The 242,963-nt window shown below is 36.2% G+C and overlaps 3 protein-coding genes across 8 annotated transcripts; all 3 read right to left on the bottom strand.

Moving 5' to 3' along the window:
• Positions 1–28,180: 28,180 nt before the first annotated feature.
• Positions 28,181–52,885, bottom strand: LOC136042664 (zinc finger protein 676-like). Of its 6 annotated transcripts, none has more exons than XM_065727640.1 (5): positions 52,777–52,822; positions 40,698–40,846; positions 38,274–38,499; positions 34,442–34,570; positions 28,181–30,167 (listed from the first exon to the last, which is right to left on the bottom strand). In XM_065727640.1, exons 3-5 carry the CDS (start codon positions 38,314–38,316, stop codon positions 29,143–29,145), a joined length of 1,197 nt encoding a protein of 398 aa, XP_065583712.1. In that variant the 5' UTR covers positions 38,317–38,499; positions 40,698–40,846; positions 52,777–52,822; the 3' UTR covers positions 28,181–29,142. The 6 variants fall into 6 exon arrangements, with proteins under 6 accessions (XP_065583712.1, XP_065583723.1, XP_065583702.1 ...); XM_065727651.1 differs by having other exon boundaries at positions 38,274–38,384; XM_065727630.1 differs by lacking the exon at positions 40,698–40,846 and having other exon boundaries at positions 38,274–38,384; positions 52,777–52,885.
• A 5,521-nt stretch (positions 52,886–58,406) lies between these two features.
• Positions 58,407–235,978, bottom strand: LOC136042720 (zinc finger C4H2 domain-containing protein-like). The gene is made up of 5 exons (XM_065727683.1): positions 235,839–235,978; positions 178,357–178,528; positions 156,125–156,306; positions 83,154–83,354; positions 58,407–58,668 (listed from the first exon to the last, which is right to left on the bottom strand). Exons 1-5 carry the CDS (start codon positions 235,898–235,900, stop codon positions 58,539–58,541), a joined length of 747 nt encoding a protein of 248 aa, XP_065583755.1. The 5' UTR covers positions 235,901–235,978; the 3' UTR covers positions 58,407–58,538.
• LOC136042710 (transcription factor 12-like) lies at positions 217,428–220,026 on the bottom strand. The gene has a single exon (XM_065727675.1). The coding sequence runs from the start codon at positions 219,621–219,623 to the stop codon at positions 218,112–218,114; it is 1,512 nt and encodes a 503-aa protein (XP_065583747.1). The 5' UTR covers positions 219,624–220,026; the 3' UTR covers positions 217,428–218,111.
• Positions 235,979–242,963: the final 6,985 nt, after the last annotated feature.

The following is a 242,963-nucleotide window of genomic DNA, read 5'->3' as shown; positions in this document are numbered from 1 at the left end:
ATATTTTTATTATGTATATGAGGGGGTTTGTCTTCTCGTTAATACCTCACTCTTTACACTAAAGCTTAAGTTTTGTCCCAACTCTTTAAGAATGACCCCTGAATCAGAAAGGCCGTAAAACAAATAGTTGAAATTATTAAAAATACTTTAGCATAAGGAGCGAGGTATTTAGGAGGAGATAAACCCCTCATATGCGTAATAATCTCTGTTCGTTTTAAGTTTTAATGCCGCTCCTTACTTTCAGTTGAAAAAAAACTTTTTCATATTTATTTTTTCATTGTTTTTTTATAATAATGCTAGAAAATCATGTACCCCCTTCACTGAATTTCTCTTCCCCCATGACATATTCCTCCAAGGAAATATCCTACCACATATCCCCCTGCCCTCAAGCCCCCCCCCCCCGAAAAAAAAACAAAATAATCCTCTTGAAAAACGTCTGTATACTTCCCAATAACCATTACTGTATGTAAACACTGGTCAAAGTTTGTAATTTGCAGCCCTTCCCCCGGGGACTTTGGGGGAGTAAGTCATCCCAAAGACATAGTTAGTATGGTTTTCGACTACGTTGAACAAAGTGGCTATCTCAAAATTTTGATCCGTTGACTTTGGGAAAACATGAGCATGGGAGGGGGCCTAGGTGCCATCCAGTTTTTTGTCACTTAAAAAGGGCATTAGAACTTTTCATTTCTGTTAGAATGAGCCCTCTTGCGTCATTCTAGGACCAATTGGTCGATACGATGACCCCTGGGGAAAAAAATATAACAAAAAATAAATAAATAAACGCGCACCCGTGATCTGTCTTCTGGCAAAAAATACGAAATTCTACATTTTTGTAGATATGAGCTTGAAATTTTTGCTATGAGGTTCTCTGATACGCTGAATGCGATGGTGTGGTTTTCGTTAAGATTCTATGACTTTTAGGGGGTGTTTTGCCTATTTTCCAAAATAAGGCAAATTTTCTCAGGCTTGTAACTTTTGATGAAAAAGACTAAACTTGATTAAACTTATTTATTTAATATCAGCATAAAAATCCAATTCTTTTGATGTATCTTTTAGCATCAAAGTTCCGTTTTTTAGAATTTCGTTTACTATTTTCAATTGACTTGGGATAATCAGCTCCAACTTCACCCCCTCGCCCTCCCAGAATTTTTATGAAATTACGCCTCTGTGTACAAGTAATTTGCACGATCAGTGTGCGTGTTTTGTTTTGTCTTTTGTGTCTTTGTCTTTTCATGTTGCATTTTAGTAAACCTTTCATGAAAAATTAGAAAAAAATATCCAAGGTAGGGACTCCTACAAAATGCCGAAAAGTTAAAGTTTTAGGCCATATTTTCCCCTTCTTTAGTGAGATTTAGTACCAATTCGAGAGGGATAACAAATTCCACAGTGATCCCCCTTTGTGTTTGTCTGTATAATTATTATCTTCCGTAATAAGCGTGTCCAAATAAGAGCTCAAATAACGTCATAATATGCGTGCCCAAACAGTCAATTCATAACACTTAGTGTAAAGAATTTCTAAATATTTTCTAATTAAATCTTATTTTCATTATTTGGAACTCACTGTGGATTATTGAGGCTGTTCTTTGGTGTGTAATAGACCAGGGAGAAACATGTGAGAATGAATAAGGGCAGAGATTGCAGGGTTTAAACTTTCGGTAGGTTTCTTTTCTGGAAGGGAATTTACTGGCAAATTATATCGGTACTGTTTCGTTACGATACCGATATATCGGTATTAGTATTGGACCCCGAAAATCCATATCGGTTGGCCCCTAGTAAAGATGCCTCTTCAGAACATTGGGGTTAAGGGGCAAATTCTAACTAAAATTGATCAAAATGATCTCCCAAGAAATGGATACTTTTTGGCCTACAAATCTACTCTTCAAGATCAGAGAAATAAGCCTGTTGAAATCCCTAACCTCCTTGTTAAGGTCCATGAACATAAATACATTGTATAAATAAAGTCACTGAAATGGAACCATAGAGCTGATATCCGTCTATGCGATTTTACGTGGTCAGCAATAAGAGTAGGTTATGGAGTATATGATGTCATCTGCAAAAAATTAAGACTCTTAATGAATTTTCTCAGAATTCTGACCTATCTAGATCGTTTTTTTATGCGAGAATATCTCAAGATACGAATTTCCCGAAAAAAATATGGAGCCGTTTTTGAGAAGAAATGGATAAATACAATTATTTTCTTGTTTATAAAGATAGTATGCATAACACACACATATATATATATATATATATATATAATATATATATATATATATATATATATATATATATGTATATATATATATATATATATATATATATATATATATATATATATATATATATATATATATATATATATATATGTATATATATATATATATATATATATATATATATATATATATATATATATATATATATATATATATATATATATATATATATATATATAAAGTTACTACCGCCGGGTCCCGGCACTCGGTACGCGCCATGCTTCTATATATGGATTCTCATCGTCACTTATCTTCTAACCACAGACGTGAGCCTCTTCTTTATGCCAGAACGGCACCAAAGGTCCGTTACAACCACCCTGGGAAAAATATGAATTCTTCCTTAAAGTCCTGACCTAATTAGATCGTTCTTGTGACCTGAAATGTCAATTATGTAATATGTGTTATAATTATTAATCCTTTAATTAATTTAAAAAAAGAAATATCACTCTAGCAATGAGACATTTTGTTGGTAGGTGTCAGGGCTTCCTTCCACACTTCTTTATATGTTCTTCCTTCATTTTCAGTTGTGGTAGCAGAACTTTTAAGCAATGTTGTCTTATCACACGAGAAAATACCACGCATAACACTCCATAATTAAAACTGGAGCAGTAAGGTCGACACCAACAAATTCAAAAATTTGCCCTTGAGACATTTGTATAGTCATGGCAAATGCGGATCGAAGAGGAAGTTGATTTCGTTGAAGAAGTAGATCCAAGTTGACCGTTACTAGTTAATAGAGTCCATTGTAAGTCGCGAAATGTGAACTTCTTTTCCTGTTTTTCCTCGGTAATGATATTCGTCTTTATTGGGTTGTTTCATAATTCAGTAACAATAAAGTGGGTCCCATACACATCCCATCTGAAAAATCTAAGTTACGCAAAAGCACGACTATCGTATTTTTCTTAATTTTCAAGCCATGTGGTAGTAATTGTGCTGTTTCAATTGAATTGGAGAATTCTGGAGTAAATTCAATTCCTTCTTTTTCTTTATCTTTTACAAAAACATAACTTTTATACAATTTTTATCCTCCTGGGACGCGATCGAAAATTTTCAGATTTATTTTACTAGCTTCTTTATTAATTATATCTAAAATAACTCGATCCTTCATCAAATTGAAGCTTTGTTTAGACAAAAAGTTCCAAAAACTTCCTCGTTTAAATTATCTCTGGAAATTATGTCTTCCGGTTATTCAATTTCATTAAGAAGATTTTAAGAAAGATTTCCATTTCCCAGTATGTACTTTGCAAATGCTTCCCGTTCAAGATCAACCCGCATATTTTTCTCAAAGGAAATATGTTTGAAATATTTCCATAGATGACTTTCCTTATTGAAAAATCGAGTGTTTCACTGTGGTTACTTCAAGGTTGAAGTAGTAAACACTGACGGAAATCACCTCTTGCCACTAAAATTTTCCCACCAAATGGCAAGATTGGATTTGCAATGGACCGCAACAACTGATCCATGTTTTTTAAGCCATATTATTTAATTTCTGACCTGTCTCCCTCTCCATGCTCACCCTCCATAGATGTGCTGTAATAAAAATTGTTTCCTGTAAATCAAAACACGCGGAAAATAGCCCCTGGACTATTCCCCGGAACACCTCAACATGTAAAATTTGGCGGAGAGGATATAAGATAATTAAAAAGAATTTCATACAGGAATTCTGCTAATCGTCCTAGTGTAAAATCTCCCCTGGAAACTCCACCCCCCCCCGAAATTTCCTTCTCAAATGAAGATTCTTCCTTATACAAATCCACCCCAAGCACAGCTCCCTCTCCCTTGGAAATGTCTGTATACTTCCCAATAACAAATACTATACGTAACCAACGGGCAAATTTCCTAACTTACAGGCCTTTCCCCACAGACTCTGGGGGTCATTTTACACCTAAAGTCATAATTGAACAAAGTGGCTATCTCAAGATTTTGATCAGAAAACTTTGGGGGGAAAATTGGTGTGGGAGGGAGCCAGTTGCCCTCCAATCTTTTTGGTTACTTAAAACGGACACAAGAACTTTAAATTTTTGTTCGAATGCAACTTCTCCCAGTCTTGTAGGACCATTGTTTCAATACGATACACACTGGGAAAAAATAATAAACATGCGTCGGTGATCTGTCTTCCAGAAAAAAATCCCAAAATTCCACATTTCTACATATAGGAGCTTGAAACTTTTCCAGTAGGGTTTTCTGTCATGCTGAATATGATGATGTGATTTTCAATAAGATTCCTTGATATTTAGGTGTGCTTGCTCCCTATTCCTAAAATCACTCATATTTTCTTAGCCTCGTAACTTCTGATGGGGAGCACTAAACTTGTTTTTGTATCTACTGACATTAAAATTCCGTTTTTAGAGTTTCTGTTACTATTAAGCCGAATTGTTCCTTACTTACAATTCGTTACTGCTAACTGTTTGAAAAGTGTATAAAAAGATTGTTTGCACGATAAGAATGGTATATTATGTTACAGTGGAATGGTTAAATTCGTGATTTGATCAAATCATTAGACATTATTTTATCGAGTCATTAACAAAACTCTAAGAATTTGATTAAATCACTAATATTATCATACCCCTACGACATACCTACTACTACCAATAACTCACTGCAGCACCAAGCCGCCCGAGGCCAACACAGCTACGCACGCTCCTCCTCCAACCTAATCTATTTAAAGCCTCCCTCTTTACACCCTCCCAGGAAGTTCCCATTTCCTTTAAATCCTTATTTATGACATCCTCCCAACCCAGACAAGGACGACCTGCTTTCCGTGTAGCCCCAGACGGTTGGCCAAAAAGGACAATCTTCGGTAATCTGTCATCCTTCATCCGTAGAACGTGGCCTAGCCATCTCAACCTTTCTTTCATTATAGCCCTAGAAAGCGGGATTGAACCACACTTTTCGTACAACCTACTGTTTGAAATACGGTCAGTCAGCCGGGTACCCAGAACAATCCGTAGGCAATTTCTCTGGAAAACATCTAGTAAATTTTCATCTGCTTTTCGGAGTGTCCATGCTTCAGAGCCATATTTGACCACTGTCATCACTGTAGCTTCCAATATTCTAATCTTGGTTTGTAGGCTTATCTTTCTATTCTTCCAAACTTTTTTTAACTGTGAAAAAACACCCTGAGCTTTAGCTATTCTACTTTTAACATCTTCACTGCTCCCACCATCTTTACTAATAATACTACCAAGGTAACTGAAGCTCCCAACCTGATCAATCTTTTCGTTACCTAAGGTCACCTGTTCATCTTCACTTATTCCTAACCTTAGTAACTTAGTCTTCTTAACATTAATTTTCAAGCCTATTTTAGCACCCTGAACTCGTAAAACCTCTAAAAATTCATTCATTTTGCTCACACTTTCATCTAATATGCTTAAATCATCAGCATAATCTAAGTCCAGGAGCGTTCTTCCTCCCCATTTGATTCCATGGTCTCCAATTGCCTTTCCTGTGCTCCTTAAGACGAAGTCCATCAAAATGATCCATATAAAGGGGGATAGAACACAACCCTGCTTAACTCCTGATTTAATACAAAACCAGTTGCTAACCTCATTTCCTACCTTAACCGCAGCAGTATTATTCTCGTACATAGCGCAAATCACTTTAATGTATTTTTCTGGTATACCATATAACGATAAGACCTTTGTTAACGCTGTTCTATCAACAGAATCGAAAGCTTGCTCATAATCGATAAAACTAAGGACCAAAGGTGTTTGACAACGAAGGGACTTCTCAATTATTAACCTAAGAGTGAAAACATGGTCGACACATCCTCTACCTTTTCTAAAACCGCATTGTTCTTCCCTTAAAACTTTGTCTACAGCATGTCTCAGTCTAAAAAGTATCATATTACTCAGTAATTTGCTACCTACAGAGACCAGACTAATGCCTCGATAATTCCGACATTCACTCTTGTCACCTTTCTTATACAGTGGTTTAATTAAGGTTTTCCTAAAATCATTGGGTACTTCCCCTTTTTCAAAAATCATGTTCATAATCTTCAGTAGCTTATTCCTAACCTCAGAGCCACCATATTTAAGGAACTCATTAATCATACTATCAGCACCTGGGGCCTTATTATTTTTTAATCCTTCTAGTACTGTCGCTAATTCTTCCTCACTAAACAAATCTTCCTTCACATCCAAGGTATCACAAACTTTTTCATTTTCATCTATATCTTTTCCTGCAACTGTATCTCGGTTTAGCACATTCTCAAAATGTTCCACCCATCTTTCTTTAACTTTTTCCTTATCACTAATTGTGACCCCATTTCTATCTTTAACTGGGACTAGTCCGGATCGGCTACTCCCTTTCAATTTATTAACATGCCAGTATAATATTTTACTATTATGCCGTCTAGCCGCATCTTCCAGATCCTCAGCAATTTTATCCATCGCCTCCATTTCACATCTCCTTAGTTCATATTTTAATGCTTTCTCCACTTTCTTTACATTCCTTTTGTTTTCATACGACCTATCGCTCAGATAATTCTTATACAAACCCCTTCTACTCTCTATTAAACCTAAAGCTTTTTCACTAATATTCCTAGTTGCTGTCTTAGCACTCTTCCCTAGGACACCATCAGCAACTTCACAAATTGTTTTTCTGAAATTATTCCATCCATCTTCCACATTGTCAAATTTTAAACCCTCAAGTTTAGTACTCAACTGTTCCTGGAATTTTTTTCTCAAATTTTCATCCTGAAGTCTACCAACATCATAACTTTCCGGGAGGGAGTTACTCTTCCGAAATTTCAGCTTTAAATTAACCTTAGACACTACTAGATGGTGATCTTTACTTTTAACATCAATAACGGCACTCCTATACACCCTAGTATCTTGTATTGATCCTGCTAGTCTTCTGTTTACAATAACATAATCAATAAGGTTTGCTGTCTTACCATCACGTGAATACCATGTCAACTTATGGGCCATTTTGTGACCAAACACCGTATTGGTTATAACTAGGTTGTTATACCTACAAAATTGCAAAAGCCTATAGCCATTACTGTTTTCTTTTCCTACACCAAAATTACCTAGGCTAGGATACCATCTATCCCTATTTCTACCAACCTGGGCATTAAAATCTCCTAGCAAAAACACCATATTTCTACCTGGTACCCTGTCTATTTGCTCCTGTAACTGTAAGTAAAATTCATCTGAGTCACTAGTATCTCCATCAGTTGGTTCAATGGGGGCATATACTACTATAACTGATACCCTAAACTTTTTAGTCATAAAATGAGCAATTAGTATTCTATTATTAATACCTTCCCAGCCTAAACAAGACTTAGTAGCTTCCTTATTCATCATGAGCCCTACTCCCTGTCTATGTACCCCATCCTTCCTTCCTGAGTAAACAAATTCTATGTCACCTAATTTCATGCTTCCTACCCCTGGGATATGAGTTTCTGAAACTCCTAATAAATCCAGTTCAAACCGTCTGAATTCGTCAGTCAAAATGTCGATGCGATAGTCATTTTTTAACGTCGTAACATTCCAAGTTCCAATTTTCATGTTCTTTAAATCTTTGAAATTATTTTGGCCTCAAGAAAAGCAGTGATCCCGGATACCAGTGCAGGATGGGGACCAACATATCTTCTCAAGTCTACACCGAAGCGCTTAAGCCGGCTTAGAACCGGACAGCAAGAAGTCCCTGGGACCTCCAGTAAGTTGGAGGCTTTGTGCAATCCTGGGCCCATCTTGGTCACAACATGGTTTTCAGCACTTGGCGATGCTCTTCTATCAACAAGAGTCGAAATCCTGCACAGACAGTCCCAAGCCTATTACCTCCGACTCATTATATATTCATGCCTACAAATATTATGCTACTACGGGGAGGCAGCCCATAGTAGATAAATTAGCTAGGAAGAGGTTTTTCAGCCCGAAAACGCCCATCAAAACAAACCAAGCCCAGAAAATTATCCAATAATCAGAATCCCGTACGAGTGCTGTGTTGTTTACTAGGCTATAATTTCCTCGAGGGGCGCCACTCCTCAAGTGGGAAAAATTGACCGCAAGTTTCCCAGTCTTGCAGGTACCCCGAAAGGGTCGAGGCAGCCCTTTACAGAGGCCGTTGTCCATAAATCTGGATCTTGCGCCCTGCCGCAGTTGTCCTCCTATAGAGGATCCTCCCACGATGGTGTTCTGCTTCACCATGCAATTTAACCCATTACTGGGAGAAGGTTTGTAACTCATCTGACGCGTGAACACGGCAGTTGGCCCTGCTGAGTGTACATTTGAGGGGCCTTCTTCCTCCTCCACCTGAAATTATGACCCCCAGGGGAGGGTTTCCCAGTTTCTATTATGGGCCCCACTGGGACAAGGTCCTACTTGGCCTAAGCCTCCTATGGAGCTACTCTACCTATCTATAGGGCTTACATATATACACATATATATATATATATATATACATACATACACATACATATACATACACACATACATACACATATACATACACATACACATACATACACATATACTCACTAACGTGCAAATATATACCCTGAATTGGTATAGGCTAGGTCTGTATATGGTGAATATTAATTTCCATTCTGATGCAAATGCACAATAACTTTGGATTCAGGATGCAATTCTGACTATAGAGATAAGTATTTTTCTTACTTGAAATGTATGTGCAGAAATTAGAAATTCTGCTGGTACTACAAAAGTAGACCTAAGTAGCCAATTTAGCCTGTCTGAAACATCTCACAAGCCAACACCTTATAAAAAAAAAAAAAAAAAAAAAAAAAAAAAAAAAAAAAAAAAAAAAAAAAAAACACCTTTGATAATTTAAATGAATAAGAAAACTTATTAGAAATTCTGCTGATACTGCAAAAGTAGACCTAAGTAGCCAATTTAGCCTGTTTGAAACATCTCACAAGCCAACACCCTATAGAAAACACCTTTGAGAATTTAAATGAAGAAGAAAACTTATTAGAGACTCTGCTAATACTGCAAAAGTAGACCTAAGTATCCAATTTAGCCTGTTTGAAACATCTCACAAGCCAACACCCTATAGAAAACACCTTTGACAATTTAAATGAATAAGAAAACTAGTTAAAAACTCTGCTAATACTGCAAAAGTAGACCTAAGTAGCCAATTTAGCCTGTTTGAAGCATCTCACAAGCCGACACCCTATAGAAAAACACCTTTGACAATTTAAATGAATAAGAAAACTAGTTAAAAACTCTGCTAATACTGCAAAAGTAGACCTAAGTATCCAATTTAGCCTGTTTGAAACATCTCACAAGCCAACACCCTATAGAAAACACCTTTGACAATTTAAATGAATAAGAAAACTAGTTAAAAACTCAGCTAATACTGCAAAAGTAGACCTAAGTAGCCAATTTGGCCTGTTTGAAGCATCTCACGAGCCGACACCCTATAGAAAACACCTTTGACAATTTAAATGAATAAGAAAACTAGTTAAAAACTCTGCTAATACTGCAAAAGTAGACCTAAGTAGCCAATTTAGCCTGTTTGAAACATCTCACAAGCCAACACCCTATAGAAAAACACCTTTGACAATTTAAATGAATAAGAAAACTAGTTAAAAACTCTGCTAATACTGCAAAAGTAGACCTAAGTAGCCAATTTAGCCTGTTTGAAACATCTCACAAGCCAACACCCTATAGAAAACACCTTTGACAATTTAAATGAATAAGAAAACTAGATAAAAACTCTGCTAATACTGCAAAAGTAGACCTAAGTATCCAATTTAGCCTGTTTGAAACATCTCACAAGCCAAGACCCTATAGAAAACACCTTTGACAATTTAAATGAATAAGAAAACTAGTTAAAAACTCTGCTAATACTGCAAAAGTAGACCTAAGTAGCCAATTTAGCCTGTTTGAAACATCTCACAAGCCAACACCCTATAGAAAACACCTTTGACAATTTAAATGAATAAGAAAACTAGTTAAAAACTCTGCTAATACTGCAAAAGTAGACCTAAGTATCCAATTTAGCCTGTTTGAAACATCTCACAAGCCAACACCCTATAGAAAACACCTTTGACAATTTAAATGAATAAGAAAACTAGTTAAAAACTCTGCTAATACTGCAAAAGTAGACCTAAGTAGCCAATTTAGCCTGTTTGAAACATCTCACAAGCCAACACCCTATAGAAAACACCTTTGACAATTTAAATGAATAAGAAAACTAGTTAAAAACTCTGCTAATACTGCAAAAGTAGACCTAAGTATCCAATTTAGCCTGTTTGAAACATCTCACAAGCCAACACCCTATAGAAAACACCTTTGACAATTTAAATGAATAAGAAAACTAGTTAAAAACTCTGCTAATACTGCAAAAGTAGACCTAAGTATCCAATTTAGCCTGTTTGAAACATCTCACAAGCCAACACCCTATAGAAAACACCTTTGACAATTTAAATGAATAAGAAAACTAGTTAAAAACTCTGCTAATACTGCAAAAGTAGACCTAAGTATCCAATTTAGCCTGTTTGAAACATCTCACAAGCCAACACCCTATAGAAAACACCTTTGACAATTTAAATGAATAAGAAAACTAGTTAAAAACTCTGCTAATACTGCAAAAGTAGACCTAAGTATCCAATTTAGCCTGTTTGAAACATCTCACAAGCCAACACCCTATAGAAAACACCATTGACAATTTAAATGAATAAGAAAACTAGTTAAAAACTCTGCTAATACTGCAAAAGTAGACCTAAGTATCCAATTTAGCCTGTTTGAAACATCTCACAAGCCAACACCCTATAGAAAACACCATTGACAATTTAAATGAATAAGAAAACTAGTTAAAAACTCTGCTAATACTGCAAAAGTAGACCTAAGTAGCCAATTTAGCCTGTTTGAAACATCTCACAAGCCAACACCCTATAGAAAACACCTTTGACAATTTAAATGAATAAGAAAACTATTTAAAAACTCTGCTAATACTGCAAAAGTAGACCTAAGTATCCAATTTAGCCTGTTTGAAACATCTCACAAGCCAACACCCTATAGAAAATACCTTTGACAATTTAAATGAATAAGAAAACTAGTTAAAAACTCTGCTAATACTGCAAAAGTAGCAATACCTCAGGAAAAGCTTAGGGCAATAGGTTGAAACCTTCAGGGCATGTTGAGAAGGCTGTTAAAATAACCAAAAGACGAAATTTGAATACTACGATTACTACAACTCCTACTACTACAACTACTGCTGCTACTGCTACTACTGCAACAACTACGACCGCAACTAACCTTGACTGCACCTACTTGTGACTGCGACTGCGAACACTTACGATTGCGCCTAAGACTACTTGCAATTGCGACAACTTGCGATTGTGATAACCTGCAATTGCAACTACTTGCGACTGAAACTAGTTGAGACTGCGACTACTTACGACCAAGACAGTGACTAATTATGACTGGGATTTTTTTTTTCTAAAACTTACAACTACGACTGTGATTGCGAATACTGGCGACTGCTACTCATTGTTGCTGTGACAACATGCAACTGCGAGCACTTGCGACGGTGACTACTGGTGATTTTGACTACTAGTGACTGCCACTGCAACTACTTCTGCATGTTACTGCAATTAGTTGCGAGTGTGAAACCAAATACTTGTTGCAACTGCAACTGCAACCACTTCCGATTGCGACTGCGACCACTTCCGACTGCAATATATAGGACGCTGTTTACTTGTGAATGCGATTGCAACACATATGAATGCGATTTGTCAAACATATGTTTGACAAAACTACAAATTTTTAAATCATCCTCAGTCTAAAGTCTCATCCTGAGTCTTTTTGGTTTTATTGGGCTCCATAAGATCATATTGCGTGACGAATGACGTAATATTGAATATATATTTATGACTTGAATATCTTCATCGTGTTGTCCTTTTTGGCATGTTCTTTTGGATAATGTACGTCTTTATGGACAGATTGTCTGAGTTCCAGCTAGTACTTTAAATCCTAGTAGGGGAAACTTTTTTTTCCAAACTGCTTTTGTGTTTTGACAATATTGACAAATTAGTAGATGAATCTTCAAAATTCAAAGCCTTTTTATTATCAAAGTTTTGATACTAAAATACTATTGAGATAAAATAATACTTTCATTCGCAAAGAAAACGCAACTAAAAGGCCATTTTTTGGAAGCCTCGTCACTTTTATAGCGCTGTCTTTGTATTAATTGCATTATTAATTGAAGAATCAAAGTAGCCACGAAAAGCTGCTCAGACCGGAACCCATAATGTCAATATTTGTTAATATCTCCCAATATTTTCAAAAATTTGTCGTAAAATACATCAGTCATTGGTTATTGACTAAAAGCGGTGGGGGGAGTATGGGGTTTACCCCCCCCCCTACCCTCTTACGAAATGTTTATCTGATTCGTAAAAATCTAACAAAAATGCATGTAAATTATTTTTTTTATTTTTTTAGTTTTTGTGTACCCCCCCCCACCCAAATTTTTTTTTAGTAGAACATCGCCCGAAAAAAAAATCCTGGATACGGCCCTGGTATCTTAACTAAACTATGCATTAATAATACGTAAAATGGAATTCCTGAATCATTTCAAAGTAGTAACTAAGAACGTTTGATTTGTATCTGTACCCTATTAAAATAAAGGAACTTCACAATGTCTTTTATATTTTTCACACCGCTTTTGACATCTATCCTTGTTTGCTATGCATTCCACCCTGCTTTTCTTTCCTCTGTTATTGAATTCATTTTTGCGTCTGCGCCTCAAATCCTGCCCTTGTATTTTGGATAGATATACACAAAGGGATCTAGTCAGTAGTCTTTAATTCTTTAAGTTTAGAAGGGAACATTTGTTTTATATCTCTGAAACTTGGATTCCCTCTAGGCCCAAATTGATGTTTTCTTTTCTTTAATACCTGTCGTTTTTTACAAGACAAGAAAGCCTTTTACAGAGACCAGTATATGTTTATTTTCAGTTACCGCGCTTATATGTGCTGAAATCTCCTTTTTGTGACTTTTCCCATTTCTGCTATACTTTTTATTCTGAACTTTCTATTATATCATTATATTTTAATAATTATTCTTTTTCAATTATTGTTAAGTCTTATTATATTACAGCTAATTTTTTACTATTTTTTGACAAGCCAATTTTGTTAATTAAAAGTAATATTTTGTATTAAAATAATGAATTCATTATGTATAATTAATAGCTAAGAAAAATGTATTGCCTTTTAAAAAATGTGAAGCTCTACTATCAAGGCAGCTGTCGCTTATCACCTTAGTATATGTTTGTTTTCAGTCTAAATGCTATTATCTGTTGCTGTCGGTTCTTTGTAACTTTTCACCTGCTGCTTTTATTTTTCCTCTGAAACTTTAGATATTTCCAATTTTTAAAATAATGAATTATACGCGTTACAAAGTAAATCTAGCGCACAATTAGTGCTAGCGACCCAAAGCGCGAAAACAAATTCGGTATCTCATGGAGTATACTCTAAATAATACTTTTCGACTATTTATTTGCTAGTTATTATTGCTTTTTTATATTGTTAAATAATTTTCTATTTACTCTTATATTTTTGTTATTATATTTATACTGTTATTATTGCTTTTTTATATACCTTGACAAGTAAATACTGAACAGGCTAATCCTGCCAGTTGGAAACACTTGCTTCAAGCAACATTTCCAAGGCACTGGTCTGATATAAATGTTCCCTCATTTTAGAAGTTATTTTTCCATACTGATCCAAATATTATTTCTTCAATGCGCACAGACTACAAGTAAGTCTAGGCTGAAACAAAATAGTTTTGGTGGTAATTTTTTTGTCGCAGATATATCAGGAACGATATGAAGCAGGCTATAAGGAGATGTGAAGTGGAGACCATGGATTAAATTGCTGAGAATTTGGAAGATGCAGCTAGACGCCATAACAGTAAAATATTATACTGGCATGTTAATAAATTGATAGGGAGTAGTCGATCCGAAAAGTCCCAGTTAAAGATAGGAATGGAGCCACAATTAATGATAAGTTAAAGAAAGATGAGTGGAACATTTTGAGAATGTGCTGAACCGAGATGCGGTTGCAGGAAAAGATATAGATGAAAATGAAAAAGTTTGTGATACCTTGGATGTGGAGGAAAATTTGTTTTATGAGGAACAATTAGCGACAGTACAAAAAGGATTAAAACATAATAAGGCTCCAGGTGCTGATAGTGGGATAAATGAGTTTCTTAAGTATGGTGGCTCTGAGGTTACAATAAGCTACTGAAGATTATAAATAAAATTTTTGAAAAAAGGGGAAGTACCTAATGATTTTAGGTAAACCTTGATTAAACCACTGCATAAGAAAGGTGACAAGAGTGAGTGTCGTAATTATCGAGGCATTAGTCTGGTCTCTTTAGGTAGCAAATTACATAGTAATATGATACTTTTTAGACTGAGAGACGCTGTAGACAAGGTTTTAAGATAAGAATAGTGCAGTTTAAAAAAAGGTAGAGGATGTGTTGACCAAGTTTTCACTCTTAGGTTAATAATTAAGAAGTGCCCTCGTTGTCACACACCTTTGGTCAACAGTTTTATAGATTATGAGCAAGCGTTCGATTCTGTTGGTAGAAAAGCTTTAGCAAAAGTCTTATCCTTATATGGTATACCAGACAAATACATTAAAGTGATTTGTGCTATGTACGAGAATAATACTGCTTGCGGATAAGGTAGGAAATGAGGTTAGCAGCTGGTTTTGTGTTAAATCAGGAGTTAAGCAGGGGTGAGTTCTGTCCCCCTTTATATGGATCATTTTGATGGACTTTACCTTAAGGAGCTCAGGAAAGGCAATTTGAGACCACGGAATTAAATGGGGTGGAAAAACTCTCCTGGACTTAGATTATGCTGATGATTTAAGCATATTAGATGAAAGTATGAGCAAAATGAATGAATTTTTAGAGGTTTTGCGAGTTCAGGGTGCTAGACTAGGTTTGAAAATTAATATTAAGAAGACTAAGTCACTAAGGCTAGGAATAAGTGAAGATGAGGTGTCGTTGGGTAACGAAAAGATTGATCAGGTGGCCAGCTTCACTTACATTGGTAGTATTATTAGCAAAGACGGTGGGAGCAGTGAAGATTTTAAAAGTAGAATAGCCAAGACTCAGAGTGTTTTTTCACAGTTAAAAAAAAGTTTGGAATAATAGGAAGATAAGTCTTCAAACCAAGATTAGAATATTGGGAACTACACTGATGACAGTGGCTCAAATATGGCTCTGAAGCATGGGCGCTCCGAAAAGCGGATGAACTAGATGTTTTCCAGAGAAATTGCCTATGGATTGTTCTGGGTACCCGGCTGACTGACCGTATTTCAAACAGTGGGTTGTACGAAAGATGTGGTTCAATCCCACTTTTTAGGGCTATAATGAAAGAAAGGTTGAGATGACTAGGCCACATTCTGCGGATGAAGGATGACAGGTGGCCAAAGATTGTCCTTTTTGGTCAATCGTCTGGGGCTAAATGGAAAGGTCGTCCCCGTCTGGGGTGGGAGGTTGTGATAAATAAAATTTAAAGGAAATAGGAATTTCTGGGAGGGTGCAAAGAGGGAGGCCTTGAATAGATTGGGTTGAAGGAGGACTGTGCGTAGCTGTGTTGGCCTCGGGCGGCTTAGTGGTGCAGTGAGTTAGTAGTAGTAGTAGTAGTTAGTAGCTATGGAAGATGCACTTTTTCTTACTATTCTATCAAAATTCGTCAGTCACACCAGTAATATAAATTGGAATTTCAGTTCCTTCCTTCCATGCTGCATACAATTTTGTCCAGTTCAATTACCTAGCCCCATATTTGGGTTAAATTACAATAGGAAGGAAAAAACAAGTAAAACGAAAATATTGAGTTTATTTCTCGTAGGAGGATTGTAATCCATGACATAGGAAGATCCACTTTCCCAAGGCCACTCAGCGTGTCCCCAAGTGGTGAACAGAGAAACGCTCATACCTCCACTGAATTGGAGGCCCGGACAAAGGGGATACCTAGCCCCTAGGGATCCATAAATGTAAACTTGGGTACTCTCGCCGGGGGCCATAGCTACAGGTGGAGGAAGAGGAAAACCTCTCTGATGCAGACTAAACTGTGCCCACCAGAGTGTGGTAGCATCCCGTCAGCTACAAAACCTCTCTCAGCAATGGGTTAAATTGCATGCTACTACAGGACACTATCGTAGGGGAATCCTCTTCAGGAAGAAAACTGCAAAAGGGCAGGCGACACATAAGGGTGTCAACGGTCCCTACTAGAAGCTGAGAGGGTTGGCTTGTCGTTGCTTCATAGTTCAGGCAAGAAACTTTTCCTCCTTATAAATCATAATTGGGAAATTAATAAGATCCTGAACTAGGACCACCGCATCCGAGAAAACCTGCGATCAAGTTCTCGCGTTCAGGGAAACTAACGGACAAATTACCGCATTCGGGCTAACGGATCTCTTGACAGCCAACATCGTTGGAAAACCATTTAGATAACATTCGACCAGCATATCTCAAACGGACGCTAGACCGGTTTTGTGTACAAGACTTACAACCAAAATCGGAACATAAACCTTCAGAAACTTCCAAAACCAGGAAAGAGAGACATTCTCCTCCAGGAAACAAACCGATGCAAGCGGGCTATTATTCGTCTCTCAGAGACGCATCTACCAGGCGACAGCAAAGAACAGATAGGAGAACATCTTGTCTGGCAGAATAGATGGAAAACACGGCCAAGAAGTCGGCTTTTTGCTGTTGGAAATGGCAAAAAATCTCCAGTGTCAGTGGTGTCCGTCTCGAAAAGACAGAAGAAGATCCGACTCAAAAGCAAGTTCAGCAACCTATATCTAGTCCAGGTTCACACTCTTGAGTCATCAAGGTTAGAAGAAGAGTCTGAAGGTCTTTACTCTCAGCCTCAGAGCCTTGTTGACATCATTCCAAAGAAAAACTTCGTTATAGTCCTTGGAGACTTCAATGCCATCTTGGGAAATGACAAAAGCGGGAACGAATGTATCATGGGAAAAATTAAAATCGGACAGATCAACTGCAGAGGAGAGCAGATCATTGAATTCTGCCGGAGACAACGACCTCTTTGTAACAAACACAAATTCAAGCATCGGTAAAAGAAGAAAGTCAATGGATAATTTCTTGATGGAGAGAATGCTGACATGCTAGATTGGATAGTGGTATCTAACCATCGAAAATCTTCGCTCATAGACACAGTGAGTCTCTCCAATTGAGATTTTGAGAATTGAGATTTCAATCGTGCTAAAGATCTGGAAAATCAAAAAGATACGAAGTGCCTGGATCCTTTGGATAAAAATGGGCACAAAATTACCACTCACGTAGACCTCGCAGTAAATCCAGATCTTGAAGTCTTATTTCAGAAGTTTAAAGAACAAATAAATGAGCAGCCACCCTTAAGGTCAGTAGGTAGAACCTACTCTGAAATCCCTTAAATCCAATAAAGCACCCAGGATTGGCAGCATACACTTAGAAATGCTTAAAGTAGAATCTGACATGGTCATTGATCTTTACCATTGAATAGTTACAGCTGCATGGGAAACAAAATACTACCCCAAGTTCTGGCCAACATTTGCCATATTTCCCTTGCACAAAAAAAATCAAAAGCAATTGCGAAAACTAATCCATGTCGCTTACTTGCCAACCCGCTAAAATATTCACAAAAATACTCCTAGACCACATAAAAAATATGACGAGACCTTTGATACCTCCGTATCAAGCTAGATCCCATCAGAATAGATCCTATATAGACCAAATACTTAACATCAAACAAATAATGGAACTACTGCTACTAACAACTCACCGCAGCACCAAGCCACCTGAGGCCAACACAGTTACGTACGCTCCTCCTCCATTCCAATCTATTCAAAGCTCCCCTCTTTACACCCTCCCAGGAAGTTCCCTTTTCCTTTAAATCTTTCTTAATGACATCTTCCCACCCCAGAAGAGTACAACCTGTTTCCCGTTTACCCTTAGACGGTTTGCCGAACAGGACAATTTTCGGCAATCTGTCATGCTTCCTTCGCTGAACATATCCTAGCCATCTCAACGTTTCAATCGTTATAGCCCTAGAAAGCGGAGTTGAACCACATTTTTCGTATAGCCTGCTGTTTGAAATACGGTCAGTCAGCCAGGTAACAACAACAATCCGTAGGTAATTTCTCTAAAAAACATCTAGCAAATCTTCATCCGCTCTTTACAGCTCCCATGCTTCAGAGCCGTATTTCACCACTGTCATTACTGTAGCTTCCAATATTCTAATCTTGGTTTGCAGAATTGTCTTCCTATTATTCCAATTTTTTTTTAACTTTCAAAAAACGATTTAAGCCTTGGTTATTCTACTTTTAACATCTTCACTGCTCCCATCGTCTTTACTAATAATACTACCAAGCTAAATGAAGCTGCCCACCGAATCAATCTTTTCGCTACCCAGCGTCATCATTTCATCTTTATTCGTAGCCTTAGTGACTTAGTCCTCTTAACATTAATTTTCAAACCTATTCTAGCACCCTGAACTCATAAAACCTCTAAAAATTCATTCATTTTGCTCAAACTTTCATCTAGGATACTTAAATTATCATCATAATCTAAGTCCAGGAGAGTTTTTCCTCTCTATTTGATTCCGTGGTCTCCCGATTGCTGCTCCTGTTCTCCTTAAGACAAGTTCCATAAAAATGATTCATATAAACACAACCGAGGGGGTAGAACACAACCGAGCTTAACTCCTGATTTAATACGAAACCAGCTGCTAACCTCATTTTCTACCTAATCACAGCAGTGTTATTCTCGGATATATCACTAATCATTTTTTTTTGTATTTGTCTGGTATACCATAGAAGCATAAGATCTTTGCTAAGGCTCTTCTTTCAACTGAATCAAACGCTTGCTCATAATCTATTAAATTGAGGACCAAATGTGTTTGACAACTCAAGCACTTCTCAATTATTAACCTAAGAATGAAAATTTGGTCGACACATCCTCTACCTTTTTTAAAACCACACTGTTCTTCTGTTAAAACTTTGTCTACAGCATCTCTCAGTCTAAAAATTATCATATTACTAAGTAATTTGCTACCTACAGAGACCAGACTAATGCCTTCGATACTATCGGTATTATGAGAGGTATTTACGAGAAGGTGAGAAGCATGGTTCAGAATAGTGAACGACCTACTGAAGAGTTTTTACCTCAAATGTGTTCTCTAAGGATATCTCCCCTTAATCACTTTTTTCTGCTTATTCCTTAATAGTGTGCTGGCACTTGTTCCTAAAAACACGGGAACAGTCTTGGGACGATAGCTTTTGTACCTACTTGCATATGCTTATGGCATTAATCTTTTGATTGGAAAAATAGAGGAGCTTAGCCAGTGCAAACACGCAGCTAGTTCCTTTGGAATAAAAATAAACGCCAGCAAAACCAAGGTGATGAGGCTATTACGGCACAAAGAGACTGGTCTCGCCTTCAACAAAGTCAATATTAAGGGCGAGGAAATCGAATGAACCGACCAGTTTGTGTGCTGACATCCACAAATAACTCCTTAAAAGACATCAAACTACAAATATCTCTTACCTCCGTATGCTTCAAGTAGTATTGGACGATATTCAATATCGATATTGATATATCGATATATCGGAGCAAATATCGATATCGATTATCGAAACGTAAATGTCGATACTGAAAACGATATTTGAAAATTTTTGACTATTTTCGCCTTTTCCTGGTAATTACCGGTGAACGTTCTGCAGAAAAGATCCAACATAGAATTCTTTTTGGAAATGGCCGAGAAGAAGAACAATGATGATTTTAATCCATTGACTCATATATGCGGATACACAGCATACATGCCTGTGCCCTTAAGTTAGCATAGCCTGTTCTCAAACTCAAAATACGTCAGTAAGGGTTGCCTTTCAAATGCTGCTGAGGACCTCCGAAGGACTTGGCTGTATAAAATGCCTTCTTGGCTTATAGGTCTTGCTCAGATCACATCCATCACGACTTTGACCTGTCTTGATCCGAAAATGTATATTTCCCTTGACGATCTTCTCCAAGTTGATAATAAATAGAAGACATGGATTTGGCCTTTTTGGTGGCTGAATTTTCTGAAGTCTCTGGCTTTCTGACAGTCCCTCTGACTCTGCCACGGCAAGATCAAGCTAGTTCGTGGGGAGTCCATGTCGAAGTTTCAGGTATCGAATCCAATGCATTCTTCGTAAGCAGTCGAATCTATAAAGGCTCTGCAGATTTTCAATAGGGAGTCTTTAGTTAAAAAAATTGATCGATTCAAGTCTTGGAAGTCCCATAATACGGGTCTCAGAAATGCGCATACAAGGTGATCTTTAAATTAATGTCCATGCCTGCCACCAGTGTCCCCTCTGAGACTGTTTTTCAAGGCCGGTCAGTTAATCAAGCAATTCGTGGTTAGGTTACAAGACCTGTAAGTAAGGAGCAACTTTACCAATAGTAACTGAAACTCTAAAAAATGGGATTTCGATAACAATGCACACATGAAAATAATTGGCTTTTTATGCTAATTTCAAATATTTAAAATTCATTAAGCTTAATGTACCTGACAAAAGCCACAAGCCAGAAAAACTTTGCGTAATTTTCGAGAAAAGGGAGAAACACCTCACAAAATTCAAGGAATCTTAATGAAAAGAGCCCCATCAGATTCAGCATATCATCGAACCCTACTGTAAAGGTTTCAACCTCTCAACTGCAAAAATGTGGAATCTTGTTTTCTTGTCAGAAGAAAGATCACAGAAGCTTCTTTATTTGTTTTTATTCGTCAGGGTGATTGCATCAAACCAATTGTCCAAGAATATAGGAAGAGGGCTCGTTCGAACTAATCAAAAGTTCTATTGCCCTTTTAAAGTGACGAAAAAAATACTGGAGGGCAACTAGCACCATTCCCACGCTTTTACCCCCGAAATCGTTTGATCAAGATTTTTATATATCCATTTTGTTCACCGTAGCTGAAAGATCAACTATGCCTCTGGAGATGGCGTGACCCATACAACCTGGAAGTAGGGCTAAAAGTTATGAATTGTGCCTATTGTTTACGTATTGTATTTGTTATTTGTAAGTAAACATACATTTTTTAGGGAGAGGGAATTATCTTTGGGGGTATTTTTCACAGGGAGAATTTTTCATGGGAAGAGAAGTTTCCGGGGATGAATTTACAAAGGGGAATTTTACGCGGGAGAATTTGTCAGAACTCCTATACAAAATTTGTCCTACTTTCTCTTTGACGATTCAATTTTACGCATAGAGATGATCCAGGGGAGTTGTCATAACCCCCCACAGTACCTATTGGAAGACCTGTAAGTTATGGATTTTGCCTGTTGTTTACATATAGTATTTGTTATTTAGAAGTTATCAGATATTTTTGGGGGGAGAGAAAATTTTCCACGGGGAGAATTTTGCATGGGCAGAGAAGTTTCCTGAGATGAACTTACAAGAAGAAATTTGAAATTGGAGAATTTAGGAGAACGCCTATACGTAATTGCTGATTTAGTTTAACCTGTTAGAGGTGTTGCGAAAAAATTTTCCAGGGAAAATTTTCAGAGAGGTTGAAACTGTCCAGGGGATTTTTTTGTTGGAGGAGGGACTTCCCTCGGAAGGAATTTTCCATGTGAGAAACTTTTCATTGGGAGGATGAAATTTCGAGGAAAAATTTCCCACTTAAGGATTTTTCTGGCATGATTTGAAAAATCTTACAAATTAAATGAAAAACAGTTTTTTTTCAAATAAAATTAGACTAATGAGAATTTCGTAGGTTAGATTGTCCACAAGAAAATTTCTGGGTGGAATGTTCAGCAGAGATGGATTTGTCGTGGCGAAGGGAGATTTTACGGAGGTGGAAATTTCCATAGAAAAATTGTTGTGATTGGTATTTTCCACAGAGGAAAAAAGCAGGTTCCCAGCATTATTTGAAAACGATCAGAAGTTAAATTAATAAAAAGCTTTTTTCAACTGAAAGTAGGGGGCAATACTAAAACTTAAAGCGAGAAGAAATCATACCGCATATGAGGGAAGATACGACATCTACAAAAACACATACTTTACACTACATTCTGACTTTTTGTCCCAATTCCTAAGGAACAACTCCTGAAACGCAAGAGCCATTTAATTAGAACAATAAGCTTTTTTTAAATACTAAACAAACGTATATGGGGGGTATCCCTCTCATATAGTTTCCCTTATATAGTTCCTCATATAGTCGCTAGTTTCCCTTTACTCAGAAGAAACTCAACTTTGCAATAAATTCTACTTCGCCTTTCCTTGCAAACCTTTTTCAAACTGGCAAATTGACTGACAAAAATACAGTTTAAAATTGTTTTCAAATTGTCGCTTTCAAATTGTTTTAAACTAAATCCAAAAGTGCTCAATTTGACAAGTTGTTTGTCAGTCGAGTGAAAAATCATCGGTACTTTTCTGTTAAACCGAACTCACCGAGTTACTGAAGTTAAGGTTAATGAAATGTATTTAAACATGATAATAACAGAATAATTTAGAAACAAAATTGTGAAAACTACAACAAAGAACTATGGAAAGTAAGCTGCGCTGAACACATTATGTTTAATACCTAGACCCTAACCACCTTTATATATTAAATATTTCATAAAAATATACATACATTGTAGTTTTTCTCACTAAAAATTAGTAAATCATAACCGATCCCATAGAGGCGAACCGGTTTCTGTCAGACCTTACACAGCCTAATTCTTCAATATACTCCATTTAACAGGAAAGTACCAAATCATCTTTCGAATTTCTGGAAAAAGCTTATACTTCCCTCCTAAGTTAACAGAGAATTTTTAGCAGAAAGCTCAAAATATCTGGTTATGCATGTTTGGAAAAAAAAATGATTCTAAGAAATGAGTCCTTTTGGCTAGATTGTTCAATGTTCAATATGATTGAATTATTTGTTTCTTCTTAAAAACATGGAGGAAAATAGAAATCATTTAAAGGTATTTTGTTCCATAGTCTAATGACTTTAATGAAAAATCAATTACATAATTGGTTAAAGTTCTTACTGAATTTACAATTAATGCAATAGAACTACCAAATCCATTGAAATCGGGAACGAATAGAACATGTAAACATGTCAAACTACCAAATTTGCAAATGAGTGGAACTACTACGATACAACTTACGAATTTACTGAATTCGGCAACGAATGAGAACAATCACTGAATTTTCAGTTAGGCGGAACTAGTATGACAAAACTACGAAATCCACACAAATTGGATAGTGAATGGGAATCAAACACATGCGTTAAATCGTGGTATATGCAAGTAGACGGAAAGTTAATATTAAAATGGGCATTGTGGCTTCGCCACGATGCTCGTTTCGGCCAAAATTTTCGCATTCGGCAGAAATTTTACCGAATGCCAAAAACGTCAGTGGGTAGGCGGTGTGCCCCCCTCGGGACGCCTCCGTTTTTAGCTTTTTTTTAATACGAAACTTTTAACTAATTCTGAAGAGGGAGATTAAGATTGAACTTAGCAGTGTTCTGGAGAAGAGCTTAACTTTAACACCGAAATTGAGGTGCTAGTAACTAAACTAAATTGAGAAAACTAAGCTGATATAGGCTCTTATCAAAAATTCGATAAGTCCTGATTTACCCAACTTTTCCAAAGCTCTGGTGAGCTTTTATTGGGATCTTTGACTGTTGCTATCGTATACAACTGGAATAGTGTTTATGTGAAACTTTGTCTCTTGAAAATACTTCCTCATTTTAAGAGCAATCAAAAAATAATGACAATAAAAATAAATATGTTTATAACCAAGCATACTTTTAAGTGAGGCTATCTGTATCTGAATCTTAAAATAAACATTTAGTAATCCCTAATTTAAAGATGTAGGAAAATTTTCATTTTTGTTTACATTTTTTGTATACATTGTATAAATGTATACAAACATGAAAATTGTTAATAGTAACAGTTAGGGAGATGCATGCCTAAGACTGAAAGAGGGCCCAAACTACCAATTAGTAATTTTGGTTATAATTCTTTCGGCCAACCCAGGAAGAATTTAATGGTCTTGAACAGATTTTTTCATTTCAGACATTTTTATTTCTACTTTTAATTTTATTTAATTTAAATCTGGCGGACGAAAAATGTAGCGTATGACGGGAGTTCAATTGAAGTTTTGAAGTATTTATCTATATTCTGATGAAATTTTCAGATTTTTTTTAAGCTAAAAATAGATTGGGGCCGATTGTTTCCTTTTGATACATGTTCGCAAGTGGAGTAATCACAATTATTGATAATGGTTTCGCCTAATTGAGTTGAAGCTGAGAAAACAAAACCCATTTGCCTCCAGGAATGTGTAAAGCGGAGCCAGGAAGGTGACAGGCTTGACTTTCTTTCGGGTTTGTAACTTTGATTCTGGGTTTCGCTACTGGGATTTAGTAGACTATTTGAGTGATCTGCGAGATAGGACATTGAGTTGAAAAAAAATAATCGGGGAAATTTCCACGAATGTAGCTTCGCTCCGCTGGGCCACAAGCGTTGGTGTGACATCAAGTGCCCTTTTTAGGGCCTATTGCCAGTGCACGCTTGTCATTTCCTTACTAACATTATTATCTTATATTTTCACAAACTTTTGGTTTGGGTCATTTTTTTCATCTATATTCCCTTGGAAGGCTCGACAGATCTTTCAATTATTTGAATCGTTGCTAAAATATTAAGAGGGATTTTTTATTTTTACCCTTAACCCAGAAGGACATTAAAGCTTCCGCAGTTTTTCTGTACGATAACAAAAGCTTTTGGTTGGAATATAGAATTGGATATGGTCCAAAAACATAGCCAATCGCCCATAGCCATTGACACAGCCGTAAGGAGCAAATCTTTATAATTAAAGTATGGTACACCACTTCAAGAAGTTGCCAAGAAAAACCTTTTTTCTAAATTGAATAAAATATACCCAGCTCATGACGTTCCACAACTGTGACAGAGCTGCAGCAGTCAATTATTATACTTTTCGGATATTCATCCCGACATCAATTGCTTTGGTAAAAGCTACTGATAAGTTGATTGTCAGTTTGTCAAAATGAGGCCTGTAGAGCACAATGATTTCTGGCTTCTGAATTGGCAGCGAAAGCCTAGTAGCAGTGATGAATCACTTTCAAATCCTGGTCCAACGAAAGCCATCAGCCAGAAAATTCTGCTGAAACTACTGTGTCATATATAAAAGCTTGCATCATCCTCACTAAGCTTGTAATGAAGCTTGGCATAAAGGAAATAAAACTCGATCTGTAGAAATTTTAAACAAAATAGGTGAGGTTTCAAGGAAATATCCCAGGGGTTTGTGTAAAAATCATTTTCTAGTTACTGTAAGACCTCATGGTCGATTACATTTAGAGATGTTATATATAGAGAGGTATACTCAAAAGCCTGTTCTAGACCAACCTGCAGACCAACGGCCAATAACGATTAATTTACCATGGTGGAACCTTTCTTAACTGCAACCCCCTAGAGTGGCCTCACCCACTAACGGCAGACATTATTCTCTTTCACCTCCCCCCTCCAATCTTTACTCAAACCTCTCACTCTTTCTTCAGCAAAAAAAAAAAACATCTCGACACAAATCAACTCAAAATAACTTAACAATATAATTGTTTCATTTTTTCAATTGATTATTTTAATATCAAATTTTAACAAAAAAAAAACTTAACATAAACACATCCTCTCCAAATGCCACATCATGATATAGAGGAGGGATAACCAAACAAATCCACAAAAAAATTAACATTAACCCCAGAAGGGTTAAAAAAACAAAACACAACATCAACGTATAGTACCCTGCTACCACTAACTCAACACTCAACTCCATCCTCAATACACCTCAATCAAAATGAAATACTAAATTTAATGGTTTAATACCAATTTAATCTATCAACTATGCATTCTATTAAATTAATCATTAAAATCATATTTAGGAAACACTTCATTCTTCAATAACCTTTTAAACTTAAATCACTACTTTTAACATTGTCACTTAACAAATTCCATAACTTAGCCCCTCTAAAAACAAAAGAGAACTCAAACCTCGGCGTAACCAAATTATTAACACAAATTTTATTCACTGACCTAGTGCCATGGGGATGAACCTCATTTACTTGCGCGAATACACAAGAAAGAAGCGGACTTACCTCTGATGCAATTAAATATGAAAACACCAGTATAAACATCCCGGAGAAGAGCCGCTGGAAGTATTCGCAACCTAACACAAGCCTCACGACACGATTCAGAAGGGCTTAAATTAGCCAGCATTCTAACAACAATATTTTGCAAAACTCAAATTGGGCAAAGGATTGAGGAGAAAGTCCCGGCCATATTGAAATACAATGCAAAATATAGGGGTAAACTAAACTAAAATATAATATACGGATAATTTTCTTCGGAAAACAGTGTTTAAGTTAAGGAATTATAAGAATATTTTTAGGCAATGCATTTGAAACTTTCTCAATTTGACCTTTAAATGAGAGCAGTTGATTGATAATAATACCGAGGCATCGAACACTTTAAGTCGTCCTTATTGCAAGGCTCCCGGCTTCAACTGAAGATATCCATTGATAACAATTACCATACTGCCCAAAAACTGCAAAACTGGACTTATTATAAATGCATAACATAAGTATTGTTGTAAATAATTTAATTGTTGGTTTAAATTTTGACTCGCGTGACATTTCATTCTTTCATTACTTAATCTTGTGCGATTTTTTCTTATTTTATGTAAAAATAAGGGCTTTGGCATACAACTTTCAAACTGATCAGGCGTGAATTCTGGTCCTTGATAAAATATGTCCCCTCGACAAACAAATTTTAGACGGTTATCAAATGTAAGTGACTTACATGGATTTTCTAAGTGTTCTCTTAATATAAAAATATAAGAGCTTTCAGAGACTGTACATGCATAAAGAAGAGAAAAATTAACTTTCATACAACAGAAGAATTTTCTTAATTCACATTCCCACCAATCCTGTAAAATAACTTAATAGAGATTAGCTATGTATGCACATAGTGGGAAAAGGGTTTTCTTCTCATTTATTAATAAACGCAGTCACTGCTTGATTTTCACGGAGTTGAGTTGAATGAGGTTCAGTTGCATGGGATCAAGTCAAATGAGGGTCGAGTTACACAGGTTGAGTTGAATATTTGACTAGCATAGTTGCCTTCTTACATAAAACCTATAACAGTGTAAGTTAATTGTCTACCATTCTGAACTCTAAGTCATGCCTGTCGAAGAGCAATCTCTTCTCGTTTAGAGCTATTTACATTACTGAAAGATCAGAACTACTAGAAACCAATCTTCAAGACCCTTCGTGCCATCCCACACAATAAGGCGCAATATTAATGGATCTCAAGTATGGCAAGTTGTATGAAGATAGGAAATAAAGACTGAAAACAAGGGCTAGGAAGAAATGCATTTCAATTTTTTTTTTTGCGTTTTCTTCTTTCCAGACAGAGAGTGAGTTTAGAATAGGCGTTATGGAATCATCCCTATTTGTTCTCCAGTGATTTTTGGCCAGTTGTCAACAATATTGTGAATATTTGTTCTGGTTTCCTTGGTTAACGTGTTGCTGAGGTACATTTTACGTTTCATTGAGACTGTTACATAGTAGACTTAACCACTATTTTAGACTATTATAGCAACAAAAAGTCATGTAGCATTATAGTTTTTTTTTAGAGCTTGATAGGGAGTCCATTGAAGGTACTCAGAATGGGAATAAGGAATCTTTGCCTATATTTTGCCTAGGTTCTTTTTAGGTCAAAGAAGAGTACAAGAGGACCAAGCTCTGTCTGGTGCAAATTTTAGCCATGAAAAGGGTGTCTAGCATACCCCCCCCCCCCACAAAAATTCATAGTTTTCTAGATTTAATGATGCTGGCATTCATTTTATTTTTTGCCTTGTCAAATCGTCAATTGGTGCTCTCGAGATATAAAAAGGAAAAACAGCTTACTTCACAAAAAATACTTCACAAGTCCAAATAACACTTACAACTTACTTCACAAGTCCAAAATAACAATATTTTTAGTGAATCTCTTGCAACGTTCACTTCCAAAATTCCTTTGAACTGTTATGTCAACCTACAAATTTCAGCGGTTCTGTATGGCGACTAATTAATTAATCGATAGCTGCATACAAATTTGATAAAAAAATAGCAGATCAAATTCAATGCAAACTTAACCAAAGTCAGAGTGTTTAAGAATTGTAACAACATGATTGATATTCACTTACCCTTGTCCAACTGTCAAACCTTATTTGACAGTTTTTTTTGTTTTTTTTTGTCTCTAATTTCAGTTAGATAAAAATTTAATAATAACATATTTAGGGCTCTGGGAAGGGAAAACAAATTTTTCCCTAAATCGTGACCTATCTAGATCGTTTTTTCACAAAAAATGTTAGTATGCCAATTTTCAAAAAAAAATATCGAGCCAATTTCAAGGAATATATTTATATATACATACATATATACAATTGTTACTCGTTTTAATAGGTAAGATATGCACTTTTTGGGTTTGCAGGCAACTTGGGACTATATTTCTTTTATGTTTAATCTCTGCATAAATTACACCAGACTGTTGCCCACATTCAAACAGATAGGGAAAAGGCATATTTGAAATTGACAAAAGTAGCTACATTAGTCCCAAATTTTGTTCAGAGGAAGGACCTGCAAGGCTATTTCAAATGATTTTTCACAGGAGGATTTAACTAAATCGATGTTACTAATACAAAGAAAATACTATCTACAGAGCAGCCTAGCGGAAAAACAACTACAAAAAAGGAAAAATGCCTTCTCCAATCAACTCCCAATTGTTCTTAACTTTGAAACCAAATTTAATTCAAATATCCACAAATTAGACTTAATTTAAAAAAAAAAAACAACGGAGAAAGAACTACATGGACGAAGGCCTGGGCAGTTTATCTGTCTCTTCTTGCTTAGGGCTAGCAACAGATGCAGTTTCTTGTTTGTGAGCGACCATATGCTTATACAAAGAACCTTTTTGACAAAACACTTTGTTACATATTGTACATTTATATGGTTTTTCGCCCGTGTGAATTTTTTTATGCTCTGACAAGCTAGTTCTTAACTTTTTTAGACATATATCACACTCAAGGAGTTTCTCACCATCATGCTTTTTCATGTGGTTCGACAAAACATACTTTTGCGAAAAAGCCATATTACATATTGTACACTTGAAAGGTTTTTCACCGGTATGTACTACTTTATGCCTAGATAAGCCTGAACTAACAGGGAATGACTTTTTACATATTTCACATTGATACGGTTTTTCTCCGGAATGAATTCTCATGTGGTAAGATAAATTGCACTTTACATTAAATCCTCTGTTACATATTTTGCAATGATATTCTTTTTCTCCAATATGGATTCGTGTATGCTGCCCTAAGTTATAAAGGTTAGAAAAAGCTTTCTGGCATACTTTACAACTATAGGGTCTCTCACCGCTGTGAATTTTCATATGATTCTTATAAATAGACTGATAGGTAAACTCTCTCTTGCAAACTTCACATTTATAAGGTTTTTCACCCGTCCCAGGTGATTTATTTTGAGTCTGGTCAGGTGTACATGCCCCTCCGTCGTCTGACCAGCTGATGAATCCATGGTTCTGTTCGGAAAATGATGGTTCCACATTGAATAACAGATTTCCGTCGACTGATGCGTTGGGTAATAAGTGATCCAATAAGGGAAAGTTCTCTTCCTCTTGAGGAATAAATGGTTTTTCATCCAAACAATTTTCTTGTTGGTTTTCGACAGATGAATAACTGTTTCTTGGCCACACAGATAAACAGTCCGAGTCTATTTCTTGTTTTATGTATACAGAGGCAAAATCAGCTGTCGAAGATGTTTCTTCTTGCTCGGAAGACAAATTTTTCCCCAGTTGTGATACGGTTGTCTCAACTAAAATAATATAAATATATTTGAATCTACCTTTCTATAGATATTATATAAGAAAAATTTTAAGACGTGCGCACAAGGTCAGAGAAAAATTGCAGGCGCATAACTATGCAATATCCTATAAAATTGGTTTTACTATGAATATGGCCTGAATAATATTGGTGAATTTTATGGACTTTATAATTTTTGGGAACAAATGATAAATATATAATTATACAAAACCCAATAAGATAATCATATAAAATCCCACCTTTCTATAAACCAGGCTTAATGGGCCAAAAGTACTATTTTAAAAAACGAATTGCAAGAAAGCAGTATTTTATCATGACATACTCAATTTAGCTACTAAAAAGGCACTAGCAACATAAATATCTGTTCAAATTAGTCCTATTCTGAAAGTTTACGGGCATCTCTGGGAATAAAAAAGAACAATAAACAGGCATTCGTGATTATTCTCCTTAGAAAAAATTTCATATTTTTAAACACTAGCTTATAACCTATATTTGAGGGTTCTCAGACACGCTGAATTTTAACGTACAATTGTCATCAGAGTCTTTACAATTGTCAAACAGATAATTTTAATCTAAAATAATGAAAAAATTTCAAGTGCAGATGTGTAAATTCAAAATTAAAGAAGTTTGCAAAATTGAATCTGCATAGAAATCAGATTCTACTATTGAATACAATGCAATAAAAACACAGTTCTTTTACAGTTTTGATTTTCTTGACAAAAGTTGATGCCTAATTACAGTTGTTTACAACAAATTGTCTGATTCGGATCTCTCTTAATTGTAGGGAAGGGTCTATCGCCCCTTCACGCCTGCTCATTGCATTCAAGTTTAATTTTTATATGACAATCCTTGTTTTTTACAACAGACCAGGGCTCTCTTAAATGTGAAGAAGGATCTGTTGCCCCATCATCCCTGCCTCTTACATTCAAGTTTGGTTTTTGTATGGCAATCTTGGTTTTTTTACAACAGACCAGGGTCTCTTAAATGTGGAGAAGGGTCTGTCGCTCCTTAACGCTTGCTCTTTGCATTCAAGCTTGATTTTTGTATAACAATTATTCAAGTAATAATCATCTTCAAAAAGGCTTTAGAAAGTATCGCTTAATTTTCAGCCTTTAGTTTCTTTTCCTTTTTAAGCAGGAGAAGGGATCTGGACAATCAAAAAGTGAGTTTTAGTGCCATACTTTTTACGTTTCTAAAGACGATTCTTGGGGGGGCATCTTGTTTTTAGGCAAAATTCTTGCAAAGGCTTCAGTATCTCTCCCCCACAAAGAGATCAACTGATCTCCTTCATAAGAGTTGCTGTGCAACTACATGCTGCTGTCAGGAATGGACTAAGACCTGGGCAACCTAGGCACTTGTCCAAAAATTAGATTTTTGATTTTTATAACTCATGTTAGTTTAACAGAAAAACGTGACATTCATAATTATTTTGCATTTGAAGGGCTAAGATAGTCACGTATTCTATGACTATCTTAGCTCTTTGACTATCTCCCTAAGTTCTTCTGCCCTAGGAATGACACATGGACGGATAATAGATAAACTTATCTATTAACTAATGAACTAACATTATTTTTACATAATCCAAACAAGGGGTGTTAATGCCAGATTTGTCTCTCACTCAATCGGACTATCTGTCTTGGCTTTTCCTACAATTAGCCATGGGATTCCATTTTAATTCGAATAGCCACTTACCCCAACAGCTTTATGGCCACAATCCTAAACAGACACCATGCGAGTGTATGATATAAGAAATCTGCCAAAATCAATAAATGGATCTTCGCAACCATCTTCTATTCAATACAAGGAAGGGTCAAAACAAATCACAAAAAAATTGACTATTACCTTCTTCTTCAGAACAATTAATAGCGGGGGAAGAGTTAAAAGAGATTGGCTGTTTTACACTGAAACCAACAACTTATTGTCCTTTTACGCCTGTAAATTGTTTTCCAAGCAAACGACCCTAATAACAAAAGGGAAGAAGGACTGGATGAATTTACATAAACAATTGTCAGACCATAAAAATTCCAGTGATCAAACTAACTCCATTTTTATTTTTATACCAAAATCATAGATTACCGGACGCATTGACACTAAACTGGAAAAAAATATTAATGAAAACAAATACTGAAGGGAAGTACTTAAACGTCCGGTAGCAACAATCAAATTTATTTCTTCATAGGCCAGCGTTTCATGGTAATAATGATGTGTTTTTTTTTAGTGAAAATAATGACCATTATAGCCTATACGTACTTTGGAATATTTATCCAAGTTCGATCCATTTTTGCGGCAACTCAAGAAGAAATATGCAAACTGCAGCATTGGTACTATAGTCAGTTTTTTATAAATTCTTACATTTAAACAAAATCACACACTACGGCTCAGCATTGAAAATCTATGAGAAGAAAGGCACAAAAGAGTTGGCGTAAGGATTAGTTCGTACTTTAGGGGTAGAATCTTATTTTTTTAGCCGAGTTCAACTATTGGGAGGGGCTAGTTCATGTAGTAGTGATCGGTTGCTCGTATTGGCTAGGATGGATTCACGGTGTCCTTCCTAGCGGAAAAACTTCTAAAAGGTTGTGAAAAAGATTTAACCCTAGCAGAACCGTAAAATAAAGTATTACAATTTAAAACAAGTCAAGAAAATATTATATTGCATGTATCCATGTGGTCAATTCTTTAGGAAAATCATATTATTGCAACATTCCCTAACTTAAAAATAATTCCAAGGATCTATTTAACCCTTTTAATAAGCAATACGAGCGGTTGAAGATCATTCTCAGTAATGGCAAGAAAATAAAACAATTAATATCCACAATAGGCCAACAAAATTTTGTGATTTCAGGGTGCTAGAATAGGTTGGAAAAATTAGTGTTCAGAAAACTAAGTCGATGAGGCTAGGAGTAATTGAAGACGAAGAAGTAAAGTTGGGTAACAGAAAGATCGATCAAGTGAACAACTTCACTTACCTTGAAATTAGCAAGATTAGGAAGATAACTCTGCGAACCAAGAAAAGAATATTGGAAGCAGTATGGTTATGCAGCATGGGCGCTCCGACAAATGGAGGAATATTTTCTAGACGTTTTCCAAAGAAATCGCCTATGGATTGTTTTGGGTACCCAACTGACTGACCCGCTTTCTAGCGGGTGGTTGAAACCCGCTTTCTAGGGCTATAACGAGAAAAAGGCTGAGATGGTTAGCGGACGTTCTGGGAATGAAAGAAGACAGATTGGAAAAGATTTTCCTTGTCGGTCAACCATTTATGGCCAAAACGGAACGCAGGTCGTCCACAGTTCGATTGGGAAAATATTAGAAGAAAAGATTTAAGTGAAATGGGAACTTCCTGGGAGGGTGTAAACAGGAATGCTTTGACAGATTGTGGTGTAAGAGAAGCGTACGTAGCTGTGTTAGCGTCAGGCGGCTTGATGTTGCGGTGGTAAGTTGTTATTAGTAGCTGTAGTTATAAGAATTAAAGAATTAAGTTATTGCAGAATTAAAAGAGAAAAAGTCAATATAACTAATCAATATGGGGCATTTGTTTTGGTATTATTGTTTGTTTCAATAAACTATGTTTATTTTGGCGTGTTTTAATAAATTATGTTTGTTTGATTTTGCACATGCATATTATCTGATTTCTAATTTTTTCCTGGAATCCGATAATTCAATAGAACTACACATTGTATGCTTTAAAACGAAACTACCAAACGCAAAGTACGAGCCATGACTGAAAAATAGACCCGGAATTATAATGTTGCCGAGGGTCCGTTTAAGCCTTAACCCGCCATTGGCTACTGTACACAAATAAGGAAGCACAAATGAGCCGACTACGCTGAATACCCATCAAGCAGATCAAGAATCGCCTGTCCCTCTTTTTTGAGGGAGCATACCGCCAATTTTTCGAAAATTATGCTAATTTCCTTAAGCTAGTAGCTTCTGATAGACAATCCCAGTTTAAAACAATATAAATAGGTAGAATAACCATGAAAGTAGAATCTCTTGATGTTGATATCAAAGTTCTATTCTTTTAGAATTCTGATTAATATTGCAAGGGTTGCTCTTTACTAACTGTGTTTATTTTTTACCACGAACTGTTCATTGTGTGCAATAAGGGGAAAACATGGACGTAATATATGTCTATTAAGAAAAGTACAGCAGCATATGTGTATGAGATCTGATGTTGGTACACAGTTACATTGTGTGTACAAATACAAATTCAAGCTCCCCCATAATAAATTATACAAACCATAAGAAAAACCTATTTATAAGTACCTTCTTTGTTCAAATTTGACAATCCTTCGTTACAAGCAGATAAGTCACACCGAACAAGATTGGCATCAAATTCTGGACTAGAAGCTCCAAAGACAAGATTAGAACCACTTGGCAATGTGTCTTCGACTTCTGAAATAGTTGAAATATGAAAGAATCTGAAAGAGTATTCTTCATCCTTCCTTAAACCAATAGAAAAATATTATCAGCCAAAAAAGGAAGTACAGCTACACACAGAGTGGGGGTGGGGCTTAAAATGTTTCAGTGAAAAACTCTGTAAAGAGAAATTACAGAATAAAACATAACAATTCCTAGCATCTAAAAATTAGGCCCAAATGGTGCTCTTTAAGCAATGCCTCAACTGCAGGTTCCTTAAGTCCACGCAGAGGTGACCTACCCTCTCGGAAAATAATTTAGATAGTGAACTAAAATGCTTTTTTCCATATATTTCATCCCTCCCACCTTCATATACACACTTAATAAAAAATATTTTAAACGTATACAAAAGAGTCAACAAATTAAAAGACTAAATATTGGTAACTAGATTAAAACGGTTCCACAAGTGACAATTCCATTTTAATTTTATAGTGACAATAAAATTAGCGAATCTTGCATCGTAGTCCTGAAAATGGGTTTTTCCTAAAAGCCATGGTTGAATATCGTTCAAATACCATTAGCCAAATTATGGTGCAAAAGATACGTATTAGATCATCTTACATAGGAATATGCACATTTTTGTCAAAAACTGTATTTTATTGCAATATTATCATTTTTTTAATCACAAAAAGCGGACTAAGTTTTGTAAATGAATGTAATACTTCATGTTACGTCCTTTAATTCAAATGGTTTGTTATGGAAATTACCTGTACTTCATAGTTTTTTGAATGAAAAATCATTGTTATTATGTCTTCATGAACACCACCTCCTTGGTCATTCGTTGAATCTGCTTTCTAGTTTGTCTACTCAGCATGATATTTTTGCTGTTCCCGCTACACCGACTGGTGGGCGTCCCTCCGGTGGTTTAGCTACTATTTTACCCAAGTCTCTTAATGCAACTATTCTAGCAATTGATACAAATTTTTTAGCTTGTAGTTTTTCAAACGTAGTTTTAATTAATTGTTATTTTCCGACTGATTACCATGATGATATTTCTTTTGATGCGTTTGCTCAATGCTGTTTTAATCTTAGTCGTTTTGTCTCTAGTTTACAGTCAAATTTGCGTACTTATATTTTAGGTGATTTTAACTGTGATCCAAACATAGCAAATGAAAGGGGTACAATTTTATCACCTTGTCTTCCTAATTTTTCTGTTTTACCGAAGACCCAGGATTTTGCTTATATTCATTGGAGTGGTAGTACAACAAATATTGATCATGTTTTCTCTTCTAACCCAAGTGATCCTTTGCCTGTGGTTATTGTAATCGAAGATTTCCCCGTTAGTGACCACATGCCGCTTCAGTTCCTTTTACCCCCTTTGGCTTCTCGTCCTTCCCCAGCTCGTTTATCTGGTAATAAGCTTCCTAAATTTTTTGATCGGGTTGATTGGAATCCAAACTTTAAACCGCTTTACCAAGAAAAAGTTGGGACTTTAATTGATAAAGTTTTTATTCCTGATAGTTTGGATTCAATGGACAGTAATCCCTCTTTGATTATTAATTGTCTTTATTTTGAATTAATCCATTGCTTAAAGTATGGTGCTGCAGCAGTTTTACCTACTAATAGGATAAGATTGGGCGCGCAGAAGCCTTTTTGGAGCCTCAATCCTTCTTTGGTAAATTCTAATAAGGCGGCAAAACATGCGTATTGGGAATGGCGGGCGCTTGGTAAGCCTAGAGACTCGCATCCAGCTTTTTTGCTAATGAAAAAGAGAAAGGCCGAATTCCAAGCGGAGCTCCGTCGTCATAATAACCTGGTCATAGAAGAAGCTTCTTCAAACATTGATAACGACATGGACAAGAATCTCCTTTGGAATGTTCTCCGAGGCAATAGGCGGACTAACATGCCTAATACTAATTCCACACCATCGCTAAAAGAGTGGGAAAATTATTTTTCTGTTGTCGACTTCGCACGATTTTAACAGTGTTGTGATGCAATTAGATGAAAGGTTGAAGAATTTTTAACTGATTACAGAATTTCTGAGGATATGTTACGTAGAGCAATCAAAACGTTAAAGGCGCAGTCGGCTAAGGATCATGATGGCGTATTTGCTAATCACCTTAAACTTGTTCCTTCTTCTTTTCTTATTACTCTACTGGCATTTTCCAACCTTTTACTTATTACTGGTTTAGTACCATCGCCATTCTATATTGGCATAGTTACGCCTATTCCTAAGAGCGGGAAAAAAGACTTGTCATCTTGTAGTTCCTGGAGGCCAATTACCGGGGGTTCTATGATTGGGAAAGTGTTTGAGTTGTGTTTGAAGGATCTTCTTGAAATTCTTGACGCTGGTTCTAATCAAGTTGGTTTCAAGAGAGGTTTGGGATGTGACCACGCCCATGCATCTTTCAGCAAAGTTATTGAAGAAGTGAGAATATCTGGTCAACCCCTATACGCCCTCTTGATTGATATCAAAGGGGCCTTTGATAACATTTCTCATGCATCTGCACTGCTCGCTTTAATCCATGCTGGATTGCCCCTAGCTGTCATTCGAGTCCTTCGCTCTTGGTATTCTGGATTACAGATCCGTATTTGTCCGAGTTCGTCTTCATCTCAGTCCAAATTAATTCAAGTGGGTAGAGGAATAAGACAAGGAGGTATTATTTCTCCTTAGATATTCAATTCATGTTTAGCTACTGCCCTTAATTCTCTTTCCTGCTCTTTTGTTTCATTATCTCGAAATCTGTCTTACATTGCATATGCTGATGACATTATCCTTCCAAGCCGGTCCAAGTCTAGTCTTGTTTCTAATTTTAATACTTTAATTAATTGTTTAAAAGGTTTGGGCCTTTCTATCAGTTTTGAAAAATGTCAATTTTTGTTGTAAATTGTTTAGAGGATAATGTCAGGGCGACTCTCGATTGCGGCAATGATGTTATTTTTCAGTCGACGCCAATAGTCACTTGTTTGGGATTACCTTATACTGCTTCGAAAAGAGATTTTAAACCAGTTCTGGTTCAGCATGTTCAGATGAAACTACACAAGGCATTTGGTCTTTTAATTCGTTTTCGGGGTCTTTACCGTCGGGACGTCCTTGGTCGTATGTATAGCGCTGTTGCTTTGCCTCACGTATTGTTCCCGTCCCTCCTCTTCCGTAATTTCAGACCTTCTGATCTTTCGCCCAATAAAGTTTCTTATTCTAATTTTGTAAATTTTTACTTGGTTTCCCCCATTCTTTTAGTAACACTGAGATTGTTTTAAAGCTTAAAGTGAAGGATCCTGTAGTCTGTATAAAGAAAAAATATAAAACATTTGAAAATAAGGGGAAAATTAACCTTTTAGGCCACAATTTATTTCCGTTTTTTAGTAACAGTTCTGGCTCTTGATGATTTATAGGCTAAACTATTTAGCAAGTGTTTTTGTATCTTTTTTTTCTTCTCTTTTCAAGTGTTTGATTGTTTGATTGTAAGTGTTATCATTTGTCTTTTCTTTATATTATATTGTAGCGTACTCCTCATTTTTTGAGGGAAATAAAGAAAATAAATAAATAAATAAATTGTATCTAACCACTCTGCACAAAACTGGGTTTATTATGAATTGAATTTCAAAAAAAAATTATAATTTAATTATTATAACAATGCATTGATAAATTGCAACGAATAAGAGTTAGCACCAATATCTAAAGAAAAAAAGAAAACACACTGAAAATATCAAAGATTATATAGCCAGCTGAACTTACCCTTCTTGACCACAATAGCCATGAAATCAGGTGGAGTTGCCATCAGTTCTGATGTTTTAAAAACAAGTTGGATAGATTGTTTCCCCAAGAACGGACAGCAACAACAGCTAACTGTAAAATTGCCTATTCAATGAATCTGCTCTGCTATAACATTGACACACCTTAACACAAAATTCTTCTAGTGCTCTAATCCTAAAATTCAACATGTCCTACACACCGGGTAAACCTAAAATAAAATGTACAATCATTTTTTTTTTTAGTTAAACTCAATAAAATAGCCTCTAGTAAAGGACAAAAGAAAAGGGACACACCACTGCTTCCCAAGGGAAAAAAGTGATTTCTCTTGTTCCTCAAGGCATGGGACTTTAATTCACCTGTATGCAGTTTTGAGCTGTGGTGATTTCAAAAGTGCAATTTTTATTTCTATTCGATACAATTTTTGGAGGGTTTAGAGTATTTATACAAAATTCTCACAAGTTTTTTTCCAAACAAGCTTTTGTTATTAAGATTAGTGGAAACAATAGTTACTATTCCTGAATGATCAAAAACCTTTAGTCCTCAGTTTTATAGATTATGAGCATGCACTTGATTCAGCTGATTGAAGATCTTCAGAGAAGGCCTTATCCTTGTATGGTATACTAGACAAATACATTAAAGTGATTAGTGCTATGTATGAGAATAGCACTGCTGCCGTTAAGTTAGGAAGTGAGGTTGGTAGCTGGTTTTGTACTAAATCAGGAGTTAATCGGGATTGTTTTCTATCCCCATTTACACAAGGAGCACCTGAAAGGCAGTGGGAGAACACTGAATCAAATGGGGAATGATTTGAGCACCCTATATATATAATATATATATATATATATATATATATATATATATATATATATATATATATATATATATATATATATATATATACATGTAATAATTGAAATACAGTTTATTATAAAAAAAAAGTCAATTATAATATAATAATAAAATAAAACAATTATATTATACAAAAAAACATATGAAATATACAATATACAAATATACAAACAATATACAATAAAATAAAACAATATAATAATAAAAGTCAAAACAATTATAGTACTAAATATTATCTTCTCATTTGTATGTTAATTTCTGACTGATAGAAGGCTATTGCACGTACAAGAATCTACTGTTATACAGCCAAGCCAGTCTTAGTACTTTTTTGATCCGTCACCATTAACATATTGAACACTCATGTGCTGGAATGTCTCTTCTGTTAAGTTTCAGTGTCCGTTTGGATTGCTTTTCTTTTTAACTCGCCTGTTTGTAACATTTAAGACTATTTTTGGACATAAAAATTTCGATTTGCTAAAAAAAAAAATCTTATCATCTCGAAAAAGACTTGCTACTTTGGATTTTTGAAGTTGATTTTGCAGCTTCTTATTGTAAATTAACATGGCAGCTTCAGACCAGGTTTGCTATTTAAGAGTTTTTAGTGGTTAACCTTGTGCTCTTTGTCATTATATAAATTTGTGCTGTTAATCATCAGCTCATCTAAAATGTTAAGGTTCAAGAAGCAAAAATCAGGAAGAATTTTAATAAGATACCGTACTCAAAATCTATTGTAGCATTGCAGCAGAAAAATAAGTATAATAATAACAATAATAATCTCTTTATATTAAATTTATTACAAATAGAATATTCCTTTGATGTCTTTCAATTTGCTAAATGCTCACAAAAAATTCATAACATAATAAATAGTCCCTCGACCTAAAAAAAAGCACTGAAAATCCTCTATACTTGCAAAAATTCAGACACCATAATGAATACAGTAAGTGATTAATTTTTAAAATGTAACACATACAGAAGATTTTCTAATTTGCATAGCAACCGACTGCTTATTCTATCATTCTGTATTTGGAAGAAGTTTGGTCTAGCAGAGGGGATAGTAAACAAAGGATTGGTTATGAAGAAATGATTTGGGATTATTATTAGCAGACACAGCCAATCATTCTGAGCTTTTACAAGTGCAAATTACAGTGAGTAAAGAAGAACAAAGGAATAAAAGGGCAAGCAAGAATATTATCTTTTTTCGTACAGCACATCTTTTGTAAAGTACAGCTTTTTTGGACAGCACATCTAGCATCAAGCTGAATTGACATAAAATTAGATTCTGATACTACATGTATCAGACAGAAAACAGCTAGGGTTTATAATTGCTTCAAAGACATTTTTTTATATACATTTAACCAACCATATGCAACAAGCCACAAAAAGGAAAGAAGAAAAGCAGTACATACTCCTTAGTAGCCTCCTATACCCTCTTTATGTCTACTGACCTGGCCCAATTTTAACATCTATTACTTTTGAAAACATGAAACACTGTCTAATCCAACAATACTTGACAAAATATATAGCACCCATTTCAAACTAAATTACTATAAAGCATACCATTGTCCAAAATATGGTTGCATCAGCATACCATTACCAATGCAGCAGTAAAACCAATTTTACCAGCAGTCCTAAGTAGTTGCATTCATGTTTAGAATGCAGTAACATCAAACGGAATTATTTGTCCTGTTTGAGGACTTGCAGATGGGCTAGAATAATATAACTTGAATGTGTATGCAAATCTGGGTCAAATGAACGAACATATGTCAAGTTCCCGGCTTTTAGAGAGCTCCACCCGCACTGATATAAAGGTAATTTAGCATTATTTTACCACTTAAGGCTTCTGCGCCAGTAAAATGGTGGTTTCGAGGTAGGCTGAAATGATTGGGCTAGAGCTGAGGCTATAGGTCCAACAATAAGCCCTTTTATTGGCTCGTCAAACTGGACTAGTCTCAATTCTACAATAATTACATAACTACTAATAATACTACTAACAGCTTACTGCAGTACAAAGGCACCTGAGGCCAACACAGATACGCACGCACCTCCTCCATCGCAATGTATTCAAAATCCCCCTAGTTAAAACCTCCCAAGAAGTTCCCATTTTCCTTACGACATCCTCCCACCCCAAGCGAGGACGACCTACTTCCCGTTTAGTCATGGAAGGTTGGCTGAATAGGACAATCTTTGGCAATATCATTCTTCATCTGCGGGGCGTACTCTAGCCATCTCTCATTATAGTTTCAGAGAGCGAGATTGAGCCACATTTTTCGTACAGCCTACTGTTTGAAAAAGGGTCAGTCAGTTGGGTACCCAAAAGGCAATTTCTCATAAAAACATCTAGCAAATCTTCCTCCGTTTTTTTTTTTGGAGCGCTGATGCTTACATAAGATATGGTAAAATTTTAGATGGTGCGCTTTTTGCTGTCTTGGGAAATAATACCTAAGACGAAAGAAATTTTCAGGATCATAGCTAGAGTCTGTATTATGCCCATCAACCTTACTCCTATATTTGCAGCTTCACAGCCCCCTCCCTGATACCTGAATACAACCTTAGGCTACAGACAAAAGTTCACTGAGTTTGGTCTTGTAGTCTTTTTTTTTTTTTTTTTTTTTTTTTTTTAATTGAAAGTTTGAACTAACTGTAGATAAGAAATAAGTACAAAAAAATAATGCCAACAAACAAAACAAGGAAACTTTTGTGTGCAGCCTAAAGCTATATGCTGCCTCGTATCAACGCATTAAGGGGGTGAGATGTAGTTAAAATAGAAACCACTCATAAAATCGAATAAACAGAAGTTACATTAATGAAATGAAGTAATAATTTATTGTAATGAATGATGGAATGATGAATCAGAATAAAGGATTGTGACAATCCTGATTTTCCAAAGGACCAGAACGGATTAAGAAACTGAGCAAATTTTCCCAATTCTTAAAACAATTCCATATTATAATTTTCAGCTTTTTGAAGAAAAGTATTTTTTTTAAGAAAACCTATCAATCATACTCTCTAAGACTGGATAGCCAAACCAAATTCGTATGCAGCAGTACTGATTAATTAGCCACTTCATTACGGGGCAATTAAAATGAACAATAAGATGGTTGCTATTGCTTGAACACTTACTTTTTGACGTGTTTTTTATTACTATTACTCCATATTACTTCTTTTGTTGCAATTTTGGCATTGAATGATCTGTATATATTGTTTATTTGAACTGAATGGACATCCACAATAATTAGAATATGAAGCCGACAAGGAAATGCATCCCTAATAGATTATTTCTGAAGCAAAATTTTATCATAGGCCTATTCTAGACACAACTCGATAAACTATCCTAGAAACTCTTCATTTTGAGGGGAGGGGGGAATCTGGTATTTTAACTTATACCTAGACTCAATTAAAGTTATTAAATACAAAATAGAAACAGAATTTAAAGACAGCCAAATACAATTTCACCAGACAATAAACTTACTGAAAAAATTAACACCAAAAGTAAAGGCCTTTTATTTGGGGTCACCTTTATTGGTCAGTATATTTTTTTTTTGCAATTAGTTTAATGCCTGAAATGTGGGCCATATACGCACGTGAGAGTTGCCTTGCTCTCCTTCTCCTAAAATCCTGAATTTTCTTGAATTCATGGGCACTTATTATTTTAATTAGCAAATAAGATTAGTTTTTTCTATCCCCTCCACACCCCCCCCCCCCCCCAAAAAAAAAACAAATATGAAACCGTTGGGTCACCTTTGAATTTCTTCATATATGCCTGGGAGTAGAGGCTAAAATTTTGGAAAATGTAAGGGGGTGAAGGTTTTTATCTATCTTTTTAACGGAACTGCAAAGATATTTTCTAAAATACCTTTTTGAAGAAGCAAACGACTGACAATCAACTGTTGTATTAGAATCTCGTAATTGTTACCAATACTATAAAGAAACATAAGTATTTCTGTAATCAGATTTGGGAATCAAGACATTCAGGTTGAAGCAAACTTAGAATCAGAATCAAGAAAAAATTTTCATACTCTCCCATGCCTAGTTATTATAGCAGACTATTCGGTTCAGAAGAAAACATACTCCACTGTAACCAAAAACAAACACTTATTTTATTTTTATTTTGTCTTAAGTCTAACATGCTTTCTTCTGATCTTTGGTTTGAAAAATAAAAGTCTAATGATTTAAGCAGGACTTTCAACCATGGTAGTACCTTTGCAAATATAAAGCACAGTAGGTGTTTTCAATCAAAAATAGATTTCTTCCATTCTGAAGGCAGAGATGAGTTGGAAACAAATTAGTGTGCTCTGAAACACTCGATAACTAGAGGCCTAGGCATTAGAACCAAATTAGTGCTCCTTTAAAAAGGATTTTCAAGCCTAAAATGATTAACCTTGTCATTGTCACACTTTTGTGTGACATTGTCAAAACTTTTTTTAGGTGGCATTGCAATACCACTACCTAGATTTTTATTAGTTACGCGCCATTGTAGTTGTGTCCCTGTGTCCCACCTGTGAATATAGATAGATTTATATATGTGTTTCAAACTACGTAAAAATTGCGAATATACAACATTTTTGGCTTTCCCATTACTGGGAGCTTTCCGTTTCCAATTGCCAGCAATTGATCTGAAAATGTTTGACCAGAGTCATCGTTTTGCAATCGGACACGCATATTTGTAGTTAATTTTAACATTTTTACGTGTGCCCATAAATTAGAATTTTTCAGGGAAGCATTCATTTCGTCTGCAGGAGTTAAACTACGTAAAAATTGCGAATATACAACATTCTTGGCTTTCCCATTGTCTGTGCATATACAAAGCCTTATGCACTAATAATGACGTCATATGCAAACGCTCTTTTTACAAACAAACATGCATACACACAACTCGTTTTTATATAGATAGATAGATAGATAGATACAATACAAATTAACTGCGTAAAACTTGCGAATATACAACATTCTTCGCTGTCCAATTGTCGCTGCATATAAATAGATTGTCAGGTTTACCGACCCTCGAACATGCAACGTACAATTGTCCATGGGAAAAACAATCAGTATTAAGATCTATACCACATTTTTCTAATGACTGACCTTGAGCTTTGTTAATGGTGATTGCAAATGCTAATCGAATTGGGAATTGCAATCTTTTAAATTGAAAAGGCAGATCCGTTGGAATCATGGGAATGCGAGGAATAAGAACAGCCTCACCCTCAAAAGGCCCTGTCAAGATTGTGGCCACTATTAGGTTTTCCATTGTTTTTTTTACAGCAAGTCGCATGCCATTGCAAAGCTTTGGTGGGTTGATATTTCTTAAAAGTATTATTGGTACGCCTATTTTTAGTTGTAGCACGTGTGGTGGAAACCCTGAAAGATCTATGGAATTTAAAAATTCAGATGGATAATTAACCGCTTCATTTTGTTCCAAAACTGTGTCGACTGACTTGCAAAGGACTGCCTGGTCTCGAATCTTGGTCAAAACAATATTGTTGATTTCGTGGACGTCTATATTTTTGGGTGCGAGAATCGCACTTTCACTTAGCCATTTATTATTTTTATAATTTTTTAGAATATTCGGAAATACTTTTTCAATCAATTCATTTTTGGACGTCACTAAATTACAGAAATCAGCAGGTAGTTGTATACGTCCTGAAATTGAGTCTATCGTATCATAAATGTCTTTTTGTTCCGACGTTAACTTGGAAATGTTATTTTGTACATACGACAATAGATCACTCGTACTGTAACTTTGTTCACGATCCAATTCTACACATGTCGTTTCGCACGCGTCATTGATGCAGTTATCCCAGTGTTGGTCATTCTCCAATAAATTCAGAGCTTGGCATGCACTACGGTAAGTGTCATGTATAGTACCGTTTACAGTTCTCAAATACTCAAAGGATGTCGGACCAGGTACATTCACCAAAAGCAGGCGTAGAAAGAAGCATTCATGTTGATTGGGGTGAACGGTGTAGAATCTTCCTATCGTGGTATCTTTGAAGATGGTAGGTTGGCCGTAAACCCACTGGCTATCTACTTCGATGGTGGTACCGTTGCCATTGTAGGTTCTTCAGTCATTTTACAATTAGAAATTTCTCTTTCAACGGTCTTCTTACAATTAAAAATTTGTCTTTGAACGATATTCTTAAATACCTATGTCCTGGTCGTCATTTATATTCCCTGTGTCCCGGTTGTCATTTGTGTCCCGGTATCCCAGTCTGTAATTTCTCTTTGAGTGTCCCGGTCGTTATTTATATTCCCTCTGTCCCGGTCGTCATTTGTGTCCCGGTCTGTAATTTCTCTTTGAGTGTTTTTTCTTTTTAGTATTTTTTAGTTTTTTACATTTTTTTCTTTTTTCAGTTTTCTTTTTCTTCTTTATTTTTCAGCTTCACTATGAAATACATATCGCCGAACCTTTGTTTTTTTAACTAAAATCTGGTAGGCATTGATGACCTTATCCAAGTCAAAATCCCAAACCCAATCATCATCGCTATCATTTTCAGTTTTGATATGTTTTGACTCTCGCTGTCCAGGTGGATCTTCATCTAACTGCGCGGTTTTGCGTTCTTTAGCCTCGAGCCTATTTCCTTGCTGTTCTTTTGATTCCTCAGCATGCTTTCTTTTCTGACTTTCTCTATCAGCAGCAAGTTTTTTGGCATAGACTCTTTGAGCATCTTCATCGGCTTTTGCCATTGTAAGTTCATCAGTCATTTTAAACTTAAACATTAATAGATTTCTACGTGAACATATATGTCTTAAATATCTTTAATGACGTCACCGTCATAGCAAAAATGACGACAACTAACTTCATGACGTCAGTCGACACAGAAACATGACGTCACCTGATCCACAGACAGACAACTTATTTTTATATATATAGATATATACAGAGAAGAGAGTGGGTCCAAGGATGTTTCCCTGGAATGCCCTGCTTATAACTGGTACAGGCTCTGAAAATACGGTGTCTCCATCATCAGAGTAGACCACGGCTTTCTGTCATGGTCTGAAAGTCAGCTTTTGCCTTCTGCATCACAAAACAAAAATTAAAACAATTATCAAAGATTCAAAGAAAATTATCAAAAAGATGTGTTATAATAAAAATATAACACAAATCAAATCATCTTCTCTTCTCACTGCCCTCTATAACTGGTAAAAATCAACCAACCAAATAATACCAATAAAACTACAGCCAGTTGAAAATATTTGTTGAAGACACAAAGACTCCCTCTTTATCTTTACTAACATGAGTAAAACCTAAAACAAGAGGGGTGGATGTCTTCAGGCCAAATGACTCATTTTTTTCTGATTAGAATACTTCTCTCAATTGTGAAATAAGGGTATTCTGAGAGGATGTGATCAATTGTCTCATCAATATTTACGCACCTATAAAAAGGGCATGACTTGCTATCTGTAAGATGATATAATGCTTGATGTGATATTGTCATTGCATGCCAAAGTTCTCAGACGGGAAATGGAGTTTGCAATTTTCCTATTTGGATGGATAAGGTCATATGGGATACAATGCCTGGCAAAAGACAAAACATATTTATTAGTAGCTGCAATACAGGTTTTATTAGATCAAAGAAAATTTGCAGCAGAGGTTATTAACTTCGAGGATTCATTTACAGTGAGAGCAACCTTCCAAGTAATTGGGTGGTGAATAGCCTGTTTTGCAATACTATCAGCAATTTTGTTTCCCTTAATCATTATATGAGAAGGAACCCAGATCATTTTCAGTTGGAGAGCAAGAGAAGACATTATTTTCTGAATCTTTTCCTGTAGATGAACAATGATAGTAATAATTTTTCCTTGGCTCTTTTTCAGATCAGAAAGAACACTTTTAGAATAAGAGAAGATAACAAAAGCACCTGATCCAGCTTCTAGCACAGTACCAAGATCTTTTTGGCGAGCAAGGCATTCCGCATGGAAAATAGAAGTTTCATTTGAAACTCTAATCCCAACTGGTCAACCATTCTATTCAGAAAAAATGCCAATGGATGCCTTTCCATCTTTTGAGACTGATCCATCAGCAAATATCTTTTTCCAATTACAAAATTCAGCCATTTTAACTGATGTTAGTTGACAAAGGATTTAGGAGTTCATCTTATTCTCAGGGCAATCCACACCAGGGATATTTATATCTATGGCATTATCTATGTCAAACAGTTTATGGTAATCAAACAGTTCGTGGTAATAAACAGTAGTAAGGAGCAACCCAGCTCAATAGTAACCAAAACTCTAAAAAACGGAATATTTATAACAATAGTTACACCAAAAGAATTGCATTTTAATTTTGATCTTAAATATGCAACTTTCATCAAGTTTAGATTTACCCATCAAAAGTTACGAGGCTGAGAAAATTTGCCTTATTTTAGAAAATAGGGGGAGACACCCCTTAAAAGTCATAAAATCATAACGAAAAATCACACCATCAGATTCAGCATATCAGAGAACCTTATAGTAGAAGTTTCAAGCTCGTATCTACAAAAATGTGGAATTTTATGTTTTTTGCCACAAGACAGATCACAGATGTGTGTATTTGTTTGTTGTTGTTTTTCCAGGGGTGATTGTATTGACCCAGTAGTCCTAGAATGTCGCAAGAGGGCTCATTCTGACTGAAATTAAGAGTTTTAGTGCCCTTTTTGAGTGACCAAAAAATTGAAGGGCACCTAGGCCCCCTCCCATGCTTATTTTTTCCCAACGTCACTGGAACAAAATTCCGAGATAGCCATTTTATTCAGCCTAGTCAAAAAACCTAATAACTATGTCTTTGGGGATGACTTACTCCCCCACAGTCCCCATGGGAGGGGCTGCAAGTTACAAACTTTGACCAGTGTTTACACATAGTAATGGTTATTGGGAAGTGTACAGAAGCTTTCAGGTTTTTTGTTGGGGGGGGGGTTGAGGGGAGGAAGTTATGTGGGGGGAACTTTCCATGGAGGAAGAAAATTTCCATGAAGGGAGCACAGGAATTTTTTCCATTTTTTGAAAAAACAATGAAAAAATAAATAAGAAAAGTTTTTTCAACTGAAAGTAATGAGCATCATTAAAAATTAAAATGAAAAGAAATTATTACAAATACAAGGGGTTCACCTCCTCCTAATGCCTAACTCTTTACACTAAAGTAATTTTATTAATTTCAGCTATTTATTCTATGTCCTTTGTGAAACAGGGGTCATTCTTAAAGAATTGGGACCAAATTTAAGCTTTAGTGTAAATAGTGAGGTATTGATGAGGGGGTGAACCCCCTCATATAAGTAATAAAAACATATGAATACAGAAGTTTGTTATGTAAGTTACGTATATTTTTACTAATAAAAACGTTTATAAAAAATTAACAGTTCTAGTTGCCTTTTTAAATAACCAAAAAATTGGGGGGTAACTACGCCTACTCCCATGCTCCTTTTTTTCTCAAAATTATCTGATCAAAACCATGAGAAAGCCATTTAGCCAAAAAATACATTAATATGTAAATTTTGTTCTAATTATACATGTGTGAAGAGCCAAAATCAAAACCCGCTCTTTACACGAAAGTTTTTTACCATTTTAAAAAGTAGGTTTGAGAGAAAGAGTCAAACTTTAGCATAAAGAAAGGGGCGTTGAGGAACAAACAGCCCCTTTCATATACAGGGTAATTTCTGTTCGTTTTAAGTTTTAATGTTGCTCCTTTCTTTCAGTTCAAGAAACTTGTTTTTTTATTTAATTTCTTATTAGAAGTATTGGAGGAAATATGATTCTGACAAAAAAAAAGATTACGTTTCCAGGAACACCAATACCATCCAGCAAGGAAGTCAACTTGACAATGGCTGGACTACTATATGGCTTCCAATTTTCACATGAAAATGTGCGATTTGTGAGACACTCCTTGAAAATGGTGCTTTTGGTTGACATTAACTATCATAAAGTAATTGGAGGAAGGTTTCAAAAACCTTTCTTTTAAAGAACAGATTGAACAGTGCTGCAAACACCAAATTGAACATTAACCTCATTGAACAGTGCTGCAATGGGTCTACTTTTTAGTGGGTCTGTGATTAGTCTTAGGCCATGGTGTGCTATTGATTCTAATTCAGAAATAATTTTTTTGAAGTTGACTAATACAAAGGAAGAGAATATTCAATCGTTCCATATATTATGGACATAAATAGTTTTTGAAGTCCATCTTGGCAAGCACCCCATTTTTGCCAAGCAACAGCACATATATAATTAAGCCATTTTCAAGTGCATCTATCAGATAAGAAATATGAACATCACAATATAACTTATTATCAAGCCAAACACCATGAAACTTCACATTCCTATCAAAATGAATGTACTGGTTATACAGTCAGGTGATTGAGGGATAATCTTGCCTATGATCACTTTTCCTAGAAAAAAACCATGCCAGTAGTTTTTGGGATAGAAAAAAACAATGTTTTTTATTGACCCATATTGATAGTTTGTCAATTGCTCCCTGGAGCTTGGGTTGACAAGTTTTAGGAGAAGGGCCTTTGGTAAAAGGAATAAGTCATCTGCATATAAGGCAAATTTCATTGAGGGCATATCAGCCAAAATAATATCATTAATCACTATTTTGAAAAGAAGAGGACTCAAAATTCCTCTGTGAGGAACACTAATGAAACCAATTTAGCAGAGGAACTTTCTGATCCAACTCTAGTTTTGAATGAATCTATCAAAGAGCACTGCTCCACATTAACTCATCCATATCCAAATCTTTATCAAGATTTGGGAAAGACCCTGGGTGAAACCGAGCTTCCATAAACAGGAAGTTATTATATGTACAATTATTTGAAGATTGACCTGCAAAATGACTATTCAATGTCTCTGCCACCTCATATGGCTTGAACTTAAGTGAACAATCACTAGATTTAATCCCTTGAATAGACTGCTCTTTGTGCTGATATCCTACAAATATTTTGAAATTTTTCCTAAGGGTTTCAGTAGGAGCTGACTGACTAAATTGGTTTTCACAAGTATCTTCTCAAGCTGCTTTTTTCAGCTAGGATATGTTCCCAAAACTGGCTTCAGCCTTTCTCATTTCAATTTGTTTACATAGGTTCCTTTTATCTGAAAGCCATATCTTTCTGGTATTACACTTATTTTGTTTTAGTGATTTGAATTTATTATTCCAAAAATGTATATTTTTTTTCTATTTTTTACTAATTTTGCTTTTAGTTCAAAAAAATATATATTGAGCATCAATCATGCTTTTAGTGATATTGTCATTTAAATCATCAATACCATTATTGATGTCACGGACCATGCTTCCCACTTTAACTGCCCATGGCTTCCAATTATCCTCATTGAAAATCCATCTAGATGCAATATTGAATTTAAAGAGAACTAGTCTTTTAGACAGTGCTATAATAATTGGATAGTGCTGACTGCCAAGATTATCAGGGAACCTGGACACCTTTCTATAAAAAGATAGTCTGCTACCAGCAAACAAAGGTCAATGGTTGAATATTTACCATTGAAGGAATGCACAAAAGTTCCTAAATTCTTAGATGTAATTAGCATGTGGGAATTATGAATGATGGAAATTGAATCCAATAGCAACAATGATTGAGGGTCTCTAGGTTGGGTTAAATCTCTCAGAGGATGGTGAAGATTAAATTGCTCAATATTAATGACATCATATGTTAACAACAGAGCTAATCAAATCATTTCTTGCAAGTGTTAAAAGGCCTCCGCCTTCTTGAAAAGACAGATTTAGGACAGTACCTTTTCTATGAATGAATGAATGAACTTTATTACCTGTAATAGTATAACAAACACAAAGTACAGAGTATTATAAATAAACAAAAACCATAAACAGCAAAGAATAAAAAATTCAAACTAACAAAAGACAACATGGACTAATTAACCATGTATGTATGTATTGTGTATTTTTTTAAATTAAATTTTCAACAGGGGAAAAATGAGATTCTTGGATATAAACAATTTCTGGAGATTTAACATCCAAAAATATTTCATTTCAACCAAACAATCAATGGGTAAACTTGTTGTGCTAAACTGAACTATTTTCATTTTAAACAGATAACTTTCTTTGATACTATGGGTTGTTTCCATGTGTTTTCAGCTGCTCTTTGTTTCACAATAGTTGAAAGTGCACTTGCATATCTTTTGAGAAATTAATTTTTGTTGAGGAGGCCTTTTTTGTGATTTCTAATATTGATTTTGAAGTTGAGTTTGAGATTGGGACAGGATCAATAGATTCCAAGTCATCCTCAGTAATAGAATGATTTGGGGTTGAATCTATAAATGTTTTATTAGATGATGCATGTGAGGTGCTAAGATCCTGAAACATCTTTTCTTAACAACCTGAGACCAAATCTTCACTTTGTTTAAATTTTGAGAATGAAAATGAACAGATCATTTCAGGAATTATAACTGTTAAGATTTCATCAATTACTTTCTTAATTAGGGGGTTCTAAGACTCTCGGTTGTGTTGACAAGATTGGGGTTAGAGTAGGGTTTTCAGGGGGTTGCAAGGGGATGAAATTCTTCATAAGAACTAGAGCCAAGTCTTTCAGTTGTATGCTTGATTTATGGATATCTGAATAGGGCCAATTTTCTGCAGCACCAAAGGTGAATCTTTCTTGTACTGCCTTAACAATAACCTTTTTAATAATTCTTTGTTACAGGACATTCTCTGTCTTTAGCATGATGGTTGGCAAGACAATCAGTGCACTTGAATGAAAAGTGCATGATTTTCTCTATTAATAGGACAAGATAATGTTAGATGGCTGGTGGCACATCTAGGTTTACTGTAACATGCTTTAGCAGTGTTGCCATGGTTGGCAGTGGTTGCAAATCATGACATGGGGCATATAGGTATGTCTTGACCTTTTTTTCTATTCCCAAAACAGAAATAAATTTAGGGAGGTCAAGTGACAGAGTAATGATAAAATCATCAATATTCATCTTGTTAGATGTCTGTTGACCAAAGAGTAGATGTACTCTTGTAAATAAAAGTCTCTATTGTGAAAATACCCTTATCAAAGAAGACTAGCCTCTCAGGCATGTAACCCTTGGAGGGGTTTATCTGCAACCCCTATGAACTTTGGACAGAGAAATCTTTTTCACAGGGAAAAGTTAACATTGTAGGCTATCATCTACCAAATCTAGCATCCCTATCTCTAGAACCTTGTTCAGCACTGCTTGATTTTTTATCTTAAAGCAGTTTGCACCATTAAATTATCCTACCAATATTGAGTCCTTTTGGTAGCCTATAATTTAATTTCTTAACAGCACAATTCCTTTCATAATTACACTCAGTAGAGGACAGAGCCAACCAGGCTGCCCAGTTTTTGTCAATCAGACTCTTATAACATTGTCTTTCACCATTAAAAACAGCAGATGAAACTCTTTCTCCTGAATCAGGGGGGTCAGATAGTTTTGACAGCTTCCTAAGCACTACAGAAAAATCTGGAAAAAGAAATTCCACACTAGAAGTCACAAGAGAAAAGGAAAATGGCTAAATATACCTACCTATTAACCTTTAAATCAATAAACAAAAGAAAAGGCAAAATTCTAGTTTAGTGACTTCTAAATTAGAATAAAGTATTTAGCAAAATATTTTATTAATTTATGATTAATTTTATATCTTTAAGCACTTTGATGTTGATATTCAATGATAAAAGCCTGATACCTATATTTCTTTTTTTCTTTTTTTTTTGTTGTTGTTTAATTATGAGTACAGTCAGTGTTGCCAGAAATTCTGTCAATGTTTTTGAAAACACCATTTTTTAGACTAGGGCACTTCGTAGAGTTGTCGCCAAAACTTCAAAAGGGGCTCGTTCGATTAGAACTTGACAGAGCTAGTGCCCTATTTAGTAGTCAAAAGTGATTGAAGTACAACCAGTTCCCCCTCACTTCCATCATTCCCCTTAACACATCCAATCAAGATTTTTAAATAGCCAATTTTCAACGTAGTTGAAAGCTCCGGAAATTATGTCTTTGGTGATGAGCTAGCCCCCCCCACAACCATCAGGGTAAGGGTTGTAAGCAATGAACCGAGGGCATAAAAGTTCATTTTAGGAAGGGACGTCGTATAAACTTCGAAGGGGGCTCATTAGATTGATAATGAGACGCTCCAATGCCCTTTTTAAGAGTTAAAGTAATCGGAGGGCAGCTACCAAACCCTCTCCCCCTCCAGAAATTTTGAGGTAGCCATTTGTTCCAAAAACAGTCCAACAATCACAAAACAATGCCTTTATGGTTGAAACAACCCCCCAGAGTCTGGAGGCAAAGGTTTTAAGTAATGTCCCAGTGGCATATAAAGTTTTTATGGAAGGATTGGCCGTGTGGTCTTTATAGGAGGATCATTTGATTGCAAATGTATAGTTCAAGTTCATTTTTAACATACAGAAGTGACTTTCCCCCAAACACATCTGATCGAAATTGTGAGATAGACATTTTTCTCACAATAGTCCAAAGAACCTACAACAAAATTCTCAGGGTGGACAAAACCCCTCACAGCCCAGTGGCAAGAGTTATAAGTTATGCCCCGGGCCATATAAGGTTTAATTGAACGCTTGGTCGTATAAAGTTCGGATCGGAGGGGGCTTATTTGATTGGAAGTCAGAGGTTCTAGTGCCCTTTTTAAGAGTTAGAGTGAATGAAGAGCAACCCTTCACCCTCCCCCCTTCAAACTAATTATTCCCCAAAACACATCCGATCAAAATTTTAAGAGAGCTATTTTGTTCAGCATTGTTAAAAAATCCAGTATATATGTCTTTGGGGGTGAAGCTTTTAGGGATTTTTTTTTAACAGATGTTGAACTAAATCAAACAAACTATAAGCATGTGGATTTTCAAAAGATGGATAAGGAATATCACAAGAGTAACTTACATTATTAAGTTAGACCTTAAAGGGTAAGTTGAGCTTGATTTTGAACGAACCAAAAGGCATTATGTGTATGCTATAAATACTACCACTACAGTTACTGCAACTCATGACGCTAAGGGTGTTAAGGGGAAAGTTGGAGGGGAGTTTCAATTAAACAAAAAAATTATATGAAAGCAGGTTTTCAAAAGGACAAAAGGACAAATAGGATAATGCCAAGGCGACTCTCGATTGCGGCAATGGTGTTATTTTTCAGTCGTCGCCAAGAGTCACCTATTTGGGATTACCTTATGCTGCTTCGAAAAGAGATTTCAAACCAGTCCTGGTTCAGCATGTTCAGATGAAACTACGCAAGGCATTTGGTCTTTTAATTCGTTTTCGGGGTCTTTACCGTCGGGACGTCCTTGGTCGTATGTATAGCGCTGTTGCTCTGCCTCACGTATTGTTCCCGTCCCTCCTCTTCCGAAATTTCAGACCTTCTGATCTTTCGCCCATTAAAGTTGCTTATTTTAAATTTTGTAAATTTTTACTTGGTTTCCCCCTTTCTTTTAGTAACACTGAGATTGTTTTAAAGCTTAATGTGAAGGATCCTGTAGTCTGTATAAAGAAAAAATATAAAACATTTGAAGATAGGGCGAAAATTAGCCTTTTAGGCCACAATTTATTTCCGTTTTTTAATAACAGTTTTGGCTCTTCATGATTTATAGGCTAATCTATTTAGAAAGTTTTTTTTTTTTTTTTTTTTTTTTAAGTGTTGGATCAATATTTGATAGGTTTTGATTGTAAGTGTTATCAGTTGCTTTTTTCTTTTTATTATATTGTAGCGTACTCCTCATTTTTTTGAGGGAAATAAAGAAAATAAATAAAAAAATAAATAATATAAGCAACATCATAGGCAGTGCTGCACTATAATAGTTAGAAATACGAAGAGCTAATTCGATTCAAAATTAAAACTTCTAGTTGTCCTTTTAAGAGTAACAAGAGATTGGAGGGCAAGCAGTCCTTTCAAACACGTCTAGTCGAAATTAGGCAGTGCTGCACTATAATAGTTAGAAATACAAAGTGCTAATTCGATTCAAAATTAAAACGAAAGCAGTCCTTTCAAACACGTCTAGTCGAAATTTTGAGGCAGCCATTTCTTTCAGCATAGTAGAACGGTCCAGCAACTTTGTCTTTAGGGATATTGGGTATCTCAATCCCCCACAACTATATAATTGATCCATTATGTTTTAAAACTAAAACAACAGGCACTGTGTGTATGGTTACCAATAAGACACCTTAGTAATTTCGCCAGAACGCCTAGGGGTTATTAAGCTGAAACTTTGGGGGCTACTACTATTACTACTTCTGTTCTTATAATTGAAATAAATCAGAGCATTGTAAGTGCATTCAGGTTTTCCAAGAGCATAGATGGAATGTTCTGGGAATGATATTAAGTTTTATTTTTCAGGTCAACTCGAGGAGGTATAAAATCAAATTGAACAATATTATTTGTGTCCGGATTAAAGAAATTTGTAAAAGTTTCTCCAACATTCAAATAGCAAGCCAAACTATGGGTTCTTGCAGAAAAAAACCGAAAAGATATAAATTTTTTTTTCCAATAAAAAGATGTCAATGAAAAACGAATGTAAATTAATTAAAAAAAACTTTTTCACAAAAGAAGTTTTTCAAAGAAAAGTAAAGAGCTCCATTAACCCAAAAATGAGCAGAAATAAATTCAAATAATCTTCCAAGCGTAAAACTACCACAATCACCATCAATAAATAAATGAAACCCAAAACGAACGCAAATTACAATAAATAACCAAGTCAAACTCAAAACGAGCAAAAATAAATATGATTAAGGCTGACAACTCCCATGCCTTCTCAAGTTCAGAACATAATTTGCACTTTACTGAAAACAAAATAGATTTTAAACATTTTCACTTTTTTACTTTAATAAATAAAATATTGTCAATACTTTAAGGAATAGATAGAAGTATATGTATACATTAAACTGGCAATCCACGGTCATTGCTTCGCTCAGTAAAATTTTTTATAATCAGTATCAATTATTAAATCACTTGTTGGTTGGTCAATTCAAGAGATTGCTTCGGCATTCTCAATAAATTGGTTTAAAAATCTTAAACATTCATTTAAAGATTTTGCTTAGGCAATAATTCCTATTTATTTGTATGAAATAGAACCAAAAGGAAAATTTTTGACTGATACGTCCTTTAAAATACGAATTAGAAGTCATAAATGTAATTGTTCTAAGAAATATTTTTTTCTTTCCTGCAGTCTCGATTACAATCTTGATTTTTTTTTTTCTGTTGATGTTTTGACAAATGAATAAATCACTGTTCCAAGAATAGATAGTTTTCAGTAAAGTGCAAATGACATGAAAGCCTTTTAGAATGTTTAAAGGGGGGTAGCCCTGCTCTTCTTTCTTTAGGTTCTTGCGTTGAAAAATGTTTATTTTTCTTAATTAGTAGCATCAACACGATCTTGGCAGTTTAACTTATAGTAAGAAACCACCCCTTTAGCTTTAGCAGAATTTTATAATTCTGCGTCCAAACAAGAATGTCAATAATCTGAGAAATTGAAGACTTTTCAATAGGTAAAGAGTTTAAGAACTTTATGATTCAAATTAGAATAAATAACGTTTTGACTTCTTGGACTATAGCGTTTTATATCGTGTCATCTCATCAGGCTAGACTTGAAATTCTTTATCCATGAGGCCAGGGGTTCAAGTCCATGAGTCTCTCGTTATTTGGTCTGGAATGAGAATCATAGGGGTGACTCTGTAAGCTGGGCGAGAAGTAACCCAGCTCTTAACGGGTACCTGGAAGGATCCGGGGAAGGTAAACAGGAAGGGTGTGCGAAAGCACAAGATGGCTGGCCCTTATCCCTCCATGGGACTTCCTGGTTGAACGGCCATGAAACAGAAATCAGCACCACCGGTACAAACTATAAATTCCATTATCAGATCCTTTACATTTACCTTTACCATCAGGAAAATTACTTTTTTTTTTCTAAAAGAAGCGACTAATGGATCTTATCGCTATACCCCCTCCACCATAAATTTAACCTTTTCCCTTGTTTCACCTTTTTTCGGGATTCTTTTTCTTCACCAAGAGTTGTACCAGGATTTTCAGTAGACTGTTCCCCATCTATTCGGAATTCACTCAACGTGTATGTGACTGGAAGCTCAAGTCACATGTGTGCGAAAGAAAATGCTTTCTCAGCACTAAGCAAAAACATCTGCATTTACTTAAAGAAGGGAATCCTTGGCTTCTTCTGCCTTGACTTTGCTCCCTTGAAATTTAATACAAATTTACTGCTTGACTATTGAATTTAAATTCGAGCATCAAAGTTAAATTGTTAAATTTAAACTGAACATTTGAACTAAAATCAACTTCGTGGAATTGATAAAAAAAAAACTTTAGAGCAATGGCTAATTGGAGTAGAGATATAGTCTCAGTGAGAGGCTAAGCTGGCATAACACTTTTCAGAGTTGCGTAAAAATGATTATTTTCACTTGTTGATAGATAGTATATCATCCATCCTAGGGCAGAAATAAGGTAGGTAGACATGGGGGAAGGAGCATAGGCAGTGCATAATTAAAGCATTAAATCATTTTCTGATCTTCCTGTTAAGATCTAATCGACAGGAGTTTGTTTAGTTTCTGGGAAATCTTTTGCTGTCTGTCACTCCTGATTAATTACTTTGGGCAATGCTAACCAGAGAAAAAATGTTAGCTTGCAAAAAATAAGATGGACTTAGCACCTTAGCACCTAACATAAATTATTCCATAGACTGAACTCCTTTGAAATTTACATTAACCGTTAAGAAGAAGCATAGCTTGCTTTGATCTAATGTTTAAAAATAATACGAAGTTGCCTGCAATTCAATAATTTGACCGCTGTTCTTAAAAAAACACTATTTTTTTCAATAACATTCAATTTGTTAAAATCTAATATCAGCTGGAATTCCCAAGCATCTCCCAGCTCAATTAAAAAATCACAGGGATTCAGGCTTCTTTTTGATGAATAAATCGAGAATTTTGTCTATGTCTGAATTTTTCATTTGGATTTGAATTTAAAGAAAGTAGATGGCGTATAAATGCATTTAATAATCTTAAACACTTAGAAATCCTCCCATACTCAGGTCTGATCCATATAATAGTTTAATGTCAAATACGTAAAACTATAGAGCATATATGAAAACCAGCCATATGTGCAGGAATTCGTTTCATGTGGAGGGATGAAATTAAACTTAGGGGGGGGGGGGATTTCGAAAAAAAAAACCATGGACTACCCAATTTTTCGAAAACAGAAAGACATCAGGAGAATCATAGATCCCGAGACTTGGATGAAAGGACTCAGGTCAAAAATACCCATACCCCCTCCTGCACATATGCCTCATCGCAACTTATTTAAATCAATAAAAAAACTTAATGGCTGACATTTATGCAGACAGAATATAAAAATGAAGCATCTATGGACATTTCAGGAACACTAAAAATAAAACATGAAGAAGTAAATTGTAAGATGGATAATGTCAAAATTGTGGATGTAAAAGGTCCTTATTCCTTTTTTCTTGGCTTTTTTGGGTTCCTGGATCTTGATTTAGCCTTGCATAGTGGACAAATCGGAGCATTTCTGTGAATTTGCTGATGACAAGACAAGCATGATTTCATTGGAGGAGGTTGTTGCCTGAAAAAATAGTAAGATACAAATCATCAAATAGCTTTAAAAGATGAAAAAACAAGATAATTAAACTACACCAGGGACTTACGAAGGCAGATCGAGGATCAGGGAATGCTCTCCCATAAGGCTCTACTGTTAAAAACAAAATTTTAATTCTCTTAGACGTTTTGTGATTAATTATTGTATGCTAGACTCAAAAATATTATTGGGTATTTTTTTAAATCCGATGGATTTAATAAATATCAAAATCGACGGATTTCTTATCTTTTTTCTTATGTTTTTGTACTCTTTTAAAGTAATAAAACTAGTTGTCAAATTGAGTATCCGTAACTACAATATGGAGAAGATATAGAAAATTAAACCATTTTAAGAGTTTTTCAATGGGGGTTGTGTGGAATACTATGAACAATAAGAGTAACAATAGGTATAGGTGGGACAATATTAAAAAGCCCAATGCAGTTACTTGATTATCCAACTTGATCGGAGTCAGTAAGCATACTTTAAAATCATTCCGATAATAATTTCATAATTTTCTTTTTCATAAATGTGTAAGCGTCACAAATTCACCCATGAATACATCAATCATGTTCTGGTTCAGTAGCTAAAGTAGCTTTGAACCTGAATCAACAAAAGGTTATTCAAAATATTTCTAACGCCCATTTTTTGCAAATTTTTTAAATTATCATATTTCGCTAATCTGTGTTATATTCAAAGAACAGTTGCTACAAACTATAGGAGCTAAAAACAACTCATTACATTTTTACTTTGCCGTAAAAAAATGCATGAGAAAACTCACTTAAGCCCTTGAAGTCCGAAATACCAGAGCTTCGTTAAAAAAAATTTATAAGCAAAAATAATGGCAGTTTTCGAATAGAAACCTAAAAAATAAAGCAGCAAAGTTTTGATTTTATTTCTCAATGTTATCATCAATGAATACATGATAAAGAACAATTGTATTTAAACAAGTTTTACAAGCCAATCGATCTTACGAAGGGATTAACTTATATCTTCTTATCAAATACAAATTCATCAAATCATTGAAACACATGTCCTTAAGCAAACATTCAAATATCACATAGACATTAGCATCACCTACTCCATCAATAACAAAAACACTTTTTTGACGTTTGCCCGTAAAATCGTAATTATTTTGTCTTGTACTTATCTAAGTAAACTAATTAAGGACAATTTGATTTAATGGCACGCGCCAGCTGTATGGTGAACTTTGGTAATAACTTTTGCCATTTATTAATTATGACGTTTATGTAATAAATCCATTAGAGTTAGATGAAAGCGTTTCGGCATAGAATTTAGCTGATTTCGTTTACTCGTTTGTGCAACAGTTTTGATAATTATCAGAAGCTGAATGAAGCCGACGAATATCAAAATGAAATAAAGTATAATAAAATGAAGTAGTAGTCATTAAAAAATAATTTTATTCAATTACTGTTTAGAAATTCTTAAGAAACAGATGAATAAAAGTAATGTAAACTAGATAAGTTTTTTTTTTTTTTTTTTTTTTTTTTTTTTTTTTTTTTTTTTTTTTTTTTTTTTTTTTTTTAATTGAACTCCAATACTTGAGCGGAAATTGATAAATAATCGAGAAAACTTTGACACGGTAGGCTGGGGGCTTATATGGAATCCGGACGTATTTATATTTCTTTACAGGCATTAAAACGTAACGAAAACACATATAAACTATTTTTGATGCGCTTTTTAAGTTTTTAAAGTATCCTCCCAAATAAATTCCTGGATGCATCCTTGGTTTTAACACACAGACAAGTAGGCAAAGAAAAAAAAGGAACAATGCTATTGGACGTTACAAACATGACAGGCAGCTCGGATTTTCCAAAACATCCCAACATAATTAATTAATTCCATGAAATACCTCTTTATATGAGAAAACAATCCACGTTTTATGCCAAGTTTTTTTTTGATATTTCGAAACAAGCGTATTCAAACAACTAAAATATCATGGGTTTACGCTTGACCCCCCACCCCTCAAACACACACACACAAACGAACAAAACCACTTTGACCTTTAGACAAATTTGAGAAAATTTCATTCTGAAGTTCTCATATGCACAATAAAAGTCAGATAAATATATTTGAATATCTATCAAAACCGTACTTAGGCCAGAGGCGCCATTTGGGGGGGGGGTCAGGGGCCCACCCCATATTTTCCAGGGGGCCCAAGCCTCCACCACAAAGGGCCCTTTTCCGGCCATAATTATCCATTATGTCCAACATAATCCATTCTGTTCAAATGATTTGAGCTAACTGCACGCCTATTAGCCAAAGAGCGTAATTACCTGACGACCCTTGGGGTAATTACGCTATTTGCTATTAATCATTGTAAACTTTGAAAGTAGGTTAGATTCATAATAAAAGTCTCAAGTTCCGTCAAATGCCCCATGCCCACCCCAAGATTTGGCCCAAATCGCGCCTCTGACTGAGGCCCAAAGGACAGGCATAGAAAACAAGAGCTAAGCTCATATGGCACTTGTGACGGTCGGAAGAGTCAAGAGTCAAGAGCTCATATGGTATGAGCTCTAGCAAAATTCTAAGAATCAATAGATTGCTTTAAAAGGAAAATCAGAGGCTTAATGCCGATCTGGATTTAAAATATGATCTCTGAGTCACGAGGTCCTTCAAAATATCAAAATTCATTAAGATCCGATCACCCACTCGCAAGTTAAAAATACCTCAATTTTTCTAATTTTTCCTCTCCCTTCAGCCCCCCAGATGTCCGAATCGGGGAAAAACGACCTTATCAAGTCAATTTGTACAGCTCCCTGACACACCTAACAATTTTCATCGTCCTAGCACGTTCAGAAGCACCAAACTTGCCAAAGCACTGAACCCCACCACCTAACTCCCCCAAAAAAAGCGGATCCAATCCGGCTACGTCAGTCATGTGTCTACGACATTTATAAGCAGTTTCCAAGATTTCTGGTTTCCCCCTCCAGCTCCCCCTAATGTCAACAGATCTGGTCGGGATTTGAAATAAGAGCTCTGAGACATGAGTTCCTTCTAAATACCAAATTTCATTAAGATCCAGTCACCCGTTCTTAAGTTAAAAATACCTCAATTTTTCTAACTTTTCCAAATTAACAACCCCCAACTCCCCCAAAGAGAAGGGATCCGTACTAATTATGTCAACCTCGTATCTATAACTTGTGCTTATTCTTCCCGTCAAGTTTCATCCCTATATATCCACTCTAAGCGTTTTCCAAGATTTCTGTTTCCCCCCTCTTTCTCCCCGGATCCAATTCGAATTGAAAATGGAGCATCTAAGACATAAGATTCTTCTATATATCAAGTTTCATTGAGATCCGATCACCCATTCGTAAGAAACTTTCACGTTTTCCAAGAATTTCGGCTTCCCCCTCCAACTCCCTTCAATGTCACCGGATCTGGTCGCGATTTAAAATGAGAGTTTTAAAGCACAAGATCCGTCTAGATATCAAATTTCAGTAAGATCTGATAACCCGTTCGTAAGTTACAAATACCTCGTTTTTTCTAATTTTTCCGAATTACTCCCCCCCCCAATCCACCAAAAAGAGTAGATCCGGTCCGGTTATGTCAGTCACCTATCTTGGACCTGTGCTTATTTTTTCCACCAAGTTTCATCCTGATCTCTCCGCTTTAAGCGTTTGCCAAGATTTTCGCCCCCCCCCCTAATGACACTGGACCTGGTCGGGATGAAAAATAAGGGATCTAAGTTTCGAAGTTCTTTTAAATATGAAATTTCATTAAGATACGGTCACTCTTTCGCAAGTTAAAAATACCTCATTTTTTCTAATTTTTAGAATTAGCCCCCACCCCCAACTCCCCCAAAGAGAGCAGATCCGTTCCGGTTGTGCCAATCCCGTATCTAGGACTTGTGCTTATTTTTCCCACCAAGTTTCATCCCGATCCCTCCACTCTAAGCAGTTTCCAAGAGTTTAGGTTCCGCCCCCCCAACATCCCCTTCACCGGATAAGGTTGACATTTAACATAAAAGCTCTTAGACATGGTATCTTTCCAAACATCAAATTTCATGAAGATCCGATCACTCCTTCGTAAGTTAAAAATACCTCATTTTCCTAATTTTCAGAATTACCCCCCCACTCCCCCAAAAAGAGAGCAGATCCGTCCCGGTTACGTCAATCACGTATCTAGGACTTGTGCTTATTTTCCCCACCAAGTTTCATACCGATCCCTCCACTCTCAGCGTTTTCCAAGGTTTTAAGTTCCTCCCCCTCAATTCCCTCCAATGTCACCGGATTCAGTAAGAATTTAAAATAAGAGTTCTGAGACACGATATCCTTCCAAACTTCAAATTTCATTAAGATCCGATCACTCCTTCGTAAGTTAAAAATACCTCATTTTTCTAATTTGTCAGAATTAACCCTCCCCCCCCCTCCGCCGAAGAGAGCGGATCCGTCCCGGTTATGTCAATCACGTATCTAGGACTTGTGCTTATTTTTCCCACCAAGTTTCATCCCGATCCCTCCACTCTAAGCGTTTTCCAGGATTTTAGGTTCCCCCCTTAATTCTCCCCAATGTCAACGGATCCAGCTGGAATTTAAAATAAGAGCTCTGAGACACGATATCCTTCCAAACTTCAAGTTTCATTAAGATCCGATCACTCCTTCGTAAGTTAAAAAAAATACCCCATTTTTCTGAATTAACCGGCCCCCAACTCCCTCCCAGATGGTCAAATCGAGAAAACGACTATTTCGAATTTAATCTGGTCCGGTCCCTGACGCGCCTGCCAAGTTGCATCGTCCTAGCTTGCCTGGAAGTGCCTGAAGTAGCAAAACCGGGACAGACAGACAGACCGACAGAATTTGCGATCGCTATATGTCACTTGGTTCATACCAAGTGCCATAAAAAGAGAACAATTGATACTCTTAGTCATAACTGAGATAATGTGGTTCAAACACACATTAAGCCCAAAACTCCTTGCAGGTAATTCCGCTGCAGTAACTCAGACGCCGCTCTATTTACGCTGCATAAATTGTCTATGACTGCACAAAAAATTAAAAAAGCCTTGCCCACACCTATATTTTCTGTACCAATCCTTTTTTATTACTTATAGACGACTGAAATGGTGAACTAGTAAATAAGTCCCCCTTTACCTGACAATACAAGGTCAAATCAAAATTCAGAAAAAAAGATCATGTAATGTATATGTAGCGTAAAATAGTATAAAATATTGATGCACATTGATTTAGAGCTGCTAAGATTTTAAAGCATATTAATTTTAACACAAAACGACAAAAGAACTCCTTATAACCAGAGAAAGGCAAATGATGGATAACCAACGTTTCAAAAGTGTACCCATCGTTGGTGCTGTAATATTACATCTTCTTGGGTTGTATTTTTTTTTTTTTTTTTTGATCTGTCTTTGTCAAACCTTCTAGAATAATCTGAAATCATTTTTTTAAGAGGGTGTAATTATGCATTGGGCTTTGTCCAGATAGATCAATTCCACCATGGCATACCTCTTGCATCACGCCCGGAATTGAGTATTCGTATCCTCATTTTGATGAGACACCAAAAACGTAGTTTCGCTCCAACATGTAAAAAGTTGAACCAAAAGGCAAGAGGACCAAAAGAAAATTTTCCCAGGAGGAGGGTAAGTACAAGCAAGACTTCAGTTTTTACCCTAACTTGAAAGAGATTATTAGTCATTTTGTTCTTTAGATGCATTTTTTTTTTAATGTCCACTCGCTTCCCAAAGGGGATTGCCATTTAGCCTCTCCGTGACGGTGTCCATCGTCACACGGGGATTAATTTCAAGCGATCTTCCTGCTAGACCACTTAAATCACTTCGGAAGCGTCTTCACGTGGCAGCCATTCTACAAGTGCATATTTTACCCTCCTTACGAGGAGAATTCTATTAAAATCCCTGCTAGGTGACGAGACTAATTCGTCGTAATCCGACTTGCACAGATGTTCACCAAGAAAATTGTAGCCAGGAATATCTATCAGACAGCTTCATTCAGAGTTGAGCTGTTTAGAGGAACAAGGTCTCAGCAGAAGTAACCTCTGTAAAGCAATCCGTTTATACCAACTCATTTATGAAGGATTTAATGTCTTTGATATGGTAGATCGAATTCAATAATTTTGTGACAAGAAGAAGCTTCATTTTCCAACTAGTTATATCAGTGAGAAAAGAGTATATAACCCACTCGGGAAAAACATAAACTTTTAAACATATTGAGAAATTGAACTCTAAGTCAAATACAATAACAAAACAATCCTAGTGGCACCAATTCTAAAAAAAATTCTTAGGTGGAGGGGGGGGGGCGAATTTGTCATTTTTAAAATAGAAATACCAAACAAAGTATTCTTCAATGAAAATGCCTTTCTCCTCACAAAAAAGGAATTTTTAATATTTAAGGGGGTAAAAAATAGGGACAAGGACAGGAGCGCCCTACCTCCCCAATCTATGCAACTAAGATCCACCGAAAACTAGGATTTACCGAGAACTAAGAAATTACTACGCGATTAGAAATCAAAACTAAGACAAGCACACTTTTTAACACGGGAACATACGACAAATTGACACACTAGGCAAATAGCTACTAGCAGTTCATCTCACTTAAAACCACTAATTAAGTCATGTGTTTTGACTGAGGGTAGCCAATTTACAACGAAATTCAGCAATCTTTTGGGGGGGATTTATTTGAATTATTGAGTGAGTTGAACAAGCGGCTTTCTTAGGTAAAACTTTATTTAATCCACATTCTTTCACAACACTCTTTACTTTTCTATGAATTTTTTTTCGACAATTTTCATTAAATTAAAAAAGCCACTCAACTCTCATATAATTAGAACATGAAAAGCTTCTTTTAAGATTTTCTGATATATTAATCTCTAAAATCACAGCTAATCTTTTCCAACCCAAAGCACTGCCAAGTTAAACATCGTATACTAATCAATGGTCTCTTGAATTATTAATGAAACAAGTCATTCTTGGAATAAACACTGAAAAATTCAACTTTGCCAATCGACCATAAATTTTGATGGTGAATTATAAGCAGCTAGAATCAATAAAACAAAAATAATTTAGTCATCCTAATTATAATTTCAAATGAAGTACCTCAAAACATGGACATGACAAACTTCAGCTAACGTTCCACCAAAAGCAGAGTTTGGTTCAACCTTTCAGCCAAAAATGACTTATAATATCAGCCACTTTCACTAAACAAACTTTTAAGGTCGGCATATACGAAATAGCTAAATTTCAAGTGTGTTTCGTGTTATTTCAACACTTTTGCAGAGTACTTTTCAGGAGTTGAAAGTCTGTAAGTTAGAAAAACCTTGTAACTTCTCTTGTTCTGTGCTGGAGAGGGATATATTTAGCTTTAGAGAAACTTATACCATCAGAGTGTAATTTTTTTTTTTATCAAAAGGAGCAGAATTTTCTTTTTGAAATTATGAAAAGGATCGTCCTTAAAAACATTCTAGTATACCTGCTAGGAAAACGCTCAAAGTCACCTCAAAAGAGACTTCAATTGATCAATCATTTGATCAATTTGACAGCTCTTCAAATTTTCAGCAGTGCAACTCAATGGAATTCTGCCGACAAAATTCCATAGTCTTTTCAATCAAATTTCGTAATCAAATCACAAATTCTTAATAGGTTTCAATGATGAGTAGTCCGATGGAAAAATTTGCTAATAGATTCTTTGTCTTTGAGACAGTCAGCCGACATTGAGGCTCAAAAAATGATGTTTAAGGTATCAAAGCCTCTTAATCAGCCGTCTAAAATCAAAGCATAAAACGTTACGACATTAATGTTTGAAACACTGATATTTGAAGTTGCTGAACTATAAATGAAATTTTGGTATGAGGAGGGTTTTCTATTCAACAAGGATTAGCAGGGACGGTATGATAGAGAGCCTCTTTACGCATTGGTCTCATCCTTATACATACTCGTGAAACTTGGCTGGCTTTCAGTAATTTAAGCGATTTATTTTTGGACTGAAACTATAATATTCTGTCTTTTTCACTAAATAAACAGCTCCAGAGGGATTTTTTTTAGAATAAATATTGTCAATAGGCTTCTTGTGTAAAAAAAAGTGTTGTTTTATCTTCTGAACCAACAAATATATGGTTAAATAATTTCTTAGGCTTCAGAAGGCCAAAATAAGATCTATGAAGTAGTCTTTCTTATTCTTAACAATACCTTTTTTTTCAAAATGTAATTTGTCTCGAAGTTTCAATGAAATGCCTTCTAAGCATTACTACAATGATGGGTCGTCACTACCTACACACTTTGTACTTAATTACGAAAAAGTTAAATTTTTAGTTACGGAAGCACATTATAGAAATTTCGGTGCTTATATCTTATAGCGCCCTTAGTAAGCTCTTTATCTAAATAGAACCTGTTTCTCAGACTAATCCTAATAAAATAAGAAATATTTGTACATTGGGGGGTGTGGGGGCAAAGTATAGCGGGTCTGCATGCCTAATATGTAAAGTGCGATTATTCTACATATTATGTAATAAGAATTGTTTTCTAACTTCACACCGTCAAAATGCTTTACCCCACCACCTTATTGTGCAAACATATAGCACAAATTACACATTTTTTATCTATTCTGTCACTTGTCCTTGTCTTGTCTCACGCTACGCCGAAAGAGACTAACGAAAAAACTCGGTCAAACAGTTCGTGGTAACGAACTGTAAGGAGCGACCCGGCTCAATAGTAACCGAAACTCTAAAAAATGGAATTTTGATACCAAAAGTTACATCAAAAGAATCGCATTTTAAAGCTGATTTTAAATATACAAGTTTCATCAAGATCAGTTATACCCATCAAAAGTTACGAGCCTGAGAAAATTTGCCTCATTTTAGAAAATAAGGGAAAACACCCCCTAAAAGTCAAACAGTCTTAACGAAAATCACACTATCAGATTCAGCGTATCAGAGAACCTTGTTGTAGAAGTTTCAAGTTCCTATCTACAAAAATGTGGAATTTCGCATTTTTTGCCATAAGACAGATCACGGATGCGTTTTTATTTGTTTTCTTGTTTTTTTTTTTTTGTTTTTTTTTTCCAGGGGTGATCGTATCGACTGAGTGGTCCTAGAATCTTGCAAGAAGGCTCATTCTAACGGAAATTAAAAGTTCTAGTGCCCTTTTTAAGTGACCAAAAACTGGAGGGCACCTAGGCCCCCTCCCACGCTAATTTTTCCCCCAAAGTCACCAGATCAAAATTCTGAGATAGCCATTTTATTCACCATAGTCGAAAAACCTAATAACTATGTCTTTAGGGACGACTTACTCCCCCGCAGTCCCCATGAGAGGGGCTGCGAGTTGAAAACTTTGACCTGTGTTTATATATAGTAATGGTTACTGGGAAGTGTACAGACGACGTTTTCAGGGGGATTTTTTTGGTTTAGGGGAGAGAGTTGAGGGGGGGGGGGGGTTACGTGGGAGGATATTTTCATGGAGAGACCTCTCATGGTAAAAGAAAATTTCAATGAAGGGGGCTAAGGATTTTCTAGCTTTATTTGAAAAAACAATGAAAAAAATAAATATGAAAAGTTTTTTCTACTGAAAGTAAGGAGCAGCATTAAAACTTAAAACGAACAAAAATTATTACGCATATGAGGGGTTTACCTCCTCGTTATACCTCACTCTTTCCGCTAAAGTATTTTTAGTAATTTCAACTATTTATTCTACGGCCTTTGTGATTCAGAGGTCATTCTTAAGGAATTGGGACACAATCTAAGCTTTAGTGTAAAGAGCGAGGTATCGACGAGGGTTGAACCCCCTCATATACGCAATAAAAACATACGAATATAGAAGTTCGTTACGTAAGTTAATTCGTAAGTTACGTATATTTTTTACCAATGAAAACGTTTGTAAAAAAATTAGAAGTTCTAGTTGCTTTTTTAAGTAATCAAAAACTTGGAGGGCAACTAGGCCTCCTCCTTCGCTTCTTTTTTCTCAAAATCTTCCGATTAATTGCAATTAATTAATATACAAATTTCTTTTAATTATTTATGTGCGGAGAGCCAAGATCAAAACATGCATTAATTCAAAAACATCCAGAAATTAAATAAAAAAAAACAAGTTTTTGTAAAGGTAAGTAAGGAGCGACATTAAAACTTAAAACGAACAGAAATTACTCCGTATATGAAAGGGACTTTTCCTCCTCAACGCCCCGCTCTTTACGCTAAGGTTTCTTACTGTTTAAAAAAATAGAGTTAAGAGAAAGGGTCAAACTTTAGCGTAAGGAGCGAGGCATTGAGGACGAAAAGTCCCTTTCATATACGGAGTAATTTCTGTTCGTTTTAAGTTTTAATGTCGCTCCTTACTTACCGTTACAAAAACTTGTTTTTGTTATTTAATTTCTATAATAAGTCAATGAATGAACAACCTGAGCCGTAGGGCATTTATCATATAAGTACCCATTTTTGTCACGTTCTTAAGAGTCAGACAAAATTAAGAGGAGGGGGTCAAACCTCCCCCCCCTTGGATACGGCCATGGCCAGAGTTCAAATTTCCCCAGAAAAATGTTATGAAACAACTTAAGTTTACTAATCAAAACAAACAGAATATAAACTAAAAAAAAGCAAACAGAAATTGCTCCGCATATGAAGGGGGCAGTCCCATCCAGAATACTCCACTCTTTCCGCTAAAGTTCGACTTTTGTCCCAATTCTTTCAGAGCGATCTCTGACACACAAAGGCCGTATAATTAGAATCACAATCTTTTTTAAAAGTGCTAAAATACTTCAGTGTGAAGACAGGGGGATTGAAGAAAGGGTATCCCCCTCATATAATCAATAATTTGCGTTCGCTTTAAGTTTTAGTGTTGCTCCTTACTTTCAGTAAAAGAAACTTGTTTTTATTTAAGTAAAATTATGATCAAACTGAGTGATTGGGTGGAATAAAGTGAGCAACCATTATCTTAGTTCCTTAGATAAGCCTGTTTCACCAGAGGCATCATGGAAAAGCCAGTCATCCTCCACATTTTCGGCAGCAAAGATGTCCTCGCACTCTGCTTGGATGTAGGCATTAATGCTGCACAGGTTTACATGATAGTTTTGCCATAGTGTATTCCAGGGCCTTCCCCTTCAACAGGTACACCGTGAATTCCAGAAAAAGACACCATTCTGAAGTCTCTGGTCATTCATTCGTAGAACATGTCCTAAATATTTCTATCTTTGCATTGTGATGACACTGGTCATAAGTGGCCATCTCGTTGCGTTTCGTAATGATTGATCAGTTTTTATCTGAGTCCAATAAATACATTCAGTAATCTCCGGAGCAGGTCTTTTCGAGCACTTGGATTCGTTTTTCTTGTTGTTGGTTCAAGTACCACGTTTCTGAAGCGTATAGCAGCATAGGCAAGACGTTGCTATTGAAAAGCCGTACTTTCAAGCAAATGTGAAACTTATGGGACATTTTTAGGAGCCTATTGAAGGTGTCATTTACCGCTCTTATTTTAGCCACTACTTCTTGTAACGTTGGACCAGAAATTCGATAATACTTCATATGTATTGAACTGAATGCTCGATGTCCTGGCTCCCACAATTAATTTTCAAAACAGAGTCATTTGTTGATACGTATTTTTTTTTTCTGGGGTTCCTTTTCAACCCACATGAATAGCTCTTCCTCTCAGCCCATCCAATATTTCTTAGAGTCACTTCTTGCAGGACTCTAGCATTAACCCAGCATAAATATTAAACAGTAGGGAAATTCCTATACTCTCTATTAAAACTTTTTGGGACACATCAGTTGCACACCTTTCTTCATGACCCCACCTTCTTTAATCTTTATAGTGTGGTAGCAACTGAAGCTACTGCTGCAATGCAAAGGAAAACTTCTCTTTCCGGACGCTGTGATGCGTCCCATTTCTGAATCAAGTTTTCGCTACTGTTAAATATTTATGCTATGAACACAATCTAGTCTGGCTGTCAGTGGTCTTGCCGCAGTATTCGCAATTTTCATACATGATAATCATGAGAGCGAATAGTTTATCTGGGACACGGTAGCATAGAATGATCTTCCACAAACTTTGATTGTCTACAAAGTGGAAGGCTTTCTCAAAATCGACAAAAATCATACAAGTCTTTGTCATCCATTCTCGACTTACTTCGGTTAGAATCCAAAGTGCAAAAAATCTACCCAGGAATGATTTGAACGCGATCCATGTTGCTCGTCTAGAAACATAAATTCTAGACACTAACCATTATTCAAAACAAGGTCAGCACAAATTTCGCACAAGATACTTAATTTTTACCGAAGTTGGTTAGTAAGAAATTGTGAATTTGCTGATTACAAATCAGAGGTCACTGCTGTTATTTAGAGATGAAAATCGAAGCATATTATGTACTTGTTTCAAAAGTAGTGTTTAACGTCCATAAATATTAAAGTCTTTATGAGCTTATTGACTGTAAATTTGAAGTACCTTTTTCACAAATGGCGTTTTGTTTCCACTTAAGTTGGTATTTAAGGAAGAGCTTGCTGAATATAAATCAGAAGTTAAACCTGGCATTACTACATTAGCCACATACTTGCATTCAGCCATCTGATCAAGGGCCCATAGTTATACCGATGATTGTCCGAAATTAAACATGGGAAGTAAATATTTCAAATACGATTTTTTATTTCCGTCAAAACTGGTAAAGTACGAGTAATTATCCCGTGGAATATCCTTCCCCTGACGGAAAAATCCCCCAGAGAATTCCAGCCCCACTCTCCACACATAAAACGGAGTCACCAAAGAGAAATTAAGACAATTAAAACCAATTTTGTATAGGAATTCTTGGAAATTTCCCCCTCCCCCCCCGTGTAATCTGGAATAACTTAAATTTTTAGTTACAGAAACATGCATTATAGAAAATTGACGGAGTAAATAATTCTTTTTCAAACAGAAATTATAAGTAAGGAGTAAAACACCTTCAGGCGAAGGATACACCAGGGGCAAAACACCTTCAAAAACACGAATGATCTTGCTGAAAATTTCCCATCAAAGTTAGCATATCCGAATACCCTCTTGCAGAGGTTTTAATCTACTATCAACGAAAATGCAAAAATCTAAGTATTTTTGCGTGTATTTTTTCCTAGATGGATGATCACATATACGTTTTTATTTATTTGTTTTTTCCCATGGGTGATCGTATCGAATTAATACTCGTAAAATGTCGGGAGAAGGCTCATTCAAACGAAAATAAAAGGTCAAGTGCTCTTATAAATAGCACAAAAGATTGTTTCGCAGTAAAGTGGGTTTTACGGCGTACAACAACAATTTTGATCCGAAGAGGGCCAAAAAGCTAGATGGAAAATTCGGACATAACAATGGATTTAAAATAATGAAGAAAAAAAAACATTCTTTCAAACGATTATTTAAATATCTGGTGCCCTTTTTAAGTGTTTATTAAGAAAACAAGGATTTTCATTCATGGTTGACCCTGTAGGGCAGCCCAGTAAAGAGCGTGATAGTAAAGAGTAAAATTAAAATTAAAACTAACTATATATACTGCTTCAAAGTTTATGCAACATGAAGTATATGAAAAAGTGTTTGAAACAAACTGGCTCATGATATTTCCGTGTATTTGTAGAATTCTGAAAGACAAGTGATTGATTGAAAACGAAGCTTGCTTGAGTTTTCTAGAGAATTGAAATTGTATTATAAAATTTATTGGTCGATAAAAGACTATTGAGAACTTCATAAATTAGTATTTTATTTTCTGCAGGCTACTTATGGAATTGTCTGTTCCTAATCCTGTTTACTTGCTTTGGTTTTCAGTTTTCAGTAAAGCGCTACTTTTACACAACTCTACAAGTACGGGGGAATACCATGAGAAATTTTATTTGAAACATTTTTTCAGATATATACTGCGTAACTTCGAAACAGTAATTTTTGTCCGTTTTAAGTTTCAACTTCGCTCTTTAGTATCATCAAATAGCTTCTTTTTTTTAATTAATTGTGGTTTGTCTTTAGGCTTTAAAAATAAACAATAAGCCTTATAAAAAGATCTTTGTCCAACTTAGGCGATGAAATTATAGAAGTCCGCATAAGGGTATCAAGTACATGTTTTACTTTGAACCTCCCTCTCTTGAACTTTCCTTTTTTTAAATCTGCGATTTTGTCGCATAAAGAGGTCAAGGTAATAAAATTTCAATATTTTGCTTCATTGAACTTAACATTGTCGGAGAATTGATCATTAGAAATGAAAATTCCACTCTGGATTCACCATGGTCGAAAACAGAAAAAAATAAGAGAGTTCCTAGATCCCCCCGCTAGGTATTGGAAAAAATTATGGGGTATATTAATTGAAAATGCCTTTTGTTTTGGTATTTTCATTGAACAATTAGAAAAAAAATTATACATTTGCAACCTACCCCTAGATTCTGGAGAACACATTTTGCCTATCCCTCCTAAATTTTCGTGAATTGACACCATTGCTCGATGCACCTTTTCATATATAAATCTACAAAAAGTCCGTTGATAAGCTCAAGAGCTTTGAATTGACCCATTAAACACCTCTCTACAATGCTGGAATATCCTGCTAGTTCTAATACTTACTTAACTTAATCCTGATGCCGGAGTGGCGTTGAGATTGTCGTCAGCCATGTCCCGATACCTCTGTATCGGACAGCAAAATTCCAGCCTGGTCCATGAATTTCCCGAAACCGTCGTTCCACTGGAACTTGGTTCTTCCTCTTGGACGTTACGAGCCACTACTGGCGGGTTCACAGTCATAAAAAGTCCAAGCCAGAGTGTCGGCTGGCAGCCACAAAAGATGCCCGAACCAACGAAGTGTCAGTTGGGAAGCCTGGTGTGATAAGGGCGACTGGGAAGTCATACTTCGTAGGCGGTCATTGCTGATGAAATCTGTCCATCAAATTCCCTTAGTTGTCCAACGCTACTTAGATTGAAGAGTGTCGAAACGGCACTAAAAGCTGCAGTTACAGACCAAGTTTCACCTCCGTAGAGCAGAATCGAACAAACTGACAGTCAAAGGATCTTCATTTTGGTGGCTCATTTGATCATTGGCTTCTTTCAAACATAGCTCAGTCTACCGAAGACGACAGAGGCCTTAGCCACGCGGGTAACAGCATCATGATCGATACAGCCACCTGATGATGCGTCAGACTTTGACTGCACTGCCATGACTTTCGTCTTCTACCGACTAGTGGAAAGTCCGGTTCTGTCGGCTTCTTCCAGAAGCGTGTTCAGAGCCATAAGTAGCTATGAAAGTTCTTATAGACAGCCGAAAATTTTTGATACATATCGAAGGGGCTTGGAGGGACAATATATAAGAGGATTATAAATCGTCAGATTTCGGGTTTTAGACAATGGAGATTATGACGTTATTCTTTTCATATTTCTCAGTACTTCCGAACAAATAAAATTTCAAATAGGGATAAGTTCTTTTATTAGACAATGAAACAGATGCAAAAAGTTCTGTCTATTTCGATCACATATACATTGACCGCCATCAGCAGATAAACTAAAGTGTTACAATTAAAACAAAAGGTATTTATACTGAACAAAATTGCTTCCGGGCCATAAATAGTTTCTGGTTCATTACCTGAGAGGGTCCATTCCAAGTCTTGAGTTACAAAATTTTCTTCTTAATATTGCATTAGCGCAAGTTGAATTTTTAATGAAGGTGGCAACCTTATCCTTCTTCCAATTGTAAAAGAAATGCTGCTGAATTTACAGTTATACTCTTGTTTGGTCTATCATCCAGAGGCGGATCTAGAGTAAGGGGGAAATATGACAAGGGCGCCAATGAGACAAATCCTGGGGGGGGTGTAGTGTGACAAAGGTGCCAATAATTGACCAAACTGGCAAATTTACTCTAAAAACAGAGTGATAAAAGAAAAAAAAAACAAAGAAAGAGGGCATCAGAAAAATCTTGGGGTCCCCAGGGCACCAGCCCTCCTCTGGATCTGCTAGTTCTATTATCCCCGTTTATATGACGCAGGTATTTTTTCGAAGAACACACTGCCTTTCTATGACGAACAAAGAAAAGTTCAAATAGGATAAGTCCCTTTATTAGACAATGAAACAGAACTAGAGGGGAAAAGCCTCCCCCCTCTAATACGATATAACTTCCGTTAGTTTCATGTTTAAATGTCACAATTTGCTTTCTTTAGAAAAATTTGTGTAATTTTTTTTTTTTTTTTTTTTTTTTTTTTTTTATTAAAATGGCTTAGGCTACGTTTAGCAACAAGCACGTTAATATACCATTTAGAATAAGTAAAACCGTGCCAAGAAGTATGTTTGCTCTAATCTTGCAGATGAACAAACCATAGTAAATAACTGTGGTTGTATCTACAGTTAAAGCTTAGATTGTCTCCTAAATAAAAATTGTGTCTCACTAATGCTCCAAATACAGTTTCAATTCAAAATTATGGATTATCTTACCATGTCAAAGAATAAAAGTAATTTCATTTAATCTTTTTCGGTTCATTAATGTAGATTAAACTATTATTCTTTTGTTATTTATACAAATTAACAAAAGCAAATGAATTCTATTCACTTCAGTCTTATTTAAAATAAATAATGATATCACGACTGTTCCTTTTCGAAACATAATTTTCTCTCAATAATTATATTTTTCTCCAGGGGAAACGCCGAATCTCCAAATGAATTAATTAAAAAAAAAAACCTTTTCCAAAAAATACATTTTTCAAAGAAAAGTAGAGCCACATTAAACGAAAAATGAGCTGAAATAAAGTCATATAATTTTCCAAGCACAATACTACCACAGATCACCATCAATAAATAAATGAAACACAAAATGAACAGAAATTACCATAAATAACCGAGTCAAACTCAAAACGAGCGGAAACTACGATGAGAAACAGAGACGATGCCTTCTGAAGATCAGAACCTAATTTGCACTTTACTAAAAACAATTAAGCTGAATGTTTCTATACGTAATAATTTCGAAAAAAAAACACAGCCTTAACCATGATTACTGAAAAAAGCAACAACAAATGAATGTGGATTAACAGTCTAGTATACACATACTGATATTTATTCCTTAAAGTCTTAATAATTTTTGATTTATCTAAGTTAAAAATGTTCAAACGTATTTGTTTTCAAAAAATATAAAAACGTATTTTGTTTTCAGTAAAGTGCAAATTATGTTTAGAAAATTCAAAAGTTTTGAATTTTCCAAGTTTAGGTTATATTACTCCCAAAAACAGGATCTTAAACTCGATAAAATTCCAAAAAAGGACTGAAGAGATTTAAAAATCCTATTGACTTTGCAGCTCGATGAAGTATCATCCTTTTTAATCGTTGACACCATGGCAGATAAAAACTTGTAATACAATCTTGTCGAACCTAACTGAAGGTTACCAAAATTCGACGTCTAAAAAGAGTGTAAATCAAGGTAAAAAAAGAGAAAATATGCGCGCGCATGACTACCACCGCGCCAGCATCACATCTGAGGTAAAAAAGAGCATATATCTCACGAAAATTGTACAAGTTGGCAACCATGTCCCTTGAGTTAAATTTAATTATGACGAAGTTGCCAACTAACAACTGACATTAAAGTGAATGAAAACTGACACCTAAAAAAGAGTGATTTTTTCTGAGGTAAAAAGAGTACATTTCACACGAAAAATAGAATGTCTATCATTTCCATCTGCAATGATTACCTAAACTTTATAGTTACATTGATAGGCCATGAAGACAATTTTTCTTCCTTTAGATGCATAGAAAACAAATCAAATACATGCTATCAATATGCTGCTCCCGCAACACTTCTGCCTGCAAAGGCAACAGAAGGCTGTTGCAGCACTTCACGTAAATCTAGTTCAGATTTTTTTTTTTTAAGTCCAAACGATTTATGGCTTTTGTCGAGTCAAGCATGCGTTGCACGCAAAAACTGTTCAATTTTAGGTAACCAGGTTTTTTCACATATCGAGACAAGAGTTGTTTCATGTTTATTAGTTTTTCAAAGTCTTTATGGATAAAACAAAAACATTGCCTAAAATCAGAAGAAAAGTCTCGAAATTATCCGCTAGAGAAGCCAAACTAATTATGACAAATGAATAACAGAAAAAAAAAAAAAACATCGAAAGACATACTTTTTTACCCACAGTTTCCGCATGTTTATCTAATATTCTAATAGAACCGGATGAACGAGAGATTACCTTTTTTTATCTCACATTGTGTTGTGATCAGGGTTGCCACCCCTAGTGGTTTATCACTATTTCCAGTGATTTTTATGTTGCATAGTGATTTTTGTCTAGTTAGTGACTTCATAGTGATTTTTGTTCCAAATCTAGTGATCTTTTCCTAAATTTTGCAATTTTTCACTATATAGCTCGTAGATTCATGATTCAATCAAATAAATCATACAAGAAGCTAATTAATAAAAAAAGACACAAAATAGTGATTCATTACAGTTCCTAATATGTTCCAGGTTAGCATTTAAAAAAATATACTGTAAAAAAATTTTTTTCCAACAAAATCTTTTGCTCGAATTCAAACAAGTAAAAAAAATTCCAATTTTTTTGTTGGAATTATGACTTGCTTATGAGAAAATGTCAACTTATGATCTGAATTTCCCCAGCCTCCCGAGCAGTGCCACTGGCAGTGATATAAGCAAAGCTACTGTTATTATCACGAATGTACCACGTGACCTCGATAATACATCCAAGCGGAAGGAAAGAATTGACTGTATTTCTGGTCACGAGTGCATTGATACTGTGCGCGCCTCTGGTGATAATTGATTGTGCTACTGAATTTTGCAAATCTGCGCGCTCGGTTTTTTGTGATTGTGAAGCGAAAATGGTGGAGAAAAAGTTTTTTGGTATAAGGAAAGGCGTTGCACAATATCTTGATTTTGCGCCTCTCAAAGCTTGCCTGTGTGTAAAAGACGCTACGAGAATCGGGAGCACAAATTGTGTGAAAATTATGTTCGAAGACGAAATCTGGACTGAAGTTAGACTATGAACTGTTCATAGTGTATGAATATTGGCGAATTCCTAGGTGCTGCAGGAAATGTCAACTCCTGACCACCTTGCTGCAAACTGTCCGATCAAATCTACAGATGCTCACGTTGCTCTGGCCCCCATATGAATTCCAGTGACTCACATTGCAGTAACACCCCCAAGTGTGCAAATTATAGTGGAGATCATATTGCTTACAGTTTTCGTTGCTCCAGGCTAAAGGCTCTTGCTAATTAGGCTTGCAATCATGGATGAGTATAAAGTCTCAGTGTGCTCTTTCAACATCAATGGGACAAAGGTTCAATTTTTCTATTTTTCCGAATTAATGGGACCCTCCACTACCCCCCAGATGGTCAAATTGGGAAAACAACTATTTCTAATTTAATCTGGTTTGGTCTCTGATACGCCTGCCAAATTTCATCAACCTAGCTTACCTGGAAATGCCTAAAGTAGCAAAACCGGGACCGACAGACCGACAGAATTTGCGATTGCTATATGTCACTTGGTTAATACAAAGTGCCATAAAAAGCAAATATTTCTATTAGATCACCGATAACCAGTTTTCAGTGATCGAGGTATACGCCAAAGGTACCAGTTCGAGAAAATACAGGGAGGAAGCAAGGATTTTGTTCTATTCTCTGTCTAAAGATGCGAAAAGGCATTCCTCAAAATTTCAAGGGTAATTTTCACTTGAGAAAAAACAAAACATCAATTTAAAGGCATTTTTCCACATCTAGGGAAGTAATTTTACCCCCTTCCTGTAGGTGTGCCTGTATGAACATATTAAAGAAACAAAACAATTATTAATTTCAATGATAAAGATGTTATAATATATTATAATTCTAGTGATTTTCAGTCAATAATCTAGGAATTTATGTGCTGATTTAGTGATTTTTTCAAGAATCTAGTGATTTTTTTCACCGGGTGGCAATCCTGCTTGAGATAGCGAACGAAGCAGTTGCCTTAATTGATACCAAAAATTCAGAGGTTAAACACGAGGCATATAACAAGATTTGAACGGAACAAAGTCGTTATAAAAAATACGGTAAAATACTAGTTGAGTGAATTCTTGCTATCTCAGAAAGGTGTTAGGTTAGGAAAATGAAACTTTCAGGAATGGGTCTACAGACTAAAGTATATCCTGGGAAGGTATTTTAAAGTACCCATCTCCACTCCTTCTCCCTCTAGAGAGCCCTGAAATTCGCCTACATGACAGGTCTATACCTATTGAAATTTTGACAAAACAACATTTTACCTTAATTTTCAGTTACCAGTTGCTTTTTCTCTGCCTTTAGTTCTGAAAAATGCAATTCCTGTTATCTGAGTAGAATTCTGAGCCATATCCATGTTCGTTTTTTTTCAAAATTTAGGAAATGTAGTTGTACATCTTTAAAACCTTATAAATTGGGATTAAGCGAAGTTGTGAAGCTGAAAACAATTTTTTTGTACTTCATTCAAGCAGAAAATCTATTTTGCAAGGTTTCACTTTCATAACACACATATTTTTGAAGGTGATCAAAGGGCAGGGCACTCTAGAGGGAGAAGGAGTGGAGGTAGGTACTTCAGAATACCTTCCCGGGGTAGACCCATCCCTGAAAGTTTCATTTTCCTAACCTTACCCATTTCTGAGATAGCAAGAAGTCTATCAACTAGAATTTTACCAAAAATAGCTATTATATCGAGGGAAGCTGACCCAAAAAACAGGAGTGGAAGAAGTAAAAAAAAGGACAAAAAAAAACAATTAACTATATCAGAAACTCGTTAAAAATTGAAAATTCCAGAATGGGCACTCATGCCGAAGCTCCCTCGACGTACACACCTACTAAGACGGATAGTTTATGGGGGACAAATTCGAAAAAAGCAAAAAACATATAAATTACATAAAAATATAGAATTACAGGAAAATCTGCAAAACTCTTTGCATTCCAAGGTTTGGGGCGCTGACTGGAGGGCCCAACCAAATCATTAGTGCCTGTTCTGAGCCATCGTATCCTGCCTTGAAAATCTTTTTGAAAGAGGAAGCTGGAAGACAAGACAGACTAACCTTTGTCATCCAGACCACTCAAGTTTAGAAACGGAACAAGTTATTATCAAAACGTCGTTCTTTTCATGTCAAAAGGCACAATTAGGCATTCTTAAGGAATCAATTATTATATATACCTAAGGAATAATCAGAGGCGTAGTTACAGTATTTTATTGGGGGTGGGGGGCAAGAGGGGATGCTAAAATAGATTTTGACTCTGTAAGGTTTGATTTTTATGTACTAAACTTCTATTATAGCCTACATGATTTATTGAAATGCTGTTTTTATTAAATTGATTTGCTAGTGGACTCACCAATTTATATTAGTAAATAGCATTACTATCAGCGGGCAACATAAAGCCGAAACAAATACGCCGCAGAATAGTGCTGCCTAAGTAAAGATACAGGACATCATTTTAACTACTATACTTCAAATTTGAAAATATTCGAGAAATAAAGTTGGAATTATTAACTTATCAAGTATTACCACGCTCTTTTCCACATCGCTCTTTTCTTAGGCAGCACTACTGCGCTGCCTGTGATTAAGTATCAAATGCTATTTAATTACACCACTCATCGGAAAATTCCCCATGTGATATAAAGAAGATATTTGTTTACTTTAGTGCAAGATTAAACATACATCAAGACAAGAAATCCCACATTAATAGCTTGCATAAGCTATTATTTATATTCTGGGTCCTGAAAAAAATCACGTAGAAGGTGGAGAAATATAAAATGTACAACAGTCAAGGATAGGAAGTCCCCCCGTTTTAAGTACTACTACGCAGCTACTTTATACGCAGCAGAATAGTGATGCCTAAGTAAAGATACAGGACATGTCAAAGTATTACCACGGATAATGTAACATTATATTGTGACCTATTCCCCACATTTTAACTACTATACTTCAAATTCGAAAATATGCGAGAAATAAAGTTGGAATTATTAACTTATCCGTTGGGCATTGATTGACAAAGAATATCCAGAAAATCTGAACAATCCTTGGCATCATTGCAGCAGAAACCTTAGATTAATTACCTTCCCCTTTGTATCTTTGTTTGCAAATAAAGAATTCTATAAAAATTACACAAAGTTTGTCATATGTGAATAAACGTATACATTTCCTGAAAGGGGGGGGGGTACGCTTAATATCATTTTTATGTCTATAATTCCCTTCACAAGGAATTCTTGGTCTCCTAGTAATGCACGATAAAACTGATAATATTAGAAAAAGAGAAAGGGTGGGTGCTGCTTATACGTGCACACAAAATTTCTAAACTGTGAGAAAAAATATAAATATTTTGCTTAAATTCACTTTATTCTGTTCTCAGCAGACACTTTGTTTATCATTCTGATGTGGAGATAAATTCCCCATAAGTAGCCCCGGGGTCTTGTGAAATGCAAACAATTTCAATTCTTTTTTTGGAGCTGGTTTAAAGGAATATTTAGAAAAGTGAAAATAGCAAGAAGCCAGTAAGCCAGTAGGGTATAATACATAGAGGCAGTTCTTCATTTATGGGTTAGTATGTGAATCCGAAACGTAAGGAATAGGACGTTTTGAGGGCTAATTGGGCATTTCAATGACAAATAAGAGTTTCCATTAAATACTGGAAATAAAAATTAAAACAATTAATTGATTCCTGGAGCAGATCCCGCTCTACAAAATTCCATGACCGAACTAAAACCCACTTTGACCTATCTAGTTGCAGTACGAACATCATTATAAAAAATACTAAGTCTTAATTTCTTTTTCAATGATTTCTTCTTTACTCAGGGATTATATTCACTGTACATCTACCTTCTTATTCTTCACTGATTCCATTTCTGTCAATTTGTAGATGGTGGGGGTGCATTCATTTCCACTTTTGAAAGTTTTAAAACAAGAGAATCTAATCTTGCACTGATAGATTTTAGGAAGTTAAAGCACTTTAAATATCAGGGGAAAAATTGACCTGAGCAAACGTGGCGAATCAGGAAGCCTAGAATATTTTTCAATTTTGCTATTAACTAGGCTCATATTTTTACTTGATAATAGGTTTCAAAGGCAGTACATTTGGAAAAATATTCAGGTAGAACATATTGCGAAGCGTAATGGACCCCTATTTTTTCCTTTGTATTAAAAACAAAAAAGGATTAATTTTGAAAAATTATATGCTAAAAGTAAAAAGCAAATTTGACATTTAAAACAAGCAACAGCTTTAAAGTTACTTAATAGATTATATTTTTTTTGTCCAAATTATTGGAGGGATACTCCCCCCCCGACTCAACGACGCCACTGAGAATAGTGTCGAAGAGTTTTACGCAATGTCGCTGTTGCAACATGAAGTCCACTAAACAAATTAATTGAGACATGAAGATTGAGCTAGTTTTATTATGTCCCTACATCTTCTGACAGCTTTACTAAGCAAGTTCTCTTTGTAAACCCTCAGGCAGATTTTTAAGGCAACTGACCAGACCAAAAACCTGGTTGATTACTGCGAAGAATAATGTTGATCCAATTGGAGGCTTTCCCAACTCTGGTAGGGGGAGGGGGACAGGTGATGTCACCAAGACAAAAAGGAGATATATCCGCTAATCATGCGAAGATGTGGTTTCTTTTTTGTTCAAGGTAGGGGACTGTGTACCTCCAGTTAAGGATTTTTCAAATATGTACTTTCTCTGGACCATATTTTGAGGAATTCCAAGCTCTTTTTTGAAATTTTTAATCATTATCGCAACTAAGAAATTATTGTTCAATCGAATCTGAGAAAGAATTCTAAAAATATAAATAATAAATAAAAATAATTCTAAAAATAATATAAAAAATATAATTACAAATAATTCTAAAAATAGCGTTATATTGGAAACATTTGCTAGCAGACAATTTCTTTAAAAATCTGTTTTTTCAAATTTTGGCAACTACTAGCGCCATTCCTACTTTGCTAGGTAGTTGCTGCTGCTTCGAAATGATTTTTTGAAGCTATGAAACAAGAGCCGGAAGACTGGAAAAGTATTATACGAAGTCTTCTAGATACCAGTGAGCCCTGCATAATCCCGAATCAAATATATTTGAGCCTAAGATTATTTAAAGCTAAAACAAGGTGACAAAGAATAATGCAAAATTTGTCAAAATCGTTTCCGGTTCAGCAACTGGATAAACAAAGGAAAATATTAAATAAATCGTCCCGTACAGGAATCATAGAAGAAACCACGGAATCATCTCTATTTCCAACAGCAAATAATTACGAAACCCATAATAATAAGCATTCCACTGTCCAACAAATGCTGCAAATATAGAGATTGAGAGATTAAATTACCTTATGTTATAGTGATCTAGAAACGAGTTAATCTATTTCATTATATGTTATATCACATGTCCTATTTTTATTAGACTTAAGTCATGAATCAAAATATCACCTCTAGCCGTTATTAATTCATCTTGTATTCTTCTGCCAATTTTTTGTCTACAAGCATTGAGAGCAAGAATTTTAAACTGATTGGCACCTGGCTAGTAAATGACATATTATTTATTTTAGTTTATGATTAGATCTTACCTAAAAGCAGGTGGTCCTGTTGGTACAATGGATCTCATTTCTTGCTTAGGTAATGCGCTCATTAAGAGATGAGTGTGATGGTTTGATGCTGCAAGATAGGCAGCGCTAGATGGCGTGGGTGGAACGTTCATAATAACAGGGGTAGGTACTTCTTCTCTCTCAGACATTGAAGACCAGTCGTGACGAGATTTTTCAACAGCACTGAAAGATAGTTTTTATATTAACATTAACAAAAAATAAAATAGCAATACATTATGAAATCCCAAAAGCCGTTAAGGCGTTAATTAAATCCTTCAAAATATAGAGTGGAGGAGCAAATTTGACATTTAAAAAAAGAAAATACAGAAATAAATAAATAAATAAACCTTTGAAAGAGAATTTCAAATTCTAGGGGGTACTAACCCGCCCAAAATTGATGGCACTCTTTAATCCTCTGTCGAATAAATGATTTAAATGTTTTGCATGTCTTTTCCATGGAAAGTAAGAATTGAACTGGAAACCTAAATGAGGAGAAACTACTATGAAAGAAGCTTGAAACGAACAGGAACTGAAATGACAAGTTAGGCGTTGCCACCCATGAACCGCCCTCCTCCCAGAGGTTAGAGTCCTTCTGTTTTACTGAATACTCAGTAGATTGTTTAAATTGAAAAATCGCTAAATTTAAAAGAAAAGGCAGAAAGACGAAATCAAGATTTTATGAAACAAACTAAATTAATTGTCACAAATATATTGCATCGAATATTCTTTACCCAAACTATGTGTGATGTCACCACCCCTTAACCCACGGTCTATACTAAAATAAGTGTGCTGCCATACCTAAGACTCCCAATCATACAGATGGAAAATTCTTGCATGGCTCGGGCCTAAGGACTTAAACTTGGACTATAGAGTACTAATAATAACCTTGTTGTGGGGCATCTGGGAATAATAGGTCCAAATATGGGACCTCTGTTGCTAACATCACCTTCCGGTCACTAACCGTCCTACCTAGAGTCTGATCATGAGGCAGGGTATTTTTTGGAATACGCACCTGAGTTAAGATGGATTGAAGCCAGTAAGGGCTGCCAAAATCATGCCCAAAGGGGTAAATCCCAATAGATATATAAATATAAAGAAACAACCGCGGGGCCAAAAAAGATCCTCTGAGGAGCAATCCGAGATGCGAGAAAGAAGTTCTCTTGCTAGTACCGGTTCTATGACCCTAGCACAGCTTTTCGCTGACCATTGGCGAGTGATGGATGACTCTTCCCTCTCTTTTGAAGGGCAAACGTTGCCTGCCCAACCCAGTCTAAAGCCGGTGGGTGGGGTCCTCAATATAAGGGAACACAACGGTGGACCATCGACAGAACCAAGGAAGGCTCTTCTACAAAGGAAAAAAAAAAACATTTTCAAAATACCATGCTGGAAGGGGTAGCAATAGTCCAGCAGATATTGGTGCCATATTGCTATGATTTTTGGGGGGAAGAGGCAACAGGCCTTAGTCGCTTGAGCTTCAGCACAGTTTTTGTGAGTTCACCCGCAATAATAGCAAAAGTAATAACACAGGACCATTAAATCATAAACATCGAACATTCTTCTAGGGCCCTGGTTCTATCAAGGTGGTAAAAAATAACAGGATAGAGGGCTTGGAATGAACTAGGATCCATAAGGCTAGTTTTATCTCCTTCAATCATACGGAAAATATATCCACTTTTCTATTAAAGCATTTGCACGAAGCCTTTGCTTTCAACGTGTTCTTTGTGTAAATGGGGTCGTTACCCTGGGGCGTTACTTATCACGTGATGGCATGCAAGGGTGCAGGAGACCCTGGGGACACATGGAGCACTCAAGGAGAGTCAAATTGTCCCCCAGTAGTTTCAGCCCTTAAACAGGGCAATAAAAGCAAGATTCTACGATCGAGTGAGGTATTCTCCTGCTCTCCGTGGTCGTTCGACCAATATGGCACCACGGAAGAAAAGAATACCAAAAAAGAGAACACTACATTGGAGACACGCCTATTTTTATCAAGACAGCGCTATCGCGTTAATTAAGATTGGGTAATATAATGGCATTGTTAAGTCCACGAGTTGTTTTTCTTTCTGGAAATATACATATGCTCCTTATTTGCAAACATCTAGATATGAGCCGGATTGCAATTTAAAAGGAGTACAAGCAAATATTTAAACAACATAAGCCTAGACTCTGCCACTAAAATCTTACTATCCGGACAACGCTCAAAATCAAATTTTATGCATGTTAATATTTTTCCTTTGGTTATAGGTTGACTTATTCTAGCGAAAGCAAATTGTAATTCGGCTCATTATATGCCAGGCCGGCTGTATAATTGCATTTACGTCAATAAAAATCTGGGAAAACCGCAACCAGAGTTCACAACATGAAAAATTCTTATAGATCTTAATCACTTCTATCTTCAACATCCATAACATATTACTGACAAAAGATTCAAAAGTTTTTGAACACTGTTATGTCTTTTTTCGAAGATGGCACCACAAACTGTAATTTTTCAGGCGATATACCACCATGGTTTAGCGTTTTCATAATGGGTTTATAAAAAGTGGATGGTAAAACAAAAAGACGAAAACTGTACAATGCACTCCTGTAATTGAGTAGGCAGCTACTGCTGTTAAGAAATTAGATATAAAAAAAATCTCAGTTGAAGGTAAGGAGTATTATTAAAATGAGGAAGCTGCCCCCTTCTCAATCCCCGCTCTTTAATCAAAATTTTTAGTACTGTCCCAGGAGTCGTTCTTACAGAAATGGGACGAAGTCAAACTTCAAATTATGAAGTTTTATTGGATTAGATCATTTCCGAATCAGCCTTTCCGAACAACCACACACTTTTTTGCTACTATTCGCAGTAGTTTGCTCTTTACCAGGTTGAACCCATCTTTGAACCATAAATAGTGATTTTTTGGCTTTCCTTTGTTTTTTAACCTTTCATTTGTCATTTTTTTCACTTTTCATTTAAGCTGACATTCTTTCTAGTTTTTCACTGTTTTATTATGTTTTACTTTTATTGTTTTTTTATTTGTTTTCTGAAGGCAAAATATTCTTATATATTTTTGTTGCATGACCAGCACTCAAAGGAGCCCATTTTTGTTGCATGACCAGCACTCAAAGGAGCCCCCATCCGATCCAACCAAAAGTTTAAGATTTTTCGAGCCATTTGTATATATTTCAAGCAAGTTGTTTTTCTTTTCTTTTTGCCGTGCCAATCGTAAAACAGTAATCTAATTTTCGTATCGTTTTAAGTAAACTATATATTTTTATGAACTTGTTGTACATTTATGATTACAATTTGAAAGGGGGTCAGTGGCGTTGTTGGGAAGGCACATTATCTTCCAATAATTTAGAAAAAATATAATTTATTAAGTAGCTTTAAAACTGTTGCTCTATTTAAGTGTCAAATTTGCTCTTTATTCTGAGCAGATAATTTTCTTTAAGCAATCCATGCTCATTTTTAACATGAGAAAAGTGAAGAAAATGGCGGTCCATTCTAATTCATGAAATGTTCCACATTAATTTTTCAAATATACTGCCTTTGTAACATTATCTTCAAGTAACAATGTGAGCCTAGTAAATAGCAAAATTGTAAACGTTCCATGCCTCCTGTTTCGCCACATTTGTTCAGGTCAATTTTTTTCCTTGATATTTACAGAACTGCAAGTAAGGAGCGACCCGGCTCAATAGCAACCGAAACTCTAAAAACGGAATTTTGATACCAATAGATACACCAAAAGAATTGGATTTTCATTCTGATTTCAAATATAAAAGTTTCATCGATTTTAGTTTTACTCATCAAAAATTACAAGCCTGAGAAAATCTGCCTCATTTTCAAAAAAAGGGGGAAACGCCACATACAAGTTATAGAATGTCAATGAAAATCACACCATCAGATTCGGCGTATCAAAGAACCCTACTGTAGAGGTTTCAAGCTCCTATCTGCGAAAATCTGCAATTTTTGATAGAAGAAAGATCATGGATGCGTGTTTATTTTTTTTTTTTTCTTAGGGTGATCGTATCGAACCAGTGGTCCTAGAATATCACGAGAGGGTTCATTCGAACGAAGATTAAAAGTTCTAGTGCTCTTTTTAAGCGACCCAAAAATTTGGAGGGCAACTAGGCCCCCTCCCAGGCTCATTTTTCTCAAAGTTACCGGATTAAAATTTTGAGATAATCATTTTGTTCGGCATAGTTAACAAGAGCTAAGAGCTCATATGGCACTTGTGACGAGGTCGGAAGAGCCGAGAGCTCATATGGTACGAGGTCGGAAGAGCCAAGAGCTCATTTGGACGAGGTCGGAAGAGCCAAGAGCTCATTTGGCACTTGTGAGAAGGTCAGAACCTAAAGTTAAACTTTATAGCACAAGATCCTTCTAAATATCAAATTTCATTAAGATCTGGTCACCCTTTCGTAAGTTACAAATACCTCAATTTTCAAAATTACCTCCCCCCTCCCAATTCCACCAAAGAGAGCAGATCCGGTCCAGTTATGTCAGTCACGTATCTTAGACAGGTTTCTATTCTTCCCATCCAGTTTCATCCTGATCTCACCGCTTTAAGTATTTTCTAAGATTTCCGGTCCCCCCAACTGTCCCCCCCCCAATTACGTTTGATCCGGTTGAGATTTAAAATAAGATATCAGAGTTACGAGGTCCTTCTAAATATGAAGTTTCATGAAGATCCGATCACTCCTTCGTAAGTTAAAAATACGTTATTTTTCTTATTTTTCAGAATTACCCCCCCCCCCCCCGCAATTGAGCGGATCCGTTCCAATTATGTAAATTACGTATGCAAGACTTTTGCTTATTTTTCCAACCAAGTTTCATCCCAATCCTTCCAATCTAAGGGTTTCCCATCATTTTAGGTCTCCCCACCCCAAACTTCCCCCAATGTCACCAGATCCGGTCAGGATTTAAAATAAGAGCTTTGAGCCACGATATCCTTCTAAAAATCAAATTTCATGGAGATCCAATCACCCATTCGTAAGTTAAAAATACCTCATTTTTTCTAATTTTTCAGAATTAACCCCCCCCCCCCAACTACCCAAAAGAGAGCGGATCCGTTCCGTTTATGTCAATCATCTATCTAGGACTTGTGTTTATTTTTCCCACCATGTTTCATCCCGATCCCTCCACTCTAAGTGTTTTCCAAGTTTTAGGTTTCCCCCTCCCAACTCCCCGCCCCCATCACCAGATCCGGTCGGGATTTAAAATAAGAGCTCTAAGACACGATATCCTTCTAAACATCAAATTTCATTGAGATCCGATCACCCGTTCGTAAGTTGAAAATACCTCATTTTTCTAATTTTTAAGACTTACTCCCCCCCTCCCAACTACCCCAAAGAGAGCAAATAAGTTCCGATTATGTCAATCATGTATCTGGGACTTGCGCTTATTTTTCCCATCAAGTTTCATCCCGATCCCTCTACTCTAAGTGTTTTCCAAGATTTTAGGTTTCCCCCCTCCAACTCCCCCCAATGTCATCAGACCCAGTCGGGATTTAAAATAAGAGCTCTGAGACACAATATCATTCCAAACATCAAATTTCATTAAGATCCAATCACCCGCTCATAAGTTAAAAATACTTCATTTTTTCTATTTTTCCGAATTAACCGGCCCCTTCTCCCCCCCCCAGATGGTCAAATCGGGAAAACGACTATTTCTAATTTAATCTGGTCCGGTCCCTGATACGCTTGCCAAATTTCATCGTCCTAGCTTACCTGGAAGTGCCTAAAGTAGCAAAACCGGGACTTTAGGTTTTCCCCCTCCAACTCCCCCCAATGTCATCAGATCCGGTCGGGATTAAAAATAAGAGCTCTAAGACACAATATCATTCCAAACATCAAATTTCATTAAGATCCAAATACCCGCTGATAAGTTAAAAATACTTCATTTTTTCTATTTTTTGCGAATTAACCGGGCCCCCACTCCCCCCCAGATGGTCAAATCGGGAAAACGACTATTTCTAATTTAATCTGGTCCGGTCCCTGATACGCTTGCCAAATTTCATCGTCCTAGCTTACCTGGAAGTGCCTAAAGTAGCAAAACCGGGACCGACAGACAGACCGACAGACAGACCGACAGACAGACCGACAGACAGACCGACAGACCGACAGAATTGGCGACTGCTATATGTCACTTGGTTAATACCAAGTGCCATAAAAATCTAATAACTATATCTTTGAAGATGCCTTAATCCCCCACAGTACCCAAGGGAAGGGCTGCAAGTTATGAAACTTTGCCCATTGTTTAAATATTGTATTGGTTATTGGTAAGCATACAGAAACTTTCAGGGAGGGGGGATTTTTCCGTGTTGGGGGTGGGGGTTCGGGCGAGGGTTTAGGTGGGATGATCACTCCATGGAGGAATTTTCCACTGGGAAGATAATTTTTCCATAAAGGGGGCGTCGGATTTCCCAGCATTATTTAAAAAACAATCAGAAATTAAGTAAAAAAACAATTTTTTTCAACAGAAAGTAAGGAGCAACACTAAAACATAAAACGAACAGAAATAATTACGTATAAGAGGGGGTTCACCCCCTCAGCATTATCTCGCTCTTTACGCTAAAGTTTCCACGCTAAGTACTTTCAAATTTATTCTAATTAAATGGCATTTGTGATTTATGGGTCATTCTCAAAAATTGGAACAAAATCCGAACTTTAGCGTAAAGAGCGAATTATTGACGATAGAGCGAACTCCCTCATACACATAATAATAAATAAAATCAAACAGTTCGTGGCAACGAACTGTAAGTAAGGAGCGACCCGGCTCAATAGTAACTGAAACTATAAAAAAACGGTATTTTGATACCAAAAGATGCATCAAAAGATTTAGATTTTTATGCTGATTTCAAAAATGTGCCAGAAGAAAGATAATGGAAGTAATTTATTTTTCAGGGGTGATTGAACCAGTGGTCCTAGAATATCACAAGAGGGCTCATTTTTGAAAGAAAATTAAAATTTATAGTGCCTTTTAAGTGACCGAAAATTGAAAAGCAACTAGGCCCCCTCTCAGGCTCATTTTTTCCCAAATTCACCCAATCAGAATTTTGAGACAGTCATTTTGTTCAGCATAGTCAAAAAATTATCTCTGCATCAGCATGCTGTACGAAATGTCTGCTAAGAATAGAAAAAAATGAATTAAAACGAAATACGTATATTTTTCACACAATTTAGAAATTTTGTGTGCCCGTATAAGCGGTACCAATCCATTTTCTTTTTCTAATATTATCTGTTTTACCATGCAGCTTTAGGAGACCGTGCTTCTCTTGTAAAGGGAATTATATACATAAAAACTATATTCAGTATAGCTTATATAATATTAATATCCAGTAATATTGGGTGAGTGCTCATTTGAAAGGAAATCACGACATCTAGTGTCATTTTTAAATAATAAAAGAGACCATTTTGGTACAAAATGGCGCTTTCTGCCGTTTTGTACCACCAAAAATCAAATTTTGCTCCAAAATGGTGAAAAAGAAGAGATAATAGAGATTTTGGATAGCCAATCGATTTTCATGTTCTAAAATGGTAAAAAGGAGGTTTTGAGCCCCCGTCTTGACAAACTACAGCAAAGTGCCGTTTTCTGTTACAAAGTCTCATTTTTTTCACAAAGAGGGATAAAATACAATGTAATGAATATTCCAATGATCCAATCGATTATTCACGGCCAAAAATGGGTTTAGAATGGGAGGTACACATCGGAATTCAGGATTATGGATGGCAGGTGAATTTTAGAAGTCCCAGCATGTTACGGTTAGTCTTTTTCGGTAGCAAGCCTTATGCAGGAACTATATGGAGGGATAAGAGGGCTGTGTTGAAGAAGGCTTTTAAATTGAATTGCTTACGCTCTGGCCCAAGAGAATCTAATTGAGGTGGATACTCTTAGAAAGATCAACAGAGAAATAAATTACAGAAAAACAGCTCACTACCTCCCTTGGTGGCATGATTTCGAAGACGAAGCCAAGATGAAGATGCGAAACCGTCAATCAGGAGGTAATTAACTTCTTTATTTTTACTCCATTAAAGTTGACCATTCAAAGTAAATCCCGATGTCCAGGAGATTACTTTTAGGAACAAGGAAGCATTAATAGTCTTCATTCTCGACGCGAGTGTATACGCTCTAGGTCTTAGGGTTGATTTTTTCCCCTTAGTTAAAAATACTCCAAAACAAAAAGTAAGATGTCTCGAAGAATAAATTGCTTTCTCTCTAAAAAGGCTACGGTACTTGTCGGCTACTGGAAACACATTCAAAAATTACGCTCTGTAAGACAAAAACCTGTTTGCCTGAAATCAGTTTCCAATGTATATTGATAAAGGATACTGTTTAACCACGAGTGTTGAAATGTTATATTAGTTTGGAGATTTCCCAAGAACTGAAAAAGAGGCAACCAAATGTTTCCAGCATTTTAGGTTGTTGCCCAAAACAAAGCAGTGCATCAATGAACACAACATGACTTTATGAATCGCACTAAGGATTTTGTCGACCCACAAACCGCGCATCTACCCAGCAAGTGGAAACAACGTGGGGTTGCACAAAGTGGAGGAATGAACGGCACCGAGGTACAACCGGCCACCATTTAAAATCATATATAGCGGAGTACGCGTGGCGGGCGGCAGTGACGGCAGAGTGTGCGTTCTGATTTCAATAATTTTCAACAGTAGTTCCCGTTATTTTGTTAATAAATTATTGTATTTTCATCATATTTTGGTATATTTCATTATGATTAACCATCAGGGAAACCGGTTTTTGTCTTACAGTGCACATCGTAATTCTTGACTGTTTCCAACAACCGACAAGTACTAAGATTACAATACAGTACTTTGGAGGGTGTATTTGAGACATCTGTCTCATTGTCAGCATTGGCTTATCTAACGTTTTGACATTATCACCATTCCACGCAAGAATATAAGAGATCCTTAAGGCTGTAAACTGACTGATTTTCCCTAGTTTCTTTAGATTGCTACGTGAACCGGAACTTCGGTCAAAGTACGTCACCATAATGTTTTTTCTTTCTTTTGTAAGCTTTAAAGTTTCAAAGTTAATGAACATAAAGAAAACCTAAGTGATCTCATGATCCTGTGTGTTTTTTTCTTTTTGTTTTTGCATTAAAATTTAAACCGGTTCACGAAATATAAGAGCAACTGATACACGAGGGGTAGATGAAGAAAATCTCAATTTTTTTTTTTTTTTTTTATTAAATATGGCCTCATCAGGTATGAAAATATGGTAGGGCAAAAGATTTTGGACCCTTGTTTCCATAAAAAGTCACGTGATTCTTACATTTTCCCATAGTGCCGTATATTTTCACATAGTTGCCGTTCTTTTTACCCTTTTTGGAGTATTTTTCTTTTTTGCACCATAATTTAGACCGGTTCACTAACTATAAGAGCGACGAATACAGGAGTGGCAAAACAGCAAAATCTCCAGCTAGATTTTTATTAAATAGATCAGGTAAATAGTGAGGTAAACACACAGGATGGCACATTGGAATTTTGGGCTCGTTTTCCCGAAAAGTCACGTGATTCTTACGTTTTTTTTATAATGTCGTTTGTTCACATAGTTTCCCCTGTTTTCACCTTTTTTCAGATTTGTAACCCCCCCCCCCCCCCATACGCGGAAAAACAAATCATGTGCATGTTCCTTGCTCGTCCAATGAATTATTTCAATTTAAAGGCCAAAAATCTTCAGCATCAAACAGTTCTCGGTAACGAATCGTAAGTAAGGAGCGACTGGGCTTAACAGTAACCAAAACTCTAAAACGAAATTTTAATACCTATAGATATATAAAAGGATTTGAATTTTTATGCTGATATCATATATATTAGTTTTGTTAGGTTTATTCTTACCCCAAAGCTTACGAGAAGATTTGCATTATTTTTGAAAAAGGGGGAAAAAACCCCTAAAAGTCATAGAATCTTAATGAAAATAACATCATCAGATTCAGCGTATCCGAAAATCATACTACTCAGGTTTTAAAATCCTATCTGCAAAAATGGGTAATTTTGTACTTTTTGTCAGAAGAAAGATCAAGGATGCGTGTTTATTTGTCTTTTTTCAGGGGTGATCGTATCAACCCAATTGTAATATAATATCGGGAGAGGGATCATTCAAACAGAAATTAAAAGTTCTAGTGCCCCCTTTTAAGTGATCGAAAAAATTGGAGATCAACTAGGCCCCCTCCCCCGCTCATTTTCCTCAAATTCTTCTGGTCAAAATTTTGAAATATCCATTTTGTTCAGCATAGTTGAAAGGCTGAATAACTATGCTTTTGGAGATATCATGACCCCCACAGCCCATAGGGAAAGTTCTTCAAGTTACAAAATTTGCCCATTGTTTACATATAGTATTTGTTATTGGAAAGTATGCATACATTTTTCTGGTGGGGGGTGATGTTTTCTGCTGGTGGTATTTTCGATTTTCCACGGGGAGGGAAGTTTCCAGAGAGTGAATTTTCCAGGGAAATTTTTTCACTGAGAGAATTTGACAAAATTCATATACGAAATTCTTTTAATTGTCTTACATTGTCTTTGCGAACTCAATTTTGCATATGGAGATGCTCTGCGGGAATAATCCGGGGGTTATTTTCTGCGTGTTATGGTTTCTGGAAAATATTCCAACGGAAGGGGGTATCTCCACAGTGATTAAGAAACCGATTAGAAACTAAAGTCTTTTTACAAATGAAAGTATAACAAGTAGAATTTTTCCAGCTGAATCGTCTACAAGACATTTTACACAGGAGGGGGCGGGGGATCTAGCGAGGACGGAGCTGTTTCGAAGGAATTTGACAGATGGGGTGCACAATGTGTTGGATAAGATTTCCAGGTAGGAGTTTCCTATGAAGAGAGGGGGGATAGATTTCATGGAGGGTGAGGCAGATTTACCGGTATTATTTGAAAAACGATCAGAAACTTAATAAAAATATACGATATTCCGTATATGACAGTTCAATAAGTAAGTTAATTCGTAACTTACGTATATTAATTACTAATGAAAACGTTAGTAAATAAAATTAAGTTCTAGTGCCCTTGTTAAGTAACCACAAAATTGGAGGGTAACTAAGCCCCCTCCCCCGCCCCTTTTTTCTCGAAGCCAATTTCAAAATCTAGCCTACATTAATGGAAAAATGTTCAGAAATTAAATTAAATTTTTTTCCAACTGAAAGTAAGGAGTGACATTAAAACTTACAACGAAGAGAAATTATTCCGTATACGAAAGGGGCAGTCCCCAACTCAACCCCCCGCTCTATACGCTAGAGTTTGACTCTTTCTCGTAACTCTACTTTTTAAAACAATAAAAAAAATTTGCGCAAAGAACGAAGTGTTAAGGAGGTGACAGCCCCTTTCATATACGGAATAAAACGATTTTACTTATTTATATACATTCGTCTAAAAATAAACGAATATAGAAACTCGTTACGCAAGTTAATTCGTAAGATAAGCATATTTATTACTAATAAAAACGTTCGTAGATAGAACTAAAAGTTCAATTTCCTTTTTAAGTAACCAAAAAAAATTGGAGGGCAACTAGGCCCCTCTTCCACAATTTTTCTGAAAATTGTCCAATCAAAATTTTGAGAAAGCCATTTAGCCAAAAAAAAAGTGAAATAAATATGCAAATTTCGGTTTAATTATTCATGTAGGTCTACGGTAAGCCAAATTCAAAACCTGGATCGATTCAAAAACGTTCAGAAATTAAATTAAAAAAAAGTTTTTTTTAACTGACAGTAAGGAGCGACATTAAAACTTAAAAGAAAACAAATTATTCAGTATATGAAAGAGGCTGTCCCCTCCTCAACCCCTCGCTTTTCACGCTAAAGTTTTCTATTGTTTAAAAAAAAAGAGTTGTGAGAAAGAGCTTAAATTTTAACGTCATTCCTTACTTTCAGTGAATAAACTTGTTTTTTATTTAATTTTATACATGACAAACCAACACAACTTAAAAACAATAGGAAAATTTTTCTCAAGACAATGGGATTCAATACAGTGAATACTTCGGCCCTATATCTATAGGCCGTCTTCAACACAACACCAAATATATATATATATATATATATATATATATATATATATATATATATATACAGAATTAAAATGCATATATATATATATAAACTATAAGTATATATATAAACTTAAAATGCTTAAAACATTAAAATGCGACCTTTAAAACTAAAATGTTTTATAACAAACTTTTTCAACTTTTAAAAACATCATTTTATTTATCAATCCCGGTTGAACTTTGTTGAAGTAAGGATGTTACAGCTGTTTTAAAAATTAAAAAAAACATTTTTAGTTTTAAAGTCTGGATTCTAATGTAAGTTTATATATATATATATATATATATATATATATATATATATATATATATATATATATATATATATATATATATATATATATATATATATATATATGGTTCTTTTAAAGGCTGTTTTAAAATTTTTAAAAAAACATTTTCAGTTTTAAAGTTCATATTTGATGTAAGTTTATATATATATATATATATATATATATATATATATATATATATATATATATATATATATATATATATATATTTCTTTTGGCGTTGAACTGAAGAAGACAACCCTTGGACATAGGGCCGAAATATTCGCTGAATTGAATTACACTGTCTTGAGAAAAATTTCCCTATTGTTTCTAAGTTGTGTTTGTTATGGAAAGGCAGTGTGGTCTTCGTCGCTATTTATTTTATGCATGAGGTGGAAATTTTCTCAACTGCCATACGGCATATGGAACCATGGCCATATAAAATTTGAGCAAAATCTTCAAAATCTAAAAAACCGGCAAGCTAAGACCATCTCCCAAATCTGACTCGTTTATCGTTGAATAGTCCATTAGCCTTAGCTAATTTTCAGGGTTTTAAATTAGATGTGGGATTAATAGCTCTTGATGCCGCTACATCAATTGCTGACGTCAGAGAAGCCACTAAACTTCGCCTTTTTATTTATCAAGGCTCGAAACTAGCGGCACCGAAAATGCAGGAAGGGAAGCAAGGATTTTTCTATTATTAATTTTTGAAATAAAGACACAAAAAATGTATTTTGAAATATCTATGAGGGAGTTTTCGACAATTTGATGAAAATGCACAAAGTTTTAAAATTCTAGGTTTGGTAATTTTCCCCAATTGATTCTCTTGCTCAGAACCCAATAATGACGCACTATATTTTTCTTGCCAAGCGCAGTGTTTTCAAGCTGAGATGCGCGAAACTTGTTTCTGGACACAAGTTTCCAGCATACAATGAATTCATCTCCTTCAAAAAATAATAATAACCCACCAAAAATTTGTTTAGATACATTTTTGTTACGTTTTTACAGTCTGACAAATTTTTTTCTGGGGGGGGGGTCAAACCCCCTAACCCCTCCCCCTGGATATGTCCCTGATGATACCACATTGTTGTTGTCTAGCTACTCCTCTACCCCACCAATTACACAAATAGCACACGGTGAAAGCTTGTTATTCTAGTTTTCCAGAGACATGGCTGGGTAGCTATTTGAGTAATGAATGGCAGAAACATATTTTTAGAAATCTAGGAAGGGAATTTTCGCTTCTTTTCGACAACTTAATGAAAATACACACAGTTTAAAAAGTCTATGGGTGATTTCCCTAATTGATACTCCTGCTCAGAACGCAATCATTACGTACTATCTTTTTCTAGCCAAGTATAGTATTTTCAAGCTAAAATGCTCGATACTTGTTTTTGGACGACCGAGCTCGAGAATTTGGTGCCTAGTGACATACTTCACGGGCGGGGTCTCACACTTCTCTGAAATTTATTATGTATTACTAACTATATTTCATTCTCACGACACATAAAATGATTTCGAAATGGAATAATTTACAATCGTATTTTAATGAAACTTGAATGCAAAGAACATATAATTATGGTTTAATAGTCACTTTTCTCAAATGTGTTTTCTATAATGTTCCCCAGACAAGAAGATATCTTAATTTAAACGTCTCGTAATTTACTTGATAACGAAACGCATAAAATGTACGTTGCGAAATACAGATTCATTATTATGCTCAATTATATTTCCCACAGCCAACAGAAGATTGGTTTAAAAATACACACCGCTAATGTTCCACCTAAAGTGACAATTTAGATAACTATTCACCGACTCCATTATCGAAACCTTCTTTTATCTACAAAGGAGTCATTTTTCAAAATGCCAACCTTACCACTGCTATTACTTCAATACCAATAATTATGGTGAGCTGCCATCTTTTATAATGGACAATTTTGGAAATCAACCTGGCAACAAAATTGGTGTGCTAAACCTGAACCGAGAAATTTTTTAACACAAGTTTTGTGTGACATGAATAAAGGCTCAGAGTATGAGACTTGTGTGGACATTTGATGTCAGAAGTGAACTCTCAGTTTCCGAGGTTGAAATCGATGTTCTTTAGGCAGGAGGCCATTGACGTTATGTGTCTGTTTTTTTATCAATTGACCTCGAAAATGCCACAAAAATTATCTCATAAAGCTCAGGGGAGGGGTTAAATCAAAATTTCTATAAAGGTTCAGAAAAGGGTTTTCACCAAGTAATGTGACATTTTAAGTTTCCTAATGGGAAGGGTATAAGACACCTTCACATCCCTCCCTTACTCATAAGAATATTTTCTGGTCCCTGCACTAAAAGCAGAAAGAATACTTCAGGCGTTATAACATTGAGTCGTAAAAAGCCTACATATACTATTTCGAACAAAGACAGAAACAGATAGTTCACAGGAGGGGAAGTTGATGAATCCAATAGCAATTAATGTATAACATTTTCAAAGACAGAGAAATAGTATGACAAGCAAACTTGGACCACTGTATGCTAGCACATATTAAACCATAGCTACATACAAGGGATGGGGATAGATGGGAGTCTGTACTTACGTATTATTAAATTAAAAAAAAACAAGTTTTTTTAACTGAAAGTAAGGAGCGACATTAAAACTTAAAACGAACAGAAATTACCCCGTATATGAAAGGGGCTGCTCCCTCTTCAACGCCTTGCTCTTTGCACTAAAGTTTGACTCTTTCTCTCAACTCTACTTTTTAAAACAGTAAAAACTTTAGCGTAAAGAGCAGGGCGTTGAAGAAGGAGCAGCCCCTTTCATATACGGGGTAATTTCTGTTCGTTTTAAGTTTTAATGTCGATCCTTACTTTCAGTTAAAAAAAACTTGTTTTTTTTAATTTAATTTCTGAACGTTTTTTAGTTAATCCATGTTTTGATTTCGGCTCTCCGCAGATGAATAATTAAAGCGAAATTTGCATATTTATTTATTTGGCTAAATTGCTTTCCCATAGTTTTGATCGAATGATTTTGCGAAAAAAGGAGGGGAAGGAGGCCCAGTTGTTCTCCAATTTTTTGGGTACTTAAAAAGGCAACTAGAACTTTTAGTTTTTACGAACGTTTTCATTAGTAAAAGATATACGAAACTTAGGAATTAGCTTACGTAACAAACTTCTATGTTCGTATGTTTTTATTACGTATATGAGAAGGTTCGCCCACTCGTCAATAACTCTTTGCATTAAAGCTTAAATTTTGTCCTCTGAATAACAAAGACCGTAGAATAAATAGCTGAAATTACTAAAAATCCTTTAGCGTAAAGAGTGAGGTATTAGGAGGAGGTGAACCCCTTATATGCGTAATATTTCCTGTTCATTTTAAGTTTTAATGCTACTCCATACTTCCAGTTGAAAAAAACTTTTTCATATATATTTTCTCATTGTTTTTTTAAATAATGCTAGAAAATGCTGCGCCCCCTTTATGGAAATCTTCTTCCCCCATGACAAATTCCTCCATGGAAAATTTCCCCCACATATCCCCCTCTTCTCAACCCCCTCCCCCCTCCCAACAAAAAATCCCCCTGAAAACGTATCTACATTTCCCAATAACCATTAATATATGCAAACACTGGTAAAAATTTGCAACTTGCAGCCCCTCCCACGGGGATTGTGGGGGAGTAAGTCGTCCCCAAAGACATAGTTATAAGGGTTTTTCGATTATGCTGAATAAAATGGCTATATCAGAATTTTGATCCGACTACTTTGGGAAAAAAATGAGCGTGGGAGGGGGCCTAGGTGCCTTCCGATTTTTTTGGTCACTTAAAAAGGGCACTAGAACTTTTCATTTCCGTTCGAATGAGCCCTCTCGCAAGATTCTAGGAACACTGGGTCGATACGATCACCCCTGAAAAAAAAAACAAAAAACAAATAAACACGCATCCGTGATTTGTCTTCTGGCAAAAAATACAAAATTCCACATTTTTGTAGATAGGATCTTGGAACTTGTACAATAGGGTTCTCTGATACGCTGAATCTGATGGTGTGATTTTCATTAAGATTCTATGACTTTTAGGGGGTGTTTCGCACTATTTTCTTAAATAGGGCAGATTTTCTCAGGCTCGTAACTTTTGATGGGTAAGACTAAACTTGATGAAACTTATATATTTAAAATCAGCATTAAAATGCGATTCTTTTGATATAACTATTGGTATCAAAATTCCGTTTTTTAGAGTTTTGGTTACTATTGAGCCGGGTCGCTCCTTACTACAGTTCGTTACCACGAACTGTTTGATATAGACCACGCTCAAGAGGTGATATTACGTAATCATAATGAAATATACCGAAATATGGTGAAAACACGGCAGTAACAAAATTATAGAAACTACAATGGAGAATTATGGAAAGCTGGCAGGCGGCACAGAACACATTATATTAAATACCTAACCTAAAAGCTAAATATTTAAACATTTAATTATCTATATATCTACATTAAATATTTAATTAAAATATACCTGCATAGTAGTTATTCTCACTCAGGCTAAGATAAGATTTATTCATCATGAAATACACATACAATATTACATTTTACTATTACCCTAAAGGCTTATTAGCCCGTAAAGAAGGGGGAAGACAAACGAGTCACTCACTCAGAAAAAGAAAACAAAAAAAATAAATAAATAAAATAATCACTTAAAGAGAAAAGAGGCAAAAGGAGAAGAAAAGAAAAAATAAATAAAATAAAAACTACAGAAAACAAAATCGAACAGATTGAATAGACTAAATTAATTGAGACTAAGTAGATCAAATAGACTCTAACAATAATAATAATAATAATATATATATATATATATATATATATATATATATATATATATATATATATATATATATATATATATATATATAAATTAGATAAAATCAAATAGTTCGTGGTAACGAACTGTAGTAAGGAGCGACCCGGCTGAATAGTAACCAAAACTCTAAAAAACGGACAATAGCTACATCAAAAGAATCGCATTTTAATGCTGATTTCAAACATACAAGTTTCATCAAGTTTAGTCTTGCCCATCAAAAGTTAAGAGCCTGAGAAAATTTGTCTTATTTTAGAAAATAGGGGAAATAACTCCTTAAAAGTCATAGAATCTTAATACACACCATCACATACACATAGAATCACACCATCAGATTCAGCGTATCAGAGAACCCTACTGTAGAAGTTTCAAGCTCCTATCTACAAAACTGTAGAATTTTGTATTTTTTGGCAGAAGGCATATCACGTATGCGTGTTTATTTGTTTGTTTGTTTTTTTTTCAAGGAGTGATCGTATCAACCGAGTGGTCCTAGAATGTTGCAAGAGGGCTCATTATAACGGAAATTAAAAGTTCTAGTGTCCTTTTTAAGAGACCAAAACTTTGGAGGGCACCTAGACCCCCTCCCACGCTAATTATTTTCCCAAAGTCACCGGATCAAAATTCTGAGATAGCCACTTTATTCAGCATAGTCGAAAAACCTTATAACTATGTCTTTGGGGACAACTTACTCCCCCAAATCCCCCGTGAGAGGGGCTACAAGTTACAAGTTTTGACCAGTGCTTACATATAGTAATGGTTATTGGGAAGTGTACAGACGTTTTCAGGGGGATTTTTTGGTTGGAGGGAGGGATTGAGAAGAGGGAGATATGCGGGGGGAACATTTCATGGAGGAACTTGTCATGGGAGAAGAAAATTTCCATGAAGGGAACAGAGGATTTTCTAGAATTATTACAAAAATTAAAAATCAAACATAAAATTTTTTTTCAACTGAAAGTAAGGAGCAGCATTAAAACTTAAACCAAACAGAAATTATTACGCGTATGAGGGTTCACCTCCTCCTAATACCTCGCTCTTTCCGCTAAAGTATTTTTAGTAATTTTAACTATTTATTCTACGGCCTTTGTGATTCAGGGGTCATTCTTAAGGAATTGCGACAAAATTTAAGCGTTAGTGTAAAGAGCGAGGTACTCACGAGGGGGGTGAACCCCCTCATTTACGTAATAAAAAACATGCGAATACAGAAGTTCGTTACGTAAGCTAATTCGTAAGCTACGTATATCTTTTACCAGTAAAAACCTTCGTAAAAAATTAAAAGTTATAGTTGCTTTTCTAAGTAACCAAAAATTGAAGGGCAACTAGACCTCTTTCCCCGCTCCTATTTTTTTCAAACTCATTCGATCCAAACTATGAGGAAGCCATTTAGCCAAAAAAAAAAAATATACAAATTTCATTTTAATTATTCATATGCAGAGAGCCAAAATCAAAACATGCATTAATTCTGAAACGTTCAGAAATAAAACAGTTCGTGGTAACGAACTGTAGTAAGGAGCAACCCGGCTCAATAGTAAACGAAACTCTAAAAAACGGAATTTTGATACTAAAAGATACATCAAAAGAATTGCATTTTCATGCTGATTTTAAATATATAAGTTTCATCAAATTTAGTCTTTGTCATCAAAAGTTACGAGCCTGAGAAAAATTTGCCTCATTTTGGAAAATAAGGGGAAACACCCCCTAAAAGTCATAGAATCTTAACGAAAATCACACCATCGCATTCAGCGTATCAGAGAACCCTCTAGTAATATAATTCCAAGCTCATATCTACAAAAATGTAGAATTTCGTATTTTTGGCCGGAAGACAGATTACGGGTGCGTGTTTATTTATTTTTTTATTTTTTTTTTTTTTTTTCCAGGGGTCATCGTATCGACCAAGTGATCCTAGAATGTCACAAGAGGGCTCATTCTAACGGAAATGAAAAGTTCTAGTGCCCTTTTTAAGGGACCAAAAAAATTGGAGGGCAACTAGGCCCCCTGCCACGCTTATTTTTTCCCAAAGTCAACGGATTAAACTTTTGAGATAGCCATTTTGTTCCGCATACTCGAAAACCATAATAACTATGTCTTTGGGGTTCCTATGTCAAGTTACAAACTTAGACCAGTGTTTACATACAGCAATGGTTATAGGGAAGCATACAGACGTTTTCAGTGGGATTTTTTTTGGTTTGGGGTTGAGGGGAGGGGGCTATGTGGGAGGATCTTTCCTTGGAGGAATATGTCATGGGGGAAGAGAAATTAAATGGAAAGGGCGCGGGATTTTCTAGCATTACTATAAAAAAAAAAAACAATGCAAAAATAAAGATGAAAAAGTTTTTTCAACTGAAAGTAAGGAGTAGCATTAAAAGTTAAAACGAACAGAGATTATTACGCATATGAGGGGTTCTAAAAATAGCATAAAGAGCGAGGTATTTAGGAGAAGATAAATACCTCGCTCTTTATGCTAAAGTATTTTTAGTAATTTAAACTATTTATTCTACGGCCTTTCTGATTAAGGGGTTATTCTTAAAGAATTGGGACAAAACTTAAGATTTAGTGTAAAAAGCGAGGTATTAACGAGGGGACAAACCCCCTCATGTACATAATAAAAATATAAGAATATAAAAGTTTGTTACGTAAGTTAATTCTTAAGTTACGTATATTTTTTACTAATAGAAACGTTCGTTAAAAATTAAAAGTTCTAGTTGCCTTTTTAAATAACCGAAAAATTGGAGGACAACAGGGCTCCTTCCCCACCCCTTATTTCTTAAAATCGTCTGATCAAAACTAAGAGAAAGCCATTTAGCCAAAAAAGAATTAATATACAAATTTAATTTTAATAATTTATGTGCAGAGAGCCCAAATCAAAAATGCATTAATTCAAAAACGTTCAGAAATTAAATAAAAAAAAATAGTTTTCTTAACTGAAAGTAAGGAGCGACATTAAAACTTAAAACGAACAGAAATTAATCCGTATATGAAATGGGTTGTCCCCTCCGCAATCCCTCGCTCTTTACGCTAAAGTTTGACTCTGCCACAATTCTACTTTTTAAAACAATTAAAAACTTTAGCGTAAAGAGCGAGGGATTGCGGAGGGGACAACCCATTTCATATAAGGAGTAATTTTTGTTCGTTTTAAGTTTTAATGTCGCTCCTTACTTTCAGTTGAAAAAACTAGTTTTTTTTATTTAATGAAATATATAAAAAAACAAGTTGAATTAACTGAAAGTAAGGAGCGACATTAAAACTTAAAACGAACAGAAATTACTTCGTATATGAAAGGGGCTGCTCCCTCCTCAACGCCCTGGTCTTTACGCTGAAGTTTTTTACTGTTTTGAAAAGTAGAGTAGAGAGAAAGAGTCAAACTTTAGCCTAAAGAGCGGGGCGTTGAGGAGGGGGCAGCACCTTTCATGTGCGAAGTAATTTCTGTTCGTTTTAAGTTTTTATGTCGCTCCTTACTTTCAGTTAAAAAAAACTTGTTTTTTATTTAATAACTTCTAAGAAGCCAAAGAAATTTTTAAATTAAAAAAAAAAAATTTTTTTTGAATTTCAGATAAATGGAAATGTAATCATCACCGATTGGACACAGAGAAACCGGTTAGGCAACAGATCAAGAACAACACTGTGGCCGATATAATACGTAAATACTGGGATTTGTTCATAAAGTTGGTCTGAAAGACCCTTTAGCCCAAATGGATATGAAATATTAAGATATCCTAAAACATACACCTCCAAATGTTTTACTAAAGTCTATAGTAATATATCCAAAGAAAATTCTTCTAGTCTACCGAATTTCATGATATCTCAAAGGTAACTATTAATTATATAAATGCAAAATTATTATATAATAATAATTTGATTATAATAGTAAAACGTAATAATTTAGTTTATCAACAGATCCATAGTATGTATCCTTGGTATTAAACGAACATTTTCTAAATTATAACTATTAACATGTTGAATAACAAATAAGAGAATTTTCATAAAATCCATCAATCAAAATAAAAAGCTAAGGAGGCTAATTCCTGGTGATTAAGCATTAACAAAAATGATTCTGGTAAGAGAATGACGTTAGTTTGAAAGAGGCCAAGTCATTTTTAGAAACATGCTTCAAATGTTAACAAAGAGTAGGTCTAAAACACCACCCAACATGAAGCAGGTATGCAATGATAATTCAATATGCAATAAAAAAAGAGGAAATTCTCAATTCATTGCATATCAGCAGGCTGTCATGACTGACAGCGCAATTTTCTAGATTCTATTTAACCAATTGTAATGCTGATCTAGTCAAGTTTAATCTCAACTACCTTCAGTAAATTTGTTTTAAAAGTATTAGCACAAACACTTAAAAACATAGTTGATTTACTTTGTAGCGAGTGATCAGTTCAAAATAAATAAAAAACAAACAAACAATAAAAACAAACAAACAAATAATAAAAAAAAATCAAGTCACGGGGAACACGTTGTACAGATATGACATGAACATACAAATTTATTAGGGGGAGGGGGAGGGGACTGATTGATAAAAATATCTTTTCTATGAAAATTCGCTTAGTTTAACAACAGTTACATAGTACTTAATCAGTTTCAAAGCTCACCAAGAGATCAGGAGCTAAGGAAATCCTAAATAGTATTATATAGTCAAGGTTGGCTACTAATAAATAATTTATTAATGGGAACTTCAAAATAAACAGGAGAATTTTGAGATATATATTTGTATATTCGGAACCCTTCTAATGCTCACAACATGTATTTTGAGTCTTGGTAAACTGACAAAGTAAAGATAATAGAAGTTATTTTCCGAATCATATTTAAGTTGGTGCTTGATGGTTCCTTAGAAATTCGCCCTAGAAAATTTCCCGTGGAACCACTAGTGACTCATTAAAGTATATGGTATCGTGTACAGTGTACTATATGTATGTTTTACGGCATTGGAGATCAGGGCCGTACGCAGGATTTTTGTTGAGGATGGGTATTTTTGGGGGAGCGGGGGGTTTACAAAAAATAAAGACGCATCAAAAATGTGTATTTATGCATTTTCATTATGTTTTACGAGTCAGGCAAGGTCCTAAACCTCTACCATGAAAGTACGTTGAATTTTACGCTTGTAATAGTGTTTTAGTATTAATAAAATGATTGATTGATTGAATACGGCCTTATTGGAGGTATTGCGGTATTAAATCGTTTATTAAATTACAGCAAAATACTGAATTTATTATTTTAGAAAACTGAAGTGCGGCTTGAGGAGCGTCACCTGGAGCGCGGACAGGATGACAAATTATATAAGAAATACAATGAATATAGAATTGTTATTTTGCGCCAGAAATGGCACTTTCTTGTGAAGCATTTTCTTTTGTTACTTAAAACATAAGCTAAACATGTTAATTCCCCTTCAACTGAGCCCCTTCATGATTATCTACAACCAAGGACATATACAGAATTTTGTCTCGAAACTGCCCTCTCTCAACCCCAGTTTGCCCCCTAGTTGAAATTAACCGTTTTCAAAACCTTGTCAAAACTAAGATTGGCTTACATAATTCAAGCATCCACCGTAACAGATCAGTTTTCTTTAATTTACCTTTGCCTTTATATTTGCAAAACGGCCCGACACTATGCAGGCGGACGAGCCCTATTAGGCTTTGGACTGGACTCCAGTGTTGCCAACGCTTCGGAAGAAAAAGTACCGCAAAACGCTCTAAAATTGTACCACTGATTAAAACATTGTACCATATCTTTTTTAGTGTTGTGCTACGGGCCAGACGATTTTTATTTTTATTTTTTTTGCGCTACACACAACACGTGGACGATCGGAAAATGACATTACAATAAAGAGAACAAAGTATGAGATATCTTCTTACAAAGATATTTGGGAAACCTCTTTTTCCCCTGCAGAAACCATTTTGGTGTCGTTCCTCCAAATAGCTGCTCACCTCTTTTGTACTTACCGTACAGATGGCTGTGCTGCTTTACGCTATATTATGACCGCAAGAGGCCAACAACAGGAACTTAAATAAATGTGTAAAGGAAAACTTAAACTCTAGAAGAGAAAACAAATAAAAACTACGGTTCCCTCTGCTCGCTGCGTCCTGACGCCCATCTTATTGTACCATATTGTGCCACATTTTATAAAATGTACCAGGAAATTTGTGATTGTACCAGAATGTACCTTTAGAGGTGAAATGTACCAAAATGGTACAATTGTACCGCTGTTGGCACCACTTCTGGACTCTTGTTGGTCTGCAATTCCAGGCGACTTAGTGATCATGTGTCAATTCTAAAATTTGGTCAACCTGCCTGAGACCAGGTGGGCGTGCCTCTCCAAAAGCTAACAGTGAAGTATTTGTGAAATAAGAGAGTCATAGCTACTCCCGCCCTTTTTACTCGTGCCGTTCTTCAAAACGCTTACACCACTGCCATTACTTCTAACAATCATACTTTTCTTTATCTGCCAAACCTCGGATCCTAATCATTGAAAGTATTTAAAAGGGCGACAAATTTTGGCTTGTGACCAAAATCAAAAAGTTCTCGCTTCGATGAACAATGCCAAATTCTAGTCTACACAACCTGACTATTCATCCATCACACATGCGTGTACCTAATTAACTTAAATTAAATAGTGAGAAAAAAGAAAGAAGAATCCGTTATGATTTCTTTGACTATGATTTTTCATAGTAGAGTTAGACGTTGTTAAATGGGATGGAAGATCACAATGATTTATTGGACATCCAAAGGAAAGAGCAACGTATTAATATAATTATTTCTTCACATTTGCGTTGCACTTATACAGGAGTATATTCAGGGCAGGGGTGGGGGGTCGAAACAACAGACAAAACAGGCAGACTGACATTCCAAAGGTGGGAATAAAATCAAAAACTCCCTGCTTATGTTCCTGTTTCGCGTACCTGTTTCACGATTTGGAACAGGAATAATGAACTTCTGGATTATTCACTAGACTATTTTCAGAGAGAGAGATTTATTTGTTTGTCATAAAACCCCAATGTGGTCTAAAAAAAGCATAACTAATTTAAGGTGTCGCGTCAAAAATATGTCGTACATATGGGGAAATGAGAACAACCAAGTGAACAACTATAAACTCAACATTTCGTTTACGATTAGAAGACACGGAAAGCTTTGCCACCTTCACTGGAAATTTACTTTACTTTTGGGCAAGATTAAAGAAGGAAATTTATATCAAGACTTTGAATGACCATTTTCAGTGAACTCTCTCTGAAAATAATCTAGTAAATAATCCAGAAGTTCATTATGTTGTGAATGACCCGAAAAATTATTATTTTTTTGCGTATAAATATGCTAGTTTCAATTATATTATTTTTTTAATTCTATTGATGACGATCGCTGTATATATGATCAAAATATCTGGACTTTGGTACCTAATTTTTTTATTATTATTTTATTTTATTTATTTTTTTTTATTTTTAGTGTCTAAATAAATGGATTTATCCCCATTTGAAAATTTATTTCTTTGAGGCAATTAGAATTTTCCAGGATAAGGGGGCGTTGCCTAAAATAAAACGGTACGTCAATGGAACACAACTTGACTTTATGCTCTTTCGATGAAGACCCTTTTTGGAAGTGCACAACTAGGCCATGTAGGGAACAAGTCGATTTGCGTGTCAATAGGTGGTTTGCTGACACTAAAATACAATTTGTTACAGCAGTTCGTTTCATTTATTTGTGGGTTTGGTATATTTGATATATTGCATTAGGATTAACCTAACTTCACTTCTTGAGTGGGGTCGCTATAATGCATAAGTACCACACTTGCATCGGGTGATGTCGCAATTATATCGGACATTTAAAGTAGTCAGCAAGTAGAAAAGGGGCTTTCCAATACTGACCCTCATGGCGAAATCGACAATAGCCGTTCAGCAATGGTTATTATAAAGTATAGATTGCATTGCCAGATTTATTTCAAAGAAATGTAAAATTTGTTAAAAGCAATTCCGTAAGCAAGACCCCTGACAATTTCAGCCCCGCTGAAGTTTCCACCACAATATCTTCACATACTAAATTGAGTCAGCAAAGAGACAGTAAGACAAATAAAAATAATTTCGTATAATAATTCCGGAAAATTCTCTCGTACAAAATTTCCCTTGGAAAGTTCAATCCTGAAAACTCTCCTCGCCACGGAAAATCCTCCTCACCCGAAAAATGTCTGTATACTTCCCAATAACAAATACTATATGTATATAATTTACAAAATGCAAAACTCTGAGCCCGTCCCGTAGGGGCTGTAGGGAGGGGGTGGGTGTGGTTATCTCCAGAGGCCTATTTATTGGACATGACCTTTCAATTACGCTGAACCAAATGGCTATCTCAAATTTCCAATCGGACGTCTTTGGGGAAAAAATCTAATGCGAAGGGGTCTAGTTGCCCTCCAAGCCGTTTGGTCACTTAAATCTTTATTTACCGAAAAATACAAGATTCAAGTTTTTGTAGACGAGAGCTTGAAACCTCCAACGTTGGGCTCTCTGATCTTCTCATAGTTATTTCCATCAAAGGTTGCATTTTAATACCAATCCTAACTATCATTGAGCCTTCGCACACAGAATTAGTTCTAAGGAAAAGGGACGGTATTCCGTATATGAGAGGATTCCCCTCCTCACCCCTTACTTCCCAATCGTGGTCACTGGAATTTCGAAGGATGCTTGTTTGAAAGGAAATCGAGAGTTCCAGTCCTACTTTTTAAAGTCAAGAGTGATTGGAGACCAACCAGCCCGTCCTAGAACCTTCTGTGATATCTGGTTCTTCTGTTACCACCTAGAACATCTGACCGACATATTGAGGTACAGATTTTGTACTTCCTCTGTAGTCGCTCAATTTTGCATGCGCGGGAATTTTCCATGGATGGAAATTATCCAAAGGGAATTCTGAAGGCGGAGGAAATTTTCCTTGGGAGTAGCTCTCTGATGGGGGATACAATCCTCTGTCTCTAAAATCTTATATTTTCCCAAATTTCTGAGCATATATTATTCTAATTATCAAATTTAATTCTTTTTATTATTACCCATCCCCAGAAAATTCATACGTAGGGGCTTATCTTTAAAGCAGGGCTTCTTAAACTATGGTTCGCAACCCCATTTGGGGTCGCGAAGCAAAATTATGGGGTCGCAAGTGATAAAAATACAATTTAACAAAAAATGTTTTTTACTGTTAAAATATTGTTATAAAGAAAAATAACAATCATCGTTGATAAATATATCATAAAATCTTCTGGTTCGAAAGACTGTTTATACCAACATTTCTATTCCGATCATTATAATATCTTGTATAAATTTACTATGAATCAGAAGATGTTATAGAAATTTATAAAAAATTTAAATTTATTTTTGTCAATCTCTTAAAACTGAAACAATCCTGATAAATATTATCAACAAAATTTCTAAAAGTGTTTCAAAGTGTTTCAATTTCTAAGTGGTGTCAAAAATTTCAAAAAACAAACTATATAAACATTTCGTGTTATTTTCATTTAGCCATTGTATGATTGTGAACGAAGTGCATGTTATTCCGAATTAGTCAGTTTAACCCTTTCGCGACCGACGGGACCTTACAGTCCCGGCATGTAAAAGTCCTTTGGGCGCTTCTCAATTGATTGATAGCACCAGAATTGAACGATGCGCTTCAGGATGCTGTTAAGGTCATAAATTTTATTAAGAGGCATGTCCTTAACAGTCGTTTATTTTCAAATCTCTGTAAGGATACGGATTCCAACTACAGAACTTTGTTATTACATGCAAAAGTAAGATGGTTGTCAAGAGGTCAAAGTTTAAAAAGATTATTATTATTAAAGGACGAGATCAAAATATTTTTAACTGAACGAAAATGTGAATTTGCTGCTTTTTTTCAAAATGACTTGTGGCTATCCAAGCTGTGTTATTTGTCAGATATTTTTGCGAAGTTAAACTATCTTAACTTGTCTCTTCAAGGAAAAAATTGCGATATATTTACTTCAAACGATAAAATTGAAAGTTTTATTATATTTTATTATTAATTTAATTTATATTAATATATTTAATTTTATTATTAATTTATATTATTAAGATCAGCATTTGGAAAAGTAGGGTAGAAACACATTCGTTCGAAATGTTTTCCAGTGTCGACAATTTTGTAATTGAGAAAATTCATCGTAAAACTTTTATTGCAAAAACTATTGTAGATCACTTAAAAGCGCTAGAAATACAGTTCCGGACAAATTTCATATTAAATATTTATTTACAAAAAATAGTTTGGATTCAAAAGCCGTTTTGGGTTGGCTTCAGTGAGATTGATCATCTGCCACTTAAAGCTGAAGAGGAATTTGCTGAGCTTTCGTGTGACTCAAACTTAAAACTACAATTCCAAAAAAAACCCTTGACTAGATTCTGGATCGGAACTAGAACTGAATTTCCCACAATCACCGATATGGCGTTAACTGTACCTCTGTCATTCAACACCATATATTTATGTGAAGTTACTTTCTCAGCTTTAACACACATTAAATCCCAATATCGTTCAGCGATAAAAAATGTTAAAGAGGTCTTACGTCCAGCAGTTTCAAACATTACACCAAGATTTAGATAGGCACATCCTTCTCATTAAATTTTTAATGTAAACTTTAATTTAATATTTACCACGCAACTACTTGGATATATTCGAGAGAATTAAGACGGTCAGCATCCACTTTTGTTTTTGAAACTATAATAAAAACATTTCCATAACATTTTGTGCAAATTTCAATTTTAGAACGTTTCAATGTTTCAAAACGAATTCTAAATTTATATATTTTCATATGCATATGTATATTGTTACCTAATGAACATATCATTAAAAATTATTAACTTATTTTTCTTCTATATTTGTTGGGGTCGTTAAGAAACTCGCAATCATAAATGGGGTAGGGAAATACAAAATTTTAAGAAGCCCTGCTCTAAAGGATACCAAATACATTTACAACAAACAGCAGCAAAAAAAGTACAAACTAAAACTATAATTAGGCATTATATTCTTGCCGAATAGACGAAAGTTAATTACCCAAACATTTTTTAATCCATATTATTTACATACAATACTGTCCATTAGGATTATCTAATTTGGACTATTTCTGTCTCTATGTGGTTTCAACAACTACTTAAATTTTGACATAAATTCGAATTTATAGGCAAAAGTTCTTTTGTTTTCACAGTTATCCAACGGAAATCTCACAATATGGGAATTAATTTTTGTTCGCTAATTATACGTAACAAATCCTCTATAAATTACACACATAAAAGGGAAAAAAATTAAAAAAAGATTCAGGGTGTAAGAAATAAAAAGATGGATCGGTTCAAAATATTCTAAAAAAAAGTTAAAAATTTTGAAAAATATCTTTGAAAACATGACTATGGACGATGCTAGACAAATTCCTCCCGAGAAAATTACCGCCCTGCGGAAAAATACCCCCCCCCATCTCTCTTCCGTGAAAAATGCAGGATTCCACATTTTTGTATATAGCAGTTTGAAACTATTGCCTTTTTAGGAGCATTTTCCCCATTTTCCGAAAAGTAAGCAAAATTTATCGGGCTCGTAGCGTTTGATGTGGAACATTAAACTTAATGAACGTCATACATTTGGAATCAGCATAAAAGGCCAATTCTGTTGATGTATTAATTATTATCAAAGTTCCTATTGGCCCGAGTCACTCTTTACACAAATAAAAAACAAGTTTCTTTCACCTGAAAGTAAATAGCAACTTTGAAACTTAAAACGGACATAAATTATTCCGTATACGAGGGGAACTAACCCTCCTCAATCCCTCACTTTTTAAGCTAAAGTTTGACTTTTTGACACAAATCTTTAACAAGGACTTCAAACACAAGCGGCAATGAAATTGAATGGCAAGTATTTTTAAAGAACTTTAAAACTTTAGAGTAAATAGCGAGGGATGAGGAAGGGACAGTCCTCCTCATATATAGTATAATTTCTGCTAGTTTTAGTTTTGAATGCTGCTCCTTATTTTTAGTTGAAAAAACTTGTTTTTCTGTTTAAATTTCTAACCGTTTTTCAAATTATGCCAGGAAATCCCCTTTCCTCCTTCACTCCTCCCTGGTGTGAAATTTCGCATTAAGAAACAACTGAAAATGTTCATCCCCACAAAAAACTATCCCCGGGGAAAATCTCTCTCTTTGACAAAGCCCCCCCCCCCCCAAAAAAAAAGAAAGTCTGTATATTTCCCAATAGCACTATATGTGAACAATTGGAAAGTTGCATAGCTCACAGCCTTTCCCCAGGGGACTATCGAAGGTCATGTCATCTCAAAGACGTATTTATTGGAGCTTTCAACAACTCTGAAACAAATGGCTTTCTCAAAATTCTGATAGGATGTCTTTGGGGGGAAAGAGGCGTGAGAGGGAGCTAGTTGCCCTTCAAAGTTTTTGGTTTCTTAGTGATGACACTAGAACTTCTGATTTAGGTTTGAATCTCTCGATCTTTTAGGAGCACTGGTTTGACATGATCACCCATAGTGGAAAGAACCGCATCCATAATCTTTCTTCTGGAAAAAAATCGACATTTTTTTTAGACAAGAGCTTGAAACATGTACAAATACAGTAGGGTTCACTTATATGGTGGAACTGATGGTGAAACTTTTACTAAGATCAATTGACTTTTTTTAGGGGGGAGGGGGGTCTCCCTTTTTCAAAAATAATGCATTTTTTCCAGGTTCGTAGCTTTTGATGGAAACATAAAACTTAATGAACTTCATATTGGGATCAGCATAAAAAGCTAATTATTTGTATCTATCTATTGTTATTAAAATTCCGCTTTTTAGAGTTTCGTTTATTATTGGGCAGAGTCGTTCGTTGCTTACCGTTCATTACCACGAATTGTTTGACTTGCAACCACGAACTGTTTGATTCTACATCATATATTCTACATGAATTTTAAACTATGGGTAAAATATTCCAGAAGCTGTCCTTTTCTTCACTCTTTTTATTTGTCTGAATTTTCTTTTGGCTGCCCAATTTCACATATGGGAACATTTTTCCACGAAGGAATTGTCGGGGAGAGTTTTCCTTAGGAGTAGATTTTCCAAGAGGGGGATGGGGAGGAATAGATTAGCCTCATGAATGGACATCCAAAAAAGACAACAAACAAACTGGATATACTATGTCACGATAACAAGTGCGCGAGGGTCATAGGCACAAGACAGTTTTTGCAAGGACCGTTCACAGTAGCGTTGATTCATGGAAATATAGGGAGGACAAGGGTGAAAAAATATATCTTTCAAAGTATAGGGGGATAATTTTGTTGTGTTCAATTTATCTATAAGAATACAAAAAAAAATCAATGGAAATACTAAAAAATAGTTTATCTTTCAAAATCTAGAGGGTGGGGGGGTGCGAATGTCCCTTCCAATTGAAAGCATTGCCCATTTGCCGAACAAACAGAGGGATGAGTGGTTTCCTAATTAAACAAATCAAGTCAGCTGTAGCTACATACATAAAAGGCTAAGCAACTCCAAAAAACCCCCAGAACGAATGAAAGAAGCACATTCAAAATATTTAAATAGAATACTTCCTCACCCAAACGGGGGCTATGACTTTCAGGTAGAATCGAGAGAAGGAGGGTCAAGTGGATCCCAAATTTTGACTTGGGGGGGGGGAGAGAAGTAGATCAAAAACACCATGTATCCAAATCATCGAAATAGCATATCTGCAATATCTTGGTAACGGCTTGGAGAATGAAGTCGAAAATTTCAGGCACTGGTGGGAGAGGTGGGAAAGCTGGGCAAGGGGAATTCGAATTTTGTGCTGGGGAAAAGGACTAAACAATTGCTGTCTCTTATCCACCAATGTGCAGTGTGAGTTCCAACGGGCTTATAATCTATGCAAAGTTTGGAATACCACGGGAAAAGCTGGGGATACCAAGTTGAAACTTTCAGGGAATGTTGAGAGGGGGATCAAGTGAACTTGAAAATTGACTCGGGAAAGGGGGCATACTTGCATCAAAAACGGTATGCGCATCCAGGTCATCGAAATAGCATACCTGCCACTTCTTGGGAACGGCTTGTTCGATGGGGTTAAAACTTTCTGCTACTGCTGGGCTGGGTAGGGCCAAAAGATTTTTAATTTTGTGTTCGGATGAGCGAGGACCCGAACTGAGTCCTACTGAGTCGTTTCTTAGTAAGGGGCCTCCCCCAGGCCATTCAGCGCGTCTCCAGGTGGCGGATAGGGGAACATCCTACAGATATGTAGGATACCTTCATAGGAGACGCGGACCAAGGGGGGACCTAGTTCCTGGGGGTCCATAATTGAAACTGGGACACCCTCGCCCGGGGGTCAGAAATACAGGCGGAGGAAGAGGAAGGCCCCTCTGATGTACATAATGCAGGGCCCACCGGCGTGTGGACATGTCCCGGCGGTTAAACGCCTTCCCCCAGCAATGGGAAAAATTGCTCGGCGTCTCAGACCACCGAACGGGAGAATCCCTTCCCTTCCTAGAGGGACAACTGTGAAGGGCAGACGATCCAGCTTCATGGACAATGGCCTCTGCTAAGGGTACAGAGGAGTGGCTTACCGCTACCCCGACAAATTAGCCATGAAACTCCTTCTCTTAAATATAAATGATGAAAATGGCGAATAAGAAAGTAAGAACTCGTGCTACTACGCCCGGGGTAACCGACGGTATGAGACCAAGAATTGCAAATTGCGAGAATGATAATGATGATAATGTTGATAATGATGATAATGAAAATGATTTTGTTACCGCGTCCGGGGCAGCCGACGATCATTTATCCGATTTGACGACTCTCCAGTCGAAGAAGACTTCGTTTATCCTAACCCCAAAAACATATCTCTCACTAGGAACGCTAAACGGACGCACATTAGCCAAACCAGGAAAAAGCGAACTAGTCCTAAAAGAGATGAACCGTTACCGCTGGGACATCATTGGACTATCTAAGACTCACCTTCCCTCCACATGAATAGAAAGAATAAACGACATCACGCTCATCACGTCTGGAAGAAGTGATGGAGTTCACCGCCAAGGTGTCGGTTTCCTACTCTCCAAGCGAGCAAAACAATCTCTTCTTGCCGTCCATCCTGTCTCTGAACATATTATCACCATTCGTCTGAAAGGATCCATTGCCAACATGACCATAATCCAAGCTTACGCCCCAGACTCGTCCCGGAGTGACCAAGAAGCCGAAGAATTGTACAGCCAACTCCAACACACCGTTGACACGGCTCCCAAGAAAGATGTTCTGTTCGTGATTGGGGACTTCAATGCCATTGTCGGACACTCAAATGATGGACTTGAAGACGTCATGGGCAAGTTCGGGCATGGGCGGCAGAACCACAGGGGTAAATACTCATCGACTTTTTTCGGGATAATGAAATTTTCATAGCGAACACCATTGTTCCGTCATAGAGAACGAAGGAGAGTTACTTGGAGATACCCTGACGGCCGCACTGCAAACGTGGTTGGTTACATACTTGTCGGCAAGTGATGGAAATCATCAGTACTGAGCACAGTCTCCATAGCCGGTGGCGACTGCGACTCGGACCACGTTCTAGTTATGTCTAAGCTCCGTTTGCTCATTCGGAAGCCCCAACAGCCTAACAAATGCTTACCAAGATATCGTGTCGACCTGCTGAAAAACATAGAAACAAGGAACAGGTGTAGAACAGCACTCTCAAGTTGTCAAGAATCCGACCCATGGAAGCTCCAACAACAGAAGAAATTGACCGATTGGTCGACGAAAGCGCCTCCATCATCAGAGAAACTGCTAGAAAAACCCAGGAAATTCAGACCCATTCGGATAAACCGTGGATCACCCCCGAAATTATTGATCTATATGTGCAGAAGCGCGCTCATGCTAACAAGGTAGATCGACAAAGCAAGGACGAGTACAAGAGGCTGAAGCGCCTAGTAGAAAAGAAAATACGGCAAGCTCTACGACACTACGTCAATGACAAATGTCGTGAGTGTGAAGAAGCCTTTCAAAAAGGTAATAGCCACTTCATGTACAAGAAAGTCCGTGAATTGTCAAAAAAGAAGTCCTCGGCCGCTCCTGTACTGTTAGATAAACACGGGCTCCCAATCACGGACTCCGAGGGAAGACGAGAACGATGGAAGGATCACTTTAGCGAAATACTGAACCCCACAATAACGCCCGACCCGAAAATCTTACTATCTTTTCCACTAACGCAGTACCCAGTCGACCCAAGCCCTCCTCCACTAAGAGATGAAGTACTCTCAGCAATAAAATCTCTAAAATTTAATAAAGCCCCAGGCCCGGATGGTATTCAGTCAATTAAAAGGAGGCCCAGAAGAACTGGTCGATATCTATCATAAAGTCATAACAAGTGTCTGGGAAACGGGCCACTTCCCCAGATGATCAGCGAGTGCCACCATCGTCTGTAACAACTACAGTAACAACTACTGTAGTTGTTACTGTAAAAGGACGACTGTAACAACTGCAGACCAATAATTTTAACAAGCCAGCCGGCGAAGATTCTTACAAAAATACTCCTTGACCGTCTGAAATCTCAGACAAACCATATCTTAGAGGAATACCATGCAAGCTTTCGAAAAGACCGCTCTACCATAGACCAGATTTTCTCCACTCGGCAAATGATGGAGAAGTATATCGAGTTTGCGAAAGAGCTCCTACTACTCTTCATTGATTTCAAGCAGGCTTTTGACTTGATATGTAGAGATGGATTTTGGCACATCCTGCTACACTAGGGAGTCCCTGAAAACATAGTAATCCTGATAAGAGACATGTATTCACATTTCGTCAGCCAAGTCCAAACGCCCGAGGGATTGACAGAGGGGTTTCTGACATCGGCGGGCGTTCTTCAAGGTTGCCTCTTGTCACCCCACCTCTTTAACCTCTTCCTCAACGCAGTACTATCATTTGCCGAGACTGTTGACGGTGCAGAAATTGGAGGGACGCTTATCGATAAATTGGCATACGCAGATGACATCGAGAAATTCAACAGTCAAGAGCATCTACTCAAAGCTGACACCGACGAATTAGTGTCGGCAACCAAGGCCTTTGGGATGGTCGTTAACACAGCCAAAACCAAGGTTATGCGGGTGTCTTGAGACCCTGCTTCAAGAAACGTGCAGCTAACAATAAAAAGAGAGCCAGTAGAAAATGTTGACTCCTTCGTCTACCTAGGGAGCCTCCTAACTTCTGATACCGATTGCTCGAAATCGCTCAAACGAAGACTTGGCCTGGCAGGCACCAGCTTCAAGAACCTCTTGCCAATCTGGAAAAAAAGACTCTGTCAACGTCTCTGAAGGTGCGACTCCTCAACTCTCTCATAATCCCAATTGATTTTTACTCAAGCGAAATTTTGTCAATAAAGGCTGATGATGAGCGAACAATCTCCGCATTTGAAACTAAATGCCTTAGACGCATTGCAGGGATTACCTACATTGACCGAGTCTCAAATAAAGACCTCCAAAAACTACTCCGTCATCCCCGCACCATCATGGACCAGGTCAGAAGCCAGCAACTCCGCTGGCTTGGCTATATCCAGGGAATGTTGGCCAACCAGCTTCCAAAAATCACATTCGAAGGAAGGGTGCACGGCACGCGCCCTAGAAGTCGACCTCGTAAGAGATGGACCGACAACTTCCCGGCCCATAACCTCCCCCAGCTACTTCGCCTAGCGCCAGATAGATCGAACTACCGTCGCCACATTCATTATTTGCTCAGAAGAGAAGAAGCCCCAATACAGACACAAAGGCCGGACGGGACTAAAGTCAAGAGAGCGAGGAATGGCTAAACAATTTTTATCTCTGTTCCAAAAAACATTTTTGGGCAATAAGCCCCTATGGGATGCGTAATCCAACAGAAGCATGTAATCCCCAGCAAGGTAAAATAAACGACACTGTGTTGCCAGATTATATAAAAGTCGTTTCAGCAATATGTCGAAAATTGTTTGGGGTGTAATACTGAAACTTTCAGGGAATCCTAGAGGAGGGGGGTCTTCACTATCGGTGAGTATTTGATTAAGACTAGGGGGGAGTCTAGATGTAAATCAAAATAAAATATTCTTATCTGGGTCATCAAAATACAATATCTCGGGAACGGCTCAGAAGATGGGATTGAAACTTTCAGGAACTTTAGAAGAAGGAAGCAGGAAGGGTTACGGAGGAATTCAAATTTTGTGTCAGGGAGATATGCAAAATATGTTTCGTCTCTGGTCAACAACAACGTTTTCAAATTAAAAGCTGTCATATGACTTTTTACGATTAATCCAATTACGGTTAGATATATTATTTTATTACGGTTACTATATTTTGCCAGCTTATCCAAATAGCGTACCACAATCAAACAGTTCGTGGTAACGAACTGTAGAAAGGAGCGACCCGGCTCAATAGTAACCAAAACTCTAAAAAATGGAATTTTGATACCAATAGTTACATCAAAAGAATCGCATTTTACTGCTAATTTTAAATATATAAGTTTCATCAACATCAGTTATACCCACCAAAAGTTACGAGCCTGAGAAAATTTGCTTCATTTCAGAAAATAGGGGGAAACACCCCCTAAAAGCCATACAATCCTAACGAAAACCACATCATCAGATTCAGCGTATCAGAGAACCTTATTTTAGAAGTTTCAAGCTCCTATCTACAAAAATGTGGAATTTCGCATTTTTGCCAGAAGACAGATCACGGATGCGTGTTTATTCGTTTTTTTGTTGTTTTGTTTTTCCCAGGGGTGATAGTATCAACTGAATGGTCCTAAAATGTTGCGAGATGGCTCATTTTAACGGAAATTAGAAGTTCTAGTGCCCTTTTTAAGTGACCAAAAAATTGGAGGGCACCTAGGCCCCCTCCCACGGTCATTTTTTCCTAAAAGTCATCGGATCAAAATTATGAGATAACCATTTTATTCACCATAGTCGAAAAACCTAATAACCATGTCTTTAGGGACGACTTACTCACCCGCAGTCCCCGTGGGAGGGGCTGCAAGTTACGAACTTTGAACTGTGTTTACATATAGTAAGAGTTACTGTGAAGTGTACAGACGTTTTCAGGGGGATTTTTTTGTTTAGGGGGGATTTGGGAGAAGGGGGTTACATGGGAGGATGTTTCCATGGAGAAACTTGTCATGGGGGAAGAGAATTTCAATGAAGGGGGTGCAGGGTTTTCTAGCATTATTAGAAAAAACAATGAAAAAATAAATATGAAAAGTTTTTTCTACTGAAAGTAAGGAGCAGCATTAAACTTAAAACGAACAAAAATTATTACGCATATGAGGGGTTTGCCTCCTCGTTATACCTCACTCTTTACGCTAAAGTATTTTTAGTAATTTCAACCATTTATTCTAGACCTTTTTGATTCAGAGGTCATTCTTAAGGAATTGGGACAAAAATTAAGCTTTAGGATAAAGAGCGAGGTATCGAAAAGGGTTGAACCCCCTCATACACGCAACAAAACATACGAATACAGAAGTTACTTACGTAAATTAATTCGTAAGTTACGTATATTTTTTACCAATGAAAACGTTTGTAAAAAATTAAAAGTTCTAGTTGCTTTTTTCAAAGTTGCTTTGTTGCTAGTTGCTTCAAAAATTGAAGGGCAACTAGGCCTCCTCCCTCGCTCCTTTTTTCTCAAAATTTTCTGATTAATTGCAATTAATTAATATGCAAATTCCGTTCTAATTATTTATGTGCGGAGAGCCAAGATGAAAACATGGATTAATTCAAAAACGTCCAGAAATTAAATAAAAAAACGAGTTTTTTTTTTATATGAAAGTAAGGAGCAACATTAAAACTTAAAACGAACAGAAATTAATCCGTATATGAAAGGGGCTTTTCCTCCTCAACGCACCGCTCTATACGCTAAAGTTTGACTCTTTCTCTAAACTCTATTTTTAAAACAGTAAGAAACTTTAGCGTAAAGAGCGGGGCGTTGAGGAGGAAAAGTCCCTTTCATATGTTTCGTCTCTGGTCAGCAACAACGTTTTCAAATTAAAAGCTGCCATATGACTTTTTACGATTAATCCAATTACGGTTAGATATTTTATTTTATTACGGTTAATATATTTTGCCAGTTTATCCAAATAGCGGACCACAATTTTGGGAAAGGCTTGGGAATTCAAGTCAAAGGCTTGGGAATTCAAGTCAAAACTCTCAGGGAGTATTTTCTTTTGTGGCTGGGGGTATTTAAGTCTCAGTTTTTAACTTGAGGAGGGAGAAGAAGGGTAGGATGACCAAAAGTTTCTTTTCTCCTAGCAACCTAAATGTGTTTGTACTATAATCCATTATAAAACCCATAATCTGTTCACGGCTAAGAAGCAAGGAAAACCAAAAGGCTATGTTTTACCAGGTGATGAAAACAGCGTATCTGGTACAAAGATACTGGTTATCAAAACAGTTTATCTGCAAAGAGCTTGGAAGTTGACGCTACATCCTTCGGGCTTTAGTACAAATGACTATAGCCTTTAGAAGGCTTTGGGGACAATAGCCCTACTCCTGTTTGTAGTACCATTTTTAAGCACTTGGTATTAACCAAGTGACATATAGCAATCGCAAATTCTGTCGGTCTGTCGAACCTAAAACTTGGAAAACACTTAGAGTGGAGGGATCGGGATGAAACTATGTGGAAAAATAAGCACAAGTCCTAGATACATGATTGACATAACCGGAACAGATCCGCTCTTTTTGGGGTAGTTGGGGGGGGGGGGGGTAATTATGAAATATTAGAAAAAATGAGGTATTTTTAACTTACGAACGGGTTATCGGATCTCAATGAAATTTGATATTTAGAAGGATATCGTTTCTCAGAGCTCATATTTTAAATTCCGACCGGATCTGGTGACAAGAGGGGGGGGGGGTTGGGAGGGGGAAACCTAAAACTTGGAAAACACTTAGAGTGGAGAGATCGGGATGAAACTTGGTGGAAAAATAAGCACAAGTCCTAGATACATGATTGACATAACCGGAACAGATCCGCTCTTTTTGGGGTAGTTGGGGGGGGGGGGGTTAATTATGAAAAATTAGAAAAAATGAGGTATTTTTAACTTACGAACATGTGATCGGATCTCAATGAAATTTGATATTTACAAAGATATCGTGTCTCAGATCTCTTATTTTAAATCCAGAACAGATCTGGTGACATTGGGGGGGGGGGGAGGGGGAAACCTAAAACTTGGAAGACACTTAGAGTGGAGGGATCGGGATGAAACTTGGTGGAAAAAAAAGCACAAGTCCTAGATACACGATTGACATAACCGGAACAGATCCGCTCTCTTTGGGGTAGTTGGGGGGTTAATTCTGAAAAATTAGAAAAAATGAGGTATTTTTAACTTACGAACGGGTGATCGGATCTCAATGAAATTTGATATTTAGTAAGATATCGTGTCTCAGATCTCTTATTTTAAATCCCGAATAGATCTGGTGACATTGGGGGGGGGGGAGGGGGAAACCTAAAACTTGGAAGACACTTAGAGTGGAGGGATCGGAATGAAACTTGGTGGGAGAAAATAAGCACAAGTCCTAGATACATGATTGACATAACCAGAACAGATCCGCTCTCTTTGGGGTTGTTGGGAGGGGGGTGGTTAATTCTGAAAAATTAAAAAAATGAGGTATTTTTAACTTACGAACGGGTGAGCGGACCTCAATGAAATTCGATATTTAGAAGGATATCGTCTCTCAGAGCTCTTAAGTTAAATCCCGACCGGATCTGGTGACATTGGGGGGGGGAGTAAGGAGGGAGAAACCTAAAACTTGGAAAACACTTAGAGTGGAGGGATCGGAATGAAAATTGGTGGGAAAAAATAAGCACAAGTCCTAGATACATAATTGACATAACCGGAACGGATCCGCTCTCTTTGCGGAAGCTGGGGGGGGGGGGTTAATTCTGAAAAATTAGAAAAAATGAGGTATTTTTAACTTACGAACGGGTGATCGAATATCAATGAAAATTGATATTAAGAAGGATATCGTGTCTCGAGCTCTTATTTTAAATCCCGACCAGATCTGGTGACATTGGGGGGGGGGGGAGTTGGGAGGGGAAAACCTAAAATCTTGGAAAACACTTAGTGTGGAGGGATCGGGATGAAACTTGGTGCGAAAAATAAGCACAAGTCCCAGATACATGATTGACATAACCGGAACGGATCCGCTCTCTTTGGGGTAGTTGGGGGGTGGTTAATTCTGAAAAATTAGAAAAAATGAGGTATTTTTAACTTACGAACGGGTGATCGGATCTCAATGAAATTTGATATTAAGAAAGATATCGTGTCTCAGATCTCTTATTTTAAATCCCGAACAGATCTGGTGACATTGGGGGGGGGGGAGGAAACCTAAAACTTGGAAGACACTTAGAGTGGAGGGATCGGGATGAAACTTGGTGCAAAAAATAAGCACAAGTCCTAAATACATGATTGACATAACCGGAACGGATCCGCTCTCTTTGGGGTAGTTGGGGGGGGGGGGGGGTAGTTAATTCTGAAAAATTAGAAAAAATGAGGTATTTTTAACTTACGAACGGGTTATAGGATCTCAATGGAATTTGATATTTAGAAGGATATCGTTTCTCAGAGCTCATATTTTAAATTCCGACCGGATCTGGTGACAAGAGGGGGGGGGGGGAACCTAAAACTTGGAAAACACTTAGAGTGGAGGGATCGGGATGAAACTATGTGGAAAAATAAGCACAAGTCCTAGATACATGATTGACATAACCGGAACAGATCCACTCTCTTTGGGGTAGTTGGGGGGTGGTTAATTCTGAAAAATTAGAAAAAATGAGGTATTTTTAACTTACGAACGGGTTATCGGATCTCAATGAAATTTGATATTTAGAAGGATATCGTTTCTCAGAGCTCATATTTTAAATTCCGACCGGATCTGGTGACAAGAGGTTGGGGGTTGGGAGGGGGAAACCTAAAACTTGGAAAACACTTAGAGTGGAGGGATCGGGATGAAACTTGGTGGTAAAAACAAGCACAAGTCCTAGATACATGATTGACATAACCGGAACGGATTCGCTCTCTTTGGGGTAGTTGGGGGGGGGGGTTAATTCTGAAAATTAGAAAAAATGAGGTATTTTTAACTTACGAACGGGTGATCGGATCTCAATGAAATTTGATATTTGGAAGGATATCGTGTCTCAAAGCTCTTATTTGAAGTCCTGACCGGATTTGGTGACATTGGGGGGAGTTTCGAGTGGGGGAACCTAAAATCATGGAAAACGCTTAGATTGGAGGGATCGAGATGAAACTTAGTGGGAAAAATAAACAGAAGTCTTAGATACGTGATTTACATAATTGGAACGGATCCGATCTATGGGGGGGGGGAGTTAATTCTGAAAAATTAGGAAAAATGACGTATTTTTAACTTACGAAGGAGTGATCGGATCTTCATGAAACTTCATATTTAGAAGTGACTCAGATCTCTTATTTTAAATCTCAACCGGATCTAGCGTAATTGGGGGGGGGGCAGTTGAGGGGAACCAGAAATCTTAGAAAATACTTAAAGCGGTGAGATCAGGATGAAACTGGATTGGAAGAATAAAAACCTGTCTAAGACACGTGACCGACATAATCGGACCGGATCTGCTTTCTTTGGTGGAGTTTGGGGGGGGGGGGTAATTTTGAAAATTGAGGTATTTGTAACTTACGAAAGGGTGACCAGATCTTAATGAAATTTGATATTTAGAAGGGTCTTACGCTTTAAAGCTCTAATTTTAAATTCCGACCAGATCCTGTGACATTGGGGGAGTTGGAGGGGGAAACCGGAATTCTTGGAAAACGTGAAAATTGGGGCATTTTTTTACGAATAGGTGATCGGATCTTAATGAAATTTGATATTTAGAAGGAATTCATGTCTCAGAGCTCTTATTTCAAATTCCGACCAGATCTTTTGACATTGGGGAGAGTTGGAGGGGGAAATCTTGGAAAACACTTGGAGTGGAGGAATCGGGATAAAGCTTGGTGGATAGAATAAGCAAATGTCCTTGTTACGTGATTGACGGAACCGTACTGGATTCGCTCTCTTTGGTTGAGTTAGGGAGGGGTTCAGTGATTTGGCGAGTTTGGTGCTTCTGGACGTGCTAGGACGATGAAAATTGGTAGGCGTGTCAGGGAGCTGCAAAAATTGACTTGATAAAGTCGTTTTCCCAGATTCGAACATCTGGGGGGCTAAAGGGAAAGGAAAAATTAGAAAAAATTAGGTATTTATAACATAGGAGTGGGTGATCGGATCTTAATGAATTTTGATATTTAGAAGGACATCGTGACTCAGAGCTCTTATTTTAAATCTTGACCGGCATTAAGCCTCTTATTTTCCTTTTAAATCAATCTATTGATTCATAGAATTTTGCTAGAGCTCATACCATATGATCTCTTGGCTCTTAGCTCTTCTTGCCTCGTCACAAGTGCCATATGAGCTCTTAGCTCTTGTTTTCGAAATATTTTTTTTTCGATTATTATAAAGGTCAATCTGAGACATTTACCTAACTTAGAAGTAGTGCTAAAAATAATTAATCTGAAAATTTGACATCTTGCATATTTTTTCCCACGCAAATACAGTCATTAACTGAAAAACTATTTATCAAAGTTGTAAAAATGTTACCTGCTTAATATGGTCTTCGTGAAAAACTGCAAATTCGCACAGAATACCCAAAATTAAAAATGCCAAGTAACATATGGCAAAGTAGTAAAAAATTGATTTTAAAAACTAAATGAGCTTAATTTAAACTTGTATGAAAAAATTAGAGAATGGGAGGTTTAATAATGATCATGTGAAATAACAACAGGACATGACTTAGAGTGTTACTGATTAATCAGACAAAGAGGAATAAAGACAAATAGAAAGAATTATGTAAAAGAAATCAGGGTTAGGCCTAAATCTTCAACAAAAAGTTTTATCCCCGCCGAAAATTTCTAGCAAAAAAAATATCCCTATGATTCCCAATAAAGAAAATACTAATTGTAAGCAATGGACAAATTGTTAAAATTAAAAAGGTACTTAAATTTCTATAATGGAGATAGAGATAGAAATAGAAATTATTATTTGGTACTTAAGGAAGGAAAGACATACCTCAAAGGGTATATTTTACTGTCAAAATATCCCAGCTCACATTGAGCATGCAGATAAATACATAATTAGTTCCAAGGGAGAGACAAGGGGAGGTTACATAGTGAAGAATCGAGAACAATCTTATAAAACAGAGTTGCAAAAAATTGAAGACGTAGTTTTTGCTTTTCTTATATGTATTTTCTGTTTGAAAATAATTGAAAACTTTATTTATGAAGTATGCCAAGATTTATTTTAGCTATATCAAGGACGAATAGACATTATCTTTTTCAACAGAATATGAGCAGATCAATTCATATCAGTTATACTGGAAGAATATCTTTCTTTTTCTTCAAAGTCGCCCTTGGTTTACCTGTAATTGCCATAGCTAAAATTGAGTAAAAAGGAGACCAACCTACTCGACCCGGCGACTAAGAGATACAGGTTTCAAACTGTTCAGGTACAAAAAACTCCTCCTTCCTAAGGGCATCAATGAGCCCCTCCCTCCCAATAAAATTGTGATTATCCGTTGGCTCAAGAAATGATGTGAAAGTTTCAAGCCTAGTAAAAGCCAAGATCAAGCCTCTTCGTCCTTTTTATTACACAACCATCTTATGAATAATGATCATTTGGGGTCTAGGGCTTTACGGGTCATGCCATCTGCAGGGGGGAATATTTCTTGGTAGACAGATAATACACGTAGAAAGTAAGGTGTAGAATGTCCAACTGTTTCTATTTTTAATTCTTTTTTCTTCGTGTTCTGGGGGCTGGGATGGAGTTATCACAGATAGTAAAATAAATGCTAAAGAAAACAATTTACTTGCTCATTTGAAATAAAGTGTTCTTAACATATTAAATTTTCTTCGTTATGACTAGGGCTCAACCGATATATTTATCAATCGGTACTATCGGATCGAGATGGGGGTCAGTGCCACTAATCGTATGCTAAAAAATATATTAAATGTCGGTTTTTTTTTTATGCACAACTCATCCACAAGACGGTGCCAGATTTCCTTAGGTAATTTTTGGTTGTTCAGTTATTGTAGGCTTATCGCTCAGCTAAGTCTGACCATGGTGCAGAGCAGAAAAGGTGAGTCAAATGAAATCAAGGTATATTTGTTGTCAATACTTGTCAATACAAACCAGATGCATGTTCGAAATGTATGGTGAGTTCAAGACTGAACAATTTTTACCAAAACAACTAAATAGAAAACAATAAACCATTCATTTCTTTTATGTTAACTTGCACGGGTGAAACATTCAATTGATTAAAACCATTGATTAAACCATGGTATCCAGTCAGTGGTGCAACTAATGGTGGAGGGGGTTGTCCAAAGGTAGGAAAGCGGGAAGTTCCAATGTGTCAGCACAGCGTTTACCTATTTACCTTAGAAACTTAGCTTATGTGTCCGCATTTGACAGCACACTTGATTTTGTTGACACATTCTATAAATCCCTCATCCAAACTTAAAAGCCTAGCTCCTCTTTCTTTATCTAATGGGCCCAGCATGTATTTGTTAGTTAGACACGATGTCATATGAATAATCAGGAATCTTGGATCAAAAGACCAGGAACTGAAGCAGTGCTGGGTTGGGATTGTAGATAGTTTATTTATGAAGGATTTAATAAAGAAACAAGTTTTCTTCGATTGAAAGTAAGGAGCACTATCAAAGCTTAAAACGAACAAAAACCATTACTTATATAAGGGGGCTGCCCTCTGCTCAATACCTCTACCATGGCAAATTTTTCCCGAGAAAGATCTTCTCTCCTATTGAGAATTACTCTTGAGAACTCCAACCGGACAATTCCCCTCATTTCCTTATGTAAAATCGACTCCGCCAAGAGCAAGTAGGACAATAGAAATTCTGGCACGTTTCTCCACTGTAAAATTTACCCTGGAAAGTTCACCCCCCGGAAACTCCTGTCTCCATGGATAATTCTACCCGCGAAGAATCTTTCCAGCAGAAAATTCACCAGCCTCCTACCCAATATGTATGCATACTTCCCAATAACAAATACCATACGTAAACACTGGGCAATTTTTTCAATTCAAAATTTCCCCAGGGCCTTGGGTAACACCCGTACCCCCCCCCCCCCGAGAAAAATCCTGGATACAACCCTGGTTGTTTCCATCCGCTATTCCAATTGCTACAACTTCTTCTTATCAGCTAAGTTCATTTAAAAGGCCTCCAAGTGTCTTTAGGCTGATGCCCAAATTGTCATTTAAATATCTTACTGAATTAGCTTATTTCATTTAAAAGGTCCCGAGCGGTAAATCGGAATTTGACAACACGTGATAAGAAGAATTGATGGTAAAAAGATTTTTTCGATAGCTTTTAGAATTTTCACGAGAAAAGTTAAGAGCGTAAACTATAAATCCAATTAACTGTTGCTTACCTCCCTCAATATATAATAGTGAGTCTCGGCTTACCTACCCACTCTAATCGTTTTCCTAACAATAATTTTCAGAGATCTCCCAGAAAACGTACTGCCAAAGAAAATAGGGAGACTGAACTGTTGGTTAGCATTGAAACTGAGAACCCCAATGCCCCTAAGGCCAAGACACCCTGGGCAACCACCCAGGATTTCAGGACTTCGAGCTAGCCCTTCTTACACCTCCAACAAAGTGAAAAAAAAATTAAAAAGGAAAAATGAGTATAATTCCAGTCAGTGAAAATAATTCCTTTTTTCACTGGCTGGAATTATCCTCGTGTTCCCTTTTTAATTTTTCTTTTCATTTTGCCATGCTTAGCCATTGTGGTCTTAAAGATTTTTTACACCTCCAATAAATAGCATACAGTCCCTTGGTATTGGTCATGCTATATTATAGAAATTGCGTCCAATAAATCTGTTTGATGTATAAAGAGAGAGAGAGAGAGCAGTAACGTCTCGTGGATTACCAGTATTGTCATTACGTTGTCATCATCTATCATAAAAAGCCATGTTCCATTAATTACTGATTTAGTCTTAACATCAAAATAAAATACTAGAAAAAGATCATAAAAAGGAAATGAGTCCCAAAATAGCACGTTGAAATTCCATACTTTAATGAATGTCTTTTGATGCATAAAATTAGCGGTTTGAAACCCCATCATATTTTGACATCATGATAGTTATTTTGATAAAGAGCAATTGCTATTTTTATCAAGTCCCCAATATATTGGTAATAAATCTCTTATCACACTGTTACTTTAACAGTATCATGCTATTTGATCATTGTCGGCTTAACTTTGTAAATAAATACTATATCTGTATATCTATAATACACTGTGATTGAGATAGAATAAGCCCGCCATGAACACAGAACATACAACGACATAGGGAAAAGTAAATTGCAAATATATTATAATTTGTATAAAAAAAATAGTAAATTCGGATTATGAATAACAACATATCTAACTTTTAACAGTTCAAAGGGGATATAAGACCGTTAGAAGCTTTTTCCCAAACACAAAAGGATATCTCTCAACAAATCTGACATGATACTAATGATAGTGAAGTAAGCAATCACATCAACTAGTCATGTAGTCTCTAGATCGCTAGCTAATTATTAGCATTGAAATTAACTAGAATACAAGGCCGTATCCAGGGGGGGGGTCAGGGGTTTGACCCCCCCCCCCAAAAAAAATGTTTGTCCGACTCGTAAAAACGTAAGAAAAATGAACAAAACAATTTCTTATGCATCTTTGAAGTTTTTTTGTACCCGACCCGAACATGCAATTTACAAGTTATATTCGACGTCTTTAGTCAGTCAGTTCCATAGACCTGGTATCTACACGGACTCTTTACTCATTTCCAATAAATAAACAACAAGTTTCCACCACAATCTTAAGTTGTAGATTCCTTGCATGTTTACTAAGTTAATAAAGGAAAGAAAAAGTAAAAAGGATACGACTCGGGTATGGGCCATAAAACCGTTCCCGTGAAGTTTTTCCCATAGATTCTGGAAATTTAACTATAGACTAGGTTTCCCTCAATAGGTTAACACTACCGCAATATCATTTAAAAGACAAGGTCCAATAACTTCACACACAGGATAATATACAAAAATCAGTGGTTTCGCTGGCGACACTTAAGAGAGAAAAAAAAAACCTCGAAAAAATAGAAGCCGAGCAGTCGAACGGAACAAATAAGCGATTTGTCAGAACGTCCGGTAATTCTAGACCGGATTTTTATGGCAGGTCTATCATCATGTAGGGAAATGAAGCGAAAATTTTTTCGATAAAATAGGAAAATCGCATAATAAGTGCACTTTTTTAAGACAATTTTCGCCAATCAATCTCAATTTAAATTGACGAAAAGTTATTATACAGCTATAAAATAAAGGAAGGGAACAGCTGTTATAACTTCCATATCTTGTTTGGACAGATTTATTCTACATGACTATCATACAATTGTATGATAGTGGCAAATATTCGGATTCATGAACATCCTCGTTCGCCACTATTCTGTCTTTTTTGTGGTCAAGATAGTTTTTGCAACCTAAGAATACTTTTGTCGCTAAAAATACTCTTGAAAATACGCAAAGTTAATCATTTTAATTAGTATTCTGATTCAAGCACACTGATGTATTTTCTTCTTTTTTTACTTACATTCTCTTCCAAATAAATTCCCAAGGACGTTCCTAATTCTGGTAAATTATTTTCCAAGGGGGGAGAGGATATCTAAGAAACAAACAATAAACAATATTTTTTAAAGCTGGAAATTACTATAATCCCTTTTTAAAGCCGGAGTTTAAATTACTATTTACTATTCCCTTTCCCAAATAGGAAATATGCGCTTGTATCAGAATCTAAAATTCCACGACGTGACAAAAACAGCGAGAAAAAAAAGTAAAGACGTTGAGATGTATTTTCTCTTGACTAAATAATAAATTTAGCGTTATTCCTAATACTGATGCTCACTACGGAAATGGAGGTGATACCCACATCCCCTCATATAATTCTGAATAAGACAAGCTAAAATACTAACTGAGGCAATACACTATTCACATGTACATTTCCTCTTATACTCTTTGAAAGGGATTTAAACACAAAAACTCCCCCTCCCTTACCGTTTGAGTATCCCATAGGCGAATTATCAACTCCAAGTATCAAAGGACTTTCAGTGTCGGAGTTAAACAAAAAAAAAAAACAAAAAAAAATTGGTTGGTTCCCTTACCTCAAAATTACTTTTCCCACAAGTTTCCAGCGGATCGGAGGCCACAAAGGGGAATACGCCTATGAAAATTATTATTTTCATGTTCCATCAGCCCATTGCACTTGCCTCATAATTTTCTAACCAGTGAGCCGACCAACCAAACAAAAAATAAAAATAAAGAAATAAATATTGCCACTTACTTTGCTGAAAATTTAGTAATGGAAGTCGGTACCCACTCTGTGCCTCTGAGCAAACAGATCTAAAATTATTGCATGATTTCACTGCCTGCTTAAGGATGCTACACGCCTACTTTTCTATTAAAAAAAAAAAATTGATAAGTGGGTGAGGAGTTGCCAACGAACACGGATCAACTATGTGGCTCAAATGACACAGATTGAAATTCTTTGCAAATTTTATGTTTAGACGAGGTATTAAACACAAAAAAACCAACAAACTTTTTCAACTGAAAGTAAATAACACCATTAAAACTCAAAACAAACAGAAATTTTTCCGAATATGAAGGAGTTACTTCCCTCCTCAATATTTTGCTCTTCACGCTATGGTTATTAACACTTAGAAAAAACAACTTCCTATTCTAGTTAAAAGGCCCTTGTTTTTCAGGAGTCTTCCTTAAAAAATCCAGACAAACAGTCAAACTTTAGAGTAAATAGCAAAATATTGAGGAGGGGGTAACCCCTTCATATACAGAATAATTTCTGTTCGTTTAGAGTATTGATGTTGCTCCTTACTTTCAGTTGAAAAACTTGTTTTTTTAATTTAATTTCTGATAGTTTTTCAAATAATACCGGTAAATCTGGCTCACTCTCGATGAAAAATTCCCTTTCTTCTTCTGTGGAAAGTTCCTCCAATATATAATGCACAACCCCCCGTAAAATTTTCTCGGGATTATTCCATCCTCGCTGAAATTCCCCCCTCCTCGTAAAATTTCTTGCGGACGACTCAGTCTGAAAAATTCTCCTCTACATACTTTCATTTGAAGAAAACTTTTCCGATCACTCCGAAAATCCACCCCTTCGTGGAATTTTTCCTTTTTTTAAGATTTTCACACGTAAAATTGAGCTGCCAAAGAAAAGTGAGACAAATGAAAAGAATTTCGTAAAGGATTCTGTCATATTCTCCCAGTGTAAAATTTCTCCAGGAAATTTCACCCCCAGAGAAATTCCTCCCCGCGGAAAATTCTCCACATGGAAACCCAACTCCAAGCACAAAATCTTCCCCGACAAATGTCTATTCACTTCCCAGGAACAAATACTATACGCAAACAATGGGCAAATTTCATAACTTACAACTCTTACCCCATGGGCTATACTGGGTCAAGTTACACGTAAGGGCATAATTATTGGAAATTTCGACTATGCGGCTAAAAATTGATATCTCAAAACTTTGATCGGGCAATTTTTGGAGGAAAAGAGGCATTAGAGGGGGGCTAGTTGTCCTCCAATTTTTTTGATCCCTTAAAAAAAGCACTAAAACTTTTAATTTCCGTTCGAAAGCACCCTTTCCCGATCTTGCAAGACCATTAGTTCGATACAATCATCCCTGGCGAAAAAATAATAAAATAAACACGGATCCACGTGATCTTTCTTCCGGCAAAAAATACAAAAATCTACATTACTGTATACAGGAGCTAGAAACTTCTACAGTAGGGTTCTCTGATACGCTGAATCTGATGTTGTGATTTTCAATAAGATCTTTTTACTTTTAGGGGGAGTTTCCCCCTTTTTCAAAAATCAGGCAAATTTTCTCGGGCTTGGAGCCTGTGATGGGTAATACTAAACTTAATGAAACTTACATATCTGGAACCAGCATGATAAGCCAAATCCTTTGATATATTAAATAAAAAACATGTTTTTTCAACTGAAAGTAAGGAGCAACGTTAAAACTTAAAACGAACAGAAATTATTCTGTACATGAAAGGGGCTGTCCCCTCCAAAACACCTCGCTTTTTATGCTACAGTTTTTATTGTTTTAAAAAGTAGAGTTGTGATAAAGAGTCAAACTTTAGCGTAAAGAGTGAGGCGTTGAGGAGGGGATGGCCCATTTCATATACGGAATAATTACTGTTCATTTTAAGTTTTAATGTTGCTCCTTACTTTCAGTTGGAACAACTTGTTTGTTTTTTTCATTTAATTTCTGATCGTTTTTTAAGTACTGCTAGGAAATCCAGCGCGCCCTTCATGGAAGAATCCCTTCCCCCATGAAAAATTCTTCCATGGATATATCCTTCAACTTAACCACTCCCCCGAACCCCTCCCCCCTCACTCAAAAAGTCTCCCCTGAAACTTCTGCATAGTTCCCAATGACCAATACTAGGCTATATGTAAAATATGAGCAAAGTTCATAGCTTGAAGTCCTTCCCCCGGGGACTGTGGGGGAATTAAGTCATCCTTAAAGACATAGTTACTAGATTTTTTGACTATGTTGAACAAAATGGCTATCTCAAAATCTTGATCGGGTGACTTTGGGGAAAAAGTGAACATGGGAGATGGCCTAGTTGCCCTCCAATTTTTTTTTGTCCGCTTAAAAATGGTACTAGATTTTTTAATTTCCATTAAAAAGAGACCTCTAAAGACACTCTGGGACAACTAGGTCAGCAGGATCACCCCTGGGAAGAAAAACAAAGTAAAAAAAAAAAAATAAATAAAACACACACACACACAAACACACATCCGTGATCTTTCTTGTGGCAAAAAAATACTCAATTCCACATTTTTGCAAATAGGAGCTCGAAACCTCTAGAATAGGGTTCTCTGATACGCTGATCCAACGAAGTGATTTTCATTAAGATTCTATGGCTTTCAGGGGGTGTTTCCCCTTTTTTCGAAAATAAGAAAAATGTTTCTCAGGCTTGTAACTCTTGATGGGTATGAATAAACTTGATGAAAGCTATATATTTGAAATTAGATTAAAAATCAAATTTTTCTGATGTATCTATTGGTGTCAAGATTCCATTTTTTAGTTTCAATTACTATTGAGCCGGGTCGCTCCTCACTTACTGTTCGTTACCACGAACTGTTTTATTCTATTTGTATCAAAACTCCACTTTTAAATTTTAGGTTACTATTGAGCCGAGTCGCCCCTCACTTACACTTCATTACGACGAACTGTTTGATAACATGACTGCGTTTCGAATAAAAAGTTGAAAGTTAGAGGGATGGAGAATGTTGCAGGGGCAGCAGTGTCACTTGTTCTCTAATCACATAGATTAGAAATACTTGTGTGATTCTGATCCAAAAAAAAGCATGCCAACCCTTCTGCTCATAATTTGTGTAGAAATTCGCGAAGAGGGGGCGGTGAAGGGACTAAGGGCAAGTTCGTATCTCCATCAAAATATATTAGAACACCTCCCATTATTTCGCTTCAAATAAGATATAAGGTGTCAACCTTTCTGAGTTAGTGAGGAAGTGGCTGTTGGAGGGGTCCTGGTTCCCTTTTGTGCCTCAGGTCACACACATGCTAAAAAACAGACTGCGAGAGAAATGAAGAGTGTTAGAAAAGTTACAGACCTAATGTATTCCTTTTTCCACGCAGCTTAAAACTTGTTAAAAAGGGACCACTGGGCCAGCTTGGTTCTATAATTATGCATACAAAGTCTGTGAGTAATTCTGGTTCAAACAAGATGCAGCGTACCTACCGTTCTTCAAAAGAATAGGCCCTGGGAGGGGTAGGAGGAGGGAATATTGGAAATACCGCAGATCCACTTTGTGCCGTTAATAACACAGATCGAACATGTTTGTGTGAGTATGCTTCAAAATAGGTGTTCCGCTAAAAATTTGATAGCAAGGGGAGAGGAGAGAAGGAAGGGCAGCAGTCCCACTTTGTGACTATAGCTAATCTCTACATCGGATTACGAATTGAAAATATAATTCCTATATTACAACTTAATCTAGGTTATTAGTAAGATTTTTAAATAAAAAGATGATTTATTTTGGTAAAATATCATATCAGAAAATTCTATACGGATATACATAATGTTATACAACAGGTTTTTCTGGAGGTGTGTTGTCTTTGAATTATCATATCGAATTTGTTTAAAAACAACGGTTGTAATTTATTATATTTGTCTACCGTTTTACTTCCCCCCCCCCCAGCTCCTCCACAGAGAGCGGAATGTTATACAACAGGTTTTTCTGGAGGTGTGTTGTCTTTGAATTATCATATCGAATCTGTTTAAAACAACGGTTGTAATTAATTACATTTGTCTACCGTTTTACTTTTTGGATAGCGTTTTTTTTTTTTTTTTTTTTTTTTTTTTTTTTTTTTTTTTTTTTTTTTTTTTTTTTTTTTTTTTTTTTTTTTTTAATATTATTTTCCAGCTTGATAGTGTTAGCAATCTGATCAACCGTTTTTTCCTTTTCTCTTTTTCTGCTTCCATCCGCTCCTAAAATTATCGACACTTCTCAAAGGGATTACATTTCTATTAGTTCAAAAGTTGATTTTGTTGCACTGGCCAACTTTCTAATATCACTACTAAGAATGGATCAAAGAGTAGGTTCCAACCTCTTCAGCGATGAGAGAACTATTAAAGTTGATAAATCAGAAAGAACACTATTCCTCTGCCTTAGTCCAAACAGAGAAAATAAAATAGTTTACTCAACCGTGAACAAAGACAAAATTGGTTAGCAAAAGTAGACGGAAGCACTTTTGGATCCGTGAAAAATGCTTTTTTTCGGATATTCAAATTTTCTGATTCATTATTTTAGGAAAATATACTGAAAATGGGGCCAGTGAACAGTCAAAAATCTTAGACAATTTTAGATTTTAAGATTTTAAGTTAAATTCAATTTGATAATTGCTGCTTGAATGTTACCAAGCTTTCCTCTAGATAGCAGAAACATGGCAAAACAAGAGCTAATTTTTTTTATAAAAAAATATAGCTAATATTTTTTAAAATTTTTTTCTAGTTAATTTTTTCTTATTTTTCAGAATTAACCCCCCCCCCCCCCCAATAGAGCGGATCCGTTCCAATTATGTAAATCACGTATGTAAGACTTCTGCTTATTTTTCCCACCAAGTTTCATCCCAATCCCTCCAATCTTAGCGTTATCCATGATGTTAGGTTCCCCCACCCCAAACTTCCCCCAATGTCACCAGATCCGGTCAGGATTTAAAATAAGAGGTTTGAGACACGATATCCTTCTAAATATCAAATTTCATTGAGATCTAATCACGCTCATAAGTTAAAAATACTTCATTTTTTCTATTTTTTCCAAATTAACCGGCCCCCCACTCCCCCCCCCAGATGGTCAAATCGGGAAAACGACTATTTCTAATTTAATCTGGTCCGGTCCCTGATACGCTTGCCAAATTTCATCGTCCTAGCTTACCTGGAAGTGCCTAAAGTAGGAAAACCGGGACCTAAGACAGACCGACAGATCGACAGAATTTGCGATTGCTATACGTCACTTGGTTAATACCAAGTGCCATAAAAACAACAAAAGCTTGGCGGGGCAGCATCGAATGACCCTCTCTGATCCAGATGATAAAACTTCATCAGCTCGCATAATGCAGGCTCTGGCTCAAGGACAAGTAAAAATTAACGTTTTTCGCCCATGGGAAGAATTCTACATGCGTTCCAGAATTCGATATTCTATTCATCAATCCAACCAGAGGCAAGGCCGCATCCGGTTAAGGGGTCTGAATCCCCCTTAGGAAAAATTCCGCCTAGTAAACACTGAACGAAAATGCATATAAACAACTTTCTGATGTATTTTTTAAAGTTTTTGTGAGCCTCCAATAAAAACTACCCCCCCCCAAACAAAAATACTGGATACGTACTTGGTCAGACGTTGAGGTTACACCCTTGAGGTTACACGTTGAGGTTACACCCTCAACGGTAGAAAGCCGTTGAGGTTACACCCTTGCCACTTTCTCGTGACAAACTGAAATCAGCAACATAGAAAACAAGAGCTAAGGGCTCATATTGCACTTGTGATGAGGTCGGAAGAGCAAAGCGCTCATAAATTCAAGAGCTCATAAGAGCTCAAAAATTCCAAGAATCAATAGATTGATTTAAAAGGAAAATCAGAGGCTTAATGCCGATCAGGATTTAAAATAAGAGCTCTAAGACACAAGGTCCTTTTAAATATCAAAATTCCTTAAGATCCGATCACCCACTCGTAAGCTAAAAATAACTCATTTTTCTAATTTTTCCTCTCCTTTCATCCCCCCCCAGATGGTCGAATCGGGAAAAACAACTTTATCAAGTCAATTTGTGCAGGTCCCTGACATGCCTACAAATTTTCATCGTCCTAGCACATCCAGAAGCACCAAACTCACCAAAGCACTGGACCCCCCTTACTCCCCCGAAGAGAGCAGATCAAGTCTGATTACGTCAATCACGTATCTACGACATTTGCTTGCTCTACCCACCAAGTTTCATCCCGATCTCTCCACTCTAAGCGTTTTCCAGGATTTCCAGTTTCCCCTCCAACTCCCCCAATGTCACCAGATCTGGTCGTGATTTAATATAAGAGCTCTGAGACATGATTTCCTTCTAAATATCAAATTTCATTATGATCGGGTCACCCGTTTTTAAGTTAAAAATACCTCAATTTTTCTAATTTTTCCGAATTAACACCCCCCCAACTCCCCCAAAGAGAGCAGATTCCTTCCAATTATGTCAATTACGTATCTAGATTTGTGCTTATTCTTCCCATCAATCTTCATCCCGATTTCTCCACTCTAAGCGTTTCCCAAGATTTCCGTTTCCCCCTCCAACCCCCTATGTTCCTGGATCTGACTCAAATTGAGCATTTGAGACATAAGATCTTTGTATATATCAAGTTTCATTAAGATTCAGTCACCCATTCGTAAGATAAAGATACGTCAATTTTCACGTTTTCCAAGATTTCCGGTTTCCCCCTCGAACCCCCCCCCCCAATATCACTGGATCTGATCGGTATTTAAAATAAGAGCTCTGAAGCACAAGATACTTCTAAATATCATATTTCATTAAGATCTGATTGCCCTTTGGTAAGTTACAAATACCTCATTTTTTCTATTTTTTCCGAATTACTCCCCCTCCCAAACTCCAGCAGTTCCAGTCCGGTTATGTCAGTCACGTATCTTGGACTTTTGTCCATTCTTCCCACCAAGTTTCAACCTGATCTTTCCAATCTAAGCCTTTTCCAAGATTTCCGGTTCTCCCCCTCCAAACTCCCCCCAATGACTCTGGATCCGGTCGGGATTTAAAATTAGAGATCTGAGGTACGAGGTTCTTCTCAATATGAAATTTCACTAAGATCCGATCACTCCTTCGTAAGTTAAAAATACCTCATTTTTTCTAATTTTTCAGAATTAACCCTCCCCCACCTCTTCCACAGAGAGCGGATCTATTCTGGTTATGTCAATCACGTATCTAGTTTTCCACCACGTTTTATCCCGATCCCTCCACTCTAAGCGTTTTCCAAGATTTTAGATTTCCCCCTCCAACTCCCCCCCGCCAATGTCACCAGATCCGGTTGGGATTTAAAATAAGAGCTCTGAGACACGATACCCTTCTAAATATAAAATTTCATTAAGATCCGATCACTCGTTCGTAAATTAAAAATACCTCATTTTTTCTAATTTTTCCAAATTAACCGTCCCCCACTCCCCCCAGATGGTCGAATTGGGAAAACGACTATTTCTAACTTATCCTGGTCTGGTCTCTGATACGCCTGCCAAATTTCATCGTCCTAGCTTATCCGGAAGTGCCTAAACTAGCAAAACTGGAACAGACAGGCCGACTGACAGACAGACCGATCGACAGAATTTGCCATTGCTATATGTCACTTGATTAATACCAAGTGCTACGAAAAGAAAGAGACAAAGGGTGCTTGTGCAGCGTTGTTTATATATTGCTACAGAAAAAGAACTAACGAAAATAATTACTTAATTTAACAATTTGAAATACAGGGGAAAAGTCAAAACTTAAAACAACTCTAGCATTGAGGCAAACCATGATACCTGCAACCCTGTCTGCGCACATAAGGGCGGAGAGCTTTTTTTACCACTTAAAAAAGTTTTTTTCTTTTTCTTTTTTACTTTTCTTAAACCTTCTTTAATACGCTTGAAACAAAGGTCTGTATAGAGAGGTTACAAATAAACCACTGTGATTCTTCAAAGTCAAAAGTGAATATATGTTATCGATATCACCCTTACAGGGTTGTAGATCATTCCCTCTCAGGAAATTGAAAAGACTCTGCTAACGATCAACTGGGAATAAAATATATCCCTCTGAGATTAGCTTTAAAGGGGAGAAAATGGACAGTGATAGATAACAGATAGGATTATTGCACCATACTTCATTGAATCCATTCTATAGGCAAGTCAGCTACAAGGACACAGCTTATGTATTTAGTTAAAACATGAGTTCTATTTTTGGAATGATACTTTTTTCTAATGGTGGATACCAAAGAGGTTTGCAAATTTCTAGCCAGAGCCCAAGGTTGGATATTCCACGTTTCCAATGAACAGAGGCGGCCTTAATGGTGCGCGGGGCCTTTTGCAACCACCAATGCGGGGATCCTGACGCTGTAGTCATACTATAGCGGGAGCAATAATAATGTAATGGGAAATCCAAGTCATACTTTCTACGACATTCCAGGGCCAAGGCACACAACTTGGTAAGTTGTTGGTTAAACAGAAAACAAGTTTCCTTTTATCAATTTGGCTATTTTATTGAACTTTTCTTCCGATATGTTTTCACGCTACAGGGGCAAAAGGAGCCCGAGAGAGAACAAGGCTGGTTGCCCTCCAATTGCTTTCGGTCCTTAAAAAGGGCGCTAGAAATTTCGATTTCCATTTGATCGAACCCCTCCCATGCTCGTTCACTGTGACAGAAGAAAAAATGTCTGGGGGACAATTCGCTCTTTAATAAGTCAACGTTAGTCCGTTAACTGCGATAGCTGAAAACTTCACAATAAAGCGAAATTCTTCAGCTATGGCCTATCCTAGAATTCTTACATTTTTTTTTATTATTATTTAAGTCCTAGAACATACACGGAGGGTAAAAGCGTCCCCAATAATTGTTTTTGTTTGTCATAGCAAATTTTATCAAACAGTTTGTGGTAACGAACTGTAGGTAAGGAGTGACGTGGCTCAGTAGTAACAGAAACTCTAAAAGTCGGAATTTTGATACCAATAGATGCATCAAAAGGATAAATTTTATTCTTCTGATTCCAAATATATGAGATTCATTAAGTTTACTGTTACATTTCAAAGGTTATGCGTCTGAGAAAATTTACCTGATTTTCAAAAAGGGGGAAGACACCCCTTGAAAGTCAACGAATTGTATCGAAAACCATGCCCATAAGGTTACGAGCCTGAGAAAATTTGCCTTAATTTTGACAAAGGGGAAAATGCCCCTAAAAGCCATAGAATTTTATTGAAAATCACATCATCAGATTCAGCATATCAAAGAACCCTACTGTAGAGGTTTCGAACTTCTATCTGCAAAAACGGGGAATTTTCTATTTTTTGCCAGAAATGAGATCACAGATGAGTGTTTTTTTTCTGTATTGTTCCCCAGTGGTGACTGCATCGACCCAGCGATTCCAAAATATCGTATGAGGGATCATTGGAACAGAATTTAAAAGTTCTAGTGCCCTTTTTAAGCAACCAAAAAGATTGAAGAGCAACTAGGCCCCTCCATCCCTTTTCTCCCCAAAATCACCCGAATAAAATTTTGAGATAGCAATTATGTTCATCATAGTTGAAAGGCATAATAACTATGCCTTTGGACATAACAAGATCCCCCTCCCACAGCCCCAGGGGAAAGGTTTGTAAGTTATAAAAAATCGCCTATTGTTTACGCATAGTATTTGTTATTCGGAAGCATTCATATATGTTAGGTTGGGAAAATGAATTTTCTGCTGGGGTTTTTTCACAGGAGAACTTTCCAGGGGGAGGAAAGTTTCCAGGGGGGAGAATATGCTAGAGGATATTATGCACTGGGGGAATTTGCCAGAATTCCTATACAAAATTCGCTTTATATTTCTTGCTTTCTCTTTTCCGTCTCAATTTTACGCGTGGAGTTGTTAAGGGTAATTGTCCTGGGTAAATTTTCACCGGGATTGAATTGTCTAAAGGGTATATCCTTGGGGAAGGTATTTCTCCGTGGAAGTGGGGCAGGATGTCCTGGGATTATTTAAAAATAAGATCAGAAATTGATTAAAAAAAGTTTTTGTCAACTGAAAGTAAGGAGCAACATTAAAACTTAAAACAAACGGAAATTACTATGTAACTGATGGTGGTTACCTCTCCTCATCTCCTTGCTCTTTCCGCTAAAGTTTGAATTCTATCAAAATTCTTTAAGAACGATTCCTGAAACACAAGGGTCGTTTATTTGGAACAATAAAAAGCTTTTTTCAAATGTACTAAAAAAATTTATCGTAGAGAGCGAGGTGTTGAGGAGGTAACCCCCTTCATATACGTAATAATTTCTGTTCGTCTTAATGTTGTTGCTTACTTTCAGTTGAAAAAACTTGTCTTTTTTTCACTTAAGAATTCTAGTAGGGACGTCAGTGACACCTTTTTCAAAGAAATCTTCAATTTTTTTTCAACGCTCAAAATAAGAATTTTGTCGACTATAGACAAACACAAAAACTATTTTATCACCGGTTATTTATGATTCTCTTCGAGCGTCATAACTCTTAGTATACAGATTCTCTCATATAAGAGTAGTATGTCCTCCCCCAAAACACGAAAAAAGTCTACAAAACTGTAATATGTGGTACAGTTAAATAAAACTGACACACTTCTGGCAATGGAACCCTTTTGACACCCTCCTCCCCAGGGAAGTTCATGGGAACACCTTTCTATTATTACTTCCTTGAAAATTCCCTCGATATGGACTCTAAACATCCGGTTCTACTCTGATTATCTTTGAAAATTACCCTGAGTTATAATTACAGCTTAGTAAAGTTAGGTTAAAGCTTGTATTCAATTAGGATTTGACTACCAGATAAAGAGCGATAAATTCAAAAACTGTCATTACTAGTTGAATCGTTAATGAGAACTTGCTAAAGGAAATCGTTTAATGGTTGTCTTTATAAAAATAAAATCGTGATTAGCGATAATTTCACCAGGTTTTTCAGTTATTTACTGCTTATAAAAATTAGATCAATCACCAAAATTGCTAGTCAGGTTTCAGCAAAAATTGCCAAATGTTTCAACAAGAGTTTTACCGCAGCGGTTTTCTTGCTAAATATTAATTTTATCAGACTTCAATTGAAATCATTAGCGGTTTGCTTAAATTCTAGGAAGGTTTTATTTAATTGTGTTGCCGATACTGTGTGACAATTTCATGGGAATTGAGGACTTGTTTTTTTTTAAACAATTCGTTATGGTTTTAATTTGTACTGGTATTTAGACACACAAAAAAAGAAGATGGATATACCCCAGTAAATTTCATAATTTTTCGATAACAATAAGAGCTAATGAGGTACAATGTGGCTAAAGATAGATTCCTCATTTTTCTCTCTCCCTCTTTGTTCTCTGCAGTTATTAATCATAGTCTACTATTTTTAGATTTACTATAAAAGGCAAAATAAAATATGTGAATCTTTGGTATGTTATAGAACTACTGCACCACACAAATAAACAAAGGGGACATTGTTTTACACATCCGTAATAAATTACCTTTGATAAAACTGCTCTACCGGAAAGGATTATATTAATTCAGTTATGGTCTATTCCGGTCATTTCGGAATTTCCGAAATGAACCGAAATGAACCGAAATGCGTTGCAAAATATTTTATTTAGAATACTTTTCAGCGTCATAACAAGGTGCTCAGTCGAAATTTTATACACTGCCGGCGCTCTTTAGCTGAAAGAGGTCTCCGTTTTTCTTTATCCTAAGATATCAGACTTATTCATTTTGAAAACTCAGGTGTATATGACGTCTTTTGATTTACTCAGGTACGTGTACTATTTCAGAAATACAGACTCGCTAGCCTACACTGTGGGAAATGTTGGCCTAGAGAATGATCCCTTTGAGTTCCAAGCTGATACGCCCAAGCGCAAATGCGCCCATCTTTTCTATTAAAACTTATCAGTGAACAATGGATAGTTCACATATTTTATAGCCATTACCCCTGGGTCTACGGGGATTATGCCAAACCCATAGTCACAATTATTGGAGCTTTTGAAAATTTTGACCAAAACGGCAATCTCAAGATTTCGACTTGATACCATGGGGATTATGGGAGCGGAAAGAGATACATTAGAGGGCTATTTGTCCTCCAACCCCTTTAGGCCTTTATAAAGAGCACTAAGATATTCAATTTGTTATCAAGTGAGCCCCCTTCTGAGTTTTTGCAACCACGCTTTCAATACAAAGTAGAAAAAAGAAGTTTTAGGCTACTACCAGCAATCGATATGACTCTACTTTTAATAAATAAAAACAAAACATGTTTTTTTTTTACCACAAGTAAGGAGCGACCTTAAAACTTAAAAGGAACAGAAATTATTCCGTATATGAAAGGGGTAGTCCCCTCCTCAACGCCTGGCTCTTTACGCTAAAGTTTGAATATTTTTCACAACTCTACTTTTTAAAACAATAAAAAACTTTAGCGTAAAGAGCGAGGCCTTGAGGAGGGGACAACCCCTTTCATATACAAAATAATTTCTGTTCGTTTTAAGCTTTAATGTCACTCCTTACTTGCGGTTAAGAAACTTGTTTTTTTTATTTAATTTCTGAACGTTTTTGAATTAATGCATATTTTGATTTTGGCTCACAGCACATGAATAATTAAAACAAAATTAGAATATTATTTTTTTCGGCTAAATGGCTTTCTCATAGTTTTGATCGGACGATTTTGATAGAAAAGGGGAGGGGGAGAAGGCCTAGTTGCCATTTAATTTTTGGTTACTTAAAAAGGCAACCAGAACCTTTTTACGGACGTTTTTATTAGTAATAAATATAAGTAACTTACGTAACAAACTTCTACATTTGTATATTTTTATAACGTATATGAGGGGATTCACCCCCTCTTCAATACCTCACTCTTTACACTGAAGCTTGAATTTTGTCCCAATTCTTTAAGAATGACCCCTGAATCACAAAGGTCACAGAATAAATAATTGAAATTACTAAAAATACTTTAGCGCAAAGAGTGAGGTATTGCGGAGGAGATGAAACCTCCTATTTACGAAATAATTTCTGTTCTTTTTTAGTTTTAATGCTGTTCCTTACTTCCAGCTGATTTTTTTTTTAACGCTAGAAATTCCTGCAATCCCTTAATGGAAATTCTCTTCCCTCATGATAAATCCTCCATGGAAAGATCCTCTCACGCAACCCCCTCCTCAAACCCGCCTCCCCCCTTAACACGAAAAAATCACCCTGATAGTGTCTGTAAACTTTCCACTAACCCTTACTATATGTAAACAATGGTCAAATTTTGTAACTTGCAGCCCCTCCTCCGGGGACTGTGAGGGATTAAAACGTCCCGAAAGCCATAATTATTAGGTTTTCCGATTATGCTGAACAGAATGGCTATCTCAGAATTTTGATCCGGTAACTTTGGAAAAATGAGCTTGGGAGGGGGCCTAGGTACCCTCCATTTTTTTTGGTTACTTAACAAGGGTTAACGTTAGCGAGACATTCATTGCTATCGAGTTCAAATTACCACTAGATTGCGATGAAGTAAAAGCTGGGGGATCACTGATTTATACAAATTTACATTTCAGAAAAAAAATATAAAAGGTAATGTTTACATTCCCAATCTGCATAAATGTGGAATGCTGCCAATAGAAATCCGACATGTCTATCGTTTCTTCCACGGTTTTTTGCCAAGTCATAAAGAACATAATTGGATTTTATTCCAATAAGCAATGTTGTAAAACCAAATGTCAAAGTCCCAAAAATGCATGTTCTAAGAGGGTTTTATCTATGCAGATACTTAATAGCTTTAAACTTGTACCATAGGAGGAGGTCATCCCAGGAGAGGACACCCCGTCATTGAGAAAATTTTCAGGCTCATAAATCGTTTAAATCTAAGGACTCTTAAGTTTTTCATTTTTTTAATTCTTTTTTAATAATTGCCAGATTTTTATGTTTTTATTCGATTTTCTTACCCCCCCCCCCTCCAAAAGTCTTGGCGTAGGTGCCCGCTTCACGAGTATAGACATAAAATTTGTCCAGGACCAACAGCTATAAAATCATGAAACTTAATTTTCGGTATCATGGGCGATTGCGATATATATCCAAGTCAGAATATACGTTTGACGATATACGAGGTGTTTCTCAGTAAATATCAAGATGGTAGGGTCTTCATTCATGATTGCCCAAAGGAGGGCCGGGATTTGACCATTTAATAGGCTCCACAAGTATTCAGGAAGCCTTGGAAAGATTCTGCATTAATAAGAAATAGGAAGGAGCATTACCTTTTAATCCCTTAGGAGGCTAGAAAAATACAGGTGTCAGGCACGTGTGCTTTGGTCCTTTAATTCAGCCCTCACCATACTTTTGCTGTTTAGTTCACGATCATCTTTTAACCTGTGAAACAATTCATGTTTTTTTGCAGGTTAATGAACCTTTTCAAACGAATATGCAGTCTTGATGCAAGGCCGTATCCAGTGTTTTTGTCTGGGGACGGGGGTGTAGGGGTAACCCCCCTGAATATGACCTTGCTGATGAACATTCAAGGTAAACATCGAAGAATGAGACACTTTTTCAATACTGAGCTATTTATTCCGCGGACATAATTTTTTTAGATTACACGAATTGGCAAGACGTGCAAGCAGATATTTTATTTCATTCTGATTTAAGAAGCAAGTCGTCTGAGACAAAAGATTTAGCCATGAATTATCAAAATAAGGTACACTGATTTTGATACATTCTTTTGGGTATGTTTGGCAAAATGAGTAAATGACAAGGGAGTTCTCAGGAGTTATTTCGATAGACCAATCAAAGTGAAAAGAAAGTCTACGGCTCCGAATACGAAGTCCAGAAAAGATATAGGCCTAGGACACATCAGTATCCTAACACACCCTTTTCAAGCTAGAAAAAAACATGGAATTTCCCGAGCCAATTCTTGTGGACAGAAGCGATCAGACATAAGAATGCGATATTCAGGTTATATTAGCCAAGCGGAATTTTAACTGAAATAGCTTAGAAGAGTTGATTCAACTTCGTAAAAGTCAACTATGAAAAATTTGAATCAACTTAATTTTTTATAGCAATATGATGGAATATTTGCATTCGGTTCTCTTTGTAGGGTGTCCTATTTAGTCAGTTCTCTTTGAAGGGTCCTATTTAGAAGTCTTTATAATAATTCGTTTTCCGATTGATTCATTATCTACACGAACATTTATTTTTGTTCAACAAAAGCTCATCTTTTTAAGTTCACTTTGTCCCTTCTTCCTACTCGAAATTATAATTAAAAAACAAAAATGTTACATCAATAAGAAGGAAAATTGCGAAGCTTGCAGCAGTATCATTGACCATTCTATTATATCACCACCTTAAAATCCGGTTTTCCTTGGTACATATCCAAATCGAGAAGTCCCTTTCAATTTCCATTAGTCTCCCCATCATAGAAAGAATACAGTAGCAAAACGCGTTTCTAATCTAAGGAGATAACGACTCTCAATAGATTGAACACCGGTTAAAAAAGGAACGTAGGCATTGGGTGGAAGACAAAGGAATATTAAAACAAAGGATAGAAATCGCAAGCGAAGGCTCCATTTCCTGTAGAGAACTCAAATAACGAATTGAACGTGGTTGTACGGTATAATAATGTATTTTCTATGGGATTTCCTATAAGCAATGGAATAGATATACAAAGAGTAATGCTGGTAAACATGGACAGATAAACGGAAAAATAAAACGAAGCTTCTTGGCTAAGCAAGCTGTAACCAACGATGAAGTACAAGAAGTAATATACGACATGATCACTCCCTTTTCGTAATACAAAAATAGCTGTTACGATTCGACAACTAAATATATAATTAACATTCCGCTGAAATTACATACATGCAAATACCGATATTATATTCGCGCATGGTAGACAGATTATTTGTGGCCTTCAGAAAGTTGTATAAAGCTTGTGATAGTGTAAATAGAACAAGTGTGTACTAAGCAACTAAGAGTGTGTAAAAACAGAATTTTGTCAATTAGGTGCCGCAAATGCGCCTTCAAACATTTGGCTATGTTGAAAATACCAGGGAAAGGGCTTTCGGCTCCATTTGAATGTATTCAAGGGATAAAATAAGGTAGTAGCATGACTTCAGTGCTATTCAACTTACCAATTATTGATAAAACAAAATATTAGAGAGAAAAATGAGCTGCTACGATCATCCTTGGGAATATTTACTTGCCATTGTAACTTTTGCTAAGGACGCAGCAGGTTCTCACTCTCCTCAGAAAATACTATGTATACCAAAAACAAAGAAATTCTAGTTCTCAAAAAGCGTATGGGCATTAAAAAATATATAAAATTTACTTCAAGGGTAAGGAACCGAAGTAAACAAAAGATTGTAGTATTAAGGGATTAGCACCAAGGCCGTATTCAGGGGAGGGTTTAGGTTTTCCCGTCCCCAAAATGTTTGTCCAACTAGTTAAACGCATTTTTTGACACGTTTTTAACAGTTTTTGTACCCTCCAAATAAAAATTCTGGATACGGCCCGGATAAATAAACTAAAAAATAGCAGCTGGAATGATAAATGGTGGCACCGCCAATTCAAGAAAATTTTAGGAGAGGGCATAACTTTCTAAATAAAATAGGGGGAGGAGTAATTTTTCTTTCCATTGGTTTTTCAATGAAAATACCAAAAAAAAGCATTTTTAACTAAAAAAAAAACAAAAAAGGTATTTTTCGAAATATAGGGGACTTCAGTCCATACCCCTGCGTAGGTCCTACAAGGCACCTCGTTCTTTATTAAGTTCAAAATTCAATAGCAAACTGCTACTACTACTTACAACTCACCGCAGCACTAAGCCGCCTGAGGCCAAAACAGGTACGCACGCTCCTCCTCCATTCCAATCTATTCAAAGCCTCCCTCTTTACACCCTCCCGGAAAGTTTCCGTTCCCTTTAAATCTTTCTTTATGGCATCCTCCCACCCCAGACGAGGACGAACTGCTTTCCATTTAGTCCTAGACGGTTGGCCGAAAGGGACAATCTTCAGCAATCTGTCATCCTTAATCCAAAGATCGTGCCCTAGCCATCTCAACCTTTCTTTCATTGTAGCCCTAGAATACGGGATTGAACCACACTTTCGTACAGTCTACTGTTTTAAATAGGGTCAGTCAGCCAGGTACCCAGAACAACCCATAGGCAATTTCTCTGGAAAACATCTAGTTAATCTTCATCCGCTTATCGGAGCACCCATGCTTCAGAACAATATTTGACCATTGTCATCACTGTACCTTCCAATATTCTAATCTTGGTTTGCAGACCTATCTTTCTATTCTTCCAGACCTTTTTTTATCAGTGAAAAAACACCCTGATCCTTGGCTATTCTACTTTTAACATCTTCACTGCTGCCACCGTCTTTACCAATAATACAACCAAGGTAAGTGAAGCTACCCACCTGATCAATCTTTTCGGTACCAAACGTCACCTTTTCACCTTGACTTATTCGTAGCCTTAGTGACTTAGCCTTCTTAACATTAATTTTCAAGCCTATTCTAGCACCCTGAAAGCGCAAAACCTCTGAAAGTTCATTCATTTTGCTCACACTTTCATCTGAAAGTGTTATTTAATCAGGATGATTTAATCGAAAGTGTTATTTAATCAGGATGATTTAATCAGGATGATTAAATCATCAGCATAATCTAAGTCCAGGAGAGTTTCTTCTCTCCATTTGATTCCGTGGTCTCCCATTGCCTTTCCTGTGCTCCTTCAGACAAAGTCCAACAAAATGACCCATATAAAGGGGGATAGAACACAACCCTGCTTAACTCCTGATTTACTACAAAACCAGCTGTTTAACTCATTTGCTACCTTAACCGCAGCCTTATTATTCTCGTACATAGTACAAATCACTTTAATGTATTTTTTTGGTATACCATACAAGAATAAGACCTTTGCTAACGCTCTTCTATCAACAGAATCGAAAGCTTGCCCATAATCGATAAAACTGAGGACCAAAGGTGTTTGGCGAAGGGACTTCTCAATTATTAACCTAAGAGTGAAGACTTGGTTGACAAATCCTCTATCTTTTCTTAAACCGCGCTGTTCTTTTCTTAAAACTTTGTCTACAGCATCTCTCAGTCTAATAAGTATCATATTACTAAGTAATTTGCTACCTAAAGAGACCAGACTAATGCCTTGATAATTATGACACCCACTCTTACCACCTTTCTTATGCAGTGGTTTAATTAAGGTTTTCCTAAAACCGTTAGGTACTTCCCCTTTTTCAAAAGTCATATTCATTATCTTCAGTAACTTATTTCTAACCTCAAAGCCACCATGATAAAAAAAACTCATTTACCACACCATCAGTACATGGAGCCTTACTGTTTTTTTTTTATCCTTATAGTACTGTCGCTAATTCTTCCTCACAAAACAAATCTTGCTTCACATCAAAGGTATCCCAAACTTTTTCACTTTCCTCTATATCTTTTCCTGCATCTGTATTTCGGTTTAGCACATCCTAAGAATGTTGCGCCCACCTCTCTTTAACACTTTCCTTATCATAAATTGTGGCTCCGTTCATATCCTTAACAGGGAAAGTCCAGATTGACTACTCCCTCTCAATTTATTAACATGCCAGTACAATATTTTACTATTATGCCATCTAGCTGCATCTTCCACATACTCGGCAATTTTATCCATGGCCTCCAAGTCACACCTCCTTGGTTCATATTTTAATGCTTTCTCCACTTTCTTCACATTCCTTTTGTTTTCATATGATCTATCACTCAGATAATTCTTGTACAAACCTCTTCTACTCTCAATTAAACCTTAAGCTTCTTCACTGATATTTCTAGCTACAGTCTTAACTTTCATCCCTGAGACCCCATCAGCAACTTCACAAATAGTTTTTCTAGAACTATTCTAACGATCTTCCACATTGTCAAATTTTAAACTCTCAAGTTTAGTATTCAACTACTCCTGGAAAGTTTCTCTCAAATTCTCATCCTGGAGTCTACCAACATCATAACTTCCCTGGAGGTAGTTGCTCTTTCCAAATTTCAGCTTTAAATTAACCCTAGAGACTAGTAAATGGTGATCTTTACTCTTAACATCAATATCAGCACTTCTATTCATCCTAGCATCTTAAATTGATCCTGCCAGTTTTCTGTTTATAATAACATAATCAATAATATTTGCTGTATTACCATCACGTTAATACCATGTCAACTTATGGACCAGTTTATGACCAAACACCGTATTGGTTATGACTAGGTTGTTATACCTGAAAATTACAAACGTCTGTAGCCATTAGTATTTTCTTTTCCTACACCAAATTTACCTAGGCAAGGATACCATCTATCCCTATTTCTACCGACCTAGGCGTTCTCCAAGTAAAAACACCATATTTCTACCTGGGACCCTGTCTATTTACTCCTGTAACTGTAAGTAAAATTCTTCCGAGTCACTAGTATCTCCGTCAGTCGGTTCAACCAGGGGCATGTACTACTATAACTGATACCCTGAACTTTTTAGTCATAAAATGAAGACTTAGCAGCTTCCTTATTCATCATGAGCCCTACAACCTGTATTTGTACCCCATCCTTCCTACCTGAGTAAACGAATTCTATATAACCTAATTTCATGCTTCTTATCCCTGGGATATGAGTTTCTGAAACTCCTAATAAGTCCAGTTCGAATCGTCTGAATTCGTCAGTCAAATAGTCGATACGATAGTCATTTTTTAACGAAGTAAATTCAAAGTTCCAATTTTCTTTAAATCATTAAAAAATTTTGGCCTAAGGAAAAGCAATGATCCCAGATACCAGTGCAGGACGGGGACTGAACATTCAACTACTGCTCCAAATCCTTAAGATCAAGACGAAAAGTCTCAGTCCCTCCAGGGAAAGGAAAACTTGGCGTCCCTGCTCGAAGTTTTCTGACACAGCCTTCAGCAGTGGTAGACCCCTATCTATCATCATTACTAATCCTAAATTCAAGCAAAGTAGCACCTGATCGTCCTTGTATCCACATATCAAATGATCACAATTCTTTTATAAGCTCCCATTTACAACTTGCGGCCAAATTAAAAATAAGCAAAAACTATCCATCCTTTTTACTGCAATTCTTGTCGCGATACTATCCGGTCTGATTAAATTTCACACCTTGAATTTGTTTTTGGTAACCAACAATAAATTACTTTTGTTGTATTCAAGAAAAGTTGCATGTTGTTTGAAAAGTTCCGATCAGATGAAGTTCTTAACATAGGTTCAGAGCCTCGCAAATCAGAGACTATAAAAAGAGAAATAACCAGGGAAAATTCTGTATGGGGAGAAATTATGACGAATTTAACAAATAAAGATATAGAGAAAACGGTTATAGTATTTTCAAACAAACCAGTGGACAAAACAAACAAAAAGCAACAAACTTTAAATGATAAAGAGATCTGAATATTTCAACTAACTTCCGGAAGCCTTAATCAACAGAGAAAAAATGAATTAAGCTAAATTAAACAAAATACATAAAGAAAAGGAAAACAGAAACAAAAGCAATAGACAAAACTCACATCTGAAGAACTTTCGATATCACCATTGTTGTGTATATTCGTGCTATTCGCACGGTAATATTGAAAGTTATTAAGATGTGAGTTTTGTTTATTGTTTAGTTTTCTTTTTCTTTCTATGTTTTGTTTAATTAAGCGTAATTCAATTTTTTCCGTTCATATCCTGACGTGAAGTAAGAATATTTGGATTTCTTTATTATTTAAAGTTTGTTAATTTTGTTTTGTCCACTGCTTTGTTTTTATGTACTATACGTGTTTTCTCTTTATTTTCATTTATTAAATTCTGTGAATGGGGAGACAATGTTGACTAAAAAAAATTATTTAAAAATTAAGATGGTCCACTACTATTAAAAATCACAGACTCGAGGTGGCGCGTGCCAATCATGGCAAAAGTGCGCCAAGTGTGACAGAACTGTGCGGCACATGTGGCGCTCTGAGATGTGCACTCTGTGACAGAAAGTGGGCAACCCCTCGAGAAATTTGTGAGCGGCAATGTCAAAGAGAGTATTGTTAATAATACCCTAACTGCTGCAATATGACACCTTGGTATCATCATCTTATTTTAAAATACTTCATTGAATATTTTCAAAATTAATGATGAAAGTTATACGGGTAAGACAAGTGCGTTTACCAAAACATATTAAAGGGGGAATTACATTTCGGAATGGTTTAAAAGAAACAAGGTATACAAACTTCGCAATTAAAAATTACCAAATCAGTCTTTGAATTAAAATCAAGTGGTTGGGGGGCATCAAACCATGACTAATTGTAGAAAAAGTCGAGACAGATAGTCCGAGTGAGTGAGAGGCAAACATGGCATAAGCCCTTTTTAGGATTGTATAGAAATGATGTCATCCCACTTGTTGATAGATAAGTCTATCATCCATCCGTCCATGCGTCATTCCTAGGGCAGAACTAAGGGATAAAATATTGCATTGATTTTGGGTTGACGCGTGGCGGACAATGCCCATTGGACTTGTATGCAAAATCTGGGACTGAATTTGCTTGGACTCAGAGGCGAACAAGTGCACCTAAGCCTAATAGGCTTGGCCGCTTGTAGTCTAAAGGTGTCCGGTATCCAAGTCCCCTGGACACGCAGGTAAACGATAAAACCTATAGTTTTCCAAGTGTTTGGTTTAATGGTACGAAAAAAATGAAAGCTTTGGAAAATTTTAGAGGCCACTCTTCCCTAAGCGAATACTCCCTCCCCTGGAAGAGCGAATATTATTTTAAAACCTTAAGCTCTGTTCGAACCCAAAGAAGTAAGTGTAAAATATGGAATAACAACCTTTGAAATATAATCATCGAGTTGCATTGCAATAGGACTCTATTATTGTAACTTAACACCCTTCTTCCTTTAATATAAATTTAGCTTCGACTTCGGTTGTACGATTTATTATCCTATCGCAAATTGCCTGCTTGTTTATGATAAGGGTGTACATGACCTGAAATAATCACCAAGGGACTCATGAAAGTAGCAGTTCAATGCTATTTAAAAACAATGCATACATGCAACCACATGCACAGGATGGGGAAGGGCTTCAGTTTACGATTCCTTTTTTAGTTTTCCTATTTTTATGATCTCTCGGGGTTCTTCTCTCCCTCTCATTGGCAACAATTGGGTGGGAGACATGGCCCCCGAGATTTCAACAGAGCATTTTTTAGGTATTTTCATTAGAGAAGCAACAAAACTATCCGCTTAGATTTTCAAAACATAAATTTCAAACCCCAACTTTAGCGAAATGACCCCCTCCCCTCACTGAAATAAAATCCTACATAGCCTACGTACCTGCTTGTGCACCCCTAAATGAAGAAATAAGATAGATAGCTTACTGGGTGGGGTTTTAAAGATCCCGATTTCGTGATTTCTAACATTAAAGGGTTCTGGCGATCGAAACTAACCTAATTTTATCAATCGCCAAAATCTACATAAAAAGCAGCATAAGAAGGCAGATTCGATGAAAATTGTGTGCGAATTATAGAAATATTGTGAAAACCGCAAGAATTCAGGGGACTGGGTTCATGAACGAATAGAGTGAAATGTATTTGTTTCGTTGTGTTTTTAGTTTCTTGACATATTCTTTCTTAAAATTGACCAAAATTGCTTACATCTTTCACAGACAAATTTTTTTGGACCTCCCCTCCAAAAAATCATTAATTGATTGCCAATGACATCAAAGACCTCATTAAGATTGGATTTCACACATGATGCTAAAGACGGCCATAGGCGCTCATACTTAGTTGTGAGAATATATACGCCAAATTTTGACCAACTGGCAGATTAAATAATATTAGACTAAGAAAAAATAAACACTGACATATCTAGAAGTCAAATTTTGATTAACAGCTTCATAAAATTATTGAATCCCTAGTGGCACAGTTTTTGCAAGACGATAATGCGTCATTTCTTTTACTTCCGTTACGATAATCTGCCGAACAGCATTACACGTGAGATGATAAATAGTACTTGATTTACGGTAAGATTATAGAGAAATTTGACAGCGCCATTCTGTTTCACATGTCAACTGATTAGCGACTAATCTTGTTTTCACATTTGGAACGAGTTTACTATGCGCCCAAACTTCGAAAGTGGAAGATATCCAAAATAATCAGGGCTCGGAGTACGGTCGCACTAAATCTTACGATACCTCCTTGGCTTTCACATAATTTACCCTCCTTCACTATGATAAGGCCTTTTTGCCTGCTAAGGCGAGGGAACTAAAAAGAATAATTAATGATTTTAACTCGTTAAATTAGCAAAAACAAGAGTGCCCTTGCCATATTATTTTTGTTATTCTTTTCCACCTTCTGGTATGAAAGGAATGGTCACTGAAACACAGGAAAGGTCTCATTCGGCATCAATTCATAGAAGCTAAGATTAGAGATTTTCTCAATTGTTATTCAATATCTAGGGAGGGGGCAAATTTTTTTGATGAAAATACACAAAAAGCCCATTTTCAATTGAAAAACCTAAAGAGGCATTTTTCAAAACAGGACACACAAACCCCCTACCCCTTAACTGACGCCTCTGATTAGACTGGAAGCTGAAAGTCCAAGTGTACATTGTAAGGGCCTTAAGTGATTAGATGGTAACCAGCCGTCTTCCCGTGCCCTTTTGAACTACGGGCAGGAACATCCACAGGGGATCTCCCCCCCCCCGGAGATCCAAACTTTCCTCCAAATTTCTGGACACCTCTTATTCAGATTATTAATAAAACTTACTTCATTATAATTTATCCCCCCTCACACCACCCGAAACGAATCGTGCGTATGTGCCTGACTAGAGATACCTCCTCCCCCCATGTTATTGAACCAAGGTTTTGCAGATGGCCATTCATCAAAGAAAAGTCTAAAGATATAAAAAAAATGGGCGTATGAGAGTGATACGACCCACACAGCCCCAGAAGCAAGTGCCATAAGTTCTGCAAATTGGCCAATGTTGACAGATAGCTTCTAAAGTAGAAAAAGGCAAGGTATATTCCATCTGGGTAGTCTAATTGGTCGAACTTTGAGGATTTCCTGGATCAAAGAAACCGCATAATTTTGTTACGAGGAAGGTACTTGGGACCTGGAAATAGACCATAAGACTGTCTACCACTGACCAGTTAGCAAATTACGTCTATTAATAACCTAATGCACAAATGGAATAAGTTTGGGCACAAGAGTCTCTAAAAACGGGATACGAGAAGAAACCTCCGAAAATAGGCATGAACAAACACCAAAAAACTTATTTTTCGATTGACTTGAAACTTTCATCTGTATGTCTTTGGGCCCCCTTTCCAAAAAAAAAATAGTTCGTAATTAAAAATGGGAAAAAGCACGGCCGTATTCAGCGGAGGAGGGATTAAAGGGCTTAAGACCTCCCCGTAATCAAAATACATGAAGAAACATACGTTTTTAAACTTTTTCGTAGCCCCCCCCCCAAAAAAAAAAAAAAAAAAAATCCTAGATGTGACTCTGCGACAAGGTTTTTTTCGAGTTGAAATTTACTACTGCTTCATTGAATCCAAGGGATCCTAATGTACAAAAAAGGGATCCTAATGTACAAAAATAAATTATCGTTCGGCATGAACTCCAAGAAAATGTGGCAAAAAAAAAGGTCAAACATTTTTTTGATAGTCTCGAAGCTTACATCCTTTGGTCCTCGGGCCATAGGGACCCAAAAGACAAAGAAATAATGAATATCAAATTTAACCCCCACTCCACAAAAAATTGCGCCAAAAATTTTTTTTGACCGGCCAGAAACTTATACCAATTGGTACTTGGAACTGTCAAATAGAATTTACTTTTTTATCAATGGCTAGCCCCATATTGTCCCCTCGCCCAAAAAAGGAAAATCATGGCCACCGAGAGAGGTCAAAGAGTAAGCGGTTTTATCCTCAGGCGAAAACAGGTGACGGAGCTGTTTCTGTTGTTTTTGTCTGTCTTTCTTTCTGTTTTTTTTTTTTTTTTTTTTTTTTTTTTTTTTTTTTTTTTTTTTTTTTTTTTTTTTTTTACTCTGCGGACTTATACGCTAAAGCTTTGAGGACGTTTATTTTTGCGGGACGAATTAGTAAAAGTTAAAGTAAAACTGCATAAAACTAAGAATGACCTTAAAAATTTTAATAAGGAAGGCAGTGACGCCTAGTTTCCTTGCATTTAATTTTTCACGAGCGTGCTAAGCCCACTTGTATCCAATAATATAGTCTGGTGAGCATTAGCATGTAATCGCCGCTTGCATCGTCTTATCCACAGAAAGATTTACAATAGGCCACGTTCCATGACCCAAAATTGGTTTCCCTTTACAATTGTTACACGCTTCAACACAGGAAACACTATTTTGTTTTTCCCGTGAGTGCTCATCCCAACAATAAATTTCCAGCAAAAGCCTAATCAGATATAGGTCATTCAATTATCACTAATCGACTAACTCACGCAATTCGGTTGAGAATCAGGATATAAAAATCAATTTAGGGGCGGAGAGCTAGAAACTTCAACAAAACCATTTTCGAGCTTGCTGCATAATTACCTCTGGGGGGCTATATCAGATAAAGCTTCTGACTCGATCTCTGGCAATGACTCAAGTCCCAAGCAATCTCGCCGTAGACGATCTACCTCCATTTTTAGTGGGCGGTAATCCTCCATTAGACGACGAACTCGATCTGCAGCTCTACCGCGATTCTCATCAGTCTGTTTAATAACAAGTTCAATCTGTAAATAAAAGATAAAGAGTGGAATTCAGAAATGAAAGAAAGTAAAATGTCATTCTAGTTTCTCAGTGAAAAGTAAACCGAAATAACATAATCGAAGTATAACGACAATTACAGAACAGTATAACGACAGTGTTTCAAGCTTAAGCAGAGACCAAAAACAATTGGATGCCGAGGTCAGACTGTTATTATCTTAAATTGACTGTTTATGTTACATATTGATAAAATAAAAATACAAAAAAAAACATTTAATTAAATTGGAAGTAATAGCATCGAAAATCTGCGAAACGAAAGTAGTGTGATAAATATAAATTAAAAAGTTGACTCGAAATAGACTAAAAAGTAGAAAATAATTTCTTTCTCGAAAACCTATGAATATAAGGGAAAAGGAGGAGAACAAAACGGAATGGGCTTTACTTAACATGGATATCAAATTGATGTATCAAATGAGGTGAGTTATAAATACAAAAATGAAAAAAGTCGGTGAGTTGAGGAAAACGAGCGAAAAAGACTAAGTTAGGTTAAGCCAAATCCCTTTAAACAGTGACGAAGACCACACTGCATTTCCATCACAAACACCAAAAACAAGAAGAACAGTAGGGGATTTCTCAAGAAAGTGGGAAACAAATTAGAATGAATATTTAAGGCAGTGGGAAACAAATTAGAATGAATATTTCAGCCCTATGTCCAAGGGCCGTCCTCGGCAATACAAAAATATATAAGAAGAAACAACTTCCAACAGGATAAAATCAATAAAACTAAAATGAAAAGTTTTTCAAAACAGTCCCAGCATCCTTACCTCAGCAAAGTTCAACCAGGACTGGAGTCCAGGTTACGGGACAATCCCACAACCAGAACTCTGTAAAGCGGGACAGTCTCATTTTTGTAGAGCTTGTCGTTTGATATTCGGTCATTCAAACAGATTCCTTAAATTCATGAATCCATGATTAGCAATCATAAGTTCTAAATGACCTTTAAATACTTTTTAATTAAAACAGTTTCCCGAAACAAAAGTAAACAGCAACTAGCCATCTCATAAGCCGTGGTTCACTATTTACAGTATTTAGTTATTTAGTACTATTTACACTATTTAATTTAGTACTATTTACACTATTTAGTTATTATAATCTAGGTGCCACTATGGTTACCAAAATATAAGAAAGATATACTTGATACCACAATTGCATGGTCATTTATATCACTGTGCTTTCAAGTAACTTGAAGGACTGCAGTCGTGAGAGAGGAAGAGGGGGCTTTTGATATATCGATGAGTAAATTGCACGCTACCCCGTCTGTGCGTAACCATCAAGAAAATCAGTTGAATTAGTACCTTCGATGGCTTTTACAGATAATACATGAGCACATTTTTTTCTTCAAGAAGCAAAGAGTGAGACCCAAACTCAGTTACACACAAAATTCCTAAGAAAATGAGAAGGTCGCAACGCCTAAAAATGACCTTCCATGCTGTACTAAATTGCAATCTATGCTGAAAACAAAGAACATTGTGATTGGAAATTTTGACTTCTCTGGTTTATAAACAGAAAAGAAATATAAAAAATCTGGAGAAACCAGACCAGGAACGTGCACATGACGAAGGAGCAATTTAGGCTCTCTGAGATTTTGCGATTTCCTATGAAAGACTTATGAAGAGTGGTCGGTGCGATTCCTCTCAGGCTTCAAAAATTACAGTCGATTGCATGCTAAGGTACACATTAAGTTTTAATTAATACCTCATGTTACGCGCGCTCTTCTCAATTTTTTTTTGTAAAAACATTGATTCACAAATATTTACAAGAATATAAAATAAGGAGTGACTTTTCATTCATCGAGTATTTACCAAAACAAAGCTCCATTACTAATCTTCAAAAAATTCCCGAAAAAAAGCTAAAGTACTTTATTTTCATTTTTCTGTGAGATGTGTAAAAATTTGAGATAAGCTCTTTCACCTTAGACCCTAAGAAACGATATGATCAGCAAATTACAGTCACGCGGTATCACTGAGGCCCTCAATAAAGACTGAGTTATTCAAAACCCGGCACTTAAACAGGATTTTGCGTCGGCGACAATGCCAACTGAAAAAAAAATCACTAGAAAGGGGCTAGTTATGTGATAAGATGTAAGGAATAATAAAACAAAATAGAAGAACCTAAAGACTTCGATGGGGAGCATAAACCAAAAGAGGCCCTCCCCTGTGTGGTTAACGGACCAAAAGGCCATAAAATAATTATTATGATGCTTTTAAAAGCCCACAATAAACATAGTTAGGGGCACAAAACAGGGCTAAATTTCATCGTACGCTTAGTCTGTTATTTATACACAGCAATTACAAGGAGCTAGCGGTCTGGTCTCTGTTGATGCTATCTTTAGCTTTTTTATAATGCAAACTCTTACATTTATTGCTAGCATCTGACAATTTATTGTTTTGTAACATGAACTAGCAGCGTCCGAAATCAAGAAGATAACATGGTCAATTACATTGTAGAAAAGATATACGGCAATTTACTCCCAGTTTTCTTTGAATTTACGCTTTCATTTTTGTCTTTTGATAAATTACACATGTTAATTTAAATCCACAAATTTCTGCATCTAAGCCCGCGTTCCTTAGCGCTCAGAGCAAATAATTACGATAATTTCGTCGGTATCATAGATAAAGGCCATGTCTGACGTTTTCGCATTTTTGAAATAGCTGCCAACACTTTGAAAGTGTGGGCTCACTAAAGAGTTCTTAGATAAGGAGGATCAAAGTGTGTTGAACATGCATTACTCTACTGATCCTCCCTCTGAGGGCCGCTTAGCAAACAGTGTTTAGCAATTGTATCAGAAATGTGAAAACGTCAGATACGGCCATTAGACCTGACCGCGACAATTGGTTGCCCCATATCTAATATTCCAGTACTTTGGATGGATGGGTACAGGGAATATTATTCAAATATATAGGCTGAAAATCTGTATAATCAGGAATTCTGACACAGTCATTTTACATCCTCGAGTATAGACAAATATTAATCGACCATCCCCCTCAACATGCCCTGACAGTTTCAACTTGATTCCCTTAGACGTTCCTGAGATATCTCAGATACAAACTTTTGACAACCCTGGATGCACATAGTGTATTTTGATTTAGTTTAACATCGCCTTCAACATTCTTTGAGAGTTTCATCTTAGAACCATTAGCGATTCCAAAGATATTACAGATACGCTCTTATGACAACCTGCATGCACATAGTGTGTTCCGATTAAATTCAACATTGCCCACATAATCCATTGAAAGTATCATTATAATACTCTTAGCTTTTCCAGATATAGTACAGATACGCCCTTTTGACAACCTTGGATGCACATAGCGTCTTCTGATCTAGTTGTACATTCCCATTTTTCTAACCTTGATGCACTTAAACTTTATGAGTTAGTTCCATAGTAGTAGTAGTAGTAATAGCAGCAGTAGTAGTCATGAAATTTTCAACTTAATGCCCTTATTCGTTCCTGACATGCTGTTGTTACGGCCTTGTAAAAAACTGTATGCACGTAGGGGTTTTGACTCAGTTTTACATCCCCCTCAGCTTTCCCTGAAAATTCAATTTTTATACCTCCTTATGTTTCTGAGGTATTACATCTATGCCATTTTGACAACCTGAACGCACTTAAACTCTTCAATTTAATCCAATAGCAGTAGCCGTAGCAGCAGCAGCAGTTGTAGTAGTTTCCTGATAGTTTCATCCTAATACCCTCAGCCATTACCGAGATATTGCTGATACGCTCTTTGACAACCTTCGTGCACATAGTGGCTTTAGATTTCTTTTTACATATCCATCAAGTTTCCCTGAAAGTTTCAACTAAAAATCCTGTTCCGTTCATGAGACGTTGCATCTATGCCATTTTGACAACCTGAATACAATTAAACTTCTTTGACTTGGTTCATCAGTAGAAGCAGTAGTAGTAGTAGTAGCCCTGAAAATGTCAACTTAACATCCTCAGTAATTCCTGAGATATTACTGGTGCGCCCTTTTGACGACCTGCATGCAAATTGTGTGTCTTGATTGTTCAACATCCACCTCCGCTTTCACTGAAAGCTTCACCTCCATACCCTTAACATTTTGAAGACCCAGGATCCAAGATACCCTCTTTTCCAATAAAAAAAAACGTGTAAACGATGGACAATTTGCACAACTTACAGCCCTTACGAAAGGGGCTGTAGGGGGGTCACAGGTCTAAAATAACTATTAAATTCAGTGAAACAAAGACTTTTGCAAGTATGATTGGAAAATTGACCATACTATAAATATTTCAATTCGGTAAGACTCCCTTCAGGAAGGGATAAGAATTGCATTAATCTTCTCGCAAATCAACTAGATAATATAATCTGTTTACCGCCGTGGTTTTCAAATGTTCACCACAGCAACCCAGGGGAACACGGCATCTTGAAGGGAACAAGAGTACGAAGGGACATTACAAAAACAAGTAATTATTAATTTTAAAGTGTCAGTTTCAAATTGTTAATTTCTATTTGTCAAGTTTGTCAGATAATTTTGGGAAAACCTGGAACTTCCATATTCGTATGTTTTTATTGCGTATATGAGGGGGTTCACCCCCTCGTCAATGCCTCGCTTTTTACACTAGAGCTTAAATCTTGTCGAAATTCCTTAAGAATGATCCCTGAATCACAAAGGCCGAAAAAAAGGGTTCATCCCCTCGTCAATGCCTCGCTCTTTACACCAGAGCTTAAATCTTGTCCAAATTCCTTAAGAATGATCCCTGAATCACAAAGGCCGAAGAATAAATAGTTAAAATTACTAAAAATACTTTAGCGCAAAGAGCTTGGTATTACGAGGAGGTAAACCCCTCATATGCGTAGCGATTTCTGTTCGTTTTAAGTTTTAATGATTCTCTTCCCCCATGACAAATTTCTCCATGGAAAGATCCTCCCACGCAACCCCCCCCCCCCCATCAACTTCTCCCCCGCCCCAAACCAAAAAAATCCCCCTGAAAACGTCTCTACACTTCCAAATAATCATTAGTATATGTAAACAGAGGTCAAAGTTTGTAACTTTCAGCCCCTCCCACAGGGATTGTGGAGGAGTAAGTCGTCCCTAAAGACATAGTTATTAGGTATTTCAACTATGGTGAATAAAATGGCTATCATCTGATAGTGAGATTTTCGTTAAGATTGTATGACTTTTAGGGGGTGTTTCCCCCTGTTTTCTAAAATGAGGCAAATTTTCTCAGGCCCGTAACTTTTGATGGGTAAGACTAATCTAGATGAAACTTATATATTTAAAATCAGCATTAAAATGCAGTTCTTTTGAAGTAACTATTGCTACCGAAATTCTATTTTCTAGAGTTTCGGTTACTATTGAGTCGGGTCGCTCCTTACTATAGTTCGTTACCATGAACTGTTTGAAAATGTGAAATTTTATATTTTTTGCAAGAAGACAGATCACGGATGCGTGTTTATTTGTTTGTTTGTTTTGTTTTTTTCTCAGGGGTGATAGAATTTCAAAGAAGGGGGCGCAGGATTTTCTAGCATAATTTTAAAAATGAAAAAATAAATATGAAAAAGCTTTTTCAATTGAAAGTAAGGAGTAGCATTAAAACTTAAAACGAACAGAAATTATTACGTATATGAGGGGTTCACCTCCCTCCTAATATCTTGCTCTTTACACTAAAGCGTTTTTAGTAATTTCAACTATTTATTCAACGGCCTTTGTGATTCATGGTTCCTTCTGAAGGAATTGGGACAAAATTTAAACTTTAGTGTAAAGAACGAGGTATTGACGAGGAGGCAAACCCCCTCATATACGCAATAAAGACATACGAACATAGAAGTTCGTTACGTAAGCTAATTCATTAGTTATGTACATTTTTTACTAATAAAAAGGTTTGTAAAAAATTAAAAGTTCCAGTTGCTTTTTCAAGTAACCGAAAATTGGAGAGCAACTAGGTATCCTTCCCCGTTCCTTTTTTTTCACAAAACCGTCCGATCAAAACTATGAGAGTCATTTAGCCAAAAAAAAAAAAATACACAAATTTCATTTTAATTATTTATGTTCGGAGAGGCAAAATCAAAACGTGCATTAATTCAAAAACGTTCAGAAATTAAATGTAAAAAAAAATTTTTTTAACTGAAAGTAAGGAGCGACATTAAAACTTACAACGAACAGAAATTACTCCGTATATGAAAGGGGCTGTTCCCTCCTCAACGCCCCGCTCTTTAAGCTAATGTTTTTTACTGTTTTAAAAAGTAGAGTTGAGAGAAAGAGTCAAACTTTAGCGTAAAGAGCGGGGCGTTGAGGAGGGAACAGCCCCTTTCATATACAGAGTAAAAACACTTGTTTTTTTATTTAATCATCATTAGCGATCAATTGTCTGTACAAGGGAGCGTTTTGTGCATCCAGGATAAAGGGAAAACAATTATATCCTATTTTTCAACTCTATTTGATCTCATTTTCTACAAATGTATTTTCCGAGTATTTCTCTCAGCAAGTAAAAGGATACCACATCTGAGGGGCCTTAGTATTCCAACACCCTTGTCAAGCTGCGCGAATGTGTTGACAATGTCACAGGGATTGCGTCAACTAGGCCATTCAACCCCTTGTTTAAATGTACTTGCATTCACAGGGGCTCAGTGGGACAGTGACAGGATGGACTAGACATTATTAAAAAAAAAAAAAATTTTTTTGGTGTAACAAAATGAAAAAGGCAGTCAAATGTATTCCAAATTTCGCCTCCAAAATCTATTTATTAATTAGTTTATCAACCAATTTGCATCCAATACATGAAAAATCGTTTCTACTTGTTAAAGACCCCATACAGAATAACACTGAAAAGATATGCTCTAAACAGGGCCGTGGCCACGTTTTCGTCCGGGGGTTATGTTTTTTTTGGTGGGGGGGACACACAAAAAAACTTTAAAGAGCCATAAAAAATTATTTATATGCATTTTTGTAGCGTTTTTATGAGTCGGATAAACATTTGAGGGAGATCAAACCCCCTAACCCCCCCCCCCCCCACATACGGTCTCAGCTATAAATCTAAGTTTAAAAAAGTCACATAACGAATTAGAATTAACACAGTAACTCAGAAGGATTTGTAAACTATTCTACATGGTTCGTCCTGAAGAAGAAGATTTTTTTCAGGAGAGCTGACTCTGGGTTAGAGCATTTATTTCGCCAGAACATACTGTTAATATAGGTTCTAGAAAAATACTAATAAAACATCATTATAATTACCACAGCCGTTCCAAGTACCCGCTATTTAATATCCTTCTTCCAGAAGAGAAGTATTTTTGAATGGGAACTAACCACAGCTAATGGGGGCTTATCAATTTGTTCATTGTTTATAACCCCTCCAAAAGTCTTTGCCTGATATTTCATGCCATTTTTCCAGAAGAATAGTATTTTTTTGCAGGGGAAATTATAAGGGGGCCTATCAATTTTTTCAAGGGCTATGTTATTGCAACATGAAGAATAGTCCGTCCGGCAGCTAATTAATGAATCGAAAAATCCTGAAACATACTTTTCCACCCATATTTAAGGTTCTAACATCACTGATTAATCGCCACTTTCGACAAGGTAAGTTTCCAGATTGTTGAAAAATGAGCCACTAAAATAGTGACACTGAAGTGACACTATTTTATAAAGGTAGTGATAGAAATTACCCCGTTAATTATCTCCCATTTCAGTGTTGCCTGTTTTTTTCTCGTCTTTTTGAAAATGTATTAACGCCCAATTAATCTTTTTTGATAAGTTTAGTTTATTATATAGCAATCAGTTTGGTTTTTGAATGAATAAAAGGACGGAGGATGCATTGATACTTTTAATTAGTGCAATTTACGCAGCTTTAGATAACGATTTTAAGGTCAATTCTGTGTATTTAGATTTAATGAAAACTTGGAAACAGTTGACTGATGCCTACTGATGAAAAAATATGAGACGTATAAGATCCGTTGTAAATCTCCAGGTATAGAAATTTGCCACTAGAGATCCCTCAGCAATTAATCTTTTTTTGACAAGTTAAACTTGTTACATATTAATCAGTTTGGTTTTTGAATGAATAAAAGGACAGATGATGCATTGATACTTCTAATTAGTGCAATTTACGCAGGCACAGTTGACGGAGGCCTACTCATGAAAAAATGTGGGATGTATAGAATCTGTGGTAAAGCTCTTGGTATAGAGCTTTGCCACTAGAACTTCCTCAGCAACCAGTACCAGTTGGTGGTCATTATTTCCATACAATCCATAATGTGTCCTGTGATTTGCGGAGTTCCACAGGGATCAGTTTTAGCCCCAATTCATTATTGACACGTCTGATTGTGTTCCAAATTACCCTTTCAGGGTAAATGATATGACTAAGATCTACGGGAACGGGACAGTACCCTTACTTGTCAACGACACATTAGCAATCAATACTGTGAAGACAGAAAAGTTACTTCAGGAATAGATTAAGCACATGATAATTTACTATTTGAGGCTTTTATTAACAGATATTTGGTAATTTAATTTCTTGGCAAAGGGTAAATACGCTCAAAATTAGTTTGAAAAGTCAAATATTGTCATTTTTCCCGGTTTCCTGGTTTTTATCCTTAAATTTTATCCAGGAAATTGCAATACTATGCAAAAGCACTAGGCGATTGGAGACAATGGATCTTTGAGGCATGAACCACTACCCCATGTGTGTGGATCTGCCTTGCTACGAAAACAATATAGAATTTTAAAGAGTGTTTCTTCCTGTAACCCGATAACTTACGTCGATATAATCCTGTTAGGTTACCATTTTCTATAACAACGGAGTAAGTAATATACTACTCCTCAGAGGATTTTTCTTCCTAATCGGTTACGCCAATATTAAATTGAGGTTGTATTTTTTTTTGGGGGGGGGGATAAATTTATCTCTCTCATATTTGGCATATCAAAGTAAAAAAACGACAATAATAGCAATAATGGAAGATTAACCGAAACATAAAAGGTAACATCGTTGCAGTAATAGGATTTCAAGTGCTAAAAAAAAGTACGATGGGCCATGAATTTTCAATGCTAGAAATACCAGATGTTTGATACTGCTGTTAATTTCTAGATTTTCGTGATAATAAGAGTGAGTTGAGAAGGACGTTTGAAACTCGCTTTTGAGCTGCTAAATCATTTTTAAGGAAGACAGGCAACCGTTATTCTCTAAGGCTCTATGGGTACCCAATTCAAATCCAAACGGATTCAGTCGTGATTGAAAAGAAAAAGCAAAGAAAAAAAGTTTCAACTTGAATCCGTTTTATCTTAAGATGACATAATCATTTTTTCCCATAGCTCACAACGTTTAAATTTATCCAATTCAATCGTAACTTAATTGAATTGTTTGAATCACAAAGAATCTGATGTCGTCGTAAAACAATCAGGCAGGTACCCTAACACGTACCGGTAGGGCAGCCTTTACACCTCCCATATACAGTTTATTCTAATTTGTAGTTCTCACATAACAGATCCTATAATAGGATGAAGGGGAGTAACAGATATACTTGCTATTTTATATTTCTTCTTTTATTTTATATTTCGTTCTTTTTTCATTTTACTCTTTCTTATCATAGAAAAGCATTGAATTTTTTTTGTTTAATTTCACGCCTTGAAATAATCGATTCAACCAAACACTAAATTAGGCAAATCGGGAACTTAAAGAAGTTTCCTGTAGTACATACCCCGATGACTCAAACACCCTCAGCCTGGAAAGTGTGTGGATAATAGTTGAAAAAGAAAAAAGATTTTTATTCTCTGTATTCAAACTACACACTGATTCAGTTCATTTTTTGAAGTGCACTCACAGTTATTTTATAATAGACTTTTTCTTAAGGGGAGGAAAAATTTCCTTATTGCCTGAAGAAAACGACAACTTTTCCTTAAAAATTATTCTAGCCTTGAAACTGAAGGTTCTAGTGCCCCTTTTAAGGGTGAAAAGTGATTGCAGGGAAGAAAAACCCTATTCCATGCCCCTTTTGCCCCACCCCCACTTTCAGCAATCGCTCATGATATCGGATAAAAATATTGAAACAACAGTTTTAGTCAAAATAGTCAAAAGGTTCAATATATTTGCCCCAAGACTGACCCGAGGCCCAGAGCTGTTTTTTTATAGATAGGGTTTATAGTAGAAAAATAGGGGCGTGTTGGATCTTGGTTATTCGAAACCTTCGGGGCTCGTTCACTAGAGAAAGAGGAATACAAAATTTTCGGGGATGAGTTTTAGGGGATCCCAAAATGGGTCAATTACTTTTGTCCCAAATCAGTTTGAATCTTACGGCCGTAAATCCTTTCGCCAAAAGGAACCTAATGTGGAAATAATTCGTTTGAGGGCAATGGTTCCTAAAGAAGAGACTAAAAAGGGCCAAAATTTTTCTTTAGAACGGCTAAAATGAAAGCTCTGGGCCGAATGGAGCCTAATGTACAACCAAATTTTAGTTTGAGGATTTGTTTCCCCCCCCCCACGATTTGTGATAAAAAGGGGCAAAATACGTTATTAGTCGTGGATGAGACCTCTAGATATGGGACCTGAAAAAGGTCAAGGAAGTTTTTTTTTTTCGATTGAATTTAAAAAATAAAGAATCACTGCCAAAGCTAAGGAGACTGAATAATTTTTTAAGGGGGAAGGGCCTTTGGAGCCTGGAAATAAGGAAAGCTTTGGATTCCCTGATCAATTTCCAGCCTGAGCCGTAAGTCCCTGGGCCAATGAAAACCTAATACAAAGAAATAGATTGAAGGTACGATACCCTAAAAAGGACCAAAATCTTTTTCTAATGGGCTCAAAACCCAAATTCTTAAGCCCTTGGGTCAAGACGACCTCAACGCAAAAGACAAAAGCAAAACAAAATACTAGATCCCCAGTATCAGAGTCAACAAAGAGAGATAGCTCAAAAATTTCCCCAGAAAAGGGCCAATAAAGAGCCAGAGTCAGGGCCGTATCCAGGATTTTTTACGGGGGGTTACAAAAGATTTTTTTAGGGGGTTACAAAAACTTTAAAAAATACATCAAAAGAAAATTTATATTCATTTTTATCACGTTTTTACGAGTCACACAAAAAAGTTTGGGGGGAGGGGTCAACCCCTTAGCCCCCCCCCCGGATACGGCCTTGGTCAGAGTTCAAATTTCCAAGAAAAATATTGGAAAACAGATTTCCTCACATTTCAAACATGAAACGAGCTGGAATTAAATTGAATGGATTTTTTTTTATTTCGGGCAGCGTGTTCTTATCTCTTATAACATCAACGACTAAATAATATCAAAAGATTAAGTGAAGATTCAAAATAAGAAATAAATCAAATATTACCCATCCCCTCCCCCTATCTTCTCAAAATCTCTACAAGGCTCAGGTGCCGTTTGAGCTTAATTGAATTAAATAAAAAAACTAATTTTTTTAGCTGAAAGTAAGGAGCGACATTAAAACTTAAAACGAACAGAAATTACTCCGTATATGAAATGGGTTGTCCCCTCCGCAATCCCTTGCTCTTTACGCTAAAGCTTTTAATTGTTTTAAAAAGTAGAATTGTGGCAAAGAGTCAAACTTTAGCGTAAAGAGCGTGGGATTGCGGAGGAGACAAACCATTTCATATACGGAGTAATTTCTGTTCGTTTTAAGTTTTAATGTCGCTCCTTACTTTCAGCTAAAAAAATTAGTTTTTTTTATTTAATTTCTGAACGTTTTTGAATTAATGCATGTTTGGTTTTGGCTCTCCGCACATAAATTATTAAAATGAAATTTGTATATTAATTCTTTTTTGGCTAAATGGCCTTCTCTTAGTTTTGATCGGACGATTTTGAGATGTAAAGGGTGGAGAAGGAGGCCTAGTTGCCCTCCAATTTTTCGGTTACTTAAAAAGGCAACTAGAACTTTTAATTTTTAACGAACGTTTTTATTAGTAAAAAATATACGTAACTTAAGAATTAACTTACGTAACAAACTTTCATAACCTTATATTTTTATTATGTATACGAGGGGGTTTGTACCCTCGTTAATACCTCGCTCTTTACACTAAATCGTAAGTTTTGTCCCAATTCTTTAAGAATGACCCCTGAATCAGAAAGGCCGTAGAATAAATAGTTGAAATTACTAAAAATACTTTAGCATAAAGAGCGAGGTATTTATCTTCTCCTAAATACCTCGCTCTTTATGTTAAAGTATTATTAGAACCCTTCATATTCGTAATAATATCTGTTCGTTTCAAGTTTCACTGCTACTCCTTCCTTTCATTTGAAAAAAGTTTTCATGTTTATTTTTCATTGATTTTCTTATAGTAATGCTAGAAAATCCTGCGCCCTTTTCATTGAATTTTTCTTCCCCCATGACAGATTACTCCAGGGAAAGATCCTCCAACATAGCCCCCTCTACTCAGTCCCACCCCCAAACAAAATAAAATCCCCCTGAAAACGTCCGTACACTTCCCAATAACCATTACTATACGTAAACACTGGTCAAAATTTTTAACTTGCAGCCCCTCCCCAAGGGATTGTGGGGGAGTAAGTCATCCCCAAAGACATAGTTTTTCGACTATGCTGAACAAAATGGCTATCTCAAAATTTTGATCCGTTAACTTTTGGAAAAAAATGAGCGTGGGAGGGGGCCTAGATGCCCTCCAATTTTTTTGGTCACTTAATTCATTTCCGTTAGAATGAGCCCTCTTGCGACATTCTAGGACCACTTGGTCGATACGATGTCCCCTGGGGGAAAAAAAAAAAAAAAAACAGACAAATAAACACGCACCCGTGATTTGTCTTCTGGCAAAAAATACAAAATTCCACATTTTTGTAGATAGGAGCTTGAAACTTCTACAGTAGGGTTCTCTGATACGCTGAATCTGATGGTGTCATTTTCGTTAAGATCCTACGACTTTTAGGGGGTGTTTTCTTAAATAAGGCAAATTTTCTCAGGCTCGTAGCTTTTGATGGGTAAGACTAAACTTGCTGAAACTGATATATTTAAAATCAGCATTAAAATCCAATTCTTTTGATGTAGCTATTGATATCAAAATACAATTTTTTATAGTTTTGGTTACTATTGAGCCGGGTCGCTCCTTACTACAGTTCGTTACCACGAACTGTTTGAAACTTTTCCTTTTCATTCTATTTCATTCAAACACATAACAATTGATACCTAGATAGAAGTTTTAAAGTGAATTAAATAAAAAAAACTAATTTTTTTAGCTGAAAGAAAGGAGCGACATTAAAACTTAAAACGAACAGAAATTACTCCGTATATGAAATGGGTTGTCCCCTCCGCAATCCCTCGCTCTTTACGCTAAAACTTTTAATTGTTTTAAAAAGTATAATTGTGGCAAAGAGTCAAACTTTAGCGTAAAGAGCGAGGGATTGCGGAGGGGACAACCCATTTCATATACGGAGTAATTTCTGTTCGTTTTAAGTTTTAATGTCGCTCCTTACTTTCAGCTAAAAAAATTATTTTTTTTTTATTTAATTTCTGAACGTTTTTGAATTAATGCATGTTTGGTTTTTGGCTCTCCGCACATAAATTATTAAAATGAAATTTGTATATTAATTCTTTTTTTGGCTAAATGGCTTTCTCTTAGTTTTGATCAGACGATTTTGAGAAATAAGGGGTGGAGAAGGAGGCCTAGTTGCCCTCCAATTTTTCGGTTACTTAAAAAGGCAACTAGAACTTTTAATTTTTAACGAACGTTTTTATTAGTAAAAAATATACGTAATTTAAGAATTAACTTACGTAAAAAACTTTCATAACCTTAGGTTTTTATTATGTATACGAGGGGGTTTGTACCCTCGTTAATACCTCGCTCTTTACACTAAATCGTAAGTTTTGTCCCAATTCTTTAAGAATGACCCCTGAATCAGAAAGGCCATAGAATAAATAGTCGAAATTACTAAAAATACTTTTGCATAAAGAGCAAGGTATTTATCTCCTTCTAAATACCTCGCTCTTTATGCTAAAGTATTTTTAGAACCCCTCATATGCGTAATAATCTCTGTTCGATTTAAGTTTCAATGCTACTTCTTCCTTTCATTTGAAAAAAACATTTTCCTGTTTATTTTTCATTGTTTTCTTATAGTAATGCTAGAAAATCCTGCGCCCTTTTCATTGAATTTTTCTTCCCCCAATGACAGATTCCTCCAAGGGAAGATCCTCCAACATAGCCCCCTCTCCTCAGCCCCACCCCCAAACAAAATAAAATCCCCCTGAAAACGTCTTCACACTTCCCAATAACCATTACTATATATAAACACTGGTCAAAGTTTGTAACTTGCAGCCCCTCCCCCAGGGATTGTGGGGGAGCAATTCATCCCCAAAGACATAGTTATTGTGGTTTTTGGCTATGCTGAACAAAATGGCTATCTCAGAATATTGATCCGTTGACTTTCGGAAAAAAATGAGCGTGGGAGGGGGCCTAGATGCCCTCCAATTTTTTTGGTCACTTAAAAAGGGCACTAGAACTTTTCTTTTCCGTTAAAATGAGCCCTCTTGCGACATTCTAGGACCACTTGGTCGATACGATGACCCCTGGAAAAAAAAAACAAAAAAAAAACAAACAAATAAACACGCACCCGTGATTTGTCTTCTGGCAAAAAATACAAAATTCCACATTTTTGTAGATAGGAGCTTGAAACTTCTAATATAGGGTTCTCTGATACGCTGAATCTGATGATGTGATTTTCGTTAAGCTTCTATGACTTTTAGGAGGTGTTTCCCCCTATTTTCCTAAATAAGGCAAATTTTCTCAGGCTCGTAACTTTTGATGGGTAAGACTAAACTTGATGAAACTTATATATATAAAATCAACATTAAAATGCGATTCTTTTGATATAGCTATTGGTATCAAAATTCTGTTTTTAGAGTTTTTGTTACTATTGAGCCGGGTCGCTCCTTACTACAGTTCGTTACCACGAACTGTTTGACAATGGTAATATTTTAAGCAATCTGTTTCGTTTACTAGAACAACATTCGGAATTAACGTATCAATAAATTATTTAACAACTGGTTTTCTATACATTTGAAAGGAATATGTTTAGAGGAAGAAAGTATGGATAAAAACTTACAGCATATCTGACAACTAAACTGGTAGTTTAAAATTTATAATATTTATTCCTGGGTCTTCAGATTTGTCATTGTTATAATGATAAAAGAGGGGCGGTCTGAAATATATCTTGTTTTCAGAAACTACCCTGGAGGTAGCTCCGCTCTTATCTATGATACTTTCAGTTTGTTTGAAGTTTAAGAATATCTATTATCTTTATATTTGATGGGATTGTTCATTACAATTTCTGTTCGTTTAGTTCATTAATAGTTATTGTTGTGTGTTTCAAGTCTGAATCATTACCTTATTTCTCCTCGTTTTAGGCTTCAACATTGCTCTTTACTTTACTTTTCTTTGATTTTTTTTTATTATTAATATAAGAAAATAGGAGTTATTTTGGAGATTCTTTTATGTCAAAACGTCATAACATAACGTAACATAGGTCATAACATAACGGTTTTTCGAACCCCAAGGGATAAGGAATTATTTCTGCTCATTCTGGGGTGTAGTGTTACTCTTTACTTTCGTGATAACAGCGTAAACCAGAAATATTCCCAGAAATCATAAGGGAGTAGATATAAATTTCACATTTTTGATACGTTTTTTAAGGTTAATTTTATACCCCCCTCCAAACAAAACCCTGGTTACGGCCCTGGGGATCATACATCAGTCTCTACCTCCACCATCCCCTAGTCACTCCCTTATAACTAATTCTGTATTTATCTTGTGGCTCAATAAGAACTGGGATGTTTTGTCATTAAAATGCACCCTTTGCGGTATCTCCCTCCCTCCCAAACAACAAAACAATCAGAGATCCCCATTGCAGAAGTTTAGGTGCCATTTAAGCTTTGTAATTGGTCCATTGTTTATAGATTGTATCTGTTATTGGGAAATATAAGGATATTTTTTGCAGAGGAGTTTTCCGCGGGGGGAAGAGATTGTTCGGGGTTTTTTCAGTAGGGAGTAAATTTTTGGGAATACTTTTACTTCAGCAAAGATGTATTTTCCGGGAGATACTTTCCGTGGGAAGGGGTATTTTCCGGGGGTGGGGGTATTTTGTGGGGTGGGGGGGTATTTTGTGCGGAGGTTAACGCATAGAACCACCTCTTATAGCTTCCCTTTTAGTGATATAGGAATTATTTGTTCAAATTACCAACAATGTAGTATAAAACAATATTCCAGCTCTTTTCAAGAACGAATCGATGCCTAGCTTATTTATTTTATCTTATTGATACAACTCGTTATAGAATTAAATATATAAAAAATAAGTTTTTTAACTGCAAGTAAGGAGCGACATTAAAACTTAAAACGAACAGAAATTACTCCGTATATGAAAGAGGTTGTCCCCAAAACAACACCTCGCTCTTTATGCTAAAGTTTGACTCTGTTACAACTCTACTTTTTAAAACAATAAAAAAAATAGCGTAAAGAGCGAGGCGTTGTGTCAAAAGAATCAAAATTTCGTTTTTTGGAGTTTCGGTTACTATTGAGCCGGGTCGCTCCTTACTACAGTTCGTTACTACGAACTGTCTGATTATAAACGAGCAAGAGAAGATTCTGAAAAATCTAACGAGATGTACAAAAAAAAGAGAGAAAGCGAAGAAAGAGTTTGGTAGGCTAATATCTAGACAAATTTTGTCAAATAAATAAAAATTTAGAAATTAGAAGTATATAACAGCTTGTTACTACTTGAAAGTTAGGGGAGGGCTCGTAACAACCGCAAAATTCCGAGAATGAGTGTCCTTTTAATTGAGTAAATCAATCGAAGGGCACACACCCACCGTTTCAATACCCTCTCTCCCCCAAACACTCTATAGCACCAAACAACACCGGATCAAAATTTGCAAATAATAATTCTAATCAGAACGATCGAGAAGTCCCTAAGAGATGCCCCCAGACCAGGGAAACCATGGTCCTTGTAGCGCCAGAGAAAAAGGCGCAAATTTAAGCAAATACTCCATTTCAAAACAAAGACTTCATCTATACATTTGATAGAAAGGTGGACACATTACACTTTCTTGGAATCAGAATCACACGGGAATTTATAATCGGTGTGACGACGGACCAAAACGGATATTCTGTCCCGGGCATCTCCCTCCTAACTTTGTAACATATCTTACATATAGACATGTTTAAACTCTTTCAACTCACAGGAAGGTCATTAAACGTTAAAAGTCACTAAAGAGTCACTAAGATTGCAATACACCTGTCCAGAATCATAAAACAGTAAAGGCTATTCAGAACAAGATAATACCAAAAATTAACTAGCACCAATTGAGCCAATCGGAATTTTTCATAGAGTTTTTCTGTCAATCAGAAAATTCTGTGAAAAGTCTGATTTAGCTAAAATTAGAGATAGCTAAATCCTGGTACCATTAAAATCTCATTATGATTGGGGCTTAACCAGGCAACATATTTGTATTTACATCGCTAATTATAAATAAGAGGCTAAATTGCAATATGAACGTCCTAAACGAAAAAAAAAACTATATACCATACATGTTTCACCAATGGCTCTGAATCTCTGCAACAGTTTGAGATTACACGTTTGAGGCTAATATTTCACCAGATATGAGCATAAGAAAAATCAGCAAGTGGATGCGTTATAAATGGTGTTTAAATTCCATTAAAGTAGGTATTTAAGAGCTTCAAGGATACTAATCAAAGTCTACGAGCTAGCCTGAACTTATTAATGAGCAATATCTTAAGTCTCGTCATACAGAATGACTGTTAATGGTTTTACATATGAGAATTGAAAAGTAGAAGAAATGCACTTAGACAGTTCAAACTGAAACTGACAGAAATTAGCACTTCCATTACTCGTCAGTTGTGCCACAGTTGCTCCAGCACTTCACAAGGCCTTAGCAATAGAAATTTAGCTACTATTTGTTCCTATACATTTCCTATTAATCTTCATAAGTTAATTTCTATTCATGTCGGGGTCTAAGTTTTTTTTTTTTTTACATACAATTTTTAACTACTTATTTAATCCTACCAGAATCACCTTTTCGCAAAAATCATCAACTTTGAACCATATGTATAGTTTAATAAAAGAGACACAGTATAAAGCAGTTCGTGGTAACGAACTTTTTGATATCAATAAATATACCAATAGATATATCAAGAGGATTGGCTTAATATGTTGTTCCAAATATGTGAGAGATATCAAGTTTTGGGTTACCCGTCAAAAGTTACGAGCCTGAGAAAATTTACCAGATTTTCGAAAAAAGGGGAAACACCTCTATAAAAACCAAGGAATCTAGATGAAAACCCCAACACCAGATTCAGAGCATCTAAAAGCCCTTCTGTAGAAGTTTCAAGCTCCTACATTCAACTAGAGCTAAGAGCTCAAATGGCACTTGTGACGACGTCGGAAGAGCCAAGAGCTCATATGGTATGAGCTCTGGCAAAATTCTAAGAATCAATAGATTGCTTTCAAAGGAAAATCAGAGGCTTAAAGCCGGTCGGGATTTAAAATAAGAGCTCTGAGTTACGAGGTCCTTCTAAATATTAAAATTCATTAAGATCCGATCACCCATTCGTAAGTTAAAAATACCTCAATTTTTCCTTTCGCTTCAGCCCCCCCCCCCAGACGGTCGAATCGGAGAAAACAAATTTATCAAGTCAATTTGTACAGCTCCCTGACACGCATACCAATTTTCATCGTCCTAGCACGACCAGAAGCACCAAACTCGCCAAAGCACTGAACCACACCACTTAACTTCCCCAAAGAGAGCGGATCCAGTCCGGTTACGTCAATCACGTATCTACGACATTTATAAGCGTTTCCCAAGATTTACGGTTGCCCCCTCCAACTCCCCCCAATGTCAACAGATCTGGCCGGGATTTGAAATAAGAGCTCTGAGACATGAGTTCCTTCTAAATATCAAATTTCATTAAGATCTGGTCACCCGTTCTTAAGTTAAAAATACCTCAATTTTTCGATTTTTTCCAAATTAACAACCCCCGGCTCCCCCTAAGAGAACGGATCAATACGAATTATGTCAATCTCGTTTCTATAACTTGAGCTTATTCTTCCCATCAAGTTTCATCTCGATCTCTCCACTCTAAGCGTTTTCTAAGATTTCTTGCTTCCAAGACTTCTGTTTCCCCCCTCTAGCCCACTATATCCCCCGACCCGATTCGAATTGAAAATGGAACATCTGAGACATAAGATTCTTCTATATATCAAGTTTCATTAAGATCCGATCACCCATTCGTAAGATACCTCGATTTTCACGTTTTCCAAGAATTCAGGTTTCGCCCTCCAACTCCCTTCAATATCACCAGATTCGGTTGGGATTTAAATGAGAGTTCTAAAGCACAAGATCCTTCTAGATATATAATTTCATTAAGATCTGATCACCCGTTCGTAAGTTATAAATCCCTCATTTTCTAATTTTTCCGAATTACTCCCACCCCCCCCCCCCAAACTCCACCGAAGAGAGCGGATCCAGTCCGGTTATGTCAGTCACCTATCTTGGACTTGTGCTTATTCTTTCCACCAAGTTTCATCCTGATCTCTCCGCTTTAAGCGTTTTCCAGGATTTCCGGTCCCCCCCCCCCCTAATGAAACTGGATCCAGTCGGGATTTAAAATAAGAGATCCGAGTTTCAAGGTCCTTCTAAAAATGAAAACGATCACTCTTTCGTAAGTTAAAATACCTCATTTTTTCTCATTTTTTAGAATAAATCCTCGCCCGCCCCCCCCCCGACTCCCCCAAAGAGAGCAGATCTATTCCGGTTATGTCAATCCGTATCTAGGACTTGTGCTTATTTTTCCCACCAAGTTTCACCCCAATCCCTCCACTCTAAGCATTTTCCGAGATTTTAGGTTCCGCCCCCTCAACTTCCCCTTCACCGGATCCGGCCCCAAAGAGAGCAGATCCGTTCCGGTTATGTCAATCACGTATCTAGGACTTGTACTTATTTTCCCCACGAATTTTCATCCCGATCCCTCCACTCTAAGCGTTTTCCAAGATTTTAGGTTCCCCCTTCAATTCCCCCAATATCAACGGATCCAGTCAGGATTGAAAATAAGAGCTCTGAGACACGGTATCCTTCCAAACTTCAAATTTCATTAAGATCTGATCACTCCTTCGTAAGTTAAAAATACCTCATTTTATCTAATTTTTCTGAATTAACCTTCCCCTCAAACTCCCCAAAACAGAGCAGATCCGTTCCACTTATGTCAATAACGTACCTAGGACTACTGCTTAAATTTCCCACCAAGTTTCATCCCGATCCCTCCACTCTAAGAGTTTTCCAAGATTTTAGGTTCCCCCCTCCAAATCCCCCAATGTCACCGGATCTGTTCGGGAATTAAAATAAGAGCTCTGAAACACGATATTCTTCTAAAAATCAAATTTCATTAAGATCCCATCATCCGTTCGTAAGTTAAAAATACTTTCATTTTTTCTGTTTTTTGGGGAATTAACCGGCCCCCCCATTCCCCCCCCCCCCTCAGACGGTCAAAGCGGGTAAACGACTTTTTCTAATTTAATCTAGTCCGGTCCCTGATACGCATGCCAAATTTCATCGCCCTAGCTTACCTGGAAGTGCCTAAAGTAGCAAAACCAGGACAGACCGACAGACAGACCGACAGAATTTGCGATCGATATACGTCACTTGGTTAATACTAAGTGCCATAAAAATGTTGGATTTTACATTTTTTCAGAAGAATTATCACTGATACATGTTTATTTTTTATTTTTGTTTTTCTCAGGAATGATCGTATCACAAAATTGGTCCTAGAAGATCGGGAGAGAGTGCATTCGAATGGAATTTAAAAGTCCTAGTGCCTTTTTCCGGAACTGAAAAGATCAGAGAGCAAATGACCACTCTCCCACACCCTTTTTCCTTCAAAGTCGTCCGATCAAAATTTTGAGATAGTCATTTCGTTCAGCATAGCCGAAAGATCCAATAACTATACCTTTAGATGTAACATGCCCCACCCCGCCCACAGCCCATGGGGAGAAGCCTATAAGTTCTGAAATTTGTCTATTGCTTAAGCATAGTATTTGTTATAGGGAAGTATACAGACATTTTTCGGGAGAGGGGATTTATGCTGGGGTTGGGCTTCGATGATAAAAATATCCCTGGGGAGGTAAATTTCCGGGGGTGAACTTTCCAGGGTAAATTTTACATATGACAGATTTCCTAGACAAAATTATTTTTATTTGTATTACTTTCTCTTTGCCAACTCTATCTCGCATGTGGAGATTGATCCGGAGGAATTGTCCGGGGGATACTTTCAGCGTCTTTTGATTTCCAGGAAATAATTTCCATGGAAGGGGGTATTTCCGGTTGATCGGTAAAATGATTAGAAACTTAAGTCCTTCTCAAATTAAAGTATCCTAAGTAGAATATTTCAGGCTGAAACGTCCGCAAGAAATTTTACAGGGGGGGGGGCGGATTTCAGTGAGGATAGAATTGTTCGGAGCGAATTTTACGGGGGCTTAGGTTTTTCTACGTGGGAGGAAATTTCCGCAGAGGAATTTCCCGTCAATGGAGGGGGGGATTTCCCGTCAGGGGAAGGAAGTTTAATGAAGTGTGATCCCGATTTACCGGCACTGCTAGAAAAACGATGAGAAATTAAATAAAAAACAAGTTTTTTCAAGAGAAAGCAAGGCGCAACATTACCACGATTTAAATGATTCCCTTTTTAATTTTTCAAGCACTTCAGTGTTTTAATGATTTTTTCTCCTTCCCTCGCCATATAGGTCCCTCAATACATGCCAGTGTTTACTATGGCTATTATTTTTAGATTATATTGAGCTGTGCTAGGATTCAGGACTTTATCTGGGATTTCATTAAGGGGGCGAGGGTTACCAAAAGAGTTTTGTTCAGGGCGAGATTACCAAAATCATTTCTGTTCGAAGAGAAGGAGTTTAAGATGCCTTTACCTGTATTTTTAAGATCCGTTTACGCTTTGGAGAAGTATTTCGGGATTAGGGAGGGGGTTCAGACCCGATACCCCCCCCCCCTGGGTAAGTCCCTGTTAGAATTATTTTTTATGTTTCAAGAGTCTGCACTTACCGCGTTTATGTCAGCGTGTATTTGTCGAAGTTCTTCAACATGGGCCATTTTTTCCATGAGTAATTGCTCAAGCTCAGATTTGAATTCGCCAATGGCCCGATTCTCAGCATCAACATGATTCAATTCGCTTAAAAGTTTTTGCTTTATTTTCTCCAAAGCAACTGTTCTTTGTCTGCAAAAAAATGACAATAATAAATGACTAGACATAAAATGTCGGCGAAAATTTTGTTGAAACTAAATCACTAAAAACTAGTTTAATAAATCTTAGTAAAAGTTAATTCAGAACGGTTTTGATCGAAAATTGTATTGCTATTCACATTTAGCAAACAACTTTGTGACGCTGTTGTTTCAAAGAAGGATTGATTTTACCAATCCACACCGTAAGGCGCAGAGAGAAGGGACTATGAAAATACACAGAAAAGGTAAATTACCTGTAAAAAAAAATATAGGAAGCGCAATGATAAAACAGAAGGGGGAATACGATCCCGTAGATCCATATAAGGAAAAACAGTCATAGGTGGCGAGATTAATCCAATCGGTTTGACACGAATTACGGTTTTCTTATTTTGGAAGGCAGTTGTTTTCGGGAAGGAAGCCCCGTTTTGAGAAAAATAGTTCATGAGCCACCCGTTCAATTATCGATTGTTACAAGATATATCTATTCGAATTATTTCATTCCTTCCCTCCGCAAATAAATATTCGACATCTACATGAACTACTGTTTAAGTATGGTTTCTGTGATTTACCCGTTTACGGTATCTATTTACCTTTCTCTGTGTGATCAACATATTAAGCTGTATTTTTTAGCTACATGCCCTATCAAACACTCGAAACCAAATGTTGGGGAACTCGGAACAAACACCGATCTTTACACACTGTTCTAGTCGATACGTTCGAACTTGTTTCAATATTTCCGTCACATATCGACACAATTACGCCTATAGCTCTTCTTAAAATTACAATCTGAAAAGATTGTTGGAAACGTTTATACAATAAATATTTAAATGAAAGTAGTAAAAGGTAATGGTCATAAATTCGAGTAAACGGAAACTATTATCAAACAGTTTCGTGGTATTTTAATTATATAAGTTTCATTAAGTTTAGTGTTATTGATCAAAGTTACGAGCCTGAGAAAATTTGCTTTCTTTTCAAAAAAGGGGGGAACACCCCTTAATTGCCATATAATCTCAATGAAAATCACAAAATCAGATTCAGCGTATCAGAGAACCATACTAAAGAGGTTTCAAGCTTCTATCTGCAAAAATGTGGAATTTAAAAAAAAAAAAATTCAGTAGAAAGATCATGGAAGCATGTCTTTTTTTCCAGGGGTGATCGTATCGATCCAGTGGTCCTAGGATATTGGGAGAGCTCATTCAAACAAAAATTAAAAGTTCTAGTGCTCTTTGTAAGAGACCAAAAAGAATGGAGGGCAGCTGAGCCCCCTCCCATGCCCATTTTTCCCAAAATTATCTTATCAAAATTTTGAGATAGCCATTTTGTCCAGTATATTTGAAAGATGAAATAATTATGGCTTTAGGTGTAAAATGACCCCCCAGAGTCCGTGGGGAGAGACCTGTAAGTTAAGAAATTCGCCTATTGTTTACGTATTTTATTTGTTATTGGGCAATATACAGACATTTTTTCTTCGGGGTGAGGGTTGTGCTTTGGGTGGATTTCTATGGGGAAAATCTTCCTTGGGAAAGGATATTTCTGGGGGGTGAATATTCAAGGGGATATGTTACACTGGGGGATTTGACAGAATTACTATACGAAATTCTTTTTAATTGTCTTGCCTTCTCTTTGCTAAATTTTTCATGCGGAGATGTTCCGGGGGAATTATCCAGGAGCTTTTTTCCGCGAGTTTTATTTTCTAGGAAAAATTTTCCACAGAAGGGGGCATTCCTGGAGTGATCGAAAAACCGATTAGAAATTAAAGTTATACTCAAATGAAAGAATGCTAAGCATAATTTTTCCGGCTGAATCGTCCGCAGGCGATTTTAAAAGGAGGGGGATTCTCAGCGAGGATATAACTGTCTGGAGGTTATTTTATCCAACTTTACATGGGATGAAATTTCCACGGAGTTTTCCGTGAGGGGGAGGAGTATATTTCATAGAGGGTGCACCAGATTTATCGTCATTAGTTGAAAAACGAACAAAAATTATTCCATGTGTGAAGGGTTGCCCCCATGCCCATACCTTACTCTTTACTCTAAAGTTTGACTGTTTACCAAAACTGAAACACAGGAGCCGTTAAATTACAATAGGAAGTTTTTTTAAGTTTAGCAGCTTTAGCGCAAAGAGCAGGGTATTGTGAAGGGGGCAACCCTTCATATTCTGAATGAATCTGCCAAAATTCGAGCCTGCATTAGTTGAAAAACGTTCAAAAATTAAGCAAAAAACACGTTTTTTAACTGAAAGTAAGGAGTAGCATTAAAACTCAAAACGAACAGAAATTATTCCGTACATGAAAGGGGCTGTCCCCTCCTCAACGCCTCGCTCTTTACGCTAAAGTAGAGTTGCGACAGAGTACGGAATAATTTCTGTTCGTTTTAAGTTTTAATGTCGCTCCTTACTTTCAGTTATTTTTCACGGAGAAACTTCGGGATAATATCGAGGGATTCCCCATTCCCCTTCTTCTGTGCAATGGTATATAAAAATCATATAGACACTGGGATTTCTGAGCACGTTAAAAAGACCAAGTATACACTGAAATATCAAAAATATTACTGTTTGTATTGTTTAATAATTTTCCAAGACAAAATTATTCATATTTTTATTGCTAATTCACGGTCTTATCAAAATCGACCTATTTTAAAGTTAATTTTGACGTCTTTCAATCAGAAATGTAAGCATTAATATTAACTACTAGCTGTTGGGGTGGCGCTTCGCGCCACCCCAACACCTAGTTGGTGGGGGCGCTTCGCGCCCCCCCCCCCAAGCCCCCCCGCGCGCGTAAGGCGTTACGCGCCATATTAGTTACGCGCCATTGTAGTTGTGTCCCTATGTCCCACCTCTGAATATATATATATATATATATATATATATATATATATATATATATATATATATATATATATATATATATATATATATATATATATATATATATATATATATATATATATATATATATATATATATATGTTTTTAACTACGTAAAACTTGCGAATATACAACATTCTTTGCTGTCCCATTGTCTGTGCATATAAATAGATTGTCAGGTTTACCGACTCTTGAACATGCAACATATAATGGTCCATGGGAAAACAATCCGTATTCAGATCTATACCTCATGATTCTAATGATTGCCCTTGAGCTTTGTTGATGGTGATTGCTAATCGACCATTCCCTGAGTCGCCATCGTCATTTATATATCCCCCTGTGCACCCCGGCGTCCCCTTTGTAGTTATGTCCCTGTGTCCCGGTCGTCATTTATATTCCCTGTGTCCCGGTCGCCATTTGTGTCCCGGTGTTCCAGTTTGTGATTTCTCTTTGAGTGTCCCGGGCGTCATTTATATTCCTTGTGTCCCGGTGTCCCGGTCGTCATTTATATCCCCCTGTGCCCCCCGGCGTCCCCATTGTAGTTGTGTCCCTGTGTCCCGGTCGTCATTTATATTCCCTGTGTCCCGGTCGTCATTTGTATCCCGGTGTCCCGGTCTGTATATACATTCGTTTTTTAGTTTTGTTTTTCTCCTTTATTTTTTTCCTTTTTTCTTTTTTTTCTTTTTTAGTTTATTTAGATTTTTAGATTTTTTAGTTTTTTTATTAGTTTTTAGTTTTTTTGTAGTTTTTACCATTTTTTTAGTTTTTTTAGTTTTTTTTTTTACTTATGTCCTGGTCGTCATTTATACTCCCTGTGTCCCGGTCGTCATTTGTGTCTCGGTGCTTTGTTGATTGCTAATTTATATTATATTTATATTTATATTTTTTATATTTATTAATATTTTTTTAGTTTTCTTTTCTCTTATTTTTCAGTTTTTTCCTTTTTTTTAGTTTTTTCTTTTTTAGTTTTTAGTTGTTTTTTGTTTTTTACCTTTTTTTAGTTTTTTTAGTTTTTTAGCTTTTTTAGTTTTTTTATTAGTTTTTAGTTTTTTTTTAGTTTTTGCCTTTTTTTAGTTTTTTCAGTTTTTTTTAGTTTTTAGTTTTTTACCTTTTTTTAGTTTTTTTTAGTTTTTTAGCTTTTTTAGTTTTTTTTCTTTTTAGTTTTTTTTTGTAGTTTTTACCTTTTTTAGTTTTTTTTCTTCTTTTGTATTAGTGTGATATAATTCAGACGTCATATGCGGACAAACACGACGTCACTCGACAGACAGACAGACAGACATAACCCACAAACAACTTATTTTTATATATATTTATTCATATTTTTTTAGTTTTCTTTTTCTCTTTTATTTTTCAGTTTTTTCCTTTTTTTTTAGTTTTTTTCTTTTTTAGTTTTTAGTTTTTAGTTTTTTTTAGTTTTTTACCTTTTTTTAGTTTTTTTTAGTTTTTTTAGTTTTTTTAGCTTTTTTAGTTTTTTTATTAGTTTTTATTTTTTTTGTAGTTTTTGCCTTTTTTATTTTTTTCAGTTTTTTTTAGTTATTAGATTTTTACCTTTTTTTTAGTTTTTTTTAGTTTTTTAGCTTTTTTAGTTTTTTTTCTTTTTAGTTTTTTTTTGTAGTTTTTACCTTTTTTAGTTTTTTTCTTCTTTTGTATTAGTGTGAAATAATTCAGACGTCATATGCGGACAAACATGACGTCACCTGATCCACAGATCCACACACAGACAACTTATTTTTATATATATAGATGGGGAAAAGGGACAAATTCATCCAAATAGGCAAATCAAGGGGGAAAATATATGCCTGGAAAAGTTAAACTCGTAAAACCGAACAAACCAAACTACTTAATATAGAATCTCCAATTCACCCATTCGAAACCGGTTTTCGATAACAATAAAAAGCTGTTAACCTTTAATACGGGTAAATAAGGGGAAAGGATTATAGCTTGTCCGATATTTGACAGATCATTCGGACACAAAAACTTTGGTTTCCACATTCAGCTTGTATTACATACTTCACTTTCAGAATAAAGTAATTTATTCGTATGAATTCAGATATTTAACAAATCAAGACGCAACCATCCGAGTCCTATGACTAGCAACTTGCCAGGCAGCACATACTAATACCCCTTACATCAGTAATGGGCCATACTGCGCAATATCAAATATCAGGTACTCCCGTAAATTCCTCAAAAAACACTCGAGAAGTTTGCTTAATCAAACGGTTCGTGGTAACGAACTAGTAAGGAGAGACCCGGCTCAATAGTAACCAAAACTCTAAAAAATGTAATTCTGATACCAAAAGCTACATCAAAAGAATAGCATTTTAATGCTGATTTTAAATATATAAGTTTAATAAAGTTTAGTCTTACCCATCAAAAGTTACGAGACTGAGAAAATTTGCGTTATTTTAGAAGATAGGGGAAAACACCTCCTAAAAGTCATAGAATCTTAATGAAAATTACACCAGATTCAGCGTATCAGAGAACCCTACTGTAGAAGTTTTAAGCTCCTATCTACAAAAATGTGGAGTTTTGTATTTTTTGCCAGAAGGCAGATCACAGATGCGTGTTTATTTGTTTTTTTTTTCCCAGGGGTGATCGTATCGACCCAGTTGTCCTAGAATGTTGCGATAGGGCTCATTCTAACGGAAATGAAAAGTTCTAGTGCCCTTTTTAAGTGACCAAAAAATTGGAGGGCACCTAGGCCCCCTCCCACGCTAATTATTTTCCCGAAGTCAACAGATCAGAATCAAAATTCTGAGATAGCCAATTTATTCGTCGTAGTCGAAAAACCTTATAACTATGTCTTTGGGGACGACTTACTCCTCCACAGTCCCCATGGGAGGGGCTACAAGCTACAAACTTTGACCAGTGCTTACATACAGTAATTGTTATTGGGAAGTGTAGAGGCGTTTTCAGGAGTATTTTTTGGTTGGGGGAGGGGTTGAGAAGAGGGGGATATGCTGGAGGAACTTTACATCGAGGAATTTGTCATGGGGGAAGAAAATTTCCACGAAGGGAGCGCAGGATTTACTAGCATTATTTAAAAAAAATAATAATAATGAAAAAATAAATATGAAAAAGTTTTTTTTCAGCTGGAAGTAAGGAGCAGCATTAAAACTTAAAACAAACAGAAATTATTACCCATATAAGGGCTCACCTCCTCCTAATGCCTCGCTCTTTACGCTAAAGTATTTTTCGTAATGTCAACTATTTATTCTACGGCTTTTGTGATTCAGGGGTCATTCTTAATGAATTGGGACAAAATTTAAGATTTAGTGCAAAGAGAGAGGTACTGACGAGGGGGCGAACCCTCTCATATATGTAATAAAAACATGCGAATAAAAAGTTCTTTACGTAAGCTAATTTATAAGCTACGTATATCTTTTACTAATAAAAAGATTCGTAAAAAATTAAAAGTTCAAGTTGCCTTTTTAATTAACCAAAAAATTGGAGGGCAACTAGGCTTCCTCCCCCACTCTTTTTATCTCAAAATCATTCGATCTAAATTACGAGAAAGCCATTTAGCTCCCCCCCCCCCAAAAAAAATGCAAATTTCGTTTTAATTATTCCTCTGTGGAGAGCCAAAATCAAAACATGCATTGATTCAAAAACGTTCAGAAATTAAATAAAAAAAAAAGTTTTTTCAACTGAGAGTAAGGAGCGATATTAAAACTTAAAACGAACAGAAATTACTTCGTATAAAGGGGCTGCTTCCTCATCAACGCCTCGCTCTTTACGCTGAAGTATTTTACTGTTTTAAAAAGAAGAGTTGAGAGAAAGAGTCAAAGAGTCAAAAATAGGCCTATGAGATGTCTTTAGATGTTGATGTAATTGAGAAACGAACAAACACTCCATCTTGATCAATTATTGCATTTGTCTTTAACTATTCCACATTTTTCAGTCAGATCATTTCCAGACTCTATGGTACATGCACTGGGAGATCCACCGGGTTCGCACATCCCATAACATAGGTATGTTATTATGATTTTTCCGCATTTTCTTAAACTTTAATTAAATGTTCTTATTTTGTGGGGGGGGGACTGAGCAATTCGATCTGTTCTCAGAGATTAACTCTCTATCTCCGTATGCTCATATCTTGTAAATTGACTATATGACTAGGGAAAAAGTGACCCACTGAAAATTTCTCCGAAAACGCCTAAAACTTACTCCAGAAACCAGAAGAAAGCTTCACAAAAAGGGAGTATTTTCAAATTTAGAATTTTATCAACTCAGATTTTTTTTTCTGCTGTTGTTCAACAATGCTGACTTTCTTGAAGTAAGCTTTGGAACATCTTTTTGATGAGGCTGCTTCCTCGTCAGCGTCCTACTCTTTACGCTAAAGTTTTTTACTGTTTTAAAAAGTAGAGTTGAGAGAAAGAGCCAAACTTTAACGTCAAGAGTAGGACGTTGATGAGGATGCAGCCCCTTTCATATACGAAGTAATTTCTGTTCGTTTTAAGTTTTGATGTCGCTCCTTACTTTCAGTTAAAAAAAAACTTGTTTTTTTTTATTTAATCTGATAAAGGAGCCGAAGTCAGATAAACTAACAAGTGAAATGAATCATTTTTATTCTGAAAAAAACTATGCCAGCTTTACCTTTCACAGAGATTACCCGTCTTGGCTTTACTCTAATTATCCATGACTCCACCAAATATCCATGAAGTAATTATCCATGAGTTTTTCACCACTTCCACCAAGTTAGATTTAATCCAAAAAATCACCTTACTAACCACAGACAGCGAAATGACTGAAAGGAGAAAAGACAAATCCTTCAAGGTTTCTTTCATGGGGGGGGGCAAAGGCTCCGGTGTCACTTGATCCATGTATGGGCAATTTGCAGGTGTCAAGGACTCGAGCCCCAATAAAGCAAAGCAAGGATCCATGTGCGAGAAACGTGTGTCTGAATGCCGGCCATCCAGGCAATTGTCAAAGCCTAGTCTTGCGACATGGCACGGATAAAAGAAACTAGAAGCAGACCGTGGCAAGCAAAGGAAGACATGGAACAAAGGCCCGAGTAAAGCGAAATCTCCTCTGCGAGGGACGAAGACCTGAGCTGCACCTGATGGAAGACAGCGGAGGGAGGTGAGAGAGAGATCGCAAGTTGGGCTTTATACCAGCCAAGAGGTATGCCCGTTTTTGCTAGTTCAATGAGGTCTACCGGGCCTTTCAAAAACACCATTAATCTTCGCAAATTTGCTCGAGAAAACAATTTTTACTTTTCCAAATGCGACCGTGGAAAACCGAGCCAAGTTAGTCAATTTACAATTTTTTTTCTTAAATAAAACGTTTAAAGAAGCATTGGTAATTTTCGAAGCAGTATTTTCAGTTCTTTGAAGCAGTTGGTCTGTTGTTTTCAGTAAAGCACAAATGACACTCTAGCCTTTAGAGGGCACGAGGGGACAGTAGCCCCACATTTATTTATAGCGTTTGTTCATCTTAAGTTCGACTTGGTTATCCAATTAACATACAAGATTCTACTGTAGAAGTGTTCATATATATATATATATATATATATATATATATATATATATATATATATATATATATATATAAAAATAAGTTGTCTGTCTGTCTGTGGATCTGTGGATCAGGTGACGTCATGTTTCTGTGTCGGCTGACGTCATGTTTTCGACTGACGAAATTACGAAATTACATTGGGACACAAATGACGACCAGGACACCGGCACATAGGGAATATAAATGACGACTGGGACACTCAAAGAGAAAGCGACCGGGACACAAGGAATGTTCAATTAGCAACCACCATCAACAAAACACCGTCAACAAACCATCACAAATGACGACCGGGACACAGGGAGTATAAATGACGACCAGGACATAAGTAAAAAAACTAAAAAAAAGGTAAAAACTACAAAAAAACTAAAAAGAAAAAAACAAACTAAAAACTAATAAAAAAAACTAAAAAAGCTAAAAAACTAAAAAAGCTAAAAAACTAAAAAAAAAACTAAAAAAAGGAAACAAAAAGAAAAATAAAGGAGAAAAACAAAACTAAAAAATAAAAATAAAAAAAAAGAAAAAGAAAAAAGAAAAAAAACTAAAAAAACTAAAAAAATGTAAAAACCAAAAAAACTAAAAAGAAAAAAAGGGGAAAAATACAAAAATTTATTTCATCATTTACCATTTCAAAAACGAATGTATATACAGACTGGGACACCGGAATACAAATGACAACCGGGACACAGGGAATATAAATGACGACCGGGACACAGGGACACAACTACAACGGGGGCGCCGGGGGATATATAAATGACGATGGGGACACAGAGAATGTTCGATTAGCAATCACCATCAACAAAGCTCAAGGGCAATCATTAGAATCATGAGGTATAACTAAAAAAAAACTAAAAAAAAGGCAGAAAACTAAAACCTAAAAAAAGACCAATTCAAAAACGAATGTATATACAGACTGGGACACCGGGACACGAATGACGACCGGGACACCGGGACACAAGGAATATCAATGACGCCCGGGACCCTCAAAGAGAATTCACAGACTGGGACACCGGGATATAAATGACGACCGGAACACATGGAATATAAATGACGACCGGGACACCGGGGGGCACACGGGGATATATAAATGACGACGGCGACACAGGGAATCGTCGATTAGCAATCACCATCAACAAAGCTCAAGGGCAATCATTAGAATCATGAGGTATAGATCTGAATACGGATTGTTTTCCCATGGACCATTATATGTTGCATGTTCAAGAGTCGGTAAACCTGACAATCTATTTATATGCACAGACAATGGGACAGCAAAGAATGTTGTATATTCGCAAGTTTTACGTAGTTAAAAACATATATATATATATATATATATATATATATTCACAGGTGGGACATAGGGACACAACTACAATGGCGCGTAACTAACATGGCGCGTAACGACTTACGCGCGCAGGGGGGCTTGGGGGGGGGCGCGAAGCGCCACCCCAACAGCTAGTATATAAAAATAAGTTGTCTGTCTGTCTGTCTGTGGATCAGGTGACGTCATGTTTCTGTGTTGACTGACGTCATGAAATTAGTTGTCGTCATTTTTGCTTTGACGGTGACGTCATTAACGGTATTTGAACGCAAAACCGCGCAGTTAGATGAAAATCCACATGGACAGCGAGAGTCAAAACATATCAAAACTGAAAATGATAGCGATGATGATTGGGTTTGGGATTTTGACTTGGATAAGGTCATCAATGCCTACCAGATTTAAGTTAAAAAAACAAAGGTTCGTCGATATGTACTTCATAGTGACGCTGAAAAATAAAGAAGAAAAAGAAAACTGAAAAAAGAATAAAGGTAAAAAACTAAAAAAAAACTAAAAAGAAAAAACATTCAAAGAGAAATTACAGACCGGGACACAAATGACGACCGAGACAGAGGGAATATAAGTGATGACCGGGAACCTCAAAGAGAAATTACAGACTGGGACACCCGTACACAAATCACGACCGGGACACAGGGAATATAAATGACGACCGGGACACAGGGACGCAACTACAACGGGGACGCCGGGGGCACAGGCGGGATATATAAATGACGACCGGGACACAGGGATTGTTCGAATAGAAATTACAGACCGGGACACCGGGACACAAATGACGACCGGGACACCGGGACACAGGGAATATAAATAACGACCGGGACACTCAAAGAGAAATTACAAACTGGGACACCGGGACACAAATGACGACCGGGACACAGGGAATATAAATGACGACCGGGACACAGGGACACATCATTAGAATAATGAGGTATAGATCTGAATACGGATTGTTTTTCCCATGGACAATTATATGTTGCATGTTCAAGAGTCAGTAAACCTGACAATCTATTTATATGCACAGACAATGGGACAGCGAAGAATGTTGTATATTCGCATGTTTTACGTAGTTAAAAACATATATTTATATCTATCTCTATTCACAGGTGGGACACAGGGACACAACTATAATGGCACGTAACTAATATGGCGCGTAACGACTTACGCGCGCGGGGGGGGGGTTGGGGGGTGCGAAGCGCCCCACCAACTAGGTGTTGGGGTGGCGCAAAGCGCCACCCCAACAGCTAGTATATATATATATATATATATATATATATATATATATATATATATATATATATATATATATATATATATATATATATATATATATATATATATATATATATATGTGTGTGTGTGTGTGTGTGTGTGTGTGAAGCTGAAACTGGAGCCTTTCAGTCACCCTGCTTGAAAACTCGCTGACCCTGGGTCAGCCTTGCTAGTCAAATAAGATAATCTTGGGCTGAATGGAAAAATATTTTGCAATGATAATCAGAATTATGAGTTAACATGTGAATGCGCCACTAAATGCATTCAAACGGGAAGAACACAAAAGGCAGTGCCATAAGGTAAATAAAGAATTTTGTATTACTTTGGCATCATGAAAGTCATGTAAAAAAGGGAACCAAATCACTGAGCGAGTGCCGGGGTGACTTCTCCTCTCTCCGAGAGAGATACTATGTACTTCTTATTATTATTTTAAAACATCGCATAACCCATAGTTTCACATACTATGTGTAGCAGAAAAAAAAAATGATTTCGTGATGCATCCAGAAGAGTACGCTGTCTAATTAAACTAATAGAATTCAAATTCTGGGTTATTTTTCCTTAAATTGGAACCTGCAAAAAACCAAAAATCCAGGGACCATCTTTATTTTTCTATAAAAAAAAAAGACCTTCGAGACTCCCAAACTTGGTACAATATCAAGTTGGAGCCAGGATCCGTTTTGATCTACCTAACTCTTGTACGGAAATATACAATCAAAGCTAGGATATCAAACATGAACAAAAAATATCTAACCAGAAAGTGCATTCTAATTTACTATGCATCAACTTTAGATGTCTTAAACAGCTTTTGCTCCTACGAGAAAATGTACGTCCCTAGTTGGTAGTCCAACTAAAAGAAAAACAAACTAAGTTTGAACCCTGTAGATTTAATATATATATTTGCTCGGACTGCTTAAATTATGGACAAAGCTTTAATAGTTCTGATGATTTTATATACTTAACTTTTATTAAATTAGAAGTTATCAATCAGAAACAATTTGCATTATAAAATATTTGGGATAAAAGTGGACTTCCACACCAATCTCTATTTTGTAAATTTCTTCTAGCTTAATAAAGTCTAAATATTCAGAATCAAGTGTCAAAAAAAGGTTTTCACTATTTAGAAAAAACAGGAAATTTGGAGTTTTTAGGAAAAAAGAGAACTTTAAGCCAAAATCTCCCTCTAAACCTTGAGCGCAAAAACTTCATTTTCTTTCATTGTGGACCAAACAGGACAGAAAATACTCATGCAGCATGACTTTCTAAAAAGGCTTCTTTTTACAGACACACTAATTAACAGTTGTCTGAACAATCAGCTAACCATAAAATTAAAAGATGAGTGAAGCAAAAATTTAAACAAAATACAAACTGAAGAGCAAAATTACCCAAGTATGAAATGAAGAAATAAGCAAAAAATAACTGGATAGAAAAACAAGAACCTTTTTTCAAGGCCGTGTCCAGGGGAGGTGCTGCCATGTTAGAGCCCCCTACACCAAAATTTTTGTCGGGCTCGTAAAAGAAGTAGGAGAAATACACATAAACAAATTTTGACGCGTTTTGTATAGTTCTTTTGTACAACCCTCACAAAATATACCCCCTCCCCCAAAAATATAGTCTTGGGTTATCTGGATCATTCAAGATATTTCAAGGATAGATTTTTAATTTTCATTAATGCTCAAACAACCCTCGAACAAAACAACAGGACAGCGACAGCTGGGTACTGCGACAAAAGTGCGACCTTAAGCCATATAATAGCTGAGGGACTGGCAGTTCATAACCCAAACACGATCGACTTGTACGGTTTGGGTCATTAGACATTATCCACAAGCCTAATAGAATTGCGGCTGAGGCTTAAGCAAAAAAGAGATCCCTTTTTCCACTAGAGACATTATTCATGAATTTTTCTTTTGAGTTTCTAGGAGGAAGTGGTTCCAAAAAGATGGAGCAAATTTAAATTGATCTCTTTTTAAACATTATCTGATATTCAAACTGAATTTCTACAATTAGGTTTCCAGCACAAACAAATAATTTCATTTTTGTGCATTGCACCATCTTACGGCCGCTCTGTGCACACCTCGAATGGTTTGATTCTACGAACAATGACAACATACACCCCAGCACAGTTTTCCATGTCACATCTTTTCGTCGCAACAAAAATCTAAGTCGTGCGTATATGCCATAAAGATCATGTTTTTCTTCAAAAATTCGTACAAAACAATGCATGGCATCCATGCTGAAAAGTTACTTTTTAATGTCAACCTTGAAAATAAGTACTAATCTTTTCGCAAAAACCGTTCTAAACACTTCTTTGGCCTTCCAAAGCAAAAAATAACTGGATAGAAAAACAAGGACCTTTTTTCAAGGCCGTGTCCAGGGGAGGGGCTGCCATGTTTGAGCCCCCCTACACCAAAATTTTTGTCGGGCTCGTAAAAGAAGTAGGAGAAATACATATAAACACATTTTGACGCGTTTTGTATCTGATATTTTGATATCTGATATTCAAACTGAATTTCTACAATTAGGTTTCCAGCACAAACTTCTTTGGCCTTCCCGAAAAAATTATCTTTTTGATTACTGGCCATAGAGCCTTTCAAGGAGACTATGTTGAATGAATTCTGTTGTAAACCAATTGATTGATTGGTTAGTTTCGCTTTCAAAAAATTGGCATCTGTGAACAACAAATAATTTCCTATCAAACCTTTAAAACACAATTTTTTCCAAGAACATCTATTCCAAAAACATATAGTAAAGGATATCTTCTCTATGAATACACTCCATCATCCTTTAGAAAAATCGTAGAAATAAACTCCCACGTCCCAAGGGATATCAAATCTCCGTTAGGCATCATTTACATTTCCCGTCTTCAAAAACTAGAATTTAATATAGCATTAACGACTAAAACTTGTATCTGTTGGAGAAGATAGTTCTACGGAAAAGAAGAATAGAAGTGAAATAATACCACGTTATATGTCTGAAAAATTCTAAAATTTTTAGGCTTCCTAGACATGTTATGGCGTTAACTATACATAATAACCCAATTCTATGTGCCTAATTGCTATTTTATGGAGAAACCGTTGTTAATAAATTATTTTGTAATTACAAAAATCATCCTTTTACGATCTAAGAAAGGAGAGAGAATGTTGCTATACATAAACGATATTAAATCTGGAAAAACAACTCTTCTAAAAAACAAGTGCTTTGAATATGATATATATGTTAGAATATTTGGGCGGGTAATTGAGAGAATGATAATATTCCACAAAAATTAAAAAGTAATCTCAGACAGTCTGAGTTTTCAAGTTCCATATTGTGAATTTAAAAAAAAGTAAATATTTTTATCATGGCTTGTTCGCAACTGAAGAAAGTTATGATGATTGATATGTTCAAATTAAGATGATAATTTGTATGTTCATTTCCTCTGCATGACGAATGCTTTAACAGCCAGAAACTTTAAACAGGCTGCAATCTAGGTTATTTGGAGATTCGTTTCTTTTTAGACTTGGCATTTCATTTGGAGAAGATTAAGGACCCGAGGTCCCCTCCTTGGCATACGTGCCTACTTTTCATATTCTAAGACAGTTTTTGGTAAAAATTATTTTATAACCGTGGAACAAGCTTTGAAACTAAAACAATCCCAAGGAGTCTTCCACTTTCCTCCACCAGGCGTACGTCTCAGAGCACCACGTGCCAAAGGTCTACCATACGTGCCGCAGTTTTGCCACACGTGGCACAGATATGACACGCTTTGCGCCCCACATGGTTTATGAAAGTCGGCAACTCCCCGAGTAATACACATCTTCTTTTGTGTAACAGCTACTGTCGGCCCCTCAGACATGCTTGAAGGTATTCAATTAATGACTTTCATGTTTCATCAGTCAGTAGCTGTATAATCATAAGATATCCGCAGTGTGTAGTTTATTGACATAGCTGGGGGATGAATTTGAGTGCGATAAGAACTGAAATGATTACTGAAAGCCATACGGACTTCTATTTTGTTTTTTTTTTCTACTACGCAAGATTCATTTGTTAAGGCTTTTTTAAGAAGCACATACCGCAAACAGACGAAGGTACGGACACATCACCTACTACGCTGTTTTTCGAAGATTTCAGCATTGATATTTATTAGCTTAACCAATCCTTTCTAAGATTGTCACATCTAAATATGCTCTTTAAGTCTTTGGAAATTGTCATGCTTTTAAAAACCATGTTTTAATATCCAGTGGGTTTAGTATATACGACCAAATATATAAACAGCTTTCTTAACTCTATGAGATGAGCATTTCCAGTCATTTCGTCACCATTTGACAATAAAGCAACTAATCGAGTACATTAAATGCTAAATATATTACGCTACATTCAGTCGAATCTTTTAGCAATTCCATTTACGGAATAAATTTATTTTCATTTTCATATACTCATACCACGGCCGTATCCAGGACTTCTATTTTGGGCAGAAGTTACACAAAAAGCTTTAAAAAACATATCAAAAGTTTGTTTATATACATTTTTGTCGCTTTTTTATGATTCAGACAAACATTTCTGAGGGCTAAACCCCTTCCCTGGATATGGTGTTGACTCATACCACAATAAAGAGCTAAAAAGGGTGTTTTCCGAGTCCAATCGTAGATATCTTAAGTAGTTCCTAAAAAGTATGTAGTTTAGATGACTGGGGTTATCAAGGCAGCCCTTTCAAGAAATGTTAGGGGTCAAGTAAACATCAAGTTTCCAGAGGGACGGGGGGCAAAGGCAAATTTAAAAAGACAGTCTTCGTATCATATCTATCTAAGTAGTAAGTGTGCAATGTCTCAGGGAATGGCTTGGGAGATTCAGTTTAAATTTTCAGACAGTATGGGAAAAGTAAGCAGATTTCAGATTTCGTCTCTTTTTTTTTGGGGGGGGGGAGGTGGGCTAAAAATTTTACCGCAAGACATCAGATTTTGTTGTTGTTTTTTGGTGTGGGGGGTTAATTGGTTGGTGAGGATCTAAAAATGTTATGGCTCCTATCAACCGAAATATTTTTGCATTACAAGGCTCTAATAGAATTAAATTTAATCTCCATATCAATACTGAAATCAAAAGACACATTATGGTGCGAGGTTATCAAATACTGTATCTGCAATAGATGACTTTGGGTATCAAGCTGAAACTTTCAGGGGTTGTAAGGAGGGGCCTCAAATTCTGACTTAGGGGTTGAGATGGGAGCTAAACAAACTACTTGTATCCACCAAAACATTTTACCCCATAATTCTCTCTGGAACCTGTATTCTATTCACAGTTAAGTAATGAGGTAAATAAAAGACACCATGTTCTGTCAGATGGTCAGAGCATGGTATAGGCCTATACAATATCCTGGGGACCTTGAATTTTGATTTGGAAGAAAGGACTAAAGACTAAAGTTCAATCTGTTCAAAAGTTTACACCATGAGCCCCTATTGGACTAGACTCTATTCCTGATGAAGCAGCAAGGAGGAATTCACCTCTTAATTTTTTGCCCTCCCACAAAAATTTTGAAAGAAAAACGGTTGTATTCATGGAAAAAAGCAAACTGTTTTTCACTGCAATAAAACCAACCCCACCGATTTAAAAAACTGTTTTGCCCCGTGTCCCTACATTTCTTGAATAACCCTACTGTGAATTCACAGTAAAGTAGTGTAGCAAATAAAAAGACTGTATACTGACCCAGGCCATCAGTTCAATTCAATTTGGTTTATCTTAATTTTAAAACATCATATTTTCGGCGGAGCATCAATCAAACAAACAAAAAAATAAATAAATAAAGGAAAATCCAATTGATTGGATCTTGCCTCAAGGAGCAATCCTAGATTTCTAATATCTCGATCTCAGAACCCACAAAATTTTCCAATTTCAGCACTAAATCTCTTTAATTTGGCTTTAACGAAGGAAAGTTGCTGGGGAATAGCTGATTCTACCCTATAAAGACCTAAAAAAAATGCCAGGGAGCACAATTTTGGAAGAATGGGAAAAAGAGGAACTTTTTAAATAAATGTGACGTAACCAGAGCTATGGCGTAGATCTGGAGACTATCGGAGGGGCAAGGGCCCAGAGGATCCCATTGCTTCCATACCTGCTCACTGTGGTTATACACTTTACAAGAAATGATGTGTTGACAATATGTTTTTTTCTGTTTTTTTTTTTTTTTTTTTTTTTTTACTGATACCAAGAAGTTCTTTGATCTTGTCTTTCCCCCGCCCCCCAGTAAAAACTGAAATCGCCTATCTGCAGGATAATACAAAAAAACAAGTCTGCCATTTGAGTGATAGTGCAACAGAGATAAGTACCTATTATTACACTTATCTGATTCTCTCTTTGAAACGCCAAAGTCTTGACATTGATTAATTTGTACCAGTTATCAACTTTAAAATTTTCAATTTTACGTCCTCAGATAATGACTCTAATGGTCAACGGCAAACTAATACAACGCATGTGTAGTCTGGTGGTGATAGCAGTCATTGTGGCACCAAGTAAAAACACATTAAATGCGAAATATCAGGACTAGGCAAGAAAACATAGGGAAGGCTGTGGGCGTATGACCTCCTCCTCTAAAAGCTTCAGCTTTTAGCACTTTCCATCTCATCTTAATTTCCAACATTTTTTAGTACACGTTGCCGTTCTTTCATGTTTTTCGAATTATTACCTTCTTCAAAATAAATACCTATCAACGCTTCTGTCCGGGAAAAATCGAAAAGAGGCATGAGATCTAGCATTTCCTTCGATGTCACTACTCAATACTAATATTCAAAATAAAAAGAAAAGTTTATTTTAAACGAAAGTAAGGAGTAACATTAAAATTAACAAGAGATAAGAGCTCATATGGCACTTGTGTCGAGGCAAGAAGAGCTAAGAGCCAAGAGCTCATATGGTATGAGCTCTAGCAAAATTCTAAGAATCAATAGATTGATTTAAAAGGAAAATCAGAGGCCTAATGCCAGCCAGGATTTAAAATAAGAGCTCTGAGTCACGATGTCCTTCTAAATATCAAAATTCATCAAGATCCGATCACCCACTCGTAGGTTAAAAATACCCTATTTTACTAATTATTCTCTCCCTTAAGCCCCCCAGATGGTCGAATCGGAGAAAACGACTTTTTCAAGTCAATTTGTGCAGCTCCCTGACACGCCTACCAATTTCCATCGTCCTAGCATGTCCAGAGGCACCAAACTCGTCAAAGTACTGAACCCTACCCCCTAACTCCCCCAAAGAGAGCGGATCCAGTGCGGTTACGTCAATCACGTATCTATGACAATTGCTTATTCTAACCACCAAGTTCCATCCCGATCTCACCAACTCCCCCAATGTCAACAGATTTGGTCGGGATTCAAAATAAGAGCTCTGAGACATGAGCTCCTTCTAAATATCAAATTTAATTAAGATCCGGTCACCCGTTCTTAAGTTAAAAAAACCTCAATTTTTCAAAATTAACACCCCCCAGTCCCTCCAAAGAGAACGGATCCGTTCCAATTATGTTAATCACGTATCTATAACTTGTGCTTATCCTTCCCATCAAGTTTCATCCAGATCTCTCCACTCTAAGCGTTTTCCAAGATTTCTGTTTCCCCCCTCCAGCCCCCCATGTCCCCGGATACGATTTGAATTTAAAATTGAGCATCTGAGACATAATACCCTTGTATATATCAAGTTTCATTAAGATCCGATCACCCATTCGTAAGATAGAGATACCTCAATTTTCACGCTTTCCAAGCATTCCAGTTTCCCCCTCCAACTCCCCCGAATGTCACCGGATCTGTTTGGGATTTAAAATGAGAGCTCTAAAGCACAAGAACCTTCTAAATATCAAATTCCATTCCGATCTGATCACCCGTTCGTAAGTTAAAAATACCTCTTTTTTTATTTTTCCAAATTACTCCCTCCCCCAAGTCGATCAAAGAGAGCAAATCCGGTCCGGTTATGTCAGTCACGTATCTTGGACTTGTGTTTATTTTTCCCACCAAGTTTCATCCTGATCTCTGCTTTTTCATCCGTTTCCCAAGATTTCCGGTCCCCCCCCAACTCCCCCCAATGACACTGGATCCGGTCAAAATTTAAAATAAGAGATCTGAGTTTCGAGATCCTTCTAAATATGAAATTTCATTAAGATCCGATCACTCCTTCGTAAGTTAAAAATACCTCATTTTTTCTAATTCGTCAGAATTAACCCTCCTCCCCCCTCCAAAGCCCCCAAAGAGAACGGATCCTTTCCGGTTATGTCAATCACGTATCTACGACTTGTGCTTATTTTTCCCACTAATTTTCATCCCGATCCCTCCACTCTAAGTGTTTTCCGATATTTTAGCCCCACCCCTCCCTAACTCCACCCAATGTCACCAGATCCGGTCGGGATTTAAAATAAGAGCTCTAAGACACGACATCCTTCCAAACATCAAATTTCATTAAGATCCGATCACCCATTCGTAAGTTCAAATACCTCATTTGAATTTTCTAATTTTTACGATTTAACTGTCCCCCAATCCCCCCCCCCAGATCGTCGAATCGGGGAAACGACAATTTCAAATTTAATCTGGTCTGGTTCCTGGTACGCCTGCCAAATTTCATCGTCCTAGCTTACCTGGAAGCGCCTAAACTAGCAAAATCGGGACAGACTTTGCGATCGCTATATGTCACTTGATAAGATACCAAGTGCCATAAAAACAAAACCCAGTAGATTTGAAATTTGCACTTAGCAAGTTTTTTGCACCGCTTTTCTACATTTCTTTTCTCAATAGTACCCTTTGAGCGGGGTTCTCATCAGGAGAGGAGCAATACCAATAGCGAAATACCAACTTGCCGTCACTTTCACTGACTGCTTTTATTTTATAAATAATTAACAGAATGCCAGTTTCTTTCAGGTCTCCTAACCTGGAGAAGAATTATATCTTATATTGTTATTCAGTAATGATTCACCTACCAAGGGCGCTTTGCACGGTGTTTGATAGTTCTTAGCACTTGAATGGTAATGCATGGTAAGTCTCGGATCTTGTCAAAAAAAAATAAAAAATAAAAGGGTGAGTTTAACTATTTGTTTTGTTCGTAAATTTCTATATGACCTAGGTCTAAGGAAATCCATCATTTCTATGACGATGATTTGGGATCTCTACGTCGCCCTGACCTTTTTTACATTTGAGTCGGGAGGGGCCGTTGTAATTTATTTTTCTCGGGCATGACCATCCCTAAGAACGGTTCTGGTTGTCAATCGGCATACCATCTTAATACCACAAAAAGCTGAAGAACAATGAACATGAAGGTATTAACAAGAGCTAAGAACTCATTTGGCACTTGTGACGAGGCCGGAAGAGCCAAGAGCTCACATGGTATGAGCTCTAGCAAAATTCTAAGAACCAATAGATTGATTTGAAAGGAAAATCGGATTTGAAAGGAAAATCGAGGCTTAATGCCGGTCGGGATTTAAAATAAGAGCTCTGAGCCACGATGTCCTTCTAAATATCAAATTCATTAAGATCCGATCACCCACTCGTAGGTTATAAATACCTCAATTTTTCTAATTTTTCCTCTCGCTTCAGCCCCCAGATGGTCTAATCGGGGAAAACGACTTTATCAAGTCAATTTTTGCAGCTCCCTGACACACCTACCAATTTTCATCGTCCTAGCACGTCCAGAAGCACCAAACTCGCCAAAGCACTGAACCCCACCCCTAACTCCACCAAAGAGAGCAGATCCAGTACGGTTACGTCAATCACGTATCTACGACATTTGCTTATTCTACCCACCAAGTTTCATCCCGATTTCTCCACTCTAAGCGTTTTCCAAGATTTCCAGTTTCCCCCTCCAACTCCCCCCAATGTCAAAGTTCTGGTCGGGATTTGAAATAAGAGCTCTGAGACGTGAATTCCTTCTAAATATCAAATTTCATTAAGATCCGGTCACCTGTTCTTAAGTTAAAAATACCTCAATTTTTCTAATTTTTCAGAATCGACGCCCCCCCCAGCTCCTCCAAAGTGAAAAAATCCGTTCCAATTATGTCAATCACGTATCTATAACTTGTGCTTATTCTTCCAATCAAGTTTCATCCCGATCTCTCCATTCTAAGCGTTTTTCCAAGATTTCTGTTTCCCCCCTCCAACCTCCAATGTCTTCGGATCCAATTCTAATTGAAAATGGAGCATCTGAGACAAAAGATCATTCTATATATCAAGTTTCATTAAGATCTGATCACCCATTCGTAAGGTAAAGATACCTCAAATTTCACGTTTTCCAAGAATTCCGGTTCCCTCTCCACCCCCCAATATCACCGGATCTTGTCAGGATTTAAAATAAGAGCTCTAAAGCACAAGATCCTTCTAAATATCAAATTTCATTAAGTTCTGATCACCCGTTCGTAAGTTAAAAATACCTCATTTTTGTCTAATTTTTCAGAATTACCCCCCAACTCCACCAAAGAGAGCAGATCCGGTCCGGTTATGTCAGTCACGTATCTTGGACATGTTTTTATTCTTCCAACCAAGTTTCATCCTGATCTCTCCGCTTTAAGTCTTTTCCAGAATTTCCACCCCCCCCCACATGACCCTGGATCCAGTCGGGATTTAAATTGAGAGATTTGAGTTACGGGGTCCTTCTAAATATGAAATTTCATTAAGATCCGATCGCTCCTTCGTAAATTAAAAATACCTCATTTTTTCTAATTTTTCAGAATTAACCCCCACCCCCAACTCCCCAAAATAGAGCGGATCCGTTCCCACCAAGTTTCATCCCGATCCCTCCAATCTAAGCACTTTTTAAGATTTTAGCCCCCCCCCAATGTCACTGGATCCGGTGCGGATCCAGTTCGGTTGTGTCAGTCACATATCTTAGGCTTGTTTTATTCTTCCCACCAAGTTTCATCCTGATCTCTCCGCTTTAAGTGTTTTCCAAGATTTCGGGTTCCTGCCCAACTCCCCCCCCCCTAATGACGCTGGATCCGGTCGGGATTTAAATTAAGAAATCTGAGTTACGAGGTCCTTCTAAATATGAAATTTCATTGATATCCGATCACTCCTTCGTAAGTTAAAAATACATCATTTTTTCTAATGTTTCAGAATTAACCCTACCACCAACTCCCCCATATATAGCAGGTACGTTCCGGTTATGTCAATCACGTATCTAGGACTTTTGCTTATTTTCCCCAACAAGTTTCATCCCGATCCCACCACTCCAAGCGTTTTCCGAGATTTTAGGTTCCCCCCCCCAACTCCACCTAATGTCACCAGATCCGGTCGGGATTTAGAATAAGAGCTCTGAGACACAATATCCCACTAAATATCAAATTTCATTAAGGTCCGATCGCCCGTTCGTAAGTTAAAAATACCTCGTTTTTTCTATTCAACTGTCCCCCCACACCCACCCCCCAGATGGTCGAATCGAGGAAACGACAATTTCTAACTTAACCTGGTCTAGTTCCTGATACGCCTGCCAAACTTGGTAGATACCAAGTGCCATAAAAACATAGGATCTCAAGAGTTGATAGCGCTCTGAAATATCTTATTGATAATCGATTGGCGCTTAAACTTGAAATATTTATTTTGTGTTGTTAATTTGTCCTTTTGCACTTTTAATCAAAAATAACACTGATCTTCTTCCCAACCTGTTGCTATTGATGAGCAGTTCCTTCGAACCCTGAAGCTGTCATGGGATCGCTCGTTGTTTCCGGCTTGATAAACCGCTGTAATATCTACTGAACATTATCAGGACAGCAGTAGGGAGGATTGATCAATTAGCCTCGTAGCAATTGCAACTATATTTTAACTGTATATTTATTTTAGGGGCTGTAGATATTCCAGTAATATCGAGCAACAGATATTAGTTCAGACGAAAATACTTTTCTCCATTAATTTTACCACGAGATATTTCTTCTACTAATGATGAATCATTCCATCACCAAGCAACATAGTGCCAAGAGAGGGGAATGGGGTATCCACTGCTCCTCCAACCCACTATGATTAAGACTATTTTTCCCTCTCTTCCGTGACGTTCCCATTTCTTTAGATCTTTTCTTGTTACATCTTTTCGCCATATTCGAGGACATCCCAATCTTCGTTTGGATTAGTATTGGGCGATATTGGATATCAATATCGATATATTGCACCAAACATCGATATCGAAACATATGTTTCGATATTGAAAACGATATTTGGATATTTTCGGTTTTTCCTGGTATCAACCGGCGAAAGTCCAGCAGGGATGATCCAATATAGAAAATTGTTTCGCAAATGATCGAGAAAAAGAAGAAGAGTAATGTCTTCAATCCATTGACTCATACATGCTGATGAACAACATGCATAGCTGTATCCATAAGTTGGCATAGTCTATTATAAAACTCAAACTACGTTTAGTAAGGGTGGACTCAAATATTGCTGGGGACCTCCAAAAGGCTTGGCTATATAAAATGCCTTCTAGGCTTATAGGCATTGTTCAGATTACATTTGTCACGATTGCCACATACCTGGATTCGTGTTTCAAGAAATTGTATATTTCTCCCATAGATTTGGCCTTGCCAGAATCTGTATCAACATATGCAAACGCCGTGACAATTCCTGTGATTTAGCCGCTTCAGAATCAAGCCGAAGAATGGTCAATGCAAGGCAGGCTTCGCCAGCAGCCGCAACTTTCATGGCTCTCTAGATTGTTAGTAGAGAATTTTTAATTAAAAAAAACTGATCCACACAAATCGTGGAAGTCTCGTAGCCTAATAAGGGTTTCAGAAATGCCTATACGAAGTTGTCATAACATTAATGTCCATGCCCGCCACCAGTGCCCTTTCTGAGTGTACAATCCAAGTCTGATCAGTTAATTAAACAATTTGTGGTAACGAACTGTAAGTAAGGAGCGAGTCGGCCAAATAGCAACTGAAACTCGGAAACAAGGAACTTTAATAGCAGTAGACACATAAAAAGAACTGGCTTTAAATTCTGATTCCAGATATGTAAAATGCATGAAGTTTAATGGACCTATAAAAGGCTAAGAGTCTGAGAAAATTTGCAAGACTTTCAAGAAACGGTGGAAATACCACTTAAATGTCAACTAATCTTGATGGAAACCATTAGGTTGCACCTCCAGATTCAGCATATCAGAGAACCCTACTTTAAAGATTGCTAGCTTCCATCTGCAAAAATATCGGCATGCGGCAGGCTTGGGTGTATCGATTCTCATTGTCGCTTGTCTTCTAACCGCAGACAATTTGGTGTCTTTTCATAGTCCGATTTCAAACAACGATATCTACTAAGCTTCAAACTTTTGGTTTTATTTTTTAAGGTTTTTGTATGTTGTAATCCCTTGTCAAAACATATACAAATATTTTTGCAATTACCAGCCGTCGAGCTCCGGCACGCGGCAGGCTAATATATATGGATTCTCATTGTCGCTTGTCTTCTAACCGCAGACAATTTGCTGCCTTTTCAAACGAAGTCTTTTCAAAGATATTAAATAAAAAAAAACAAGTTTTTTGAAATGAAAGTAAGAAGCGACATTACAACTTAAAACGAACAGAAATTACTCCTTATATGAAATGGGTTTTTCCTCCTCGACGCCCGCTCTTTACGCTAAAAGTTTTTTATTGTTTTAAAAAGTAGAGTTGCGAGAAAGAATCAAACTTTAGCGCAAGGAGCGGGGCGTCGAGGAGGAAAAACCCCTTTCATATAAGGAGTAATTTCTGTTCGTTTTAAGTTGTAATGTCGCTCCTTACTTTCATTTCAAAAAACTTTTTTTTTTATTTAATTTCTGAAAGTTTTTGAATTAATGCATGTCTGATTTTGGCTCTCCGTACATAAATTACTAAAACGAAATTTGCATATTAATTCTTTTTTTTTGGCTTAATGGCTTTCTCTTAGTTTTGATGAGACGATTTTGAGAAATAAGGGGTGGGGAAGGAGGCCTAGTTGTCCTCCAATTTTTCGGTTACTTAAAAAGGCAACTAGATCTTTTAATTTTTAACGAACGTTTTTATTAGTAAAAAAAAACGCAACTTAAGAATTAACTTACGTAATAAACTTTTATATTCTTATATTTTTGATTATGTATATGAGGGGGGTTGGTCCCCTCGTTAATATCTCGCTCTTCACACTAAATCTTGTTTTGTCCCAATTCTTTAAGAATGACCCCTGAATCAGAAAGGCCGTAGAATAAATAGTTGAAATTACTTTAAAAAATTTTAGCATAAAGAGTGAAGTATTTATCTCCTCCTAAATACCTCGCTCTTTATGCTAAAGTATTTTTAGAATCCCTCATATGCGTAATAATCTCTGTTCGTTTTAAGTTTTGATGCTTCTCGTTACTTTCAATTGAAAAAACTTTTTCATGTTTATATTTTCATTGTTTGTTTTTTTATAGTAATGCTAGAAAGTCCTGCGCCCTTTTGATTGAATTTCTCTTCCCCCATGAAATATTCCTCCAAGAAAAGATCCTCCCATATAGCCCCCTCCCCTGAACCCCACATCCAAACCAAAAAAATCCCCCTGATAACGTCGGTACACTTCCCAGTAACCACTACTGTATGTAAACATTGGCCGAAGTTTGTAACTTGCAGCCCCTCTCCCAGGGACTGTGGGGGGTAAGTCATCCCCAAAGACATAGTTATTATGGTTTTAGACTATGCGGAACAAAATGGCTATCTCAAAATTTTGATCCGTTGACTTTGGTAAAAAAAAATGAGCGTGGGAGGGGGCCTAGGTGCCCTGCAATTTTTTTGGTCACTTAAAAAGGGCACTAGAACTTTTCATTTCCGTTAGAATGAGCCTTGCGACATTCTAGGACCACCTGGTCGATACGATGACCCCTGGGAAAAAAAAAAAAACAAAAAAACAAATAAACACGCACCCGTGATTTGTCTTCTGGCAAAAAATACGAAATTCCACATTTTTGTAGATTGGACCTTGAAATTTTTTCTATAGGGTTCTCTGATACGCTGAATCCGATGGTATGATTTTCGTTAAGATCCTATGACTTTTAGGTGGTGTTACGTCCTATTTTCTAAAATATGGCAAATTTTCTCAGGCTCGTAACTTCTGATGACAAAGACTAAATTTGATGAAACTTATATATTTAAAATCAGCATAAAAATCTGATTCTTTTGATATATCTTTTAGCATCGAAATTCCGTTTTTTAGAGTTTCGTTTACTATTGAGCCGGGTCGCTCCTTACTACAGTTCGTTACCACGAACTGTTTGATTTGATTGTTAAAGAAAGTCCAATTTCTAACAACAATTCAAACTTTTAGCTTCACACTTTAAAAAGCTTAAGCTTCAAACTTTTGGTTTTCTTTTTAAGGTTTTGAATTGTTGTAATCCCTTGTTAAAATATATACAAATATTTTGCAATTACCAGTTTTTGCTCTTTACGAAATTTAATGTCTTTTCATCCTGAAGTCTAATCAAAGATATTTGATTATAACAGCAAGGCCGATTTCTAACAACGATTTCTGCTAAGCTTTTAAACTTTTGGTTTTCTTTTTTTAAGGTTTTTGAATTGTTGTAATCCCTTGTCAAAATATATGCAAATATTTATGCAATTAGCATTTTTTTTTTCTCTTTAAGCAATTTAATATAAACTTTTCCATACATGAAAATCTTCAATTTTTCCACAGAGTGACAAGTGTGACATTGCCATTCCAATATTGATACATATAAAAATGACGTCACTCATATAATTTTTTTTTTCAAAATTAATACTCTTAACAAATTTTCTCTATCTCTAGGCCAGAATGTCCCAAGATGCCAATTACCCAAAAAATATGGAGCCGTTTTCAAGAAAAAATAAATACACCAAATTTATACGAATGTAATAACGGAAATAGTCTTCAGCATAAGGATTAGGTTGCCAATCAGTGAGGATCGATAGATATTGTATTTTGGAAGTCATACCTAGAGCCGTTCCTAGCGTTTGCCATGCCCAAGGCAAACTTAATTACAGCGCCCCCCTCTCAACTCAAACAAAATAAAAAAAGGTCTAATAAAAGCTAAAAATCTAATCAAAGAAGGCAATCCCAGTTGCAGCGCCCCAGCGGCGGCACGCGGGGTAGCTGATTCGGTTGCCCCTTCCTTGAACGATTCTGATTACACCATGCAATTCCCTTGTATTCAACCAGTACACTTTATATTAGTTATACACAATTGGTTTGTCCAATATTTTTCACGTATTTGAGCACTTCTTTTTTTAAAAAATATTAATCAAAGTTTGGATTCAAATACAAATTTTTAATGACCAATTTCTATTTCTATCAAATTCGAACTTCCGAAATGTTAACATAATGAAAATATAACTATCATTCAAGTACATGAAGATAAACCTAATATTGCAACAATGAAAAGACAGCTGGATTGCGGTGCAGCATTATGACGTTTGAAATGTACATTTTCCTCGAAAATTTTCAGAAACACCTGCTTGTAAATAATATCCATTAGAAAAACAATAGAACGACCAACTTAACAAATAAGATAGGAAGGAAGTTAATATTGTCTTTTTTTAATCTACAGGCTTCTCATATCAATAAAAATATATCGCGTGATTCTTATATCACGTACAATACGACAATTCAGAATCTAACCGACACAAAGGTCTAGCCAACATCGGTTCAGTTTACTGGTTTAAATACAATATTCATAGTATTTAGCAAAAAGAATATATCATAGAGACGTTTAACAATGGCAACCAATTTTACTTCCTTTGAAGTAAGGGCGATGCCGAAACACAAGTTTGTGGTGTGCATTTAAATCAACAATGTTCAATTCAACCCCATCAAACTCAACTCCGGTTTAACTCAAAAACAGCTCAATTCAGCCTCATTCGTCGAATTTGCTGTGGTTGATCAAATCTAAAGGAAACGTACTAATAAAATGAATGTAGCACCAATGTATTCCTTATTTATACTCGTTCTAAATGTCATGGTCATTCTGGCAATGACCCCTCCCCCATGATGTTCCCAGAAATCCCCCCAGAATGCACAGCCCTAACAATACACTTCTCCCTTCTTTTTTATCTCATGGCAAGTTATGTCTTTTTTGATATCCGATTTTATCGCATTCTTGACCCGATAAGCTTTCCGCCAGGATATTTCAATATAATTTTTGGAAGAAAATATTACTTGAAATGATTTTAAAATCTGGATGAAAAAAGGAAGGGAACATGATAATTTTATTCATAGAAACATCCTGCAATCATAAAGTAATAACTTCATTGTTTTCTTTTAGTTTTGTATATATCCTAGGGCTATATCAAGGACCATCAGGGGAGGGAGATGCTCAGAAAAGTGACCATGACATTTGGAAAGAGCATAAAAAAGGACTAACGGTACTACTTTTATTTTACTAGCATGTCTCCTTTAGATATGGTCAACCGCAGAAAATTTATCTCCCATTCAACCTAACTTAATCAGCCTATTGCATGGATTGAATTGATTGAGGGCCGAGTTAAACAGGGGCTTAGTTGGAAGCGGTTGAATTTTTCGGAATCTTACAAAAGACAAAAGAAAATGTAAACAAATTTTTGCTAATAGAAGCCTTGACAATCATGAATCTATTATAGTTAATGGGTTGAGCGTCGCGCAACTTTTTGTAACCCCCCTCCGCGGCCCTGGTATGGGGGTTAAATTAAAGGGGTTGAGTTGAAAAAAGGCTCAGTTAAACGGGGGTTCAAGTACACGAGAACCAATCTTTGTAAGTTAAGAATTAAATATTGTATAATAGCTCATTTCTATACTCATAATAAGACGTGGAATTATACTTAATATTCAGAAATAATCCCATCACATTTCTAAAGCACAATAACCACCTCATCGTTTCCAAAATTAGCCAACGCTCATAAACTAGCAATGTTTATCAAACAGTTCGTGGAAACGAATTGTTGTAAGGAGCGACTAGACCCAATAGTAACCGAAACTCTAAAAAAAAGAATTTCGATAATAAATAATACCATCACAAAAAATGGCGCTTTATACTTATTCCAAATATGGAGTTAACACTAGCGCAAAAGAAACATCTGGCAGAAAGCACGGTCTAAGAAAGTAGCAGAAATTTCAATATAGGCTGAGTGGAGAGTCAATTATTCGAAACTTGAAGATTTACCATGGATACGTTAGCAAAGTATCACAGCAAGCGACTCCAGTATCCACCTACCTACTCTAGATTGTCTCCTTGAGTAAGAACTTCAATAGTTGGGCGGCTAAAAGTTTCAACCACTATAAATTTCCTACAGTAGCAGCAAGGGTGTCAATTGGAGGAAGGGCAATTGCACTACCAATTATATTTTAAAAAATACACTTTGACACATCTCCTACATTTTCTTGACTTTCAGTTAAAAAGTGATCATCATTTTATCAAATATTCCAATATCAAAATTTCTCGATTAACTCATTAATGAGATAAGAAATAGGTATATCTGTAGAATCAGAATTTCATTCCGAGTCCGAATATAATACTCGTTTACGTCAAAAATGAACTTTATCCCCTCCCCCTAATGAGGAAACATATACCCTGAATTGTCTATATGATATGAATTTTCAATTGTTTTGAGAACTATGATATGAGGAATCCGTTTGAAGAAAAGTGACTTATGAAGAATTCAGTGCATGTGTATACAACTCAGGGTATATAGTTGTACATTAGAGGTGGGGGCAGGGCTAAAGTTCATTTCCAACGAAAACGAATATTATATTTGGATTCTGGATAAAATTCTTATCTTAAAGCTATGTCTATTTCTTAGCTGTCTCGTCCATGAGTTTATCGGAAAATTTACTCCAAATTTCCTTTAACACGCTCGTTACTATTTAACCACGCTAGGTAACGTCGCAAAAAAACGAAAATTTTCAGAGGAACAATCGGCAGGAAAAAAACAAGAACAGGACAAAATAGCTATTATAAAAGAGAAGCAAAACAGGTACCCTGAAAATTAAAGGGAAAGAGAAAACTGAAACAATGACAGGCTTACTCAGGAAACCGCCAGTTCGAAACGGAACAGCTATTGCAAAAAACGACAATGCGGACAAATAAGTTTCTCTAAGCACTAAAATTAAACCTTTTTCCAGAATATCTTTTTTTTTCATAACATGCCTTATTGTGAGAAATTCAATACACTAACAATTCTCTTTGGGCATAATTTGCAACTAAACACCTGTCCAAGGAAGGTTTTGAACACAAATTTCGTAAAATCAGGGTATCTTGTCTGATCTTGAAAGTCTCGAATATAGATCGAATAAAATCTATCCAATTTCAACTGTTTTATTTTTATCCCACTGGGGAATAACGATGATAGCTAACACTTTTAATTTGCCTTGTACACAGACACCTCAGTTTTAATATACTTTGTTTATCCTGACACAGAAGCCAAGGCCTTGCACCTGGCATTCCTGCATCGGTATAATAACAGCCAGTGGTTCAAGATAGAATAGCAGAGGACCAACTGGCAAAACTCTTTTCTCCAAATTAAAAAAAAGGAGCTAATGAACTATTGGGTTTATTTCAAACCAGGCATAAATTAAAAGTTATAAGGTGGCTGGAGACGTTAGCATGTTTCCAAGGGTACCAAACAGTTAGGAGCCATATCCCACAAGACTAAACATGTGCAAAGCGAGTTAAAAAAAGAAGATAGAGATGATTTTTCTGGCAAGAACTTTTTTCAAACCACATGCGTGGTAGAATCTATATGATTGCTCACGGCTGTTACACACTATGATATATATAAAAAAAATAAAACGCTTAAAGGGTTAGGATTACCCACAGACCAATTAAACTGAAGATCCGTTCGATTTTCTAAGCTAAAGGCTCGATATGCAGGGACTTCAATTGCGGGGATGGACAGAGGGAGGGGTATTTGCCCCCTATATTTTGCGAAACTCCCTGTTTGTGTTTTTTGGGAGAAAAACTTTCTTTGGTGTTTTTATAGGAAAAACGACAAATTTGCCCCCCGAACCATCTAGGCTTTGGAAATTTCAGGGGGGAGAGTTCAAACTCAGAAACCCCCGGACACAGCCTTGAAAGGCCCATAATCAGGAATTTTCACCATTTTGCGGCGTGTAAAATATGGGTTACTTGACACATCTTAATTTCCGCAGATGAAAGTACTGGAATCAAACGACTACTATGAGTTTGTATAAGGATGGTGGCTATTAATTTCATCTCTTAATTTTTTTAATTTTTTTTTAACCCCAAAATTAATAGATATCACAAACTGAGACAAAGGCCAATTATCAAGTTACGTTATCGATTGCAGTTGCAACACACACACACACACATGATGAAGAAAAAAACTGGTTATAAATTAGGTGCGCATCTTCAATCTTCTCAGAATGTACTCGACATGACGATCAGTCATGTCGTTCCAAAGAGCGACAAAACATTACAGATAACTTAATTTGACGGAAAATTTAGCCCAACGATTTACAATATCTTGAAAGTCTAACATTTCATACACTTCCACCTCGAGAACCATGGAGGGTGGTTAGAACCCGAAGCTCCATACCCTCCCGAAAATAATCTAAAAATATACCCATAATTTGCAATCTCTTTAACGTAATTCCCCAATTTTTGCAGTTTTTGAATTTATTGGCCCCGGAAGTTAAATTTGTGAATATTTACCTGTTTGACGACCATCCAGGGATATCGTAGTTTTTTTTTTTTTTTAGATACTGAACATCACTATTTCCATTTTTCACTCTATCATAACTGATATTTCTGAGTTATTTCCTTTTCCGATACGGTCTTTCTTTTGATGAATTTTAAACAACAGAAACTGTTTATAAACGAAAATCTCATGAATTGTGTTAAAATTTCGTGCCACATAAAGTCAAATAACTGAGTGCACCCAAACAAAGAACAACTTTGACTGAGAAGAAAAAGGTCCAATACTAGCACTTTTTTGCTATTCAGAAATAAGAGTGTGCCAGTGTTTTCCCCAAAGGGTAGTTTTTGCCTTTCTCTGATCTTCTAACCCGCCTTAGAAAAACAATTTATGCAACAAGGAATACATTAAAGTAACGAAGATAGACAATAGTTGTTTTTTAAGGCTAACAAAAACTATGGACGAATCAAATAAACAGTTAGGGAGGACAATGGCCTTGCTAAATCAGTACTATAAGAGAAAGTTAGAAAAACAAGGGAAAATGTTCATTTCTATAAAAAAAACATTCTCGATCTTTATTTCTTTAACTTATTCTTTGTTATGGCCGGGTATAGTAGTTTACACAATTAATTTTGTATATATAATGTGTATATCATGGCAAGCATATATTAAGTGTTAGCGTTGTAACAGTGTCAAAATTAGCTTTGCTATAGTCTCTACTAAACAATAATAATGCAAAAGCAATTGTCAAAATAAACCCCGAATTGACAAGAAGCAATTCATCAATTCATTATATAATATGATGACCAAAAATGACCTAAAATTCTTCAAGATTTCCAGAGTCAAACCGGACCAAAACGAAAGAGAACAGGACATTGAGGACTAATTGCCATGGACAAAGCAAAAACATCAATTTAGCCAAATAAAAGTTGATTTTCAAGTTCTTTTCAAAAAGCATTCACGTACCAGATCCTTCATTCAGAATATCCTGGCTACCACATACAGTAGAAAAATTACTTCCAATTGTCTTCGTATTTCTAAGTTCTCAATTTTAGTCCATTCTAGTACTGTCAGTCTACGCTAATCTTCATCAGGTTAACTGCCCTTGATGAAATTAGACTTGAACTATTAAAATTTTCTATGACGCTTCTCATACTCTTCTTCTTTACAAGTTCTTCTCGCAGATTTATTTTACCCAAGCGATCATCTACAGTCACCCAGAGGTCTCTGTTAATCAATTCTATTATGGAACTCCAGCCCACCGGGTTTCCCTTTATTTCTTTCTGCAATGGCAGCTTTTCGTCGGACCTTTTCAGTCTAGTAATTTCTCTCTCTCCCTTGTTTATCTTCCCTGTTTTCTCTTTTCCTATTGTTTCTCCTTTTTGAAATGCTTTCCCAATTGATGTATCTCTTTCTGTCATTTAATTTAAAAAAAATTCAAGAATCTTCCTAACTTTTAAAGTCCTCGTCTTTTTTTGTCTCATGTTTTAGTGTCAACTTGGTCTTTCCTGTTTCTCTACTTTCTTGGTTTCTATTTATTGCTATTATTATATTACTATCAGTTTTTTACTGTATGCTAGTGTTTATTCTCCTTGATCTTAATTTAATATGTATTGTTTGATTTAGGGTATTATTTATGGTTCTTTTAGTCCATTAAACAAAAAAAAAACAAGTTTTTTTTAAATGAAAGTAAGAAGCGACATTAAAACTTAAAACGAACAAAAATTACTCCGTATATGAAAGGGGCTTTTCCTCCTCAACGCCCCGCTCTTTACGCTAAAGTTCGACTCTTTCTCTTAACTCTATATTTTAAAACAGTAAAAAACTTTAGCGTAAAGAGCGGGGCGTTGAGGAGGAAAAGCCCCTTTCATATACGGAGTAATTTTTGTTCGTTTTAAGTTTTAATGTCGCTCCTTACTTTCATTTAAAAAAAACTTGTTTTTTTGTTTAATTTCTGGATGTTTTTTAATTAATGCATTTTTTTTTATCTTGGCTCTCCACGCATAAATAATTAAAACGAAATTTGCATATTAATTTTTTTGGGGCTAAATGGCTTTTTCAGTTTTAATCGCAAGATTTTGAAAAAAAAGGAGTGAGAGAGGAGGCCTAGTTGCCCTCCAATTTTTTGATTACTTAAAAAGGCAACTAACTTTTAACTTTTTATGAACGTTTTCACAAGTAAAAAATATACGTAACTTACGAATTAACTTACGTAGCAAACTTCTATATTTGTATGTTTATATTGCGTATATGAGGGGGCTCACCCCTCGTCAATACCTCGCTCTTTACACTAAAACTTAAATTTTGTCCCAATTCCTTAAGAATGACCCCTGAATCACAAAGGCCGCAGAATAAATAGTTGAAATTACTAAAAATACTTTAGCGTAAAGAGCGAGGTATTACGAAGAAGTAAACCCCTCATATGCGTAATAATTTCTGTTCGTTTTAAGTTTTAATGCTGCTCTTCACTTTCAGTAGAAAAAAAAGGATGGTCCTTTGCACCTTTTAAGATTGCCCCTTCATATCTATGTAAATCTAAATGTACTTACGCTAAGGCTTCCGTGAGGAGGGGAAAGAGAAACGATGAAGCGTCTTAGCTGTAAGGTTATCCTTTTTATAAGCAGAATTTTTAGCCTATAAAATATACCCAGTGACATGTGTTTGCGGCTCTAAGGGAAACACCCCTTAAGAATCCTTGAGAGTCATAGAATTTTGAACCAAGCAAGCACAGACGTAACGGGGAAAAGGAGCTTCCTCCTTCATGCACAACTTCTGTTCTAATTTCTAGAATAACATCTCGAATTTTACAAATTATGATTGTTGTTTGCTCAACGCATTTTAGAATTGGAGATTAAACTGATTCTTTTCCACGAAGGGTATAAGAAATCCTAAATCTCATTGGCAAAGACAAGTTACAGCAGTATATTTGTCAATTTGGTTGGTTATCATTATCACTGTTTCCATTCCATCTGAAATTACTCTTTTTAATATACAATTTTTTTTTTACTAAAAAAATGAAGAAGAGCTTTTGGATGAATGAAATACGACAGTGCGGGCTTGTCACACTGTTCAACCTTTAAAACTTGCATATACGAACGTTAAACTCTGGATTATCAGCAGAATTGGCTAGCGAGGCAACCATAAAAAAGCAAAACCCGTCGATTATCCGAACAATGAGGAAAAAGCCAAAATTAATGCAAAAATTCATTTAATGCGCTTTACTTAAATTAAATTACTGCATTAACCATATTCTCAAGTTTAAGAACATGTTATCGCAACACAATATACCGCATAGGACAAAGATCAAACCCACATTTCTCAATTTATCCTCTCTGTGAAGCAAATGGTTTTTGACAATTGTCTTCCCGAGGCGTGAAAATGGCAGATAGAAACTTCAACTATGCCAGCGAATATGATGATTAATCTTGTAACTTACTAACGATGAAAACAAGGCTTTAAATTGTCTCCTTGTTTTTTATTCTCTCTTATTGTCACGCTTAACAATGTGATCTTGGGACTTCTTTATTACGGTAATACAATCTCCATAAAGGGGTCAAACAGCAACATAAAGCTAATAAACAAAATATCCAAGCAGACAGTTCCTGGCCCCATATACAGTAGCGCCAATCGGAAGGGCAGGCTATTCTTATCCTTCCTAGATTTCGATAAAAAAAACCTGTACGGGCGTTTTCATTGAAAATAAATTGCTCCTCCTACATTTGAAAATGTAATCTCCCTCGCTATTTCCGTTAATTGACACCACTGTCCATAAGAATCATTCTCTAAGTTGGTAGATCTTGTGAAAGACCTGAAGAATCTTGTACTTGACTACCGACGATTAGGAGGTTGCGAATAGTCTAGTTGCCCTAGGTGTTCACATATTGTCATTCTTAGACAGTATGGTCTCAAAACTTATTTGATACGTTAATACAATTGTATGATAAGAAAAAGTATTCTGAAATTAAATCTATGTCAACGGCTGCAAAAACAAATAAAAAACTACACTACGGTCACTCGGTGATACATATTTAGATCAAGTTGGTACTGAAGAGGGTAGTCACACCTTCTTACTATAGAAATATTTTGAGTAAGAAAAGAATGCATTCAAATGCTTACCCTACCTGTACAGTGGTGGGAGGGCATCCCCTAAGAGCCCAGACTCCACGAAAATTCCAGATAGCCAAATTTGAAAACTATGAGCTAAAATTTATTTCTGGCATTCAAAACCCTGTCCACTAACCCCTAACAATTTACTTTAAAGAGTGCACTTTTTAGCGGTGGTCATCAACCTTAAATCATTGTCAAAACAAAGTTAGACTTTAGCAAAACGAACAAGGCGTGAGAGGGCGGCAGCTCCTTCAATTTTAGGACAAACCTCGATACGACTACAATATTGATAATGAATAGAAATTAAACTATCTCAATCAAGTTTTGTCAAATAGAATTCATGGGCGACATAATACCTTAAAGCGAATATAAATTGTCACAGCATATATCCCCCCCCCCTAAAAAAGGAAAAATTTGTGCTTCACGCCTTACAATTTACAATGAACACATCTTTATTGTCATATGAAAAAACCAGCTTTTAACAGAACCACTGAGAGACAAATCGGGATGCAGGCAATATCAGCAAAAACAGGTTTGGCAACCCTATAGACAATAACTATATAACATTGAAATTTGATCCCTCTTAAAGCTTAGGAACAAGGAAGCCTTGAAGGCATGTGCTTGGCACCCTTCGGCCCACAGAAGGGCGTCTCGTGCTACCGTGTCTGGCAAATGATGAAAGGGGAAGATTTGAAAGGGATTTTAAACTTACAATTATGTCTCACATGGAATTATGGAGAGAAAATGGTGATTGTATACAAGAGCTTTGTAATGCAACAGGTTCTGAAATCCTGTCTCACCCTTGTATTCAAAAAGCTTTTTGATTTTTTTTAGTAAATTTTGGGGAATACTAATTTGAAGTTAACCTACCAAATGCATTTAGATGCAAACAATTTTTGGAAGATGAACATAGGGTTTCATTTTTTATGACTGATTATATACCATTTTAATGCTTTCCAGTTAAATGAATTGTATACACTCATAGGTTAACCGAATCAAGCCTTTGCAGCGCTAAGTCCAATCCTTGGGAAGAGGAATATTTATGCGGGATTCAGGAAAACAAATAAACAAAATGTTCTTTGGGATTCTTTCTTGCTATTCTCTTTTTTCCTAAAATTAGGAAGAGGCATGTGGTTCTTCGCTTAACTATACTCTATTTTGAAGGTCCATGTCATCTAGTAAAGTCCAACTAAAGGGAAGTTGTTCATAAAGCAGGGTGGCAACTTTTTGAGGGGGGCAGGTATGAAAATTTCGGCTGAGGTAAAAAAGTTCTAAGATCCTTGTAGCAACACCACTATATGATAGAATAAATTGATCTGTATCAAAATATGATCTTTTCATCTGTATCAAAATATTTATTCTCGTGCACAAAAAAGGCTATATTTCTAAGACTAATCCAAATGTTCCCCATAGAAAATCATTTCATATCCTCCCAACTTTCGTTTGTTTTTCACGACATTAAGGACACAGGGAGTAAAAATTTTCACAAAATTGGTGCAAATACCACCTAATCCATTAAATCAAGAGATTAGATATTATAAAGATTAGTATGAAAATTTTGGCTGAGGTAAAACAGTTCTAAAATCCTTGCAGAAACACCACTATAATAGAATAAATTGATCAAAAAATATACCCTTTCATTATTTAGCCGTCCATTATTTCTTTGAAAAAGGATCGGTTCCTTCCCTAAGGGTGATATTTGTATCAAATAATGTTCATCTGTATCAAAATATTTATTCTCGTGCACAAAAAAGGCCATATTTCTAAGACTGATCAAAATGTTCCCCATAGAAAATCATTTCATATCCTCCCAACTTTCGTTTGTTGTTCACGACATTAAGGACACAGGGAGTAAAAATTTTCACAAAATTGGAACACCCTCTTACCAGAAGACTCCAAACACTATCATAAAATCCTGTCTATGTGTTCTGGCTTTTATAGAAGCACAGTACTTAAGATCAGTTAACAGTCTAACCCCATCTGAGTCTTTTTTTTGCAATAAAAGGAAACTTACTTAAAGTCATGAACATACAAATCTGTTCCAGAGGGGGGGGGGCATTTTCATCAAAAGTTTGAATTATTAGTAAAAAGCTAGACAGCTTTGGAATGTACTGAAGCATCCCACCCTTCTCCATACTTATATTTCTGGTCATTTACAGCATCTGCATATTATCAAAGACCCTTTAATAACAATAAAACTTGTGCTAAAAATAGGTAAGTCTACAGCCATGACTGCACATAGATAGACGGGAGAGATGAGGTACTAAAGGCAAATCATCCATGAGAAATATGCTTTTATCTTGACCTTCACCACCCTTACACACTCCACCAAACAGTCGGAATTATGTGCACTCATGCCCAGAGCTTACCATACAATCGCCTAAAAGGGATGAGAAGAATTTAACAACTATAGACCTTATCATTTGTTTCCAGTTACCAAAATCTAAAAACATTTTGAAAGTTTCATACCAAAGACAGAGATCTGAAAAACTAACATGCATGAATTAGAAACCATGCGTTTACCCTGTACTGGTTAATAAGTTATGATTGAAATCATGACTATCATCTGCTACACGTTTATTCCTGACAACTAAGTGTTTCAACCAAACTGAAATGTTCTAATAATGATAAAGAGATTTAATATTTGGGAAGGAGAAACTTATACAAAATTTGTAGAAAAAAGCCAAGTATCCTGCAAACTATTAAATTAAAACAATGTTTGCATCATTAGCAGTTAATTTTAAAGAACTTATTTCTTTTTAGAATTAACTTAATTCTTTGTAGAATTAACTCAAAACTTTCAAATGAGATCTTTTTAGATATAAAAACGCAATTGTTTCCAAAATAATGATGCTACAGTGAAAATTGCATCCCAGCTGCCCCTCCCCCTGATATAGACAGGGTCATATACAAAATGTTACAAATTTTGTTGGTTTGGTTTATTTTTTTTGTACTTTATTCCCATCAGCAGTTGATCCATAAGCAAAATAATGAAAATTTGAGAAAAGAAAAACAGCCATGTATTGCACACAGCCACAGGCTATAGCCCATTTGGCCCCAATAGATACGGGGGAGGCTTTGATGCAGCTGTCAGAGTAGTGACCACTATATTTGGAAATAGGGACAAATGGGAATCAAATCATTTTACAATGTTTCCTTCAAAGTGGGAATGAAGGTGCACAGTTGCCATTGAAACAAAAACTAAACTCAAACCTGACAACATTGGAGAAAATTTAGAAAAGCAAGATGAACAAATAACTGGAATAATCTCTATATTAAAACTTCTACATTCAGGTTTCAATTCTGTTTAAAATATTTGCAGAAAATTAAAATAACATCTAAAAACACTTACAGCTACACTAAAAACGTTCCTGCCACTTTGACAAAGCAAATTAACTAAATTTTACCTTACTCTATGCAGAGCTGAAAGGCTATAAAAAAACGAGTAAGTTAAAGCATGATATGAAACAATACCATACTGATATGATTTAGACAAGGCACAAGATCTCCCAAAATTATAATATCAGAAAAATTCCAAGCAGAGTCAGAGCCCTGTCACTGTCTTACTAAAATCAAGCTCCTAAGAGTTTACTTCATACATCTGATAAGTTGCAGAATAAAACATGAAAAGTCAGGATACACTAACCAATGCAACTGTTAATACATTGCAAATATAAAATTAATCAAAAAATATGTTTCGAAACAATAAAAATATACATTACTTTAATAGCAAGGGAGTATAAATAATACCAAATTAATATCAGAAAGCCAATCTTTGCTGACCTTTTGTGGCACAATCACAATTCATAGCTTGCAACTTCCATTATCCACAATAGCATATTTTTCACTGTATAAGACTATCACTAATATGCATTTTTATCACACGATTCAAATTATTTAACTGGAATTTGTCTAGAGCACAATAGCATATGGCTTTTGTCAATGTTGTTGACCAAGGCTATGAGTCCCATCTGAGGGCATTGCAGTGTATTGCATGTTCATTAATTGTGGTGCTTGAACAACAGAGGTCCCAGAACTTAACACAAGGCTTTTAGGAAGACCATCATCACCCTTGTCTTCCTCCCTTCTTTTTAAACAAGCTGCTTTAGGGTTCAGGTTTCTTTCTCTAACCCGTTGCTCTAACTGAGCTATAACATCCACTGCTTGCTGTAACACACATAACTTAGTTTGAGCTTTATCTGTTTTCAAATGCATCATACACATTCTACCAAGCTCTTTAAATGCTTCATTAATATCTCTCACTCTAATTCTTTCTCTTGCATTATTTGCTTGTCTTCTCTCCTTTTCTTTTACAACTTTTACCTCTGGATCTCCCTCTAGTAAGTCATCTTCATAGCGCCTGGACCTCTTTGAAGCCCGAGAGGATGAGGAGGGGGTGGGAGTTGGAGCTAAACCAGGAGACATTGCTCCTTTCTGTTCAATGAGGTCAGGATCTTTTCTTTTACGAGGTTTACTGGAAGATACAACAGGCTGTAAAGGGGATTGATCTAATTTCAGCTGATCAGCACTTGGATCTAAACTTGTGCCATAACCCATTCCAATAAGTCCATTCTGAGCTTCTATTTCAGCATGGTTTCTCATTACATGTATAGCATCATCTAATCTTTCCTCAATATGGCCAGGGACAAACTGACCATTAGGACCACTCCACTGTTGCATACCAGGTGTGGGTGATGACACAGAGGCATTAGGAAATGGAACACTAGGATCTGGACTATATAATGGGGCTTTGGAATATTCAACTGATTGAGAAACAAGAGAGTCTGAGTAAACAGCATTAACTGAACTGGAATTAACAGGTTGGTGCATACTTTGATTGGGTAAAGGGACAAAAGAAGACAAAGGTGGCAAACCAGACAAAGTATCAGGGTCTACAGATACTCCAGGGATAGCATAGCTCATAGTATCTAGAGTAGGATTCAGATTAGTTGCAGGCTGTCCAAATGATTGAGGAAAATGAGAGCTGCCAGATGGGATTTCAAATGGGGCACCATATAATGGCATTGTGGCAGGATTAGTACTCCATGGATCAGCACTATTCAAAACACTATCAGGCAAGAAATATTGGGTATTATAATATGCACCATTACCACCTTTTGGTGAGGCAAATCTCTGAGGATCTGGATTTACCCCATATTGCCACTGAGACTGTCCTAACATATCAATAGGGTCATTATCATCTATTTCTTTCTTCTTTTTCTCAGAATTTGGAGATAAGGGAGGTCTGACAGAGCCAAATGGATAATAGGGGGAATCACTTTGGAATGATGAGCCTGGACTTTCTCCATATACAGTACCAGAGTAAACATTACTTAACTGTCCTTGCTGGGAAATAATTTTATCACTCCCATTCTGTTTGTTGGCTATTTTATTAAAGCAATTTTGAAACACCTCATAAAGCTTCATAGGCTCATCTTCAGCTGCAGCCATTATTAATTCACTTCTATTTTACAATGAATTTGAAAAAAAAACTTTGGCAAAAAATAAATTATACTGCAGTACCACAGATTTCTAAGTCCTACTGTGGTACTACAGAATCCAGCCTCTATTTTTCTGCCCGTAATATTTAAGACAAAAACAATGCAGTAAAAATCATAATAGGATGAAAATAAGTGTTCTACTTTGACAGCATGTAAATATCATTAACAAACAAAATGTTTTCCAATTACCGAAAATCTTATTCCAAGTTCGGCTTTTATATCCAAGCTTATCAGTAATCTTATCACTATAATCCTCAATTTGGCGTTTTATTTTAGCGCTCACAGATCAAAGTTCGATGACTCTCATATAACCAAACATGGCGGACTAAACTCTTTGCTAGAATAATCAACCTCCGGGCGACGTTGCCAACACATAGACTATTTTTTTCCGTTCCATACGCCATCTATTCGAAAATTAAATAGAGGACATAATTTAAAATCAATTCGAACAACAATGCAACAACCGGATCTAATAATGCTGAACGGAGGGAGGCGGATAGACGCGGCTTCAAGGATGCTCCCTCTTCAAAGTCTTTCAAATTGTATTAAAAGCTTTGCTCGTTGCTTATGACTTTTCATTTTTTATATTTTCAATAAAAAATCGATGAAACAACAAACTTGCCCTCGCCCCTGATTTGTGAAAAATACATTTTAACCCTTCGCCCCCCGCATTTTTCTGAAATAAAAACCCTGATAGAAAGCCTCACATCGTTCCTGAGAAAGGGAAGTAAGCTTTCCAGCTCCTGGCTAAGTCACCAATATACAAGTTCATAATCTACTTGTACGTATGATGATAGTATGAGAACCTCCTCTTCAGGGCTATGTCAATTATTATATGTATTTTTTCGAAGTGTCATGTGCAAATACAAAAAGGTATTTTTTCAATGACAATAACAAAAAAAGACATAAATCATTAGTCTTTTACTTAATTTGCATTAGGTTTATGTATATGCTAACCTATTGCTTATGGAAATTAAAAGAGGACTTTGACAAAACAAATTTGAAAGATCTATGAGCAAAACTATTTACAAAAGTACTTGTCCATGGTCCCTGCACATTTCTTCCTTCAGATAGACAGAGTGGGCTGCGATGCCTATACGTATGCCTTCTTCCATATATCTTGACTACGGGAACTTGTATGAAGAAAATAACTCTAATTCTGAACATTCCTTGACACGAAAATTTTTGGGAATTCCATTTAGCTTTAGTTTTCGAAAAAACATTATTTTTGTCATTTTTTCCTTTTAAATCCATCATAGGCAGAACAATAGCAACGCTTAAGTAAAGAACAATATTGCTTCAACTTGTTAATTTTTTATTTTTATTTCTTCAGGCCAGTTCGAATCAAAGAAGTTGATGTAGAAACTTCGGAAGGGCATTCATTCGCTTGGAAATTGATAGTCTTAGCACCCTTTTTAAGAGTCAACAGTGATTAGAGGGCAGCCAGTTCCCATCCCTCTCACTTTGAGCTAACCCCACCCCAACACCAATCAAAATTTCATGATAATCATCTCACTCAACATAAACAAAAGGTCGAATAACTATGCTTCCGAGGAAGACACGACCTCCCAGTCCCTGGGGCAAGGGTTATAAATTACACAAGTAGCCCATTATTTACTATAGGATTCATTATTAGAAAGGGGAAAATGTTTGATCCTAGGTGTATCCAAAAAGGCTAGGGGTAATAAGAAACAACTTTGACTGGATGTTGAAGAAGAACTAAAACTAAATCAAGACACAATGTTCATTCAGGAGGTCAAAAGGACGTATCCGCACTATCTCAGAAACGGCTAAGGGTATTAAGTTGAAACTCTTAGGGCATGTTTAAATGGATGATGATATAGATCAAAACACTCGATGTATTCTGGTTGTCAAAAGGACATGTGTGCAGTATCTCAGGAATAACTAAGGGTATTAAGTTGATACATCCGAAAATATTGAGGGGGATTGAACTATATAAAAACTCGTCATGTACATCAAGGTTTGTCAAACGGGTAAATCTGCAATATCTCAGGTAAAGCTAAGGGCATAATTTACCGGCTTATAGGATCCAACTGAAACTTCGAGAGAATAATAGATTGAGGGGGGGGGCAAGTAAATTTAAAATTTTGATTTGGAGACTAGGGGGAGCTTATCAAGGACAATGGTGATTGCAAAAATTATAGTTGTATTAAATCTTAGTGTGAAATATTCTTTTTTGTATGTTGATCTGCTTAATGTTTCAGGCCGTGGAGACATATCAATCAAAGTTGCCAAACCTTGGGAACCTCAGCCAGAAACAAAACAAATAATATGATTTGTTACCCGTCGAAATGGCATATTAGCAATACATGAGCAGCTAAGGGTATTAATTTAAAACTTTTATAGATAGTTGAGGAGGAAGTTGAAATAAATCAAAAGACTATTCATCTGGGTTATCCAAGGGGCGTTTCTGTAAAAATCTCAAGAACAGCTTATGGAGTTAAGTTGACACTATAAGAGAACGGTCAACTAAATCAAAATATACTTTGTGCATCAAGGCAACTTTGAATTATGAGCAGGAGGGGGGGAAGGAGCTTATCAAGCCAAAAAGTGTTTAAAAAACATATCTAAATTGAAGTTTCAAGATCCTATCTACAAAAATGCGGAATTTCGTATTTTTTGCCAGAAGACAGATCACGCATGCGTGATTTTTTCCCCAGGGATGATAGTATCGACCCAGTGGTCCTAGAATATCGCGAGAGGGCTCATTTCAACAGAAATTAAAAGTTATAGTGCCCTTTTCAAGTGATCAAAAAATTGGAGGGCACCTAGGCCCCCTTCCATGCTCATTTTTTCTCAAAGTCACCAGATCAAAATTCTGAGATAGCCATTTAGTTCAGCATAGTCGGAAAATTTAATAACTATGTCTCTGGTGACGACTTAATCCCCCACAGTCCCCGGGGGAGGGGCTGCAAGTTACAAACTTTAACCATCGTTTACATATAGTGATGGTTATAGGGAAGTGTACAGACGTTTTCAGGGAGTGTACAGACTTTTTCGCGTTGAGGGGTGGAAGGGGGATGGGTCGGTGGGGAGAGGGTTACGTGGGAGGATCTTTCCATGGAGGAATTCATCATGAGGGAAGAGTTTCCATGAAGGGGGCGCTGGATTTTCTACTTAAAAAAAAAAAACATAAAAGAAAATACAAAAAAAAAACCTTTTTTCAACTGGAAGTAAGGAGCAGCATTAACACTTACAAACAGAAATTATTAAACGTATAAGGGCGTTCTTCTCCTCCACAATACCTCGCTCTTTAAGCTAAAGTATTTTTTGTAGTTTCAACCATTTATTCTATGGCCTTTGTGATTCAGGCGTCTTTCTTAGAGAATTGGGACAAAATCCAGGCTTTAGTGTAAAGAGCGAGGTATTGACGAGGGGGCAAACCCCCTCATATACGCAATAAAAATATGCAAATATAGAAGTTCGTTACATAGTTAATTCGTAAGTTACGTATATTTATTACTAATTTTACTACTTGCATTTTTAAGTAACCAAAAATTGGAGGGAAACTAGGCCTCCTCCCACATCCCTTTTTTATCAAGATCTTCCGATCAAAACTATGAGAAAGCCATTTAGCCAAAAAAAAAAAAAAATCTGCAAATTTCGTTTTAATTATTTATGTGCGGTGAGCCAAATTAAAACATACATTAATTCAAAAACGTTCAGAAATTAAATTTAAAAAAAAAACAAGTTCTTTCAACTGAAAGTAAGGAGCGAAATCAAAACTTAAAACGATCAGAAATTATTCCGTTTATGAAAGGGGCTGTCCCCTCCTCAACGTTCCGCTCTTTACGCTAAAGTTTTTTTATTGTTTTAAAAAGCAGAACTGTGACAAAGAAACAAACCTTAGCGTAAAGAGCAGGGCGATGAGGAGGGGACAGCCCCTTTCATATATGGAATAATTTCTGGTCGTTTTAATTTTTAATGTCGCTCCTTACTTTCAGTTGTAAAACTTGTGTTTTTTTATATATTTAATTATTAGTAAAGACGGTGGAAGCAGTGAAGATGTTAAAAAAGAATAGGCTCAGGGTGTTTTAGAAAATTTTGGAACAATATGAAGATAAGTCTGAAAACCAAGATTAAGATATCGGAAGCTACAGTGATGACAGTGGTCAAATATGATTCTGTATCATGGGCGCTCCAAAAAATGGATGAAGATTTGCTAGATGTTTTCCAGAGAAACTGCCAACAGATTGTTCTGGGTACTCGGCTGCCTGACCGTATTCCAAACAGTAGGCAGTGCGAAAAGTGTGGTTCAATCCCACTTTCTAGGGCTATAAAGAGAAAAAGGTTGAGATAGCTAGGGTATGTTCTGCGGATGAAGGATGACAAATTGCTGAAAATTGTCCTTTTGGCCAACCGCCTAGGGCTATAAGGAAAGCAGGTCGTCCGCGGCTGGGGTTGGAGGATGCCATAGAAAAAGATTTAAGGAAAATGGGATCTTCCTGGGAGGGTGTAAAGAGGGAGGCTTTGAATAGATTGGCATGGAGGATGTGTGTCCGTAGTCGTGTTGGCCTCAGGTGGCTTGATGCTGTGGTGAGTTGTTAGTAGAAGTATCTGCATTGATTCTCAGTTTCAAATATTGTTTTTTGTATCTTGATCTACTTTAAATATCAAGCCACGAAGACACCTCTGTAAAGGTTTAGAACCAAGGTACCTCAACCAGAAACAGATCTAGTTGAATTGATTATTGACGTCCTGTTTTTATTTTAAAACAGTAAATCAGAACTGGTTTTAGTAAATGAGCTCAAAATACATGTATTTAAACAAACAAACAGGTAAAAATGACACAATAAAATCCTTATAATGGATGGGCAATCAATTGATAGACTCAAGTATAGACTTGAGTCTATACTCAAGGTTGTGACGTGATGGGGATCAGTACAGCTTCAGCCTCATAGAAGGCCAAAGTTTATGCATATTTTCAATCCATTTATTTGCATAATATTCCCCCTATCCATTAATCTACACTTCTATGGTAAAAGGATTATTAAAATCGGTTGCAAAATTTCGTCAAAATATATAGACCAAGCCTTTATTCTTAAGAATAAAAAACTGAAAAAGAAGTTTTGCAAATATTCCTTTTGATAACCATTAAAAAAGGTAATCTCAATTCAAAACGAGCAAAAATTAATTTAAAGAAACGTTTCACAAAAGAAGTTTTTCACAAAAAAAAAGTACAGAGCTGCATTAAACCAAGACGAACAGAAATAAAGCCTAACACAATTTCAAGCTTAAAACAAACAGAAATTACTATCAATAGGTAAATAAGAACAAAGACAAATAATAATTAAAATGAAAAATCAAGTCAAACTTAAAATGAACAGAAATTAACGCAAATAAGAGAAGCACTGACGCACCCTTAGCCTACTAACAACCAGAGCGTCATTTGCGCTTTACCGAAAACAGAATATGTTTTGAATATTTTCTTTTTTCATAACAGTTGTAAATACAAAATTGCTGAGACTTCCAGAATATATATTGAATGTTCATTCTACATTCACTAGTTATGTGATGTTTTTTTTTTCTTTTGGTGACTTTTATGACAAATAAGAACACATTTCTGTAAATACAAATTGTTTTGAATAAAACATAAATGATGCTCTTGCCCTTAGAGGGCTTATGGGGCGTTAGTCCTTCTCATGTTTGCTGTAATTTCTGTCCGCTTTAAGTTAATCTACATTATTCATTGTAAGTTTTGTCGTTTTGGGTCTCATTTACATATTGATGGTGATTTCTGTTTGTTTTAAGCTTGAATTATCATTTGACACAATTTTTGCTTGTCTTCAGTTTGATGTAGCTCCTCTTCAAAAAAAAAAGAACAAAAAACTTCTCTAATTGGCTAGGCAGAACTTCAAATCTAAGTAATATAGTTAGTTTTAAGTAAAGCATAAATGGCATTGTAGCCATTATGAAGAAGGAATGGCAACACTGCTTTTATTTGTGATAATCTACCGGATTTAAGCATCCTCTCTTCACTCTTAGTAATATTCAGCTCACTCTCAGTTTGACATCTTACTCAAACTGACTTCGGTTTGATTTAATTTTCTATTTACTTTTCTTGGAAAACTCTGTTTTCCAAGTTTTTTTCCCGTTTTTTTTTTTTTTTGTTGCTACACGCATCATTTTAAACTCATTTTTTTTTATTATAACGAATACCAATTTATTCTCCTTTTGAATTATTGTACTTAACTAAGGGGGAGTTGAAGCCTTTGGGAGCCTGCATGTAGTTCATTGTCAAGATTTTTGTTAAGAAATTTAATTACCCATTAAAGAGGAATGTTTCAAGGTGTTAATTTTCAGCTAGCTAGCAAAGCTGGTAAACAATAGAAACCTGTCACAGCACAGTGGGCGAGACTAAAAAAAAACACCACCTAAGGGAAATAATTCTAGCTTCTAGGCAGCAAGTGCACATGTTATCCTTTGAACAACATTGTACTGGGCAAATTTTGGATTCTACCACAAAATAAAATCCTGGATATTCCTTTTGTCTGAATGTGACCCCGTGGTATTCAAATTTTACCAAAATAAGTAGGATAAAATTGGGTAGAATGAAAGGCTCGCTTTCCCCAAAGTTCGGCTTTTGTTTACTTTCCTAAAGACATGGAAAACTTTAAGCTTTTAAATAATAGAGACTAGGTATTTATGGAAAAATCAAATAAGAAAGAATTAAAAAAGGAGCTGGAGAATGATTTACTGATTATAATAATTCATTTTTAAACACCATACTAAAACAAAGCAAGATGAAATAAATTATGCTACAAAAGAAACTAAAGTGAAGATGCACAAAATAACTTAAACATTTCAAATATATTAAACAACAAAACTTATCAAACATAAATTTATACAACAAACAAGACAACAGTATTTGATTTTAGTCTCAGCGCCAGGCCTAAATTGAAGAACTGTGTAACAAGGTGAAATATGTCTAATTACGAATAGGTTTGTTCCTTCAACTTCAAATGCACCTTTTCATATGAAGTTAGCATTATCTATTACAGCAAACTCGCAAAAAAGCTTAAGGTTCTAATTTCACCAAGGTAGATGCAATAAATATTACAATAATGGAAATACAAAATGCATATATTCCAAATGTCAACCAGAAATGAACACAAACCTGTCAAAAGAAAACGAAATAGCAATAATACACTGGATATAAAAGTTTTGCTGAGGCCTTACAGGAAAATCTGCCTTGTTTTGGGATTACTTCTGCATCACCTGCTTTAAGATTCTTCTTAACATTAACAAACACACTAGAACAGACTAATCCAAAATAGATGAGGGATTATACCAAGCCAATGCAAAAAAAACAAACAAGAAAAAGCTAACTGAAAAGGATCTTCAATTTAAATCACTATTTATGTGTTTTTGGATTAAAAACTCAGAAATTAGCTGTGTTGACTTTGCCACGCAATTAAGTAATACTTTATAGTTGGATTGATTTTCAGTTGGATTGATTATAAAGGTGAAATCATAAAGAAAATCAATAGCAGGATTGGACTAGCCAATTAGTTTTATTGAGTTGAAATCAATCTGGCACAGTAAGAAATACTTTATAAAGGGTATATCATAAAAAAAACTGTATGTCATAAATGATTTTATTTTTTCCTGGAAAGGGAGAAGACGATAGTTAAAAAAAGGAAGAAAAATACTAGGTAATTTGATTAGGGAGTGTCCAGAAATTCAAATAAATCTGAAGTGTCAGGGGACTGGGCCCAAACTTCGACCCTAAGCAAATCAAAGCCTATTATTACTATAAATAAATGAAACGAGTGTTAATCCAGTTTATGTGCCCTAAACTAAAAAGTATTTTTTTAAACTGAGTTCATTTACCTGGAAACTTCAAATACAAAGGGGGTATTACCTTTTTAAGCCTAGGAAATCCAAAATCTGTAAAAAATTTCATCCAAAGCTGAAAAAATGACAGACAAAATTAAGCTCAACTAGTCTTCTAGCTACAGGGCAATTCTAAAATGGTAATTTTACCCTAGATTTTCAAGAGAGTACCTAATTTTACTTTATTTTTACCAATTTTACTGACCGGGTTTTTATTTTACAGTAATTTTACAACAGTAGTTTTGGTAAGAATGAAACTTAAATAGTTGTTCACATTCTTACAAAAGAGACATATCATATAGAGCTAATCCCTCCTCATCAGTATGCTGAAGCCATAGGATATGATGTACAATGGAGTTAACATAAAGGATATTGGCAGACTTAGCATATTTTCCCAATATACAATTAAAGTAGGTTTCAGGGTAGCTAGTAATCTGGCAGGTTGAAGGGTAATATATATTCCCAAAGATCACAGACTTGTTAGGAAGAGTCGCTCTAATCCGCAGAGCCTTTTAGCCTACTGAGTTTGGGAGATCCATGATGAATATGGTAGACTATATGGCTCTGTGCGGTAACAGAGCTAACTACTCGTCCATACTACATGCTGCAAGTACATACTCAGTCTGAGAAGGGTTTACCCATGTATGACAACCTCATTGTTCTGTATCTTTAGATTGGTCAACAGATAACTTGACGGGTTCATCAAAAATAGGAACTGGCGAGAACTATAGGAACTCAAACTGTTAGTTCTGAGGCTTTGTACATTGCAGTGGGCTACAACAACATGTCTGCGTACTTGCCAAAGATTGTCTATGGAAGTTCAGTTTGATCAATTGCTTATTTTGATCAATTTTAACCAGGTAAAATATGCCCAGTTAGAGGATTTGCCAAGGAACCCTAAAGGTTAATGCATTCATCAAATGATAAACAGGCAAAGCATTTTACCCTCATCCTCAGAGTTCAAGTTGGTGCCCCAGAACATACGCTGTACCCATGTCTTGTTTGGAATGTACATTTTCACATAACTTCCCAGTGAGCTTTGAAATGAAGAAAAGGAAATTGCACAAACTAAGGAAAAAAATTGTAGAGAAGTTTTTTTGGAAGATTTCATAAAGAAGATTAGCTGATGAAGAGGCCACTTCTACAATTCTTTCAAAGTCAGCCTTTCTCCAGCACCTGGATTACAGCAAGAATTTGCTTGAGAAGAATATGTCACCCTTCTTATGCTGTAGGAGAAACTGATCAGTGCATTTTTTAATGCTTGTACCAAATACAATCTTGTAAAATCACTTTGACTGAATAATAAAGGTATATTCTTTACCAAAACTATAAGCATCTGCAGTTAATTGCCAGTCAAAAGCTCTGAAAGTGGCAATTGAAAACTGCAATGTAATTCCAACTGTCCATTGTAAATACCTATTGGACTATACTTGTATTTTTGAATTGATTAATTCAAGACTTCTAAGAGGCAGATGTCAATATTAATGTCATATTGGCTTTGTATGACAGAAGGGTAAATTTTTCTCTTTTCATTTAATTTAGCTAGGAAAAAAGTGAATACATCACTTAGTGCCATTTTTAAACTCTTTTGAAATGTAATAATTGCTTTTGGAAGAAAATCAAATGTCTTTCTTTTTAGTTCATATTAATTTATGTTTATTGCTTTATTTGGTTCATTTTTATTGCATTTTTTTGTTTTTCTTTTACACTTTTAGTTTACATTAGTTAATCTTAATTGCTTTTTTTCAGCTTATATTACCTTATTTTGTGCTTCAAAGCAAATTAAGATACATCTTGATCTGTGAATAGCTCCATATTTGATGATATGGATGATCAAACATCAAATGCATCCCACTGGTATTTCCAGGGAACACCATTCCATTCAACATTTAGTAGCTTCCTGAAAACTCCGTCATTGGGTGCTGAGAATAGTGTAGGTGAGAGACTATTCCAATGGTTTACTACACAGTAGGAGAAAAACTGTTATGAGTGTTGAGTTTTGACAGAGGGCTTCAACATCTTCTTTAAACATACCCTCCTGTCAGTACTGATATTTTAAGAAGTTGACAAATAAAGGGGGGTTTCTTGTGAAGTAGGCACATATGTCATAAGCATATTAGCTTGTTGTTGGTAAACCAGTGTAGATAATTTCAGTTCCTTCAAATGTTCATCATACAGTATGTCTCTCATCTTTACTACTGCTGTAGTAGCTCTCCTTTGCACCCCTTCCAGGAGCTGCACATCACCCCTGTATCCTGGTGATGCTATGCACATTCCAAAATCAAGCAATGGCCAGACAAGAGACTTGTACAACCTCACAAAAATATAGGAGGACCTACTGGGAATAGTTTTTTTTTTCCAAGAGTACAAGGACAGAGTGTATGCAACACAGTCTTCTTGCAATTTGAATAGAATCTACAGTGGTTGTCCACAACAATTCCAAGATTCCTTTCTTCATCCACACTTTGCAGCTCTTAAATGTTGTTTACAGCTGGATTGACAACAGTATACTTAAAACCCGGGTTGGACTTGCCAAAATGTATAACACTACATTTGTCAGCATTGAAACTCATTTGCCATGTTGTTGCAGTTTTGAATATGGTGAAGATCTGCTAGTAGTGACTCATGGTTGACTGCATCAAATAACTTGAGTTGTCAGCAAAGAAAGTAAGATGATTTGTAGCTTACTGAAAAATATCATTTATACAGACGTTGAACAGGGCAGGTCCTAAGACACTACCATCTATAGTTTACATACATTGTTATTTTTTCAGGTATGCTTTTCTTTTTCTCTTAATTTGCATTAGTTAATACTTTTTACTTTTGTAGCTTGTGTTTAATCTTGTTTTTTCAATTCGTGACTTAAACATATATAATTTACATCTCACCTAGAAAATAAAATATCATCTTAGCATCAAATGGTAGGTTTTTAAAATATTCTAACATTCAAAAGTCAATTAGAAAATATGCTAAATAAAAAAAGAAACAATGTGTTACTTTAAGATTTGTTTTAAATGCTCAAAAATAAATTTGCAAAGGAAACTAATTTTCTTAAATAAATTAATTCAAAAATTTATTTTTGTTTTAATTTTCTTTTTTTTATTCTCAGGGCTCATGGTGTGCTGCCTGCAGCAGTAGAGTGTCCTCATTGCCACACTCCTTGTTCATATTACACCTCATGAAATAGTACATAGTTATGCAACAATTCTGTTTGGAGCCCCAAGAAGCAATTTCCCCAAGGAAGTTTCTTACAAGGCCACTAGGGAGCCTACTATAGTCTGTTAGAACTTGGCTGAGCTCACTATTAAATCAATCAGTTGTGAAACTTTGTTGACCCTGAAGATTCAAACATCTATATTTGGTGTGTTGAGAGGCTATGGTGATCCTTGAAAAACCACTGCAAGAGCTAAGGGATGAGGAGTATGTACATGAAGCAGTATATTAATAGATTCCTCTTCCTTGAAACATACAAGCCTGAGGAGTACCTTTACCATTTCTGATACAGGCTGCAAAATTACATCTCCCCAGATTAAGGCTCTTGGCAAATATTAAGCAGTTAATATTATTGACCTACCAACAAAGTGAACATACCACTAGATGTGATTTTTATGCTCTTTCTGAATAAATAATTGCTTTCCTCACAAATTCAATTTTAAGCCCTTTTAGGACCCTTAAAAATAATAATTTTGTTCTACATTTTTTGAATATAAAAATGGGGTATAACATTTGTTTCAAACTTACTATTTCATTATAACTCCATTTTGCAAAAGTTATCTTGCAGATTATGTAACTTTAACAAATTGGATTTTATAACAAAATAGTAAGTTTGAAACCAATGTTTTAACCTTTTTATACCATAAAAACATAGTACAAATTATCATTTTCAAGGGTCCACAAAAAGCTTAAAACTAAATTTGCAGGAAAAGTAATTATTATATTGAGAAAGAGCATAAGAAATAGCATCAAGTGGTATTTTAACTTTATTTTTAGGTCAATAATATGAACTACTCAACATTTACCAAGCTCTCACCTTACAGATCCAAGGAGGATAAAGCTGCTCATGAAGGTCGCGAATTAAGTGATGATTCAGATGAAGAGGACCTTGAGCTATCTTTAGTCTCAGAGAATTTGTAACTATATCCACAAAGCCTACCATACCTACCTACCATGTGATCACCATTACTGAGTGGGCTTGAATTGCATCTCTCCAGCACTCTCTAGTCCCTATGGTTTGTCGCTTAACCTTAGCACAGTGACCAGATCTATCGCCATCATCAACTACAGAGCATCACAGTTCTCGCAACTAATTCGCTCCGAAGTGCAAATTAAGGTAATTAAGGTAAAGCAATGTATCCATTTTTTTCAATTTCTTGCTATATTTTTTTATTGGTTTAGGAGTATTATTGCCTATGTTGTGACTTGGCCAAAAGTATTTGGTCATTTTCTAATGTATATTTTTCTAATAATCTATTTTTTAGTTTTATAATTTTTTCAATTGAAGCATTGTGTAATTTAGAATCTTTTCAATCATTTTTGTGGAAGGATGACATTAACTTATTTTACATTCAATTTTTCCAATTGCTATTGTTTCCATATGATAGAGCAAAGAAAATATAAATCTTAAATACAAATATTTGGGATTAGAATAACTTTTTAAAAATCAAATCATTATTAAATGTTGATTAATATTGCTTTAAAGTAATAGATTCAATGATAGAATTATGAGATTTTAAATTCATCAACATCTAAAACTACAGAGAAGGTAATAAATTATATTTTAGGGCTCTTAAAGGCCTCAAAATGGAGTTTCCTGCACAAAAGATAATTAAATTTGGAAATAGTGTAAAAATGCCACCGTGTGATGTATTTCCTTTCTTTCTTGCTAGATGGGCTGACATGAAATAGGACCAATACCTACTATGCTAGTATTTGTACTAGTATAGTACAATAGGCTACATAGTACAATATGTTGGGTAGGATGACTGGTTGTTGGTCACCTACTTAATCTCAGACAGGATCTTTGATTGGAATGCACCATGTTCAATATACAGAAAAAAGACTTTAAACTTGGCCATGGGCAAGTCTTAATAACTTTACACAATTTTAGACACTTAATCTATTATAAACACTCTTATCATACCACCTAGAAACATGATTTTTTCATAGTCAGAATTACAAGTAGGTTCTTAATTTAAATATTTTTGCTATGTACAGTGCTACCTATTTTAAATTTATTAATAGCTAACAGTGCTGCCAAAAGTTAGGCAAAGAATTCTCTCATTTATTACACAATAATGCAAGAACCCAGCCAGATAATTCTTGGCTAAATCTATGAACCATAGCCTTTTCCTATTCAAAAGATTGCTATGCAATAATCTGTTATCTCATCCACAGTAATAGAGTGTCAGACACGAAAATTTCATTCTTTAGCATGGTTATCCAATAGGCTACTTGTCTTGCAACATATTAATTTTAAAAAGGTTTAATACATTGGGATAAATTTGTTCTTTTAATTTATTTTTTCCAAGAGACAACCATTATTCAGATTAGAAAATCTAGCTTTCATTTGAAGAGTAGGCTACTTTCCAGTGAAGATGCTTACACAAATGAATATCCAACTTCAAGTTTTCCCAGCCATTTAATTTTTATAAAATTTTTTATTAATAAATTTCAATTTAGCCTAGGGGCTGGATTATTGCAATAGATGTTTCCTAAATTTGTTTTTACTATATATATATATATATATATATATATATATATATATATATATATATATATATATATATATATATATATATATGTATATATATATATTTATTTATTAAACCAATAAACAACATAAGAATTAAAAGTCACCCCAAGAAGTAAAAAAAAACTATATATATATATATATATAAATATATATATATATATATATATATATATATATATATATATATATATATATATATATATATATATATATATATATATATAACCAATAAACAACATAAGTATTAAAAGTCACCCCAAGAAGTAAAAAAAAAAACTTGTCCAATGGAGTGGGAAAAATACAGTTAAAATAATATAGCACTAAATGTACCTGGTTACATTATCCAGTTTTGTAATAAAACATATATTGGCTTTGTTATAAAAATCTGAACACTGGACAAGTCTTTAATTGCATAGAATATCCTTTTCCCCATGGGATAGAAATATAGAAAAACAAAGCTAAAAATAAATATGGGCTGAAAATTCTGTAGTATTGCATAGGAAGGTGTGCAGGTTTGTATTTTTTAACTTACATTTTGTCCTTTTTTCCTTCAATTCTAATCTCAGTTCTTACCAAACAGAATGGATTATTAACAAGAGTAGAAACTGGCAATAGCATCAATAAAAAAAAAAATGCTAAATTTTTTTACATTAGATGACATGTTTTGATGATCTTTCAATTGTAATAATTGCAAGATAAACAATAATGATGTGACAGAACCATTAAAGTTTTAAGTTTCTGAGATTCCTTCATGTAAACATCTTCACCACAAAGGAGCCTACTCTTCAAATGACAGCTAGATATTCCAATCTGAATAATTATCTTCTCTTTAAAAATCAAATTTAAAATAACAAATTTCCTAGATCTATCCCAACATATTCAACCTTCTAAAAAATAAATATGTTTCATTGCCCAGACAATAAATCCAAAAATTAGTGATGCCTGAGAATAGAGCCATTACTGTCTGTGAATTGGTATTCTGAAAATTAGCTTGTCCAATAATAGAGCTATTACTGACTGGGTATATGTATTGTTGCATAATAACTTTGTCAATGAGGGAATCCTAGGTAAATGTTTAGTTTCATCACAAGCTGTATAAAGTGCATATTACAGCATATAGCAAGATTCTGATGATTGCATATTGTTTCTTTGTTATTATTAGACAAGTGTATCCATTTTTTAACTTTATGAAATCCCTCTCAAACAAGACTAAAAATGCATAAAGAGGCCTTGCTTATTTTATTGAAATATATTGAGATATCACCCTCAGCTAATTAAAACCATATTCATATCACACTACTCAATACAAAAGAAACTCAACTGATGAAGGAGGAAAGTAAAAAAAGTGAAAGAGGAAAAAGACAGAAAAAAAATTCACAGCAAGTAAATTAGGGAAATGCCTTGAATAGAATGACAACCTGGAGCAGGCCTTACATCAAAATTACTCACAAGATAAAAGAAACTTCTTTACCTATGACTTGAAAGCCTGAAAACTAGGCACTAAATATTCCAAACATGGGGACCATAATGGCAAATCACCATAGATGCCCAAGTAGTACTCCTAAACTCATGAGTTAAGTTATCAGCTTTTCTTGTATTATGATCATGACAGTCTTGATTAAAAGTAAAAAGATTTTCAAAAGCAGGGGTGAGCAGGCAATTCAAATATTTATATGAGAAAATTGCAACTTGGTAATCTTGAATTTTACCTTACAGGTAACATTACCTATAGAGCAAAGTGTATTAGTCCATGAGCCCTGTAAGCAGCAGGACAAGGTCTCTATTCTATATTTATTCAACAAAGAGTGACAAAAATAAAAATAAAAAACTTCAAACAAGGTTTATTACATAAATATAGAATACAGACCTCATCCTGCTGCCTGCAGGGCTTGAGGACCAATACACTTTGCTCTATAGGTAATATTATCTGTATGCAAGCCCACTTTACACATTTTTAGTTTGTCCTATGGAGGAGGTCAACCAGAAATGGATGCACTTCTAGAATTAGCATTTCTAAGTGCTCTAAACTGAAAACTATGCTGCTTCACAGCATAGCTTCTAGTTTAGAGCACTTGTGATAAAACTAAACATTTACTGAGTCCTATGTCTGAGTATTAGCTGAACTGTTAGCTATTGGTAAATTTAAATAGGCTAGATAGCATTGTAAATAGGAAAACTACTTAAATTAATGACCTACTTGTTCAGAAAAGAAAGGCAATTCTAACTGTGAAAAGATCAATTTTCTAGGTAGTATAATATAGTAATTATAGCAGATTAAATGTCAAAAAGTGTGCAAAGTGATTAGCCTAGTGTCCAAGTACTGGTTGTCTTACCCTTTTGCTTCTCAGCCAATTTTTCAAAAAAAGGATTTGTTTTCGCCTTGTGTAACAGCCTAACAAAGACCACACACAAGAGTGTTACCAGGGGAGAATAATTCAGAATTCAATGGAGCAAGCTAAGCCTCCCCCCTTCTAAAGTTTTGTTTCAAGAACAAATAGAAGCTTGGCCTAATATTTTTTCTTTCGGCTATCATTCATACACTATCGAAGTACTTACTTAATATCCTTGACTGCTTCTAGCCTTTGGAAAAGAACTTGTTCTTGAGCGTCTCTATTCATTTCAACTAATTAATGTTTATGTATATGCAAATCTTTTCTTCTAAATAGACAACGTTACGGGCTAAATATAAAAGTGCATTAGGCCGGGTCTACATTCGGTGCTTTCTGGAAAGCTGGGGCGGAAATCTAGAATGCATGTATCAGGCTACACCGGTAAAAATGCAGGGAATTCAGAAAATCAAAATGAAGCCGTGTAATACACTTATGACGGCTTTGGCTCAAAATCAAGCTCCAAATGATTCATTTTGCTTATATTCTCTGCTATGGCTGCAGGAGCGAATCTCCAGCATTTTTATTGGGAGGGGCGGGGCAAGACTTTTTTAGACTTCTCAGTCTAAAAAAGGCAGAAATGGAACCATTTTTTTGCAAATAAACTTTTAAAACTACAAAAAGACATATAGAAGAGCCTCTATACTAAAATATGTGGGCTATTTCTTAGTCTCATGACTGGTGGAATAATGTTGTTCAAGGAAAAGGTGAATCCGAGTTTCACGAGTTGTTTATAATGTGTTGTGAGTGTTGTCCTTTGAAACTTCAATTAATAAGAAATTTTCTTCATTCGACCATTTCTGAGAATTTTTACGAGCTTCGTTATCTTCCTTTGTGAGTTCCATGGCTTTATTTTTAAATTTATTGCTTGATTAGGCTTCCATAAAACGAAACAACTCGTCTTCACTTCCTGATTTTTGCATGCCAGCCTATTTTTGGCATCTTTTTGAGCCGTATCCAGACACCGAAAAATGTAAGGACAGTAGCAGTCTCAATAGTCCAGTTTTCCATCCCAGTTTTCCAGAAAACGCCAAATGTAGATACCGCTTTACAAAACTTTTACGCCAGACTGGGCCCATAATGAGCCAAATTACCAAATAAGGAATGCTATGCTAAACCCCAAAGCTTCGCCAGTTTTCTCTTCGACAGCAAATTGTCGATTTTAGAAAAAAAGGGCGGCACACCACCAATTTTAGGCGGCATACTGGCTGGCTGGCACTACTGGCTGGCGCCGTTTTTTTATTAGGAAGGAGTTTCAAATCTGTTCAAAACACCTCGAGCGACGTATTGTTCTAATCTGAGGGCAGGTACTGTGTAATGGTACATCTAACATGAGATAAGATCCATTTTAAATAAATCTTATCTTGTAAATTACCATTTAAATCTAATTTTATAAATTACAATTTCTGGCTCCTAAGCCTAGAGCCATAAATGGTGGAGGGCGACAGAGAGCCACAGGTGGAGATATCAGTAAAGTCGGGTTAGTATGCGATTTAGACAAAATTTGGACGCTCCATCCTGCATCTCGGCCACATGTATCTTTATACCGGTATCGTCCCCTGGGGCCATTCCCACCCTCATAACCACTTATGGATCTTGTTTAATCCAGCTTAGTCCAGGAGGAGGATTAAGGGAAACGGTAGAGGGGAATAGACTCGCTTTCCGTGTCCGAGGCCGCCGTTTAGAAAGAGGCTCAGGTCTACGCACCGTGCCTTGAGGTCACCACTCAGATGGCTGCTCCATCAGACGTTAAATAATTTTGCATACGACCAATAAGTACTTGCTGGCAAACCAGAGGGGATGGTTGAGGATGTTTTTGGAGGGCTCCTCCGAGGCCACACCCTAATCCGAGCCTGGAAATGCTTTGCTGCGAGTGAGGGCCCTAAATTAGTGGTCAGAAACTAAAGTCAAGAGGAAAAACTTTTTTAGGCGTTGGAAAATAAGGAATTTAAAGTTAAAATCACGGATGAAGAATCCCCATCCGTGGAGCCCATGAGCACGGACTAGGAGGAGTAGCTAAAAAGTGACTGTGAATCCTTGTCGACGATCATGGGCTCCCAGAGCGTGGAGCCAGAAATGGCGGAGGACTCGAAGAATTCTGAGGCTGAGACAAGCACGGGCAACACAAGTTTCCACTCTCACCCAGGACAGAGTATGCCTGAATTAGGGCAAATCTGATCAAATATCAGAACAATTAGCGCTGGGAAAAGCTCCAGTGCAGAAAGAAACCCAAACGGAGGGTGAGAAGGAAAGCCAGAGGGTTTGTGGCAAGTTGTCTACAGGAAACATCTCCCCACACTAGGTCTCCAAAAGGGGAGGGCCTGGGGTGGAGTGCAGACATACGTCCTTGGACAGCGACCCAACTTAACTAAAGGGTAGGAATAGAGATAGGGCCAAACCATCTCAAAATACGACCCCGAAGGGTGCTCCGGTAAAACGGCGTCCCAAGGTAGAGAGGAGAAGAAACGAGGCTCCTGGGGAACTGAGCGGAAAGAGGGGCTTTGCTAAAGTAGCCAAGTTAATACCCGTTAGGATAAGCTAGAGCGACTAGTAACCTCTCCAAGAAAAGCACGTCGTCCTATTGATAGAAGATTTTGTGGCCAAAATCATGGAAGGCAATGTAGACTTCGGTCCTGATGTTACATCCACGAAATTGAAGGAGGGCATAATACAAATGAGATGCCAGGACGAAAGGGCGGCATCATGCATTAAGGATGCTGTGAACGGTCTGGAACAGGTTTATATTGACCTCGCTCCAGAAGACACCTCCGAGAAGAGATTTTTCCGTTGAAATCCAATTGTCGCGTCACCAGATAAGTTGATGGGGCTGCTAGTGGCCTGCAATCGTTTCTTGACTAAAGAGAAATTGAAATTACCAAAATTCACGTCAAGGAGGGGAAACCTATCTCCACATGGCAATTGACACGGACTTGGTTCCTGAGGTGGCGAAGCGGAACTTCTGGCTCCTCATTGGAATGAGGGGACACATGCTCCTCAAGTCCCTCTACAAAAAGCCAATGAAAACAAACTCAACAAAGGACGGAGCAGGATCTTCTGGTTCCAGCTAAATTGAAATGATGCCAGCATTTGAGTCGCGGGGGCTAGAGTGCTGGCAGATCAATCTGCGTCACTGCCAAGCCACCTCCTATTATCTTGGGGGTGCTGGCAAAAATACAGACATTCTTAGCGATGATCCACGAGTCATGTGTCGTTGGAGGAAAGATCATGGGAAGGGTCAGAGGAGCTGAACTCCATGTACACAATGAGGTGAGCACCAGTCCTAGAGCGTGTATTTATCATTTTAGATACTTGGAAGTTGTCTAAATATTGTTCTATTGTAGTAGCAGCAGTTATGGTGAAAAATCTGATTGGCCATGAACGTGTGGAATTTAGTTCAGTTTACATGCCAGACGATCAGAAAACAACACTTAAGAAAGTAATGGAATTTGCGGAACACTGCAAAATTGAGAAGATCCCCGTAATTCTGTCCTGCGATGCAAATGCACATTACACAGTATGGGGAAATACCCATACAAATGAAAGGAGACTTGAGCTTCTGGATTACCTGGCCGGGGAAGACCTTGCTTGGTGCAATCGGGTTTCGAGCCTACTTTCATAACAAGAGGAAGAAAAGAAGTTTTAAATTTTATAATAGTCTCTTCACATCTTGAGAGACTGATTAAGGATTGGCTTGTGAATGATCTTCCGTAATTTTCTGACTATCGAATAATAAGATTCAAATTAGATATATCCCAACGACAAAGGAAACTTCTTAGGGATATAAGGAAAACAAATTGAAACACCCATAACCAAGTTTCAGCCAAAACTCGCCAATCTGCCTCCCAGCCCTAGAATAACCTAAGAGGATCTAGACCAGGAGGTAGAAAGATTCACAGAAAGCATAAGCAGTGCGTTTAAACAAGGAACCCTTGCAACACTTGTCGAAGAGGGGGACCAAGCCAACAACTGGTGGAGTTCAGAATTAAGTCGAAGAAGAAAACTTACCCAAAGGCTGTTATCTGAACGAATAATTCCGAAGACTGGTACGCTTACTCGGAAGATTTAAAACTCCTGAAAAAGAAGATAAGGAAAGCAAAGAGAACCTAATGGAGGGCTTTCTGCGAAAGTATAGTCAGATGCAGCTAGTTATAGGCTATTAAGACTCAAAAGAAAGATCACCAGACACACTTGGGAAGTGTGGCAAGAATAGATGGTACTCTCACAGCAGATTCGGCAGAATCCTGAACCGCATGTAAAAGACCCTGAAAAAATAGTCCCATATGCCAGCTTATTTTATAAGCCTAAATATGGGAGAGGAGGAGCTAGCATCCCGAATTGCAAGGAAGCACTGGGTTAAAGAAGCTGTGTGTGATTTTTAACCTTATAAAGTCCCTGGAGCTCATAGGATATACCCTATAATGCTCCGGAAAGGATGGAGGAAAAAACAAACCTGTCATATTGGTGTTTCAAAGAGAAGCCTCGCTTTGGGCTATGCCCCCGTACAGGGCTCAAGGCCAGGGACGTTTCAATTCCTTAACCAGGGAAAGAGGGCTACTCAAATTCTTGATCATACAGAATGATTACGTTAACCTCCTTTCAATTAAAAGTGATGGAACAATAGGTTTATTGGTTTCTAATAATTGATCCGGAGACCAAAAACACAATATTCGGAAAGCAAATGGGGTTTAAGATGGGAGGTTCTAGAGACGCTGCGATTCACCAATTGGTATTGCGGGTAGATCAAGCCTTAGAATATAAAAAATACATTTTTACATATTCCTTGACATAAAAGGACCATTTGATAATACTACTTTTGAATCCATAGAAAAGGCCATGGAGGAATCAAGATTAGATAGATCTATTCAGAAATAGAATTCTCATATGCTAAAGAATAGATAGATAGTCGCTGAGTTAAACGGAATAAAAAATATCAAAGACTGTTTAGTAAGGATGCCCACCGGGGGGGGGGGGGGTATCTCCCCATATATGTGGATTCTGGTCATGAACAGCCTGCTGAACTTATTAAAACATTAATCCGGATATAGCCAGACACATGCGGATGACCTACTTTCCTTACTGAGAGGAAAATGTCTAAGGACGCTGTTTGAATTGGAACAGCACATGCTGGACTTTCCAAATATGGTTAAAGAATAATAAACTACGCCTAGCACCTGAAAAGAGTGAAGAAGTAGTATTCACACAGAAGAGGAAATGACAAGCTTCCTTTACTCTAAAAATATATGATCACTCATTATCCCTGAAAAACCGGGTGAAATACCTAAGGGTCATAATCGATCAACAACTGAGCTGGAAGGCTCATTGTCTTGAAAAAGGCACGGCAAGTCACAGTTTCCCTAATTCAATGTAAACGAAACATAGAAAAGAACTGGGGTTTGACTCTCAATAAATTATGTATTTGTATAAAGCGGTAATTAGACCGATTCCGCCATATGGAATAGTGGTTTGGGTCAATTTAACTCAAATTTTCAGCCACAAAAGCCCCTTAATAAGGGTGCAAAGGCTAGCATGCCTAACGATTACATCAGTATTTCATGGAACCGCTACGGCATCCATGGAGCTTATCTTGGGGCTTCTACCCATAGAAAACTTTCTAGAAGAGGAAGCAGTAAAAAGAGCTGTCAAACTACAAATAAATCATCAATGGACCCATAGACAGCAGCTATGAAACGGGAAAAGTGAGGAACATCTTGGCATCTGTAGCTTTTTGCTTCAGTGCAAGAAGCAGGAGATGCCTACTACATAATATAGAGGGAATTCCAAATAGTCATGAAGGACAGAAAGGAAGTGGAGTGGAAGACAGAGCTGCTCCACCAAAGTAACATGATGATTTGTTATACTGATGGTTTGATGGAAAACCGGGGATATGAGTAATAATATATTAGAATATTCCTGATGTGGACAAGGAGGTAATTAGTTATCACCTGGGAAAATTTGCTAAAGTTTTTCAGGCTGAAATGTTCGGATTAGAAAGGGCAGCTGGAAGACTGTTGGAAATGGGAAGTACAGGGAAAGATATATGTATCTTAACTGAGAATCAAGCATGACTTCATGCTCTTCAGAATGTAAAGAGCGAGCAAAATAGAAAATTAGAATGCTACGAGGCCCTGAATAGATTGATATCCAAAGGGAACCAAATTATCTGTGGTCCCACGGCACTCTGGAATAGAGGATAATGAGATGGCAGATTAAGCAGCCAAGGCTGGGCAATCACTGAGATATTATGGTTCAGCAGCTTTCATCCCAATTTTTTAAAATTGCTGGAAGGCGGCAGTGAGGAGTTGGAGCAATGACAGAGCGGAACAAAATTGGCATAGGAAGGCGGGCTGTAAGGAAACAAAGCAATTACTCCAGAAGTTTAACCCCACCCTGACTAAACATTTCCTACGACTGAAAAGGTCCGAGACGATTATGGTTACAGAGCCCATTGGAGCAGGAATTGGAAATTTCGAGAAATTTCTTTCCCAAATAGGATGGGGTGAATCCCTATTATGCTGAAAATTCAATTTGGCCAATGTGGAAACAAGAAGGCATCTGATAGAAGAATGTCAAGGTAGGATTAGACACCGGCTTGAGATATTTCATAATGTTATTGTTAAGCTGGAGGACATAGTAAGGGAAGGAGAAGTCCGACAGCTGGCAAGGTATATGGTAAGGGTGGGAAGGTCAAACCCATCATTGGTCTCCCCCTAACCATAAATGGACCATAGTTTGGGGCGTAGAGGCAATGGGCCTTGACGGCCTGAGCCTCGACCCACTTGCTGTGGGTCCAAACTAATAATAGTAATAATAGCCTTACAATTAGTTACAATAGATAGAAGTAGTAGTTGGAGAAGTAGTAAATGTAGCAGTGAAAGTAATATTAGCTGGTAGCGTGCACATATTACCTTTTGGTCAGATGATCTTCCCCTTTAAGCATTCTCTGCAAGCTCCAACTTAATACCCAAATCAATTCTTGAGATACGCTCTTTTGACAATGTGTATGCACATAATGTCTTCTGATTTAGTTCAAATTTCCCCTCAATACTGTAAATAAATTAGTGTGGTAGTAGAAGCCTTTTTCTTCCTTATCCTTATCATTCTTGAAAGTTCCTAATTAATCAGTCATTCCTGATTTCATGACTATCATAAAATTTCTACGACAACTCCTTCTATATGAAGTGCCCTGGTCTAGAAAAAAGAAAGAAAAATACATTGTTCCTACATCGCTCTTCACTTATTCCGATTTGCTTTGTTTGGTAGTCTATGAGATTACCACATAAGGCGTACGACTTAT

The sequence above is a fragment of the Artemia franciscana genome, chromosome 2 (assembly GCF_032884065.1).
Source record: "Artemia franciscana chromosome 2, ASM3288406v1, whole genome shotgun sequence".
In the NCBI taxonomy this organism is placed as follows: domain Eukaryota; kingdom Metazoa; phylum Arthropoda; class Branchiopoda; order Anostraca; family Artemiidae; genus Artemia; species Artemia franciscana.
Note: the sequence above shows the minus strand (reverse complement) of the source record. Positions and strands in the feature narration are given on the sequence as shown.

Excerpts from the sequence above, each read along its gene's own strand:
- LOC136042664 (XM_065727630.1), bottom strand. The coding sequence starts at position 52,870 with ATGGTGTTTTCAAAAACATTGACAGAATTTCTGGCAACACTGACTGTA. Across the intron at positions 38,385-52,776 it reads AAAGAAAAAAAGAAATATAG|TTAGCTGTTGTTGCTGTCCG; the intron begins GTATCAGGCTTT and ends GCAATTTTACAG. Across the intron at positions 34,571-38,273 it reads GGCTATTGTGGTCAAGAAGG|AAGTCGAAGACACATTGCCA; the intron begins GTAAGTTCAGCT and ends CAACTATTTCAG.
- LOC136042710 (XM_065727675.1), bottom strand. The coding sequence starts at position 219,623 with ATGGCTGCAGCTGAAGATGAGCCTATGAAGCTTTATGAGGTGTTTCAA.
- LOC136042720 (XM_065727683.1), bottom strand. The coding sequence starts at position 235,900 with ATGAATAGAGACGCTCAAGAACAAGTTCTTTTCCAAAGGCTAGAAGCA. Across the intron at positions 156,307-178,356 it reads TACACGCTGACATAAACGCG|ATTGAACTTGTTATTAAACA; the intron begins GTAAGTGCAGAC and ends TTTTATTTACAG. Across the intron at positions 58,669-83,153 it reads ACAGGACCACCTGCTTTTAG|GCAACAACCTCCTCCAATGA; the intron begins GTAAGATCTAAT and ends CTATTTTTTCAG.